The sequence below is a fragment of the Myotis nattereri genome (genome assembly GCF_964212035.1).
Source record: "Myotis nattereri genome assembly, chromosome: X".
NCBI lineage: Eukaryota > Metazoa > Chordata > Mammalia > Chiroptera > Vespertilionidae > Myotis > Myotis nattereri.
This window is the reverse complement of record NC_138078.1, coordinates 129052780-129341137: the sequence shown is the minus strand read 5'-3', so window position 1 is coordinate 129341137 and position 288358 is coordinate 129052780. Positions and strand designations below refer to the sequence as shown.

Sequence of the window (288358 nt, the reverse complement as noted above, 5' to 3'; positions counted from 1 at the left end):
TGCTGGCTCTGCCCCTTGCCCAGGCCTGATGCCTTGGCCAGAGGCGTAGACCCCCATCACCCTCCGATCGCCTGATCGGCCCCTTGCCCAGGCCTGACGCCTCCACCAGAGGTGTCAGGCTTGGACAAGGGACCCCCATCTCCCCCCGATCACTGGCTCTGGCCCCCGCCCAGGCCTGAGGCCTCTGGCCCAGGAATCATGCCTGGGCAGGGGACCCCCATCTCCTTCTGATCGCTTGCTCCACCCCCCGCCCAAGCCTGATGCCTCTGACCCAGGCTTCAGACCTGGGCAAGGGGACCATCATATCCCTCCAATCCCTGGCTCCGCCGCCCACCCAGGCCTGATGCCTTGGCCAGAGGAGTTGACCCTCATCACCCTCCGATCACCAATCACCGGATCGGCCCCTTGATCAGGCCTGAAGCCTCCGGCAGAGGTGTCAGGCCTGGGCAGGGGACCCCCAGCTCCCCGCGGTTGCAGGCTCCGCCCCTGCCCAGGCCTAACACCTCTGGCCTAGGCGTCCGGCCCGGGCACCGGGGACCTGCAGTGGCAATGGGGGGCGCAACGCGGGCTCTGCCCCTGCCCCTGCAGTCCGGCCCGGGCAGCGGGGACCCGCAGCTGCAGCGGCCCCGCGATCGTGGGCTTCGCTTTAGGCCCAGGCAAGGGACCCCTAGCTCCCAGGCCTGCCAGCTTCTACCGTGCCCAGCTCCCATCGCTGGTTCCACCCCTACTTCCTGCTATCACTGGCCAGGGCTGCAAAGGTGCCTGATTCTCCAATCATAGCTGGGGGGCAGGGCAAAGGCGGCCCCAGGGCCGCCTTTGCCCTGCCCCCTAGCTCTTAGCTCCCCCCTGGGTTTCTGATCACTGTCAGTGGCAGGGGGCTTCTTCCTGCTTTCCCTTTCGCCTCCCTGCATTGTGCCTACATATGCAAATTAACCGCCATCTTGTTGGCAGTTAACTGGCAATCTTAGTTGGCAGTTAATTTGCATATAGCCCTGATTAGCCAATGAAAAGGGTAGCGCTGTACACCAATTACCATTTTTCTCTTTTATTAGTGTAGATGGTTACAATATTTTCAACACTTATGAACACATAAAATTATCTACATGATTATGAAATATAAATATTTTAAAATGTGATTTAGACTATCAAAAATAAGCACACATTCTTTTTTATCTTTTTTTAAAATATATTTTATTGATATTTTTACAGAGAGGAAGGGAGAGGGATATAGAGTCAGAAACATCGATGAGAGAGAAACATCGATCAGCTGCCTCCTACGCATCTCCTACTGGGGATGTGCCCGCAACCTAGGTACATGCCCTTGACCGGAATCGAACCTGGGACCTTTCAGTCCGCAAGCCGACGCTCTATCCACTGAGCCAAACCGGTTTCGGCTCTTTTTTATCTTTATTGTTGAGATTATTACAGATGTCCCTATTTCCCCCCCTCCAATAGCTCCCCTCCACTCAGTTCCCACCCTGCCCCAAGCCCTCGCCACTTTATTGTATGTGTCTATAGGTGATGCATACATGCATATAAGATTTTGTCTAATCTCTTACTGCCCTCACACCTCCCTTCCCTCTGAGAATCATCAGTCTGTTCCATTTCCATGCCACTGATTCTATTCCATTCACCAGTTTATTCTGTTCATCATATTTTTTATTTGTTTGATTTTTAGATTCAATTGTTGAATATATATATATATATATATATATATATATATATATATATATATTTGTTGCCACTTTGTCTTTTGTCCATGGTATTTTAATTATGATGTGTCTTGGTGTGGTCCTCTTTGCCTTCCTCTTTTTGGGGGTTCTCTGTGCTTCGTGGACTTACAAGTTTATTTCTTTCACCAGGTAGGGGAAGTTTTCTGTCATTACTTCTTCAAATAGGTTTTCAATATCTTGCTCTCTCTCTTGTTCTGGCACCCCCATAATGCAAATGTTGGTACGTTTGAAGTTGTCCCAGAGGCTCCTTACACTATCTTCATATTTTTAAATTCTCTTTTCTTTTTACTCTTCTAATTGGGTGTTTTTGTTTCCTCATATTTCAAATCATTGATTTCATTCTCAGGATCCTCTAATCTACTATTGAATCCCTGTATATTATTCTTTTTTAAAAAAATTTATTTATTGATTAAGGTATTACGTTTGTGTCCTTATCCCCCTATTACCCCCCCCCCAACTCCCCCACTCATGCACTCACCCCCTGTTGTCTGTGTCCACTGGTTACTTATATGCATGCATTCAAGTTCTTTGGTTGATCTCTCCCCGTTACCCCACCCTCCCCTACCTTCCCTCTTAGGTTAAACGGTCTGATCGATGCTTCTCTGTCTCTGGATCTATTTTTGTTCTACAGTTTATGTTGTTCATTGTATTCCACAAATTAATGAATTCATGTGATATTTATCTTTCTCTGACTGGCTTATTTCACTTAGCATAATGCTCTCCAGTTCCATCCATGCTGTTGCAAATGGTAAAAATTCCTGCCCCTTTTTTTAAAACACAGAATAGTATTCCATTGTGTAGATGTACCAAAGTTTTTAATCCACTCATCTGCTTATGGGCACTTAGGCTGTTTCCAAATCTTAGCTATGCTGAATTGTGCTGCTATGAACATAGGGATGCATCTATCCTTCCTGACTGGTGTTTCTAGATTCTTGGGGTATATTCCTAGAAGTGGGATCACTGGGTCAAATGGGAGTTCCATTTTTAGTTTTTGAGGAGACTCCATACTGTTCTCCATAGTGGCTGCACCAGTGGCTGCATTCCCACCAGCAGTGCATGAGGGTTCCTTTTTCTCCGCATCCTTGCCAGCACTTGTTGTTTGTTGATTATAGCCATTCTGACAGGTGTGAGATGGTACTGCATTGTCATTTTGATTTGCTTCTCTCGGATAATAAGTGACTTTGGGCATGTTTTCATATGTCTCTTGGCCATTCTTCTATCTTCTTTCGAAAAGTATCTATTTATGTCTGTTGCCCATTTTTTGATTGGGTTGTTTATCTTCCTTTTGTTAAGTTGTAAATCTTGGAGATTAAACGGTTATTGATGATAACATTGGCAAATATGTCCTCCCATGCAGTGGGCTTTCTTGTTGTTTTGTTGATGGCTCCTTTTGCTGTGCAAAAGCTGTTTATTTTGATGTCGTCCCATTTGTTTATTTTCTCTTTAGTTTCCATTGGCCTAGGAGTGGTATCAGTGAAGAAATTGCTTTGGCATATGTCTGAGATTTTGCTGCCTGTGGATTCCTCTAGTATTTTTATGGTTTCCCGCCTTATGTTTCAGTCCTTTATCCATTTTGAGTTTATTTTTGTGTATGGTGTAAGTTGTTGGTCTAGTAGTTTCGTTTTTTGCATGTGTCAGTCCAATTTTCCCAACACCATTTATTGAAGAGGCTTTCTTGACTCCATTGTATGTTCATGCCTCCTTTGTCGAATATTAACTGAGCATAGTGGTTTGGGTCAATTTCTGGGTTCTCTATTCTATTCCATTGACCTATATGTCTGTTCTTGTGCCAGTAGTAGGCTGTTTTGAGATCAGCGGCTTTGTAATACAGCTTGATATCTGGTATTGAGATCCCACTTACTTTATTCAATTTACTTTCTTCTTCTTTCTCAGGATTGCTGCAGCTATTCAGGGTCTTTTTTTATTCCAGATGAATTTTTGGAGTGTTCATTCTAGGTCTGTGAAATATGCCATTGTTATTTTGATGAGGAGTACATTGAATCTATAGATTGCTTTGGGTAGTATGGACATTTTGATGATGTTGATTCTACCAGTCCATGAGCACTGTATGTTCTTCAATCTGTTTATGTCTTCCTCTATCTCTTTTTTCAGTGTCCTGTAGTTTTCCACATATAGGTCTTTTACCTCCTTAGTTAAGTTTATTCCTAGGTATCTTAATTTTTTTTGATGTGATTGTAAATGGGATTGCTTTTTTTAAAAAAATATATTTTATTGATTTTTTACAGAGAGGAAGGGAGAGAGATAGAGAGCCAGAAACATCAATGAGAGAGAAACATTGATCAGCTGCCTCCTGCACGCTCCCGACTGGGGATTTGCCCGCAACTAAGGTACATGCCCTTGACCGGAATCGAACCCGGGACCCTTGAGTCTGCAGGCTGACGCTCTATCCACTGAGCCAAACCGGTTCTGGCGGGATTGCTTTTTAAGTCTCTCTTTCTGTAAGTTCACTATTGGTGTATAGAAATGCCATAGATTTCTTGGCATTAATTTTGTATCCTGCTACATTGCTGAATTCATTTATTAAATCTAACAATTTTTTGATGGATCTTTAGGATTTTCTATGTATACTATCATGTCATCTGCAGATAAGGACAGTTTTACTTCTTTTACAAGTTGGATACCTTTTATTTCTTCTTCTTGTCTGATAGCAATGGCTAATACTTCTAGTACTATTTCGAACAGGAGTGGTGAGAATGGCCACCCCTGTTTTGTTCCTGTTCTTAGGGGAAATGGTTTTAGTTTTTGCCCATTGAGTATGATGTTGGCTGTGGGTTTGTCATGTATGGCTTTTATTATGTTGAGGTATGATTCTTCAATTTCCACGTTATTGAGAGTTTTTATCAAGAAAGGTTGTTGGATTTTGTCAAATGCTTTTTCTGCATCAAATGATATGACGTGTGATTTTTATCTCAATTTGTTTATGTGATGTATCACATTTATTGATTTGCAGATGTTGTACCATCTTTGCATCCCCGGGATAAATCCTACTTGGTCATGGTGTATGATCTTTCTGATATACTGCTGGATCCAATTTGCTACAATTTTTGTTGAGGATTTTGGCATCTATGTTCAGAGGGATATTGGCCTGTGATTCTCTTTCATTGTGTGTCTTTATCTGGTTTTGGTATTAGGATGATGCTGGCTTCATAGAATGAGCTTGGAAGTGTTCCTTCCTCTTGAATTTTTTGGAATAGCCTGAAGAGGATGGGTTTTAGTTCTTCCTTGAATGTTTGGTAAAACTCCCCTGTGAAGACGTCTAGCCCCGGGCTTTTGTTTGTTGGAAGCTTCTTGATGACTGCTTCAATTTCTTCCATAGTTACTGGACTATTGAGATTTTTAGAATCTTTCTAGTTGAGTTTTGGAAGGTTGTATTTTTCTAGGAATATGTCCATTTCCTCCAGGTCGTCTAGTTTGTTGGAATAGAGTTGTTCATAGTATTTTTTAACAATCCTTTGTATTTCTGTGGGGTCTGTTGTTCTTTCATCTCTTTCATTTCTGATTTTGTTTATTTGGGTCCTCTCTGTATGCTTCTTACTGAGCCTGGCTAGAGGTTCATCAATCTTGTTTATCCTTTCAAAAAACCAGCTCTTGGTTTCATTGATCTTTTGTATTGTTTTTTTGGTCTCTATGTCATTTATTTCTGCTCTGATCTTTATTATCTCCTTCCTTCTGCTCACTCTGGGCTTTTCTTGTTGCCCTCTTTCTAATTCTTTGAGTTGTAGAGTTAGATGATTTACTACCATTTTTTTTCTGTTTTTCTGAGGTAGGCCTGTAGAGCTATGAACTTCCCTGTCAGGAGTGCTTTCATAGTGTCCGATAAATTTTGGATTGTTGTGTTTTTATTGCCATTAGTTTCCAGGATGTGTTTAATTTCTTCTTTGATGTTTTTGGTAACCCAATAATTGTTTAATAGCATGCTATTGAGCTTCCAAGTGTTTGAATTTTTTTGGAATTTTTTGGATTGCTTTTATTATAGTTTATTTCTAATATTATGCCATTTGGTCTGAAAAGATACTTGATATGATTTCAATCTTCTTGAATTCAGGGAGACTTTGCTTGTGTCCCAATATGTGGTCTATTTTTGAAAATGTCCCATGTGCACTTGAGAAGAACATATATTCCATGGCTTTGAGGTGAAATGTTCTGAATATATCAATTAAGTCCATCTGATCTAATGAGTCATTTAGTATTGCTGTTTATTAGCTGATTTTTTGTCTAGGGGATTTATTCAGTGATGTCAATGGGGTATTAAAATCCCCTACTATGATTGTATTGTTATCGATCTCTCCCTTGATATCTTCCAGGAGTTTTTTTTTTTAAATGTATTTGAGTGCTCCTGCATTGGGTGCATATATGTTTATCAGGGTTATATCCTCTTATATCGATCCCTTTAGTAGGTGGTTCTTACTGCCCATAGGGACTTCTTTTCCCAGCCCTGGGACCCTGGGCTGGGTATCTGGTGTGGGGCTGGGACCCCTTGCTCCTCCAGGTGGCCTCTGCATAGGCAACCTCTCTCGTGATTAAAATATGACACATGTGGGTGCTGGACCAGCCTGCTCCATGCCTCCGCACCTCTTACCAGTCTCAGTGTGCTTTCTTCATTACTTCTCTAGTTGTAGGACTTTCATTCAGCCAGCTTTCCAGCCATTCTGGATGATGGTTGTTTTGTATTTTAGTTGTAATTTTGATGTGGTAGTGAGAGGCAGTGAGTACAGGCATTTGCCTATGCCGCCATCTTGGTTCTCTCCACACAGTCTTTACACAGATTTTTTCAAAATTGATCATTCTCTTGCTGGATTCTCCAACCTCTGGCATACTTACCTCTTGTGTAACTATAAAAAAATTTGAAATCCAATTTGTGGGTGATGTGTTGTCATCCAAATTCCCTCACACTTCCAAGTACAATGATACACAGGTTACCGTCTATCCTGTTTTATAAGCCTTATCTCCAGAAAAGGTATTAACTTATATTTTATAAAGCAAAATTTGTTTATATGTAAACCATATTCTCCATGACATGTTCAGATTAAATTTTATCACAACATTTGTAGGATTATAATAATCATGTAATTATTGAGTATTATTTGTATGTATTCTGTCAGTGCTTATAAGAAACAAATAATGCTATTTAAAATATACATTCTTTAGTCATAATTGCTATTAATACAAGTTGTGCCTGAGAATGTATTTTTATTTAAACACTCCTTGATTTTCATAAGATTTACAAAAGAACAATCACCATTTTCCTTCACAGAGTACTACTCAGCACATAGTTACTTAAGTTAACACATGATTACTTTCCAGAAAGTAAATTCAATATAAAAAGAACTGTGATTCATCATTTTGTTAATATTTCTCTACAGTGGAAGTTATTTGCTTGATTGTTAGCTATATTTCATATGCTTATTTTCTGCATTTATTATTCTTCATTTTTACAATTTCATTCACACATTGTCCTAACAAAGTTATTGATGTTTTCTCGCACATTAATATATTATGTTTGTGCCTCAGAAATGTTTTCACCACTGTGTTATTTGCTGTTTATTTTTTTCGTTTTCATTTTAAAAGAACCATATATCCTCTTTCCTCTTGTGAACATTTCTCTTTCTTTACATTTTGGCCTATGGCATTCTTCATGAAGCTCATCAATTCCTGAGTTTTACCAAATTATTTTGATTCAAACATGTTTATGTATTCAATTGTAAAATATATAGATATTATTTATTTCTTTTCAATGAGATTATCTTGTAATAATTTTATTTTTATATTTTTAATACTACTGGCCTAGTGCACGAATTTCATGCACATTAAAAGGGGATTAATTAGAGGAAATATTTCAATATTGCTATTGCCCTTTCTCTATAATAGAAGTGTCAGAGATGAAAGAAAATTAGTAAAATGTATATGAAAATCTTCCTCCTGCCAGAGTCTGGGGCGCACCGCGGGACCCAGAGTCAAGTCCCCACCACCCATGGCACCTCAAAATTGTGCAAGACCGAGACCCAGCCGGCCCCAACCCCATTGTTGAGATCCAGACCCAGCTGGCCCCACCCTTGTCAAGCCCCGCCAGGCGGGGGGTGCAGCCTCAGGTCCCCTGGCCCAGTGCTGTGTAGGAGGAGCAGCCTCAGGTTCCCCATTAAGCCCCACCAGGTGGGAGGTGCATCCTCAGTTTCCTGTCCTGAGGTCTCCTGGCCTGGTGCCAGGGTGGAGGGTGTGGCCTGAGGTTCCCTGTCAAGCCCCACCAGGTGGGGGACGCACCCTCAGGTCCCTTTTGATTGCTTGTTAAGGCTCGTTATGGGAACTCAGCCTCCGCTGTGGATGCAGCCATCTTGTGTTATGGAAACCCCACCTCTGCTGTGGGCACAGCCATCTTGTGTTACAGATACCCTGCCTCTGCTGTGGACACCACCATCTTTGTGATGGTGTTATGGTCAATTTGCATATTCCCACTTTATTAGCTAATATATGGATTCATATTCTCTAAAACAGTGGCATGATAAAGTATGTAACTTGTTGAGACTAGCTTTTCTACTCTGCAAAATGCCTTTGAGAGCCATTCAAGTTGTGTGTATCAGTAATTCATTCCTTTTTATTACTGAATATTATTCCATTGTTTGGATGCATCATAGTTTATCCATTCATCTATAGCAGCTATTCTGAACCTGTGGGTCGCGACCCCTTTGGGGGTCAAACAACCCTTTCACACGGGTTGCCTAAGACCATCGGAAAACACATATATAATTACATATTGTTTTTGTGATTAATCACTATTATTTAATTATGTTCAATTTGTAACAATGAAATTGGGGGTCACCACAACATGAGGAACTGTATTAAAGGGTTGCGGCATTAGGAAGGTTGAGAACCACTGATCTATAGAATGATATTTGAGTAAGTAGATCTTTTTGGAGGACTAATAAGGTAGTTGTTTGGAGGTAATTTATGACTATGGCAAAAAATTCAGAAATCTCCTGGAGAAAACAAAAATCAGTTCAGGGCTACAGTGAAGCTATAAATATTTCACAACATGATGCTATGTTTGAAAAAAATCTTCTTGGATTTCCAGCAGCCAGCCTCCCCTCATATGTAACTTACTATCCTATCTAATAAAGATGGAATATGCAAATTGACTGTCTCATCACCACAAAGATGGCAGCACCCATAGCCACAAGATGGCAGCGCCCAATCCCCTCAGCCCCGCCAGAGATTACTATTGCAAGTGGACCGAGAAGGTTTTCAGCAAGTGTGAGAAGCAAGACTTGGTGGGATCGAGGGAGAGCTGGTGGGATCAGGGCTGCTGCCACCCGGGGAGGCCCTCAGAGTTCGGTTCTGAAACTGCAGGGACCCGCTCCAGCATGGGCTGGGGAGGAAGCGCCACTGCTGCCTGCCCAGCGCCAGGTCCCTGGTTAAGGAATCGGGTCCAAGTCGCAGCCACGGGGCCTGGCAGGGCTGTCTCATCCCGGACCATTGTGGTTGAGCTCTGGCGGGGATGGCGAGCGCCTCCGGGATCACTGTCTGCCCCTGGAATCACTGTCTGCCCCTGGGCCACCTGCAGACACTGGTGGAGCAGGCGCAGGTTGAACATTTTAGTGAAAATGAGACACCTGCACCCGTGCTGCTGTGCCCCGGTCCCCGACAAGGAGAGGGCAGTGGGATCTGGGGCGCAGCCTTGGAACCCTGTTAGGAGGCACTGGGGCTCAGGAGGGGCTAGGAGCGGAGGGCCCCGGTCGCTGGGCTGGCAGCAGGATGGACCCGAGGTGCTCGGTGTCACCTGCCCAGCGCTGGGCCACAGGCCCTCACTCCAGAACTCAGCCATAGGAGGTGCCGGCCTGGGATGTTTTTCCTGTTATCTGGCTGGAAGTACAGGAGGCAGTTGATTGTTATTTAATTTCTCCAAACTCTGAGCTATTTTCTTTCCAAATACATCAGGGGCCAGGAAAGATTCAAAGAACTGGGGAACCATTCCTGAATCAGGAAGGGAAGTTACAGGGTGTATACTATTGCTACGAATACAATATTTCCTACCACTTACAACATATACAATGTAATGTATTAGATGCCTTCCTATTGCATGAACCATGTATTCTCATAGAGTAATACTGGTAGATATGTTACAGTTATGGCAGTATGTCATATCCTGTCTATACTATTAAAAGGGTAATATGCTAAATTAGGCTTGGGGGGGCAGTTGGGGGCGATCAGGCCAGCGAGGGGGGGGCGTAGTTGGGGGCAAGCAGGCTAGCAAGGGGGAGCAGTGGGGTCGAGAAGGCCAGTGGGGGGGGGGCAGTTGGGGGCAAGCAGGCCGGCAGGCAGAGTGGCTAGGGGCGATAAAGCAGGCAGGCAGGTGAGCAGTTACGAGCCAGCAGTCCCGGATTGTGAGAGGGATGTCTGACTGTGGGTCCCCGATTGGATAAGGTAGCCGGGCTGAGGGACATCCCCCCCCCATGCATGAATTTCGTGCACCGGGCCACTAGTGTATAAATGTTCAGACATTTTGTAAGTGACTGAGGCATTCAAAACAGCAAGAGAAACTGAAAGCCAATACTCTATAAATATGCCCAAATAAGGAAGCGGGTGGTTTAAACCCCTCATTTTTACATGTGTGAACCTGCCTGTGGTAATGCTAATGAGCACCAAAAATAAAGCAATTTATACTAAAGTAAAGTAAAGTAAAGTGGATTAATTAGAGGAAATATTTCAATATTGCTATTTGTAAACAATCATGATTTTTCTTTCACCTCTTGTGGAAAGAGAATCCAAAGTCAGGATTCTCATCTTCCGATCTGAGAACACATTTGTTTTTATTACATATTCAATTTTTGAACATGACCATCACTTGGTAGGGAATATGAAAATCCTGGGATGACACTTAAGGATCCTCTCCTCCTATTTGTAGATCATCATCATCATCATCATCATCATCATCATCAAACTTGAAATTCAGGCAAGTGTCTGTCTAAATTGCAAATCATTTCCCCTTTAAGGATAGCCTAGGCATAAAAAATAAAGAATGCTTTAGAGTAGATTTACATTAAATTACATTAAGGAATATTTAATCTTGCTCCAACATTTACCTACCATGAAGTAAGTGCCATGGTGGGCACTAAATATATAAAGTCACAACTCATAGCATTAAAAGAATCACAGTATAATAGAAGAGACAGATATATAAATTAACTAGAGGCCCTGTGCATGAAATTCATGCACTAGGGGTGTGTGTGTGAGGCGGGGGGGGACCTTCAGCCCGGCCTGTGCCCTCTTGCAGTTCGGGACACATTGCTCCTTATTGCCCGCCTGCTTGCTGCTCCTTAGTGCTGCTGTGAAGGCTCCCACCGCTGCCACTGCACTTGCCAGCTGTGAGCCTGGCTTCTGGCTGAGTGGCGCTCCCCCTGTGGGAGCACACTGACCACCAGGGGACTGCTCCTACATTGAGCGTCAGCCCCCAAATGGTCAGTTCATAGCGACCAGTCATTCTACCATTTGGTCAATTTGCATATTAGGTTTTTATTATATAGGATAGGATATTGAATGTGAACTGTAAATGAAAAATAAAATTTATAAAAGAACCAAATAAAATTTTAGATCTGAAAATTTATAAATATATTTTAATTCTCACCTGAGGATGTTTTTAAAATTGATTTTAGAAACATTTTTAGAAACATCCATGTGACAGAGAAATACTAGTAGGCTGCCTCTGCACCTGCTGACCCACCAGGATCTAACCTAAACCTCAGTATGTGCCCTAACCTAGAATCTAGTAGGAAATCCTTTGGTGTACAGGTTGAGACTCCAACCAATTGAGCCACCTGGCCAGGGCAGATCTGAAAAAAATTTTTTAAATGTACCTCCAGGCCCTGGTCGATGTGGATCAGTAGTTAGAGTGTCCTCCCATGCACCAAAGGGTCATGGGTTTGATTCCAGGTGAGGGCACATACACAGGTTGTGGGTTCCATCCCTGTCAGATTGCTTGGGTAACTGATCGATCTTTCTCTTTCTCTTTCCCTCTCCCTTCCTCTCTTTCTAGAACCAATGAAAAAAGACATATCCTTAGAGGAGGACTTAAAAATAAAAAAATGCTGGTTTGGTTCAGTGGCTAGTGCTTCTGCAGGTGGACTGAAGGGTACCAGGTTGGATTCCAATCAAGGGCATGTACCTGGGTTGCAGGCTCAATCCGGGGCCCTCCTCAGGGATTCAGCAAGAGGCAACCAATTGATGTCTCTCACATTAGTTTCTGTATATCTCCCTCCCTTCCACTCTGTAAAAAGAAATCATTTCAAAAATGTCCTCAGTGAGGATTAACCAAAACCAACAAACAAACAAACAAGCACCCATTCCCAGTGTGATTATTGAAGGAGCATATGAAGTATTTATTGAATGAATGGGAAGGGACTGGGCTTCAGTTTCTGTTTTAGCAACTCTGCAAGTCAGAAGGTTTATTTTTTATTTTAATTTTTATTGATTGATTATTTTAGAGAGAGGAAGGGAGCGAGAGAAACACCAGGGTGTTGTTCCACTTATTATGCTCTCTTTGGTTGCTTCTTGTCTGTGCCCTGACCAGGGATCCAACCCGCAACCTTACTGTATCAGGAGGAGGTTCTAACCCACTCTGCTGCACGCTGCCTGTCAGGGCCCCTCAACAAAACCCCTCTGGCTGCCCTGGCCCCTGCTGTGGGTCAGAGCTCCTCTGCCACAGCAAAGGTTTGGGTTCCATTCTGTCAGGGCACCTACTTAGGTTTTGGGTTTGATCCCAAATCCGGGCTGACTGCTACTCAGGAAGTGACCGAGGACCCGAGGACCATTTTGGTCCGTGTGCTCTAGTCATTCGGTGGGGAGCTGGGGTTCCATTGCCGACATGGCTGACTCTGATCCCCGCTACCTCCAGTCCTCCATTGAGGACAACTTCAACTATGGCAGCTGTGTGGTCTCCGCCAGCATACACATCTGCAGCTCGCCAGGCCTGGCTGCTGCACAATCACCCCAGGAGATGGATTTCCGGGTTCCCAGGGAGAGCGCCCTCCCTGCTGGACTCCCAGGGAGAGTGGGGTCCCGCAGGGAAAGCATTTCGCTCTACCTCCCTTCAGGGCTCCCAGGGCAGAGCAGAGTGTCCATCCTGTGCAGGGCTTGGAGGGGAGAGCTGCCCCAGCGAGGTCTCCTAGCTGGGTACTGAGAAAACAAAACTGGAGCCCTTCCTCCTTGAACCCTATCATCTTCAGTGTAGAGAGGGACAGATGAACGCTTCAGCAGCCTTACTGGGGCATCTTTAAATGAAGATGTTATTTTTATTTTATTTTTTTTGGTGAAAATAAGTTTATTGTGTAATCAATATTGTGTAATCATTGTGATTACACAATAACCTGCATTGTGTTATCTGCTGGGATGCTTGTGCTTTAGGGCATGTGAATGCATTTTATTTTATTTGACACAGCCTCAGGTCCCCCAGCCTCATGTGGCATGCAGCCACGCCCACCCATTCCTGCCAGTTGTTATCTGTGAGGGCATTCCGGATAATTTGCATATTCCTCTATTATTATACTAGAGGCCCGATGCACGAAATTTGTGCAAGGGGCTTGACCCTCGCAGCCCCGGCTGTGGCCGGAAGGTCATCCAGAAGGACGTCTGGAAGGTCGTTCGGCTGTCGGGTCTAATTAGCATACTATACTTTTATTATTATTATAGATAGGATTCTTATAATACACCAAGAGAGTTGTTACAAACTGACAAAAATGTAAAGTGTTATGTTAACACAGAAGAGATGATGCTTGGAGGACTGAGTCATAGAAGAAATGATGTTGTTGCAAAATCATGATAAATGGTTATAAGTTGGCCATGGAAGAGACAAAGAATAATAAATTTGTAAAAGGCAAATAGGTCTGGAGTAAAATAATATACTTAGGAAATATAACATGCAGTTTTCTCTGATGGGATGCATAAGATACATAAGGGGAAGGAGGTATAAAATACTGTTTTTGAAAAGCAAGAAGAAAGTCAGTGTGGGTAGAGAATAGGAGGAGAGAGACACAAGATAAGATGGAGGCTTTCTCTACGGTTCTCTTATTCTCCTGGGACCTCATGAAAATCCCCCTTAACAATCTAACCATGGTAATGTAGACTTTCTCTAGCATGCACCTCCAAACTTTTTCAGCATTTGCTTATTACCCAGTTCCAAAGTCAATTCCTCATTCTTTTCGGTATTTGTTATAGCGGCAACCTCATTTACAGTACCACTTTTCTGTCTTAGTCCACCTAGATTGCTAGAACAAAATACCATAGACTGGATGACTTATAAACAACAGAAATTTATTTCTCAGAGTTCTGGAGGCTGGGGTTGGTACCAGCCTGGTTGGGTGAAGGCCCTCTCCTGAGTCACAGACTTTTCATATCCTCATGTGGCTAAAAGGGGCAAGAGAGCTCTTTTGGGTCTTATCTATAAGGGCATTAATGTCATTCATGAGGGCTTTGTTCTCATTACCTAATCACCTCCCAAAGGCCCCACCTCCTAATAGGAGTAAATAAATGAGGGCATGAAAACAGTGATAGGACTTGGTAATGTGGTGGAGTCAATAGATTGGAGATTACAAGTTGATTGAAAAATTGTTGGAGTGGGGGTCCAGAAAGAAGGATTATAGGTTGAAATCAAGATTTCAGAAGTGGTGCCATTGTTGGTAATGTTAAATTTGAGTATGGAGGAAGAAGTATGTATGTAGTTATTGACATCACTAAACATTATGACTGAAACAGAAATGGAAGTGATGTTAGGGAACCATAGCCAAGGCCTTTAATGGATGAAAAAGAGCCACTGTAGGTCAGTATTTGGCAGCAACTAGGAGGGGTAGCATGTGACTTTGATTGATGCCATGAGCTTTAAAGGAGCTTCAGATTTTGAAGAAAAGAATAGATGATTTTGAAGTAGCAATGAGGAATAAGGCTGTCCCTAGCTCTGGGAATCAAGATTGTGAGATAAAAATATCCACCTTTGCCGAAACCGGTTTGGCTCAGTGGATAGAGCGTCGGCCTGCGGACTGAAAGGTCCCGGGTTCGATTCCGGTCAAGGGCATGTACCTGGGTTGCGGGCACATCCCCAGTGGGAGATGTGCAGGAGGCAGCTGATCGATGTTTCTCTCTCATCGATGTTTCTAACTCTCTATCTCTCTCTCCCTTCCACTCTGTAAAAAAATCAATAAAATATATTTAAAAAAAATATATCCACCTTTGACAGTTGCATGTCCTCATGTGACTGGCAGGTCTCAGTTAAGCTGAGAAGGTGGAAAGTGGTTCTGGGAAGAGGTTGAAGATATAGGAGAATAGATTGAATGGGAGACAAGTCCACAACAGTTTAAAAGGGATACTGGTGGGTAGGGAATTCAGTCAAATTAAGTAATATAGAGATCAGTATAGGGAGGAAAGTCTAGATGAGTGAGGTAAAGAGTGATGTGAAACATTATAAAACCAGTCAATATAAGCTCTAATGGGCAGGTGGGCAATGTGTTTAAGTTATAGACCCAAATACCATAATTATTTCAATTATTTGGTGGTTGTGTGTATGAATGGCAAGGAGTTAGGGGTTTTGGAGAGTTTTGAAAGTCTTGCAGGTAAGTAGGCAGTTCTGCATCTTATCATGTTGTATTCAGAGCAAGTGGAACAGATTTCCTTTGTGCTCATGAGTATTTTGAAATGGCGGTGTCTAATTTAGTGCCACTAAACTCTGCATACTCTGTAACTACTGACCACTTTGAATGTGTTTTCTACTGAGAACTTTTGATCCACCATAAGTCGAAGAGATATCAGGTAAATATTCTACCTACAGGCACTGACTCCATTCTTTCAGAAATAGATCCAGAACCTGCTCAGGTAGAGTTATCAATGGTGATTCATAAGTATATTGCAAAGACACATTAAGTGTTGCTATGGGATTACAAGGAAGTTGCTTCTTACCCTCCACCACTTCATGGGTGGATGACAGCTGTCATACCACTCTATAGTGGGAAGATTCCTACTTTATTTTCTATGGTGCCGACTACCCACATTATTCTCCTATCTACTTGTCTTGCCATCCTACTCTTAGCCTCACATTCCTTCTCTAGTACTAAGAAGGACTTCTTTTTTGGGCTGTGATAGAGATACTTTCATTTAACTCTGCCCGGTTTCCTAAGGGCAGGATTGCATCTGATTCTCCTGGCTCCTGGACAACCATTTGCTGATAGTGATAACTCCTTTTATCTTGACAGCTCTATTTCTCCACTACAACATTTACTTAAGTGCACTTCTTATTGAAATAGGTATGAATAAAAATAAAGGTGCTCAAATCATAGGCATGTAATTCAATAGTTTTTTATAAATGTAAATACATCTATTTATGCATCATTTATATTAACCACCCTCCAGACCCTGTTCATGGTCCTTCCTTGTCACTACATACATTCCTACCAAAAGTAACTACTATCCTGAATTTTATACCACTCTCAGTGTTTAAGCTACTTTTAATTTTACTTGCTCTAATATTGAATGCAATATGTCTTTTCTTTGGTTGGAAGATTATGTTAACTATTTGGAATGCCCAAATTGTTCATTAGGATGTCACCTTGATTGTCAGTATAATGGACTTGCTGTGTGACTTTGGACTTCTTGAAGCAGTTAGTCTGTGAATAAGCTTCTTGGAGCTTATATTTCAGCTCAGTTATATATGGACAAGACTGGCTTCTTCTCCAAACTCACTATATAATGGGAGTCATATATTAATGGGCAACTAATAATGATCTTGCTAGAATATAATAAGTTGAGGAGTAAAACTGGTGATGACATTCTGGTGATATTCATAGCAAATGTGAATCAGGAAGGCCACATGTTGGCTGTACTGCTCTTTTTGCTTCATTCCTCATCTTCTCATTGGGCTTAATGATATTTAATTATTTCCACCTAATTTGGAGTCTCCTCATGAAAAGTAAGGCTACACTGTAGACTTCCTGATCTTGGATGTTTGAAGCACTTCATCCAGCAATCCAAAGTTAATATTATTTCTTAATTTGAAAGGATACAGTTATGGAATCTATAAAAATAAGATGAAATTTTCCTACAACACTTGGGAAACAAGAGAGACATTTTATTCTTTGGTGGGATATGTTTATGCATGTTTATGAAAATGGTGTTTTATTAATCTGAAAGAATATATGCACCCCTATGTCCATTGTAGCATTATTTACAATAGCCAATATATGGAAGCAACAGAAGTGCCCATCAATAGATAAGTAGATTAAAAAGCAGTGGTACATGTAGAAAATTGAATGGTACTCAGCCATAAAAAAGAATGAAATCTTGCCATTTGCAATAGCATGGATGGACCTAGAAGGTATTATGTTAAGTGACATAAATCAATCAGAGAAAGACAAATACCCTATGATTTCACTTTTATGTGGAATGTAAAGAACAATATAAATGAATAAACAGAACAGAAAGAGATTCACAGTTGCCATAGGGGCGGGGGTTGGGGTGAAGCATCCATCTTATATAAAAACTGCTGTTTGAAATGTTAACCCTGCTATTTCTGGCTTCTGTAAATGCTGCTGGCTTAAATAATAAGGAAAATAAGACTACTCCCATTTCAGAGAGGCCATTAAACCTTCTCCAGACGAAGTTATCAGTGCTGGCGTCAGGTCAAGCCTTTGGTTGAGGTCTCAAAGCCCCAGCACATAGGGTCCTTTAAGAACTTGCAAAGGGAACCAGGAAAACCCCATATTCGGGAGACAAAGAAGGTGGAATGGTATAAATATGGGAAACTTCCTGTGTGATTTCGTCTCAGAATTTGAGAGACATTTTCCTCTGGGCCTGCACGTAATAATAATAAATGTAACTCCAGCTCTCTGTTTCTTGGTTCTTCTCTGGTTTTTCTATAACAGGGGGACAGGGTGAGAAAGGTAAAGGGAGTACAAATGGGTAGTTATAAAATAGTCACAGGGATGTAATGTACAGCCTGGTGAATATAGTCAATAATATTCTAATACCTATGTATGGTACCAGGTGGGTACTGGGAATATCAGGGGGAACATTTGTAAAGTATATGATTGTGTATCCACTATGCTGTACACCTGAAACTATTACAAGATAACATTGTATGTAAACTGTAACTGAAAAATAAAATAATAAAATAATATTGTGTTTTATTACAAGAATTGTAACAAAACTACTCCAGGTATACAGGCGATACCAAAAATAAATATAATAGGAATCATACAAAATTAGAATACAAAGATGGCATCAGAAGTTGAAAAAATCATAACAATTTTATATGGTCATAGATGGTTATTAGACTTATTGTGGTGATCACATTGTAAGGTATATAAATGTTAAGTCACTATGTTGCACAGCTGAAACTAATATAAAATTGTATGTCAACTATACTTTAATAAATATGTTTTTATTGATTTCAGAGAGGAAGGGAGGGGGAGAGATAAAGACATTAGTGATGAGAGAGAATCATTGATCAGCTGACTCCTGCCTGTCCCACAGTGGGGATGGAGCCTGCAACCCGGGCATGTGCCCTGATTGCGAATCAAACCGTGACCTCCTGGGTTATAGGTCGACACTCAACCACTGAGCCATGCCGGCCAGGTTACAATATGAACTCTTACCTGAATTTTCAGGCTGCTTGACTGGGGAACTCTGACTAATACAACATGTGTGTCATTATTTAAATATAAATAATGGTAAATGCTATGAATAATATGTAAGTCAGTCTAATCAGGAACCTGATTTAGATCAGTAGGCAAAGAAGTCACTTTTTAAAAAACCTGCAAGATGCATAGAAGTTTTGCAGGCAAAGGAGGCAGATTTATGTAAGCAGCGGAGACACAAAATATAAACACCCTGCAATTAAAGAGATTGGTTCATTTATGGTTGAATGTGTTGAATGAGCAGGTGAGTGGTGTGAAATGAGGCTGCAGAGGCAAGTAGGCACCAGTTATGCAAAACCTTGTAATTCCTTAATATGACATTCTCCTGAAGACTGTTCTAAGCTGTCTAATCTTCGGAAAATAACTTAATCTTCCTGAGCCTCTGTTTTCTGATTTGTGACATGGGGGTGATAGAACCTTACCTATGTAAGAAGTCAGTGAGATTAAGTATATAATGTACCTAACCCAGTGTCTGACAGAATAAGTGCTCAAGCTATGGGTACTGTTATTCTTTCCCCAGTTAAATGCAACTCAGTATCCTTGTTCCCCATGTGGTCTTTCTTGTCAGGGCTGGTATGTCCTGATCTTTTTCTTCTCTGAAATCCACTTGTAACAAGAGTCTTTTTGAGTTCTACTCTTATTGTTTCAAATTTTATGTTATCCCCTCCAACTTATTTCTAAGACATACTACAATATCACTTGTGTCTACCAATTGTCTGTAGGCTCTGCTCCATCATTATAATGTGGTTAAATGGTTGGTAAATTGTGTTTCTGGTTGCTTTTCTCATTGTGAATGTTCCTTTTACAGTATTACTCAGCCTCTTTTGTCACAGGCACACCTTTGCAAGAAGGTCCCCTGGGGTTAGAAGCACAGTTAGAAACCCAGGAGGTGAGTAAAACCTAATTGACTCACTGTGGAGACAGAAGCCAGAACTTTCACCTTGAACACAAGGAAACATTTAGTGTTTTTCATAGTTTTGTAGCTTTCACCACAAGATACCATTCACACTTATTTTCTTTTTTATTCTTTTTCTTACTTTTCCCAGAAGATCTGATAAAGCTATGCATATATTTACATTTCATTTCTCTGTGCTGTCATTTATTGAGTTGTTTTGTATGAATACCAAAGAGGAGGAGGAGGGGCCAATGATTCAGATGTATTATAAACATTTAATTTAACATAAGCACATTTTTAAGAAGTCAACTTTCTGTCTTAGTGGAGACTGGGAAAGAATTCCCCTTTCAGCCTCCTTGTCATTTGCTCATTCCCATGTTACCATATTTCTGAATGATCAACCAAGGGAAATCTTGAAGTTTTACTGGCTCTTGTTCTTGGTAGGGTTAGGAGATACATTTCCATATACCTGATAATTTCTGCAACTACTAGGATAATTGTCTTTTTTGTTAATCACCATATTTCTAAACTTTAAAGGCATATCAAAAAGCCTTGAAATAATAATTTATCCCTTTTCCTATTTGCATATAGCAAATAGTTCATCTTAAGTCAAACATGGAATATGGAACCTGGAAAATCACACAATAGCAAAATTGAAGTTGAAGAATTAGATGCATTTAAATTACTGAAAGAAACGATATGATTAGCAGTTGTTATCAGTAAAGTTGGAGTTTTACTTAATATGGCATATGGTCAATAAAGTCAAGGATCTCCTTTCCTTAGAGGCATTATTATTATTATTTTTTGCATTGGTTTCTACCTCAAGCAATTCTGAGTCCTCAGAGAAGAAACATTAGGGGCTACACATCACCTCATAAGCCAACTAGTTTGTGTTTGTTGTATTGGCTGAAATTATGCTGGATTTTCAAGCTAGAATTTCAATCAACATTATTGGGTGATTGTTCTTGTGAGAAAGGGTTATAAAGGATTTGGACTATTTGGAAGGAGGGCAAAAAATTAGTTAAATGGGGAGTAATGACTGGTTAGAGGAACATGAAAAAATTCTGTTTCAAGCATTTACATTCTGGGTAGAATATTAAAATGCGATGGATTCCACCTTTAGCAAATGAGGATTAACAAAACAAAAAAAAAGGGGACAGACATGAAAGTCTAGACCTTCTCAGTGAGAAGAGAGATGGAAGAACCTTACAGAGCTCCAATAGTTGTGTTTCTAGACTAGGAATCAACACACTTGAATTTGATCCCCAGATCCACCCACTTACTAGATTGTCTGACTAGGCAGGTTTTTTTTTTTTTCACTCTTCTTGGTTGAGTTTTGGGGGCTTGTATTTTTCTAGAAATATGTCCATTTCATCTAGGTTGTCATTTTGTTGCAATAGAGTTGTCCATAGAATTTTTTCATAATCATTTGTATTTCAGTGGGATCAGTTGTTATTTCACCTCTTTCATTTTTTATTTTGTTTAGTAGGGTCCTCTTTCTTTGCTTCTTCGTGAGCCTGGCTAGAGGTGCATCAATCTTGTTTATCCTTTCAAAGAATCAGCTCTTGGTTTTGTTATCTTTTGTATTGTGTTTTTTTGTTTGTTTGTTTGTTTGTTTGTTTGTTTTGTCTCTATGTCATTTATCTCCACCCTGATCTTTATTATTTCCTTCTTTCTGCTTACACTGGGCTTCTCTTTTTGCTCTCTTTCTAACTTTTTGAATTGTAGGGTTATATAATTTATTACCACTGTTTCTTGTTTTTTTGAGGTAGACTTGTAGAGCTCTGAACTTCCCTCTCAAGACTGCTTTCACTGTGTCCCATAGATTTTGGATTGTTTTGTTTTCATTGTCGTTTGTTGCCATGATGCTTTTTATTTCTTCTTTGATCTCTCTGGTAACCCAGTCATTGTTTAATAGCATGCTATTTAGCCTCCAGGTGTTTGATTTTTGTGATTGTTTTTATTGTAGTTGATTCCTAGTTTTATGCCATTGTGGTCTGAGAAGATGCTTGATATGATTTCTATCTTCTTGAATTTGAAGATACTTTGCCTGTGACCCAATATATGGTATATTTTTGAAAATGACCCATGTGCACTTGAGAAAAATGTGTATGCTGTGGCTTTGGGGTGAAATGTTCTGAAGATGTCAATGAGTTCCATCTGATCTAGTGAGTCATTTAGGATTGTGGTTTCTTTGCTGATTTTTTGTTTAGAGGATTTGTGAAATGTTGATAGAGGGTATTAAAGTCCCCTACTATGTCTGTATTGCTGTCAATCTCTCCCTTAACATCCTCCAGAAGTTTTGTTTTTTTTTTTTATGTACTTGGGTGCTCCTGTATTGGGTGCATATATGTTTACCAGAGTTATTTCTTCCTGTTGGATTGCTCCCTTTAGTATTATGAAGTGCCTTCCTATCTCTTGTTATGTCCTTCACTTTGAGATCTAATTTGTCAGATATAAGTATTGTCACCCCAGATTTTTTTTTAATTTACATTCACCTGAACAACCTTTTTTTCATCCCTTCACCATCAGGCTGTGTGAGTCCTTTTTTCAGAGGTGGGTTTCCTGTAGACAACAGACATAAGGGTCATGTTCCCTTATGCAATCAACTACCCTATGTCTTTTGATTGGGACATTTAATCCATTTACATTTAAAAATTTTATTGATAGGTACTTGTTTGTCACCATTGTTATTGTTTATGCCTGTGTTTCTTCTTCACTTCCTATTTCTTCTTTTTGCAGCAGACCCTTTAGCATTTCTTGCATTGCTGGTTTGGTTGTAATACACTCCTCTAGTCACTTTTTTGTCTGTGAAGTTCCTGATTTCACCCTCAATTATGATGGATAGCCTTGTTGGGTACAGTATTCATGGATTCAGACCCTTCCTTGGCATGATTTTGTATATTTCGTTCCATTCCCTTTTGTTTGGCCTGATGTGTTTCTGTTGAGAAATCAGTTGCTAATCTGATGGGCGATCCTTTGTAGGTAACTTTCTGTCACTCTGGCCGCTTTTAAGATTCTTACTTTGTTGATGTTTGACAATTTAATTGTAATGTGCCTTGGCATCGGTCTTTTGGGGTTCATTTTGTTTGGGACTCTGTGAGCTTCTTGGATTTGTGTGAGTTTTTGCTTCCCTATATCACGAAAGTTTTCTGTCATTATTTCTTCAAACAGCTTTTCTATTCCTTGCTTAGTTTCCCCTGCTTCTGGGACCCCTATTATGCAGATATTGTTTTGTTTCATGTTGTTCCAAAGTTCCCTCAGGGTCTCCTCCTGTTTTTTTTTTTTAATATATTTTATTGATATTTTACAGAGAGGAAGGGAGAGGGATAGAGAGTCAGAAACATGGATGAGAGAGAAACATAGATTAGCTGCCTCTTGCACATCCCCTCCTGGGGATATGCCATCAACCAAGGTACATACTCTTGACCAGAATCGAACCTGTGACCCTTGAGTTCGCAGGCTGATGCTCTATCCACTGAGCAAAAATGGTTAGGGCTCTCCTCCTGTTTTTTAAATTTTTTTCCAGATGCTGCTCTGCTTGTGTATTTTTTTCCTACCTTGTCTTCTAGATCAATGATGAGGTCCTCTGCTTCTTCTAGTCTACTGTTGATGCTTTCTTTTGAGTTCTTGATAGCAGCGATGTCTTTCTTCATTTCTTCTTGGTTCTTCTTCATTTCATCTTGGTTCTTACACATATTGTTGAACTTGTCCTCCATTCTTTTCAGTAACCTTATGACCATTTGTCTAAATTCTTTCTCTGACATATTGCTCTGACATTATTTACTTCCTTTTCTAGTGATGCCTCCTTTTCTTTTATATGCAGGCTGCTGCTTTTTCTCCCCATGATCTCTCTTCTCCATGTATCTGCTTATGTAGTGCTCTCTCTCCTGTGTTGATTTAAAGGCACAAAATACAACACAACAAGGCCCAATGCACAAGGCACTGAACACAAATGTATTCATGATACTCGTAACTCCAAATAAAGATGACCATCACAGAAAAGAGAATTAGTGGATAAGAAAAGGAAAAAAATGCAAAAATTATATTGAGAAAGGTAAAAAAAAAAAAAGTAAGAGAGAAAAGAAAGAGAATAAAAAAGAGAGGGGCGGAACTATTTCTATGGGGAGAAAATGCCAATAGAACAACAACTGATCCCAAAAAATGCAAACAACAAACACCCAGAGATGAATGCAAACTACAAACAACAACTGACAACAAGTGCGGAGAGGAAAAACAGAAGCAAAAATAAAACAAACAAACAAAAAGAGATACAGTCTCACAAACAAGCCAACCCACCACCCCCCACTAAAAACCTAATCAACAATCAAGCAAACAAAAACAATAGGATAGAGAGAAAGCAAGGCAAATAAAAAAAACTCATAGAACAAAACAAAACAAAGAAATCATAACAAGAACAACAAACAAACAAACAAAAAGGGGGAGAGAGGGGGAAAAATTTGGATAGTGAAGAAAGAGAAGAGAGAGCTGTGTATGGACTTGGAGCAGGGGATCAGAAATTAGATATATAAGTAGAATGAATTTTTAACAGAGGGTAAAAGGAATGATTAGGAAAAATCTAAAGCAGGAATAGTGTAAGATAAACAGGACAACAAAAGGGGAAAAGTGAGGAAGAGAGCGTTTGCATAAAGGTAAAGTTGAGATAGAGTAAAATGATGCTAAAGGAAAAATAAAAATAGAATGTAGAACACTAATCCCAAAATAAAATAAAATAAAATAAAATAAAGAGAAAATAAAATGACATGTAAGAAAAAAGGAAAAATAGTAGTAGTAGTAATAACAATACTGATTAAAAATAAAAATATAATAACTGAAAAGGTAAAATCAAGTGAAGAAAGAAGAAAAAAATTAGTTTAAGTAAAAGATGAAAAAATAAAAATGTGCAGTAGTGATGGTAATTCACTTCCTCTACTGTTCTGTTTGGCATGCCAGTTTCATGTCAGGTAGTCAGGACAGTACTGGAGTTCCCTGCTTTCCACTGCTCCTCTGTGTTGTAAGCCACCATCCTGATTTTCAAGCAGGCCGTATTTCTCTGTTTCTTAGACTCATTTGTGTTTACACAAGAGTCAATTTGTGATTCAACCCCTGGGTGACAGTGTTTCTGTATTGACCTCCGGGGCTATAAGTCTTCTCTAGCCAGTATTTAGATTTGGTTTTCTCTGTTGCACTTATACTGGTTTGGGAGAATGGACTGCCCCAGAACTGATTTTCTGATCATTTCTCCCCACTCTGATCCCCAAGTTCCATAAAAACAACTTTCCCCCGAGTCACTGAGAGTGTCCCCAATTGGGTGATCTTATGTACTGGGCTTAGTAATCAAAAGCAAGGATTTAAAGAGCAAAAAAGAGCCAGAATAAGTGCGTGAACTCGTGATTTTTACGCTCCAGCACTGCTCGCAACTCTGTGAACTTCTCTGTGCATGTGTTTTTTCCCCTGGCACTAAGCAGCCAGCACACTGTTAAAATTTCAGGCTGCCTTGTTGTGCCCAGTCGAGATATGGGTAGATTTTTAGAGGTCCCTTCTGGCAGCAGCCCTGTGGATCCCCTTCCACACCCGCCAATCATGGTAGCCCCAACAGCCACGGATTTTGTGGGGCGCAGACTTCCCCCGAAATCTTATCTTTCCGTGAGAAGGTGCAGAGCTCATCAGAGTCATATATTCACCTTGCTTGAGATCCTGTGTTCCTGGTTTCGCAGCTTGTCCCTGGGTATTGTGGTTGTAGAGTCTGAGGATGTATAGGCTTCATATCACTGCCAGTCTCCCTTCGAAGATGGTGCGGTCTCTGTGGCAGAGCCAGTTGCTCTAGGGGAGATTTCAGCAGCAGTGGAGGCTGCCGGTCTGGGGAACCCAGTCCGGCAGTCCCCAGTAGTCCCTTGGAGTATAGCTGTCCCTCACCCACAAATACACACTCCCCGTATGTCCACGCACTCTCCTTTCATCCTCTCACTCACACACTATCTTGCAGTGTGCCTTCCCCTTGGCAGCCATCTTCAAGATCTTTCTTAATGATCCCGGTGTCTCCAGCACCATTCCAGTACACAGACGTTAAGGGGTCATCCACCACTATCCCCCAAAGCTTTCTTGGGAAGAAAAGTCCCAGAACATCATTGTTTCCTTCCACTTTGGCAGCACCTTGGCTTGGGGCCTCTGGTTCTGGGGTGTCTCAGCTCCCTGCTTGGTACCCGTGTCTCTCCAATACCTGTGATAGAACAAGCTTGGCTCCTTGCATCTAATAGGTACTCGGACTAGGCATGGAGGTACTCTACATTAAAAAACATTGCCTACTATAATCCTATCACTGAGCAGGGGGGTCATAGAAGGGATGCCCAATATATAATGCCCTCCAAATGCTAGTGTCTCAGCCATGGTGCACCCAGCTGCTTAAGTCATGAGATTTCAAAAAGGTGGCTCACAGCTCCTCTGGAGTGTGGGCCCGGACAAGTGTGGGGGAGTGGACATGCGTAACACCCCCTTGTTCTCTCTTTCTAAAAAGCACACAAAAATTGGGTTCAGGTTACCAGAAAGAACTCTCATCTGTTGCCAAAGAGATTGTTTCTTGTTGATAGTTCACTGGATGTGTTGAGAGGTCATGATCCTATCTCTACTTTCATCCCTAGAGAGGGAGGAGGACTGTTGATGGCTTCTTTGATAGTTCAAGGTCAAGGCCCTGGTTAGTCCTACCTTCAAGACCACCAAGAATGCCTGGGTCAGATGGGCCCCTGGGGAACTGTACCTCCCAGGAAATGGTGGTTGGGCACATCTCAGCAGGTAGCCCCCCTCAGTAGCCACCCTGTCCAGCAGCAACAAGCATGCTGCTGTGGTCTCTTGCAGCTGCTCTTGCTGGTTGCTGGGTCCTGCTCAGATGAGCCCAAACTAAGAGTCCTGCTTTACTACCCCTAAGTCAAGTTGTCCCTAGAGTAGGGTTGTGCTCCTGTATAGGTGGGGGCACAAGCAGTGGTACCTTCCCATGGTACCCTTCTATCTCCCTTTTCAGAGTATTAAGACCAAAATTAACCACAACAGCTAGAGAACATGGATCACAAAATCATTGTAGTATCCTCTCCTCTTTGGTGAAGATGACTTGAATCTGACTTTTGTCCCATCCCACACCCAGAATCTCATCTATGTTCAAGGACGTAGTTATGATTATTTTCATATCTGCTTCCATCAGTCATGGCTAACTGAACAAGTTGTAATTTTCCTTGGTAGTGAGTCTGTGTCCTTGGCCCATGAGTCCTTGTCCCATGTCTTGCACTAGATGGTGTAATTTGTGGTCTCTGAGGGTCAATCCTTTGTTTCTAAAAGTGGAGTGCTAAGGCATTTGGGAACAGAATCCCCCAAGGTGCCCCTCAGCCTATGGACTGTATCCATAATGGAGCCCCTGGGTCTAGACTCAGGCTCAGTCTATGGTCTTTGTGCCTCTAAACAGGATTACAAAGCATTTATTCACAAAGTCAGTATATTCTTGGAGGATATGCCCTAGAGAATAAGTGTTGGTGGGTTTGGAGTGGGGGTGGGGAGTTCCTAGTGTCTCTGTATAAACAGCTAGCTGCCTTCAGTTGCCTACCAAACAATTGTTGCTTAAATTTGTTATTTAAAGGCTGAAAATCTTTCCTTGTGCACTTTGCTAGCTCACGTGTCTGCCAATTACTTACTTGAAGGGAGTTGCCCATTTTATGGGAGGGCAAATGGAGAGAGGGATTTGGAAACCACAGTCTGGCGTTTGGTGGAGGGAGGGTGTTTATTTGTTCTGATTAAGGCACCCTTGCATCCCAAGGCTTCTGTAGGACCATTAGCTAACGTTCTTTGAAGCAAGAGCAATCGAATTTCCACTGTCGTGAAGATTCTACAACATCAGGCTCATCTTTTCCTTTGAAGATGAAATATTCACACTGCTTACTTCAGTGCAGTTGAAGAAATCCATTATGAAACTGGCCTTAAAAGGAGGCTGCACTGATGAGCAAGTCAGCAGACCATGATCCAGGGATGGACAGGAGGGCACCCAAAAAAAGACCAGGGGAAGGGTGTTGTCATGAGGGAAAATGCTGGGACGAGGAAGAAATCCTGGCACTGGGAAGACTCACATATCAATAAACATAAGACAATCCCCAAATTATGCTTTTTTTTCTCACTGTCACCTTCCTTCCTTAGGCCTGCTCTTGCCTGGGCCCCTGGGGTCTACTAATTGTCCTCTGAAAAAGTTCATTCATAACGAGAGCACAGATTAATTGTGAGGCAGAAGGTGGGACATGGGCTAGAAAGGCAGGGAATATCATGGACTCCTGATGAATTCAGGCAAGGGGTCAAGACTCCACGATTCCACTTACTAGCCATGTGGTCCTGGGAAAATTAGCTGGCCCAATGGGCATCAGGTTCTTCCTCTGTGAAGTAAGTGGGTCTGATAAGCCCTGTCTTATAGGACTGCAGGGATGTGTGGAGTGTTTGTAAACCACCATGCACATTGCCTGGTGGAGATTGAAACTGTGATGAATGGCAGTTATTTCTAATATCATTTTTATCCCAAATACTCCCACTCTCGCCTCTGGCACTGTGATTATTTGTTTGTCATCAGGGTCATATTAGAGAATGTGCAGTTCAGAAGGGCACAGAACACCCAATTGGCCAAACAGGATGAACCCAATTCATGGATGTATGCTGACATTCAGGTGTGGGGACCATTCCCAGCTGGACACACACAAGATGCTAGAAAGAGAATCTAGAAACAACTCTTTCCCTCTGTCCAAGCTGCTCTTTCATACAAATAAATGCTTTCATTCATTTCACCCCCACCCAAAATCTACATATTGATAATGATTGGCCAGATCACACTCAAGATCATTAACATTCAATCCCAATTAGGCTGTGGGCTATGGCGCTCCCAGGCCATCATGTTTCTCATGGTTCAGTAACTGTATTTCTGTAGAAATCTGTGCAGACGATGGGTATAACACGCCTAGTGCTCATACTGTCCAATGGCACTGTGTCTGCATGCAGGAAACCACCCTTCCTAACCAGGTGGAGATTTCCCTCTGGTTTATCCATGATCCCAAAGGAACTTGGCAGGACAATTTTCCACTTCACACTTCCCTCTCACACCCAAGACACACAATGTGCCGCTGCCACCCCCAGCTTCTTTCCAATCAACCCCAGCAGAGGGAATCAGTTTCCCAAATACACTGGCTCAGGCCATGCACATCATTTTTTTATTTTTTTCTCTATTAATGAAGGTATTACATGTGTGCCCTTATCCCCCCATTGCCCTCCTCCACCCCCCACTCATGCCCTCACCCCCTGGCCTCTGTGTCCATTGGTTAGGCCTATATGCTTGCATACAAGTCCTTCGGTTGATCTCCCACCCTTACCTCCACTCTGCCCTACCTTCCCTCTGAGGTTTGATGGTCTGTTCGATGCTTCTCTGTATTTGGATATGTTTTTGTTTATCCATTTATGTCGGTCATTATATTCCATATATGAGTGAAATCATGAGATATTTACCGTTCTCTGACTAGGTTATTTCGCTTAGTATAATGCTCTCCAATTCCCTCCATGCTGTTGCAAGTACGCTGCGGTAAAAATGAAGTCCACTCACAAGTGAGTGCTGGTCGCTGGAGGCCCACCGCCTCACCTCTTCTGTTACTTGTTTGTAGGATTAAGGAGACACCTAACCCCTTCCTTATATGACTTCAGCTCCTACACTATCATCCCGTGGGTGGATATGCCCTGCTTATGTTAGTGTGCCCACTACTAACACAGGGCCTTCCAGAGGACATAGGATCAGTGATTGTCTGGGGATTAAATGAACCACTGAGCAGGGATTATCTTTATTCGGATGAAATTCCTCCACTTTCTTGCCACAACCAAGGATCCTTGGAGAAGTTGTTTCATGAAAAGACAGACAAGAAGATATAAGAAGCAAAAATTAACAACCTTTTGCTTTTATTTTTTTATGTTTCTTAGCTCCATGGATTGTGCTGCTGAGTTCTTACACATTTCCAAGGAAATCCTTTTATAATGTCAGGTTATCTAGTTTGGGATCACAAACTAGGATGGGAAGGGTCCCAATTTTCTTCTTTTTTTTTCTTTTTTTTATTATTATTAGTTAAGGTATTACAAATGTGTCCTCATCCCCCCCTTTAACTCCCAAACTCCCCCCTACACACAAACTCATGCTCCCATCCCCCTGTTGTCCATGTCCATTGGTTTGGCTTATATACATGTATACAAGTTCTTCTGTTGATCTCTTCCCCTTACCCCCGCCCTCCCCTACTTTCCTTCTGGGGATTGATAGCCTGATCGCTGTTTCTCAGTCTTTGGGTCTGTCCCTTTTCATCAGTCTATGTTGTTCTCTATAATCCACAAATGAGTGAGATCATGTGGTATTTATCTTTCTCTGACTGGCTTATTTCACTTAGCATAATGCTCTCCAGTTCCATCCATGCTGTTGCAAAAGGCAAGAGTTCCTTTTTTTTTTTACCGCAGCATAGTATTCCATTGTGTATATGTACCACAGTTTTCTAATCCACTCATCTGCTGATGGGCACTTAGGCTGTTTCCAAATCTTAGCTATGGTGAATTGTGCTGCTATGAACATAGGGGTGCATATATCCTTTCTAATTGGCGTTTCTGTTTTCTTGGGATATATTCCTAGGAGTGGGATCACAGGGTCAAATGGGAGTTCCATTTTTAGTCTTCTGAGGTAGCTCCATACTGTTCTCCACAGTGGCTGCACCAGTCTGCATTCCCACCAGCAGTGCAGAAGGGTTCCTTTTTCTCCACATCCTCTCCAACACTTGTTGTTTGTTGATTTGTTGATGATAGCCATTCTGACAGGTGTGAGATGATAACGCATTGTCATTTTGATTTGCATCTCTCGTATAATTAGTGACTTTGAGCAGGTTTTCATATGTCTTTCGGCCTTCTGTATGTCCTCTTTCGAAAAGTGTCTATCTAGGTCCGTTGCCCATTTTTTTATTGGATTGTTTATCTTCCTTTTGTTAAGTTTCATGAGATCCCTGTAAATGTTGGAAATTAAACCCTTATCGGTGGTATCATTGGTAAATATGTTCTCCCATGTAGTGGGTCTTCTTGTTGTTTTTTTGATGGTTTCCTTTGCTGTGCAAAAGCTTTTTATTTTGATGTAGTCCCATTTGTTTATTTTCTCTTTAGTTTCCATTGCCCTAGGAGCATTATCAGAGAAGAAATTTCTTCGGCATATGTTTGCGATTTCGCTGCCTGTGGATTCCTCTAGTATTTTTATGGTTTCCCGTCTTACGTTTAAGTCTTTTATCCATTTTGAGTTTATTTTTGTGTATGGTGTGAGTTGGTGATCTAGTTTCATCCTTTTGCATGTATCTGTCCAATTTTCCCAACACCATTTATTGAAAAGACTGTCTTGACTCCACTGTATGCTCTTGCCTCCTTTGTCGAATATTAATTGGGCATAGTGGTTTGGGTCGATTTCTGGGGTCTCTATTCTATTCCATTGATCTATATGTCTGTTCTTGTGCCAGTACCAAGCTGCTTTAAGAACAGTGGCTTTGTAATACAGTTTGATATCTGGTATTGAGATCCCACCTACTTTGCTCTTTCTCAGGATTGCTGCAGCTATTCGGGGTCTTTTTTTATTCCAGATGAATTTTTGGAACGTTCGTTCTAGATTTGTGAAATATGCCGTTGGTAATTTAATGGGGATTGCATTGAATCTATAAATTGCTTTGGGTAGTATGGACATTTTGATGATGTTGATTCTACCAATCCATGAACACGGTATATTCTTCCATCTGTTTATGTCTTCCTCTATCTCTTTTTTCAGTGTCCTGTAGTTTTCAGCATATAAGTCTTTTACCTCCTTAGTTAAGTTGATTCCTAGGTATTTTAATTTTTTTGGTGCAATGGTAAATGGGATTGCTTCTGTAGTTTCACTTTCTGTAAGTTCACTATTGGTGTAAAGAAATGCCATGGATTTCTTAGCATTAATTTTGTATCCTGCTACATTGCCGGATTCATTTATTAAGTCTAATAATTTTTTGATGGAGTCTTTAGGGTTCTGTATGTACAGTATCATGTCATCTGCAAATAAGGACAGTTTTACTTCTTCATTTCCAATCTGGATGCCTTTTATTTCTTCTTCGTGTCTGATCGCAATGGCTAGTACTTCCAGTACTATGCTGAACAGCAGTGGTGAGAGGGGGCATCCCTGTCTTGTTCCTGTTTTTAGGGGGAATGGTTTTAGTTTTTGCCCATTGATTATGATGTTGGCTGTGGGTTTGTCATATATGGCTTTTATTATGTTGAGGTATGATCCCTCAATTCCTATCTTGCTGAGAGTTTTTATCAAGAAAGGGTGTTGGATTTTGTCAAATGCTTTTTCCGCATCAATTGATATGACTATGTGGTTTTTTTCTCTCAATTTGTTTATGTGATGTATCACGTTTATTGATTTGCGGATGTTGTACCATCCTTGCATCCCTGGGATAAATCCTACTTGGTCATGGTGTATGATCTTTTTGATGTACTGCTGGATCCGATTTGCTAGGATTTTGTTGAGGATTTTAGCATCTATGTTCATGAGGGATATTGGCCTATAATTCTCTTTCATTGTATTGTCTTTATCTGGTTTTGGGATTAGGGTGATGTTGGCTTCATAGAATGAGCTGGGAAGTGTTCCTTCCTCTTGGATCTTTCGACATAGTCTGAGGAGGATAGGTTTTAGTTCTTCCTTGAATGTTTGGTAAAACTCCCCTGTGAAGCCATCTGGCCCCGGGCTTTTGTTTGCTGGAAGCTTTTTGATTACTGCTTCGATTTCCTCCATAGTTATTGGCCTATTGAGATTTTTAGATTCTTCCTGGTTAAGTTTTGGAAGGTTGTATTTATCTAGGAATATGTCCATTTCCTCCAGGTTGTCTAGTGTGTTGGAGTAGAGTTGTTCATAGTATTTTCTAACAATCCTTTGTATTTCTATGGGGTCTGTTGTTATTTCTCCTCTTTCATTTATGATTTTGTTTATTTGGGTCCTCTCTCTTTGTTTCTTGGTGAGCCTGGCTAGAGGTGTATCAATCTTGTTTATCCTTTCAAAGAACCAGCTCTTGGTTTTGTTGATCTTTTGTATTGTTTTTTTGGTCTCTATGTTGTTTATCTCCGCTCTGATCTTTGTTATTTCCTTCCTTCTGCTTACAGTGGGCTTTTTTTGTTGCTCTCTTTCTAATTCTTCGAGTTGTAGAGTTAGGTCATTTATTCTCATTGTTTCTTGTTTCTTGCAGTAGGCTTGTAGAGCTATGAACTTCCCTCTCAAGACTGCTTTTGCTGTGTCCCATAGGTTTTGGATTGTTGTGTTTTCATTGTCATTCGTTGCCATGATGTTTTTTATTTCTTCTTTGATCTCACTGGTGACCCAGTCGTTGTTTAATAGCATGCTATTTAGTCTCCATGTGTTTGATTTTTTTGGATTGTTTTTGTTGTAGTTGATTTCCAGTTTTATGCCTTTGTGGTCTGAGAAGATACTTGATATCATTTCAATTTTCTTGAATTTGAAGAGACTTTGTCTGTGACCCAATATATGGTCTATCTTTGAAGATGACAAATGTGCACCTGAGGAGAATGTATATTCTGTGGCTTTGGGGTGAAATGTTCTGAAGATGTCAATTAATTCCATCTGATCTAGTGAGTCATTTAGGATTGATGTTTCTTTCCTGAGTTTCTGTTTAGAGGATTTGTCCAGTGGCGATAATGGGGTGTTAAGGTCCCCTACTATGATTGTATTGCTGTCAATCTCTCCCTTGATCTTCTCCAGAAGATTTCTTACGTATTTGGGTGCTCCTATATTGGGTGCATATATACTTACCAGAGTTATTTCTTCTTGTTGGACTGCTCCCTTTAGTATTATGAAGTGGCCTTCTTGATCTCTTTTTATGTCCTTCACTTTGAGATCTAATTTGTCAGATATAAGTATTGCTACCCCGGCTTTTTTTTTTTCACTTCCATTGGCCTGAAAAACCTTTTTCCATCCCTTCACCATCAGTCTGTGTGCGTCTTTTTTTCTGAGGTGGGTTTCCTGTAGACAGCAGATATATGGGTCATGTTTTCTTATCCACTCATTTACCCTATGCCTTTTGACTGGGGAATTTAATCCATTTACATTTAAAGTTATTATTGATAGAAACTTGTTAGTCGCCATTTTTGTTCTTTACCGCTGCGTTCCTTCTTTGTTTCCTGTTTTTTCTATTTACAGCAGACCCTTTAGCATTTCTTGCATTGCTGGTTTGGTTGTAATAAACTCCCGTAGACCATTTTTGTCTGTGAAGCTCCTGATTTGACCCTCAATTTTGATTGATAGCCTCGTTGGGTATAGTATTCTTGGATTCAGACCCTTCCTTTGCATGACTTTGTATATTTCATTCCATTCCCTTCTTGCCTGATGTGTTTCTGTTGAGAAATCGGTCACTAGTCTGATGGGGGATCCTTTGTAGGTAACTTTCTGTCTCTCTCTGGCTGCTTTTAAGATTCTTGCTTTGTCGTTGGTGTTTGCCAATTTAATTATTATGTGCCTTGGTGTCGGTCTTTTCGGGTTCATTTTGTTTGGGACTCTGTGAGCTTCTTGGATTTGTGTGAGTTTTTTCCTCCCTATATCAGGGAAATTTTCTGTTACTATTTTTTCAAACAGGTTTTCTATTCCTTGCTCAGTTTCCTCTCCTTCTGGCACCCCTATTATTCGGATGTTGTTTCGTTTAGCATTGTCCCAGAGTTCTCTTAGGCTCTCTTCCTGCTTTTTAATTTTTTTTCTAGAAGCTGTTCTGTTTGGGTATTTTTTTCTACCTTGTCTTCTAGCTCGCTGATACGGTCCTCTGCTTCTTCTAGTCTACTGTTGATGCTTTCTATTGAGTTCTTTATGGCAGTGATGTCGTTTTTCATTTCTTCTTGGTTTCTCTTCATTTCCTCTTGGTTCTTCTTCATTTCCTCTTGGTTCCTACACATATTGTTGAATTGGTCTTCCATTCTTTTCATCCACCTTATGGCCATTACTCTGAATTCTTTCTCTGACAGGTTGCTTGCCTCCATTGCCTCCATTTCGTTTACTTCCTTTTCTGATGATGCCTGTTTTTCTTTCATATTTGGGTTGTTTCTTTGTTTCACCATGATTTCTCTTCTCAAGGTGTTTGGTTATGTAGTTCTCTCTCTGCTGCGCTGATTCAAAGGCACAAAATACAACACCAGAAGGCACAACGTACAAGGCACCGAACTAAATGCATTCACAATATTAATAACCCCAAATAAAGGTGAACCCCCGAGCGAAGAGAATTAGGGGATAAAGAAGAAAAAAGAGAAAAGGATTAAAGAGAAAAATAAAAAACAAAAAGGAGTGCCGAAATGAGATTGGGAAAAGGGAGAGAAAAAAAAAACACAAAAAGACAAAAAACAAAACAAAAAACCCACCACCAACAACAACAACAACAAAAAATTAAGAGAATGAAATAGAGGTGGGGAAGAGGCTATTTGTATGGGGAGAGCGAGGGATTGGAAATTAGATATATAAGTAGGGTGAAATTTAGACAGTGGGTAGAAAGAAGGAATAGGTAAAATCCAAAGCAGGAATAGGGTAAGAGAAACAGGACAACAAAAGGGGAAAAGTGAGGAAGAGAGTTTTGGCTTAAGGGTAAATGTGAGAAAGAGAGAAATGATGCTAAAGGAACGATGAGAATAGAGTGTAGAACACTAATCCCAAAATAAAATAAAGAAAAAAAAATAAATAAAATAAAATAATAAAAAATAAAATGACACTTTAAAAATGGTAAAAGGATAGCAATAATACTGGTTAAAAAATGTAGTAATTAAAAAGGTAAAATCAGCCGAAACCGGTTTGGCTCAGTGGATAGAGCGTCGGCCTGCGGACTGAAAGGTCCCAGGTTCGATTCCGGTCAAGGGCATGTTCCTGGGTTGCGGGCACATCCCCAGTAGGAGATGTGCAGGAGGCAGCTGATCGATGTTTCTCTTTCATCGATGTTTCTAACTCTCTATCTCTCTCCCTTCCTCTCTGTAAAAAATCAATAAAATATATTTTAAAAAAAAAAAAGGTAAAATCAGGTGATGAAAAAGATAAAAAATAAAAAAAATAGGTTCTTAATGAAATGGTGAAAAAAGAATTAAAAAAAATATATATATATAAAAATATTCGGAAGTGAAGGTGCTTCAGATCTTCCACTCTTCTTTTTGGCACGCCTCAGTCCTGCCAGGCATTCAGGGGAATGTTGAACTTCCCTGCGATACACTGTCCCTCCGTGCAGTAAACCACAGACCTGATTTTAAGGCAGGTTGTATTTTTTTACTAGACTGCCTTTATTTGTGATCGCAAAAGAGACAGTTCGTGACTCTGCCTCTGGGTGGCAGTGTGTCTGGATTTACCTCCGAGGCTCTAAGTCCTCTCTATCAGTAGGGTTTTGTCCTCTATGGTATTTGGAACTGATTCAGGAAAGACCACTGCCCAGAGCTGGTTCCTTGCCACTGTCCGCTGTTTCCCAGGCTCCCCAAAAAGAACTTTCTCCTACAGGCTCTGCGAATGACCCCAACTGGGGAATCCCATGCGCTGGGTTTAATAATCAAATGCACGGATCTAAGGGGAACTGTAACAAGAGCCTGATAGTTGTGCGAATTCGCAAGCCTCCACCTTCCAGGTCTGCGCACAGTCTCCGCGCGCAGTCTCTGCGCGCCCACTCGCCCCTGGCACCAAGCAGCCAGCAGATTGGCAAAGTCCAAGGCTGCTCCTTTACACCCAGTCCAGCTATGGGCTCATTTTTCGCGTTCCCTTCTGCCAGCAGCCCTGTGGGGCCCCTTCCCCACTCGCGGGTCACGCTGGTCCCAACGGCTGCGGACACTGTGGGGCGCAGATTCCGCCCCTCGCGCACTAGCTCGGTCCTCCCTCCAACCCGAACTGCAAACCGCACCTTTAGGGGATGTCCAACCTTTCCGTGAGAAGAAGCAGTGCTCCTCTGAGTTCACGCAGTAAAGCTGCTTGAGATCCCTTGTTTCCAGGTTAGTAGCTGGTCTCTGGATGCCGGCAACAACCACCCAAGATGGCGCAGTCTCCGCTGCTTAGCTGGCGCACCAGAAGAGGCTTCAGCCGCAGTCTCCAACTGTCCTTTTTTTTCCCTGGGGGGTTCTCAGTCTTTCCTAGCTGCAGACAATCTCTCAGCTGAAAATCCTCTACCTATTCGGGCTGAATGTTACCCGTTTCAGCTGCTCACCCTTATCTGCTCCAGGACAAGGCACAGGACACTTCCGCTTATACCTCCGCCATTTTTCCCCCAATTTTCTTTACACAGTAGCAAATCACTTACTCTTGAGCTAGACATGTAGGAATATATATGTGATCAATGTTATTTACAAACTTACAGGCTAAAAGTTTATGAAACCTTCCAAAGGGACATTAGAAAATTTCCTTTAAACATCCAAAAATAAATAATGAAAAATTTCTCAATCATAATAGGAGCCCAAACCTTTACCTGGTTCTCACTACTGGTTGGTTCTGAAACAGAGTTGAAAATTGGACACACTTTATGCCCAGGAAAAAACTGAAGTAGGAAGTGACATGACTGCTCAGGGTATAGAAGGCACAGCACAGGGTCCTGTAGCTGACGGTGGGGTGTGGAGGTGTCAGGCAATGTGGGGTCCCCACTGACATAGGTGGGGAGCTCATAGGGACATATTCATGGTCAGAACCTCACCTTAATTCCTAGAACTTCCTGGCCTCCTGCTGTTCTGTGACCTTAGAATATGTAGCGTAGACCAAGGCCTTCACCTCCTCCAATCCAGGGGCTCTGCTATAGGGAACAAAGGGGCACTTCAGCATGCACATGTCAATCACAGTCCTGGGACCCCAATGCTGACAGGAGGGGCAATGGGACTCTGTGAGGTCCCCTCTGTTGTGGGTGGGAGGTTCCTCCTTGCACATGTAGGATCCTCACCTTTCCCCTGCCAGGGCCTGGCCCGTCACTGCCTTCTGCTGGCCTGAGGTCAAACTCTCGGAACAAGACCAGACACACCTGACACTTCAGTGAAGAAACTGAGCTGGCTCCTCATGTGGTCCCTCTCCCAGAGGATCAAGAAGGGGTGACTGAAGATTTGGGTCCATCTATCCTAGGTTAAGGCTCTGATCATTTCTCACCATGACGCACTGCAGGGTTTCAGACCACTCTCTCTGCTGACTGAGCGCAATCTACTTAGACTTAGGCCTCACCTCCCTGAGGTACAGGAGTAGGAAGTGAACTGAGGTAATCCAGGCCCTATTCCGAGTTTCCCCATTGCTGACAGAGGAGGCAGGGTAGGTCTGGCTTCCCCTGTGCTCTGCTCCCCTTCAGTGCTCACCTTGATTCCTTGCAGGATCTGGGACTCTTCTCTCTGCTGACAAAATGTGGATCCTGGGGATGATACAACGTGTGGACTCACACCAAGGTCCTCACCTTCCTGAAAGCTCTGAGACAATAGTGAACAGGAGCTCCATTTGTCCCCACCTGTGCCCAGGTTCCCACACAACTGACACCAGGGCCTGGGCCCATCCGTTCTGGGTACAGAGTTCCCTTAGTCTGGTCTCAGGATACTTGCCTTTCTTCCTGGCCTGGCCTGGGTCTGAATCCAGCTGAACCGATTTCACCCTGAATAACTGTCCTCAGTGAGAAAAGCTGAGGAGGAGCAGGCATGTGGAAAGGGAGAGCATGTGACACCCAGGTACCCCTGCCTGGGGAATCTGGATGCTGAACACAGGACACTCCCTGATGCTGAGGGCTCTCTTCTTTTCTCAGGGAGCACATAGCTGCAGTTTCCCACAAGAAAGCATTCACACCTTTATGACCCTTCCACAACCTCAGCTCCTCTTTGCATGAACTGAAGCCATTCCCTCTGACCAAGGCCCTATCCTTCCCGAGTGCCCTCAGACAAACCTGTGAAGGAACCAGCTCTGCAGACCCATGCCAGGCCTTTCCCAGGGCTGACAGCAGCACAGACTGGGTTCAGGGCACCCATTTTCTGGAGTGTGGTATCCTTCCTCCCCGAGCTACCCAAGTTTACTTGGAGAGTGCCTGGGAACTTTCCCTTCTGCTGAACTGAGAATGAATACTGCAGGCCATGTCCACCATCTCTCTGTGACCTCCAAGGTGGACTTTAAGACACACCACATTAACTACCATGCCGAGTGACCAAGTTGTGCCAGCAGAGCCTAAGCCAGCTGGTCCCTGTTTTTACTGGGGTGGGAGGTACCACCATCCTGCCTCAAGACCCACACTTTAATTTCCAGCATTGCCTGGCACTCCACCCACGTTGCCCTGAATCCAGCCCCTTCAGGAAAATGCCCTCACCCCCCTTTGCCACTCCCAAGGTAGAAGTCTGGAAGCAACCCAAATCCACAGGCCTACCATGAGGCTTGCAGGTGCTGCTGGCAGGAACAGGCACACTGCGGACACTTATGGCCCTGGCCAAGCCTCAGGCATACATACTTCAAGGTGTGCTAGGGGCTTCCTGAGTCCTAACTCGGGTCCTTACCTGGTATCCTGGCAGAGCCCTGCAGCCCTTCTTTGCCTACCTGGAGCCTGACCCCTCAGCCCTCAGGGGGTGGAGTCCGCTTGTCTTCCTGCAGGATCCTCACCGTGACTCCTGGCTGGAGCTGGAACCTTCTCTCTGTCCACATGAGATGCCCAGTCAGGAAGAGAGCATGTGGACATGGACCAGGGACCTCCCAGGGTTCACAGTAGGGGTAATGTGGGGCAACTCTGTTGTGGGGTCCTGGGTCCCTCAGTCTTCCCTTTGCATGTTCACCTGGACTTGGGGCAAGACCCGGGTCCTCCCCTCTGCCACATATGTCATTTCCCTGAATCCCAAGGGCTGACATCAGGCCTGGGCTTCTGCGCTTCCTCTCTGCATGGTCATCCACCATAGGGCCTCCCAACACTTTGAGCAGGGCAGACTTCTGTGGACTCCCCTCCGGTTAGGGTTCCTGGATTCCCTCAGTCCTCCCTGGGGGTCCTCACCTTGACTCTTCCCTCTGCCCACCTGAGGTCCTGCTCCTTACACCGAACCCCAGAGCTTGTCAGACCCGGATGCAAAAGTCAAGAAAAGCACCTTGACTCTGGGCAGTGCTTCTGCATCCCTTCTGTGGACCTGAGGGAGGCCCTATAGGTTTTATCAAGTTTCCAGTCTTCCTCAGACCTGAATGCTGTAATCAGGAGACACCCCATGGGGTCACCAGCCCTGTGGCCTTCCAAGGCCGAGAGCAAGGTAGGGTTTTGTGCAGCCTCTACATTGCGAGTCCTGGGTCCCCTCTGTCCTGACACAGGGTCCACACAGTTACACTGGCAGGTCCTGGGTCCTTCCTCAGCCTCCCTGGGGTTGGTTTGTGTACGAAACCCCACACTGTCACAGAGCCTGATTTGAAGGCATTACATGCCACTTGAGTCTGGGTAGTACTACTGCCCTCTTCTCTGTGAACCTGATTCCCTATCTGGCTTTTTTTATTTTAATTTTTTCGTAATTCTTTATTATTGAAAGAACTAGAGGCTTGATGCACGAAATTTATGCAAGAGTAGGCCTTCCTTGCCCTGGATGTCGGCACCAGCTTCCCTCTGGCACCTGAGAACTGGGCTTCCTTCACAGCCCTGGTTTCTGGCCCTGGCTTCCTGAGGAAGCACGTCCAGAAGGGTGTCCCGTCTAATTAGCATATAATGCTTTCATTATTATAGATTACAAATGACTCCCTCCCCCCGACTCCTGTCCTCTTGCCCCGCCCTCACCACCCAAATGTCTGTGTCCATGGGCCATGCATATATGCACACAAGGTTCTTGGTTGATTACTTCCCACCCTTCCCACCTTCCCTCTGAGATTCCCTAATCTGTCCCATGCTTGCATGTGTCTGTATCTATGTGGTTCATGAGTTAACTTTGTATATTCAACTCCACATATGAGTGTGATCATGTGATATTTATCTTCCTCTGACTGGCTTATTTCACTTAGCACGATACTCTCCAGGTCCCTCCATGCTGTCTCAAAGGGTAAGAGACCCTTCCCTTTATACAGCTGCATAGTATTCCATGGCATACATGTACCATGGCTTTTTCATCAGGTCATTGATGGGCACCTGGCTGTTTCCACATCTTAGCTATTGTAAATTGGGCTGCTGTGAACATAGGGGTGCATACATTCTTTCTCATTGGTATTTCCGGTTTCTTAGGGAAATATTCCTAGAAGTGTGATTCCCTACACTTTTCACCAAGTCCGGAGTCTCACTCAGTCCTGGATACAGAGGTCAGGAAACTCGGCACTTGGTCTTTTACCAGGGAACATCCCAAGGCTGATAGCAGGGTAGGGTTTATGGGGTCCCCTGGTTGTGGGATTCAGGGTGCCCTCCATCCTCCTGTGGCTGTGTTCCTTACAGTGAGCCCCAGCGTATCTCAGACCTGCATGCCAAAGTCAGGACACACCTCACAGGGTCATCTAACATGGGGTCTCCCATGGCTCATAGCAGGGGAGGCCGTTTTATGGGATCCCCTATATTGTGGGGTCCTGGGTCCCGTCTGTTCTCTCTCAGCGGACCTGTGGCTCTGCTCCTTACAGCAACTGCAATGCGTGAGATCACCCCTCCCCCACCCCCAGGAGGCCTGCCCAATGGACACAGTTATGGGGTCCAGGGCCCACAATCTCCCTCAGGGTCCTCAACTTGACAGCAGCAGGATCTGGGGTCCCCCCTGTGCTGCCTGAAGCCCTGCTGCTTCTACCAAACCCTCCGTGTCTCACAGACCCAATACAGAAGTCACAAAGCGCAATGCTTGGCTCACCCCTCCCCCACCCCCAGGAGGCCTGCCGGGTGGACACTGTTTCCGGGTCCAGCCCCCCAGTCTCCCTCAGGGTCCCCACACTGACGCCGGGCAGTTCCCGGACCCCCTCTGCCGACCTGAGACGCTGCCATGACACGTAGCCGCCCGAGGGTCTCTGAACTGGAGGACCCAGAAGTCAGGCCTCGCCGCTCGTGGTCACCCTGTGCCTTGGGGCTCCCGGGACTGACTGCTTTTGGTCTAGAGTCACCTTGTCCCCCCCACGGCCTCACCATGAGGCCTGCAGGTCATGGGACCCTCCCTCTGTGAACCGGGAGGCTGGACCCCCACGCGGAGGCCCTTACCCCGAGACCCCAGGGGAGGCTTGTGGGCCTCACTCGCCAGGGCTCTCAGCAGGGTATGAACTAGCTCCCCGGGGACCTCCGTCTGGTCCTCACCCTGATTCCAGGCAGTGCCTGGGCCCCGGCGATGCTCACCTGAGGTGCTCCCCTCAGCGCCTGTCCTGCCGCCCCTCCCCCAGTTCTCTGAGGAGGTAGGCAAGGGGGGCAGGAAGTAGTTCCCATTAAAACGCCCCACTGAGGACCCTCAGTACCGACAGGACGGCCTCCCTGGTCCTGGGGCCTCCGTCGTCTGTCAGGGTCATACCTGGACTCTGTAGCACTGGGCTCCTGCCCCCTACGGACCCGAAGACGGCCTCCCAAAGATGGCGCTCAGCTCCCTCAGGTTTCTCAGGAGGAAGTCAGTGAGTCAGTGACATCACTTCTGGAAACCAATTGTGGCGTCACCCAGGCCTGCTGACTGGGGCAGAGTTCCGCTCCTTTGTGCCCAACCCCCCTTCTGGTCCCTACCTGGGCTGGATGGCCTGGGCCCCCACCCTGTGCTGACCTGGGTCTGTGCCCCGCAGGCCAAGTGTCAGCCTTCCCAGGTCCCTCTAGGAGGGACCCTGCCTTTCCTTCCCTTTATCTCAGAAAAGGGTCAGGGGACTTCTGCACCTGTGGCTCCGCTCCTTACACCAAACCCGAGTCTCTCACACCTGATGTAGAAGTCACCCCACCCCGCCCTGGAGAACCCTGCCCACTGGTCCCCCAAGGACTGAGGATTCTGGGGTTCAGGGTCTGCAATCTCCCTCAGGGTCCTCAACTTGACAGCAGCAGGACCTGGGGTTACCCCTGTGCTGCCTGAAGCCCTGCTCCTTCTACCAAAGCCCCAGTGTCTCTCAGACCCAATATACAAATCACAAAGCACAATGCGTGAGCTCACCCCTCCCCCACCCCAGGAGGCCTGCCCGATGGACACTGTTCTGGGGTCTACGCCCCACAATCTCCCTCAGGGTCCCCACACTGACTCCGGGCAGTTCCCGGACCCCCTCTGCTGACCTGAGACGCTGCCATGACACGGAGCCGCCCGAGGGTCTCAGAACTGGAGGACCCGGAAGTCAGGCCTCGCCGCTTGTGGTCCCCCGCGCCTTGGGTACCCCGGGACTGACTGCTCTGGGCCCAGAGTCACCTTGTCCCCCCCACGGCTTCACCATGAGGCCTGCAGGGCCTGGGACCCTCCCTCTGGGAACCGGGAGGCCGGACCCCCATTTGGAGGACCTCACGCCCAGACCCCAGGGCAGGCCTGTGGGCCTCACTCCCCAGGGCTCCCGACAGGGGCTGAACTAGCTCCCCGGGGACCTCTGTCTAGTCCTCACCCTGATTCCAGGCAGAGCCTGGGCCCGGCTGTGCCGACCTGAGGAGGCTCCCCTCAGCGCCTGTCCTGTCTATGGACCCGAAGACGGCCTCCCAAAGATGGCGCTCGGCTCCCTCAGGCTTCTCAGGTGGAAGTCAGTGAGTAGGTGACATCACTTCTGGAAACAAATAGTGCGGTCACCCAGGCCCGCTGACCGGGGCGGAGTTCTGCTCTTTTGTTCCCAGCCCCCCCTTCTGGTCCCTACCTGGGCTGGATGGCCTGGGCCCCCACCCTGTGCTGACCTGGGTCTGTGCCCCTCAGGTCAAGTATTAGCCACCCCAGGCGCCTCTGGGTCCTAGAGTCCAGGATTTGGGCGGGAGTGCACAGCCAGACAGCCCTGCCTGAGGTACCCGGATCTGACAGCAGCACCAGCCTGGGTCCTGGGGTGGGCCCCACCAGACCGCCTGGCACTATGGAAACATTGTGTTCTACATGTTTCCTTTCATTATAGTCGCTGAGCTACAGCAGGGATTTGGAGCGGGCCTATGGTTTCAGGGTTATCTGTCTACCTTTGCTTGTCATTGCAGGCTTTTTTCCTTTTTGATCTTCATTCATAGTAATTATTATATTTTGCACCTCTACCTAGTTTGTATACCTTTCATTTATGCATACATCTTTGCATATATGTATATGCATGTATAAATCTAGATATATAGTGTATGTGTACACATATAGTCTAAATGTTGATCAGGCATGTTTATATATCTATAGGTACTCATACTATATATACATATATATATTTATATTTATATTTATATTTATATTTATATTTATATTTATATTCATATATATGCATGGATATCTACGTCCTATGTATTTCCATATAATAGACAAGTTACTTTATGAAAGCTTACCTAGTCTTACTATGCATGATTTACTCTGATACTTGCTTTTCTACTCCTTCTCTATTCTTTATAATCTATTGAAACAATACTTTTTGAAAGGCCAATCCTCAACCATTTCCCAGCTCCCCCACACAACCACCTCACCCACAAATGCCAGCTCACCAGTTTTGTCTCCCCGTGGGGCTTGCTCATATTAAGTTGTTTAGATTTTATTGTTAAATACTCCCCCAGCCCTTGCCCTCCAATCTCTTCCTTAGATATTTTCCCTCCGTTTATTTAGGGAGCAGATGTCATCAGTCCAAGCTTAATTGTTATTTGGGCAACACCTGTATAGCACTAAACTTGTAAAATTTTAAGCAGAATCAACATATTTGCAATATTGTGTTTCCCATGAATGAATATGGAAACTGGTCCATTAGTTTAGCGCTTTTTTTTTTTTTTTAACCTGAATCCCTCAGTATTATTTTTAGTTGACTCTTTTTAAATTAGGATACTTCTTGGTTAAGTTTTGGCTTTTATAACTGTGGTCAACGAGATTTTTGTATTCCATGTTCTAATTAGTTATTGCTTTGTGTGGGAAGGTTTTGTTATTGCTATGGTGATCTTCCATACAGTTTATTATGCATTTGAGTAATCCACGTCTCCATTTTTGAATTTTCTAGCTAGATGATCATATTATCAACAGATACTGTTCGTGTCTCTTCCATATTCATACCTCATATTTACTTTTATTCCCACAGCCTGCATCTCTGACTTGTCCCTGGCTTTAATGGAAATGCTTTCAATGTTTCACACTTAAGCAGGTTGCTCTCAATTTTAGGAAATGGAAATTCCCTTTTGGCTGAGTTTGTTCAAAGTTATTTCCCTGAACTCATATTAAAGTTTTTTGTTTGTTTGTCTGGTTTTTTTTGTCGGATTTTTTTGGTGTGCTTTGTGTGTGTGTGTGTGTGTGTGTGTGTGTGTGTGTGTTGCAAGGATCTCTCTCTGTAGCCATTGGCATGGAAAATTATTATTCTACTGTATTTTGTGTGCATAGACTTGCAATAGAATTGTTTATAACATTAAATCCTCATTTTATTTATTGGATATAGGCTGATAGGCTGCTTGTTCACATAATGCACTGTTGAGTTGAATATGCCATTAGAATGTACAGGCTATTTTATGCTATGTGAGTGAACTTGTTCCAAAAGCTCCGTTTGTGGGAATTTCTCAGGATTTTGAATAAAAGAAAGGTAGTCTGGGAGGACGAGTTGTACAATTGCCCATCTTTTTGTATGCTTTGGAAAAGTCAGCATGAGAGTCTGATGAGTTCTCCCTGACCATTTGATAGGACTTCCCTTTGAACCTTTCTTTTTTCTGGAACATTTGAGGGTGGCCTCAGCTTTGAATCCAAGTTTCAGTTTGTGGCTTTATCAAAGTTTATTCATGAATTCACCTCTTGAAGGAAGACTTGGTTGGGAATTATGAATCAAACTGCTCTAATCATGCATCGTTTTGGTGTTTTCTATGGACCCCAAATTCACTTGATAAAGCTGACGACTAGGGTTTCTGAATCGAATGGCAAGTTCATGTTTGACTTTATAAGAATATGCCAAACTTTCTTCTAAAGTGGCTGTAACGTTTTCTTCCCTATTAACAATGAAGGAGAATTCCTCATCCTCTCCCAAGTTTGGCACTTTCAGGTTTGGGGATTCTAGCCATTCTGACAGCTTTGCAGTTGAATATTTTCTGTAGTTTCCATTTGCATTTTCTTCATGAGAAACGATGCTGAGCATGCTTATGTGTGCCTTTAATTTTCTTTAGTGTGTGATCTCTGGTATATATCCTGTTTGGTGAAGTGTCCTTAACTCAGTTATGTATTTGTACTGGTTTGTTTATTTCCATCAGGTAGTTAAAATTATGTATTTGTGCCATGAGTCCCTCAGGAGATATGGGACTTAAAATATTTTCTCCCGGTCTGTGATTTGCCCAACTTGAGATAGTTTTCATCAGGTATCTCCTCTATAAAGTTACTATTGTTCCTCCCATTTAGAAGGAAGTCACTAGACACAAGAGACCCTTAAAGAGTGGGGTTATGCCCTAACCGGTTTGGCTCAGTGGATAGAGTGTCAGCCTGTGGACTCAAGGATCCCAGGTTCAATTCCAGTCAAGGGCATGTACCTTGGTTGCGGGCACATCCCCAGTAGTGGGTGAGCAAGAGGCAGCTGATCGATGTTTCTCTCTCATTGACGTTTCTAACTCTCTATCCCTCTCCCTTCCTCTCTGTAAAAAATCAATAAAATACATTTAAAAACTAAAGAGTGGTGTAATGGTCCACCTCATTGGAGAGTCGGTATCTACATGACTGGTTTAGAATGCAGGTACTCCAAAGGAGATTTTTCTACTCTTACACATTTATGGACTTACTCAAACCCTGCTTTGTCTCAGTAGGATATTTGCTTTTTGCTTTGTATGACAATCAATACTACTTTATTTTTGTGTTCAACTTTCTTCTTTTTTGGCCATTTGAAGTTCTTTCCATTGGTTCTTATGTCCCCTTGACCTACTTCCAGTATTGTATTTTTTAGCACCGCTTCACTTTCGGCCACTACAAGATGTTGTAGGCTGTCTTGTCTGTTCCCTGCTCTAGTCATAGCATAAGCCATCTCCCCATGGATTTCTGCTTCTTTCTATTACAGAATGGTATTAGAAACCTAGATGTGGGCACTTGGTGGGCTCATGATTCCTGGAGCGTTTTTGTTCTAGCTGTCTCAGCTGAGAGTGAAAGTAAACATAAGTGTGTTTATTAGCCTATGTATATACATATATCTATAAATATATATGTCACTATAGGTATCTGTGTTAAGCTTAACACAAATTCATACTGATGTCTCCAGCTCTAACCCATTATTACCGCAAGGGACCTCTGGTCTGCTCCCTAGGATTATTTCTAACCTTTTACTCTATCAGTGAGAATTCTGGCTCCCAACATCCACAATCCTTATCATTCCTTGGCCACCTCCAGGATATATGTATAGTGGTTTCAGATTGAAAACTAATACCCCTGTGGGAAATACATCTACATTTATGATCCATATATGCTTCTACTCATTAAGGAGTGACAGACAGAATTAAGGGACATGAAAAATGCAATGTATAACCTAATTTGGTTTCATTACGAACATAGAAATATGTGAGAGAATTGCAGCCATCTGACTGTGAAAGGAATACTACAAGATACACTGGATTGTTGGGTTGTCTGGATGATAAAAAATTATGTTTTAAAGTCCTTATGTTTTCAGAGTTTTCACCCTCAGGTATAAAGGAGTGAGCTGACTTGGTATCTGAGATTTGGTTCAAAGAGCTTCAGCAAGAAAATTAAAAATGAAGGAAGGAAGGAAGTAAAGGAGAAAGGAACAAAGGGAGAAAGGAAGGAATGGAGTGGGTAAGCAAGGAAGAGGAAAAAGAAAAGGAGGAAGCAAAACAAGAAAAAATGAGTGAAGCACATAAGGCACCACATCAATGCTCCTGGGTGATAGGAAAACTGGAGTTTTTATTGTTTTCTCTAGTGTTGAGTATGTTTGACAGTTTTATGGAGCAGTTAAACGTGGAGACTTAGCACCATATCAGGAAATAGCGTAGATAACTACACATATAATGGGCAATGATAAGGAGGTTATTTAGGTCCTCAGATGGAGCCAATCATCAGAGTTTAGGGACATTCTGGTGGCTCCTTCTGTCTGTTCCAATATGGTTTGTCCCTGTGGCCTGGCTTATTTTCAATAAGGAAAACCCTTTTAAAACCTTATCAGAGAAATACATGGAAATGCTTTTCATCTAGAAGGCATCAAATGCATGCGGGCTGAATTGTATTTGCACCAAAAAGGAACCGGCTTTCATGGTGAGAGCACAAGGGGCCAAGTCAGAGGGAGTCTTGTGGACAAGCATATGTGATGTGCAGCCTACCTGTGGGGGAAGTGCAAACAAGCCTGTAGGAGTTGAGGGTGTGGTCCTGAGCAAGGCCTCCAGGGACCTCACCATGGCCTTGAGCCATTGATGGACACAGAAAGGCTCTGCCTCCACGACATGGACAGTGCTGTTCAGAGGCACAGGTTCAAAAGCTGCCCAGAAAATCATGTCAATACTGAAAGGGGAAGCCTGGGACAGGAACACAGTGTGGGCCACAGCCAAGATGCAAAGCAGGTGAGGATGCACTCTGAGCTGCCATGAATAACTCACATCTTTCATATGCTGATTCTAACCTCTGCACCACCCAAAGAAAACACTGACTTTGATTAAGGGGTAGGGACACATGGCAGCTCAAGAGGGCACAGGGAGGCTTTGAGGAGATGATCCCTGTGTCTTGCTGGGCATAGTACATGGTCTATGGTGAGCTGTCAACTGACATTAATTTGGATTTCAAAGACGCTGTGTTGCGATTCTTTACTCCAGAGACTATCGCAACGTAAAAGCATCTTGGCCCCCTTAGGGGAATGTCCTCACCTCCTTCCATAAACCATTAATTTCAAGCTCCACAGCCAGGATCTGCAGGTGTTTGGAGTCCCAGGCCACAGATTCAGCAACCAGAGGGTCATCACAACTAGATACCAGATTTCTGGAATGTTCTCCCATTGACATCCAGGACACAAACCCCTTTGGAGTAGACACTGCCTTGTCCAAGCTCTGCTATCCCTCTCCTGCGCCCATTGTGAGACTTTGGCACCCTGCATACACAGCCTATGATACATGTGGGAGCACTTGTTTGAAATGACCTTGCTGCTCAGCAAAGACTTGTGATCAGCCCTGTCATAGAACCACCAGATGTCATCAGACAGGCCTCTGTTGTGTTCTGGATCCATTCAGTGAGGCAGGAACCTTCCTCCTGCCCTCTGCAGTGCTGCTATACTGTACACCAAGAGCCTTGCCCATTCCAGGACAACCTTGCCTTACCTTCCCTTCATCTCAGAAACGGGTCACTGGGCTTCTGCACCTGCACTCCGGCCCAACCCTGCCAAGTCAAGTCAGAAACCTGGTGGTGGGGCTTCTCTTCCTGTTGTCTTTCCCTCCACAGGTTCCAGTTCTTCCAGTCTACCTCCATTTCCAGTCCAAGTCCAGAGTGTCCCAATAGCCCGATAAAACTACCATCCCTCTGGATGATGACAGCAGATTCCCTATGGTCTCTTGGTCCCTCCTATGGGTTTCCCACTCTCTTTTGCACCCACTAGTCAGATAAATCTTTTAAACATGCAAGATGAATGTGCTGCCTTGGCTACTTTTCTCATAGAATCCTTCAGGCATATTTTTGAGGCAGAAAGTGGAAGTGGGGAGCTTGTTTGGATCATGGGCACTTGCAATGAATATACTGCCATGGGTGGGCAGGAGGGGAGGGGGGCAACTAGGACTTGGGAGCAATTCATGTGGAGCTGTCAAGTGATGAAGGTCCCTGAGTGCAGGGTAATAGAGTGAAGATGGGAGTGCTTGCGTTTTCCCCCCATTTTCTCCACCTGCCTGGGCCTCCTGGAATCCAGCGATACCTTCCCCTTCCCTTACACAAAAGGCAAATCCTGATCAGGAGGACAAGAGTGTCAGGGAGGGTGGATGAGTCTCGCTTCTTTAAGAAACTGAACCCAACCATGTAAACATAGAGTTCTAATAAGGAATTGTCTCACGTGGTTATGGAGGCTCAAGATGCTTTGGGTAAAACTCTCAAAAGGCTTACTTGTGCTTTTTCCGCGGTTGACAACAGCCATCTGAAGCTTTGAGGTGTCTCTTAATAATGTCACACACACCCAATAAATAAACACTTATGACAATGGCCAATATCTGGTACAGTGACAACACCAAATGCTGTCAAGGATATGGAATGGCGGGAACTTGCATTCATTACCTGTGGGAACGTGAAATAGTACAGCCGCATTGGAAGCTGTTTAGGCAGTTTCTTAGAATAGTAAGCATAATTTTATCATATGACTCAGCAACTCCATAAATATTACCCCAAGCTGATGATGCTGTATCTGTGTAGGCACATCTATTGTTAAAAATGTACCACTCTGGCCGAAACCGGTTTGGCTCAGTGTAGAGAGCATTGGCCTGCGGACTGAAAAGTCCTAGGTTCGATTCCGGTCAAGGGCATGTACCTGGATTGCGGGCACATCCCCAGTGGGAGATGTGCAGGAGACGGCTGATCAATGATTCTCTCTCATCGATGTTTCTAACTCTCTATCTCTCTCCCTTCCTCTCTATAAAAAACCAAAAAAATATATTTAAAAAAAATGTACCACTCTGGTTGGGGACATTGATAATGGCAGAGGGGCATTATACATGTGAGGGAGTAAGGACTTACTAGGATATCTGTATACCATCATATTTATTTTACTCTGCCATCTAAAAGTTTTGTAAAAAATTAAGTTCTAAAACAAACACAGTATGAACCGTAGTATCCGAACAACAAAATTTGAGCAGGACCTAAGGGACACTGAAAATTGTGATGAGCTGGCACTTGTGTCTGTGGTGGGAGTAGGGGGAGTGGGGAAGTTGGGAGGGGCTATAGGCTGTATGACACAGATGACAAGGAAAATAGGAAGAAGTATTTTAAACTGATGCTCTATATCTTGGCACAAATGTGGGGCATTCAGACCACAAATGCCAGTAACCTTAGGGGAATACCACTGCCTTGGGAAAGCTGGGACAGTTGAGGTATGTTATTCAGAGTCTATGCTAATAACCACCTGACAACCATCTTGGTGGGTTAGTGCTGGCTTTTCAAAAATTATTATCTGAATAGTATGTAAAGAACAGACTAATTAGAATAGTGAGTAGCAGAATAAATCATGTATGTTTAGAGTAAGTATTCTCTTATAAAATACCTGGGATAGTATATCATACAGAAATAAACATATAAATGCATATGTTCCATCCTATACTAATGAAAGGCAAACTTGCACATTGACCATACTTTCGCTAAGCCTTAGGCCACGCCCACCAGCCAAGCATAGCGACTACATGCAAATTAACCCAACGAAGATGGCCGCCAGCAGCCAAGGAGCTGGAGCCAGCAGGAGGCTTGCTTGCTCCAGTGATGGAGGAAGCCAAGATTCCCCGCCTGCCACAGCCCGGCTCTGAGCTCCACTGAAAGCAACAAAGTTTCAATTACAGAAGGTAAACAAACCCTAGATACCTGCTTTTAGCCAGTCATGGCAACGGAGCTGGAGCAAGCAGGAGTGACTTGGCCCTCCTGATGGAGGAATCCCAGCTTTCCGCAGGCCTCTGCTAAAGGCAACAAAGTTTCAATTATACAAGGAAATAAATCCCAGAATAAAAAAAAAGAAAGAAAAAAGGAGAGGCTGGAACTTACGTCGCCATGGTGCTTGGCCAGCCTGAAAATGGCCCTTAGCCCCTCACCCAGACTGGCCAGGCACCCCAGTGGGAACCCCCGACCCTAAAGGGGGTGTGGCCAGCCTGAAAACAGCCATCAGGCCCCTACCCAGGCTGGCAAAACATCCATGGGATTGAGGGTCCCCACTGGGGTGGACATACTCCGAGGGGTCCCACACTGCAAGAGGGCCTGAGCCAGGCTGAGGGACCCCCAGATTGCACAAATTTTTGTGCACCAGGCCTCGAATAAATATATATATCTCACATACATCTGTGGGTATATAAGCACATGTAACCTATATTTATGTTACATGTATTGAAGTAATGCACACAAGCTAGATAGCGATGTAGAATGTATTACTGAGAATGAGGAATGAAAGTGTAAACACCTGCAGTGGACAAGGGAACTGTAGACGGACAACCACAATTCCACACCTCCCCAAATCCCTGCTGCTGCTCAGCATCTTTAGTAGTAGCTAACTTTTAGAACCCACAGTTTCCACAGGATCATCTGAGCTGGTGAAGACACCCCATAGTAAGGGGGGCTTCTCTACTCCCCTCCATGTCCTGGGAACAACAGCACCACTCCAGCATCGGTCCTGGTACTGCAGCAATCTCTGCAAGGGGTGTGAGGCTCTCGTGGCTGAGGACTTTGGGGTCCACTGGCTTCAGAACAGAGGGCACTACAGCATCCATCTCCTGGTGCTCCTGTCAGCCCTAGGGACCCAGGGTGGCCATCCTGTCAGCCCTGAGGGTCCTCCGTGCTGCGTCTTACTGAGAACTACTTCCTGCCCCCCTCCCCCACCTCCTCAGAGAACGGGGGAGGGGTGGCAGGACAGGCGCTGAGGAGGTGCAGTCTCAGGTTGGCAGGGCCCAGGCTCTGCCTGGAATCAGGGTGAGGACTAGAAGGAGGTCCCCGGCAGCTAGTTCAGCCCCTGCTGGGAGCCCTGGCGAGTGAGGCCCACAGGCCTCCCCTGGGGTCTCGGGGTGAGGGCCTCCGTGTGGGGGTCCGGCGTCCCGGTTTACAGAGGGAGGGTCCCAGGACCTGCAGGCCTCGTGGTGAGGCCGTGGGGGGAACAAGGTGACTCTGGGTCAGAGCAGTCTGTCCCGGGAGCCCCAAGGTGCGGGGGACCACAAGCGGCGAGGCCTGACTTTCAGGTCCTCCAGTTCTGAGACCTTCGGGCGGCTCTGTGTCACGGCAGCGTCTCAGGTCCGTAGAGCGGGTCTGGGACCTGCCCAGACTCAGTGTGGGGACGCTGAGGGAGATTGCGGGGCCTGGAACCCGGAACAGTGTCCCCCTGGCAGGCTGGGGGAGGGGCGAGCTCAGGCATTGTGCTTTGTGATTTCTGCATTGGGTCTGTGAGACATGGGGGTTTGGTAGAAGCAGCAGGGCTACAGGCAGCACAGGGGGGACCCCAGGTCCTGCTGCTGTCAAGTTGAGGGATCTGAGGGAGATTGAGGGCCCTGGACCCCAGAATCCTCAGTCCTGGGAGGACCAGTGTGCGGGGAACTACAGGGTGGGGTGGGGTGACTGCTGCATCAGGTGTGAGAACTTGGATTTGCTGTAAGGACCAGTGTGACAAGTCAACTTAAGGAGAACAGACAGAACCCTCTAGCCCACAATGTAGGGGAGACCATAAAGGGCCTCCATTGCTACAAAACATGGGAGACCACACATCAGATGACCCCGTGAGGTGTCACCTGACTTCTGCATGCAGGTCTGAGGGAGACGGGAAACTTGATAAGAACTGCAGGGCCTCCCTCAGGTCCACAGAAGGGATGCAGAAGCACTGCCCAGAGTCAAGGTGCTTTTCTTGGCTTTTTCATCCGGGTCTGACAAGCTCTGGGGTTCGGTGTAAGGAGCAGGACCTCAGGTGGGCAGAGGGAAGAGTCAAGGTGAGGACCCCCAGGGAGGACTGAGGGAATCCAGGAACCCTAACCGGAGGGGAGTCCACAGAAGTCTGCCCTGCTCAAAGTGTTGGGAGGCCCTATGGTGGATGACCATGCAGAGAGGAAGCGCAGAAGCCCAGGCCTGATGTCAGCCCTTGGGATTCAGGGAAATGACATATGTGGCAGAGGGGAGGACCCGGGTCTTGCCCCAAGTCCAGGTGAACATGCAAAGGGAAGACTGAGGGACCCAGGACCCCACAACAGAGTTGCCCCACATTACCCCTACTGTGAACCCTGGGAGGCCCCCGGTCCATGTCCACATGCTCTCTTCCTGACTGGGCATCTCATGTGGACAGAGAGAAGGTTCCAGCTCCAGCCAGGAGTCACGGTGAGGATCCTGCAGGAAGACAAGCGGACTCCACCCCCTGAGGGCTGAGGGGTCAGGCTCCAGGTAGGCAAAGAAGGGCTGCAGGGCTCTGCCAGGATACCAGGTAAGGACCCGAGTTAGGACTCAGGAAGCCCCTAGCACACCTTGAAGTATGTATGCCTGAGGCTTGGCCAGGGCCATAAGTGTCCGCAGTGTGCCTGTTCCTGCCAGCAGCACCTGCAAGCCTCATGGTAGGCCTGTGGATTTGGGTTGCTTCCAGACTTCTACCTTGGGAGTGGCAAAGGGAGGGGAGGGCATTTTCCTGAAGGGGTTGGATTCAGGGCAACATGGGAGGTGTGCCAGGCAATGCTGGAAATTAAAGTGTGGGTCTTGAGGCAGGATGGTGGTACCTCCCACCCCAGTAAAAACAGGGACCAGCTGGCTTAGGCTCTGCTGGCACAACTTGGTCACTCGGCACGATAGTTAATGTGGTGTATCTTGAAGTCCACCTTGGAGGTCACAGAGAGATGGTGGACATGGCCTGCAGTATTCATTCTCAGTTCAGCAGAAGGGAAAGTTCCCAGGCACTCTCTGAGTAAACCTGGGTAGCTCGGGGAGGAAGGAGGATACCACACTCCAGACAATGGGTGCCCTGAACCCAGCCTGTGCTGCTGTCAGCCCTGGGAAAGGCCTGGCATGGGTCTGCAGAGCTGGTTCCTTCACAGGTTTGTCTGAGTGCACTCGGGAAGGATAGGGCCTTGGTCAGAGGGAATGGCTTCAGTTCATGCAAAGAGGAGCTGAGGTTGTGGAAGGGTCATAAAGGTGTGAATGCTTTCTTGTGGGAAACTGCAGCTATGTGCTCCCCGAGAAAAGAAGAGAGCCCTCAGCATCAGGGAGTGTCCTGTGTTCAGCATCCAGATTCCCCAGGCAGGGGTACCTGGGTGTGACATGCTCTCCCTTTCCACATGCCTGCTCCTCCTCAGCTTTGCTCACTGAGGACAGTTATTCAGGGTGAAATCGGGTCAGCTAGATTCAGACCCAGGCCAGGCCAGGAAGAAAGGCAAGTATCCTTAGGCCAGACTAAGGGAACTCTGTACCCAGAACGGATGGACCCAGGCCCTGGTGTCAGTTGTGTGGGAACCTGGGCACGGGTGTGGACAAATGGAGCTCCTGTTCACTATTGTCTCAGAGCTTTCAGGAAGGTGAGGACCTTGGTGTGAGGCCACACGTTGTATCATCCCCAGGATCCACATTTTGTCAGCAGAGAGAAGAGTCCCAGATCCTGCAAGGAATCAAGGTGAGCACTGAAGGGGAGCAGAGCACAGGGGAAGCCAGACCTACCCTGCCTCCTCTGTCAGCAATGGGGAAACTCGGAATAGGGCCTGGATTACCTCAGCTCACTTCCTACTCCTGTACCTCAGGGAGGTGAGGCCTAAGTCTAAGTAGATTTCGCTCAGTCAGCAGAGAGAGTGGTCTGAAACCCTGCAGTGCGTCATGGTGAGAAATGATCAGAGCCTTAACCTAGGATAGATGGACCCAAATCTTCAGTCACCCCTTCTTGATCCTCTGGGAGAGGGACCACATGAGGAGCCAGCTCAGTTTCTTCACTGAAGTGTCAGGTGTGTGTGGCCTTGTTCTGAGCATTTGACCTTAGGCCAACAGAAGGCAGTGACGGGCCAGGCCCTGGCAGGGGAAAGGCGGGTATCCTACGTGTGCACAAGGGAACCTCCCACCCACAACAGAGGGGACCTCACAGAGTCCTGCCGCCCCTCCTGTCAGCTTTGGGCCCCAGGAATGTGCTTTCCATGTGCATGCTGAGGTGCCCCTTTGTTCCCTCCAGAAGAGGCCCCGGATTGGAGGAGGGGAAGGCCTTGGTCTACTCTACATATTCTCAGGTCACAGAACAGCAGGTGGCCAGGAAGTGCTAGGAATTAAGGTGAGGTGGCTACCATGAATATGTCCCCTTGGGCTCCCCACCCATGTCAGAGGGTCCTCACATTGCCTGACACCTCCACACCCCACCGTCAGCTACAGAACCCTGTGCTGTGCCTGCTATACCCTGAACAGTCATGTCACTTCCTACTTCAGGTTCTTAGTGGGCAGGCTGATCAGGAGTGAGCCCTGTGAGTCCCATGTAAACCCCTAAAGGGGAGACCTGGAAGTCACCTTTGTCAGAGCCGCCTAGGATGTGTTTCTCAGCTCATGCCTCTCACTCTCCCACTCTTCCCTAGGCCCGTGGTTCCTCATCGCCCATCTTCTGCTCACACTCAGTCACTGTTCAAGCACGAGTCATCATGCCTGGTCATCATATGAGTGAGCCGTTGAAGCCTGAGTAAGACTTTCCGTACCCAACTGAGATCCCCGACTTGGTGGCGGGGGAGCTGTTCTTGGCTATGCAGGAGGAGGAGGTGGAGGAGGAGGAAGATGCCCTGTCTCTCTCCTCCTCCCCCTCAGTCCTGTTTATAGACAACCTAGAGGAGGTGTCTGCTGCTGAGACACCAAGTCCTCTGGAGAGTCCTCAGCGTGCCTGCCCCTCCCCCCATGCCAAGGAAGCCTTTCCATGCAGGCAATCTGAAGATGAGAGCGCCAGCATCCAAAATGAAGAGGGTCCAAACACTGAGGGAGGCCCTGAAGACGATGCCGATTTATTGCTCCCCACATCACTGCGTGCGAAGATGATGGAAATGGTGAAGTTCCTGCTCCTGAAGTATCGTACAAAGGAGTCAACCACAAAGGCAGAAATACTGAGTAGTGTCTTCGAAGAGCACCAGGACCACTTTCCTGTGCTCTTCCGTGCAGCCGTTGAGTGCATTGAGTTGGTATTTGGTGTTGTTGTGAGGGAAGTAGACCCCAGTACCCACACCTATGTCCTGGTCACTGCCTTGGGGCTAACCTATGATGGGATGGTGAGCGATGAGCACATATTTCCCAACACAAGCCTCCTGGTCACACTTCTGTGTGTGATCGCCTCAGGGGGTGATTGTGCCACTGAGGAGAAAATCTGGGCTGTACTGAATGATTTAGGGGTGCATGATGGGGAGGTACATTGGCTCTATGGGGAGCCCAGGGAGCTCATCACCAAAGTTTGGGTGCAGGAACAGTACCTGGTGTACCGCCAGGTGCCCAATAGTGATCCTGCACGCTATGAGTTCCTGTGGGGCCCCAGGGCCCACGCTGAGACCACCACGGAGAAAGCCCTCACGTTTATGCACACGGTTAATAGGGATTTCCATCTCCTCCCATCCCTGCCTGAAGAGCCTGAGTGCAATGAGAAACACTATGCCTGAGCCAGAGTTGCATCCAGGCACTTTTCAGGTCCATGTGCATTAACTTCTTTTGCTGGGCATAAAGTGCGTCCAATTTTCAACTCTGTTTCAGAACAAACCAGTAGTGAGGCCCAGGGAAAGGTTTAGGCTCCTTTTGTGATTGAGAAATTTATGATTTATTATTTTGTGAATTTTTAAGGAAATTTTCTAATGTTCCTTTACGTAGAAGTTTTCATAAACTTTTAGCATGTAAGTTTGTAAATGACATTGATCACATATATATTTCTACATGTCCAGCTCAAGAGTAAGAGATTTGCTACTGTGTAATGAAAATTGGGACCCTTCCCATCCTAGTTTGTGATCCCAATCTAGATAACATGACATTATAATAGAATTTCCTTGGAAATGTGTAAGAACTCAGCAGTAAAATCCATGGAGTTAAGAAATAGAAAAATAAAAGCAAAAGGTTGTTAATTTTTGCTTCTTATATCTTCTCATCTGTCTTTCCATGAAACAGCTTATCCAAGGATCCTTGGTTCTGGCAAGAAAGTGGGGGGATTTCATCTGAATAAAGACAACCCCTGCTCAGTGGTTCATTTAATCCCCAGACATTCACTGATCCTATGTCCTCTGGAAGGCCCTGTGTTAGTAGTGGGCACACTAACATAAGCAGGGCATATCCACCCACAGGATGATAGTGTAGGAGCTGAAGTCATATAAGGAAGGGGTTAGGTGTCTCCTTAATCCTACAAACAAGTAACAGAAGAGGTGAGGAGGTGGGCCTCCAGCGACCAGCACTCACTTGTGAGTGGACATCATTTCTACCGCAGCGTACTTGCAACAGCATGGATGGAATTGGAGAGAGCATTATACTAAGCGAAATAACCTAGTCAGAGGACGGTAAATATCACATGATTTCACTCATATATGGAATATAATGACCGACATAAATGGATGAACAAAAACATATCCAAATACAGAGAAGCATCGAACAGACCATCAAACCTCAGAGGGAAGGTAGGGCAGAGTGGAGGTAAGGGTGGGAGATCAACCGAAGGACTTGTATGCAAGCATATAGGCCTAACCAATGGACACAGAGGCCAGGGGGTGAGGGCATGAGTGGGGGGTGGAGGAGGGCAATGGGGGGATAAGGGCACACATGTAATACCTTAATTAATAGAGAAAAAAATAAAAAAATGATGTGCATGGCCTGAGCCAGTGTATTTGGGAAACTGATTCCCTCTGCTGGGGTTGATTGGAAAGAAGCTGGGGGTGGCAGCGGCACATTGTGTGTCTTGGGTGTGAGAGGGAAGTGTGAAGTGGAAAATTGTCCTGCCAAGTTCCTTTGGGATCATGGATAAACCAGAGGGAAATCTCCACCTGGTTAGGAAGGGTGATTTCCTGCACGCAGACACAGTGCCATTGGACAGTATGAGCACTAGGCGTGTTATACCCATCGTCTGCACAGATTTCTACAGAAATACAGTTACTGAACCATGAGAAACATGATGGCCTGGGAGCGCCATAGCCCACAGCCTAATTGGGATTGAATGTTAATGATCTTGAGTGTGATCTGGCCAATCATTATCAATATGTAGATTTTGGGTGGGGGTGAAATGAATGAAAGCATTTATTTGTATGAAAGAGCAGCTTGGACAGAGGGAAAGAGTTGTTTCTAGATTCTCTTTCTAGCATCTTGTGTGTGTCCAGCTGGGAATGGTCCCCACACCTGAATGTCAGCATACATCCATGAATTGGGTTCATCCTGTTTGGCCAATTGGGTGTTCTGTGCCCTTCTGAACTGCACATTCTCTAATATGACCCTGATGACAAACAAATAATCACAGTGCCAGAGGCGAGAGTGGGAGTATTTGGGATAAAAATGATATTAGAAATAACTGCCATTCATCACAGTTTCAATCTCCACCAGGCAATGTGCATGGTGGTTTACAAACACTCCACACATCCCCGCAGTCCTATAAGACAGGGCTTATCAGACCCACTTACTTCACAGAGGAAGAACCTGATGCCCATTGGGCCAGCTAATTTTCCCAGGACCACATGGCTAGTAAGTGGAATCGTGGAGTCTTGACCCCTTGCCTGAATTCATCAGGAGTCCATGATATTCCCTGCCTTTCTAGCCCATGTCCCACCTTCTGCCTCACAATTAATCTGTGCTCTCGTTATAAATGAACTTTTTCAGAGGACAATTAGTAGACCCCAGGGGCCCAGGCAAGAGCAGGCCTAAGGAAGGAAGGTGACAGTGAGAAAAAAAAGCATAATTTGGGGATTGTCTTATGTTTATTGATATGTGAGTCTTCCCAGTGCCAGGATTTCTTCCTCGTCCCAGCATTTTCCCTCATGACAACACCCTTCCCCTGGTCTTTTTTTGGGTGCCCTCCTGTCCATCCCTGGATCATGGTCTGCTGACTTGCTCATCAGTGCAGCCTCCTTTTAAGGCCAGTTTCATAATGGATTTCTTCAACTGCACTGAAGTAAGCAGTGTGAATATTTCATCTTCAAAGGAAAAGATGAGCCTGATGTTGTAGAATCTTCACGACAGTGGAAATTCGATTGCTCTTGCTTCAAAGAACGTTAGCTAATGGTCCTACAGAAGCCTTGGGATGCAAGGGTGCCTTAATCATAACAAATAAACACCCTCCCTCCACCAAACGCCAGACTGTGGTTTCCAAATCCCTCTCTCCATTTGCCCTCCCATAAAATGGGCAACTCCCTTCAAGTAAGTAATTGGCAGACACGTGAGCTAGCAAAGTGCACAAGGAAAGATTTTCAGCCTTTAAATAACAAATTTAAGCAACAATTGTTTGGTAGGCAACTGAAGGCAGCTAGCTGTTTATACAGAGACACTAGGAACTCCCCACCCCCACCCCAAACCCACCAACACTTATTCTCTAGGGCATATCCTCCAAGAATATACTGACTTTGTGAATAAATGCTTTGTAATCCTGTTTAGAGGCACAAAGACCATAGACTGAGCCTGAGTCTAGACCCAGGGGCTCCATTATGGATACAGTCCATAGGCTGAGGGGCACCTTGGGGGATTCTGTTCCCAAATGCCTTAGCACTCCACTTTTAGAAACAAAGGATTGACCCTCAGAGACCACAAATTACACCATCTAGTGCAAGACATGGGACAAGGACTCATGGGCCAAGGACACAGACTCACTACCAAGGAAAATTACAACTTGTTCAGTTAGCCATGACTGATGGAAGCAGATATGAAAATAATCATAACTACGTCCTTGAACATAGATGAGATTCTGGGTGTGGGATGGGACAAAAGTCAGATTCAAGTCATCTTCACCAAAGAGGAGAGGATACTACAATGATTTTGTGATCCATGTTCTCTAGCTGTTGTGGTTAATTTTGGTCTTAATACTCTGAAAAGGGAGATAGAAGGGTACCATGGGAAGGTACCACTGCTTGTGCCCCCACCTATACAGGAGCACAACCCTACTCTAGGGACAACTTGACTTAGGGGTAGTAAAGCAGGACTCTTAGTTTGGGCTCATCTGAGCAGGACCCAGCAACCAGCAAGAGCAGCTGCAAGAGACCACAGCAGCATGCTTGTTGCTGCTGGACAGGGTGGCTACTGAGGGGGGCTACCTGCTGAGATGTGCCCAACCACCATTTTCTGGGAGGTACAGTTCCCCAGGGGCCCATCTGACCCAGGCATTCTTGGTGGTCTTGAAGGTAGGACTAACCAGGGCCTTGACCTTGAACTATCAAAGAAGCCATCAACAGTCCTCCTCCCTCTCTAGGGATGAAAGTAGAGATAGGATCATGACCTCTCAACACATCCAGTGAACTATCAACAAGAAACAATCTCTTTGGCAACAGATGAGAGTTCTTTCTGGTAACCTGAACCCAATTTTTGTGTGCTTTTTAGAAAGAGAGAACAAGGGGGTGTTACGCATGTCCACTCCCCCACACTTGTCCGGGCCCACACTCCAGAGGAGCTGTGAGCCACCTTTTTGAAATCTCATGACTTAAGCAGCTGGGTGCCCCATGGCTGAGACACTAGAATTTGGAGGGCATTATATATTGGGCATCCCTTCTATGACCCCCCTGCTCAGTGATAGGATTATAGTAGGCAATGTTTTTTAATGTAGAGTACCTCCATGCCTAGTCCGAGTACCTATTAGATGCAAGGAGCCAAGCTTGTTCTATCACAGGTATTGGAGAGACACGGGTACCAAGCAGGGAGCTGAGACACCCCAGAACCAGAGGCCCCAAGCCAAGGTGCTGCCAAAGTGGAAGGAAACAATGATGTTCTGGGACTTTTCTTCCCAAGAAAGCTTTGGGGGATAGTGGTGGATGACCCCTTAACGTCTGTGTACTGGAATGGTGCTGGAGACACCGGGATCATTAAGAAAGATCTTGAAGATGGCTGCCAAGGGGAAGGCACACTGCAAGATAGTGTGTGAGTGAGAGGATGAAAGGAGAGTGTGTGGACATACGGGGAGTGTGTATTTGTGGGTGAGGGACAGCTATACTCCAAGGGACTACTGGGGACTGCCGGACCGGGTTCCCCAGACCGGCAGCCTCCACTGCTGCTGAAATCTCCCCTAGAGCAACTGGCTCTGCCACAGAGACCGCACCATCTTCGAAGGGAGACTGGCAGTGATATGAAGCCTATACATCCTCAGACTCTACAACCACAATACCCAGGGACAAGCTGCGAAACCAGGAACACAGGATCTCAAGCAAGGTGAATATATGACTCTGATGAGCTCTGCACCTTCTCACGGAAAGATAAGATTTCGGGGGAAGTCTGCGCCCCACAAAATCCGTGGCTGTTGGGGCTACCATGATTGGCGGGTGTGGAAGGGGATCCACAGGGCTGCTGCCAGAAGGGACCTCTAAAAATCTACCCATATCTCGACTGGGCACAACAAGGCAGCCTGAAATTTTAACAGTGTGCTGGCTGCTTAGTGCCAGGGGAAAAAACACATGCACAGAGAAGTTCACAGAGTTGCGAGCAGTGCTGGAGCGTAAAAATCACGAGTTCACGCACTTATTCTGGCTCTGTTTTGCTCTTTAAATCCTTGCTTTTGATTACTAAGCCCAGTACATAAGATCACCCAATTGGGGACACTCTCAGTGACTCGGGGGAAAGTTGTTTTTATGGAACTTGGGGATCAGAGTGGGGAGAAATGATCAGAAAATCAGTTCTGGGGCAGTCCATTCTCCCAAACCAGTATAAGTGCAACAGAGAAAACCAAATCTAAATACTGGCTAGAGAAGACTTATAGCCCCGGAGGTCAATACAGAAACACTGTCACCCAGGGGTTGAATCACAAATTGACTCTTGTGTAAACACAAATGAGTCTAAGAAACAGAGAAATACGGCCTGCTTGAAAATCAGGATGGTGGCTTACAACACAGAGGAGCAGTGGAAAGCAGGGAACTCCAGTACTGTCCTGACTACCTGACATGAAACTGGCATGCCAAACAGAACAGTAGAGGAAGTGAATTACCATCACTACTGCACATTTTTATTTTTTCATCTTTTACTTAAACTAATTTTTTTCTTCTTTCTTCACTTGATTTTACCTTTTCAGTTATTATATTTTTATTTTTAATCAGTATTGTTATTACTACTACTACTATTTTTCCTTTTTTCTTACGTGTCATTTTATTTTCTCTTTATTTTATTTTATTTTATTTTATTTTGGGATTAGTGTTCTACATTCTATTTTTATTTTTCCTTTAGCATCATTTTACTCTATCTCAACTTTACCTTTATGCAAACGCTCTCTTCCTCACTTTTCCCCTTTTGTTGTCCTGTTTATCTTACACTATTCCTGCTTTAGATTTTTCCTAATCATTCCTTTTACCCTCTGTTAAAAATTCATTCTACTTATATATCTAATTTCTGATCCCCTGCTCCAAGTCCATACACAACTCTCTCTTCTCTTTCTTCACTATCCAAATTTTTCCCTCTCTCTCCCCCTTTTTGTTTGTTTGTTTGTTGTTCTTGTTATGATTTCTTTGTTTTGTTTTGTTCTATGGGTTTTTTTTATTTGCCTTGCTTTCTCTCTATCCTATTGTTTTTGTTTGCTTGATTGTTGATTAGGTTTTTTGTGGGGGGTGGTGGGTTGGCTTGTTTGTGAGACTGTATCTCTTTTTGTTTGTTTGTTTTATTTTTGCTTCTGTTTTTCCTCTCCGCACTTGTTGTCAGTTGTTGTTTGTAGTTTGCATTCATCTCTGGGTGTTTGTTGTTTGCATTTTTTGGGATCAGTTGTTGTTCTATTGGCATTTTCTCCCCATAGAAATAGTTCCGCCCCTCTCTTTTTTATTCTCTTTCTTTTCTCTCTTACTTTTTTTTTTTTACCTTTCTCAATATAATTTTTGCATTTTTTTCCTTTTCTTATCCACTAATTCTCTTTTCTGTGATGGTCATCTTTATTTGGAGTTACGAGTATCATGAATACATTTGTGTTCAGTGCCTTGTGCATTGGGCCTTGTTGTGTTGTATTTTGTGCCTTTAAATCAACACAGGAGAGAGAGCACTACATAAGCAGATACATGGAGAAGAGAGATCATGGGGAGAAAAAGCAGCAGCCTGCATATAAAAGAAAAGGAGGCATCACTAGAAAAGGAAGTAAATAATGTCAGAGCAATATGTCAGAGAAAGAATTTAGACAAATGGTCATAAGGTTACTGAAAAGAATGGAGGACAAGTTCAAAAATATGTGTAAGAACCAAGATGAAATGAAGAAGAACCAAGAAGAAATGAAGAAAGACATCGCTGCTATCAAGAACTCAAAAGAAAGCATCAACAGTAGACTAGAAGAAGCAGAGGACCTCATCATTGATCTAGAAGACAAGGTAGGAAAAAAATACACAAGCAGAGCAGCATCTGGAAAAAAATTTAAAAAACATTTTTGCTCAGTGGATAGAGCATCAGCCTGCGAACTCAAGGGTCACAGGTTCGATTCTGGTCAAGAGTATGTACCTTGGTTGATGGCATATCCCCAGGAGGGGATGTGCAAGAGGCAGCTAATCTATGTTTCTCTCTCATCCATGTTTCTGACTCTCTATCCCTCTCCCTTCCTCTCTGTAAAATATCAATAAAATATATTAAAAAAAAAACAGGAGGAGACCCTGAGGGAACTTTGGAACAACATGAAACAAAACAATATCTGCATAATAGGGGTCCCAGAAGCAGGGGAAACTAAGCAAGGAATAGAAAAGCTGTTTGAAGAAATAATGACAGAAAACTTTCGTGATATAGGGAAGCAAAAACTCACACAAATCCAAGAAGCTCACAGAGTCCCAAACAAAATGAACCCCAAAAGACCGATGCCAAGGCACATTACAATTAAATTGTCAAACATCAACAAAGTAAGAATCTTAAAAGCGGCCAGAGTGACAGAAAGTTACCTACAAAGGATCACCCATCAGATTAGCAACTGATTTCTCAACAGAAACACATCAGGCCAAACAAAAGGGAATGGAACGAAATATACAAAATCATGCCAAGGAAGGGTCTGAATCCATGAATACTGTACCCAACAAGGCTATCCATCATAATTGAGGGTGAAATCAGGAACTTCACAGACAAAAAAGTGACTAGAGGAGTGTATTACAACCAAACCAGCAATGCAAGAAATGCTAAAGGGTCTGCTGCAAAAAGAAGAAATAGGAAGTGAAGAAGAAACACAGGCATAAACAATAACAATGGTGACAAACAAGTACCTATCAATAAAATTTTTAAATGTAAATGGATTAAATGTCCCAATCAAAAGACATAGGGTAGTTGATTGCATAAGGGAACATGACCCTTATGTCTGTTGTCTACAGGAAACCCACCTCTGAAAAAAGGACTCACACAGCCTGATGGTGAAGGGATGAAAAAAAGGTTGTTCAGGTGAATGTAAATTAAAAAAAAATCTGGGGTGACAATACTTATATCTGACAAATTAGATCTCAAAGTGAAGGACATAACAAGAGATAGGAAGGCACTTCATAATACTAAAGGGAGCAATCCAACAGGAAGAAATAACTCTGGTAAACATATATGCACCCAATACAGGAGCACCCAAGTACATAAAAAAAAAAAAAACTTCTGGAGGATGTTAAGGGAGAGATTGACAGCAATACAGACATAGTAGGGGACTTTAATACCCTCTATCAACATTTCACAAATCCTCTAAACAAAAAATCAGCAAAGAAACGTCAATCCTAAATGACTCACTAGATCAGATGGAACTCATTGACATCTTCAGAACATTTCACCCCAAAGCCACAGCATACACATTTTTCTCAAGTGCACATGGGTCATTTTCAAAAATATACCATATATTGGGTCACAGGCAAAGTATCTTCAAATTCAAGAAGATAGAAATCATATCAAGCATCTTCTCAGACCACAATGGCATAAAACTAGGAATCAACTACAATAAAAACAATCACAAAAATCAAACACCTGGAGGCTAAATAGCATGCTATTAAACAATGACTGGGTTACCAGAGAGATCAAAGAAGAAATAAAAAGCATCATGGCAACAAACGACAATGAAAACAAAACAATCCAAAATCTATGGGACACAGTGAAAGCAGTCTTGAGAGGGAAGTTCAGAGCTCTACAAGTCTACCTCAAAAAAACAAGAAACAGTGGTAATAAATTATATAACCCTACAATTCAAAAAGTTAGAAAGAGAGCAAAAAGAGAAGCCCAGTGTAAGCAGAAAGAAGGAAATAATAAAGATCAGGGTGGAGATAAATGACATAGAGACAAAACAAACAAACAAACAAACAAACAAACAAAAAAACACAATACAAAAGATAACAAAACCAAGAGCTGATTCTTTGAAAGGATAAACAAGATTGATGCACCTCTAGCCAGGCTCACGAAGAAGCAAAGAAAGAGGACCCTACTAAACAAAATAAAAAATGAAAGAGGTGAAATAACAACTGATCCCACTGAAATACAAATGATTATGAAAAAATTCTATGGACAACTCTATTGCAACAAAATGACAACCTAGATGAAATGGACATATTTCTAGAAAAATACAAGCCCCCAAAACTCAACCAAGAAGAGTGAAAAAAAAAAAACCTGCCTAGTCAGACAATCTAGTAAGTGGGTGGATCTGGGGATCAAATTCAAGTGTGTTGATTCCTAGTCTAGAAACACAACTATTGGAGCTCTGTAAGGTTCTTCCATCTCTCTTCTCACTGAGAAGGTCTAGCTTTCATGTCTGTCCCCTTTTTTTTTGTTTTGTTAATCCTCATTTGCTAAAGGTGGAATCCATCGCATTTTAATATTCTACCCAGAATGTAAATGCTTGAAACAGAATTTTTTCATGTTCCTCTAACCAGTCATTACTCCCCATTTAACTAATTTTTTGCCCTCCTTCCAAATAGTCCAAATCCTTTATAACCCTTTCTCACAAGAACAATCACCCAATAACGTTGATTGAAATTCTAGCTTGAAAATCCAGCATAATTTCAGCCAATACAACAAACACAAACTAGTTGGCTTATGAGGTGATGTGTAGCCCCTAATGTTTCTTCTCTGAGGACTCAGAATTGCTTGAGGTAGAAACCAATGCAAAAAATAATAATAATAATGCCTCTAAGGAAAGGAGATCCTTGACTTTATTGACCATATGCCATATTAAGTAAAACTCCAACTTTACTGATAACAACTGCTAATCATATCGTTTCTTTCAGTAATTTAAATGCATCTAATTCTTCAACTTCAATTTTGCTATTGTGTGATTTTCCAGGTTCCATATTCCATGTTTGACTTAAGATGAACTATTTGCTATATGCAAATAGGAAAAGGGATAAATTATTATTTCAAGGCTTTTTGATATGCCTTTAAAGTTTAGAAATATGGTGATTAACAAAAAAGACAATTATCCTAGTAGTTGCAGAAATTATCAGGTATATGGAAATGTATCTCCTAACCCTACCAAGAACAAGAGCCAGTAAAACTTCAAGATTTCCCTTGGTTGATCATTCAGAAATATGGTAACATGGGAATGAGCAAATGACAAGGAGGCTGAAAGGGGAATTCTTTCCCAGTCTCCACTAAGACAGAAAGTTGACTTCTTAAAAATGTGCTTATGTTAAATTAAATGTTTATAATACATCTGAATCATTGGCCCCTCCTCCTCCTCTTTGGTATTCATACAAAACAACTCAATAAATGACAGCACAGAGAAATGAAATGTAAATATATGCATAGCTTTATCAGATCTTCTGGGAAAAGTAAGAAAAAGAATAAAAAAGAAAATAAGTGTGAATGGTATCTTGTGGTGAAAGCTACAAAACTATGAAAAACACTAAATGTTTCCTTGTGTTCAAGGTGAAAGTTCTGGCTTCTGTCTCCACAGTGAGTCAATTAGGTTTTACTCACCTCCTGGGTTTCTAACTGTGCTTCTAACCCCAGGGGACCTTCTTGCAAAGGTGTGCCTGTGACAAAAGAGGCTGAGTAATACTGTAAAAGGAACATTCACAATGAGAAAAGCAACCAGAAACACAATTTACCAACCATTTAACCACATTATAATGATGGAGCAGAGCCTACAGACAATTGGTAGACACAAGTGATATTGTAGTATGTCTTAGAAATAAGTTGGAGGGGATAACATAAAATTTGAAACAATAAGAGTAGAACTCAAAAAGACTCTTGTTACAAGTGGATTTCAGAGAAGAAAAAGATCAGGACATACCAGCCCTGACAAGAAAGACCACATGGGGAACAAGGATACTGAGTTGCATTTAACTGGGGAAAGAATAACAGTACCCATAGCTTGAGCACTTATTCTGTCAGACACTGGGTTAGGTACATTATATACTTAATCTCACTGACTTCTTACATAGGTAAGGTTCTATCACCCCCATGTCACAAATCAGAAAACAGAGGCTCAGGAAGATTAAGTTATTTTCCGAAGATTAGACAGCTTAGAACAGTCTTCAGGAGAATGTCATATTAAGGAATTACAAGGTTTTGCATAACTGGTGCCTACTTGCCTCTGCAGCCTCATTTCACACCACTCACCTGCTCATTCAACACATTCAACCATAAATGAACCAATCTCTTTAATTGCAGGGTGTTTATATTTTGTGTCTCCGCTGCTTACATAAATCTGCCTCCTTTGCCTGCAAAACTTCTATGCATCTTGCAGGTTTTTTAAAAAGTGACTTCTTTGCCTACTGATCTAAATCAGGTTCCTGATTAGACTGACTTACATATTATTCATAGCATTTACCATTATTTATATTTAAATAATTACACACATGTTGTATTAGTCAGAGTTCCCCAGTCAAGCAGCCTGAAAATTCAGGTAAGAGTTCATATTGTAACCTGGCCGGCATGGCTCAGTGGTTGAGTGTCGACCTATAACCCAGGAGGTCACGGTTTGATTCGCAATCAGGGCACATGCCCGGGTTGCAGGCTCCATCCCCACTGTGGGACAGGCAGGAGTCAGCTGATCAATGATTCTCTCTCATCACTAATGTCTTTATCTCTCCCCCTCCCTTCCTCTCTGAAATCAATAAAAACATATTTATTAAAGTATAGTTGACATACAATTTTATATTAGTTTCAGCTGTGCAACATAGTGACTTAACATTTATATACCTTACAATGTGATCACCACAATAAGTCTAATAACCATCTATGACCATATAAAATTGTTATGATTTTTTCAACTTCTGATGCCATCTTTGTATTCTAATTTTGTATGATTCCTATTATATTTATTTTTGGTATCGCCTGTATACCTGGAGTAGTTTTGTTACAATTCTTGTAATAAAACACAATATTATTTTATTATTTTATTTTTCAGTTACAGTTTACATACAATGTTATCTTGTAATAGTTTCAGGTGTACAGCATAGTGGATACACAATCATATACTTTACAAATGTTCCCCCTGATATTCCCAGTACCCACCTGGTACCATACATAGGTATTAGAATATTATTGACTATATTCACCATGCTGTACATTACATCCCTGTGACTATTTTATAACTACCCATTTGTACTCCCTTTACCTTTCTCACCCTGTCCCCCTGTTATAGAAAAACCAGAGAAGAACCAAGAAACAGAGAGCTGGAGTTACATTTATTATTATTACGTGCAGGCCCAGAGGAAAATGTCTCTCAAATTCTGAGACGAAATCACACAGGAAGTTTCCCGTATTTATACCATTCCACCTTCTTTGTCTCCCGAATATGGGGTTTTCCTGGTTCCCTTTGCAAGTTCTTAAAGGACCCTATGTGCTGGGGCTTTGAGACCTCAACCAAAGGCTTGGCCTGACGCCAGCACTGATAACTTCGTCTGGAGAAGGTTTAATGGCCTCTCTGAAATGGGAGTAGTCTTATTTTCCTTATTATTTAAGCCAGCAGCATTTACAGAAGCCAGAAATAGCAGGGTTAACATTTCAAACAGCAGTTTTTATATAAGATGGATGCTTCACCCCAACCCCCGCCCCTATGGCAACTGTGAATCTCTTTCTGTTCTGTTTATTCATTTATATTGTTCTTTACATTCCACATAAAAGTGAAATCATAGGGTATTTGTCTTTCTCTGATTGATTTATGTCACTTAACATAATACCTTCTAGGTCCATCCATGCTATTGCAAATGGCAAGATTTCATTCTTTTTTATGGCTGAGTACCATTCAATTTTCTACATGTACCACTGCTTTTTAATCTACTTATCTATTGATGGGCACTTCTGTTGCTTCCATATATTGGCTATTGTAAATAATGCTACAATGGACATAGGGGTGCATATATTCTTTCAGATTAATAAAACACCATTTTCATAAACATGCATAAACATATCCCACCAAAGAATAAAATGTCTCTCTTGTTTCCCAAGTGTTGTAGGAAAATTTCATCTTATTTTTATAGATTCCATAACTGTATCCTTTCAAATTAAGAAATAATATTAACTTTGGATTGCTGGATGAAGTGCTTCAAACATCCAAGATCAGGAAGTCTACAGTGTAGCCTTACTTTTCATGAGGAGACTCCAAATTAGGTGGAAATAATTAAATATCATTAAGCCCAATGAGAAGATGAGGAATGAAGCAAAAAGAGCAGTACAGCCAACATGTGGCCTTCCTGATTCACATTTGCTATGAATATCACCAGAATGTCATCACCAGTTTTACTCCTCAACTTATTATATTCTAGCAAGATCATTATTAGTTGCCCATTAATATATGACTCCCATTATATAGTGAGTTTGGAGAAGAAGCCAGTCTTGTCCATATATAACTGAGCTGAAATATAAGCTCCAAGAAGCTTATTCACAGACTAACTGCTTCAAGAAGTCCAAAGTCACACAGCAAGTCCATTATACTGACAATCAAGGTGACATCCTAATGAACAATTTGGGCATTCCAAATAGTTAACATAATCTTCCAACCAAAGAAAAGACATATTGCATTCAATATTAGAGCAAGTAAAATTAAAAGTAGCTTAAACACTGAGAGTGGTATAAAATTCAGGATAGTAGTTACTTTTGGTAGGAATGTATGTAGTGACAAGGAAGGACCATGAACAGGGTCTGGAGGGTGGTTAATATAAATGATGCATAAATAGATGTATTTACATTTATAAAAAACTATTGAATTACATGCCTATGATTTGAGCACCTTTATTTTTATTCATACCTATTTCAATAAGAAGTGCACTTAAGTAAATGTTGTAGTGGAGAAATAGAGCTGTCAAGATAAAAGGAGTTATCACTATCAGCAAATGGTTGTCCAGGAGCCAGGAGAATCAGATGCAATCCTGCCCTTAGGAAACCGGGCAGAGTTAAATGAAAGTATCTCTATCACAGCCCAAAAAAGAAGTCCTTCTTAGTACTAGAGAAGGAATGTGAGGCTAAGAGTAGGATGGCAAGACAAGTAGATAGGAGAATAATGTGGGTAGTCGGCACCATAGAAAATAAAGTAGGAATCTTCCCACTATAGAGTGGTATGACAGCTGTCATCCACCCATGAAGTGGTGGAGGGTAAGAAGCAACTTCCTTGTAATCCCATAGCAACACTTAATGTGTCTTTGCAATATACTTATGAATCACCATTGATAACTCTACCTGAGCAGGTTCTGGATCTATTTCTGAAAGAATGGAGTCAGTGCCTGTAGGTAGAATATTTACCTGATATCTCTTTGACTTATGGTGGATCAAAAGTTCTCAGTAGAAAACACATTCAAAGTGGTCAGTAGTTACAGAGTATGCAGAGTTTAGTGGCACTAAATTAGACACCGCCATTTCAAAATACTCATGAGCACAAAGGAAATCTGTTTCACTTGCTCTGAATACAACATGATAAGATGCAGAACTGCCTACTTACCTGCAAGACTTTCAAAACTCTCCAAAACCCCTAACTCCTTGCCATTCATACACACAACCACCAAATAATTGAAATAATTATGGTATTTGGGTCTATAACTTAAACACATTGCCCACCTGCCCATTAGAGCTTATATTGACTGGTTTTATAATGTTTCACATCACTCTTTACCTCACTCATCTAGACTTTCCTCCCTATACTGATCTCTATATTACTTAATTTGACTGAATTCCCTACCCACCAGTATCCCTTTTAAACTGTTGTGGACTTGTCTCCCATTCAATCTATTCTCCTATATCTTCAGCCTCTTCCCAGAACCACTTTCCACCTTCTCAGCTTAACTGAGACCTGCCAGTCACATGAGGACATGCAACTGTCAAAGGTGGATATATTTTTTTTAAATATATTTTATTGATTTTTTTACAGAGTGGAAGGGAGAGAGAGATAGAGAGTTAGAAACATCGATGAGAGAGAAACATCGATCAGCTGCCTCCTGCACATCTCCCACTGGGGATGTGCCCGCAACCCAGGTACATGCCCTTGACCGGAATCGAACCCGGGACCTTTCAGTCCGCAGGCCGACGCTCTATCCACTGAGCCAAACCGGTTTCGGCAAAGGTGGATATTTTTATCTCACAATCTTGATTCCCAGAGCTAGGGACAGCCTTATTCCTCATTGCTACTTCAAAATCATCTATTCTTTTCTTCAAAATCTGAAGCTCCTTTAAAGCTCATGGCATCAATCAAAGTCACATGCTACCCCTCCTAGTTGCTGCCAAATACTGACCTACAGTGGCTCTTTTTCATCCATTAAAGGCCTTGGCTATGGTTCCCTAACATCACTTCCATTTCTGTTTCAGTCATAATGTTTAGTGATGTCAATAACTACATACATACTTCTTCCTCCATACTCAAATTTAGCATTACCAACAATGGCACCACTTCTGAAATCTTGATTTCAACCTATAATCCTTCCTTCTGGACCCCCACTCCAACAATTTTTCAATCAACTTGTAATCTCCAATCTATTGACTCCACCACATTACCAAGTCCTATCACTGTTTTCATGCCCTCATTTATTTACTCCTATTAGGAGGTGGGGCCTTTGGGAGGTGATTAGGTAATGAGAACAAAGCCCTCATGAATGACATTAATGCCCTTATAGATAAGACCCAAAAGAGCTCTCTTGCCCCTTTTAGCCACATGAGGATATGAAAAGTCTGTGACTCAGGAGAGGGCCTTCACCCAACCAGGCTGGTACCAACCCCAGCCTCCAGAACTCTGAGAAATAAATTTCTGTTGTTTATAAGTCATCCAGTCTATGGTATTTTGTTCTAGCAATCTAGGTGGACTAAGACAGAAAAGTGGTACTGTAAATGAGGTTGCCGCTATAACAAATACCGAAAAGAATGAGGAATTGACTTTGGAACTGGGTAATAAGCAAATGCTGAAAAAGTTTGGAGGTGCATGCTAGAGAAAGTCTACATTACCATGGTTAGATTGTTAAGGGGGATTTTCATGAGGTCCCAGGAGAATAAGAGAACCGTAGAGAAAGCCTCCATCTTATCTTGTGTCTCTCTCCTCCTATTCTCTACCCACACTGACTTTCTTCTTGCTTTTCAAAAACAGTATTTTATACCTCCTTCCCCTTATGTATCTTATGCATCCCATCAGAGAAAACTGCATGTTATATTTCCTAAGTATATTATTTTACTCCAGACCTATTTGCCTTTTACAAATTTATTATTCTTTGTCTCTTCCATGGCCAACTTATAACCATTTATCATGATTTTGCAACAACATCATTTCTTCTATGACTCAGTCCTCCAAGCATCATCTCTTCTGTGTTAACATAACACTTTACATTTTTGTCAGTTTGTAACAACTCTCTTGGTGTATTATAAGAATCCTATCTATAATAATAATAAAAGTATAGTATGCTAATTAGACCCGACAGCCGAACGACCTTCCAGACGTCCTTCTGGATGACCTTCCGGCCACAGCCGGGGCTGCGAGGGTCAAGCCCCTTGCACAAATTTCGTGCATCGGGCCTCTAGTATAATAATAGAGGAATATGCAAATTATCCGGAATGCCCTCACAGATAACAACTGGCAGGAATGGGTGGGCGTGGCTGCATGCCACATGAGGCTGGGGGACCTGAGGCTGTGTCAAATAAAATAAAATGCATTCACATGCCCTAAAGCACAAGCATCCCAGCAGATAACACAATGCAGGTTATTGTGTAATCACAATGATTACACAATATTGATTACACAATAAACTTATTTTCACCAAAAAAAATAAAATAAAAATAACATCTTCATTTAAAGATGCCCCAGTAAGGCTGCTGAAGCGTTCATCTGTCCCTCTCTACACTGAAGATGATAGGGTTCAAGGAGGAAGGGCTCCAGTTTTGTTTTCTCAGTACCCAGCTAGGAGACCTCGCTGGGGCAGCTCTCCCCTCCAAGCCCTGCACAGGATGGACACTCTGCTCTGCCCTGGGAGCCCTGAAGGGAGGTAGAGCGAAATGCTTTCCCTGCGGGACCCCACTCTCCCTGGGAGTCCAGCAGGGAGGGCGCTCTCCCTGGGAACCCGGAAATCCACCTCCTGGGGTGATTGTGCAGCAGCCAGGCCTGGCGAGCTGCAGATGTGTATGCTGGCGGAGACCACACAGCTGCCATAGTTGAAGTTGTCCTCAATGGAGGACTGGAGGTAGCGGGGATCAGAGTCAGCCATGTCGGCAATGGAACCCCAGCTCCCCACCGAATGACTAGAGCACACGGACCAAAATGGTCCTCGGGTCCTCGGTCACTTCCTGAGTAGCAGTCAGCCCGGATTTGGGATCAAACCCAAAACCTAAGTAGGTGCCCTGACAGAATGGGACCCAAACCTTTGCTGTGGCAGAGGAGCTCTGACCCACAGCAGGGGCCAGGGCAGCCAGAGGGGTTTTGTTGAGGGGCCCTGACAGGCAGCGTGCAGCAGAGTGGGTTAGAACCTCCTCCTGATACAGTAAGGTTGCGGGTTGGATCCCTGGTCAGGGCACAGACAAGAAGCAACCAAAGAGAGCATAATAAGTGGAACAACACCCTGGTGTTTCTCTCGCTCCCTTCCTCTCTCTAAAATAATCAATCAATAAAAATTAAAATAAAAAATAAACCTTCTGACTTGCAGAGTTGCTAAAACAGAAACTGAAGCCCAGTCCCTTCCCATTCATTCAATAAATACTTCATATGCTCCTTCAATAATCACACTGGGAATGGGTGCTTGTTTGTTTGTTTGTTGGTTTTGGTTAATCCTCACTGAGGACATTTTTGAAATGATTTCTTTTTACAGAGTGGAAGGGAGGGAGATATACAGAAACTAATGTGAGAGACATCAATTGGTTGCCTCTTGCTGAATCCCTGAGGAGGGCCCCGGATTGAGCCTGCAACCCAGGTACATGCCCTTGATTGGAATCCAACCTGGTACCCTTCAGTCCACCTGCAGAAGCACTAGCCACTGAACCAAACCAGCATTTTTTTATTTTTAAGTCCTCCTCTAAGGATATGTCTTTTTTCATTGATTCTAGAAAGAGAGGAAGGGAGAGGGAAAGAGAAAGAGAAAGATCGATCAGTTACCCAAGCAATCTGACAGGGATGGAACCCACAACCTGTGTATGTGCCCTCACCTGGAATCAAACCCATGACCCTTTGGTGCATGGGAGGACACTCTAACTACTGATCCACATCGACCAGGGCCTGGAGGTACATTTAAAAAATTTTTTTCAGATCTGCCCTGGCCAGGTGGCTCAATTGGTTGGAGTCTCAACCTGTACACCAAAGGATTTCCTACTAGATTCTAGGTTAGGGCACATACTGAGGTTTAGGTTAGATCCTGGTGGGTCAGCAGGTGCAGAGGCAGCCTACTAGTATTTCTCTGTCACATGGATGTTTCTAAAAATGTTTCTAAAATCAATTTTAAAAACATCCTCAGGTGAGAATTAAAATATATTTATAAATTTTCAGATCTAAAATTTTATTTGGTTCTTTTATAAATTTTATTTTTCATTTACAGTTCACATTCAATATCCTATCCTATATAATAAAAACCTAATATGCAAATTGACCAAATGGTAGAATGACTGGTCGCTATGAACTGACCATTTGGGGGCTGACGCTCAATGTAGGAGCAGTCCCCTGGTGGTCAGTGTGCTCCCACAGGGGGAGCGCCACTCAGCCAGAAGCCAGGCTCACAGCTGGCAAGTGCAGTGGCAGTGGTGGGAGCCTTCACAGCAGCACTAAGGAGCAGCAAGCAGGCGGGCAATAAGGAGCAATGTGTCCCGAACTGCAAGAGGGCACAGGCCGGGCTGAAGGTCCCCCCCCGCCTCACACACACACCCCTAGTGCATGAATTTCATGCACAGGGCCTCTAGTTAATTTATATATCTGTCTCTTCTATTATACTGTGATTCTTTTAATGCTATGAGTTGTGACTTTATATATTTAGTGCCCACCATGGCACTTACTTCATGGTAGGTAAATGTTGGAGCAAGATTAAATATTCCTTAATGTAATTTAATGTAAATCTACTCTAAAGCATTCTTTATTTTTTATGCCTAGGCTATCCTTAAAGGGGAAATGATTTGCAATTTAGACAGACACTTGCCTGAATTTCAAGTTTGATGATGATGATGATGATGATGATGATGATGATGATCTACAAATAGGAGGAGAGGATCCTTAAGTGTCATCCCAGGATTTTCATATTCCCTACCAAGTGATGGTCATGTTCAAAAATTGAATATGTAATAAAAACAAATGTGTTCTCAGATCGGAAGATGAGAATCCTGACTTTGGACTCTCTTTCCACAAGAGGTGAAAGAAAAATCATGATTGTTTACAAATAGCAATATTGAAATATTTCCTCTAATTAATCCACTTTACTTTACTTTACTTTAGTATAAATTGCTTTATTTTTGGTGCTCATTAGCATTACCACAGGCAGGTTCACACATGTAAAAATGAGGGGTTTAAACCACCCGCTTCCTTATTTGGGCATATTTATAGAGTATTGGCTTTCAGTTTCTCTTGCTGTTTTGAATGCCTCAGTCACTTACAAAATGTCTGAACATTTATACACTAGTGGCCTGGTGCACGAAATTCATGCATGGGGGGGGGATGTCCCTCAGCCCGGCTACCTTCTCCAATCGGGGACCCACAGTCAGACATCCCTCTCACAATCCGGGACTGCTGGCTCGTAACTGCTCACCTGCCTGCCTGCTTTATTGCCCCTAGCCACTCTGCCTGCCGGCCTGCTTGCCCCCAACTGCCCCCCCCACTGGCCTTCTCGCCCCCACTGCTCCCCCTTGCTAGCCTGCTTGCCCCCAACTACGGCCCCCCCCTCGCTGGCCTGATCGCCCCCAACTGCCCCCCCAAGCCTAATTTAGCATATTACCCTTTTAATAGTATAGACAGGATATGACATACTGCCATAACTGTAACATATCTACCAGTATTACTCTATGAGAATACATGGTTCATGCAATAGGAAGGCACCTAATACATTACATTGTATATGTTGTAAGTGGTAGGAAATATTGTATTCGTAGCAATAGTATACACCCTGTAACTTCCCTTCCTGATTCAGGAATGGTTCCCCAGTTCTTTGAATCTTTCCTGGCCCCTGATGTATTTGGAAAGAAAATAGCTCAGAGTTTGGAGAAATTAAATAACAATCAACTGCCTCCTGTACTTCCAGCCAGATAACAGGAAAAACATCCCAGGCCGGCACCTCCTATGGCTGAGTTCTGGAGTGAGGGCCTGTGGCCCAGCGCTGGGCAGGTGACACCGAGCACCTCGGGTCCATCCTGCTGCCAGCCCAGCGACCGGGGCCCTCCGCTCCTAGCCCCTCCTGAGCCCCAGTGCCTCCTAACAGGGTTCCAAGGCTGCACCCCAGATCCCACTGCCCTCTCCTTGTCGGGGACCGGGGCACAGCAGCACGGGTGCAGGTGTCTCATTTTCACTAAAATGTTCAACCTGCGCCTGCTCCACCAGTGTCTGCAGGTGGCCCAGGGGCAGACAGTGATTCCAGGGGCAGACAGTGATCCTGGAGGTGCTCGCCATCCCCGCCAGAGCTCAACCACAATGGTCCGGGATGAGACAGCCCTGCCAGGCCCCGTGGCTACGACTTGGACCCGATTCCTTAACCAGGGACCTGGCGCTGGGCAGGCAGCAGTGGCGCTTCCTCCCCAGCCCATGCTGGAGCGGGTCCCTGCAGTTTCAGAACCGAACTCTGAGGGCCTCCCCGGGTGGCAGCAGCCCTGATCCCACCAGCTCTCCCTCGATCCCACCAAGTCTTGCTTCTCACACTTGCTGAAAACCTTCTCGGTCCACTTGCAATAGTAATCTCTGGCGGGGCTGAGGGGATTGGGTGCTGCCATCTTGTGGCTATGGGTGCTGCCATCTTTGTGGTGATGAGACAGTCAATTTGCATATTCCATCTTTATTAGATAGGATAGTAAGTTACATATGAGGGGAGGCTGGCTGCTGGAAATCCAAGAAGATTTTTTTCAAACATAGCATGATGTTGTGAAATATTTATAGCTTCACTGTAGCCCTGAACTGATTTTTGTTTTCTCCAGGAGATTTCTGAATTTTTTGCCATAGTCATAAATTACCTCCAAACAACTACCTTATTAGTCCTCCAAAAAGATCTACTTACTCAAATATCATTCTATAGATCAGTGGTTCTCAACCTTCCTAATGCCGCAACCCTTTAATACAGTTCCTCATGTTGTGGTGACCCCCAATTTCATTGTTACAAATTGAACATAATTAAATAATAGTGATTAATCACAAAAACAATATGTAATTATATATGTGTTTTCCGATGGTCTTAGGCAACCCGTGTGAAAGGGTTGTTTGACCCCCAAAGGGGTCGCGACCCACAGGTTCAGAATAGCTGCTATAGATGAATGGATAAACTATGATGCATCCAAACAATGGAATAATATTCAGTAATAAAAAGGAATGAATTACTGATACACACAACTTGAATGGCTCTCAAAGGCATTTTGCAGAGTAGAAAAGCTAGTCTCAACAAGTTACATACTTTATCATGCCACTGTTTTAGAGGATATGAATCCATATATTAGCTAATAAAGTGGGAATATGCAAATTGACCATAACACCATCACAAAGATGGTGGTGTCCACAGCAGAGGCAGGGTATCTGTAACACAAGACGGCTGTGCCCACAGCAGAGGTGGGGTTTCCATAACACAAGATGGCTGCATCCACAGCGGAGGCTGAGTTCCCATAACGAGCCTTAACAAGCAATCAAAAGGGACCTGAGGGTGCGTCCCCCACCTGGTGGGGCTTGACAGGGAACCTCAGGCCACACCCTCCACCCTGGCACCAGGCCAGGAGACCTCAGGACAGGAAACTGAGGATGCACCTCCCACCTGGTGGGGCTTAATGGGGAACCTGAGGCTGCTCCTCCTACACAGCACTGGGCCAGGGGACCTGAGGCTGCACCCCCCGCCTGGCGGGGCTTGACAAGGGTGGGGCCAGCTGGGTCTGGATCTCAACAATGGGGTTGGGGCCGGCTGGGTCTCGGTCTTGCACAATTTTGAGGTGCCATGGGTGGTGGGGACTTGACTCTGGGTCCCGCGGTGCGCCCCAGACTCTGGCAGGAAGAAGATTTTCATATACATTTTACTAATTTTCTTTCATCTCTGACACTTCTATTATAGAGAAAGGGCAATAGCAATATTGAAATATTTCCTCTAATTAATCCCCTTTTAATGTGCATGAAATTCGTGCACTAGGCCAGTAGTATTAAAAATATAAAAATAAAATTATTACAAGATAATCTCATTGAAAAGAAATAAATAATATCTACATATTTTACAATTGAATACATAAACACGTTTGAATCAAAATAATTTGGTAAAACTCAGGAATTGATGAGCTTCATGAAGAATGCCATAGGCCAAAATGTAAAGAAAGAGAAATGTTCACAAGAGGAAAGAGGATATATGGTTCTTTTAAAATGAAAACGAAAAAAATAAACAGCAAATAACACAGTGGTGAAAACATTTCTGAGGCACAAACATAATATATTAATGTGCAAGAAAACATCAATAACTTTGTTAGGACAATGTGTGAATGAAATTGTAAAAATGAAGAATAATAAATGCAGAAAATAAGCATATGAAATATAGCTAACAATCAAGCAAATAACTTCCACTGTAGAGAAATATTAACAAAATGATGAATCACAGTTCTTTTTATATTGAATTTACTTTCTGGAAAGTAATCATGTGTTAACTTAAGTAACTATGTGCTGAGTAGTACTCTGTGAAGGAAAATGGTGATTGTTCTTTTGTAAATCTTATGAAAATCAAGGAGTGTTTAAATAAAAATACATTCTCAGGCACAACTTGTATTAATAGCAATTATGACTAAAGAATGTATATTTTAAATAGCATTATTTGTTTCTTATAAGCACTGACAGAATACATACAAATAATACTCAATAATTACATGATTATTATAATCCTACAAATGTTGTGATAAAATTTAATCTGAACATGTCATGGAGAATATGGTTTACATATAAACAAATTTTGCTTTATAAAATATAAGTTAATACCTTTTCTGGAGATAAGGCTTATAAAACAGGATAGACGGTAACCTGTGTATCATTGTACTTGGAAGTGTGAGGGAATTTGGATGACAACACATCACCCACAAATTGGATTTCAAATTTTTTTATAGTTACACAAGAGGTAAGTATGCCAGAGGTTGGAGAATCCAGCAAGAGAATGATCAATTTTGAAAAAATCTGTGTAAAGACTGTGTGGAGAGAACCAAGATGGCGGCATAGGCAAATGCCTGTACTCACTGCCTCTCACTACCACATCAAAATTACAACTAAAATACAAAACAACCATCATCCAGAATGGCTGGAAAGCTGGCTGAATGAAAGTCCTACAACTAGAGAAGTAATGAAGAAAGCACACTGAGACTGGTAAGAGGTGCGGAGGCATGGAGCAGGCTGGTCCAGCACCCACATGTGTCATATTTTAATCACGAGAGAGGTTGCCTATGCAGAGGCCACCTGGAGGAGCAAGGGGTCCCAGCCCCACACCAGATACCCAGCCCAGGGTCCCAGGGCTGGGAAAAGAAGTCCCTATGGGCAGTAAGAACCACCTACTAAAGGGATCGATATAAGAGGATATAACCCTGATAAACATATATGCACCCAATGCAGGAGCACTCAAATACATTTAAAAAAAAAAACTCCTGGAAGATATCAAGGGAGAGATCGATAACAATACAATCATAGTAGGGGATTTTAATACCCCATTGACATCACTGAATAAATCCCCTAGACAAAAAATCAGCTAATAAACAGCAATACTAAATGACTCATTAGATCAGATGGACTTAATTGATATATTCAGAACATTTCACCTCAAAGCCATGGAATATATGTTCTTCTCAAGTGCACATGGGACATTTTCAAAAATAGACCACATATTGGGACACAAGCAAAGTCTCCCTGAATTCAAGAAGATTGAAATCATATCAAGTATCTTTTCAGACCAAATGGCATAATATTAGAAATAAACTATAATAAAAGCAATCCAAAAAATTCCAAAAAAATTCAAACACTTGGAAGCTCAATAGCATGCTATTAAACAATTATTGGGTTACCAAAAACATCAAAGAAGAAATTAAACACATCCTGGAAACTAATGGCAATAAAAACACAACAATCCAAAATTTATCGGACACTATGAAAGCACTCCTGAGAGGGAAGTTCATAGCTCTACAGGCCTACCTCAGAAAAACAGAAAAAAAAAATGGTAGTAAATCATCTAACTCTACAACTCAAAGAATTAGAAAGAGGGCAACAAGAAAAGCCCAGAGTGAGCAGAAGGAAGGAGATAATAAAGATCAGAGCAGAAATAAATGACATAGAGACCAAAAAAACAATACAAAAGATCAATGAAACCAAGAGCTGGTTCTTTGAAAGGATAAACAAGATTGATGAACCTCTAGCCAGGCTCAGTAAGAAGCATACAGAGAGGACCCAAATAAACAAAATCAGAAATGAAAGAGATGAAATAACAACAGACCCCACAGAAATACAAAGGATTGTTAAAAAATACTATGAACAACTCTATTCCAACAAACTAGACGACCTGGAGGAAATGGACATATTCCTAGAAAAATACAACCTTCCAAAACTCAACTAGAAAGATTCTAAAAATCTCAATAGTCCAGTAACTATGGAAGAAATTGAAGCAGTCATCAAGAAGCTTCCAACAAACAAAAGCCCGGGGCTAGACGTCTTCACAGGGGAGTTTTACCAAACATTCAAGGAAGAACTAAAACCCATCCTCTTCAGGCTATTCCAAAAAATTCAAGAGGAAGGAACACTTCCAAGCTCATTCTATGAAGCCAGCATCATCCTAATACCAAAACCAGATAAAGACACACAATGAAAGAGAATCACAGGCCAATATCCCTCTGAACATAGATGCCAAAATCCTCAACAAAAATTGTAGCAAATTGGATCCAGCAGTATATCAGAAAGATCATACACCATGACCAAGTAGGATTTATCCCGGGGATGCAAAGATGGTACAACATCTGCAAATCAATAAATGTGATACATCACATAAACAAATTGAGATAAAAATCACATGTCATATCATTTGATGCAGAAAAAGCATTTGACAAAATCCAACAACCTTTCTTGATAAAAACTCTCAATAACGTGGAAATTGAAGAATCATACCTCAACATAATAAAAGCCATACATGACAAACCCACAGCCAACATCATACTCAATGGGCAAAAACTAAAACCATTTCCCCTAAGAACAGGAACAAAACAGGGGTGGCCATTCTCACCACTCCTGTTCGAAATAGTACTAGAAGTATTAGCCATTGCTATCAGACAAGAAGAAGAAATAAAAGGTATCCAACTTGTAAAAGAAGCAAAACTGTCCTTATCTGCAGATGACATGATAGTATACATAGAAAATCCTAAAGATCCATCAAAAAATTGTTAGATTTAATAAATGAATTCAGCAATGTAGCAGGATACAAAATTAATGCCAAGAAATGTATGGCATTTCTATACACCAATAGTGAACTTACAGAAAGAGAGACTTAAAAAGCAATCCCGCCAGAACCGGTTTGGCTCAGTGGATAGAGCATCAGCCTGCAGACTCAAGGGTCCCGGGTTCGATTCCGGTCAAGGGCATGTACCTTAGTTGCGGGCAAATCCCCAGTCGGGAGCGTGCAGGAGGCAGCTGATCAATGTTTCTCTCTCATTGATGTTTCTGGCTCTCTATCTCTCTCCCTTCCTCTCTGTAAAAAATCAATAAAATATATTTTTTAAAAAAAGCAATCCCATTTACAATCACATCAAAAAAAAATTAAGATACCTAGGAATAAACTTAACTAAGGAGGTAAAAGACCTATATGTGGAAAACTACAGGACACTGAAAAAAGAGATAGAGGAAGACATAAACAGATTGAAGAACATACAGTGCTCATGGACTGGTAGAATCAACATCATCAAAATGTCCATACTACCCAAAGCAATCTATAGATTCAATGTACTCCTCATCAAAATAACAATGGCATATTTCACAGACCTAGAATGAACACTCCAAAAATTCATCTGGAATAAAAAAAGACCCTGAATAGCTGCAGCAATCCTGAGAAAGAAGAAGAAAGTAAATTGAATAAAGTAAGTGGGATCTCAATACCAGATATCAAGCTGTATTACAAAGCCGCTGATCTCAAAACAGCCTACTACTGGCACAAGAACAGACATATAGGTCAATGGAATAGAATAGAGAACCCAGAAATTGACCCAAACCACTATGCTCAGTTAATATTCGACAAAGGAGGCATGAACATACAATGGAGTCAAGAAAGCCTCTTCAATAAATGGTGTTGGGAAAATTGGACTGACACATGCAAAAAACGAAACTACTAGACCAACAACTTACACCATACACAAAAATAAACTCAAAATGGATAAAGGACTGAAACATAAGGCGGGAAACCATAAAAATACTAGAGGAATCCACAGGCAGCAAAATCTCAGACATATGCCAAAGCAATTTCTTCACTGATACCACTCCTAGGCCAATGGAAACTAAAGAGAAAATAAACAAATGGGACGACATCAAAATAAACAGCTTTTGCACAGCAAAAGGAGCCATCAACAAAACAACAAGAAAGCCCACTGCATGGGAGGACATATTTGCCAATGTTATCATCAATAACCGTTTAATCTCCAAGATTTACAACTTAACAAAAGGAAGATAAACAACCCAATCAAAAAATGGGCAACAGACATAAATAGATACTTTTCGAAAGAAGATAGAAGAATGGCCAAGAGACATATGAAAACATGCCCAAAGTCACTTATTATCCGAGAGAAGCAAATCAAAATGACAATGCAGTACCATCTCACACCTGTCAGAATGGCTATAATCAACAAACAACAAGTGCTGGCAAGGATGCGGAGAAAAAGGAACCCTCATGCACTGCTGGTGGGAATGCAGCCACTGGTGCAGCCACTATGGAGAACAGTATGGAGTCTCCTCAAAAACTAAAAATGGAACTCCCATTTGACCCAGTGATCCCACTTCTAGGAATATACCCCAAGAATCTAGAAACACCAGTCAGAAAGGATAGATGCATCCCTATGTTCATAGCAGCACAATTCAGCATAGCTAAGATTTGGAAACAGCCTAAGTGCCCATAAGCAGATGAGTGGATTAAAAACTTTGGTACATCTACACAATGGAATACTATTCTGTGTTTTAAAAAAAGGGGCAGGAATTTTTACCATTTGCAACAGCATGGATGGAACTGGAGAGCATTATGCTAAGTGAAATAAGCCAGTCAGAGAAAGATAAATATCACATGAATTCATTAATTTGTGGAATACAATGAACAACATAAACTGTAGAACAAAAATAGATCCAGAGACAGAGAAGCATCGATCAGACCGTTTAACCTAAGAGGGAAGGTAGGGGAGGGTGGGGTAACGGGGAGAGATCAACCAAAGAACTTGAATGCATGCATATAAGTAACCAGTGGACACAGACAACAGGGGGTGAGTGCATGAGTGGGGGAGTTGTGGGGGGGGGTAATAGGGGGATAAGGACACAAACGTAATACCTTAATCAATAAATAAATTTTTTAAAAAAGAATAATATACAGGGATTCAATAGTAGATTAGAGGATCCTGAGAATGAAATCAATGATTTGAAATATGAGGAAACAAAAACACCCAATTAGAAGAGTAAAAAGAAAAGAGAATTCAAAAATATGAAGATAGTGTAAGGAGCCTCTGGGACAACTTCAAACGTACCAACATTTGCATTATGGGGGTGCCAGAACAAGAGAGAGAGCAAGATATTGAAAACCTATTTGAAGAAATAATGACAGAAAACTTCCCCTACCTGGTGAAAGAAATAAACTTGTAAGTCCACGAAGCACAGAGAACCCCCAAAAAGAGGAAGGCAAAGAGGACCACACCAAGACACATCATAATTAAAATACCATGGACAAAAGACAAAGTGGCAACAAATATATATATATATATATATATATATATATATATATATATATATTCAACAATTGAATCTAAAAATCAAACAAATAAAAAATATGATGAACAGAATAAACTGGTGAATGGAATAGAATCAGTGGCATGGAAATGGAACAGACTGATGATTCTCAGAGGGAAGGGAGATGTGAGGGCAGTAAGAGATTAGACAAAATCTTATATGCATGTATGCATCACCTATAGACACATACAATAAAGTGGCGAGGGCTTGGGGCAGGGTGGGAACTGAGTGGAGGGGAGCTATTGGAGGGGGGGAAATAGGGACATCTGTAATAATCTCAACAATAAAGATAAAAAAGAGCCGAAACCGGTTTGGCTCAGTGGATAGAGTGTCGGCTTGCGGACTGAAAGGTCCCAGGTTCGATTCCGGTCAAGGGCATGTACCTAGGTTGCGGGCACATCCCCAGTAGGAGATGCGTAGGAGGCAGCTGATCGATGTTTCTCTCTCATTGATGTTTCTAACTCTATATCCCTCTCCCTTCCTCTCTGTAAAAATATCAATAAAATATATTTTAAAAATAGATAAAAAAGAATGTGTGCGTATTTTTGATAGTCTAAATCACATTTTAAAATATTTATATTTCATAATCATGTAGATAATTTTATGTGTTCATAAGTGTTGAAAATATTGTAACCATCTACACTAATAAAAGAGAAAAATGGTAATTGGTGTACAGCGCTACCCTTTTCATTGGCTAATCAGGGCTATATGCAAATTAACTGCCAACTAAGATTGCCAGTTAACTGCCAACAAGATGGCGGTTAATTTGCATATGTAGGCACAATGCAGGGAGGCGAAAGGGAAAGCAGGAAGAAGCCCCCTGCCACTGACAGTGATCAGAAACCCAGGGGGGAGCTAAGAGCTAGGGGGCAGGGCAAAGGCGGCCCTGGGGCCGCCTTTGCCCTGCCCCCCAGCTATGATTGGAGAATCAGGCGCCTTTGCAGCCCTGGCCAGTGATAGCAGGAAGTAGGGGTGGAGCCAGCGATGGGAGCTGGGCACGGTAGAAGCTGGCAGTCCTGGGAGCTAGGGGTCCCTTGCCTGGGCCTAAAGCGAAGCCCACGATCGCGGGGCCGCTGCAGCTGCGGGTCCCCGCTGCCCGGGCCGGACTGCAGGGGCAGGGGCAGAGCCCGCGTTGTGCCCCCCATTGCCACTGCAGGTCCCCGGTGCCCGGGCCGGACGCCTAGGCCAGAGGTGTTAGGCCTGGGCAGGGGCGGAGCCTGCAAACGCGGGGAGCTGGGGGTCCCCTGCCCAGGCCTGACACCTCTGCCTGAGGCTTCAGGCCTGATCAAGGGGCCGATCCGGTGATTGGTGATCGGAGGGTGATGAGGGTCAACTCCTCTGGCCAAGGCATCAGGCCTGGGTGGGCGGCGGAGCCAGGGATTGGAGGGATATGATGGTCCCCTTGCCCAGGTCTGAAGCCTGGGTCAGAGGCATCAGGCTTGGGCGGGGGGTGGAGCAAGCGATCAGAAGGAGATGGGGGTCCCCTGCCCAGGCATGATTCCTGGGCCAGAGGCCTCAGGCCTGGGCGGGGGCCAGAGCCAGTGATCGGGGGGAGATGGGGGTCCCCTGTCCAAGCCTGACACCTCTGGCGGAGGCGTCAGGCCTGGGCAAGGGGCCGATCAGGCGATCGGAGGGTGATGGGGGTCTACGCCTCTGGCCAAGGCATCAGGCCTGGGCAAGGGGCAGAGCCAGCAATCGGAGGGGTCTGGGGGTCCCCTGCCCAGGCCTGATGCCTGGGCCAGAGGCATCAGGCCTGGGCTGGGGGCAGAACCAGTGATGGGGGGAAATGAGGGTCCCCTGCCCAGGCCTGACGCCTCTGTCAGAGGCGTCAGGCCTGGGCAAGGGGCCGATCCTGCAATTGGAGGGTGATGGGGGTCAACGCCTGAGGGCTCCCAGTATGTGAGAGGGGGCAGGCTGGGCTGAGGGACACTCCCCCACCCCCACACCCAGTGCACGAATTTCGTGCACCGGGCCCCTAGTCCTATATAATAAAAGCCTAATATACTAAGTGTTCGGTCGTCTGGTCGTTCCTTCAACCAATCAAAGCATAATATGCTAATGATATGCTAAGGCCGCTCAACCGCTCGCTATGAGGTGCACTGACCACCAGGGGGCAGACAGTCAACTGGTTGACCTGTCGCTATGACGTGCACTGACTACTCTGACCAGTAGGTTAGCTTACTGATGGTGTCCAGCCAATCGGGACTGAGCGAGATGGGCCAGACATGCCCTGGAGCCCTCCCATGGTCCCTCCCCAGCTGGCTAAACTCCTGCGTCCCTCCCTGGCCCCTTTCGTGCACTGGTGGGGTCCCTGGCCTTGCCTGCACCCTCTTGCAATCCGAGACCCCTCAGGGGATGTTGGAGAGCCGGTTTTGGCCCAATCCTGCAGGCCAGGACGAGGGACCCCACTGGTGTACAAATTCATGCACCAGGCCTCGAGTAGATAAGAAAATAAAGATACCACTTATAAATCCATTAGCAGAAGGCAAATATGCTTGTTATTTGTTGTACATTCCCCCATTGTTTGTAAGTATTGTCTGTCTATAGGAACATATGTATGTGTCAGACAGTCTTTCAATATTGGTTTTACTTTGAATAAGTCTGAATTGTCAGGATAAGTATCATATAAGATATTATAGATATTAAATTTATATTATACCACTTATGTCCCTACCCAAGATGGAATAACAGGGACCAAATTTTACTCTTATCTGGAATAGCAATAAATAACAAAATAGATGAAACAATGATTTTCAATTTATTGGATATTGGGCAACGAAAGAGAATGATTTCAGAGTTGTAAATAAATGAGTCTGACAACTGCTGCAACTGAATGACTGGAGAGAGATTGTAGGACATAGTGCACAGAGGGGGTGCCTGGTAGTCATAAGATAGAGCAGGGAGCTCATGGAGGCCAGAATTTGTAGGACAGAATATCAGAATATAAAGAGTGGTACAGAGAGAAAACCAGAGCTCACACAGGGCTAGAAATAGTTCCTGTTCCCATCAGATTGGAAAACTAACAATTCATTAAGTATTGATTAGAATACTCAAAGGGTTTTGCCTCAGGTATGAGGAAACATTACCCATAGAATAAACATCGCTATGACCTTTTCTAACAAAGCTTAAAAACAAGACCTGTGTTGTAGGTTGAATGTGTCCACCAAAAGGATATCCTATATAATAAAAGCCTAATATGCTAAGTGTCCAGTTGTCCAGTCGTCCGTTCAACCAATTAAAGTGTAATATGGTAATGATATGGTAAGGTGCTCAACCGCTCACTATGAGGTGCACTGACCACCAGGGGGCAAATGCTCCGACTGCTAGGTTAGCTTGCTATTGGGGTCCAGCTGATCAGGACTGAGAGAGATGGGCCGGACATGCCCTGGAGCCCTCCCATGGTCCCTCCCCAGCTGGCCAACCTCCCTGGCCTCAATCGTACACCAGTGGGGTCCCTTGGCCTGGCCTGCACCCTCTCGCAATCTAGGACCCCTTGGAGGATGCTGGAGAGCCAGTTTTGACCTGATCCTGCAGGCCAGGCCAAGGGACCCCACTGGTGCATGAATTCGTGCACCGGCCTCTAGTGTTTAAATATGTGACCTTATTTGAAAATAGAGTATCTGCAGATGTAATTAATTGAGTCATGATGAGGTCATACTGACTGGTCTCCTTCCAAGAGAAGAAGACAGAGACACAAAGGGAAAACACCATGTGAAGATGGAGGCAGGAATTATAGTGATACATCTACAAGCCAAGTACCGGTCATCAGCAAAAAAGAGAGACATGGAACAGATTCACTCTCAGAGCCCTCAGAAGGAATCCATCCTGCTGACACTTTGATTTTAAACTTTTATCCTTCAGAACTGTAAGACAATACATTTCTGTTGTCTTAAGCCACCCAGTTTACAGTACTTTGTTATGGCAACCCTAAGAAACTATACAACCCAAAGGACCATGATATTTCCAAGTAACATAACTGTATCCCTGAACAAAGCTCAATAATATTTATAGAAATATAAAAATACCCATCACTCAATAAGGTAAAACTCACATTGTCTATTATCCTAATGAAATTCAGGGCATGCAAAGAAGCACAGGAGTAAGATCCATAATGAGGAGAAAAGACAGTTGATCCAAACTGGCCTAGAATTGACACAATTGATAGAGTTAGTAGGTAAAGGACATTAAAAAGTTATTACAGCTAATCCCATATTTTCAATAAATAAGAAGATAATTTAAACAAGTTAAATATAAATATGGAAGATATAAAAATATCTCAAATGAACACTGAGAGCTGAAAATTAAAATGACTGAGTTGAAAGAATACACTGGTTTGGATTAAGGTAGACATAATGATTAGTGAAATTGAATATATAGTAATAGATACTTTTTGATAATGAATACAACAGAAACAAAGAAACTAATGAATAAAGCACTATTAAGCTCTGAGGCAAGATCCCAGAAGAGAAAACTAGGGGGATAGAAAAAAAACACTTGAAGTAAATTAAAAATTATCAAATTTGATAAAATCCATAATTTCATAGATCTAAGAAGCTAAAGAAATATCCAAAACGGGAAAACTATGAGGGGGAAATCCTTTCATAATATATACATATATCAAGTCATCATGTTAAACACAATAAACATCTTACAATTTTACTTGTAAATTATAACTCAATAAAGCTGAAAAAAAGAAGAAGAAAATTATGCCATGGTACATTATAATCAAATTGCTTAAAACTAGTGCTAAAGAAAAATTCATAAAAATAGACAGAGTAGAAAAGGTAAATACTTTTTAACTACAAAGATAAGGATAATAGTTTTTTTGTGAAAATAAAGATAATCCAAACACAAAATATCAAATATTATACGATTCCATTTATATGAAGTATGCAGAATAAGAAAATCCATGAAGACAGAAAGCATATTAGTGGTTGTCATGAGCTGGGGGAAAGACAGAATGGAAAGTGATTGCTAAATGGCTTTGGGGTTTCTGTTTGGAATCATAAAGAAGTTGTGAAACTAGATACTGGTGATGATTTCACATTAAAGGCCACTGCATTGCAAACTTTGAAATTGTTAAAATGGTCAATTTTGTGTTTTGTGGATTTTACAAGAACAACAACAACAACAACAAAAAGCCAGAACAAGTGAAACAACATATTTAAAGCACTAAAAAATAAATAAATAAATAACTGTGTACCTAGATTTCTATACCTAGTTAGAATATATTTCAAAAACAAAGGTAAACTAAAGACATTTTTAGAATTAGAAAACCTGAAATAATTCATCACTAACAGATATGCACTATGACTAATGTTAAAGGAAGTCCTCCAAGCAGAAAAAAAAAATGGTACCAGATAGAAATGTGGATCTACAAAAGGAAAAAAGGGCATCTATATAGAAATTGCAACTACATGATATAATACAATTGCAATTACCTGAGTAAATATACAATATGTTTCCCTATTGTATAAATGTACTTAACAGATAATTGAGAGTTTAAAGGAAAATGAATAACAATGTATAGAGTGGTTTGTCACATATGTAAAACTAAAATGTCTAACAACTACAGAATAAAGGCTAAAACAAGAAAATTAGATGTCAAATAGTCAGACATTCAAAAACTAAAAGTATAAAGTTTGGCTCCTGCTTCCTGAGGCTGCACCTCAGACCACAGGTGCTACCAGCCATGGAGTAATGTCAGGACAATATGAAAGATGAAGTTGAAGTAGTATGTCTTTGGTCTGTTAATAATCACCTGACCACACAAGTTGATAAGAACTAATCTGTAAAAGCCATATGATATTAACAGAAAAAAATAGATTAAAATTTGAATAGTAATTATCACAATGAATTACCCACACTAACTAAAGGTAGTCTTTCATTAATTAGATAAGAAGATGATAGATAGATAGATAAATAGATAGATAGATAGATAGATAGATAGATAGAAAATAGACATGTATATGATAATATATGCACATACATTTTCCATATGTACTCGGTAGATATGTACAACATAATTTTCACTATGAATGGGGCATCTAAAAAAGAAAATCACTGCATTGTATAACACAATATTAGATTACATCAAAAGAGGTAGGATGTCCCAAAATCAAACAGTTTAGTCACATCTGCATAGAAAGCAATTTTTTTTTACACTGAAACATTGCCAATGCCTAAGTCTGGCTGAGGAAGAGACACTATAGGAAGTTGGAATTCTTCTCTGTCATGGGTGCTAGGACTCCCCACCTACCCAGAATCTAACCTGGGGTGCAAAACCATTCTCTGTAAGAGTTACAGGTGAGCAAAGCGGCAGACCTGCAGTGAAGATTGATTTCCCATGTAGTATTTAATTTAGAAGCCAGGATACAAGATGAGGAGACACAAAAGGAACACTAAAGGATCCACTCATCCCAGAAGAAAGTACCACACAGAATCCTGCATAATTTCTGATGTCAGTCCTAGCAAACTTCTGGAAGGAGTCTCAGGTTTAGCACTGCCCCTTGTGTCCCATTTCAGAGTTGCAGGAAGGTGGAGGACTTCATAGTAGAGTATCATACATAGTTTAGCAGAGTAAGGAGTTTACACAAGCCATGTAAAGGTGAGGAACTGAAGAGAATTTGAGAACATGAAGAAATAGGCCTCAGTCCTGCCTTTATCAAATTAAGTCACATTCCAAGTGGCAGGGGTTAAGAATTTCAACATAAATGTTGAGGTACATAATTCAGCCCAAAAGAGGAATAAACATTAGATTAACTGAAAGGGAACAAATAAAAAAACAGTAGAAATAAAAGCAATACAAATTCATGGGGTACAATGTAGAAAACTAATAAGATTAGAAGGGAAATTCCATTACTTAAATCTATAGCAAATAAAAATTTCCATGAAAGTCAGGGGAAAGACACATAGGACCATCTCTATTCTTCAAAACTACATGACACACAAAGCCAGAGCTGTGGATATCAAAAATAAATAAGAGGTATGAATATTGAAAAGAAAATGATACTAAATGGTGATAATATGATCAGCTATGTAGAAAATACTAAGGAATAAACAAGTGGAGTATTCAAATGAATAAAACACCTAAGAAAGATAGTGTAAGTTCACTGTAGCAAAAACAACAGCCTTGAAACCAAAAAAAGCAATAACTAATTAGTATATGTATTTTAAAATATCCCATTCACAACAACAAAATCCAAAAATTTTCTTAAAAGAATCATCACATAAATGTATGAGATCATTAAAGAGGCAACATTTACTGATAGATACAGGCAAAATAAGTCCCAAATGACCAGGTATTTCATATTTATTGATGGAATCCACATCATCTGTAAGATGTCAATTCTGATTTACCCACTCAGTGTCTTACCTGTAGCTTCCAAGATGAGAATTGGGCTTGGGCTGCTATCTTCTGCTCCCAAGACCAAGCCTGGGAAACCACAGAAGAAAGAATGAGAAACAATAATAAAATCAAAACAAAGCATGATAAACACTGGGGGAGACTGAGGAATGTGTTCAACTGGTACTTGCCTGTGGAGTGAGGGCGCTCTGGACCTACGAGAAGTTGGGCAGAGTTTGTAACTTTAATGGAAGGCAGAGGACAGTATAGGGAGGGGCAAAGATTTTAAACTTGTGCTTCTGCATCCCTGCAGAAATCCAAAGCTTCACCTAAGACCACAAAAGCCAGCAGCCCTGGGTAAAGTCAGGACAGTGGGAAAGATGGGGCTGATTGTGGCAATATGACTCAGCGCTGCTAATATTCACCTAAAACCACTCTAACGAGAATGGGTTGTTTTTCTTCAAAAATACTTTATTGTAGCAAAATTAAGGAATGGCCTAAATTTGAATAGTATCACCTGTAGGGAGAGTAGGCTTTTTTCACGCACACACAGACACACACACATATATTTTACATGTACACTTGGTAGAAGCGTAAAGTGTACAAAATATTTCCAACTACAAATGAGGGCTATACCAAAGAAAATCACTGTACTGGACAATGGAATGTCAGATTAGCTGAAAGGAGGCAGGACATCCCCAAATCAAGCTGTTCAGCCTTTTCCATGTACAAAATAACTTTTTTAGAATAAAATGTTTCCAAAGTCTGAGTCTGGCTGGTACAGAGACCCTAGGGAAGTTGGGCTTCTTCTCTGTCATGGGTGCTACTACACCCCCCCCCCCCCCCCCCCCAGTATCTAGCTAGAACCCAAACCATTCTCTGTAAGAGCTGCACTTGAGCAAACAGTCAGGGCGGGTGGGGTGGCGGGATCATTTCCCACCTAGTCTTTCATTGAGAAGCCAGGATCCAAGAGGAGGAGCCTCCCAAGGAGAGGACTGAGCAGTCCACCCCTTCCAGAAGAGGGTACCCCACTGAATCCCACATCGCTGCTTACGTTACTCCTGGGAGACTGCAGGCAGGGGTCTCAGGCTGAGCAGCGCCCTGTGTTTCATATGGGGGAATCTCAGGGAGTGGAGGCCTTGGTCTGAGCCTGGCAGACAGGTCAGCAGAGGGAAGAGGCCAAACCTTGCCAGGTATCAGAGTGAGGACTTGAAGGAAAATAGGAGTTCCTGATGAAATAGGCCCCTTTCCTGCCATGTTGCTGCAATTCTCCCTGGGAAGACCCAGGCCAGGGTCGCTGGATGCGGGCAGAAGAGAGGCTCTGGTCTCTGCCAGACAGCAAGTTGCAGGCCCTGAGGGAGGACCGAATTGACCCCTACCCCACATACAGGAGGTAGCACAGAATCCAGCCCTCTGCCTACTTTAAGCCCTGGGAGGCCCCAGTGTGGGGGTGGGAGTGGCAGGCCCTGACTTCACACTAGGGAATCGGGGGGAGCTGAAGGCCTTGCTCTGAGTTGCCCCTTTCCATGTCAGGTGGGGGGATGGTGGGACTCGGGCCCTGCCAGCCCTCCAGAGGAGGATCCTGAGACAGGATTTCTGAGTCTTCTGCCCCAAGAAAGAGGGGGGCACACAGAAGGCCCTCCCCCAACACTGTCAGCATGGAAGGTGCCAAGCAGGGCACTCAGGCAGAAGTGATCTCTGCCCCATGTCTTCCCTCCAGAGGGGCAGTCTCATGGAAAGGGGGCCTTGGACTGAGGGGTGCATCACGAGGTCTGCCAAAGGGAGGACATGCAAGCCCTGACCGGAGTAAATAGAAATGCCTTGGATCTGTCTGAAAGTAAGCCTACATTCTCAGATAGTGTGGGGTAGAAGGGTGTGGGGGTGTACCTTGCCCTGCTGCTGAGGTCCACGCTGGGTAGCCCTGGCTCATAGGGACCATCTGCTGCTCCCTCACCACTTCCACCCTGATGTTTTCAGGGTGGGAAGCAGCTGGATCTGGAGCCCAGGAACGCAGGCAGAGGGAAGCTGCCCAGGCGGTGCTAGGAGTCAAGGTGAAGACTCTGAGCCAGGACTCAGTGGTGTTTCCACTCCAGACAGAGTAGAGGGGTCCTGGTCCGGCCTTGCCCCTGCAGTGGTCCTGGGAGACCCCAGGCAGTGTTTCTGGTTGACCCCAGGCAGTGTTTCTGGTTGTGGCGTTTGGGGACTGTCCTCTGGGGGGGGAATCTGAGGGACTTGAGGTTTTCTGTGAAGGGTGTGGAGTTCAGTCAGAAGGGAGAAAAGCCTGGTCTCTGCCAGACTTCCGGGTGAGGACCATGAGGAAGACGGGGAAACGTCCCACCCCAGAGGGTAGGGGCCAGGTTCGGTTCTGCCGGGATTTGCCTGTGGCCTCAGCCCTAGGCAAATCCCTGCACAGGTGTTTCTTTGGATATGGTACTGCCCTGGGGAAAGGAGGCTTCTTCTCAGCAGGTCAAACTCAGGTCAGCACCTTAAGGAGGACCCTAGGGGAGGTGTGCGGGGAGCTGCCCCCCTTGCCCTCCACATCCCCCCCCCCCCACCCGCAGACAGAGGAGTCTCCCGCACCCCACCACCATTTCCCTTTCCTTGGGATAGCCAGGCAGGGTTCCCAGAAGTTCTCTTTTGAGAATTGCATTCCCCCGACCCGTCCGAGGGGTGGGGCTTCAGACCCTCAGGTGGAGGAGTCCTGGGCCTGGGCAATGATCAGGGCGAGGATCCCTAGGAAGAAGGTTAGGTCTCCCCCCACCGCCACCGAGGGTAGGGGCCAAACTCGGTCCTGCCTGTGGCCTCAGCCCCGGGCAAATCCACGCACAGGTGTCTGGATATGGCACTTCACAGCTTGCGTTTTTTTGAGCCTGAGGGACAAGGGGCTTCTTCTGAGCGGGTCAGACTCAGGTCGGCACCTTAAGGAGGACCCTAGTGGAGGTGTGCGTGCTTGCTTGCGGGGAGCTGCCCCTCAGACAGTGGCGGGAAGCTCCCGCCTCCTCCCCCACCCCTTGCCCTTACCATGAACCCTGGGAGAGCCAGGCAGGTTCTCCGGATGTTCTGTGTCCAGCTCTCTATTGCTGGAGCTGGGGGGTGGGGCTTCAGATCCACAGATGGAGGGAGTCCTAGGACTGGCCAATCATCAGAGCGAGGTCTCTGAGGAAGCCAGGAAGGAACCGCCCACTGCAGACACAGGGCCACCAATCCTGCCCCGCCCTGCCCCTGCAGTGGTCCCTGGGCGACCCCACACAGCGTTCCCGAATTGGGCTCCTTTGGCATTTTCGCCTCAGGAGCCTGAGGGACGTGACGTTTTTCTCTGAGGCCTGCGGAGTTAGGTCCAAAGAGTGAGAAATTAATTCGAGGCTCGGCCTGGCATGAAGGTGAGCACCCTGAGCACGGGAGACCGCCCACCGCAGAGGGTGGGGGCCAAACAGGGTGCTGGGGTGCCCTCAGTCCTGGGGAGCTCCAAGCATCCGTGGTTGATGTGGCGTTTCGGTTCTGTCTCCAGAGTCTGAGCGACATAAGGTTTCGTCTGTGGGCCCCGTGTCAGCTCAGCAGAGAAAGGCGTCTGAGACACTCGCTGGTCCTGCCTAATGGAGGAAACCTCCGTTCAGTGTGTGTGTGTGGGGGGGGGGGGGTGGGGGGGGGGCGAGGGGGGCGGGGGAAGCTTTGCCATGAACTTGCCGTTGGCTTTGAGACAACACAGGCGAGGCCCTTCAATATAGTGTGTCCAGGCCCGCCCTCCAGCTCAGAGTCCCAGGGACATGAGGCTGTGGCAGCTGGGGAAGCAGGAGGTGCCCCTGCCTCTGCTGAGCACCCCTGAGAAAGTACTGAGGGAAGAACTCACCACAGAGAGGGTGCGCCAGCCGCTGCCCGCCCAGCACGCACGCGCAAACACAGGCGCTTGTGCACGCACGCGCGCCACACACACACACGCACACAGCACACGCTTGCTCGCCCGCGTGCGGCCCCCCCACAGCACACGCACGCTTGCACACTCGCGCACACACACACACACAGCACACGCTCGCTCGCACGCGCCCCCCCCACACAGCACACGCTCGCTCGCACGCGCCCCCCACACACAGCACACATGCGCTCGCTCGCACACACACACACCACACACATGCTCGCACGCGTACACACAGCACACGCGTGCTTGCTCGCGCACACACACATCACGCGCACACGCTCACGCGCTCACTCGCACTAGCGCATACCCTCACACACCACACGCACGCTCGCGCGCACACGCACACAAACACACACAGCACAGCACAGACAGCACACGGCCCCAGGCTTCCCTTTGTGCTTAGCTCTGGTAATCAGAGGGCGTTTGGGAGTCTGGCTGAGTATGAGGCTTTTTCTGAGGGGTGTGGTGCAGACTCAGGTCAGTAGAGGGTGGAGGCCTAGGCCCTGCCAGGCTTCAAGATGAGAACCTTGAGGGAGGAGTGAGAGGACCTGGGAATCCAGATTGTGGGGGTCTCACAATAGCCTGCCTCTCACAGAAGCCTCGGGCAGGGCTGTGGAGCACAGACACCTCTCTTTATCCATCACTGACTTCCTTTTCTGACAACGCAGGGACACAGTGACCCTGGGCTGAGGGAACAGGAGATGCCGGACCTGCCAGGAATACATATGAACACTTTGAGGATAGATGATGGGACAATTCACTTCAGACAGAGGGGCTCCACAGACACCCCACTCCACTCCCTGTCAACCATGGGAAGACACAGGCAGTAGCGGTCACGTGTGGTATTTCCTTACTTCTTTCAGGAACTTCTGGGGCTTGCCCCTTGGGAGTGAAGCCTTGATCTGAGGAGGCACTGAATACATTGAGGGACTGTGGGAGGACAGAAGATATTCCCCTCCCCTCACCCCCCCCATCCGCCCCCCCCCCCCCCACACACACACATACACTGTAGGACAGATAGTGTTCAGCCCCTGTCACAGCCCTAGGACACCCAGGGCAGGAGTGGCAGGATGTGGCCTCTCTTTGCTTTTATCTGGAGGTTCTCAAGGGAGAGACAACCTAGCTCTGAAAGAGCCAGAGCAGCCTGCAGAGGGTAGAGTCTGAGGCCCAACTTGGGGTTTGCCAGTGTCAGGACTGAGAGCACTCCCTACAGCACAACAGATAGGACCCAGGCACTCTCTGCCCTTGCTGTCAAAATGGGAGGACTAGGGGCATGGTCGCTGAATGTAGCCCTCTTTCATTACCCACCTCCCCGGGGGATGGGGGTGTCTCATGAAGGTGAAGACCTTGTTCCCATGAGTGTGGCCTGAGTTCAGCAGAGGGAGGCTATCACACCCTGCAAAGTGTCAACATGAAGACTCTGGGGGAGGACCTCTCACCCCATGGAGAGGGATCTCACAGAAATGCCCCTGCAGTCAGGCCTGGCAGGCCACACAGGAGGGTTACCGAATGTATTGTTTTCTGACGTCCACTTTGGGAATCTGGGGGAGCTGAGGCTTTTTCTGAGGTTTGTGACTTCAGGATAGTTAATAGAGGATACAGCCAGATCCTGCCAGGCATCAAGCAGAGGGCTGTGAGAAGGGGGCGAGAAGGTCTCCCACCCTAGGTTGATGTGGCCTCAGCCTGCCCTGGAAACCCCCCCAATAGCTAGAGGGCCCCAGTCCCACCCTTCCCCTCCTGCCAACCCCAGGAGAGTATGGAAATGTTGGCCCTATGTGGCATTTCCTTACTTTTGTCTGGAGGAAGGTCTCAGAGAGGTGGTCTAAGGAGGCGACCGTTTTAGGGGGAGCCACAGCAGCTCAGAAGAGGGCAGAGTCTCAGGTTCTGGCTGGCATCAAGGTAAGGACCCTTAGTGAGGCCTGACGGCCCCTTTCCCCCAAAAGATGGACCCCACAGAATCTCATCCCTGGGAGGATCTGAGTTGGTATGGCCAGATGGGAAAACTCTCACATTTGCCAGGAGCTCTACCTGGAGTCAAGGTGATGGAGTACATGAGGAAGGTGAGGTCGTGGCTGGAGGAGGAGCTTCAGGTCAGAGGAGGGCAGGACAGACCTGGCTCAGAATACAGATGAATAAATACTTTGAGGGAGGACTGACCATATTCCCCATGCCAGAACAGACCCCAGGCAGGTGTGTCTAGATTTGGTGTCTTTTTCCTTTTGCCTGCAGTGTCCCAGGGAAGTGAAGGCCTTGGTCTGAGCTAGTGACATCAGCAGAGGAAAGAATCCCAGGATCTGTGAGGCGTCAAAGTAAGATAAGGACCTTGAAGGGGGACTAAGGGTACCCCCTAACTCAGACAGAAGGGCAGTTGCTCACAGAAACGCCACCCTGTTCCCAATATCCACCCTGGGAGGAACTGGACAGTAATTCCGAGATGTGGTGCTCCCTCACTTCCTGCATGGGGTGGGCGGAGATGTTTCTGGAAGGTGAGGCCTTGGTCTGAGGGGCTGATTTCAGGTCACTCGAGGAGGTGGGCCCAGGCCCTGCCAGGAGCAAGGAGGAATACTTTGAGGGATGACAGAGGGAACCCGCATCCCTGCGGTCAGTCCTGGGATACCCCGGGCAGGGATGGCTGGATGTGATGTCCCTTTACTTTTGTCTTGGCGACGGCCTCAGGGAGTGGAGTGCCTCGGTGTGCATACGAAGGCCGGTCAGCTGTGGGAGCCACATCAGGTCTGAAGAGGAAGGAGTCCCGGCTCTACCAGGAGTCCAGGAAAGGACCCTTGGTGAGGACCAAAGGTAATTCCCACCCCAGAAAGAAGAGACTGTGCAGAGCCTGGCTGTTTTCCATTCTCAGCTCTGGCAGGACCCAGGCAGGGTTGGCTGGACATAATATGCTCTGACTTTTTCCAAGGGTGCGGGAGCTGTCTCGGCAAGGTGAGGTCATTTTCTGAGGGGGTGATGTCCAGTTAGCAGGGGTTGGCCCAGGACCTATCACCCATAAAGATGAAAACCATGAAAGAGGATTGAGGATAGCCCACCATCCAACTGATGGGGCCCAGCCCTTGCCATCGGCAATGGAAGGACTAAACAGGGGTGGCACGAAGTGGAGCCTTGGCACCTTTGTCCAGGGGTTCTCAGGGAGATGAGGGCCTTGCTCTAAGGAGGCAGTGGTCTGACGGGGAGCCACAGCAGGTCAGCAGAGGGACGAGTCCCAGACTCTGCCAGGATTTAAGGTAAGGACCCTGAGTGAGCACTGAGGGCAGCACACCCTCACCGTAGGACTTAAGGCGTACCCAGCTCTACCCTCCCCCTGCTGTGAGATCTGGGAGGCCCTGAGGCACAGTGGCTGGATACAGTGCACCCTCATTTTCTTCTAGAGCAGCGGTTCTCAACCTGTGGGTCGCGACCCCTTTGGGGGTTGAATGACCCTTTCACAGGGGTCGCCTGAGACCATCGGAAAACACATCTGTAATTACATATTGTTTTTGCGATTAATCTCTATGCTTTAATTATGTTCAATTTGTAACAGTGACATTGGGGGTCACCACAACATGAGGTACTGTATTAAAGGGTCACGGCATTAGGAAGGCAGAGAACCACTGTTCTAGATGGTCTCAGGGAGGTGAGGGCTTGTTCTGAATGGTCAGGACCCAGGACAGCAGAGGGAGGTGTCCCAGGCCCCACCAGGCATCAATGTGAGGGATGCAGGTAACCCTCAGATAGCAGTTGTGAGGAGAGGGCCTCTGTGTGAGGTACGGTCCTCAAGGCAGCAGAGCAGAGGAGGCCCAGGCAGAGCGAGAAGACAATATGAGATACATACCCTGAATGTCTATCAAAGTCTCCACACAGTCCCCAACACCACGTGCTGACAGTCAGCCCTAGAAGCCCTGGGCTGTGCTGGCTGGCTACACCCTGAGGAGCTTTCTCACATCATCTTACAGGTTCCTGGGAGACAAACCATCCAGGAAGACAGGAGCCCAGTGAGGCCCTAGAGCACCTCCTAAACAGAAGACCTGTAAGTCAGTATTTGTCAGAGCTGCCGAGGGTGCGCATCTCTGCTGAGGTCACTGACTGTCTCCCTCTCTCCCCCAGGCTCCAGGGAACCCATCTCCCATCATCCTGCTCACACTTCCACCTGCTACCCACAACAAGAGTCATCATGTCTCACTCCTCAAAGCGCCCACGCCTCACATTTGAGCCAAACTTTCAGGCCCAAAGTGAGATAATGTTTCCCATACCTGAGGAGGAGAACTCCTCCATTTCCTCTTGCTCTTTCAGCTTCTCCTACCCCTCCACCTCCCCCTCCCCCTCCCCTCCATCCTCTCCTGTAATCCCAGGCAGCTTAGAGGAGGAAGAGGAAAAGGAGGCTGAGAAGGAGGGGGAAAACAAAAAGGAGGAGGAAGCAGAGGAGGAGGGAGCAGAGGAGGAGGGAGAGGGGAAGGAGGTGGGAAAGGTGGCAGAGGAGGAGGGGCAGGGGGAGGAGGAGGAGGAGGAGAAGGCTGAGAAGGAGTGGTGGGAGGAGGGGGACGAGGAGAAGGAGGAGGAGGAGAAGAAGAAGGCTGTGAAGGAGTGGCGGGAGGAGGGGGACAAGGAGAAGGAGGAGGAGAAGAAGAAGGCTGTGAAGGAGTGCTGGGAGGAGGGGGACGAGGAGAAGGAGGAGGAGAAGAAGAAGGCTGTGAAGGAGTGGTGGGAGGAGGGGGACGAGGAGAAGGAGGAGGAGAAGAAGAAGGCTGTGAAGGAGTGGCGGGAGGAGGGGGACGAGGAGAAGGAGGAGGAGGAGAAGAAGGCTGTGAAGGAGTGGTGGGAGGAGGGGGACAAGGAGAAGGAGGAGGAGAAGAAGAAGGTTGTGAAGGAGTGGTGGGAGGAGGGGGACGAGGAGAAGGAGGAGGAGAAGAAGAAGGCTGTGAAGGAGTGGTGGGAGGAGGGGGACGAGGAGGAGGAGGAGAAGCAGGAGAAGCAGGAGCAGCCTGCTGCTGAGACATCAAGACCTCCCCAGAGTCCTCAGAGATCCACGGCATGGAGCACATCAGTTGGAGGCTCCAGAAACCAAGACAACGAGGATGCAAGCTCTCTGCAGACCTCAGCAGACCCCGAGTCTCTGCATAGCGACCGCATAGATGAGAATGTGACCAATTTGGTGCATGCCATGATCCTCAGGTATCGTTTGAGGAAGCCTATTACAAAGGCAGAGATGCTACACGTTGTTAACAATAGGGACAAGAGTCAATTCTCTGTGATTTTTAAGAAAGCTTGTAAGTGCTTGGAGGTAATCTGTGGCATTGATGTGAAGGAAGTGGTTCCTGCCACCCACACCTATGTCCTTGTCAACTCACTGGATCTCACCTATGATGAGATGCTTAGTGACCACCAGAGCATGCCTAAAAACGGCCTCCTGATCATCATCCTGGGTATGATCTTCCTAGAGGGCAACTGTGCCCCTGAGGAAGACATTTGGGAGTTCCTGAATATGATGGGAGTTTATGCTGGGAGGGAGCACTTCATTTATGGGGAGCCTAGGAATCTCATCACCAGAACATGGGTGCAGGAGAATTACCTGGAGTACCAGCAGGTGCTTAATAGTGATCCACCACGCTACCAATTTATGTGGGGTCCAAGGGCCCATGCTGAAACCAGCAAGTTGCAAGTTCTGGAATTTTTGGCCAAGATCAAAGGGACTGACCCCATTTCCTTCTCATGCTGGTATGAGGAGGCTTTAAGAGATGAGCAAGAGAGAGCCCAGGCCAGAATTGGCCCTGTCGGTCATGCGGCTGCCATGTTCATTGGCACAGCCTCTCCTTCCCCAACGGAAGAATGAGCACGAATCTTCACTCTGTGTTTGAAAAGGGCATTCACATTTCTAAGTAGAGGAGAGTCAGAGGCTGGGTCAGGCTGGGAAGAATACAGTGTACAACAGCTTTGTGTTCTCTGTTGATGGCTTGGAGGTTTATCCTTTGTTCCCCCTCCTTTGGGTTTTTCTTAAAAAGCTGTTCCTTTCCATGGACGGTTTATTAGCTTTAGAATCTAAGTTGATGAATGAAAGTGGTCTCACATGCATTGTTGCTCTTTGGGTTTAAGAATGAGTTTTGATATTTTAAAAAATAAATTGGGGAAACTTCCTTCTTTTGTGATCTGGAAGAAAATATGATGACACTGGAATGGGAATTTCCTTGGAAATGTGAAAGAAGCCTGCAGAAATTAGAGGGGGGGAATGTAACAGGTGGTTAATTTTTGGATTCCTTAACCATTTCAGTTTATTCTGTAACATTAAAAGATATATACCTGGATTTCCTTGACTTATTCAAGAAAGTTGGTGTAATCATAGAAAATGTTAATAAAGGAATTTTACAAATGCTCACCTACTCATTTATTTGCCAGACATTAATTGTATATGTCCTCTTTGGAAAGCACTGTGTCAATAGTGGAGATACTAGGATAAGCAAGACACACCGCTACCCAAAGAATGGTAGAGGCTAGGAGCAGCACTCACATCAGGAAGATGGTGAGGTGTCCTCCAATACCTACAGAACAAGTGAAAACAAGGAGGGAGGAGGTGAGATTCCAGATGGGAGCACTCAAGTGAAAATGCCCTGAGCCAAGGCAGTCTGGGGCTAAGGGAAACTGCAATTCCTTCCGTGGGAGTTAATTTTAAATTAAGCTGTGGTTGGTGGCAGGGGCCAGGCACTCAGGGGCTGTGTTCTTGAAGTGTGAGAAAAGCCTGACATGGAAAACTGCTTAGTAGTCACTTTTGGATCCTGGACAAACCAGGGAGAAGTCTCCACTTTGGGTTGGGTATGTGCGGTGACCTGCACCTTGGAGAGGGTCCGACGGGTAGAGGCGGAGTGGGATGAAAGACCAAGAGACGGGGTTGGGAGGACTGGCACAAGGCACCAGCACCAGCACCAGCACCAGCAACTTTGTTCTTTACACACACTGCTTTATATCTAAGCTGTGGCTGGTCATGCTTCATAGATCACTGCTAGGACTTGGCCCATTATAGGGAAGTAGCAGATTGTTACAGGCTGGGCAAGACTGGGCAAGCTTTGTCTAGATCCATCTATGTTTGACCGTTACTATGACAATCAGGTTATGTTTTAGTAACTGCACTTTTAGCCACCGAGGTCCTGCCTCAGTCAAGCCTTGTCTAGTTCCACTTTGCTGCAAACTCTAATAAGGCCTTAAACCTTTCCTGAGCTTTGACCTTAAAACCTTCCAGGATCGACACAGGGTAGAGTCCAGGGCTTTGCCATGTCCTCTGGTCAGCCCAGACTTTGCCAGCAGCATGACGGTCCCCAACAGGTATGGAAAGTGTCCTGAACTTTTTGTTCTAGTGCAGTGAACACAGTGCATGAACCAGGTGTTCTAGACATATCTGGAGTGTAATTAGGCCAACTCTAAGCAATGTCTAGATTTTGGTGGTAGTGAAATGATTGAAAATTGCATTTTGATGGATGAGTGACTGGGAGGGAAGGAAGGAGTCGTCGGTCTTTGAGTTAAATTCTGGGAACTCTGAGTTATATCAGCTGGGGAAGACTAATCTATATCCAAATTAATGTATCCTCTAAGACAGTGGTTCTCAACCTTGGCTGCACATTAGAATCACCTGGGAATCTTTTCAAAATTCTGATTTCTGGGCCTCATCCTCCGGAAATCCTGTTTCTTTGGTATGGGGTGGGTGCCACAACACTAGTAACAAAGAAACAGAATTTCTGGAGGATGAGGCCCTGAAATCAGGAGTTTAAAAAGATTCCCAGGTGATTCTAATGTGCAGCCAAGGTTGAGAACGACTGCTATAAGAGGAAACATTTAACAGATTTTCTTTGTGAAGCTGTATTTTTGCCTGATTTATATTCCATCTCCTGTTGAGCTGCATATTATGAGAATGTCCTCAATTAAAACCAGATCCCAGAGGAGATAGATGGCGGGAGGGTCTGGGGACAAAATAATATTAGAAATTACTGCCATTCATTAAAGTTTGAATCAATGTCAGGTACTGTGCCAGATGCTTTTCTTACTTTACATACATTCCAGCAGTTCTTCCTACAAGGCAGGGCTTATCAAACCCACTTAACAGGTGATGAATCTAAGGCTCATGGCGTTCAGTAATTTCCCCAAGATTTTGCTGCTACTAAGTGACAGCGCTCAGATAGGGAGGAGGGCAGGGCAGTGAGAGATCTTTGGTTCTGCTTTTATTGGGGTTGAATGTGGGTATCTATGCTGTCATGGGCTCACTCTTTATTCGGGAATTTAAAACACAACAGTAGGTATTTATAGCTCAGGGATGAGCAAAATGCCAAGTAGCACAAATGGTTAGTTATTGAAATCAAGTGAGATTTCAAATACAAAGGAGTGGGGGTTGCAGGCCTGGCTATTCATCTAGTCCTGTGCCTAGCAATGCATGATAGTATCTGGTGTAACATAGGCCAATATTCATAGCCACTGGGCACCTGTTTTGTTATTTAGGAACAGCTCAGAATTTTTTGAAGACGACCTGAGCCATGGACACCATCTGGATCTCCTTTAAGGCAGGTGCACACCCAGACCTGTATCTGGAAAGTCACTATGGTGATTAGGCCCAGATATTGGCAAGGTTATCCTGGACTACTAAATTATTCAAGAGTGTTGCTCAACCAAATGATGCAGGACAGCTGCTATGCTCTTCCTGGCACGACATATTGTTGGCCGTAAGGCAGCGGCTGTTGTCTGGCATGCTGATGGTCCACATATCCCCATTGACCCATTTATTCAGACTATACTGCCATTTCTAGCTGCTAATGAGGATTCTGATATTTCACAAGCCTATTTATATAAGTTGCCCAGTACCATTCATACAGATTTCCCACCACCTCTCCTGGACCCTTCTTCCTGCACTGAACTCTAGACTCATAGCGATGACTGCCAGCTTGTCTGGGGCTCTCTGGACTTGCTTTTGCACATGGTTTCTCTTGTGGGCTCTAATAATTGTTCTCCCCAGAATGCTCTCTGTGCCCCTCACAGACTTAGGGTGTCCTGGCCGGTCATATTCCCTGGTTCCTAGTCATTCTGGCTGAATCATTGCTTCTCAAAGTAAAGGGGAAATGCCATACAGACATTTGAGGATTTTAAATCATGCCCAGTGGAATCCTTTTACTCAGGACATCACTGCATAAATCCAGCTTTATATGGATGAGGGGTTAAGTCAATTTTTTGTTTAACCTAATGAGAAAATTGGAGACATACATTAAAATAATATTGATGCACCCTAACTGGTTTGGCTCAGTGGATAGAGCGTCGGCTTGTGGAATCAAGGGCCCCAGGGTTGATTCTGGTCAAGGGCATGTACCTTGGTTGCTGGCACATCCCCAGTAGGGGGTGTGCAGGAGGCAGGTGATCGATGTTTCTCTCTCATTGATGTTTCTAACTATTCCTCTTCCTTCCTCTCTGTAAAAAATCAATAAAATATATCCTATCTAATAAAAGAGAAACATAGTAATTGGCGTATGACCGCTACCCTTCCCATTGGCTAATCAGGGCGATATGCAAATTAACTGCCAGCCAAGATGGCAGCCGGCAGCCAGGGAGCTTGAAACTAACATGAGGCTTGCTTGCTTCAGTGACAGAGGAAACCAACGTTCCCCACCTGCCTTGCCAGCCTCTGAGCTTACAGTTTAAGAAACATTGTAACAAATATAGAAGCTAAACAAAACCCAGAAACCTGCTTTCAGTGAGCCGGGATCTCAGAGCTGGAGTTATACATTGTTTCGATTATAGAACCCAAACAAACCAGATACCTTCTTTCAGCAGCAGAGGCCTCAGAGCTGGAGCCAGAGCTAAAGTTGGCCCAGAATTAAAAAAAAAAAGAAAAAGAAAAAAAGGAGCAGTTGGGAGCTTCAGTCGGCCTGAAAACAGCCCTCAGCCCCTCACCCAGACTGGCCAGGCACCCCAGTGGGGACCCCCACCCTGAAGGGGGTATGACCAGCTACAAACAGCCATCATCCCCTCACCCAGGCTGGCCAGGCACCCCAGTGGGGACCCCCACCCTGATCCAGGACACCTTTCAGGACAAACCAGCCAGCCCCATCCATGCACCAGGCCTCTATCCTATATAGTAAAAGGGTAGTATGCCTCCCAGCACTGGGATCAGCGGAGCTGAGAGGCCTCCCGGCACCGTGATCAGGGTGACAGGGGGCAGCACCCAAACCCCCTGATCGCCCTGCGGCTCTGTGTGTGACAGGAGGTGGGGCCACAACCTCCCTATCTGCCCTGCTCTGTTCCTGACAGGGGACAGCGCCCCAACCCCCTGATCAGCCCTGCTCTGTGCCTGATAGGGGGGAGCTCCCCAACCGCCTGATCACCCTGCGGCTCTGTGTGTGACAGGGTGTGGCGCCTCAACCACCTGATCGGCCCTGCTCTGTGGTGACAGGGTGCAGCGCCCCAACCCCCCCACCCCCCACGGGCCCTGCTGTGTGTGTGACAGGGTAGAGCCATAACCTCCCCATCGGCCCTGCCCTGAGTGTGAGAGTGGCGGTGCCCCAACCACCTGATGGGCCCTGTTCTGTGCGTGACAGGGGGTGGCGCTGCAACCTCCCCATTGACCCTGCCTTGAGTGTGACAGGGGGCGGTGCCCCAACCCCCCAATAGGCCCTACCCTGAGCATGACTGAGGGTGGTATCGCAACCTCCCAATCCACCCTGCTCTGTGCATGACAGGGGAAGGGGCCCCAACTCCCCAATTGGCCCTGCTCTGAGCCCGACCAGGGGCTGCACCTAGGGATTGGGCCTGCCCTCTGCCACCCGGGAGCAGGCCTAAGCCAGCAGGTTGTTATCTCCCGAGGGGTCCCAGACTGTGATAGGGCACAGTCCGGGCTGAGGGACCCCCCCTCCCCCCCCGAGTGCACAAATTTTTGTGCACCGGGCCTCTAGTTAAAAATAAAATAAAATAAAATAACATTTGTGCAACATTTTTTTACTCATAACTTTTAGCAAAAATTTAAAGATTAGTAAAATGATGTTTAAAAAAGTTTAGGATATTCACATTAATGTATGAGAAATATATTAGAATTAAATTTTGGCAATATTTATAAAAGTTTAAATATTCATACCCTTTGCACATTAACCAAACTTCTCTTTTATGTTTTTATTAGAAAACATATACATTTTCCTAAGAATTCATGTTCAAATATGTTGATTTCAGTTGTATTAATCATAGCAGGCAAAAGAAAATAACTTATATTTCCATCAGGAGAAGTATCTAATTATGACACATACATACTGTAGTATTATAGGGAGTAAGTACTATCAATTGAAAGATCTTACATTCACTTTTTAACTGGCAAGGTAAGTGAAAGTTTAATTTATATATCATCACCATGTAAGTTAAAAGAAAAACAATATATTTTAATACACATATATGAAAAATCTCAGAATAAGCTTTGAAATAATACACACCAGATTAGTAGTTGTAATTTCCTTTGAGATAGAGGTTGAATTTTGGAGGAACTTGATAAAGGGGGGCAATGTGATTGATTTGTATTTTTACAATATTTAACAAGAATATATGAACTACCACCTTTCCACCTTTATAAGTAAAATATTTAAATAAGCCCCAAATCAGAAATAGGTGTGTATTAATCAGTTAAAATAACTGTTAGCTGATGACCTGAAATATGAGTGGTTTAACACAACACATTTTTTTGTTTTTGTTGTTCATATGAATTATGGTTTTCATTGGCAGGGACGTTCTGTGGTCAGGCAACTCAGGGATCCTGGCTGCTTCTACCTTCTTGTAGCTCCATTTTCTCAGCACAGGGTCTCCATGTTTGCTGCTGAATAGTAGAGGAAGCATGAAAATGGCATACTGGCTCCAGTGAACATCCCAGGAAGGAGAGAAAAACAAGATGTGAATGAACACTTGTAGTCTCTCCCATAACTTGTCATTAGTAGGTGCTCAATAAAAAGCAACTATTATAATTTTTGTGACAATTCTCTTCATTTTTTAAAGGAGTTTCTGAGAAACCCAATTTTTCCTTGAAATTCACCAACTTTTTCAAAAGCCTATAATTTGACAGGTGCTTTCAAATATAGGATCACATCTAGTTTTCAAAGGATCCTGTAAATCTTAGCAGGAAGAAAACATACATCCTTCTTCACTCAATATCACTTTTCTGCATTGCACTTTGTAATAAACTCTATAATCTCAGCAGAATGAGAATGTTCTCTTTCCTTGTGATGATGCATGGCCAAAATATTAATTTATGATCCTCAGCTCACATGACAATATTCCTGAAGACCTTTAAAGGTACCTCTTCCTGTGGGACAGGTATACAGACAAAGGGCAATGGAAGTATGGTTGTTTTAGTCAACAAGGTTGCTGTAACAAGATATTATATATTGGGTGGTTTAAACAACTGAAATTTATTCAGTTGCAAAGTCCAAGATCACAGTGCTGGAAGATTTGGTGTATGGTGAGGCTCTTCTTCCTGGTTTGCAGATAGCCATCCTCTCATTTTATCAACATACAAAAGGCCCGGGGCACGAAATTTGTCCCCAGACCCTCTGACCATCTATCTCCTCCCTTCAGCCCAGTCTGCACTAATTTTCTTTTCCCTTCAACCCAGCCTGCACTCTCTCCAATCCGGGACCCCTCAGGGATTGGGCCTAAACCGGCAGTTGGACATCCCTCTCACAATCTGGGACTGCTGGCTTGTAACCACTCACCTGCCTGCCTGCCTGATTGCCACTAACTGCCCCCCCCCCGCCCCGCCAGCCTAATCACCCCTAACCGCCTCTGCCTGCTGGCCTGGTTGCACCTAACTGCCCACCCTGCCATCCTGGTTGTCCCCAACTGCCCCCCCCCCCCGCTAGCCTGGTTGCCCAAGCAGCCTAATGTTCAGTCATTTAGTCATCCCTCACTAACCCCCCTGCAAGCCTGGTCACCCCAGCAGCCTGCTGTTCAGTCATTTAGTCATCCCTCACTAACCCCCCTGCAAGCCTGGTCACCCCAGCAGCCTGCTGTTCAGTCCTTACTGTTACTGTGATGGCATCCTGGATAATTTGCATATTCCTCAATTATTAGTATAGATTTCCAAGAGCATTAATGTCATCAAGGAGACTTTACCCTCATAAGCTTATCCAAACCTAATTACTTCCTAAAGGCCCCACCTTATAATACTAACCCACTTGGGGTTAAGTAGTACTAAAAAGAGAAATGGAGTAAGAGACAGAAAACCCACCTCAGGCTAGGAGTGGAAACAATGCAGGCCCTAGATAAATTCAGACTAGGGTTCCCATCTGAGCGCTGTCACTTAGTAGCAGCAAAATCTTGGGGAAATTACTGAACGCCATGAGCCTTAGATTCATCACCTGTTAAGTGGGTTTGATAAGCCCTGCCTTGTAGGAAGAACTGCTGGAATGTATGTAAAGTAAGAAAAGCATCTGGCACAGTACCTGACATTGATTCAAACTTTAATGAATGGCAGTAATTTCTAATATTATTTTGTCCCCAGACCCTCCCGCCATCTATCTCCTCTGGGATCTGGTTTTAATTGAGGACATTCTCATAATATGCAGCTCAACAGGAGATGGAATATAAATCAGGCAAAAATACAGCTTCACAAAGAAAATCTGTTAAATGTTTCCTCTTATAGCAGTCGTTCTCAACCTTGGCTGCACATTAGAATCACCTGGGAATCTTTTTAAACTCCTGATTTCAGGGCCTCATCCTCCAGAAATTCTGTTTCTTTGTTACTAGTGTTGTGGCACCCACCCCATACCAAAGAAACAGGATTTCCGGAGGATGAGGCCCAGAAATCAGAATTTTGAAAAGATTCCCAGGTGATTCTAATGTGCAGCCAAGGTTGAGAACCACTGTCTTAGAGGATACATTAATTTGGATATAGATTAGTCTTCCCCAGCTGATATAACTCAGAGTTCCCAGAATTTAACTCAAAGACCGACGACTCCTTCCTTCCCTCCCAGTCACTCATCCATCAAAATGCAATTTTCAATCATTTCACTACCACCAAAATCTAGACATTGCTTAGAGTTGGCCTAATTACACTCCAGATATGTCTAGAACACCTGGTTCATGCACTGTGTTCACTGCACTAGAACAAAAAGTTCAGGACACTTTCCATACCTGTTGGGGACCGTCATGCTGCTGGCAAAGTCTGGGCTGACCAGAGGACATGGCAAAGCCCTGGACTCTACCCTGTGTCGATCCTGGAAGGTTTTAAGGTCAAAGCTCAGGAAAGGTTTAAGGCCTTATTAGAGTTTGCAGCAAAGTGGAACTAGACAAGGCTTGACTGAGGCAGGACCTCGGTGGCTAAAAGTGCAGTTACTAAAACATAACCTGATTGTCATAGTAACGGTCAAACATAGATGGATCTAGACAAAGCTTGCCCAGTCTTGCCCAGCCTGTAACAATCTGCTACTTCCCTATAATGGGCCAAGTCCTAGCAGTGATCTATGAAGCATGACCAGCCACAGCTTAGATATAAAGCAGTGTGTGTAAAGAACAAAGTTGCTGGTGCTGGTGCTGGTGCTGGTGCCTTGTGCCAGTCCTCCCAACCCCGTCTCTTGGTCTTTCATCCCACTCCGCCTCTACCCGTCGGACCCTCTCCAAGGTGCAGGTCACCGCACATACCCAACCCAAAGTGGAGACTTCTCCCTGGTTTGTCCAGGATCCAAAAGTGACTACTAAGCAGTTTTCCATGTCAGGCTTTTCTCACACTTCAAGAACACAGCCCCTGAGTGCCTGGCCCCTGCCACCAACCACAGCTTAATTTAAAATTAACTCCCACGGAAGGAATTGCAGTTTCCCTTAGCCCCAGACTGCCTTGGCTCAGGGCATTTTCACTTGAGTGCTCCCATCTGGAATCTCACCTCCTCCCTCCTTGTTTTCACTTGTTCTGTAGGTATTGGAGGACACCTCACCATCTTCCTGATGTGAGTGCTGCTCCTAGCCTCTACCATTCTTTGGGTAGCGGTGTGTCTTGCTTATCCTAGTATCTCCACTATTGACACAGTGCTTTCCAAAGAGGACATATACAATTAATGTCTGGCAAATAAATGAGTAGGTGAGCATTTGTAAAATTCCTTTATTAACATTTTCTATGATTACACCAACTTTCTTGAATAAGTCAAGGAAATCCAGGTATATATCTTTTAATGTTACAGAATAAACTGAAATGGTTAAGGAATCCAAAAATTAACCACCTGTTACATTCCCCCCCTCTAATTTCTGCAGGCTTCTTTCACATTTCCAAGGAAATTCCCATTCCAGTGTCATCATATTTTCTTCCAGATCACAAAAGAAGGAAGTTTCCCCAATTTATTTTTTAAAATATCAAAACTCATTCTTAAACCCAAAGAGCAACAATGCATGTGAGACCACTTTCATTCATCAACTTAGATTCTAAAGCTAATAAACCGTCCATGGAAAGGAACAGCTTTTTAAGAAAAACCCAAAGGAGGGGGAACAAAGGATAAACCTCCAAGCCATCAACAGAGAACACAAAGCTGTTGTACACTGTATTCTTCCCAGCCTGACCCAGCCTCTGACTCTCCTCTACTTAGAAATGTGAATGCCCTTTTCAAACACAGAGTGAAGATTCGTGCTCATTCTTCCGTTGGGGAAGGAGAGGCTGTGCCAATGAACATGGCAGCCGCATGACCGACAGGGCCAATTCTGGCCTGGGCTCTCTCTTGCTCATCTCTTAAAGCCTCCTCATACCAGCATGAGAAGGAAATGGGGTCAGTCCCTTTGATCTTGGCCAAAAATTCCAGAACTTGCAACTTGCTGGTTTCAGCATGGGCCCTTGGACCCCACATAAATTGGTAGCGTGGTGGATCACTATTAAGCACCTGCTGGTACTCCAGGTAATTCTCCTGCACCCATGTTCTGGTGATGAGATTCCTAGGCTCCCCATAAATGAAGTGCTCCCTCCCAGCATAAACTCCCATCATATTCAGGAACTCCCAAATGTCTTCCTCAGGGGCACAGTTGCCCTCTAGGAAGATCATACCCAGGATGATGATCAGGAGGCCGTTTTTAGGCATGCTCTGGTGGTCACTAAGCATCTCATCATAGGTGAGATCCAGTGAGTTGACAAGGACATAGGTGTGGGTGGCAGGAACCACTTCCTTCACATCAATGCCACAGATTACCTCCAAGCACTTACAAGCTTTCTTAAAAATCAGAGAGAATTGACTCTTGTCCCTATTGTTAACAACGTGTAGCATCTCTGCCTTTGTAATAGGCTTCCTCAAACGATACCTGAGGATCATGGCATGCACCAAATTGGTCACATTCTCATCTATGCGGTCGCTATGCAGAGACTCGGGGTCTGCTGAGGTCTGCAGAGAGCTTGCATCCTCGTTGTCTTGGTTTCTGGAGCCTCCAACTGATGTGCTCCATGCCGTGGATCTCTGAGGACTCTGGGGAGGTCTTGATGTCTCAGCAGCAGGCTGCTCCTGCTTCTCCTGCTTCTCCTCCTCCTCCTCGTCCCCCTCCTCCCACCACTCCTTCACAGCCTTCTTCTTCTCCTCCTCCTTCTCCTCGTCCCCCTCCTCCCACCACTCCTTCACAACCTTCTTCTTCTCCTCCTCCTTCTCCTTGTCCCCCTCCTCCCACCACTCCTTCACAGCCTTCTTCTCCTCCTCCTCCTTCTCCTCGTCCCCCTCCTCCCGCCACTCCTTCACAGCCTTCTTCTTCTCCTCCTCCTTCTCCTCGTCCCCCTCCTCCCAGCACTCCTTCACAGCCTTCTTCTTCTCCTCCTCCTTCTCCTTGTCCCCCTCCTCCCGCCACTCCTTCACAGCCTTCTTCTTCTCCTCCTCCTCCTTCTCCTCGTCCCCCTCCTCCCACCACTCCTTCTCAGCCTTCTCCTCCTCCTCCTCCTCCCCCTGCCCCTCCTCCTCTGCCACCTTTCCCACCTCCTTCCCCTCTCCCTCCTCCTCTGCTCCCTCCTCCTCTGCTTCCTCCTCCTTTTTGTTTTCCCCCTCCTTCTCAGCCTCCTTTTCCTCTTCCTCCTCTAAGCTGCCTGGGATTACAGGAGAGGATGGAGGGGAGGGGGAAGGGGAGGTGGAGGGGTAGGAGAAGCTGAAAGAGCAAGAGGAAATGGAGGAGTTCTCCTCCTCAGGTATGGGAAACATTATCTCACTTTGGGCCTGAAAGTTTGGCTCAAATGTGAGGCGTGGGCGCTTTGAGGAGTGAGACATGATGACTCTTGTTGTGGGTAGCAGGTGGAAGTGTGAGCAGGATGATGGGAGATGGGTTCCCTGGAGCCTGGGGGAGAGAGGGAGACAGTCAGTGACCTCAGCAGAGATGCGCACCCTCGGCAGCTCTGACAAATACTGACTTACAGGTCTTCTGTTTAGGAGGTGCTCTAGGGCCTCACTGGGCTCCTGTCTTCCTGGATGGTTTGTCTCCCAGGAACCTGTAAGATGATGTGAGAAAGCTCCTCAGGGTGTAGCCAGCCAGCACAGCCCAGGGCTTCTAGGGCTGACTGTCAGCACGTGGTGTTGGGGACTGTGTGGAGACTTTGATAGACATTCAGGGTATGTATCTCATATTGTCTTCTCGCTCTGCCTGGGCCTCCTCTGCTCTGCTGCCTTGAGGACCGTACCTCACACAGAGGCCCTCTCCTCACAACTGCTATCTGAGGGTTACCTGCATCCCTCACATTGATGCCTGGTGGGGCCTGGGACACCTCCCTCTGCTGTCCTGGGTCCTGACCATTCAGAACAAGCCCTCACCTCCCTGAGACCATCTAGAACAGTGGTTCTCTGCCTTCCTAATGCCGTGACCCTTTAATACAGTACCTCATGTTGTGGTGACCCCCAATGTCACTGTTACAAATTGAACATAATTAAAGCATAGAGATTAATCGCAAAAACAATATGTAATTACAGATGTGTTTTCCGATGGTCTCAGGCGACCCCTGTGAAAGGGTCATTCAACCCCCAAAGGGGTCGCGACCCACAGGTTGAGAACCGCTGCTCTAGAAGAAAATGAGGGTGCACTGTATCCAGCCACTGTGCCTCAGGGCCTCCCAGATCTCACAGCAGGGGGAGGGTAGAGCTGGGTACGCCTTAAGTCCTACGGTGAGGGTGTGCTGCCCTCAGTGCTCACTCAGGGTCCTTACCTTAAATCCTGGCAGAGTCTGGGACTCGTCCCTCTGCTGACCTGCTGTGGCTCCCCGTCAGACCACTGCCTCCTTAGAGCAAGGCCCTCATCTCCCTGAGAACCCCTGGACAAAGGTGCCAAGGCTCCACTTCGTGCCACCCCTGTTTAGTCCTTCCATTGCCGATGGCAAGGGCTGGGCCCCATCAGTTGGATGGTGGGCTATCCTCAATCCTCTTTCATGGTTTTCATCTTTATGGGTGATAGGTCCTGGGCCAACCCCTGCTAACTGGACATCACCCCCTCAGAAAATGACCTCACCTTGCCGAGACAGCTCCCGCACCCTTGGAAAAAGTCAGAGCATATTATGTCCAGCCAACCCTGCCTGGGTCCTGCCAGAGCTGAGAATGGAAAACAGCCAGGCTCTGCACAGTCTCTTCTTTCTGGGGTGGGAATTACCTTTGGTCCTCACCAAGGGTCCTTTCCTGGACTCCTGGTAGAGCCGGGACTCCTTCCTCTTCAGACCTGATGTGGCTCCCACAGCTGACCGGCCTTCGTATGCACACCGAGGCACTCCACTCCCTGAGGCCGTCGCCAAGACAAAAGTAAAGGGACATCACATCCAGCCATCCCTGCCCGGGGTATCCCAGGACTGACCGCAGGGATGCGGGTTCCCTCTGTCATCCCTCAAAGTATTCCTCCTTGCTCCTGGCAGGGCCTGGGCCCACCTCCTCGAGTGACCTGAAATCAGCCCCTCAGACCAAGGCCTCACCTTCCAGAAACATCTCCGCCCACCCCATGCAGGAAGTGAGGGAGCACCACATCTCGGAATTACTGTCCAGTTCCTCCCAGGGTGGATATTGGGAACAGGGTGGCGTTTCTGTGAGCAACTGCCCTTCTGTCTGAGTTAGGGGGTACCCTTAGTCCCCCTTCAAGGTCCTTATCTTACTTTGACGCCTCACAGATCCTGGGATTCTTTCCTCTGCTGATGTCACTAGCTCAGACCAAGGCCTTCACTTCCCTGGGACACTGCAGGCAAAAGGAAAAAGACACCAAATCTAGACACACCTGCCTGGGGTCTGTTCTGGCATGGGGAATATGGTCAGTCCTCCCTCAAAGTATTTATTCATCTGTATTCTGAGCCAGGTCTGTCCTGCCCTCCTCTGACCTGAAGCTCCTCCTCCAGCCACGACCTCACCTTCCTCATGTACTCCATCACCTTGACTCCAGGTAGAGCTCCTGGCAAATGTGAGAGTTTTCCCATCTGGCCATACCAACTCAGATCCTCCCAGGGATGAGATTCTGTGGGGTCCATCTTTTGGGGGAAAGGGGCCGTCAGGCCTCACTAAGGGTCCTTACCTTGATGCCAGCCAGAACCTGAGACTCTGCCCTCTTCTGAGCTGCTGTGGCTCCCCCTAAAACGGTCGCCTCCTTAGACCACCTCTCTGAGACCTTCCTCCAGACAAAAGTAAGGAAATGCCACATAGGGCCAACATTTCCATACTCTCCTGGGGTTGGCAGGAGGGGAAGGGTGGGACTGGGGCCCTCTAGCTATTGGGGGGGTTTCCAGGGCAGGCTGAGGCCACATCAACCTAGGGTGGGAGACCTTCTCGCCCCCTTCTCACAGCCCTCTGCTTGATGCCTGGCAGGATCTGGCTGTATCCTCTATTAACTATCCTGAAGTCACAAACCTCAGAAAAAGCCTCAGCTCCCCCAGATTCCCAAAGTGGACGTCAGAAAACAATACATTCGGTAACCCTCCTGTGTGGCCTGCCAGGCCTGACTGCAGGGGCATTTCTGTGAGATCCCTCTCCATGGGGTGAGAGGTCCTCCCCCAGAGTCTTCATGTTGACACTTTGCAGGGTGTGATAGCCTCCCTCTGCTGAACTCAGGCCACACTCATGGGAACAAGGTCTTCACCTTCATGAGACACCCCCATCCCCCGGGGAGGTGGGTAATGAAAGAGGGCTACATTCAGCGACCATGCCCCTAGTCCTCCCATTTTGACAGCAAGGGCAGAGAGTGCCTGGGTCCTATCTGTTGTGCTGTAGGGAGTGCTCTCAGTCCTGACACTGGCAAACCCCAAGTTGGGCCTCAGACTCTACCCTCTGCAGGCTGCTCTGGCTCTTTCAGAGCTAGGTTGTCTCTCCCTTGAGAACCTCCAGATAAAAGCAAAGAGAGGCCACATCCTGCCACTCCTGCCCTGGGTGTCCTAGGGCTGTGACAGGGGCTGAACACTATCTGTCCTACAGTGTATGTGTGTGTGTGGGGGGGGGGGGGGCGGATGGGGGGGGTGAGGGGAGGGGAATATCTTCTGTCCTCCCACAGTCCCTCAATGTATTCAGTGCCTCCTCAGATCAAGGCTTCACTCCCAAGGGGCAAGCCCCAGAAGTTCCTGAAAGAAGTAAGGAAATACCACACGTGACCGCTACTGCCTGTGTCTTCCCATGGTTGACAGGGAGTGGAGTGGGGTGTCTGTGGAGCCCCTCTGTCTGAAGTGAATTGTCCCATCATCTATCCTCAAAGTGTTCATATGTATTCCTGGCAGGTCCGGCATCTCCTGTTCCCTCAGCCCAGGGTCACTGTGTCCCTGCGTTGTCAGAAAAGGAAGTCAGTGATGGATAAAGAGAGGTGTCTGTGCTCCACAGCCCTGCCCGAGGCTTCTGTGAGAGGCAGGCTATTGTGAGACCCCCACAATCTGGATTCCCAGGTCCTCTCACTCCTCCCTCAAGGTTCTCATCTTGAAGCCTGGCAGGGCCTAGGCCTCCACCCTCTACTGACCTGAGTCTGCACCACACCCCTCAGAAAAAGCCTCATACTCAGCCAGACTCCCAAACGCCCTCTGATTACCAGAGCTAAGCACAAAGGGAAGCCTGGGGCCGTGTGCTGTCTGTGCTGTGCTGTGTGTGTTTGTGTGCGTGTGCGCGCGAGCGTGCGTGTGGTGTGTGAGGGTATGCGCTAGTGCGAGTGAGCGCGTGAGCGTGTGCGCGTGATGTGTGTGTGCGCGAGCAAGCACGCGTGTGCTGTGTGTACGCGTGCGAGCATGTGTGTGGTGTGTGTGTGTGCGAGCGAGCGCATGTGTGCTGTGTGTGGGGGGCGCGTGCGAGCGAGCGTGTGCTGTGTGGGGGGGGCGCGTGCGAGCGAGCGTGTGCTGTGTGTGTGTATGCGCGAGTGTGCAAGCGTGCGTGTGCTGTGGGGGGGCCGCACGCGGGCGAGCAAGCGTGTGCTGTGTGCGTGTGTGTGTGTGGCGCGCGTGCGTGCACAAGCGCCTGTGTTTGCGCGTGCGTGCTGGGCGGGCAGCGGCTGGCGCACCCTCTCTGTGGTGAGTTCTTCCCTCAGTACTTTCTCAGGGGTGCTTAGCAGAGGCAGGGGCACCTCCTGCTTCCCCAGCTGCCACAGCCTCATGTCCCTGGGACTCTGAGCTGGAGGGCGGGCCTGGACACACTATATTGAAGGGCCTCGCCTGTGTTGTCTCAAAGCCAACGGCAAGTTCATGGCAAAGCTTCCCCCGCCCCCCTCGCCCCCCCCCCCACCCCCCCCCCCCCACACACACACTGAACGGAGGTTTCCTCCATTAGGCAGGACCAGCGAGTGTCTCAGACGCCTTTCTCTGCTGAGCTGACACGGGGCCCACAGACGAAACCTTATGTCGCTCAGACTCTGGAGACAGAACCGAAACGCCACATCAACCACGGATGCTTGGAGCTCCCCAGGACTGAGGGCACCCCAGCACCCTGTTTGGCCCCCACCCTCTGCGGTGGGCGGTCTCCCGTGCTCAGGGTGCTCACCTTCATGCCAGGCCGAGCCTCGAATTAATTTCTCACTCTTTGGACCTAACTCCGCAGGCCTCAGAGAAAAACGTCACGTCCCTCAGGCTCCTGAGGCGAAAATGCCAAAGGAGCCCAATTCGGGAACGCTGTGTGGGGTCGCCCAGGGACCACTGCAGGGGCAGGGCGGGGCAGGATTGGTGGCCCTGTGTCTGCAGTGGGCGGTTCCTTCCTGGCTTCCTCAGAGACCTCGCTCTGATGATTGGCCAGTCCTAGGACTCCCTCCATCTGTGGATCTGAAGCCCCACCCCCCAGCTCCAGCAATAGAGAGCTGGACACAGAACATCCGGAGAACCTGCCTGGCTCTCCCAGGGTTCATGGTAAGGGCAAGGGGTGGGGGAGGAGGCGGGAGCTTCCCGCCACTGTCTGAGGGGCAGCTCCCCGCAAGCAAGCACGCACACCTCCACTAGGGTCCTCCTTAAGGTGCCGACCTGAGTCTGACCCGCTCAGAAGAAGCCCCTTGTCCCTCAGGCTCAAAAAAACGCAAGCTGTGAAGTGCCATATCCAGACACCTGTGCGTGGATTTGCCCGGGGCTGAGGCCACAGGCAGGACCGAGTTTGGCCCCTACCCTCGGTGGCGGTGGGGGGAGACCTAACCTTCTTCCTAGGGATCCTCGCCCTGATCATTGCCCAGGCCCAGGACTCCTCCACCTGAGGGTCTGAAGCCCCACCCCTCGGACGGGTCGGGGGAATGCAATTCTCAAAAGAGAACTTCTGGGAACCCTGCCTGGCTATCCCAAGGAAAGGGAAATGGTGGTGGGGTGCGGGAGACTCCTCTGTCTGCGGGTGGGGGGGGGGGATGTGGAGGGCAAGGGGGGCAGCTCCCCGCACACCTCCCCTAGGGTCCTCCTTAAGGTGCTGACCTGAGTTTGACCTGCTGAGAAGAAGCCTCCTTTCCCCAGGGCAGTACCATATCCAAAGAAACACCTGTGCAGGGATTTGCCTAGGGCTGAGGCCACAGGCAAATCCCGGCAGAACCGAACCTGGCCCCTACCCTCTGGGGTGGGACGTTTCCCCGTCTTCCTCATGGTCCTCACCCGGAAGTCTGGCAGAGACCAGGCTTTTCTCCCTTCTGACTGAACTCCACACCCTTCACAGAAAACCTCAAGTCCCTCAGATTCCCCCCCCAGAGGACAGTCCCCAAACGCCACAACCAGAAACACTGCCTGGGGTCAACCAGAAACACTGCCTGGGGTCTCCCAGGACCACTGCAGGGGCAAGGCCGGACCAGGACCCCTCTACTCTGTCTGGAGTGGAAACACCACTGAGTCCTGGCTCAGAGTCTTCACCTTGACTCCTAGCACCGCCTGGGCAGCTTCCCTCTGCCTGCGTTCCTGGGCTCCAGATCCAGCTGCTTCCCACCCTGAAAACATCAGGGTGGAAGTGGTGAGGGAGCAGCAGATGGTCCCTATGAGCCAGGGCTACCCAGCGTGGACCTCAGCAGCAGGGCAAGGTACACCCCCACACCCTTCTACCCCACACTATCTGAGAATGTAGGCTTACTTTCAGACAGATCCAAGGCATTTCTATTTACTCCGGTCAGGGCTTGCATGTCCTCCCTTTGGCAGACCTCGTGATGCACCCCTCAGTCCAAGGCCCCCTTTCCATGAGACTGCCCCTCTGGAGGGAAGACATGGGGCAGAGATCACTTCTGCCTGAGTGCCCTGCTTGGCACCTTCCATGCTGACAGTGTTGGGGGAGGGCCTTCTGTGTGCCCCCCTCTTTCTTGGGGCAGAAGACTCAGAAATCCTGTCTCAGGATCCTCCTCTGGAGGGCTGGCAGGGCCCGAGTCCCACCATCCCCCCACCTGACATGGAAAGGGGCAACTCAGAGCAAGGCCTTCAGCTCCCCCCGATTCCCTAGTGTGAAGTCAGGGCCTGCCACTCCCACCCCCACACTGGGGCCTCCCAGGGCTTAAAGTAGGCAGAGGGCTGGATTCTGTGCTACCTCCTGTATGTGGGGTAGGGGTCAATTCGGTCCTCCCTCAGGGCCTGCAACTTGCTGTCTGGCAGAGACCAGAGCCTCTCTTCTGCCCGCATCCAGCGACCCTGGCCTGGGTCTTCCCAGGGAGAATTGCAGCAACATGGCAGGAAAGGGGCCTATTTCATCAGGAACTCCTATTTTCCTTCAAGTCCTCACTCTGATACCTGGCAAGGTTTGGCCTCTTCCCTCTGCTGACCTGTCTGCCAGGCTCAGACCAAGGCCTCCACTCCCTGAGATTCCCCCATATGAAACACAGGGCGCTGCTCAGCCTGAGACCCCTGCCTGCAGTCTCCCAGGAGTAACGTAAGCAGCGATGTGGGATTCAGTGGGGTACCCTCTTCTGGAAGGGGTGGACTGCTCAGTCCTCTCCTTGGGAGGCTCCTCCTCTTGGATCCTGGCTTCTCAATGAAAGACTAGGTGGGAAATGATCCCGCCACCCCACCCGCCCTGACTGTTTGCTCAAGTGCAGCTCTTACAGAGAATGGTTTGGGTTCTAGCTAGATACTGGGGGGGGGGGGGGGTGTAGTAGCACCCATGACAGAGAAGAAGCCCAACTTCCCTAGGGTCTCTGTACCAGCCAGACTCAGACTTTGGAAACATTTTATTCTAAAAAAGTTATTTTGTACATGGAAAAGGCTGAACAGCTTGATTTGGGGATGTCCTGCCTCCTTTCAGCTAATCTGACATTCCATTGTCCAGTACAGTGATTTTCTTTGGTATAGCCCTCATTTGTAGTTGGAAATATTTTGTACACTTTACCCTTCTACCAAGTGTATATGTAAAATGTGTGTGTGTGTGTGTGTGTGTTGCGTGAAAAAAGCCTACTCTCCCTACAGGTGATACTATTCAAATTTAGGCCATTCCTTAATTTTGCTACAATAAAGTATTTTTTTATTTTATTTCTTAAAGTATTACAAAGGGTATTACATATGTGTCCATTTTTCCCCCCCGCCCTAGACAATCCCCTAGCCTCCCGTATCCCCCATTGTCTTATGTCCATTGGTTATGCTTATATGCATGCATACAAGTCCTTTGGTTGATCTCTTACCCCCCTACCTCCTATTTTTAAAGGAAAACAACCCGTTCTCATTAGAGTGGTTTTAGGAGAATATTAGCAGCACTGAGTCATATTGCCTCAATCAGCCCCATCTTTCCCACTGTCCTCACTTTACCCAAGGCTGCTGGCTTTTGTGGTCTTAGGGGAAGCTTTTGATGTCTGCAGGGATGCAGAAGCACAAGTTTAAAATCTTTGCCCCTCCCTATACTGTCCTCTGCCTTCTATTAAAATTACAAACTATGTCCAACTTCTCATAGGTCCAGAGCAGGGGTGGGCAAACTTTTTGACTCGAGGGCCACAATGGGTTCTTAAACTGGACCGGAGGGCTGGAACAAAAGCATGGATGGAGTGTTTGTGTGGACTAATATAAATTCAAAGTAAACATCATTACATAAAAGGGTACGTTCTTTTTTTTCAATAGTTTTATTCATTTCAAATGGGCCAGATCTGGCCCCAGGCCGTAGTTTGCCCACAGCTGGTCCAGAGCGCCCTCACTCCACATCAAGTACCAGTTCAACACAATCCTCAGTCTCCCCCAGGGTTTATCATACTTTGTTTTGATTTTATTATTGTTTCTCATTCTTTCTTCTGTGGTTTCCCAGGCTTGCTTTTGGGAGCAGAAGATAGCAGCCCAAGCCCAATTCTCATCTTGGAAGCTACAGGTAAGACACTGAGTGGGTAAATCAGAATTGACATCTTTACAGATGAGGTGGATAAATATGTAATACCTGGTCATTTGCAACTTATTTTACCTGCATCTATCAGTAAATGTTGCCTCTTTAATGATCTCATACATTTATGTGATGATTCTTTTAAGAAAATTTTTGGATTTTGTTGTTGTTGTGAATGGGATATTTTAAAATACATATACTAATTAGTTATTGCTTTTTTTGGTTTCAAGGCTGTTGTTTTTGCTACAGTGAACTTACACTATCTTTCTTAGGTGTTTTATTCATTTGAATATTCCACGTGTTTATTCCTTAGTATTTTCTACATAGCTGATCATATTATCACCATTTAGTATCATTTTCTTTTCAATATTCATACCTCTTATTTATTTTTGATATCCACAGCTCTGGCTTTGTGTGTCAGTGTAGTTTTGAAGAATAGAGATGGTCATATGTGTCTTTCCCCTGACTTTCATGGGAATTTTTCTTTGCTATAGATTTAAGAAATGGAAATTCCCTTCTAATCTTATTAGTTTTCTACAATACCCCATGAATTTGTATTGAATTTCTCTCTGTCCTTATTTTTCTATACCCATTAATTTAATCTATTCCATTTTTCTCGTGTTATTTGTTAAATTGTATATCCCAAAATTCATATGTTGAAGTCTTTGATCCCATTAACTCAGAATTTGACGGAATGTGTGTATAAGGCCTTTAAAGAGGTTATTAAGGTAAAATGAGGTCATAAGAATGGCCCTAATCTAATATGACTCTTGTCCTCAGAAGAAGAGGGTATGAGAACATACATAGTAAGGAAAGATCATGGGAAGATAGAGGGAAGTGATAGCCATCTGCAAGCCAAGGAAACAGCTTCAGAAGAAACTAGCCCTGCCAACACACTGATCTTTTACTTCTAGTCTCCAGAATTTTAAGGAAATTAATTTATGTTTTTTAAGCCACCCACTCTGTGATACTTTATTTTGGTTTCCCTAGCAATGTTATATACTTATTTAATATTTTAATGTAGGGAATTAAAGTTGAAATATATTTTAATGTTGAATCATGTTTTCATTTTTAGGCAGAGTTTGTTCAGTTTTTTCACTGCTATGTTGAATATTCTATCAATCTAAGACATTTACTGCCATGTAAGTAAGCCTGGTTCAAGTATTATTTTCATAGGGAATCTTCATCTGGTTTTTGAATCAAGGACAGCTAGCCTGGGAGAAATATTTGTATTCATTAGAAGATATTACATGAGATGGTGATTTAGTTCTCCCTGACCATTTGGTAGAAATGACCCTTAAATCTCCCTATTCTAGAGGATTTAAGTGTGACTTTAGTTTTGAAAACAGTTTCAGTTTGTATTATTCATTTAGAATTCTCTGTTTACAAACTTATTTTTTTCTTAAAAAGTTGTCCATTTCACTTGATATGTCAAGTTTAATTGCATGATATTTACAATAAAAAGTTTTTATTACATAAATTCTAAAATATACACAACAGTGGAAAGAATAGTTAATGAAGCCCATTTCCCGATACTCAGTCTCAACAATCATCAATGCATGGCCAATCTGGTTCTAACTATACCCCGCATCTACCCACCAATCTCTGCTGCTGGAAAAATGTTAAGAAAATCCAAGACATAACATCATTTCTCCTCTAAATATTTCAGTATACATTAAAAATGACTAGGAATACTTTGTAAAATTTAAACAATACAGTTATTAGTTTTAAAATGTTTAAATGTCATTGACGTCATATAACCATTCATTTTTCATAATTTTCTTGTGAATTGGTACCCAAATGTGATCTATACATTGAGATTTTTAATGATGTCCTCTAAGTCATTTTTAATCTACAGGCTCTCCCCACATCACCTTTTTATCATTGTAGTTAATTTTTTATTGTTAAAAAACACCTACACTGGTCTTGTGTTCTGTCCTGTTTTTCATAGTCTGGAGTTTTCAGACTGCAACACTTCAGTGTCCTGTAATATGTTCTTAAGTCTCCTGTATTTCTTTACTTGCTAGTTAGAGGAATAAACTTGATCAGATTTTTTTTTTTTCAAGACTACTCCATAGGTGATGATTTGTACTTCTATTAGGACAGTGGTTCTCAACCTTCCTAATGCCATGACCCTTTAATACAGTTCCTCATGTTGTGGTGACCCCCAACCATAAAATTATTTTCATTGCTACTTCATAACTGTAATTTTGCTACTGTTATGAATCATAATGTAAATATCTGATATGTAGGATGTATTTTCATTGTTACAAATTGAACATAATTAAAGCATAGTGATTAATCACAAAAACAATATGTAATTATATATGTGTTTTCCAATGGTCTTAGGCGACCCCTGTGAAAGGATCGTTTGACCCCCAAAGGGGTCGCAACCCACAGGTTGAGAACCGCTGTATTAGGAGGTACATAATGCCTGGTTGTCTCCTTTATGCTAATGCTGGCAGTCATTGATCATCATCATATTTATCTATTAATCCCTTAGGGGTTGGAGAATGATCATTCTCTCATTCATTTTTTAATTTATTATTGAAGTACTTCTATATCTAGAAATTGTTCTCTGTCCACTATTTGGTTTTCCTGAGGGCAAGATATTTGTTGTGTTCTCTTATAATACTGCAATCTCTTCCGCATTTATTTTTGTACAGTTTTCTCTGTTATAGTTTATTTCTGCTTTCTAAATAATTGATAATATTTATAAAACTTATGTAGCTTATAAGCATCTTCAAAGAACTAGGTTTTGTTACACGGCTCCAGTATTTTCTTTTTTATTATTTCTACATTTATATTCATTATTTCACACCTTTTACTTTTTTAGGTGAAATATGCATTTTCCCCCAGCTTCTTTAATGGCTTGGATATTTGAAATATTTCCTGTTTTCTAATTAATCTATTTATTTCCCTCTGAGTAGCACTTGGGCTGCATCAAACAAGTAAATTTAAGTATATCACCCTATTACTTTTGTTATTAGAAAATTTTCAAAATATATAAAAATTACTGAGTGTAAATATTATTTTTGCATAGACTATGAAGAGGATGAGAGACATAGAATGTAATTTGAAGGAGGTTCCAGTATTTGGGCTGTTTTGTTTCGTTTTAAAATTAATTATAGATGATATTTATTAAAAAAATTAAAAATAAAATATTTAAGTGCTGGTGACAGAACTGGGTTTATCTTAACAATTTGATGAAATTTAATACTAGAAAATCTGTCACTATAATTGGCCACACATGTAACAGTCAGGAATTATCTAGGAAGGAAACCACTGTAAATATTTAACACAGAGACAGTTTAATGCAGGGAATTGGTTACACAAGTGATGGAGAAACTAAACAGGAGAGAGTCAGGGAATTCAGTAATTAGCAACATGAATAAGTCATTCCCATCTCTAGGCTGGGAAGACAAAGAGAGGATATAGTGTTACTGGGTTCAACAAGATCTAGAGCCATAATTTATCAACCTGATGGGGCTGTAGCTGTGTAAAATATGTAGCCACTGAAGGGGAAACCAACTGATGCAGAGGAAAAGAAAAAAAAACTGTCTACTCCATTTTCTTGGGTTCTAATCTCCTGTTGGTCCACCTTGTTGGCAGAACCCAGATGGTAGCAAAATATTGGCCATCCTAAGAATTACAGTCTACAGGATTCAGCATATGTATATTATAGGGCAGAGGATGCATCTGAGGGCAGATAAATACAGGACAAGCATACCACATTGACAGATTAGATGAGAAAAATCATATCAAATTGATTTTAAAAAGTGTTCAATAATGTATCCTTTCCCCATCCCAAACCTCCCCAAGTACAGGCTAGGTTAGGTACCCTTCTCTGGGTTTCCAATCCCCTTCTGTGCTCTTCTTCTCATCACAGCATTGATTTCCAAGCTGTGATTAATAGTTGACTTTCCTATCTCCTCCATTTGACTATAAGTTCTATGATTGTAAAGACTATGCCATGTCTCCCATGTATCTACAGCGTCTGCTTATTGCTTGGATCGGAGCGTGCTCTGTAAATATTTGTTGTTGAATCATTTAATTTGCCAATGCTTTTGAGTTGTTAAATAAAATATGTAATTATTTTAACTTTATAAATTTTATAATTTTTCCTAAGCTGAATATCACACAAAAGACATGATTGTACAAATGCAAACAGATAAATTGATATAGTAACTGCTTTCATCTAGTCAGATTACAGTCTTACTTGAAGTAATTAGCATCAACCATTATCTAACCAAGGAACTGCATCACTCTCAATGTTTACCTGTCATTGTTTTACAGACATAATTTTAGAAACCTGTAAAAGCTCGGAAGTGAAGGACTCATGGAATGTTTATGTTGATAGCCTAAAGAAAAAAGTCTTGAAAAGTTAGTTTTCTTTTCCCCCACAAATTACTTTAGTAATGGAGTTTTCTCAAAAACAGTGAGTAGAAAATAGAACTATTAATCTCAGTGATTGACATATTTTACCCAGGATTTAATAGAAAAATAGACAAGGCCACCTACCCTGGGTGTCCTAAATGACCTTAGTATTACATGGCTATCTAGCTGGAAACAAATTCTCTCCATAATATACTATTCCCAATATTTAGATGATCCAACTATAGGTTAACAGCATAGGAAAGGGACTTTGAAGGGCATCTAGTCTATTTATCCATTTCAATTTTAGACACATTTTTTTAGAAAGTTCTTCATATAAAGTCCATAACTGATTCCCGTATAACACTTTATTCATTAGTTCTAGTTCTGCTTTGTGGAATCACAAGTGTATCTAAACAACCACATGATAACCCTTAAGATGTTTGAAAATATCCAACAATTTATCAAGTCTTTCTCATCCAAAATAAACATACTCATTTTGCTCAGGAGATTACCATATGTCATAGTGTCTAGACCAGGGGTGGGCAAACTTTTTGACTCGAGGGCCACAATGGGTTCTTAAACTGGACCAGAGGGCTGGAACAAAAGCATGGATGGAGTGTTTGTGTGAACTAATATAAATTCAAAGTAAACATCATTACATAAAAGGGTATGGTCTTTTTTTTCAATAGTTTTATTCATTTCAAATGGACCGGATCCGGCCCGCGGGCCATAGTTTGCCCAGGGCTGGTCTAGACCTTTGCTGTCCATTACATTAACCACTAGTCACATTTGTCTATTTAAATGTAAAGTAATTAAAATTAAATATTTACTTATTCAGTCATCATAGCAACATTTTAAGTGCTCAATAGACACAGGTGGCTAGTAAATAGTGTACTGGAAAACTCTGAAAGAGACCATTTCCATCATCATTATTGCAAAAAGTACTATTGTTCAGCGCTGGTCTAGACCTTTCATTATCTTGGTATCTTTCTTCTGGAGTCACTATATTTTGTGGATTTTCTCCATAGATCATTGTATTATTACTCTGTTCTACCAGAGAAGCAGAAACACCAAGATCCAAGTCTTCATCTGAAAATAGTGTTCTTTTCAGTGAAATGTAATGATCTATAAATTTAATTTCTATTTCTAAGCCTATTGATATTTTCTTTGCAATGTTGCAGCAGTTTCAAAACCAGAAATTCTAAACTCCTTGAAGAATTCTAATAACTCCCCAAAGCAGTATTACAATGTTCATGTATATGCTTTTATTTTATAAGACTTTATTAACACTTTTAGTGCTTGAGCACAGTAGTTCCTGTTCGGACATTCAGGCCATGGAATTAATAATTATGCATATGTTACAGAGACAGACTCTGAGGAAATACAGGTAAGTCAGCTTCCCACTTTGGAAGCAATGAGCTTCCCCTATGTGGTGTATTATCTCTTTCCCTAACCTGCAGCTGCTGCAATCACTATTAGTGCTTTTGCTGCTGCTTGCCATCATCACTACCCCCCAATCTGAACCTAGATTCCAGTCCCACACCCTGATGGGGAGCCCAGATTGCACTAGGCATGTGTATGTGTGTACACTAGGCATCCATGCCAACTGCTCAGCATGCACACACCCTGCCACCCACTGAGGCTGTAGTCCTGAGCCCATGCCTAGCATATCTCAGTTGTTCATATACATATCTCATTGTCCCATCACATATCAATACTATAAAAGGCCTGTGGCCCTAACATTGTAACGACCAAAGACCAGCATGGGTGGGTGGGGCTGTGAGTGTGGCAAGGCGCACACGGGTGGGCCAAGCGGCCGGGAGGGTGGGCGGTGCACACACGGGTGTGCATGGCTACGTGATTTCACGCACTGGGCTTCTAGTCTATCTATCTACAGTGATAAAAGAGAAACATGGTAATTGGCATACGACCGCTACCCTTTTCATTGGCTAATCAGCAAGATATGCAAATTAACTGTCAGCCAAGATGGCGGCCGGCAGCCAGGCAGCTTGAAACTAACATGAGGCTTGGTTGCCTCAGTGACGGAGGAAACCAACGTTCCCTGCCTGCGGCTGCAGGCCTCTGAGCCTGCAGTTTGAAACATTTTAACAAATACTGCGGGACTTCAGCCAGCAGATTTGCAACATTGTATGCAAAGGCCAGAAACCTACTTTCAGGAGTGGAGGCCTAAGAGCTGGAGCCAAGCCTCAAGCTAAAGCTGGCCCAGAATAAAAAAAAAAAAAGGAAAAAAGGAGCGTTTGGGAGTTCAGTCACCCCCAGCCTGAAAACAGCCCTCAGCCCCTCACCCAGACTTGCCAGGCACCCCAGTGGGGACCCCCACCCTGAAGGGTGTGTGACCAGCTACAAACAGCCATCATCCCCTCACCCAGGCTGGCCAGGCACCCCAGTGGGGACCCCCACCCTGATCCAGGACACCCTTCAGGGCAAACGAGCTGGCCCCCACCCGTGCACCAGGCCTCTATTCTATATAGTAAAAGTGTAATATGCCTCCCAGCACCGGGATCAGTGGAGCTGCGAGGCCTCCCGGCACCAGGATCAGCATGACAGGGGGCAGCACCCAAACCCCCTGATCGGCCCTGCTCTGTGTGTGACGGGGTAGATCCATAACCTCCCCATCGGCCCTGCCCTGAGTGTGAGAGTGGCAGTGCCCCAACCCCCTGATCGGCCCTGCTCTGTAGGTGATAGAGGATGGCACCCCAACCCCCCCCCCCGCCCCCCCACGGGCCCTGCTCTGTGTGTGACGGGGTAGAGCCATAACCTCCCCATCAGCCCTGCCCTGAGTGTGACAGTGGCGGCACCCCAATCCCCTGATTGGCCCTGCTCTGTGGGTGATAGAGGGCAGCGCCCCAACCCACTGATCCACCCTGCTCTGTGTTTGACAGGGGATGGTGCCCCAACTCCCCTATCGGACCTACTCTGTGAGTGACAGGGGGGAGCTCCTCAACCCCCTGATGGGCCCTGCTCTGTGCGTGACAGGAGGGAGCTCCCCAACCCCCTGATGGGCCCTGGTCTGTTCATGACAGGGTACGGAGCCCCAACCCCCCTGATGGGCCCTGCTCTGTGTTTGACAGGGGGCAGTGCCCCAACCCCTGGATTGGCCCTGCTCTGTGCGTGACAGGGGGTCGCGCCGCAACCTCCCCATCGACCCTGCCTTGAGTGTGACAGGAGGCGGTGCCCCAACCCCCCAATAGGCCCTGCTCTGAGCCCGACCAGGGGCTGCACCTAGGGATTGGGCCTGCCCTCTGCCACCCGGGAGCAGGCCTAAGCCAGCAGGTCATTATCTCCCGAGGGGTCCCAGACTGCGAGAGGGCACAGGCCGGGCTGAGGGACCCCCCCTTCCCCCCAAGTGCACAAATTTTTGTGCACCGGGCCTCTAGTATATATATATAAAAGGCTAAGCTATTGTTATGACCAAACGGCCAGAACAACCAGTTGACCTGTCAGTATGATGCACACTGTCCACCAGGGGGTAGATGCTCAATGCAGGCGCTGTCCCCTGGTGGTCAGTGCACTCCCACAGCCAACCTTTCACAGTCCCTTGCCCTGGCTGGCCCCCATTGGCCCCTAGTGCTAAACCATTCATAGACGACCTGCTTTTGGGTTTGGGGTTTCGTGCGTAGCAGAGCAGCTCCCTCTCTGCGATCTATTGAAAGTCAGCCCTTGACACAAGGATTTGTCTTGCTCCTATCCTCTCCCTTCCCCACTGTGGTGGCAGTGTAGCAGTGAGGGATGGAGGAGCGGGGAAGGTGGGGAACCATGCAGTGGTGGAGCAGTGTCAGTGTCCAGTGTCCATTCCTTCTGTTCTCAGCCCGGCGACCATCGCCTCCTCTCCCAACCCCACCAGGGCCTTCGGGCCCCGGGCTGGGATGGGGAACTGGGGGTGGGTGGTGGCAGACATGGCCCCTTTCCCAGGTGGGCCGAGGGCCGGCTCCCTCTTTGGAGCTAGTGGCCAATCTCCCGCGCCCCTCCCTCCTCCCCATGTACAAATTTGTACACTGGGCCTCTAGTTACTTACATAAAACAAGATAAAATTATTAAGACTTTCAAGATATCAAAAATAGAACATTAAACAAAGCACATAATGGGACTCTATGCATCTGCATAAGTCACATATCCATGGAGATATACCTGCAATAAGATGAAATGCAATTAAATATTCACTGCCTCAGTTAAATATGGGGAGACTTATCAGGAAACTATTTCAACAGTAGAAGTAGGAGGTCATCAGAATATTAGGTAGGGCAATTGTGGTAGGAATGGAAAAGAGTGAACAGATTTAAGGTGTTTTCTTTGACACTACTTATAAGTAGTGTATAAGAAACTCAAGTCTACTAGTAACCTTTCATAAAAGGGAAAGCGAATGGTTCACATAATCAAACCAAAGTGTGTGTCTGGCCTTAGAGCTGTTGGAACTGAGATCTCAAATACTACCTGGTTGCCCTCTCTAATATTTCCATTCTCTCTCTTGGTGTCTACCCCTGTGACCAAGATGCTATACATGAACAACTTGGTTTGATTGAGAGGAAGAAACAATTTACTTTCAAGAAGATACATATGGTAACTTTTTAAAGATGGCAGTGTAGGTAAACATGGTACTCGCTGCCTCCCATAACCTCATCAAAATTACAACTAACTCATCACCACCAAACCAGTATTACATGAAATGTTGAAGGTTCTTCTTTAATAATAAGGAAAACAAGAAAAATAACAAGAATATGAACAATAAAATGGCAATAAATACATACCTATGAACAATAGAATTTAAAAATCAAAATAAACAACAAAAAAGAACAAAAATATTAATGAACAAGGAATCTAATGAACAACATAAACTGATGAATAAAATAGATCCAGCCTTAGCTGGTTTGGCTCAGTGTATAGAACGTCAGTCTACGGAGTGAAGGGTCCCAGGTTGGATTCCAGTCAAGGGCACATCCTCAGTGGGGGGTGTGCAGGAGGCAGCCGATCAATGATTCCCTCTCATCATTGATGTTTCTATCTCTCTCTCCCTCTCCCTTCCTCTCTGAAATCAATACAAATATATATAAAACAATAGATCCAGAGGCATGGATACATGGAACAGACTGAGGAATCTCAGAGGGAGGGAGACAGGAAGAGATTAACCAAAGAATTTATATGCATATATGCCTAGCCCATGGACACAGACAATAGGGTGGTAAAGGCCTAGGGTGGGGCAGGATTTGGGTGGAGGAGGGCAATGAGGGGGAAGGGGGGGGCAATCTCTGTAATACTCTCAACAATAAAGATTTTTTTAAAAGATACATATGCTTCCTGATGGGAAAGAGTTGCTGAGACAATAAGTCAGGTAATGTAAATTTCAAAGGCATAGTCTCTAAACAAATATCAGACATTTTATAAATACTAGAGGCCTGGTGCATGACATTTGTGCACTGGGGGAGGGTCCCTCAGCTTGGCCTGTGCCATCTCACAGTCCTTAGCGCTGCCACGGAGGCTGGAGAGGCTCCCGCCACTGCTGCTGCACTCGCCAGCCAGAAGCCAGGATCGCAGCTCCTTAGCACTGCCTCAGAGGTGGGAGAGGCTCCTACCACCTCCACTGCACTCTCCAGCCATGAGCCTGGCTTCTGGCTGAGCAGCGCTCACCCTGTGGGAGCACACTGACCACCAGGGGGCAGCTCCTGCGTTAAGCATCTGCCCCCTGGTGGTCAGTGCACATCATAGCAATCGGTAGTTCCACTGTTCAGTCAATTTGCATATTAGGGTTTTTTTATATAGGATAGATAGAAGCTACAGAAGTCAGTGCTTTATTCATCCTAAGTGGAGGATTGAAATTGTGTATCCTGCTTTTTTTGTCCTCACTCTATTTTTCTGATATGAGAAATAGGATATGTCAAGAATGATTCCCAAAGTCAGAATAACAAAGGTTTTAATTATTTGTCTCTTTGAGTTGTCCAGCCTTCATTTTATCTCCATTAAATCTATACTAATAAAAGCCTAGGTCAGGGGTGGGCAACCTATTTGTGAGTGCGTGCCAAAACCAGCAAAATCTCTGACTCAAAATTCTTCTGCATGCCAACCCTAATTTTTTGAGAACATGTTAGGCCTACTTGATATCCCTTAAGGTGTACATATGTGAAGAACCTTGAAGAAATAATAAAATTCATTCGAGCTACAAAAACAAAGTATATGATGATGAAAAATACATTTATTTTTAATGTATACATGTACACTGATAGTCCGACAGAAAACTTTATGACTCCGTTTGATATTATCAGTGGGACTTTTGCTGCTGCACCACTGATGACAGAGATTTTACATCAGGTTTATATTTCCTGACCTTCAGAGATATGCACGAGCTATACTTTCATCCATCAGGCTACTCCTATTATGAGACTTAACAAAATTCATCACTGAGAACAAAGATTCACAAGCATATGTGGATGAAAACATGGAGAGTAATGCTGTTGCAAAGTTTTTAAACAGAAAAAATTTTCTGGAATGGTATTCCAAGTCCTCAATAGTTCGTTTTGGACACTTCTCTCTGGTACTCCTGTCTCTAATCGCTTTTTTTTCAATGTTTTCCAAGTCAACCCTAAGGTCAATAAGTTTCTGCTTCCAAATTGAGCTACTCTGAAATTCAATCAACTGCATTTCAAAGTCAGCCATGTCTATCCATGAAAACATTTGTAAGCTTAGTTCCTGCAGTTTCATGCTGTCTGGAAACATCATGAATTTTGCTATCTCTTCCAGTTCTCTGAATCTTGCAAATCTTGAGAACTGCTCAATAGTTGACTCGATGATGTTTAAAAACAGCTTTTGAAGGCTTTGACAGTCTGTTCTGTCATCTTTTGGGAGGTCTTTGATGTGCCTCTTGAGGTTTGGGAAATATCTAAATCTCTCACCATCCACATCCCTCTTAAAGACTTCCAGTTTCTTTTCAAAAGCCTTTATGTAACCAAACCTAACATCAAGTGTCTTGTCAGTTCCTTGTAATTTAACATTTAAGTCATTCAAATGTTCACAAAAATTGTAAATGGAAGATTATAAGAGAGGGTTTCACGTGCCAGCAAAAGTTACTGGCGTGCCATGTTTGGCACGCGTGCCAGGGGTTGCCCACCCCTGGCCTAGGTGGTCCTTGAGCAATGCCCTCACTTTGTCACAAAATGGCTGCCACAAGATAGTGGCCACAAGATGGCTGGCAGGGGAGGGCAGTTGTGGGCGATCAGGCCATCAGGAGAGGGCAGTTGGAGGCAACCAGGCCAGCAGGGAAGGCAGTTGGGAGCCATCGGGCTGGCAGGGGAGGGAGGGCAGTTGGGGGCAATTGGGCCATCAGGGAGCAGTTAGGCATCAATCAGGCTGTGAGGAGAGTGGTTAGGAGGTGATCAGGCTGGCAGGCAGAAGCGGTTAGGGGCAATCAGGCAGGCAGGCAGGCGAGCAGTTAGGAGCCAGCAGTCCCAGATTGTGAGAGGGATGTCCGGCTGCTGGTTTAGGTCCGATCCCGAGGGGTCCCGGATTGGAGAGGGTACAGGCTCTCCTCCCCCCCGCATGAATTTCATGCACTGGGCCTCTAGTCTAATAATAAAGAACTAATTATAGATGCAAAAATATTTTCCAAATAAAACAAAAAACATCAGTAGAAACTCCACACTCAGAAAAACCAAATATACTCTACTTTCAATAATTTATTAATATATTTATAGATAAGGAAGGGGAAAACTCTGATCTTCCTAATGCTTTTTTTGAAAGTTGTATTTTTCCACTTGGACCCACAGGGTCCAGTAAATGAGAATCTTAACAAGGTTTTAATGTGAGCATATAATCAAAGATAGGGTGCTAAGATGTAACAGAATGTATGGTGGTTTTTTTTTTTACTCATTTGGAAAGTAAGCCATAGGAAGTATATTGCAGTGTGAGGAGTGATAGGGTAAAAGAGTTAATAGAAAAAGGTGATTTCTGCTGTCTTGCCCTTTCTCCATTGCACTCCATTCTGAAGAGTAGAGCATTCTTCTTAAAGTGCAGATCTTACCAATTCTAACCTTGACTCAGAAATCAAACTTATTAGCCTAGTGAGATAATCAAGCTTCAGAATGCCATTATGCCAAACAAACTGTGCTTCTCAGCAGACCCTGTGTGGATATCGTTTATCAAACCTAAATTCATGTTACTACCTTCCTCTTTATTCTCCAAATTGTATTGCCTATTTATCCATATGTACTGACAATACTTTGCCCTTCTATTGCTGATCACAGTTTGCGTGGGCTTTGCATGATTTGTTTATATGAAAGCCTTCCCTTCTTGACTCTACATTGCAGAATATAGATTGACACATAAGTACTCAAGAGTAGAAATAAACTTAGATGAGGGCACAAAAGATTGTTAACAGGATTAGGTAACCCATGCCCCTTTGCACTACAGGAATCATTGTGCTAGAAGTCTTGGATCGCACAGTGGTACCCAAAAGTGACTGACTAGGACAAGGACAAAGCAACTTGGGGAAGACCACATCCTAGCTTCATTCTGGTACTGACTGCTATTTTGTTAGCAACAAGTAGTTTTGAATAATTCATTCCAAGTTTTCTGTCCATACTAAAATGTGACATTTTATATTTCATTGGTGTATCTTGGGGAAAATCTTATATTTTCTCTCCCAAGTTTAGTTTCTATTGTACACTTACATAATTATACTCAATACATTTCACTTGAGTGTACTCCTTTTGCCTCTTATTTATTTATGACATTTTTATGGGAAATTACTTAAATGATGAAACATTCTATTTCCAAGTATATTTTCAATCAAAAGGAGTGGATTTATAGAAAGTGCATAAATCTGACATTATGAATATCTCCTAACAAACTGATACTTCCAACAAGCAGGCAATTTTTGACATACTTATAACAAAATGTAAAATTTTCTACAATCTGTAACACATCATATAGACAACAGAAAGGAATTCTAGGCAGCTATTTCCTATGGCAAAAGGACAAACAACAAACAAAAAACCTCTGGGATATCAAAGTAGTTACACCAGGACAGGATATTATTTTAAAATATAATTTAAATGTTACAACTGTCATAATAATGAAAAGGAATTTCTGGACTGGATCCCGGATTCTTTGTCCGTTGGAGTCAAAGAATGAATGCACAGACAGAGGGTAGTATAGCAAAGGTGGAGCTTTATTGAAGGACAAGTACAGACTCCCACGTGGGGAGAGGGAAAAAGTCCCACAGACTGTACTCCTACGTGGGGAGGGGAAAAAGGGTCCCACTGAGTTCTTTTTCCCTATGGCTTATAAAGGTTGCAGATCCTGGTGCCTTGATATACCCTCTGACTGTCCACTATTCCCCTAGACTGGTTACTACAGTAATCCTAGGCTCAAAGGTCAAACTTCACATGGGACATGTGAAGTTCTCCCCCTCCTTCCTTATTGTTTTCCTATTCCCTTTGGGCTTTCTTATTCCCTTCTGGATAAAGGGTTTCCTTCTTTTTATTTTATAAATATAGACCTTTTGCTGTTCCCAGCTCCCTCATTCTATGGAAATGTACCTGTTGCAGCTTTTCAGCTTCCCGATTCTATGGAAATATACCTTCTGCTGCTCTGAAGTCCTATGCTTCCTCCATGGTCCCCTTAATTTCTAAAATTTCCTAAAACCTGTCTTTTTTACCCCAAAATTCCTATTTCAATAATAGAAAGATTACTGAGGTAAATACTATAGAATTACCCTGTAATCTAGGCCATTTTTACTCTTCTATGTTATTTTTCATTATTTTTAAGATAGCCCTTTAAATTATAAATGTTTATTATAAAATATGTGGAAAATGAAAAAGACATGTAAAAAAAATAATCACCTATAATATACTACCAAGAAATAAGGGTATTTAAAATATTTATATATTACTTCTCAAGTATTTTTTCTATGCTAATATAGAAGACCTCATATAATACTAGAGGCCAGGTGCATGAAATTCATGCACGGGGGAGTCCCTCAGCCTGGCCTGCACCCTTTTCAATCTGGGATCCCTCAGGGGATGTCCGACCGCCTCTCGCAATCTGGGACCACTGGCTCCTAACCACTCGCCTGCCTGACTGCCTGATCGCCCCTAACCCATCTGCCTGCCTGCCTGCCTGATTGCCCCTAACCATATCCGCCTGCCTTCCTGATCACCCCTAATTGTTCCCCTACCAGCCTGATTGGCCCTAACTGCTCCCCTGCCAGCCTGATAGCCCTAACTGCTCCCCTGCTGTCCTGATTGCCCCTAACCTGCTCTGCCTCACCCTGCACCCAGGACCAGGATTCCCTCGTCCAGCTGGTCGCAGGCACTCAGGACCTGGGCTTCCCTCCCTCTGGCCAGCCACAGGTACCAGAACCTGGGCCGGATTCACCTGGGCCAGCTACAGCTGCAGGCGCCCGGGACCAAGGGGCATGCGGATTGTCCCTCTCCTAGGCTGCAGGCGCAGGTGCAGCCACTGGCGCCAAGGACTGCAGAGCGGGCAGCTTGTTCCTCTCCCAGGCCGCAGCCTGGCTGGTCCCCATTCCTGTCTCACAAGCTCATTTATGCCTGACTGGCCCCTATTCCTGTCTCTCCAGTGTTGAGTGTCTGAACAGTTACGGCATGATGGTGTGAGGGCGTGACTACGTGAGGGTGTGATGACTATTTGCATATTAGCTCTTTATTATATAGGAGTAGTGGCCAGGTGTGTGAATTCATGCACATTGAAAGGGAATTGAAGAAATATTATAATATCATTATTTGCCAAGTCCTGAGTATGGGTATCCGGCTCCCTCCTCCCTCCTGTCAGATTCTGTGATGGCACCCATGGGGACACAGCATCAAAGCTGGTGCCCCATGGGGATGCAGGAATCCCCAGAGTCCCAGAGTCCTGCAGCCCCATGGGGCCGGTGCCCCAGGGGACACAGGGCTGGTGAGGGGGATGAGAGTGGTGGCCTGGCCCTAAGAAAACCGCCCTGGGCCTCCCTGGGTTACCTCTGGGTTCCCCCATGAAAAGGGCCAGAGGTGTCAGGGCTGAATGCAGAGCCAGAGGTGGCAGTGGTGGAAGAAACTGTCATGGCTGGCTCTTTGCCTATCATGGTGGCAAGACTGTGGCAAACAACAGAACATGCCTTGGTGGGAATGTCTCTATCAAATGAGCTGGGTAGGGACTGTTTTAGAATGTGATTGCCTTGCTACCTGGGTTCCACATTCTGTTGGGCTCCATTGTCAGGAAGTGAGGTCACTGCTCTTGTTAGAAAATGAAATCACTGCTCTTGTGTGGGGATAAGCTCAGGGTAGGGGACCAGGCAGTGATCAGGGAGATGTTCTGTCATGTTCATACCCCAGGTCAAGGCTGGAGGGTGGACATGGAGTGTGGGCAGCTCCCGCTACCCCAGGTTCATCCCGACACTGGAGCTGAATCTCATTTCCCCTGGGTGGAGGTGGAGTAGGGGTGGTGCCCTTTGCCCTGATGTTTAGCCTGCGGGGCCAGCACCCTGCCAGGCTGCGTGACTCCCCCAAGTCCCAGAGTCCCACAGCCCCATGGGGTGATTCCCCTGAGTCTTGCCCTGCAGCCGCTGCCCTAGGGTACTCCCACAATGCACCTCCTGGTCAACTTCCCTCCAGCAACCTCACGCATGCAGCATCAAGCCCAGCCCCGCCCACCTGCATATGTCAGCTGTGCATGTAACCATCTTATGTGAAGGATTGAGGACCACCTAGGCTTTTATTAGTAAGACTAGTGGCCCGGTGCATAAAATTTGTGCACAGGGAGGGGGTGCTCCTTAGCCTGGCCTGCACCCTCTCTAATCGGGGAACCCTTAAAGGATGTCCTACTGCTGGTTTACAGGGATCGGGCCTAAACTGGCAGTCGGACATCCCTCTCGCAATCCAGGACTGCTGGCTCCTAACTGCTCACTGCCTGCCTGCCTGATTACCCCTAACCACTCTGCCTGCCTGCCTGATTACCCCTAACCACTCTGCCTGCCAGCCTGCTCACCCCCAACTGCCCTCTGCCACCATCCTGCTTGCCTCCAAATGCCCCCCTGGCAGCCTGATCACCCCCAACTGCCCCCCCGTGCCAGTGTGCTCACCCCCAACTGCCTCCCCTTCCAGCCTGCTCACCCCCAACTGCCCCCCCTGCTGGCCTGCTGGCCCCCACCTTCCCTCCCCACTGGCCTGCTCACTCCCAACTGCCCCCCCCCCCGCTGGCCTGCTCACCTCCAACTGACCCCACTGATGGCCTACTTGCCCCCAACTAGCCTCCCTGCTGGTCTGCTTACCCCCATCGGCCCCACCCCCCACCAGCCTGATCACCCACAATTGCCCTCCCCTCTTGGCCTCTAACCGCCTCTACCTTGGCCCCGCCACCATGGCTTTGTCCAGAAGAATGTCTGGATGGTCTCCTGGAAGATCTCCCAGTCTAATTAGCATATTACCCTTTTATTAGTATAGATAGAGGCCTGGTGCACAGGTGGGGTCTGGCTGGTTTGCCCTGAAGGGTGTCCCGGATCAGGATGGGGGTTCCCTTGGGGCGTGGGGTGGCCTGGGCGAGGGGTCTGTGGTGGTTTGCAGGCAAGCCACGCCCCCATGGGGTGAGGGTCCCCGCTGGGGGTGTGTGGCCAGCCTGGGTGAGGGGCTGAGGGCAGTTTTCAGGCTGGCCACAACCCCTTCAGGGTGGGGGATCCCCACTGGGGTGCCTGAGCAGCCTGGATGAGAGACTGATGGCTGTTTACAGGCTGGCCAAGCCCCCAAGCGGGGACCCTCACCCTATGAGGGTGTGGCCAGCCTGGGTGAGGGCTGAGAGCTGTTTTCAGGTTGGCCATGGCCCGCAGTGACCCAAGGTCCCAGCCCCTCCTTTTTTCTTTTTTTTTATTCAGCACCTCCTTGAGTGGAGGGAAGCAGGTATCTGGGATTTATTTATCTTCTATAATTGAAACTTTGTAACCTTGAGTGGAGGCCATCACTAGGGGCAACCCAAGCCTCCTGCTTGCTTCAGCTCCGTGGCCGCCGCCATCTTGGTTGGGTTAATTTGCATACTCACTCCTGGTTGGCTGGTGGGCGTGGCTTGTGGATGTAGCAGAGTGACACCAATTTGCATGTTTTTCTTTTATTAGTGTAGATAAGCATGCTGAAAGTCAGTTAAAATAGGATTCAAAAATTATACTAAATATTTAGCCCAAGTAATGTGGCTCAGTGGTTGAGCGAGTGAGGAGGGCACAGTTCAATTGTATGCATATATGCATAACCCATGGACACAGACAATAGGGTGGAGGAGGTCTGGGGCGGGAGCTGGGCCAGGGGCAGGCTTTAAAGGGTCAATGGGAGACAAAAGGGGACATATGTAATACTTTCAACAATAAGTTTAAAAATATTTTTTAAAAAACTTGCCCAAAAATCTAAAAGAAATCTTCTAATTTTGATATTTTTCCCAAATCTTGTCATTTTCTTGCTCATGTCTAATTTATAACCAATTTATTTTAGAGGCTCACCTTCATTTTTTTCCCCCAAGATTTTTATCTGAGTTTTTGTTTTGTTTTTTTTTACAAAAACCTTTATTTTTACAGTTATGTCTCATTGGTTTCCATAACATTTCATTAAATAATTATTATATCATGCTAATTAGTATATAAAAAGATTTGTGAACACATACAAATGATTCTTGGTCAGCGTACAACTCAACTGGTGGGAAAAGGACCACAGGGAGATGCCTACCAGCCATGAGCTTTGTTGCATTTACTATGATTATTATGTGTTTCATAAAGGTCAGCACTAACAGGATTCATACTATTGTGTTCTTTTTATGCAACTGAGAAAAATCACCAAGAAAAGGAACAAAAACCAACTTCAATCACCATGCTGCAGAAACTTAATAGAATATGTATTAAAATGGCATTTTAAAGTTTTTTGGAGGGTGATGGCATTATGATGTTCACATTGTGTTTTGACATATTTCTGCAGTTCTTTAATTATGAAATATTTTAAACATATAAAAAGTATAGAGACTATTATAATGAACACCTATGTGCCAACACCTGAGCATATTATATAGACATTATAAATACAAATGAAATACCCTGTTTATCTTTATGTATTCATCTGGGTCCCAACAAGAAGCATGGTGACACACATATTATGTGATCATTCCAGGAGAGTTTGATGGAAAAGGAACTATTTACAATGATGTGGGTATAGGAGAAGTACAATGGATAGTGCAGAAACTTGGGATTAGTAGCAATGAAACTATTACTACTCCTAGGCCAAAATGGATAAGAAAGGGAGAGGGGCCTGAAATCCAAAGAATAATCATAGCTCTAGCCAGTTTGGTTCAGTGGATAGAGAGTAGGCCTGCAGATTGAAGGATCCTGGGTTTGATTCTGATCAAGGGCACCTACCTCAGCTGCAGGCTCCTCCCAGGTCTGGTCCCTGGTCAGGGCACATGCAGGAGGCAACCAATGTGTTTCTCTCACATTGATATTTCTCTCTGTCTTTCCCTCTCTGTTCCACTTTTTCTAAAAATCAATGGAAAAAATATCCTAGGGTGAGGATTCAAAAAACAACAACAAAGAATAACCATACAGCACTGACCACTTTGAGAGTAGCAGAGACTTCTGGTCAAGGGATTTAGTCAGTTGAGGTTACCTTATAGAGAGGAAACCAGAAGAATACTCTCCCATTTCTCTTTCTCTTTCTCTCTCTCTCTCTCTCTCTCTCTCTCTCTCTCTCTCTCTCTCTCTCCCTCCCTCCTTCCTCTCCCCTCTCCCCTCTCCCCTCTCCCCTCTCCTCTCTCTTTCTCTCTCTTTCTCTTTCTCTCCTAGTTCCCCATTGTCTAAACCCAACCTGAAGCCAGAGAACTCTTAGATGCAGTTCAATACAGGTCAGCCTCCCCAGGCAGAGAGCAGAATAGGAAAGGGTAGAGAGTTAACTGAAATGGTAGAGACCAGTTATCCAGCTTCTTCATCCCATCTCATGCCCTTCCTTCCCTCCCTTCACAGTGGTATAACTAATCTGAATTTGTTGTCCAATATTTCCATTCAGATCTGTATGCCTTTACTATATTTGTATATATCCATATGAACTATTGTTGTATCACAAATCAGCAAGCTGGACAAGATGCCTAATGAGCCAATTAGTTAGGAGTCATCTTTATTGCGCGCAGGTTCAGAGCAGATTACCTCTGTCAAATTCTGAATGCCCAAAGGAGGAAGCATTTTCTTGTTATATTCTTTTAGATCCTTGTGTAAGTTATTTTTACTTAACCTTGAGTACATATCATATCTAACAAACACCTGTCATATCTATACAGACAATTTGGTAACCTTGAGTACATATCTATATAGACACCTGTAACCTTAGATGAACAAACACTTGGCATGAGAATATGGGAATTATTATCAGTATCAGTGTGTCAGCCCCTTTAGATGGCTAGCTTGCAAAGTCAGACAGTTAAGTTTATCTTTTCTATTATTCAAGCTAAAAACAAAGTTATTTTACAGTCTAAAAATAACAGAGTTGACCTACAGAATAAGAGACTAAGAATAACAGAGTAGTTCAAACAGCAGTTTTTCCAACGGATGGACCACTATGCTTCACTATAAAATATTAGTCTGGTAGTTATTAGTTATTCACTCAAAGCACACAGTAAGATTTGACTTCCCAGTCACCTTAAAGTTTAGTGTGGTTTTGTGACTTGTTTTGGACAATGAAATGTGAGTGAAAACGAAATGTGTCACTTCCAGGCAGAAGCTTTAAGAAGTACTATACAAGTCACTTTATCTGCTTCCCATTGTGAAGTGATCAGTGAAACATGTGATAAGATGAAGCTTACATCAACCTGGGACCCTGAGTTACTCATGAACAGAGGTGCTGCACATGTCATAGCTTTAAGCCACTGAGATTTGGGAATATTTACTAAAATATTATATCCTAGTTTATTAGAAAGGATACTTTTTTATATGATTTTAAACTTTGCAGAAGTGGTATCCTACCATATTTATAATTCAGCAACTTTTTGTTTGACACTTTTTAGATTCACACATGATGATGGATGTAGCTGTAGTTCATTCCATATATGAATATATGTAACTTATCTGTTCTTCCATTGACAAAACACTTAAGATACTTATAATTTTTATTATCACTAGTAATGCTAAAATGAACATTCGGGTGCATGTCTTCTGTGCAGATATACAAGAATTTCTCTAGGGGATAACCTCAGGGGAGTAATAATGTACTGTTTAGGTTTTCAAAAAAAGTAACAGATTAGAAGACTTTGATCATTGTGAACCCCAGTTTCCATCAAAAGGGTTTTCAGAAATCTTTGCCCCTCAGGAGTGTGAATCCTGACTCTCAGAACACTAAAATATAATCTTCAAGAAGATTATATTGTAACATTGTCCGGACCTTGAGAAGACTAAAGAAATCCTTAAAAATTAAAGAGACCCACCTTAGAGAACAATGGCTATACATAATAACACCAATTACTCTTTTAAAAATACCTCAGGTTAGAAGGCAAGTTGAGGTAAAGAAAAAAAAAGGATATAATTTGGAGTAGCTTCTTAAAGAATTTCCTTTTCATAGATGTGATGAGAAATAAAACTGCATAACCAGTCAGTAACTGAGTTATAAGTATTATCAACAAAGACAAGGTGAGAACAAAAAAGTCGGAGGAGAACCAAGATGGCGGCATAGGTTAACACCGGAGATTGCTGCCTTGAACAACCAAATCAAAACACACCTAAAAGACAGAATGGACATCATCCAGAACCACAGAAAGGCTGGCTGAGTGGAAATTCTACAACTAGGAGGAAAGAGAATATCATACCCAGACTCAGAGGAGGCGCAGTGCTGAAGTGAAATACTCAGGTACGGAGTGCAGGCGGAGTGGGCTGGCGGCGGAGGGCGTGGTTGGTGCTTTCAATCGGGAGGGAGTCTCAGATTCTGAGCTCCAGATCCGGGCGAGTCTCTAGGGACCCAGACTCAAACGGGAGAAGCGGGACTGTCTGGCTTCAGTCGGAACTCGAAGGCAGCTTTCTCTCCGAGGTTTGCAGCGGTTGCTGGGACTCTGTGAGGCAGAGCCCCTAGGGACGGAACTGAGAGCCGCCATAACTGCTCTCTCCGGCCCACCCTGTTGATCCCGAGCCCAAGTGACCCACCTGCCCCGCCCAAGCCCTGTGCAGAGCCATTTGCCAGATAGCCTCAGGCAAAGGCTAGATTAGCACCTCCCTAGAGGACAGAAATTTTCCCACTGCAGACACAGCTGATTCTCACAGCCAGCTGGCCTGGAGCTCAAATCCCCCTAGTATTAACTACAACAATCAAGGCTTAACTACAGGAGGACTGCACACAAAGACCACTAGGGGGTGCACCAAGAAAGCATAAAAAATGCGAAGACAAAGAGACAGGACAAAACTGTCAATGGAGGATATTCAGTTCAGAACCACACTTTTAAGGTCTCTCAAGAACTGTCTAGAAGCCTCGGATAAACTTAATGAGATCCTCAACAAATCTAATGAGACCCTCGATGTTATGATAAAGAACCAACTAGAAATTAAACATACACGGACTGAAATAACGAATATTATACAACAGCAGACCAGAAGACCGCAAGAATCAAGGCAAAGATTTGAAATGCGAAGAAGCTAAAAACACCCAACCGGAAAAGCAAAATGAAAAAAGAATTCGAAACTACGAAGATAGTGTAAGGAGCCTCTGGGACAGCTTCAAGCGTACCAACATCAGAATTATAGGGGTGCCAGAAGATGAGAGATAGCAAGATATTGAAAACCTATTTGAAGAAATAATGACAGAAAACTTACTCTACCTGGTGAAAGAAATAGACTTACAAGTCCAGGAAGCGCAGAGAACCCCAAACAAAAGGAATCCAAAGAGGACCACACCAAGACACATTATAATTAAAATGCCAAGAGCAAAAGACAAAGAGAGACTCTTAAGAGCAGCAAGAGAAAGAAACTCAGTTACCTACAAGGGAGTACCCATATGACTGTCAGCTGATTTCTCAACAGAAACTTTGCAGGCCAGAAGGGAATGGCAAGAAATATTCAAAGTGATGAATACCAAGAACCTACAACCAAGATTACTTTATCCAGCAAAGCTATCATTCAGAACTGAAGGTCAGATAAAGAGCTTCACAGATAAGGAAAAGCTAAAGGAGTTCATCACCACCAAACCAGTATTATATGAAATGCTGAAAGGTATCCTTTAAGAAGAGGAAGAAGGCCGAAACCGGTTTGGCTCAGTGGATAGAGCGTCGGCCTGCTGACTGAAAGGTCCCAGGTTCGATTCCGGTCGGGGGCATGTACCTGGGTTGTGGGCACATCCCCAGTAGGAGATGTGCAGGAGGCAGCTGATCGATGTTTCTCTCTCATCGATGTTTCTAACTTTCTATCTCTCTCCCTTCCTCTCTGTGAAAAATCAATAAAATATATTTTAAAAAAAAGAGGAAGAAGAAGAAAAAGGTAAAGATACAAATTATGAACAACAAACATGCATCTATCAACAAGTGAATAAATAATCTGGTGATCATAATAGAATCAGGGACATAGAAAAGGAATGGACTGACTATTCTTGGGGGGGAGGGAAGGGGTGTGGGAGATGCGGGAAGAGACTGGACAAAAATGGTGCACCTATGGATGAGGACAGTGGGTGGGGAGTGAGGGCGGATGGTGGGGCGGGAACTGGGAGGAGGGGAGTTATGGGGGGAAAAAAGAGGAACAAATGTAATAATCTGAACAATAAAGATTTAATTAAGAATAAAAAAAAACAAAAACCAAAAAGTCATGCAGATTTTTGTTGAAGGACTTGGTTAGCAATAGAAAATAAACCAATATTGGACAAAAAAAACAAAACAAAGACAAGGTGAGTAAACAATGAAAAGAAAGAAAATACTGCCAGTCATAGATCAGAGACTGATCATATGGAATTATCCATGCTTTCATTCCCACTTTTAGTCTAGATTACTAATATTAAGCAATCACCATATAAAATAGTGGGAATTGTACTCCACCCTCACCCACTCCTGCCCAAAGGTGCTGAGAAACAGAGAAGCATTCTGGAAATATTTGAATGAGAAAGGACAAAGCCTCAGAATATGTCATATACTCTTTTTTGGAACCTATCACATGAATATCTTGTCATAGAATTTGTTATTTGTGTAGGTAACAAGTATTCCAGATTGCAATATCAAAGATATAGATGTAGTGAGTATTTCTATGTCACTCAAGGCCCTAGGATACAGTAACGGAGATGATTGTAAAGATTTACTCAAATGGGAAAGCATATTATGAAATGCTCCAATTATAGCCTAGTTAGATATTTTTAATTTGGACTTTGAAAAAGTATGGAACAATATCATGAAAATACTCAGTTCTCTAGGCAGTGGGGTTGTGGATGCTTTTAGATTTTTTTTGGTTTTTACATATATAATATTTTTTTCTACAAAATTAAATATTACAACACATTTTTAAATTACTCACATTGAAATTTTTTTGAAGAAAGGGAAGAAAGAAAATACTTTTTTTGCCTTCACATCAGCATTTCTTTTTTTTTTTTTTAAATATATTTTATTGATTTTCCACAGAGAGGAAGGGAGAGAGATAGAGAGTTAGAAACATCGATGAGAGAGAAACATCGATCAGCTGCCTCCTGCACATCTCCCACTGGGGATATGCCCGCAACCCAGGTACATGCGCTTGACCGGAATCGAACCTGGGACCTTTCAGTCCGCAGGCCGACGCTCTATCCACTGAGCCAAACCGGTTTCGGCCACATCAGCATTTCTTAACTGCCAGGTTTTGTGTTTTAATCCTCAACCTAGGATAGTTTTCCATTGAATTTTAGGGAGAGTGGAAGAGAGAGGGAAAGACAGAGAGAATTATCAATGTGAGAGAAACACATCGATTGGTTGTCTCCTGTACGAGCCCTGACCAGGGACCGAGCCTGGGAGGAGCCTGCAACCAAGGTACATGCCCTTGGCCAGAATGGAACCCAGGACCATTTGGTCAGCAGGCCAACATTCTATCTACTGAGCCAAACAGACTAGGGTGACTGCCTGTTTCTTGACTCTCATTGTAGGGCTATCTCCTTGTCTTCATTCCTTCAGATTCAGGCCATTAAGATGTGTTCAACTTTCAGAGGCTAGTGTTCTAGCTAATAAGAGGAAAAGACAAAAGAGAATCTTCTCTTCTCATGTCCAGATACTTTTTTCCCTCCCTCTAGAACTTTCTAAAACCCAGAATAACAAAGAAGAGTGTTATAGTACATCTAAACAATGGAATACTATGCTGTGGTAAAAAAGAAGGAAATCTTACCATTTGCAACAGCATGGATGGAACTGGAGAGCATTATGCTAAGTGAAATAAGCCAGTCAGAGAAAATAAATATCACATGACCTCACTCATTTGTGAAATATAATCAACAACATAAACTGATGAACAAAAACAGAGCCAGATACAGAGAAACATCGATCAGACCGTCAAACCTCAGAGGGAAGGTAGGGGAGGGTGGGGGTAAGGGGGAGAGATCAACCAAAGGACTGGTATGCATGCATGTAAGCATAACCAATGGACACAGACACCAGCGGGGGGCGTGAGGGCAAGAGTGGGGGGTGGGGGGAAGCAATGGGGGGATAAGGACATATATGAAATACCTTAATCAATTAAAAAAATGAAGAGGGAGAAATGCAGAATGAAAATAAACCATGTTAAAGAAAAAAATCGAAAGGGAAAAAAAACACTAATATTTTTGGGTGATTTTAATCAAACTCTGTAAAATGTGAAAACTCAAATAAAACTAAAATTGTGAACTTGTATACTTACAATATGATGTGATATTTTATAATTGGACTATATACAATAAAAACAAAAGCATGAAATTAAAAAAAAAAAAAGAGTGGTGAGACCTTGACTGGTGTGGCTTAGTTGGAGCATCGTCCTGTGTAGTGAAAGATTGCAGGTTCAATTCCTGGTCAGGGTAATCTTACTAATAAAAGCCTAGGTGGTCCTCACACCGTCACCCCTGATGCCCTCATGCCATCACAAGATGGCTGCACGCACAGCGGGTGCGTGCAGGTGGGCGGGGCTGGATTGATGCTGCATGCGCAAGGGCGCTGGAGGGAAGTTGACCAGGAGGTGCATTGCAGGAGTCCCGCAGGGCGCCGGGGCTTGGGGGAGTCGCCCCACATGGCTGTGGGACTCCCATGGTCTAAACATCAGGGCAAAGGGCACCACCCCCACTCCACCTCCACCCAGGGGAAATGAGATTCAGCTCCAGTGTCGGGATAAACCTGAGTTAGCAGGGGCTGCCTACACTCCACGTCCACCCCCCAGCCTTGACCTGGGGTATGAACATGACAGAAAACCTCCCTGGTCACTGCCTGGTCCCCTACCCTGAGCTTATCCCCACCCAAGAGCAGTGACCTCACTTCCTGACAATGGAGCCCAACAGAACATGGAACCTTGGTAGCAAGGCAGCCACATTCTAAAACAGCCCCTACCCAGCTCATTTGATAGAGACATTCCCACCAAGGCATGTTCTGTTGTTTGCCACAGTCCTGCCTCCATGATAGGCAAAGAGCCAGCCATGACAGTTTCTTCCACCACTGCCACCTCTGGCTCTGCATTCAGCCCTGACACCTCTGGCCCTTTTCATGGGGGAACCCAGAGGTAACCCAGGGAGGTCCAGGGCAGTTTTCTTAGGGCCAGGCCACCACTCTCATCCCCCTCACCAGCCCTGTGTCCCCTGTGGCACCAGCCCCGTGGAGCTGCAGGACTCTGGGACTCTGGGGAGTCCTGCAGCCCTGCAGGGCACCGGCTTTGATGCTGTGTCCCCATGGGTGCCATAACAGACTCTGACAGGAGGGAGGAGGGAGCCAGATACCCAAACCCAGGATTTGGCAAATATTGATATTAAAATATTTCTTCTAATTAATTCCCTTTCAATGTGCACAAATTTGTGCACCAGGCCACTAGTACTGTTATAATAAACTCAGTTATTAATTAACTAGAATCCCAGTGCACAAAATTCATGCACGGAAGGGGTCCCTCAGCCCGGCCTGCACCCTCTCCAATCAGGGATCCCTCAGGGGATGTCCAACTGCCTCTCATAATCTGGGACCGCTGGCTCCTAACCATTCACCCCTAAGCACCTATGCCTGCCTGCCTGATTGCCCCTAACTGCTCCCCTACCGGCCTGATCACTCCTAACCAACTCTGCCTTGTACTGCACCCAGGACCCAGGAATCCTTCCTTGGGCTGGTCACAGGCACCCAGGACCTGGGCTTCCCTCCCTCTAGCTGGCCCCAGACACCCAGGACACAGGCCAGCTTTGCCTGGGCTGGCCGCAGCTTCGCCCAGGCCACAGCCACAGGCGCCTGGGAACACGGGTCGGGTGGCTTGTCCCTCTCCCAGGGTGCAGGTGCTGGTGCAGGCACAGCTGCTAGTGCCTGGGACTGCAGAGCGGGCAGCTTGTCCCTCTCCAGGCCACAGGCGCAGATGCAGCTGCTGGTGCCCAGGACCCCAGGGACCTTGGGGCATGTGGCTTGTCCCTCTCCTGGACTGGGCCATAGGCACAGGTGCAGCCATAGGCACCTGGGAACACGGGGTGTGCATCTTGTCCCTCTCCTGGGCCACAGCCTGGCTGGTCCCCATTCCTCTCTCACAGGCTCATTTGTGCCTGGCTGGTCCCCATTCCTTTCTCCCCAGTGTTGAGTATCTGAGCCCTTACGGCGTGAGGGCATGGTGACCATTTGCATATTAGCTCTTTACTATATATGATTACTAGGAAAGGAGCAAACGGAAGGCCAGATCATATAGGCATGCCATTTGTACAGCTTTGCTATGAAGCTGCAGTTTAACACTCTTCAGGTCTGTTCCCTGCAGATTGCTTGGGGAAAGGAACTAGACAATAGACACATTCCCAGTAAGGTCTGGGTGAGTAGCAAGGTGCTTGTTTGTCAGTCTCACCTGGGTACAGGGCCTTGGCCAGAAAAGGTGTGGCCACTTGCAAGGGCATGAAATCTGAGATACATAAGTGAACAAAGAGAATTCACTCTCTTGGCACTCTTGCTCTCTTGGGATTTTCATTGCAGGGGGTGTGCTCTCATGCTCTGTACTCCACATAATGGACTAAAATTAGCTTGATGCTGTGCTGGACTTACCTCCACCATGGAACCAAAATGTTGGACACTGGCTTTGCTTAAAGCTCTGCTGAAGCCCCAGCTGCACATTTTCCAGGACTGGTTTAAAGGACATGGGACTTTGGAAACCAAGGGATATAATTTCACATGAATAATCCTTTCTACCACATCTCATTTTCCCATGAGAGTCTTAGAAAATTTTTTTTCTCAAGATATCATAAGAACTCCACTTTGACTAGCATCAGAGAAATTCTACCCATGCACCTGATAACAAGAGCACATGCCTGGGTTGCTGGTTCAATCCCTGGTTGGGGTGAGCATGGAAGGCAACCAACAGATATTCTCTCTTACATCAACTCTCTCTTTCTCTTGTCTCTCCCTCTCCCTCTCTCTAAAATCAATGAGCATGTCCTTAGGTGAGGATCTAAAAAAGAGGATGGTGAGAAAAGTATAAATTGGCTGGAAGTAGAGGAGGTGCTTACATCACAGGAAGAGTGCCCATTCAAGCTCTAAATTCCTATTTAGCTTACACTTCCTTTTCATATTAGCTCCACTCCCCACCCCCGACCCATGCCACTTCTCAACAGCACATTATCCCATTTAAAGAGTCTATATGTTGCCAAACCGGTTTGGCTCAGTGTATAGAGCGTCGACCTGCGGACTGAGAGGTCCCGGGTTCGATTCCGGTCAAGGGCATGTACCTTGGTTGCGGGCACATCCCCAGTGGGAGTGTGCAGGAGGCAGCTGATCGATGTTTCTCTCTCATTGATGTTTCTAGCTCTCTATCCCTCTCCCTTCCTCTCTGTAAAAAATCAATAAAATATATATTTTTTTTAAAAAAGAGTCTATATGCTTACTAGAGGCCCAGTGCATGAAATTTGTGCATGAGGGGTGGGGGGCGAGACTGCATCCTCTCACAATCCAGGACCCCCCGGGGGATGTTAGGCCTAAACCAGCAATTGGACATCCCTCTCACAATTCGGGACACTGCATGCACCAGCAACCATACTTTTCATACAGGTGAAAAGCATCTTGCTGTTGTATGGGCAGCTACATTTTTTGCCCTGATTATAAAAAGTAGTATATAACATGATCCTTCTGAGGCAGTAAATACCATTTTCCCCATCTTATGGGTGGAAAACTGAAGCAGAGAGAAGTTAAGTAATTGGCTTTGTCACACAGTTTTAAGTGTCAGAATCAGGGCTGACCACAAAATGTGCAAGCCAGAGTCCTGGCATGCCATCGCTGCATCATTCTGATTTTTCAGTGTAAGAGTAGCCTTGCCAGGTTTAATTTTTAAATCTAAGAGACTGTTCCCAATATATAGGGTAGGGTCCCTAGGCCTGGCCAGTGATCAGGGCCATCTGCAGAGCGACTGGCGAGCAGGGTGATGAAAGGGGTCCCTGCTGGCACCTGCCTTGGCTGGCGGCCTGGTGCTGCCCCTTGGTGGTCAGTGTGCATCATAGCAACCACTGGTCATTCAGCAGTTTGGTCAATTTGCATATTAGGGTTTTATTATATAGGATTCTTTTGTAAAAGACTTTACAGATAGGAAAGCCCATAGTCAAGTCTCCTCATTTTACATATGGATAAATTTCCAGAGAGGAAAAGTGTTTTCTCCAAGGTCACATAGCAGTAAATGTTAGATCTGACACAAGACCTATTTATAATAGGTGAAGGTTAGAAGACTGGGCTCTGAAATGTGGTAGGTATTAGATTCAAATCCCAACTTTTCACTCCCTGAGCCTTTGTTTGCCAGTAGTAAATGGAGCAGCCTCAGAAGGTTAAATTGAAGACAAAAGAGATCATACAGATTCATGCTTTAGTGTATAGCTCCTGGCCCATTGGCCTATTGTATGTACCAAATAAATAACAGTTGCTTTATTATTACTAACAACATTGTGATACAATTTTACTACTTTTTCAACTACATTAGCTTACTCTTGTTTTATGTAGTGCTTTTCTGAGCTCACGTCTTCAAAATTTTCTGGTCAATCTGGCCAAATAAAATATCACTCATTAACCTTAAGCACCTTGTGTAAGACCTGTCACTTTGCAACTGACATATTGACACTCTAATTTTAGTTGTGATGCACACCCACTGCAGTTTCTTTCCAATGTATTCCATTTGTAGTCACTTGAGTACATTCTGACATGCTGTGATTTTTAAAGTCTAATACATAATTGCTCATTTCCCCCTGAGCTTTGATGAAATGTCAAAATCATTATAGAAATTGATGAGAATTGTGTGAAGGACTTCTCAGTAGCCCACTGAATCACTATTACTATTATTCCTATCAAACTCTAGCATGATTTAAAGAGCACATTTGACCTAAATTTAGATTTTAATTATAATAATTAGGATATAATGTTTTTCATTTACTACTTACATTTATTTGGGATTAATTTGGATGGCACAGTCAGTACTCACTTAGGACCAGGAGCATACAGAGGGGAAAATATCTAGATAATTTAAAAATGCATATTTGTCCAATAACTTCAACCTCTTGTCTAAAACATTTTGTGCAATGTGGTGAAAAGGTATTACATTTTATGTCTGAAATCAGTCACCCTCTCTCACCCTTGCTTGGTTACCTTCTGGTGGGAATTCTAGCTCACAGTGACAAGTACAAAAGGTAGGCAGCAGTAGAAGAGAAAAAAAAGAACAGCCCAACAGAGACCTTGGAAAATACCCAATCTCAAAAGTTAAGAATTGGATACATTGAAATGGAGAAGCCCCAAACCACACATCACTCTGGGCATGTGCTATGTACTAACTACCCTTGATGTTATAATGGAGAAAAAAGCTGTCAATGGAAAAACTGCAGCCTGCTGTAATGTAGAGAATTAGTAAATGTCACTCCCAGAGGACTGACATGGTTTACAAAGTCAAATTCCTTCTATAACCAGAACTGCATGAGCTACCTACAATATAATACCTCTTTGATAATACCCAGATTACAAAAGTCTAATCATACAATGAAAGGAGCCATAAACTACAAATATGCAGACCTGTGTGATAGTGTTAATAACTCCACTAATTGTATGACCTTGGAAAAGTCACTTTGTCTCCTGAAATCTCAGTCTTCTGGTATATAAAAATGGAGGTACACAATGGATATAATGTATGTGAAAATGCTTTGGCAATTGTGAAGCACTATATAAAGGTAAATGATAATAGTAAAAACAATAAATTCTCAAAATATTTATCATATATATAGCACTATAAGGAGATAGAAAAAAACATTAAAGTTGATCTCTATGCTCAAGGTACTTATAATCATACTAGAGGCCCAAGGCACAAAAAGTTGTGCCAAGAGTAGGCCTTCCTTCACCCCGGCTACTGGCACCAGCTTCCCTCCAGCACGCGGGACCCGGGCTTCCATCCTCTGGCCACCAGCAGGCACCCGGCATCCTGGATGGCTTTTCCGGGGCTGCCTGCAGGCACTTGGGACCCCAGCTGGCTTCCCCTGGGCCACCCACAGGCATCAAGAACCCAGCTAGCTTCCCTCTGGCCCTGGCTTCATCAGGAAGGACATCCAAAATGATGTCTGGTCTAATTAGCATATTACCCTTTTATTATTATAGACTAGAGGCCTGATGCACGAAATTCATGCAAGGGCCTTGGCCCTTGCAGCCACAGTGGCTTGCCTCGGCCCTTGCAGCCCTGGCTTCATCCAGAAGGTCGTTCAGCTATCCAGTCTGATTAGCATATTATGCTTTTATTATTATAGATTGGAGAAAAAAACCTGTTAATGTCAATGAAACAACTAAACTTAAACACTAGACAGCATGTGGTTGGTAAATGCTTTGAGTTTCCAAAATACATTTGCAAGAATCATCTTATTTGAACCTCACTTTAGCTGATGAGACAGGTAAAATTACTACTATTATGCTCATTTAACATATGGGAATCAGAATAAGTGAGTTACTTGCCCACTGGGGGCACATGGACACAAATCAAAATCCATGCACCCAACCAATCCATGGTATCAAAAGGCCAAAAACTCAAAATTTCAGTGTTTGGAGTAAGGCAAGGTTTATTGTTTGAGAAGACTCCATTCCATCTTAAGAAAGTATAGAGTTCAGGCTTCTTTTATGTTGAGGGTAGAGGAAATTGGAAGGTCTAGAGGTGATTAACAATTGCAGACATCTTGGTGCTAGCAGAGGTAGGGGAATATTGTACTTAATCTGTTGGTCCTAGTTGATGTGAGTCTGGTCACAAGTCTCCAACGATCTTTGGTGAAACATACATACTCTGCTTATCCCCTCCAGAGAAGCACTTTCTGATAAGGGCTTGTTTTTGCAAAACTCAAGTCACAAGCATAATTTCTCTAATGATTAGCATGTTTACTAGTATATGCAAGACTAAGCAGAAGCTATTAGCCTGAAGGCCATAGGACAAAGCACGCTTGAACAAGATGGAATCAGAGAGGCCGAGTATTTTACTCTGGTATATTCTAACGGTCCAGGGGTGGGCAAACTTTTTGACTCGAGGGCCACAATGGGTTCTTAAACTGGACCGGAGGGCTGGAACAAAAGCATGGATGGAGTGTTTGTGTGAACTAATATAAATTCAAAGTAAACATCATTACATAAAAGGGTACGGTCTTTTTTTTTCAATAGTTTTATTCATTTCAAACGGCTGGCCATAGTTTGCCCACAGCTGTAATCTAACCCCTTATAACCACCATTACTAAGAGGAGTATTCTACCCCAGGTCTCTTAAGGCAGAAAAAAGCAAACAACCTAAGTATACTCCAATTCCCTTGACTATCTGTTTGTCTCTCATATATTTACCCTTCCCCATACCTTCTTTAGTTATACCATTCATTAAGTCTAATTATTAAGAGAGGTTAAGTGGTATGGGCTCTATAACTTCTGTAGAAATTCAGAGAAAGGATGAATGGTTGATGAATAAGAATAAAAACCATCAGAGAAATCCTTATGGAGGCAACCCAGAAAGCTAGGTAGTATTTCAGCCAGCCGAGAAGCTGTGAGAGATCATTCATATTAAAATTCCCCAAGGAGAATCATATTTTACGTTATATAAATGTCTAACCACTATGCTGTAGACCTGAAACTAATATAATATTAAATGTCAACTGTAACTGGAAAATATGCTAAATTAAAATAAAATTCCCCAATGAGCGAATTTGGGGGGCTTTTCATGCTACACACATAAGGCCCTTTAGAATTTTATCTGGCCCCATTCCAACACAGACTCTGAAAATCACTGCATTGTGAATCACCATTATTAAAAGGAGCATTCTACCTCAGGTCTGTTAAGGCAGGTAAAGGAAAATCACCTAATTATAGTCTAACTCCTATGTCTGTCTGCCTCTCTCACATATTTACCCTTCTTCACAAAATGGTATTATAAGACTATGTTTAATTCTTTTGCTCATAGGCACACTATGAAGCAGTTCCTAGAAAGAAGTTTCAAAAACATTTCATTTGCCTGCTGCATGGTTTATATTGGCATGTGGTTTTCTAATGGAATCATTTTGAAATTAAAGTTTCTGATTTCTTTCAGCACCAGATTTGTCCTTTGCAACATAGCTGAGATAAACATGTCCAATGGATAGTCTAGGAAAATTCAGTTCCTGATTCCTATCAGATATGAGCAGTATAGAGAACTTCCTCCTTACTGTGCTTTCAGAAAGTGTGAGACTATTGAGTCTGGTGGAGCTGGGATAGATAACTGTGTCTGAAGAAGCTTGACTTCATTGATGCTGATCGTTAGTGGCATGGTTCCTGTAGCTCAATAATGGAAAAATAAAGTTTACTTAGGATTAACATTAAAAGAAATTGTTGAGTTTGTCTGTTTTTTTCCTGGTTATGGTATTTCTTTTTTCTTAGTAGTGTATTATTTGTTATTAGTTATTTGTATTAAAATCCATAGTGTAATTAAAGTACTTTCTAAGCATGCTGTAGTATGTTTTATTTTAATCACCTTTCCTTTTCTCTAAGTAGCCGTATAATTGCACTTCCTAGTACTTCTTTTTTATTGATTTCAGAGAGGAAGGGAGAGGGAAAGAGAGATAGAAATATCAATTATGAGAAAGAATCATTGATTGGCTGCCTTATGCACGCCCCCTATTGGGGAATGAGCCCACAACCCAGGCATGTGCCCTTGACCAGAATCAAACCAGGACTTTTCAGTCTGTGGGCTAACACTCTATCCACTGAGCCAAACCAGCCAGGGCTGTAGTGCTTCTCAATTCATCACTGTTATCAAATGCAATAATAACCTATTCATTTAACACTATGGTTGTTTATTAAGCAGGCCTTCCTGGTAATGGGTGAATTAGAAAAAGCAATGTCCATATTTAGTCAATGGATTAGTTTGCTCTCTACTCTACTGTCCTCACTCTGCATGTATTTATTTTATTTCCTAGCACCTACTTATATAAAAACCCTGGGTGTAACATCACATCCAGAAGCATGACCAAGCAGAAGGAAGTCAGTCCTTCAGGGGTCCTCTTGGAAACGGCTGTGCCCTCCCCTAGCTGTTTCCTGGAGGGCGAGGTTTCAGGCAGGAACCCGCCCTCAGGGCGAGGTTTCAGGCAGGGACCTGCCCTCGGAGCGGAGCTTGGAAGTACTGAGTCCAGCCTTCAAACCAGACCCTGACAGTAGGAAGGAGGCAGCCCCATTCCTCACAATATCTGCTGTTGGATAGCTTGCTGTCAGTGGCCTGCCAGCCAGGAACCCCATTCACCTGCACCCTGGACCCTGACAGGAGGTAGGAGGGAGCCCCATTTCTCACGGAATCCACAGGTGGCCAGCTTGCTGTCAGGGGCCTGCCAGCTAAGAGTCCTATTCACCTGCATATCTGTATAGTTTTAATACATTATATTAGAGGTTGTGGTGGTACTGTTTTACCCACAGTGTCTACAGGAATTGCTGCAAATTTACTTCTCAGTGGAAGAACCTTTCATTCCCAATATAAATGACCAATTCCATTAAATGAAACTTCAATTTTTAGACTCAATATAAAGAGTGAAGTTGCTAAAACCATTAAAAAGGCTCAACTCATTATTGATGAATGCACCGTGGCATCCAGTCATCCTATAAATGCCATAGACAGATTACTAAAAGAAATTTGAATGTTGTATTTGGTGGGAAAGTTCTCCTTCTTGGAGGAGATTTTTGACAATGTCTCAGTATTGTACCGCATGCTATGTGATCGGCCATAGTACAAAGGAGTTTAAAGTACTGCAATGTTTGGGAATGTTTCAGAAAGTTGTCTCTAACAACAAATATGAGATCAGAGGATTCTGCTTATAGTGGATGGTTAGTAAAACTTGGAGATGGCAAACTTGATAGCAGTTTTCATTTAGGAATGGATATTATTGAAATCCCCTGTGAAATGATTTGTAATGGGTCTATTATTGAAGCTACCTTTGGAAATACTATATCTATAGATAATATTAAAAATATATTTAAATGTGTAATTCTTTGTCCAAAAACTGAGCAAGTTCAAAATTTAAATGAAGAAATTTTGGATATACTCGATGGAGATTTTCACACATATTTGAGTGATGATTCAATTGATTCCACAGATGATGCTGAAAAGGAAAATTTTTCCATCGAATTTCTTAATAATATTACTCCTTTGGGAATGCTGTGTCATAAATTAAAATTGAAAGTGGGTGCAATCATCATGCTATTGAGAAATCTCAATAGTAAATGAGGTCTTTGTAATGGTACCAGATTTATTATCAAAAGATTACAACCTAACATTATTGAAGCTGAAGTATTAACAGGATCTGCAGAGGGAGAGGTTGTTCTGATTCCAAGAATTAATTTGTCCCCATCTGACACTGGACTCCCATTTAAATTGATTCGATGACACTTCCCATGATGCCAGCATTTGTGATGACTATTAATAAATCACAAGGACAAACTCTAGACAGATTAGGCATATTCCTACCTGAATCTGTTTTCACACATGGTCAGTTATATGTTGCTTTCTCTCGAGTTTGAAGAGCATGTGACATTACAGTTAAAGTTCTAAATACTTCATCACAAGGGAAATTAGTCAAGCACTCTGAAAGTGTTTTCACTCTTAATGTGGTGTACTGGGAGATATTAGAATAAGTTTAATCACTTTATCAGTCATTGTTTGCATCACTGTTGTTTTTATATCATGTTTTTGTTGTTTTTATATCATGTTTTTGTTGTTTTCATATCATGTTTTTGTCATTTTTATATCATGCCTCTGTTGTTGTTATGTCCTTTTGTTACTGTTTATTTATTAATAAATTTATATATTATTTTCATGTACATTTTACTAATTTCCTTTCATCTCTCACACTTCTATTATAGAGAAAGGGCAAATAGCAATATTAAAATATCTCCGCTAATTAATTCCCTTTTAATGTTCATGAATTTCGTGCACCAGGCTACTAGTTAGAATATATAGATACAACTCTCTATCCTTATACTTTTTCTGTCAGCATAAAAAGAAATTAGTGAACAGGTGATTAGGATGTCCTATAGTTGTTCCTAATCATTTTTCCTGATACTATAGACTGAAGTTATCAAATATATTTTATTTGATATCTCAGCCTTTTGGCTAAGATCAATTGTAGTATCAGTTCTTATCAGTTTAAAATTTATTTTTCAATTACAGTTGACATATAATTTTATATTAGTTTCAAGTGTACAACATAATAATTAGACATTTATATAACTTACAAAGTGATAACCCCAATAATTTTTCCAACCATCTGACATCATACATAGTTATAATATTATTGACTATATTCCTATGCTCTACTTGATATCATCATAACTATTTTTAATAACTGGCCATTTGTACTTCTTAATCCCTTTCACCTTTTTTACCCATCTCCCCAAACCTCTCCCATCAGGTGACTATCAGTTTGTTCTCTTTATCTATGAGTTTGTTTCTGTTCTATTTGTTTATTTTGGTGTGTTTTTTTTTAGATTCCACATATAAGTGAAATCATATGGTGTTTGTCTTTCTCCAGCTGACTTATCTCATGATTTATAGTAACTATCTTGAGTACCATGTTGAGGAGTATGTAAAGAGTCTACCTCAATGAGAAAGCATGTCATAATTGATTAGTAATGTCAGCCATCAGCATATAATTGGGGAGATTCAAGACACATGCTAATCTTATAGGTCATGGGAATAAGAACAAAAGACCTAAGGAGAGGGATAGAGAGAGGGGATTAAAGGGTGAGAATAACCATATTTCCTTAACCTGAGCATTCTGTGCTCACACATTTTTAGATGACTGTATTCTTTCCCCAACATACCCCATGGTCCTGAACACAGCACCAAGAATTGGGGGGTAAGGGAGCAGAGAGGAGATAGGAATTTATATTTACTCTGACTGGAAGTCTCCTCCTACTTAGAATTCAAACTTAAAAGGTTTTCCTTTTTTAAAGAACTCTGATATTTCCTGGGTAACACAATAAAATATAATTTACCACCAACCAAGGCAAACTAATTTGGAATATTACTATTTAAACACTTCATGCTCAATATTGTTTGCATTAAATATGCATAAGTATATAATTCATAAAACTTTATTAAAAAAACATTTTTTCTGGTACTTATCAATACCCCTTAGGCAGCTATTTGCTATTTAGGATGTTTTCCCGGGAGATATGATCCAGTTTTCATTCCTGAGGGGGTCTGAGCTTTCAGTTGCCCTACTTGTATACTTTCAGTAATGGGCCATATTGCTTTACCCCTGGGCATTGCAGAACAACAGGATAACCCAGGAGATTCCCACAAACTCCCTTCATACTCTTCTCTGCTCCACCAAGTAGCAGCACCCTTATTCTCCTATATAATGTTAGTCACTCAGAATAAAAACACAGCCTAATTTTTTACCTAACTGCCAACTGGGCCCCTATTGGCCAGGTGTCAAACTTAACTTCCAGCCACTGAAGGCACAAGTAAGTTACATGAACAGAATGGTAACTATCTTAATCTGCCTGCCATCGTACTGCTGTTTCCCTCAACGTGCATCTATGATCTCTTGGTACTTTTCCTATGAACAGGTAAGTAAAGGGAAAATTTAAAGCCTAGATTGTAGATTTGTAAATGCTGTTCCCAGTCAAAGTGGTCCTTGGAGTATTACAATCTCACTTGGATCTGCTCTTCCTCTTCTTAAGACCTCCCTGGTATTATCTGCTCCTCGCATGTTGTCTTTCCTATGGATTTTAGACTTTGAGTTGTGGTTCTAAAGGCCTGCTTTTTTCCCCATTTTTCTTCTGTCTCAGATCCTGACTCCTGACCCTCGTAGTCTTGGTTCATTGTATATTATTGAAATTTGATTGTAATCATCCTATCCCTTATCCTGTTCTCGCTAACAATGCACTCTGAACACTAACAACAAGGTTGGAAAGGCTATTTGCTATACTTTCCTGGTTCCTGAAAACTATATCACAACTAATTCGATTAATTATTTAATGTTACAGTGGTTTATCTATTTTTAAATATATCTTATTGATTTTTCACAGAGAGGAAGGGAGAGGGATAGAGAGTCAGAAACATTGATGAGAGAGAAACATAGATCAACTGCCTTTTGCACACTCCCCACTGGGTATGTGCCCGCAACCAAGGTACATGCCCTTGACCAGAATCGAACTTGGGACCCTTGAGTCTGCAGGCTGACACTCTATCCACTGAGCTAAACCGGCTAGGGCAACAGTGGTTTAACTTTTATTTTCTGCTAACCACTCACAATTTGTGAAGCAAATATTTAAGGTTAATAGATACTGAATACTTAAGAGTTATTCATCATCTGTTATTAGTGAGCAATTTACTCTCAAGGTGATTTGTTAAGGTCCAGATTAACTATAGAATCAGGTCTGCAAATAATTTACATGGAAGAAGCATAAAAGTGTTCTTGTCTTCTTTCCGAATATAAACATTCTTGATAATATGGACATTCATTCTAATTAATTAGTCAAAAGTTGCCTTGTATAGAAATAGCAATACTTGTATCCCAGAAAAAGTACTGGTTGTACTTAATAAATAATAATTATATTCTCATTTTCTGTAATCAAAAAAATTGTTTGTGTAGAACAGATTAATGGTTTCTCACAGCTGAATAAAAATCAAAATAATTAGCACAGTGTTATAAAATTTCTCTTTAGAGACAAGCTATTTTTAACACTCTAACATTGCAAATATCCTATGATATCTTACACTAAATAAATAAATAAGAAAGAATGAAAACTGCCATTAACAGCTCCAACTACTTATTCTGAATAAGAATGAAAGATGCTTGGGCTGGGAAAAACAAATAGACCAAAACATCATTCAAGCCACTGTGTATATAAAGTCTACCAGCAAAGTGCACAGAGCATAATGCATGTCTTGAAGGGCAGGGATTCCCTAAGTTAAAAGACATTGTCAGGAAGTCCTGCCTAACTGAAGATGGTACAAGAATTATTCACAACAACTTGGAAAGTACTGAGTAAACCTGTTATCCCAGAAAGAATAGAGTTCATTAATTTCCCATATCCTGAAGGTAGCAGTCAACTGATTGTAAAAAGGCCATCCATGCTTAAATATTTATTATTTACCTACTTCTAAATAGTTCAGCATTATTAAAAGAGTAACAAGGCACAGAACTCAACTAAATGAAGGCAATGTTCATCTGAATATTGGTTCAAATAAATATACACCATTTCCAAAATAGGGTTACAACCATGAATCTATCAATTAAGTGATATTTATTTTTTTAATATATTTTTATAGATTTCAGAGAGGAAGGGAGAGCTAGAGATAGAAACACCAATGGAGACTTGAAGATGGCGACTGGCAGGAAGGTAGGGAGGGAGAGAGGGTGAGACAGCAAGGGAGCGATAGAGGAGTGTGTGGACGTGTGTGGTGTGTGTGTGTCTGAGCTAGGGACAGTTAGATTCTACAGGTCTTCTAAGGGGCTGCCAAACCGGGCAGTCTTAGCCGGCGGAGCCCCGCTCCCAGCGCGGACACTCCTGGGCAGCCAGCGCAGGCACAGAGACCACACCATCTTGAGAAACAGAGCTGCTTGAGACCAGTATCCTGGCCTCAGCACCAACCAGTCTGGTCTCAGACGCAAACCAGGACCCTGTAGCCACTGGGGACAGAGACCTGGGACCACAGCTACAGACTCACAGACACCAAGAATCCAGACGTCCCGGTGGCAGATTTCTGTGAGTAACAGAGCCCATCCCCCTCCCCACAGGCTCGCAGGTAAAGCCATAGTAACTGATAGACCCACCCCTCACTCTGGCCTTAGTGCTGCTACAAGAATCTTAGCCTGCCAACACGCGAACACTGGGAACTTGTTCCCTGCAGCACAGACTCCGGGACCCCGATACTCTGGGTGGGAGGCAGCACTAAGCACCAGTGATTTGACTCTGTTTTTTATCACCTGTGTGTGGGATCCCTGATTCCCAGTGCATTCACACTAAGAGTCAGTGACTCCAATTCTTGGTGCATGCGCACACAGAGACCCTGATTCTCAACGCAAGGCCACGGGAAGCAACAGAGACTCTGATACTGGATTCTTGGGGAACTCTGAATCCTGGCACACGCTAGGGGGCTCTGATTTTCAGCACACTCCAGGGGGTCTCGGCTTTAGCACGGTGCAGGCAAGGTTCCTGATTCTAAGTGCACACATGAGGCCACACTGAGCACTGGTAATGCTGACTCTGAGTGAGCCTGGTTCCCACCAACACATGACAACCACACCTTAGTGTCGGAGCTCTTCAGTGACACTAGGGTGGTGTGAAGCTCCCACTGCACATGGCCCAGGCCCACGCAACTCGGCATTTGAACCTTCTGGAGATAGTCAGAATGAGGAGACGATACAATCCCCAGAGGAAAGAAAATTAGGAGTCGCCAAGAAAGGAAATTAGTGAAATTGAAGCATAAAACATGACAGAAAAAGAATTCAGAGTAATGGTTGTACAATTCAATCACTGATGGATGAGAAAATCAACAATCTATACAAGAATTAGGAAGAAATGAAAAGTAATATTGCTACAATCAAAAACACCAGGGAAGGTTTCAACATTAGACTAGAAGAAGCAGAGGATCAAATTAGTGAGTTAGAAGATAAGGTAGAGAAACAAGCTCAATCTGAACAGCAACTGGAGAAAAAAATTAAAAAGCAGGAGGAGAACCTAAGGGAGCTTTGGGACAAAATGAAACAAAGTAACATACGCATAATAGGGCTGCAAGAAGGACAAGAAGAGCAGCAAGGATTAGAAAATCCATTTGAAGAAATAATGACAAAACTTCCCAGATATGGGGAAGAAAAAAGTTATGCAAGTACAGAGAGTCCCAAGCAAGGTGAATCCCAAAATACCCACACCAAGACACATCATAATAACGATGGCAAATATTCACAACAAGGAGAGAATCTTAAAGGCTGCAAGAGAGAGACAGAGAGTTACCTACAAAGGATCCCCCATCAGATTATCAAATGATTTCTCAACAGAAACACATCAAGCTAGAAGGGAATGGAAGGAGGTATACAAAGTGTTGCAAAGCAAAGGACTGAATCCAAGAATACTCTATCCAGCAAGACTATCAATCAAAATTGAAGGGGAAATCAGGAGCTTCGCAGACAAAAAAAAAGGCTAAGGGAGTTTATCACTACCAAGCCAGCAATGCAAGAAATGTTAAAGGGAATTCTGTAAAAAGAAGAAATAAGAAGGTAAGAAAGGACACAGGCACAAAAATAGAAATGACTACAAACAACTACCTTTCAATAATAACTTTAAACGTAAATGGGCTAAATACTCCAATCAAAAGACATTGAGTGGCTGAATGGATAAAAAGACATGACCCATATATATGCTGTGTACAAGAGACCCACCTCATTAGAAGGGACTCACACAGACTGAAAGTGAAAGGATGGAAAAATATCTTTCAGGCAAATGGAAAGGAAAAGAAAGCTGGGGTAGCAATACTTATATCAGACAAAATAGACCTCAAAGTGAAGGCCATAACAAGAGATAAGGAAGGCCACTTCATAATACTAAAGGGATCAATACAACAAGAAGATATAACCCAGGTAAACATATATGCACCCAATGCAGGAGCACCCAAATTCATAAAAAAAACTCCTGGAAGATATCAAAGGAGAGATCGACAACAATACAATCATAGTAGGGGACTTTAATACACCACTGACAGCACTGGATAAGTCCTCTAGACAAACAATCAGCAAAGAAACAGCAATTCTAAATGACTCACTAGATCAGATGGACTTAATAGACATCTTCAGAACACTTCACCCCAAAGCCGCGGAATATACATTCTACTCAAGTGCTCATAAGACATGTTCAAAAATAGACCACATATTGGGTCACAAGCAAAGTATCCCCAAATTCAAGAAGATTGAAATCATAAAATGCATCTTCTCAGACTACAATGGCATAATATTAGAAATAAACTACAATAAAAACCACCCAAAATACTCAAACACCTGGAAGCTGAATAGCATGTTATTAAATATTGATTGGGTTACCAATGAGATCAAAGAAGAAATTAAAAACATCCTGGAAACTAATGACCATGAAAACACAACAATCCAAAACCTATGGGACAATATGAAAGCAGTCCTGAGAGGGAAGTTTATAGCTCTACAGGCCTATCTCAAAAAAACAAGAAAAAATGGTAGTAAATCATCTAACTCTACAACTCAAAGAATTAGAAAGAGAGCAACAAGAAAACCCCAGAGTGAGCAGAAGGAAGGAGATAATAAAGATTAGAGCAGAAATAAATGACATAGAGACCAAAAAAACAATACAGAAAATCAATGAAACCAAGAGCTGGTTCATTGAAAGAATAAACAAGATTGAAAAACCTCTAGCCAGACTCACCAAGAAGCAAAGAGAGAGGACCCAAATAAACAAAATCAGAAACGATAGAGGCGAAATGACAACAGACCCCACAGAAATACAAATGATTGTTAAAAAATACTATGGACAGCTCTACTCCAACAAACTAGACAACCTGGAGGAAATGGACAAATTCCTAGAAAAATACAACATTCCAAAACTCAATCAGGAAGAATCTAAAAATCTCAACAGGCCAATAACTATGGAAGAAATTGAAGCAGTCATCAAAAAGCTTCCATCAAACAAAAGCCCAGGAACAGACGGCTTCACAGGGGAGTTTTACCAAACATTCAAGGAAGAACTAAAACCTATCCTCCTCAGACTACTACAAAAAATTCAAGAGGAAGGAACACTTCCCAGCTCATTCTATGAAGCCAGCATCACCCTAATACCAAAACCAGGTAAAGACAACACAGTGAAAGAGAATTACAGGCCAATATCCCTCATGAACATAGATGCCAAAATCCTCAACAAAATCTTAGCAAATCGGATCCAGCAGTACATCAGAAAGATCATACACCATGACCAAGTAGGATTTATCCCAGGGATGCAAGGATGGTACAATGTCTGCAAATCAATAAACGTGATACATCACATAAACAAATTGAAAGAAAAAAATCACATGGTCATATCAATTGATGCAGAAAAAGCATTTGACAAAATTCAACACCCATTTTTGATAAAAACTCTCAGTAAGACGGGAGTAGAAGGATCATACCTCAACATAATAAAAGCCATATATGACAGGCCCACAGCCAACATCATACTCAATGGACAAAAACTAACACCATTTCCCCTAAGAACAGGAACAAGACAGGGATGCCCCCTCTCACCACTCCTGTTCAACATAGTACTGGAAGTGTTAGCCATTGCAATTAGGCAAGAAGAAGAAATAAAAGGCATCCAAATTGGAAAGGAGGAAGTAAAACTGTCCTTATTTGCAGACGACATGATATTATACATACAAAACCCTAGAGACTCCATCAAAAAGCTACTAGACTTAATACATGAATTTGGCAATGTAGCAGGATACAAAATTAACCCCAAGAAATCTGAGGCATTTCTATACACCAATAGTGAACTTTCAGAAAGAGAGATTATAAAAACAATCCCATTTACCATCGCACCAAAAAAATTATGCTACCTAGGAATAAACTTAACTAAAGAGGTAAAAGACCTCTACTCAGGCCGAAACCGGTTTGGCTCAGTGGATAGAGCGTTGGCCTGAGGACTTAAGGGTCCCGGGTTTGATTCCGGTCAAGGGCATGTACCTGGGTTGCGGGCACATCCCAAGTGGGAGATGTGCAGGAGGCAGCTGATCGATGTTTCTCTCTCATCGATGTTTCTAACCCTCTATCTCTCTCCCTTCCTCTCTGTAAAAAATCAATAAAAAACATTTTTTTAAAAAAAGACCTCTACTCAGAAAACTACAGGACGTTGAAAAAAGATATAGAGAAAGACATAAACAGATGGAAGTACATACCATGTTCATGGATTGGTAGAATCAACATAATTAAAATGTCCATACTACCCAAAGCAATCTATAAATTCAACGCACTTCCCATTAAAATACCGACGGCATACTTCACAGATCTAGAACGAACTCTCCAAAAATTCATCTGGAATAAAAAAGACCCCGAATAGCTGCAGCAATCCTGAGAAAGAATAAAGTAGGTGGGATCTCAATACCAGATAATAGGCTGTATTACAAAGCCACTGTTCTCAAAACTGCCTGGTACTGGCACAAGAACAGGCATATAGATCAATGGAATAGAATAGAGAGCCCAGAAATCGGCCCGAACCAATATGCTCAATTAATATTTGACAAAGGAGGCAATAACATACAATGGAGCCAAGATAGTCTCTTCAATAAATGGTGTTGGGAAAATTGGAAAGATATGTTCAGGAAAATGAAACTAGACCACCAACTTACACCATACACAAAAATAAACTCAAAATGGATAAAGGACCTAAATGTATGACAGGAAACCATAAAAATTCTAGAAGAATCCAAAGGCAACAAAATCTCAGACATATGCTGAAGCAATTTCTTCACTGATACAGCTCCTAGGGCACTTGAAACTAAAGAGAAAAATGAACAAATGGGACTACATCAAAAGAAAAAGCTTCTGCACAGCAAAATAACCATCAACAAAACAACGAGAAAACCCACTGTGTGGGAAAACGTATTTGCCAATGTCATATCTGATAAGGGCCTAATCTCCAAAATTTACAGGGAACTCATACAACTTAACAAAAGGAAGATAAACAATCCAATCAAAAAATGGGCAAAGGACCTAAATAGACACCTTTCAAAAGAGGACATTCAGAAAGCCAAGAGACATATGAAAACATGCTCAAAGTCACTAATCATCCGAGAGATGCAAATCAAAACAACAATGAGGTACCATCTCACACCTGTCAGAATGGCTATCATCAACAAATCAACAAACGACAAGTGCTGGAGAGGATGCCGAGAGAAAGGAACACTTGTGCACTGCTGGTGGGAATGCAGACTGGTGCAGCCACTATGGAAGAAAGTATGGAGTTTCCTCAAAAAACTGAAAATGGAACTCCCATTTGACCTTGTGATCCCACTTCTAGGAATATATCCCAGGAAACCAGAAACACCAATCAGAAAGGATATATGCACCCCTGTGTTCATATCAGCACAATTCACCATACCTAAGATCTGGAAACAGCCTAAGTGCCCATCAGTAGATGAATGGATTAGACAACTGTGGTACATCTACACAATGGAATACTATGCTGCTGTAAAAAGGAAGGAACTCTTACCATTTGCAACGGCATGGATGGAACTGGAGAGCATTATGCTAAGTGAAATAAGCCAGTCAATGAAGGAAAAATACCACATGATCTCACTCATTCATGGATAATAGAGACCATTATAAACTTTTGAACAATAATAGATACAGAGGCAGAGCTGCCTCAAACAGATTGTCAAACTGCAGCAGGAAGGCTGGGGAGGGTTGGGGGGCAGGAGGGAGCGGGGTAAGAGATCAACCGAAGGACTTGTATGCATGCATTTAAGCATAACCAATGGACATAAGACACTGGGGGGTATTGGAGGCTAGGGGACTCTCAAGGGTGGGGGGAAAAAAAGGACAAATATGTAATACCCTTTGTAATACTTTAAGCAATAAAAAAAATAAAGCAAAAAAAAAAGATTCTTTGTTTTATTCATTTATTTTGCTTTTTTTAGATTCCACATATAGATGAAATTGTGATATTTGTCATTCTCTGTTTGACTTATTTCACTCAGCATAATACCCTGCAGGTCCATTCATATTGTCACAAAGATTTCATTCTGTTTTATTGCTGAGTAATATTCCATTGTATGTATGTACCACCTCTTCTTTATCCAGCTATAGCTAGACACTTAGGTTGCTTCCATATCTTGGCTATCCTATATAATAAAGAGGTAATATGCAAAATTGACCATCATGCCCTGGCACAAGATGGCCACCCCCATGTGGTCACAAGATGGCCACCCCCATGTCATCACAAGATGGCCACCACAAGATGGCCGGCAGGGGAGGGCAGTTGTGGGTGATCAGGCCAGCAAGGGAGGGCAGTTGGGGGAAATCGGGGGAACAGTTAGGCATTGATCAGGCTGGCAGGGGAGTGCTTAGGGGTTGATCAGGCTGGCAGGCAAAAGCGGTTAGGGGCAATCAGGCAGGCAGGCAGGCAGGCAAGCCGTTGGGAGCCAGTATTCCCAGATTGTCAGAGAGATGTTCGACTGCTGGTTTAGGCCTGATCCCTGTGGGATATCCCCCAAAGGGGTCCAAGATTGGAGAGGGTGCAGGCTGGGCTGAGGGACACCCCCTTCCAGGGTGCATGATTTTCGTGCACTGGGCTTCTAGTTTATAATAATAAAAGCATTATATGCTAATTAGACCAGATGTCCTTCCAGATGACCTTCTGGACAAAGCCAGGGCTGTGAGGGAAGCCTGAGTCCCGGGTTCCAGAGGGAAGCAGGTGCCAGCAGCTGAGAGAAGGCCTACTCTTGCACATATTTCATGCATTGGGCCTCTAGTTATAAATAATGCTGCAGTGTGCATAGGAAATCATATGTCTTTTCAGATTAGTGTTTTGGATTTCTTTGGTTAAATACCCAAAAGTGTAATTGCTGGGTCATTTGCTAGTTCTATTTTAAATTTATTGTGGAACCTCGATACTGTTTTCCATACTTGGTACCCCAATTTACAAACCCACCAATAGTTCACAAGTGTTCCTTTTTCTCTACATCCTGGCTAACATTTGTTGTTTGTTGATCTATTGATGGTAGCCATTCTGACAGGTGCGAGGTGATATCTTATTGTCATTTTAAGTTGCATTTCTCTGCTGATTAGTAACATTGAGCATATTCTCATATGTCTGTTTTCTATCTGTATGTCATCTTTGGAGAAATATCTATTCAAGTCGTCTACCCACTTTTGAATTGGATTGTTTGTCTTTTCAGTATTAAGTTGTATTCCTTATATATTTTGAATATAAACCCTCCTATTGGATGTATTGTTGGGGGATATCTTCTCTGATTTACTAGGTTGTTTATTTTTCTTTTGTTTTCCTTGCCCAAGGAGACATACCATATATATTACTAAGAGCAATGTCATAGAATTTATGGCCTATCCTCTGGTGTTTGGAGAACATATATACTGGACCAAAAAGCTTAATGACTTTACCCCCAGTGGGTCCATCCTGGTCAATAAATTAGGTCACACCAGTTTTCCTGGTATCAGAGGTTCATCCTTCTCTAGCATTCAGTTTTGGAGATATTGCTGTTACCTTCAAATTTGTCTCCATAGGAAACCATAGGGTGATTCCAGAGATGTTGCCAGAACTCAGAAAGGAGTTGTCGCTCATTTGGATGAGCTTTCAGAGGGGTTTGTTTGCTGATTCATTTGTTTCTCCTAATGGTGGCAACTCTTCATTCAATGAGCCCATTATTTTTTATTTCTAGATATATTTAAAAGTGACACAACCAAACCTGCTGAATCAGGTAGGTAATAACATTCTCAGTCCAACATATATTTTAAAGCAAAGGTATAAGAAAAATGTCCTAGTTTGACTAGAAAATTGCCCGTAAAAGTAAGAAGATTTCTGAACATATTTTGAGCAATGGCAGGATCTTTAGGACAAAATGAATATTCTCGAATATATATACCTAAGGTCTGGTATGTTGGTTTTTCAGGCATCATCTATCTTGAATTGCCATCTATGCCACTATTTGATAATTCAGGAAGACTCTGAAGATGGAAGGTGATCCCCTAGTGCTGTGCACTGGCAATGATGCCAGAAGGAGAATAGCAAATAAATTATTCAAGACAAAGAGCCTCACACTGGGCTGTATATCAGGCAGCCTCTCTTAGTTATCAAATTTAAAAAAAAACACAGACATTTGGAAATCTCTTATGCTATTGGAACACATAAAATATCACTCCATCCCCACCACTGTCACATATACTTGCATTACAAAATATAGAAAAATTTTATATAAGGCATGACAAATATTTAGTTCTGAAATTAATAAAATGAGATTTGGGCAAGAAATAATTTTTACATGCATTAGCACTGGTAGAGTGCAAGCTTCAACAAACTGGCAATCTTGAGCTCTGAGGTCCAGAAAGAGCAGAGAAAATTGGATAAGCTGACAACTGGTTGCTTTTACTTTTCTTCCCCAAGAAGAAAGAACCTAGAAGATTTAAACATCATCCACCTCACTGTTGCCCTCAAATTTCAGTCCAATATAGAGAGAAGTTAAAATTTAAAAGCATTTACAATCGTGTACCTTTTCCCTGAGTACTACAATTTAGAATAGAATGGAACCCACAGCTGAAGTCAAGGGTATGTACTTACCAGGACAAGACAATAGGCATGGGGATAGCAGAGGGGACCTTTTTAATAAATCAGCTTTAAGTGTACAGCTTGGCATGTAAAAATTCTGACATCAGAATAAGAATAGTCAATACAGTTCTATTTTCCTTTACAAAGCAAAGAGCAAGCATTTACAGAGCAACTGTGATGAGCCTGGCACTTAACACATCCAGGGAATAAAGATATAAGTGAGACATGGATCATGCCCTTGAAACACTCACACTAGAGAGGGAAGTAGACACATAAATAATTACAGAAACTGTGGTACATGCTCTAACAGCTCTATAATAGCAGTTGTCACTATTATATTTAGTAAAGAATTAGTGTGGCCATGTTGTAGATACATCACTGATATTACCAACTCATAATCATGACTGTTATCTGTTGTGTCTACCCACTTCTGTCCTAAATTACCCCTAAATGAACCTCTCCTGGGCTCTTGAAATGTCCTGTTTCATTAGAGGACTACATTGTTTTATAAACCAAATTATAATGTTAATTTTTAAATCTCCATTACATATACAAAGCTTCATAAGAGATGTCAAATATGCTCTTACATTAGCTAGATATAGAAAGTTCTGAAACATAGACTACAGTAGAAATGAATAGATTTTGACAAAGAAATAACAGGATAGAGATGTTTGTTTCTAACTAAAAAAAAAAAATACCCTGTTACATCAACCCATCAGTCTCCCAAGGATTCCAAAAAGCAGCTAAGGTATTAGTCAGAATATGCCATTACCTCTTACTATTTCTGTCTCAAAGAAATGAATTCAGTATTTCAATTATATTATTCCCTGTGGGACAGGATAGCTAATGAATTATTTATTTAAAAAGGAATTAAAATTCTAGCACTTCCATAATTTTGTCTAATTTTTATCAGTGAAAATAAAAATAAAATTTTTAGAAATTGAAACACATGTAGGCCTCAAACACTTAACTCCCTCAATTCTGATTTTAAATTTTGAACAAGATATTCCTTTGGAAGGCTGGTTCTAAAAACAATTTTATTTTATTGCACTATCCTCAGAGAAAATCACAATCTTAATTTAAAAAAAACCTCATTTCTTTTTTTTTTTAAATATATTTTATTGATTTTTCACAGAGAGGAAGGGAGAGAGATAGAGAGTTAGAAACATAGATGAGAGAGAAACATCGATCAGCTGCCTCCTGCACATCTCCCACTGGGGATGTGCCCACAGCCCAGGTACATGCCCTTGACCGGAATCGAACCTGGGAACTTTCAGTCCGCAGGCCGATGCTCTATCCACTGAGCCAAACCGGTTTCGGCAAAAAAACTTCATTTCTTGACATATCTAAAATATAATCTGTACTGGATATTTCAAAAGAAAAATTTGGAGGGAGAGGAATACCCAGAATAGTCCTATAGATAGTTTACACATAAGCCCTAGTGAACAATTTTAACAGAAACTCGTTAGGATAGTAGTGATGGGCACTTCTTGCAAACTCACCTGTTAGTGGAATTTTTGATGTGATATGTGATGACTGTAAAAAAAAATAGGTGAGCCTTATTTCCAAGCATTCAGCATGAAGAGAAACTCACAGAAAGAATCTTCTCATGCCTTCCCACACAATTTTAGAGCCCAATCTGAGGATGATGCTGACAGTGCTAACCTAGAAATTCTGGAGGGCACACTACTGTCCAATAGCTTCCAAGTTGACCATGAAAGCTGCTTAGAAGCTTGCTTTGTCACAGCATTTAAGCCATTCATTTCTTATCAAATAATACATATGCCTGGATTAAACCGGCAATCCACTGGAATGTGGAAGGATGATCCAATCCTTCCCAAAATTTCACAGAACACGTGTTGCATACAGCTGATATCTAGCCCTGGAAAGCTCCTTTAAAGAATCATGTTCACAGCTTGGTGTCAGGGCACCCACAATGTAGGGGCATCTTTACATTAATCCACAGTCTCTGTTCTAATTTGTTTCACTACCAACCTTTCATTTAGTGCCCTAAGTGGTCCCTTTCATCCCAGCTTTGACCCTGTGGCTTGTTATGATATTTACATACCTCACATGTTGCACCTTAAAACTTGATACCATTTTTCAACTCTGAAGTCTTGCTTTTCTCAACTATGATTTGGCTATATACCCTCTGATTCTGCTACTTTAGAAGCTCTGGGAAACCACCTGGTCTATCATGGGCCCAAACTGTCATATGTGGAGATCCCACGTAAAAGGTGTGAGAGAACAAAGAGCTCAGGCCCTAAATCATGCAGTTTGTATGTAGCATTCATACACTCATGCAAACAAAATGCACTTATATCATGCACTGGTTCACAATGGGTTCCAGTATGGCTTTATGTAACAGAAATTTTTCTAGAAAACAGTTCTAAAACATTATTTTCCAAAGCCCACTTAGGCTGAGCAAAAGACACTGTGGTCCATATACCTCCCTGATTCCCAAGTTGTGCCGAGCCAGCCAGCTCAGCCAAGGGTTCGAAATCCTGAGTGACAGCGGCGAATGGATAAAGAAATGACAGACAAGGATAATAAGCTGGGTCTAGATCAGCCGTGGGCAAACTACGGCCCACTGACCGGATCCGGCCCGTTTGAAATGAATACAACTAAAAAAAAAAAAAAGACCGTACCCTTTTATGTAATAATGTTTACTTTGAATTTATATTAGTTCACACAAACACTCCATCCATGCTTTTGTTCCGGCCCTCCGGTCCAGTTTAAGAACCCATTGTGGCCCTTGAGTCAAAAAGTTTGCCCACCCCTGGTCTAGATGGATCTTCCTGTGCCTGGCTGAGGCCACACAGAGAGATCCAGAGGCAAGCTGAGCCTTTATTTTACAGCCAGAGGTAAACAAGATAGTGGTCACCATAGTTACAATGTTCTTGTGAGTTTCACTTGTTTTGGCAGCACTTGCTACATCTCCCTCAGCACATTAGCTACCCAGATAAGATCTAGGGAGCTTCATAAGGTCAAGCCTAATTATGCTAAGAGGACTGTGCCCTCTAAACTGGGACTTGTTTGTGGCTTTGCCAACAGGTCAGTTGGAGGCTTAACCCTATAGCCACGCCCTACACCAAGTTCCAACTGAAGAAAAATTGAACAATAAGTAAGCTCTGTTAAGAAGGAAATATCTTTTCCCCAGTTCTGATTTTAGTTTGGAAGGATTTTTTTTTTTTCTAAGCATATTCCTCCTATCCTGATCTCTCTTCACTCTTTCATTCAGACTATCTTGGGACGGTGAAGTGATTTATTAATTGGTAAATTTCAGAGGATTAGGTTCAGTCCATGCTTCCTTCTCCTTGCTTCTGGCTGCCTTCTGGTACTCCAGGAATCCTGCCCCTTTAAGAGGGCATGGGGAGCTTTTCTGCCCTAGTGCTACTGTGACTGGTTGGGTAAATGTGCCTATTTTAGGAGTTCTGAAATAGCAAGAGCAGTTAGCTAACAGACTTAAGGCCACATCCTCCAAGCTGGTTTTTAAAGGTTATAAAGGTGATATTTTGACTCATTGTGCCATTTCTTTGCTTTCTCAAATTGTTCCAAACCTGGTGGGGAAGAGTGGTGTCACCTTAGAGACCCCAGTAAACACCTCTACATAAGGCCAAAGATTATGCTAGTCTTCACTGCTATGTGTGTCTAAAATGGTAGGTTAGTTGTAAATTTATTAGCAAATGAAATGTAAGGGGAAAGATCCTGGAAGGCTTCTGGGAAAGATTCCCTTACCCTTAAAAAGAGATTTCAAGAAAGCAAGTCTCTCCTCAGGCTTTTATGTGCATGGAACAGACTGATAGATCTAAGAGGGGAGGAGGAGGAGGGAACAAGGAGAGATCAACCAAAGAATATAATGTATATACATATATGCATAACCCATGGACACAGAAAAAATGTGGTGAAGGCCTAAGAGGGGTCAGAGCATGATGGAGGGGGGCAAAGGAGGCATCTGTAATAGTCAACAATAAAAAATATAGATTTAGCCTATAAAATAAAGAGTTAATATGCAAATTGACCATCACACCCTCACAAGATGGCTGCCTTTGACCAGGCCAGCAGGGGGGTTAGTGAGGGATGACCAAATGACTGAATGTCAGGCTGCGTGGGGTGACCAGGCTGGCAGGGGGGTTAGTGAGGGATGACCAAATGACTGAACAGCAGGCTGCATGGGGCAACCAGGCTGGCAGGGAGGGAAGTTGGGGGTGACCAGGCCAGCAGGGGGGGCACTTGGGGGCCACCAGGCCAGCAGGGGGGGCAGTAAGAGGCAACCAGGCCAGTGGGGGGGCAATTAGGGGCAACCAGGCCAGGGGGGGTGCAGCTGGGGGCAAACAGGCTGGCAGGGGGTCAGTGAGGGGCAACTAGGCTAGTAGGGGGGCAGTTGGGGTGACCAGGCCAGAGGGGGGCAGTTAGGGGCAACCAGACTGGCAAAGGGGGACAGGTGGGGGTGACCAGGCTGGTAGGGGGGGCAGTAAGGGGTGACCAGGCTGGCGGGGGGAGGGGGCAGTTAGGAGCAACCATGTTGGCAGGGAGGGGGCAGTCGGGTGACCAGGCTGGTGGGGGCGGGGCAGTTAGGGGCGATCAGGCCGGCAGACAGGAGAGCAATTAGGAGCCAGTGGTCCAGGATTGTGAGAGGGCACAGGCTGGGCTGAGGGGACCCCCCCAACTTCATGCATTAATTTCATGCACAGGGCCTCTAATATATCTATATATCTTAGATATATCCTTCCTGAAAACTATAAGCACTTTATCAGCAAGTTGTATGTAAATATGCACCATGTGAGCCTTACAATCTTCTATTACTGTCCATTTGGACTGCTATAACAAAATACCATAGACTAGGTGGCTTATAAACAACAGATATTTATTTCTTTTAATTCTGGAGACTAGAAGACCAAGATCCATGTGCCAGCAGATTCAGTGGCTGGTGAACACTAGTTTCCAGATTCACAGACTGCAGTCTTTTTCAGGTGTCCTCCCATGGTGGAAGTGGTGAGGGGGCTCTCTGGGTTCTCTTTTACAGGGGCAGAAACCTCATTCATGGGTCTCCACCCTCATGACCTAATTACCTCCTATGGCCACACTACCAAATACACTCACATTGGAGATTAGGTTTCAACATTTGAATTGGGGGGGGGGGGGCACCAATATTCAGGCAATAGCAATTACACATTAAAAAATAATGCCTTTGTAGTTAAATAGACTGAACCTATTGAAAGAAAACCCTAAGGCATTTTATTCCTTACATCAACACTTCAAAAGATCTCTCGCTAATGAGTGACTCAGATGATAGAATAATTGTAATTTTTATTCCCATATCAAAATGTCTACATCCTTTTAAATTTATTATATTTCAAATAAATTATTAAGAATGTATGCAGCACAATAATTAAACATGAAATCCAGCTCACAGGCAATGAAGTATAAAACCAGAAATTGCTTCTTAATTCTTTTGACAATTGTAAAATAATAAAAGTGAAAAGCTTGGCCTTACAGTTTTTAAAGACATTTCTGAAAGCTAGGATTGTGAATTCATATACTGTATTTCTAATATGCAGGAAACCCTAAAGACTCATTTGCTAAAAAGCAAAGCAGAGATTTGGGGTACCTCCTAAAATGAAAACCTACCACTTTTCAAATTCACATTTACTATTATATTTATCACCAATAAAAACCTAGTGAGCTAACATGTGTTAACATAAAACTTTCAATAGGAAACTCACCAACTGGACTCTTCACAGTTCCATTATAGACCATGATTATCTGTTGGGACTAAAGTCCTATTAGTTTATCACAGCCATCATTGCCTCCCAAAGAGCAATGATTGAGATTTGCCCAAGTGTGTGAATTGCATAAATCATACATTTCCTCCTATAGGTTTCAGTAGCCTCAATATTTTACACTACATGTCAACAATGAGATATCAATAAGACTTTATATAATAAATATGTTGCTATTCTAAAGAACTGCTAGAAACCAACTGGCATGACTCAGTGGTTAACCAGAGTCACCAAAATAAATTCAATAAAAAGGGAAAAATTGATTATGGTCCTCTGGAAACAGTGAAGTCTATGAAAGGCCAAATGTCCATGATGATGTTTAAAAGGGATAATATAAATTAAGCAAGAAACAAGTTGTATAAAATGCATATATGATTTCAATCATCAGATAAACACTGTTAGGATGACTGGAGTCTGGACAGTAAATCAGATCTGTGTGCTTCCTCATCTTCTGGAAACTTGGGGGAAGATACTGCATAAGCACCTGAGCTCATCTTCATTTTTCACATTGCTGATGAGCTTGGTTCAAAATGGAGTCACATATTTTGGTAAGTTCTTCCTGAATAACATGAAACCCACATATGAAAAGGTGGGTGCAGTGAGTTAAGATGTGTTGGGAACCTCTCTTGTGTAGATTTTTGCAGCTACATGTTCCCAGGAACCTTATGTATCCAAGAGAAGCTTTGTTGAGATATTAAAAACCTGAGACTTTATACTACACTTCAGGGGAAAAAAAAGGTGTTTTATTCACTAAAAATAATGCATGCAAGAAGGAAGACCATTCGATACTAACAATGGTTAATGAGGAAAATATATTGTCTCAATAATTATTGGTAATGTGGTTATGAGAGTAAGTAAAATATTAAGTTAAAGTTCTAAAAATTGGCATAGTGTAAACAATCTAAAATATTTTGAAGTCTAGAAAAGGGCAGTGGTTTCAAGATTTCAGCTTTGTTGATCCAGTATAACTCTACCTCATGAAGACAGTATTGCTTGCAGCTATACTCCCTTCTAGGAAGTCTGGGGCCAAGTGATGTGGACTCTGGAGGAGCGGTAGGGGAAATAAAAAATATAAAGTATTCTAAAGTCCTTGTCTTGTTGGGCTGGAAATGCTGTGTATACCTGTTTATTCCTTGGCATTGATAAGAAAATATGTTTCTATATTTAGTGCCTAGAGTTCTTAGGCCCAATTCCTAACTAAATTATAGGGTAGAAAGGGCTACTGATTGAAATGGAAGCCAAGGCTCTGTTGACACTTCAGGCCTAGAGGGGCTCAAAGTCACTAGCTAAATGCTGATATGCCCCCAAACAATGGTCAAGGATATGGAAGATTGACTAAAGAGGACTCAAATTATAGAAACTGGAAAGGTTTAAATTAAGTTGATGTTGACAACCACCGCTATTAAGGAAAAAGTGTTAAGAAACATTTGATTTGAGGTGAGGGTTTAATATCAATCTCAAAGTTAAATAATTTTAGAAAAGAGTCAAAATGTCCCTTTCAATAAATCTCAAATGCTTTAAAGTTTCATGGTAAAAAAAAAAAAAAAAGAAAAAAAAGAAAAGAAAAAAAAAAGAAGACTGTTTCTATAGGTTTGTGACTAGAATATTCCTGCTCCTGGAAAATGCAGGTTTTCCCTAATGGAAAATTATCAGGACAGAAGAATAACTTATCTTGTAAATCTTGTATTGAGACTCTTTCACTACAGCTGCAGATGCATGAGTGATCCCAGCCAAGATCAGCAGAAAAACTGCTCAGCTGAGTCCATCCCAATTTGCCAAACCATGGGGTTGTGAGCCTACTTCTTTGCACTTCAGTGGTTGGGTAGAACTCTGAGAAAAATGATAAAAATAGAGAAGAAAATAAATGAAAATAAAGAAATGAGCAAATGCTGATTTGTGAGAGAGCAAGGAAACCAGTCTGACTAGAGTAGATGGGCCACAGGAAAATAGAAAGAAAACAGGAATGGTTATGTAGGTAAGATCATGGAAGACTTGGATGTCAGGAGTTGACACTTAGATTTAAATAGGAATTGAGTCATATGAAGAAAATTATATTTTATGGAGATATTCTGGAAGCAATAAATAGGATAGACAAGAGTAGTGAGGGTTTGAGAGGTTGGAAGAACATAAAATCTAGATGATGAGAGCCTGAGCAAGGGGAATAAGACTGATAAGGAACAAACCAATAGTAGACATATTGAAAAGTGGATATTTTTTATTTATTTTCTTATTATAAAGGTACTAGAGGCCCAGTGCATGAAATTTGTGTATGGGTAGGGTCCCTAGCGGCTGCGGGTTAGGGCCTCCCTTCCCCGGCTGCTGGCTGCCAGCCGGGGCCTTCCTACATTCCGTGCTGATACCTGGTGGTCAGCACACATCATAGCAAGAGATCGAACTCCCAGTCAAACTCCCAAGGGGACACTTTGCATATTACGCTTCTATATATATAGGTTATATGCTAACTATAAAGTATTAATAATGAAAAAGTGTATAAAGTAGAAAATCAACTACACACACACACACACACACACACATATACTAGAGGCCCAGTGCATGAAATTTGTGCACTGGTAGGGTGTCCCTCAGCCCAGCCTGCACCCTCTCCAATCTGGGACCCCTCAGGGGATGTCTGACTGTCGGTTTATGCCCAATCCCTGTGGATTGGATGGGATCGGACCTAAACCGGCAGTCAGACATCCCTCTAGCAATCTGGGACTCCTGGATCCCAACTGCTCACCTGCCTGCCTGCCTGATTGCCCCTAAGCGCTTCTGCCTGCCAACCTGATTACCCCTAACCACTCCCCTGCCAGCCTGACCAACGACTAACTGCTCCCCTGCCAGCCTGATCACTCTCAACTGCCCTCCCGTGCCGGTCTGGTCACCCCCAACTGTCCTCTCCTGCTGGCCTGATCACCCATAACTGCCCTCCCCTGACTGCCATCTTGTGGCTGTGGGCACTGCGATCTTTGAGGGCATAGCAGTCAGTTAGCATATTCCCTCCTTATTGGCTGTGGGCACCACCATCTTTGAGGGCAGGGCAGTCAATTAGCATATTTCATCCTTATTGGCTGTGGGTGCCACCATCTTTGCAACATGAGGGTCAATTAGTATATTCCCTCTTTATTAGGTAGGAGATACACACACACACACACACACACTCACTCACTAGAGGCCCGGAGCACAAAATTCGTGCATGGGGGAGGGGTCCCCTCAGCCCAGCCTGCACCCTCTCCGATCTGGACCCCTCGAGGGATGTCCGGCTGCAGGTTTAGGCCCGATCCCGGGAATTGGGCCTAAACCGGCCCTTGGACATCCCTCTCACAATTCTGGAACACTGGCTCCTAATCGCTTGCCTGCCTGGTTGCCCCTAACTGCCCTCCCCTGCCGGCCTGATTGCCCCTGCCTGCCTGCCTGATCTCCCCTCACTGCCTCTGTATGCTGGTATGATGGCACCCAACTTCCCCCCCTGCTGGCCTAGTCACCCCTCACAGCCCTCCTGCCAGCCTGGTCACCCCACGCAGCCTGCTTGTTCAGTCATTTGGTCGTCCCTCACTAACCCCGTCGACCCGGTAATAGGCAGCTGTCTTATGAGGGCATGATGGTCAATTTGCATATTACCTTTGTTATATAGGAAATATATATATATCAACATTCTAGATATCTATATCTACGTCTATATATATCAGTGCAACCACTGTTACAAATGATATTTCAAACTCCTAAATCACTATAGGGAAAAGGAAGACATGTACTTTGACAAATCTAGCAAGAGATAAAAATAAAAATAATAAAATGATAAAATTAGTAATAAATATTATGGAATTATAATAACTATGAACGTTTTAATTATGAATTAAAAGGCAGCATTCTTAGATGAAGAAAAATATCTCATCATGTGCTGTTTTAAAAATATACACCTAAGGCTGGGGACTGAGGGCCATGGTGGCTGCCAACGTAGGATTGAGGGGCCAGCAGGCTCCACCTGCAAGGGCTGCCTCCTCCACCCTCAGGGCCCCGCTTGGGCGGTGCCTGGCTGGCTGTTATGGCTGGCTCCCGGGGAAACAGGCTGTGCAGGCCACAAGCCCAGAGAGAGCTGGTTGGATGGAGGTGCTGCAGGCTGCTGTGGCCGAGCTGCACTCCGGCTCTGTGGTGGCCATCCCCACCGATAGGCTGTATGGCCTGGTGTGCTCAGTGAGCGGTTCGGTGGCACTGGACGCTGTGTACCACCTCAAAGGCCGCAGCAAGGCCAAGCCGCTAGCTGTGTGCCTGGGCTGCGTGGTCAACATCTACAGGTACTGTCATGTGAAAGTACCCGAGAGGCTCCTGAAAGACCTGTTACCAGGACCACTGACCCTGGTGTTAGAATGCTTGGAGGAGCTCAATAAGGACCTGAACCCCTTCACTCCTCCTGTAGGCATCTGGATTCCTGATCATGCCTTCATGCATGACTTGGCCCAGATGTTTGGGGGACCACTTGCTCTCACCTGTGCCAACCTCAGCTCCCAGCCCAGTTCTCTAAATGTGGAGGAGTTCCAGAACCTCTTGCCTCAGCTGTCCTTGGGAATCAATGGCGGACCAATTGGGGATGGCAAGAGCCCCAAGTGTCGCCTCGGCTCAACTGTGGTTGACTTGTCTGTGCCTGGAAAGTTTGGCATTATTCGTGCAGGCTGTGCCCGGGAAAACACTACGGAAGTCCTCCAAAGGATGTACAGGCTGCTCCCTCACAGGGATCCTGCTGAGACTTGGGAGGCAGGAGGGCTCAGGGACTGATGCTGGACACTACACATTTGTCCACCAGTGGATGACAAGGCCTCACTTGCAGAGGCCACTGGGGCCACAGCATCACTAGTCTGACTTTCAAGGCAGTTTGTCTTTATGAATACTGTAACCAGACCCCAGAAGAAGTTGGTTTAGTGTCATACCTGGGGAAGGGGACTATATTTATTGTCTATAATTTCATATGTCAGCCAAAAGCTGAATAGAGACTTTAAGAACATTCCTAGGATGCTCTTATTCTGATAAGCTTCTTCTCTCGCTCTCTCTTTTTTTTTTTTTTTGTAAATTCTTGAAATATAATTTAAATAACATCTGGAATCTAAAGAGAGGTGGTGGCATTTAAGGTCCAAAGAAGCTAGAGCACCAGTTGGTGCTGTTTAAAAGTCTCAAGTGATCAAAGGCTTGAGTTTCGTGCTCCTGAAGCTGGAGCCAGGTTAGCATAAAGACTTCCCTCTGAACCAGGGGCTGGTGGTGCGGCATGCAACAATTGCCTGGCGGTGCGGCATGCAACAATTGCCTGGCGGAGGGTCATCACTTTCTACTAATGGTGGGAAATCAGCTCAGTTGGCAGGAAAAGGGATGGGGGATCCAAATTAAAGAGTATAGGAAAATAAATCTCTACTATCTCTTAAAAAAATACACCTAAAACAAAACAAAACAAAACAGAAAAGTTAAAAATACTGGAAAAGATAAAGATACACCAGACAAATACTAACAAAAATCTAGTAGAAGTGGCAAAGAAATGTCAAGGCAAAAAAGCATTAAATGGACAAAAGAAGATATCTTTATGTTGGGAATTAACATAATCCTATAAGAAAAACATGAAATTTAATGCACTGAAAAAAATTCAAACATGTAAAACAAAAAAGGTTAGAAATAGCAGACTATGATAAAACAACAGTATGACATTTTACATACTTTTATCAGAAAATTTAGATTAATAGAATAGGGAAAATCTGAATAACAATGAATAAGTTTGCTTTAATATGTATAAATATGATATAATATGACCCAAAGAAAATACATTTGCTTCAATTGCCCATGGAATATTTATAAAACATTTTTACATTAGGACAAAAAGATAATATTCCAAGATGTATAATTCATGCAGAAAACATTCTCCATCCATGAGAGAGTGTAACTAGCAATAAAAAAACAAGGATAGAAAAAGCAAACATCAACTAAAACCTAACCATGTTGAAATATATAAATACACTTACAGATAACTCTTAGATTAAAAAGGAAAATTAAAGAAAAGGTATCAAAAGAATGACTATTATAACACTGCCTGTGAAAACTTTGGGACATGGTCAAATGTATTTGGAGGAAAATTTATTATTTAAATGCATTAAATAGAAAGTAAGAAGGACTCAATAATAAACTAAGCAATCACTTAAATCTACAAAGAAATCAAATGGAAACAAAGACTGTAGAAAAAAAGGAATTAATAAAAGCAGGAAGTGATATTTTAAAAAAGATTTGCTTTTTAATAGTTATTGGAAAATCAAATATGTAAATAGTCCTATTAAGAAAATGAATAAAAAAAGGTAAAGCCATATATATGCAAAACCATACACATTAGAATATAATACATACAACTTACATTTAAAAATCCATATGAAATGGAAGTTTTACAAACAAATTGACAAAATTGTCTCAAGGAGAGGTGAAAACCTGAATAGACTAACCATCAAAGACATTGAAAGAAGATTTACATTTCTACCCTCTCTCCCCGCAAACAAGCACTAGGACAAATGGTTTTATGGCTGAGTGTTATCAAGTGTTCAGGGGAACAGCTTGTGTCTAAGTTACTTAGACTTTAAAATAAGAAAAAAATAAGTTCATTTATAAAGTTAAGACAATCCTGATATTAAATCAGAAAAATATCATACAAAGGAAAACAATAAATGAGAGTTTCCCAATAAGTATGCCTTGGCACATTGGTGTCCTGTGGAGGGGTTGTATGTGTAACATGCTATCTTCTAAGGCAGCGGTTCTCAACTTGGGGGTCAAATGACTCTTTCACAGGGGTCGCCTAAGACCATCAGAAAACACATATATAACTACATATTGTTTTTATGATTAATTACTATGCTTTAATTTGTAACAATGAAAATACATCCTGCATATCAGATATTTACATTACGATTCATAACAGTAGCAGAATTACAATTATGAAGTAGCAACAAAAATAATTTTATGGTTGGGGGTCACCACAACATGAGGAACTGTATTAAAGGGTCATGGAATTAGGAAGGTTGAGAACCACTGTTCTAAGGCTTTGAGGGAAGACAGGCCTGGGAAGCCAGTTGTCTCTGCCCTGAGCAATCTTGTCTGTTTAATTTACCCCAGTGTGCCATGATGTGAAAAAGGTAAGGGGCACTGCTCTAGGAACTTGTGACTATAGAGTTTTATATCCTAAATGAAATATTGACATAGACAAAACACCACTGCCAGGTCAGTTTTATTCCAAGAATGCAAGAATAGCTCAACATTAAGAAAGCTATCAAAGTAATTAACTATACTAAAGATTAAAAATGTAAGTATCACTTATATGTGGAATCTCATGAACAAAAACTGATGAACAAAATAGATCCAGAGACATAGAAGCATGGAACAGACTGATGAATTTCAGAGGGAAGGCAGGGGTAGGGGAGTGGGTGGGTCAGAGAATTTATATGCGTATATGCATACCCCATGGACACAGACAAAAGGGTGGTGAAAGCCTGGGAGGGGCAGGTGCAAGCTGGAGAGGGTCAATGGGGGGAAAAAAACAAAACAAAGAGGACATCTGCAATACTTTGAACAATAAAGATAAATTTAAGATAAATAAATAAATATTTTTCAAAGTTAAAAAATAAAAATAAATAAGAAGAATAACCATATTATCACCTGGGCAAATTCCAGAAAAGGCATTCAATAACATGCTATATCTGTTCCTGACAAAACTGTAAGTCAATCAGCAATGGAAAGGTGTTTCGTAACTCAAAAAAGGGTATCTATCAGTAGCTATGGTAATCATCATATTTTAGAGTAAAATAATGAGATATTTCTGTTAAAGTAAAAAACAAGAGAAGTCCTCGTCTTTATTAATCAATATAAATCGCATTCTCCTGGAAGTCACAGATCTTTACCAATGCGTCAAAAGGAAAACCAAATTAGAAACAAACATTAGAAATGAAAAGACAAACATTTTCTTATTTACAACTGACATGATTGTACAACTAGGAATTAAAGATAATTAACTGGGAACAAACACAGAGCTAAGAAGAGAGTTTAAAATGATGCCTGGATATAAGATAAATGCAAAACCCTTTATTGTACAGATGCCAGTTCTTGATAGGTGACTCAAAATTTCCGAGGCACTTCCAGGAATTTTTTTCTTTTTACTGAAGTTGATGAGTTAATTCTATAATTCATCTGGAAAAAGAAAATGTAGACAAATAGCCAAATAAATTCTGAAAAGAAGGGATGGATTTCAAAACATATTTTTAATTAATAACGAATTAAAGTAATTAAAATAATTAATCCAGTAATTAAAGCAGTGAGGTATTAGCTCAGTAATAGACAAAAATTGAACAGAAAATAAACAAGCATGCTCATACAATTCATGATGAAAAGAGAATTCCAAATTAGTATAAATATCATTCAATACAATAAGTAAGTTAGGAAAACTAACTTTGTCTTCTAGAAAAATTAAAGTAGGTCCCTACTTTTGACCATAGGTATACACACACACACACACACACACACACACACAAACAACAATCTCATATGGATTAAAGCACTAAGAATAAAATATTAGAAAAAATATTGACTAATATTTTTATAATTTGGGAATATAGAAGCCTACCTAAAAATGGGACAAAAACCAAGAAACTATAAAAAATTAAAATGTTTGCCTATTTACATAATTAAATCTTTATGGCAAATAGTATTATAAATAAACTTTTAAAAAGACAAATGACAGATATTTGTAATATATAACAGACAAAAGGATACTATCTGTAGTATCTAAAGACCTACATATCAAGAAAGAAAAAAAGATAAATGACTCAAAAGAAAAACAGGCAAAAGAGATGAACAAGCAATCTCCAACAAAATAGAAATAGCTAATAAATATATTAAAAAGTGCTTAACTTTAGTAGGGGGTAGGGAAAATAACTTAAAGGAAAGAGATTGGATTTTTCATCCAAAATGCTGACAAAATAAAAAAGAATGATAGTGTCCAGCATGCTACAAAGCAATTTAGCTCAAACCCGTTGCTCTGGCAGTTATATTTCTAGGTACTAGCCTATAAAAATACTTCTAAACATGCAAAAAATAGATTTAAAAGAATGCTTTGTATAGCATTGTGTGTAACAGTAAAAACTATTAATCCAAATTCTATCATTTGGAAAGAACTTAATAAATTACCTAATACACCTACTATGGATTTCTACTGGCTGATACAATGGTTTTCTATTGAACACAAAAGGGAGGGGGGAAGGCCAGTAAGTTGTACAATAGTAGTTAAGTCCTCACTTAACTTCATAGATAGGTTCTTGGAAATTGTGACTTTGAGGGAAACAATGTATAATGAAACCAATTTTACCATAGGCTAATTGATAGAAACAAGAATTAAGTTCCTAGGGCATATTCTAGTCACAAAAACATCACCAAACTTCTAAATAAATACCCAAGCACTTCTAATATCAAACACTGAAATAAATGTGTGATATACATACATTTAAGAAAAATGAATAAAAACAAGTAACAGAATGATTTTCCAACCTTTTTATTCCAGTTCAAGGTCATGGGTGACTGGAGCCTCTCCTCAGGACACAAGACGGGATCCACCCTGAACAGGATGCCCTTCCATGGTAGGGCCTCTCACACACATCTATACTCATTCAGACTGGGACAATATAGACACACCACTTCATGTCATATGCACATTTGGGGATGTGGGAAGACACCGGAGTCCCTGGAGAAAATCCACGCAGACATAGAGAGACTGTGCAAACCACATAGAGTGGCCCTGTCCAGGAATCGATTTTTCTCTTCAATTTTAACAAAACAAGATTGAATGTAACATTATTAGAGAACCTGGTGTAGGTATAGCATGATTCATATTATAAAACACACAAGAACACATGCATATAAACAGAAAAAGTTCTTGTAAGATTCAGAGCAAATAAATCATCTTGCCTGGGAGAAGGGTATTTTTATTTGTTTCGTTACATACTACTGCCCTTTTAACTTTATGAGAAGCATATGTGACTTTTGTAACAGAAAAAATAACACAATCTCACTCTATAACACTTGGATTAAAAAAACTCTAAGGAAACATAAACAACTATATGAAATTTCACTACACAGAGGCAATTATTATTAACATGTCAACACTTTCTTTTAAGTCCCTGTTAGGCATTTTTTTACAGATATGATTCTTATTCTATGTAATTTTGGGCTTGTTTTTCCAGAAAATTTAGAGAATAAAAAGCCACAAGAGAATAAAAAGTACATGTATTCCCAAGCCCCAGAGATAATTGCTTAAGAAAATATCATAAAATTCAATTGCATAAAACTGGATTATAAATAATTCATGTACGCTATCATATATCATGCACATTATCTCAGTGATCCATGCATGGCCCTCTTTTATTTTTTATGCATTAACTTGTCCTTTATTTAATTTTCATTATAATCATACAATTATTAAAGTCAATAGTATGTTTTTAATTACATAATGAACACTCACCCACTCACCCATTGAACCTGAGCACTAGAATACTGACAATAACTTCAATCCACTTCTATGATCCTCTCCTACTGCGGCCCCATTTCCTTAACTCCAAAGACCACTATCCTAACTTTTTTTTGATATTCCTTGGCTTTTTAAATAACATATTTTAATCCAAAATATATATGTATGCCTAAATAATATACAGCACATCCCAAAAAGTGTATACACACTGTAACAGCTGATAGCTCGATTTTGAAAATGAAATGCATTTTAATAAAAACTGCCTTTATAATTATTCAAAGTATGTGTATACATTTTTGGGACACCCTATAGTTATTAGTTTTACTTTTTTTTAAATAAGATATAAAGGATATCTAGTTATACATAGTCTTCTGGTACTTGATCTTTTAATTTAACATTACAAAAGTAATCCATCCATATTATTGTTGTTTAGGTGTAGTATAATATTCCATTGTGTAAATATACTATAATCTGTACATTTTCCTTTTGGGACATTTACTATGAACATTTTAATGTATATTCTTCTGGTTATTTTTCTGAGGACATTTATATAGTTTTCTTTCTACAATTTTTTTTTGTTTGTTCTGTGTTTTTTTGTTAATCCTCACCCGAGGATATTTTATTTATTTATTTTTTAGAGAAGGTGGGAGGGGGAGACACACAGAGAGAAACATCGATGTGAGAGACATTGATTGGTTCTTTCCCACATGTGCCCCGACTGGGGCTGGGGCTGGGGCCCCAGCCTCCAACTGTGGTACCTGCCTTTGACTGAATTGAAACCAAGACCCTTCAGTTCACAGGCCAGCACTCTTACCACTGAGCCAAAATGGTGAGGGCTTTCTAAAAAAATTTAATAACATATATATGTATATATATATATATTTACATTCATGTGACCTGTTCCTCTCACTAATGAGATCTTGTGAACACATTCCCATTTCAGGAAACATTCTTCTGTGATATAAACTTAAATGGCTGTATAGTATTCCATCATATACTTATAATATCATTTTATTTATCCACCCCAATTGTTGGACATCTCGATTACTTATAAATTTTATGCTGTGATAAGCTTATGTTGTACATATCCTTTAGATCAGCAACTCTGCTTTTAAGAATTTATTTTAAGTAATATCCGAATAAATTTGCACACAATAAAGTACAGAGCCACCATCTAAGATGAGGCAGTTTGTGCTCTGCACAACTTGCACAACATATGTCCTCATCACAGCAGTTTTTATAATAAAAAAGGAAAAAAACTCAAGTAAATAAGTAATATATTAAAATTATAATATATATGCACAGTTATTGACATAGAAAGATGTGTACAATTTATTAAGTGGAAAAATTAGGTTAAAAGAATACCATTTTGTAAAATAAAGCAAACATACCTGTGAAATAGTATGAAAGAACATACACCAAAAATTTTATAGCATTATCTCTGAATATTGAGTTTATTTTAGATTTTAAGTTTTTCACTGTGCTTACTTATACTCTAAAGTATTTTCAACAGTAAAACTTGATTATATGTGCAATAAAAAGGTGAAGAAATAATGGTTTTATGCACCATTTAAATTTTTTTCAGAAATATAAAACACCTTCACATTGTAAGAAGTTTGGAAGAAAAAAGAACATAAAAAGGTAAATGAAAATCACACATTATCCTATCCACTTAGTGATAATTAGGTCACAATCTATAATGGGTTTATTGCTAGTCATTTGTCTGATTATACATCTTATATAATAAAAGGCTAATATGCAAATCGACTGAATGGCAGAACAACTGATCACTAAGATGTGCACTGACCCCCAGGGGGCAGATGTTCAACGTAGGAGCTGCCCCTTGGTGGTCAGTGAGCTCTCACAGGGGGAACGTTGCTCAACCAGAAGCTGGGCTCACAGCTGGTGAGCACAACAGTGGTGGCGGGAACCTCTCCCATCTCCATGGCAGCACTAAGGGGAGCAGGCCTAAGCCAGCTGTTGGGCATCCCCCGAGGGCTCTCAGACTGCAAGAGGGCACAGGCCAGGTTAAGGGACCCCTCCCCCCACCGCAAGTGCAAGAATTTCATGGTCTGGGCCTCTATTTTAAAATAATTGCAATCATACTGTATACAATTCTACATGCTGATTTAACTTAATCCTATATAATTAAAGCCTAATATGCTACCGGTCGTCTGGTAGGCCATTCAACCAAAGTGTAATATGCTAAGGCTGCTCAACTGCTCACTGTGATGTGCACTGACCACCAGGGCACAGGCAGTCGACTGGTCGACCAGTCGCTATGACATGCACTGACCACCAGGGGGTAGATAGTCGACCTGTTGACCAGTCGCTATGACGTGCACTGACCACCAGGGAACAGTAAACCGGCTGACCAATCACTATGATGTGCAATGACCACCAGGGGACAGATGCTCCAACCAGTAGGTTAGCTTACTTCTGGGGTCTGGCCTATTGGGACTGAAGGAGACAAGCCAGACATACCCTGGAGCCCTCCTGTGGTCCCTCCCCAGCTGGCCAACCTCCTGCACCCCTCTCCGGCCCCAATCATGCACTGGTGGGGTCCCTCGGCCTGGCCTGCACCCTCTCCCAATTCGGGACCCCTCGGGTGATGTCAGAGAGCTAGTTTTGGCCTGATCCTGCAGGCCAAGCCAAGGGACCCCACTGGTGCACAAATTCATGCACTGGGCCTCTAGTATTATATAACTTAAATAGACCATAAATTTTCCATGGAGTAATATTCCATCATATGGAAATAGCACATTTACTTAATTATGCCCTTAAAATTAGACCTGTAGGTTTTTCTGTTTTTAACTATACCAGATAACTATGTGAGGAACATCTTTGTGAATGAGCTATCCACATTTCAGATATTTCCCTTGAGTAAATTCATTGAAGTGAAAATACTAAGTCAAAGAGTACAAAACATTTTTGTATCTCTTGATATATATTGTCAAAACTGTACTTATTATATATTTAAGGTAGCATGGAATAATGGGGGGGGGGGGGGTCAAAATACATGGATTCCATGCCCATATTTAGTACTTGCTTCTTAACCTCTGATTAGATTAAAGCTGTTGTAAAAATATACATCTTATCTAAGTCACAAGGTTATTGTGATAATCAAATGAGAATATAGATCCTTGGGTCACCATAAATGTTATTTCCTCAGGAATGTTTTTGTTAACTTTCCAGACTCTCACAGCATCCTATATTACTTTTCCTTCATGACCTTATGAGACTTACAAAAATTTGTTCGAATATTTGAACATTGTCTACTTCCCCCAGATGATTTTGTTTCATTAAAATATGCCTAGTACACAGTTGGTACTCAATAATTATTTGTTGAACAAATTGATGAATGCATGAATGAACGAATGAAGTGACAACACTTTGCAAACTAAATCATTAGACATTTTACGATATTATTATTTTTATTATTAATTTGTATTACCATGTAGATAATTCTAAATCTTTAGAGATTTCTTGCCTAATCAAAATTCCATTATGTGGCTTTAATGCTTGTAATGCCAACCAGAGGTATGGGTAGCTCCTTATAGGAGCTGAGGCTTGGAAAACCAAGTAGTTCTCTAGATCAGCATGCTGGGAGTTCAGTGACATTTAAAGCAGGTGGATCCTGGAGGTCAGAAACAAAGTAATGGTAAATGGTCTAGATAGTAAGATGACAAACTGGAGAATGGTCAGAGATAAGGAATTAAGGTAGATGAAAGAGTTAAATCCCATGCATCAGTACTCAAAGCATGTAGTTATGAATATGATTCTAAATCAAAGGGTACTTGAACTCAGTGCTCTCATAGTATTTCTACCCAAATTGAAAATGGTATGAAGAAGTGTTTGTGCCTAGTCCCATATACATGAGCAAGGGATTGATAGTAGCTGGTTAAGGAATAAGATCTATGAATACAAACACATAGGTTCTGATAGTGACAAGATACAGTAAGACCGTTTGTATATAAGGTTTTATAATAGTCTCCATATAAAATGAGAACAATCAAGCTTTGAATCTCATAATTCTCATCTTGATTTTCAACAGCAGATTTATAATATGGTGGTTAGAATCATGGACTTGAAAGTAGGCTAGTTGGGTTCAAATTCTAGCTCAATAATTTATTAGTTGTGTCTTTTGGACAAGTTACTTCACCTTTGTGTGCCAGTTTCCTCATCTGTAAAACAGGGATGATAGTACCTACCCTCAATGGGTTCTTGGGAAAATTAAGTAAGTTGATGTATATAAAGACCTTAGAACAGTGCCTGGATATAGTAAATATTACATTGAATGTTATTATTCTTATTCTTATTAGTCACATAAGGCCAAACAAAAATTGATGTTATAAAAATGGATAAATACACTGTATGTTTTCCACTGTATGTTAACTTTAGCTAAAATAATAGTCTCTCAATAATATTTTTCATTAAAATAAGAACTGTACTTGCACCTAAACATAGTTGACTATATAAAAATTATAAGCATTAGCAAAGTAGCAAAATTTATCACAGCAATCCCATACGTGTGTTTATTCTATAGAAGGTGTTTTATGAACATATTTAAAAGTTGTAAAGAATAAATACACATTTCCTAATAGCAAAAACCACTATTTTCTGAAGCTAGTTCTACTAGAAGCAGGAATATTTGAGTTGGAAGACTTGTCTGTGGAAAGATCTGAACATAGACTTGGAAAGACTAATTTAGAAAAGTCTGGACCTGGGGAAAGGTTGGAAGACCTGAACTATGGAACATGTTAGAATACCTGGATATCGTAGACACAGGAAGACCTGAATGTTAGAAGACCGGTACACTGAAGACGGAAGACGTGGATTTTGAGCCCATTGTTGGAAAACTGGGTAGTTTTCGGAAGACGTGGAGATGTTGGAAGACATGGAGTTGCTGGCAGATGTGGAGATGCTGGCAGACGTGGAGATGCTGGCAGACGTGGAGATGCTGGCAGATGTGGAGATGCTGGCAGACGTGGAGATGCTGGAAGATGTGGAGATTCTGGAAGACATGGAGATGCTGGAAGACGAGCAGATGCTGGAAGCCCTGGAGATGCTGGAAGACCTGGAGGTGTAGGAAGACATGAATTTTCTGGAAGACGTGGATTTTCTGGAAGACGTCACTTTGTTGGAAGACGTCACTTTGTTGGAAGACGTGGGTATGCTGGAAGCTATAAATTTGATGGAAGATACAGCTTTGTTGGAAGACCAGGGTTTGCTGGAAGCTGTGGATTTTCTGGAAGCCATGGATTTGATGGAAGACGTGGATAGCCTGGAAGACCTGGAACTGATTGGAAGATATTGATTTCCTGGAAGCCATGACTTTTCTGGAAGACATGGATTTTCAGGAAGACCCGAATTGTCCGGAAGATCTTGACTGTTTGGAAGATGTAGATTTGCTGGAAGACCTGGAGGTTACTGGAAGGCGTAGATCTCAAGGAAGACATACATTTGCAGAAGACCAAGATTAAGTGGAAGACATGAATTTTCTGGAAGACGTGGCTTTATTGGAAGACTTTGATTTGGTGGAAGTCATAGATTGGTTGGAAGACCTAGATTTTTCTGGAAGATGTGGATTGTGTGGAAGACCTTGAAATCATTGGAAGACACTGATTTTTCTGGAAGACGTGGATTTTCCTGGAAGATATGAATTTTGTGGAAGACCTATAATTGCTGGAAGACTGGATTTACTGGAAGGTGTGGATTGTCTGGAAGACGTGGTTTGTTTGGAAGACGTGGATTGTCTGGAAGACGTGGATTCTCTGGAAGACTGGGATTAGCTGGAAGACCTTGATGTTGTTGGAAGACTTGGAGTTACTGGAAGACCTGGAGTTGTTGGAAGACCTTGACACTGGCGCCATTGGAAACCCTGGACATTGGAGACATTGGAAGCACAGGATGTTGGAGACATTGGAAGCCTTGGATTTTGAGGATATTTAGTTATTCTGGATATTGGAGACTTTGGAGGCCCTGAATGTTGGAATTCATGGATATTAGAAGCCCTGAGCACTAGAGACATTGCAAGTCCTGGACTTGGGGTATCCTAAACATTGGAAGGTATTGGCAATAGAAGATTTAGACATTTAGCAATTCTAAAATCAGGAACCCTGGATATTGGGAGACACTGGAAAATCTGAGTATTGGCATATTCAAGTTAAAAGACATAGAATTTGAAAGATGTAATTTTAATGATGCTGTAAGTCAAAGATATTGAAAGCCCTGGATATTAGGAGACCTAGATTTTAAGAGATTGGGATGTTAAGAGACATAGTCACTTAGATATTGGGGATATTTTAACACCTGAATGATTAAGGAGCAGGTTCTAGAAGATATTGAAAAACTTGGGCATTGGATAATCTGATAATTTTATAAGACATTATAAAATCAGAATTTAGGAGACATTAAAAGTTGTAGGAACTGCCAAAACCGGTTTGGCTCAGTGGATAGAGCGTCGGCCTCCGGACTGAAAGGTCCCAGGTTCGATTCCGGTCAAGGGCATGTACCTGGGTTGCGGGCACATCCCCAGTAGGAGATGTGCTGGAGGCAGCTGATCGATGTTTCTCTCTCATCGATGTTTCTAACTCTCTAACTCTCTCCCTTCCTCTCTGTAAAAAATCAATAAAATATACTTAAAAAAAATTTAAAAGTTGTAGGAACTAAAGAATGTAAGTGCTGCACTTGGATACAGTGAAACATATGAGCTCTAGAAGACAGGTATGTAGGAGGTAAATAGATAACTGGAAATATAGTAAAACTGGAAGTTATAATTCTGTACTCTAAAAGATAAGACCTATAACTTAAAGATTTATTGTTGGAGATTTTAGAAGACCTAGATTGTTAATGATCTTAATATTGAGAACATTAGAAAACACTGGCATTGGAGATGTTGCAGGTGAAAGAGTGAAAAGATATGGATGTGGTAACATTTAGAATATCTGGCAACTGGAGATGTTGGAAGCTCTGGAGTTCAGAAGACCTGATGTTAGAGACACTGAAGAATTGAAAAATCTAATCATATATATTGTAAGGTCATGTTGAAAGATATTGAAAATGTTGAAAGACTTTCGTATTAGAATCTGATATTACTTTTAAAAATATGTCATAAGGCTGTTGTAATAAACTTTATGACTATGTCATTTCTTTCACTATGAACCACAGGGAAAGGCCATTTTAGAAAGGTGACAAAGAAGAAGCAGGGAAATTCAAGTTAAAACACATAGTTTGGCCCAGCAAGTGTGGCTCAGTAGTTGAGCTTTGGCCTATGAACCAGGAGATCATGGTTTGATTCCTGGTCAAGGAATATATCTGGGTTGCGGGCTTGATCCCCAATGTGGGGTGTGCAGGAGGCAGCCAATTAATGATTCTTTCTCATCGCTGCCATTTCTATCTCTCTCCCTCTCCTTTTCTCTCTGAAATCAATTAAGAATATATTTTTAAAAAACATAGTTTGAATGGGCTGGAACCTATCTTAGTCTCTATTGACTGGCCTTCTGGGTATGTACTGGTTGACAAGATGGAAATGAAGAATTATCAAAGAATAAGCAATATCAAGACTAGGGAAACTACTTGGTTTTAGATAAGGGGTCAGAAAACATTTCCTATAAAGGATCAGATAGTAAATATTTAAGGTTTTGCAAGCCGTATGGTTTGTGTTGGAACTACTCAACTCTGACATTGTCATACAACTATAGACAATACATAAATGAGTGGACATGGCTTTATTTTTGAAAAAACAGGGGTGGGGACTAGATTTGGCCCAGAATCTTTTGTTTGCCAGGCCCAGCTCTAGATGCCAAATCTAGGGCATGGTAAACTTAAGTATATTCCAGGCTAGCAATCACATGCAAGAGAATGGATAGAACAATTTGAAGCCCAATGGTAAATAAATATACTATGTATGTGATGATACTCAGGAGATGAGTCTGGCAAGAACCTAAGAATGGAGTTTAGATTTCCACTTAATTTTTTCAGGAGTCCTAACACGGTGATTTATATACACAGCCAAAATTAAGTGGGTAGTATTCAGAGCCCCAGACAAAAGGATGACCTAATTTAGTAGGCTGAAAGCTTAAGAAGAAAATTAAAGAAACTCACCCCTACAGATTGAGATCATCTTGCCAGGACTAAGCGTCACTCTCCCAAAGAGAGAGAATAGCTAGCCCAGGGCAGATAAGAAGTTAGTGGCAAACCCCTCTCTCTAAGTCCCATGTTCTTATCAGATGGCACTCATCATATTACTACCAATTAATCAAGAGTTAATGCTAAGTATTTTCAATGATGGAGGAGAACAAGAAGGAGACTACACCTTGGTAGGCATATCTCAGGTACTCCAGCTTATCCCCCAGAGCTTAAGTGATAAGCTTAAGAAATCAGGGTTGACCTGTAGGAAGAAGATCCTTAGTACTTAGCCAGATAGGGCTGAGGCATACAGGAACTATCATATATACTGTATGAAAGAGAACATTGGCATACAAAACTGACTAAGGTACACTGGGACTTGGCAATGATTTAAAGGTTAAGTAGTGGAATATACAGGGGAGGTGAAAAGTAGGTTTATAATTGTGAGTACATGAGACACAGAGTTTATTCTTGTGTTATTATTTAATTAACCTGCATTTTTTTCCCATATGAACAACTGTAAACCTACTTTTCCCACCCCTGTACAGACAATGGGCAGCTACTGAAGATTTTTTAACAAGGAAGTAACAGAATCAGAATTGTGCAGAAAGGAAGTTAGTATATCAACAAGTTGCTAAATATCAAAGACTATTAGATTATATGCTAGAACAGCAAAAAATTCAAGTAAGAACACTTAAAGAATTGGGATGTGCATTATGAGGGCACTACAATCAACTAAGTGATAGTGGGGGATTGGATTAAGGCAGTGACAGTTGTGTGGCTTAGCAGACATAGCATTAGAATAATAATAACTGCTCCTCATTCTGAATACCACTATTTTAAACTTCTTGAATGCCACCACAGAATACATGAAATACAAAGAAGTTCAGAAGATAGTTATGAGGAATTTTCCTCACCTAGTAAGATTACTTAGACATCCAATTATCTCAAAGGCAGTTGAGCCAATAACTTGTAATTTAAGCAAAGTAAGTCTTATACAGTTTTATCTTTAGAGTGATTTAATTATCTTAAAAGTGAAACCAAGTTGATGGATTATATTCTAGAGAATAGGAATACTCTACATGTTAAAAAAAGTCTTTACTTTCAATATCTAGATAAATAAATATCATGCAACAATAACCACATTGTAAATATAGCATATGGAATCACCACAGGTCAAAAAGTAACAAAGGGACAAAGGAGTTATTATTTTAGGTATCTCTCAGAAGCAAACAAATAAAAATATTAAAAATGAATTTTTATTCCTTCTCTCTTCTTAAAACCATTATGCATACCTTATTTCGAGGGAAATTTCGCAAAATATTAAAATTTTGCAAAGACAGGAATAAACTATCATATTCTAGCTCTATAATGCTTATTTGTTATAATAATAATAACAGAAAAAAAAATTGTGTGCTTTCTATGTGCCAGGCACTGTACTAAGCATCTCATATAATCTCATAGCAAGCTTATAATGCAGGTATTTTTGACCCTGTTTTACAGATTAGAAACCCAAGTCTGAAATGGTTTAAAAAAACACACTCACAGTCACAAAGCTGGTAATTAGCAGGGACAAGATTGAAAACAGGTCTAATCCCAAAGCCTTAGGCCATGTGCTGGCTTCTCATGCCCCAGAATTATCCTGCCAGGACTAAGCACCACTCACCCCAAAAGAGGGAGTCTTCAGCTCAGGGCATACAAGAAGCCAGTGGCAAAGACCTCATTCTGTCTCATGTTCTTCTCATTATTGCATTCATCATACCACTGCCAGTTAATCAAGAGCCAACCCTGGATGTTTTTCATGATGGGTTAATTACATCTTAGGCTATGTATAATAATGCCAGAAAGATGAAATGCAATGTCTCAAGCCCACTAGGTTCATATTTAATTTATCAATATTTGTTGTACACGCTAATGAAATACACTATCCTCTCATCTATTTTCTCTTTAATTTTATGGTTTCCAAGAACATATACACTTTGTTCATAGCACATCATATTTCTGAATTCTTAAACAACCAGAATACACTGACTTCAAAGCCCATTAAAAGGTAATAATACTGTGTGAAGTTCAGTGATCAATGTATTTCACAGCACAAACATGACTCACACACCCTATTAGACTATACACACTGTAGAAGCCCTTTATTAGCATTCAGGTGATGGCAGTCATGGAATCTAATGTCCAGTTTAAAGAGCCTTCTCTGCATTTTTATTTTAAACAAACAAAAGGCTCTTTTCAAATGCAATGCCAGTTTTCTAACATTTTATACAAATTTCAGTAACCTGGGCTGCCCTTTCTCCCTACCCGCTTTTTGTCTTTGTGCCAGTTGTTAAATATGTCTGGAAAAGAGGGAAATTCCATGCACTTCATAATATTGAATACAAAATTTTACCTGAGCCATTCAACAGCAGAAAGATTCTTTCCACTCAAGCTCTACATAAAATATACTAAAATATCAAATTTCAATTTTGGGGACTAGCCTTAACTTTAAAAAAAAAGAAACACCTGTTTACATGGCAGTGTTGTCATTAACTTCTATTTCTACCACTTAGCCTATACCCACTTTCACACCCTCCTGTAAATTATGCTGACTTATTCAATGCAACCATATTAAAATGATCTATCATTTACTCTCATAAATATATTTCTTTGATTATTTTACCTGGATATTGCCTTAAATAAGAATTAGGTTTATCCCAAAGTTTTCTTTCATTTGCCTGGGCCCTAGACAAATGTTTCCATGTATCAAGCAAATTCTAGGCATTCCTGTGAAAACTAAAATCATATAGTAGTCAGTTTCCCATTATATTAGTTTATATTCACAGTTCCTGGCTTAATTTAAAATTTGATTTCTCTAATTCTGTTCAAATTAAGAGAAAAAATGTCAATGCAGCAATCTCAATGAATGGTAAAATTATCAGGACAGCACATTTTTTAAAAGCATAGAGAACCACTGATTATACAGGTAAAACAATCATTGACTTAGAAGCTATTCACCTCTATAAATGATTAAGACTATGACAAATTCCATGGAACCTTGAAACAGTAACCATACAGAGTTCTCTGTTTTGGTTTATGGGAGCAATAAATACAAAATGTTAAAATGTTTTAATCAAAATATCTATTCATTATTATTTTCCCCAAACCCTGTAACTCAGAAGAAAAACAGCAATTATCACATAAAAAGAAACTCACAGGAGGTACTCTCTATCTTTTCTTCTAGGAAGTTTATGCTATGTTTGTTTCCCTTTTTATCCACAGCATCTATGTCTAACGCTCTTTTCTGGGAGGTACTAAAATGTGATAAAGCTTGAATCATAAACACAATTTTAAAAAATAACAAGAACATAATACAGTAACACTACTACTTCGTCTCCATGAAAGGGCTTAGTTACTTACAAAAATCAACCAATGAGGTTGATACACCTTTCTATCCAGGTTAACAATGTCAGAGATAGAAGGACCTTAGGGACCAAGTGGTCCTATTCTCTCATTTGGCAGATAAGGTAAGAGTAGGGTGATTTGACGAAGACCATCCATTTACCTAGTGACAGAGAAGAAACTTGAAATCAAGGTTACCTAGCTACTGGGCCCATACTATTTGCATTATATTTTCCATTATAATTTTGTTTAGACTTAGAGCAGTGGTTTGCCATAATGACTATATACAAAAAAATCACTTGAAAAACTTTCAAAATATACATATGCTGGCTCAATCCATAATTCAGCATACCTAGAAACAAGTCCCAAAATTTGTATTTTTTTCAAAGGTCCCCCATCGAGATTTTGATGTGCACTCAGTTTTAAGAATAATTGTGGCTTAGAGCAAAAGTGTAACCTTCTCTGGCACTGTGACAAGTCACTAGCTCCAAAGTAACCTATAATGGATTTCCTAACTCTCATCTGCCTCTTTTGAATTTGTTAAGGAATGTCTGTCATTTCAACTGTAACTATGCAAGCAAGCCCTTTAAACTTTTGTATTACCTTTTTTTTACCTTTCCTCTGATCACTTCAAACTCAGATATAGATATGCTACAATTCAGACCTCCAAGCTGCAGGGGTTGGGGGGTGGGGGATTACTGGATTTCTGACACCTTTAGGGAAGAAGTATCAATACCTTTTTCGGGAGGATATTCAACTATTCAAATCACTGGGAAGACCAGATTTAAGAACAGAGAAGATAGATGACAATGAACTCTAGCAGCATCTCTTCCATGACTAGGTACCAAAGTTAAGCCAGGAATCCATTATAAATACATTGCCTTCACAGACCAATCATATACAACTGCTGAAAAACAAATTAATTTATATCAAACTACTTAAAATGAGAAGGTTTGGATAATTTTTGTTGAGATAGTAAGTTAGGCTTAAAGAGAATTACAATAAATTTCAGGTTCAAGAGGACAGAATCGAATTGTCCAACTAAGTACAGTAGCCCCTTCCCTAGGTACTGGAATTGATTCCTAAAACCCTCATTGCAGGGGAATTTGTATTGAAAGAATTTATGAGCTTTGGGGAAAAATTGGGTCAGGGAAAGGAGTATTATTAAAGCTCAGACAATTGGTTTGTTCACTGAAATAAAACACCAAGTAAAGTGAATTTTGATGACATTTTACATTAGCAATAGTGATTACTGGGCAATTAATTTCTATTTCACTCTGATCTCAAGGTGAGGACAATCATGCATCAATGAAAATGCTAGTCATTACAGTAGTGAGAGGGAAAAAACTGAGAAAATAGGATTTTGTCTGGAGATAAGTAAGCTCTGTCTTCTCCACTTTCATCCTCTGGCACATGGATCACCACATCATCAGTTCTGATCAGATTCTGAATCCCAGAGTTCAAATATCTGCGCACAGCCTTTCTGCCTGCTGTTTGTGGAATAGGTTTGAATGATATGGCCCGATCTCTTCTGCCCTGTGGAAGCAAAGGAGGGAGACAAGACTTATTGACCTTTGTTTGAAAGTTTCTTATTACTATTTTACCGGGTTATGAGTAATTATTTAAGCCTTGCCTGGAGGTCAGTAAATATTCCACCGAAGAATCTTTCCTCTGAATCATGGAGACATTTCAATTTGTATAGTGGCTACTTCAACATTCTTCCAGTTCTTCATAATAACCTTCACTTACCTCTTTTATCAGCTTTCAATGTGATCACATCTCTGAAATTTTTCTCAAATATCTTCCAATGGTAAGACTCTAACAGTTCAGCAACATCACTTAATTCAATGTCTTCAAATCCTTCACCACCTAAAGGTTTTGCATATGCTAAAATATTTTCAATTTCTTCTACCACTGGAAGGCAACTTTCAGAATCAGTTACCACCTCATTCCAAAGTTTCTGCCAAGCTGCCTTGAGGGTTGATCATTTTATTACTCTCACTGATTCTTCTACTATTGTTAAAGTGTTACAAATGCAGAAATTTTGCCAACCTTCTTTCACAGTAAGTTTTGGTGTCTCTCTCATAAGATCTGCAAGGTAATCAAACACACACTGAGTATAGTACATCATAAACATTTTTTGTACCCCCAGATGCATGGGTTGAAGTAGGGTAGTGGTAATGGGGGAGATGGAGATGACTTTATCACAAGGATCAGAATTTACTATTGTACTTTTGTCAGTGGGAGCAGTGTCCAGAATCAGCAACACTTTGTATTTAAAATATATATTTTTTGGTTTAAATATTGTTTAATCTCAGAACAAAACACTTTAAAAACCAGTACAGTAAAACCTCGATATAACAGACTAATTTGGGCGAGGGGGTGACCTTTAAAGCCAAAAATCTGTTATATAATAAAGTAGGTTTTCCAAATGCATTTGTTTAAAAAAATGACAAATTAGTTAGTTTACCTGTTTTTTTTACTTATGTAGAGACATTTGTGTAATTAAAATTAAGTATGTATGAAAAGTTTAATTTCACAAAAAAGTTTTCTATATGTATTATTGTAATTTTAAATTTATACTAAATAGGTCTAGTATATGGGTGCATTCACTAGTCACCATGAGTAAACAAATGCACACAGCTGGGGCGTGGCTTAGCTTACTTCGGAACACCAGCGTCATTAAAAGTGCTACAAATGGGGGCATCTGTAATACTGGCAACAATAAAGATACATTTAAAGAAAAAAACTGCTGCAGAAAGTCACACCACTTGACAGTATGTGATGCGGTGTGATCACATGCTAATCATTCACTGAACACTGTTTACCAAAAGTGACTCTTGGATTTAAATGTTTATAGTTGTAGATATGTATTATTTATTTATGTCGGTGAAATTACTACACTGTTTTTTTGAACATATAGCCTATTTGCTAAAATTTGTTAAAAATGCCAGTGAATTAATAACAAAAATCCCTGTTAATTTAATTATAAGCAAATCTTGGTTAAAAGCATTTTAAAATTGACAGGGTGTTAATTTTCACATATAACATACGGACAGGAAATTTGTCCGTAAAATCTGAAGTCTGTTAAATCAAGGTCCACAAAATCAAGGGTTTACTGTACAAAAAGTGTTCCTCATTCCAAATGTTATGGTTCCCCCGTCACGTAGACAGAAAAGTGTTTCTTACATTCTTTTATAAGAGGATACAGGTTTTGAAATCTGTGAGCAACATGGGTTTAATAGAGAGTCACCACAAACATTGGAACAAAGCAGATCTTTGAGTTTGTCTTTTCCAGTCTTGAAACCGCTGGTCTTTTTCTCATCTTTTGCAACAGATGTGCAAGTAGGCATGTACTTCCAGAACAGGACCATTTCATCAGCTTTGAATACCTGTTCCAGCAAATAGCCATTTTCTTCCATCAGTTTCTCCAGGTATTCAGGATACTCTGTAACAGCTTCATGATCTCCTTCCTTTGCCAGCCACTTTATCATACAGACATAGCATTTCTTAAACTTACTCAACCGCCCATTACTTGTAATAAATGTCATAATTTTTCATCTAGATCGAAATTTAAACTTGCATATTTTGGGGATGCTTGCTGGCAGATTATATACATAGAAAGAGAATTATTTAACCTTCCTATTTTAGAATCCACAAATACAAATCTCTTTACATTTTCTCTATTTTTACATTTCAAGTTATGTGTGATTTTCGTAATTATTCCTGTGTGTCCCTCAACTCACTAGCCCTATTAGCTTTCTCATTTTTCTTCGTTGTATGAATTATAGATTCATTAACATAAAAAACCCACCCTAGAGGTCTTGGCTCCATTGTTATCAAGCATTTCAACAACTCTCATTTTGTTTGCAATAGACATAGCCTTTCTTGCCCTCTTCACTGTTCTTGCATTTATTTCTATCATCTACATTTTTGCTTTTTTGGTTGGATGCTATTCTTACCCAAACATTCGCAAATTTACAATTATTAATTGTTTTATATCACTGAGTGGTACATAGCACTAATTTGTAATATATGAGAAGCAAATGACAACATTCACATGACAAATAAAAACAAAACAGCTTTTGCATGACTACATGTGTGTGATTGACAGCTGCAGAGAGAGCAACAGACAGAAGAACAAGGATAGAAGCAACCAACAAAAATGTTGATCTTATCACAAGAGCCTAGTCAGCAAGACAACATGATGTTGACTTGAACTTGCATATTGTTCCAAAACTTTAAAAGATGTCAACTAGGTAAACTCAAAATTTTGTATGAGAATGACTTGCAGTTGTGGAGGGATCACAGAATTCAGGAGTCAAGGTCAGGCCACCAGGCTGAGATGAGAAGCACAAATATCACCATCTAGAAGAAAGCAGACACAAACATAGGAAATGAAGGCAGGAACAGAGGCAATCTGCATAAGTAGATTATAAGCTAGAGAGGCAACAGAAATTTGGAATAATAATAATATATGCCAAATTGCCTTTACAAAGGCTGAATCAATTTGTATGCTCACTAACAGTGAATGAGAATCCTTTTCTCCCATATTCTCACCAACATGAAATATTATCAACCATTGTAATTTGTGCCAAGCAGAAGGTGAATAACAAGGTATTTCATTTTTGTTTTACTTTTCATTTCTTTAATCATCCTTCCATATGGTAGACCATTTCCATGTCTTCATCTTAAATTGTGTGTTCATATGCTTTGCCCATTTTAAATTTTTTTCTTACTGATTTATGGGCAATATTAGCATATTAGGGAACTCTTATTTTTAATTCTCTGTTGCAAACATTATGCCAAGCCTGGCATTTACTTTTAAATTTTATTTGTCTTTTACCATAAAAATGTTTCACATATTTATGTAGTCAAATGTTTCATACCTTGCTTTGAAAAGCTTCCCCCTCCCTAAGAAAATTATGTTCACATATTTTCTGTCAGCATTTCAACCAAAAACAAGGTGTGTTTTTTATTACTGCTACACCTTGTGAGGATTTGTATGTACAAACAGGATTGATTGCAGCTTTTGTCATGAAAGGACATTTGGTCTTAAGGGGTTTGCTTTTATACAGCTGTGCAGAGCTTATTTTTCTTCTTCAAAAATCTTAAACACACACATATTCAAGTGGTAAGCTCAAAAAGTATGGACCATCAGAATCATTTAACACTTTAAACTGTAATACCCATAAATGGTGACCAATGATGAGGCTTCCATGAGAAATCTTATTTTTTCAAAATTTATAAACTACCCACAATGCTTTTACTAATATGATAAAGATGTCATTCAACTGACTTTTTAAAAAATATATTTTTGTTGATTTCAGATAGGAAGGAAGAGGGAGAGAGAGGGAGAGATAGAAACATTAATGATGAGAATCATTGATTAGCTGCTTCCTGCATGCTCTCTACTGGGGATCAAGCCCGAAACCCAGGCATGTTCCCTTGACTGGAATTGAACCTGGGGCCCTTCAGTCCACAGGCCGATGCTCTATCCACTAAGCCAAACCAGCTAGGGCTCAACTGACTTTTAAGACCAAAAAGCAATAATAGAGCATTTCAAAAGTAAACCTGCATAATGCAAAATTTCAGAAACTTATTCATTCTCCTCAATCATCTCACACTGACAAAAAGTTTATCATGTACAAGGCCATGGGAATAGAAAAATGAATTGATTTTTTAAAAAATTTTATCTCAATGAACTTAGTCTTCTAGGAAAAATAAATATAACACGGTATAAGGTAGAAAGCCACAGTCCATAGAGTTGAAAACAGGCCCTTCTTATCCCTTATCTGAGGAATGGTATAACTTCCTAAGTCATCTGCCTGACATTCAAGCCTATCCACCATACTGCGTCCTGAGCAACCTTTCTAAAACAGGGGTCTAATCCAGCACTTCCTCCTCTTTAAATGACTCCCTTGAATGGCTTACTGAATAAAGTCCAATCTCAGTCTGTATGATGGTGCCTGCCTACTTTCCCATTCTTATCTTTTACTACCTCTTCCCTTGTTATCTACATGTCAGACAGTTAAGGGGCTATATCAATCATCCAGATTTCTTCAATCTTCAACATAGTTCAAGCACCACCTCTTCCAGGAAGCTTTCTCTGCTCCTCCAGATAGCTCTGAAGCAGTGACAGGAAATCTCAGAGGCTCCTTCCCATGCTTAGTATGATTATAGCATTTTGACATTTCACTGTAGTTACATCTGTTTCCCTGTATCTTAATCATTTCTGAATGCCTTGACAGTATCTGGAACAGAATAGATCATCTATTTATATAAAAGCCTAAGTGACCATTATGACAGAATGACCGGAACGACTGGCTGCTATGATGTGCACTGACCACCAGGGGACAGATGCTCAATGCAGGAGGAGGGGGAGAGAGGAGCAGCGAGGCCTGGAGGCACACGCTATGGCCCAGGGATCCCAAGAACCACAAGCCCAGAGCCTGCTTTCCAATAAAAATAAATAAATTGGGGAAAAAAGTGGGAGGCAGGGGGCTGGACGCTGCCACCCTGGGAAGAACAGCTCCAGGAGGGAAAGGCCTCCCTAGGCCCCACCTGCGAGCCGACTCACTGGTGATGTACAGGAAGCACAGCCCCTCTGACTCCAAAGCCGGTGGCACTGACAGCTGCTCCCCATCCTGCTCCATGGTGGATGGAGAGCTGCCTGGCCATACTGTGTCAGCTCCAGCTTCTGGCTTCCAGACCTCCCTTTCATATACTGTGTGTACTTGGGAGTGTGGCTTCAGCCTCCCAGGCCAATAGTGCCACAGCACAGCCAGAGAGTGGCAGGACACAGCCACCAGGGCTGGCTGGGCATTGATGTGGCCGTGTGACTGATGTCCACGTGCAGTTACACTGCGTGTTTACATTTGTAGGGAAGCAGGGCAGCCTGCTCCTGCCACCCACGTCACCTTCTAGGCTAAGAAAGGCCCACTGATCTCTGTGTTTCTCCTCCCATCCAGAATCAAAACCTCTTGGGGATGAATGATCCCAGCAATGGCCCCAACACATGCTCGGTGTCACTGTCACAGACATTCCCAGTCATTACAGTCCATTCCTCAACCCGCAGTGCCCTGCTCTACCCACTGCCACCCCTTACCTGTCACCCCCGGAGGACCACCTTCTGTTATCCTATTTGAAATGTGGGCAAGATCTCAAATGCCCCCCTGTCCTTCTTTTTTTCCAATAGCTCCCTTGCCCTACCTTTTTCTTCCTCTAAAAACCTTGCATTTTAATAATATGTATTTGATTGATTTTAGAGAGGGAAATAGAGATAGAAACATCAATGATAATAGAGAATCATTGATCGGCTGCCTCCTGTACCTTCCAAACTGAGGACCGAAACCTCCCATGGCTCCTCCCCCCAGCCAGCAAACCTCTTATGGTCAGGTCCCTCTCCCAGCTGGCAGGCCCCAGTGGCAGTGTGGCAGGGATGGAAGGAGGAGGGGGGAAGGTGGGGAACCGCGGTGTGGCAGGGCGCCAAGGGTAGCAACGGTGTCTGGCATGCATTCCTTCCATGCCTGGCCCAGTGACGGTGACCTCCTCTCTAGACCTTCGGCCCGATCTGCCCAGCCCCAGTCAGCCCTGATTGCCCACCAGGCCTAGGGATCACACCCATGCATGAATTTCATGCACTGGGCCTCTAGCTTTATTACATAAATGCTTACAGTGGACAGAGTAAGTATTGCATGCAACACTCACAAAAGGGTTATCATTTAAAACGAACCTTGAAGAATGGGTAGGATTTTCAGTGCGTGGAGAAGGGGGCAAGTGAGTGGGAGGTGAGAATTAGGTTACATGAGGCTAAAACACGGTGGGGGGAGGGAGGTGTCCAAAGTGGATAGTAAAAAACAAAAATTGGAAAAGTAAGCTGAGGCAAATCATAGAGGGCCTGAGATACCTGTTTTATTTGGTGAGATGAAGTTGTTAAATTTTTCCATATGAATGGTTTATGTTTGCAATTAATAAAAAAGCAGGGGTTTATGATAAATCAGTTATATTCGTGTTTCTATGTCTCAACACAAACATTTCTAAGGAGAAAAGTCCTATTTGTGTACTAAGTAATTTAGGAATATCATATTGATATTTATTATCACGTTGTTCTTTTGTTCTTGCAATTTAATTTTTGATAACAAAGACAGTCATGAAACATCTCCCCTTTCCTTCTATGGTTTGATGGGTCACTAATCAAATAGACATCCACAAATTCTTAATAATAATCTATTTTTTCACATTAAAATTTTATAGAAAGCTGTGCATATTTCTTACTGGATCCAAGTCTTTTTTACAGCATTGAAAATTCTCCCCCCAAAGTCTAAGTGGAGTCTATGCTGCAACAGTGCCCTCTGCTGGCTCTAGCATGGAACAGCTAAACCCTAAACAGGGAAGGAATGCAAAAGGCAAGGTCATCTAAGGTGCATCTCTCCTGACAGGCCTGCAATGTCTTTCCCTTTCCTGTTAAGCAGAATGTTGACTTGATGAGCTCCTCAAAGGAATCAAACTCATCTTAGCAGGCAAGGAATAGAGCAAATGTTTTGACAACTTCCATTTTTCCCTCATCTTTTGGGGAGTTGGCTACACCCAAAGCTTCCAAAGATTTTAAGAAAACGCACATTAATTTGAACAACAGTTTCCTGATCTCCTGTATTCGCTCTTTATCTTTTCTCATTTTTACTCGCCTGTGTAAGAATAAATGAAGTGTTTAGTTACGGAATGCTTTAAAGAATAACAGAAATCATGGACCTAGTGACCTAGTGGCTGGCCAAGTCCCAACCTGAAATACAAACAGGCCATCTCCTAAGCCAGGGGCTAGATGTCATTTAACCCTCTCTCTTAAAATTAAGGGTAGCAAACAACATGAAATCAGCTTACAATGACTCCTTATGATGACAACTGAAAGCAGCTTTTAGCTAGCAGGAAGCACAGTGGCCTCCTGCTGGGAATTAAATGAAGTACAATGGGGGAGATGCACTGTAAATTGTGGAGTATGATCCTCATCAAAGGTGCTAGTATCATTGTAGATTCAGACTAGATTGCAATACCAAGAAATTCTCATGGCAGGCTACAGAAGAATGAGGAGTCCCCAAGTGCACAGCCACCCTTCTTTCTGCAAAGACAATTTTAAAGGCCCTTCCGGCCACTGTGGTTCCTTTATTCAACCCAATTCTGAATAAGCTGTAATTAAGGGACCACAGCTTTCTCCTGTGTCTTATTTCTGTGTGGTTTTGGTGGTTCCAATGCAGAGCTTTATAATCTGGGGCCCTGGGATGAGTTCTCATCTTTGGTCACTTCCAAAGTCCAAAGTCCCTATGGCCTCCGTGAGCAAAGCACTGGGCTATGCCCCTTAAGTTACAGGTGGTAAAGCAGTAGTCCCGTCTTTCCACACAGCCATGGAGTCATATATACAGAAAAAAAACAACTAATTGCCACAAAAGACCCAATGATAGGTACCACAGAGGTGGGGGACTTGGGGCCACAGAGAAAGGAGGTAATCATTTCACAGTTAATTTACAAAGCCTGGCATTAGGGTGAGGCGAAGGCAGCCAAGTCATGAGTTGGATCATTTCTTTAACATTTTTTTTCCTCATGGAATTTTTTGCATTAACTTTGAATCTTAAAGATATCACATTTAAAAATTGTATCGATTAATGAATGCCTTGGTGACCCCTTAAATTTTGTTCCCGAGGCCAGTGCCTCAATAGATGTGCCTTTGTCCTGGCCCTGGTGATTTGAGTGAGGGCATAAGTGATAGACATGATTTTGCAGAAAGAGGAGTAAAAGGCAACGCGAGAAGGCACCAAGGAGCCCAAGCAGGGCCTGGAGGAGAAGGCTGGAGAGGCGTGATCTGGCGGGTCTGGCGGGCTTGCTCTGCTTGACTAGGCTAATTTGTGGCAGCCCCCGAGGAAATCCGCTTGGTTAAAGCGCAATACCAAAAGGACATAGGCTTACCTTGTTCTGGCTGCTCAGGCCCTGAAATCTCCTCTTCTAACCACCAAAGCACAATCTGCTCCCCTCTGGGGAAGATGCATCTTTTCTTTGCAATGCGCCTACTCCGAAGCGTTCTTTAGCGCAGACTTAATCAACCAGCTGCTCTCAGTGGAGACCTGCCCTTGGAGAGGCCCCTCTAGCATCCGCCATCCCCGCTGCGCCCATTGTTCGCCAGAGGTCCACTCCCACCGCGCAGGGCGGGCTGGTCCCCAGCTGGGATGGGAGGACTGTATGCTGTCACTTCCGACCTTGTGTCGGGACACTTCCTCAGTTACACCATTCACACCCCAGCCTCCGCCCCACTCGATCCCAGCCGCGGCAGCCCAAAGGCCTTCTTCATTAACCATCTCAAGGCCAAAGTGCTAAGAGACTCTGCAAGGGTCGGTTTGCTATTGAATAGTGGCAACAGTCGCTAATAAGCTTGATTGCTTGGGCAGGCAGCAAATTTTAAAGTTGGAAGGAATATCATATAAGGGTAGGATTTAGCATCCGTTTTCTTTCCTGAAAAGTCACCAAGCAAATTAAATGTGTCAACATTTAGTACCAGTAGTGCATCCTAACAAGTACACCTCCCCCCGCACCCCCCTCCCCCCCTCCCAAAAAAAGCACGTTAAAGCACTCTCTACAAACGCTACCTTTGCATTCTTGAAATCTCCATCAGAAGGCGGGGAAAGTGTTTAGAGAAGGGTGAGTTTTCTGATAGGAATTGGTCTGAAATAAGCCAAACCCCAGAGAGCAGCTTGGAGCTGGGAGGCGAGGGGCGGGGGGTGGGGCCTTAATTTGTTGTTCCTACTTAAGCCCTTTCAAAGACCTCAAATTTCTCGGAAGCTCTTTGCAAAGTGCCTGTCTACAAGTTACTTTGGGTTTCTTATAAAACAATTAAAATGGCTTGTCCAAGTGAGACTACCTGGTAGCTCAGGAAAATACTCCTGGAAAATGGATGTGAAACATGGCTGTTTGAGCCACATAGTTGTTTTAATGTGGTATAATGTACACTGAAAGTAACAGGGCCTGGAGATGCATATTTCCCCCAAATCTCTAAACACATATTTCACTTCAGGAGTCTTGTTTGCAGGTATTTGCTTATTTTTAAGGCATTAGTAAATGAGTAACAGGCAAAATCCATAAATACAAGAACAAATGCCAGGTTTAGCAAATAAAAATATGGATCACCCAATTAAACCGAATCTCATCTCAGAGGGAAGGCAGGTGGGTGGAAAGAGATTAACCGGGCAACTCATATGCATATATACATAACCCATGGACACAAAAATAGTGTGATATAGGCCTGAGGGGGGGGGGGGGTGGCAGGTGCAGGCTAGAAGGGAACAATGGGGAAAAAGGGGAAAATCTGTAATACTTTCAACAATAAAGATAAATTTAAAAAATAAAGCCAAATCTCAGATGAGGAATATCTTTATAATATAAATGTGTCTTATGCCATATATACATAAATCTCAGATAAATGAGGAATACCTTTATAATATGTGTCTTATGCCATATATACATTTTTTTTTAGTTGAAACTCAAATTTAACTGAATATCTTGTTTTTCTCTGGCAACTAGGAACAATGAGAAAACTATTTGAAGTCTTTGTTTATAGGCAAACAAGATACAAGTCTATATTGAGAGGTAGGCAAAAATATCACAAGGATTCTGAGTAATTTATTTATTTATTTATTTTTATTTACTTATTTTTTGTATAGCAAAGGTAGAGACTTATTGAAGAACAAGTACAGACTCCCACGTGGGGAGAGGGAAAGAATCCTGAATTCCTTTTTCCTATGGTTTATAAAGTCTGCAGAGCCTGGTGCCTTGATATCCCCTCTGACTGGTCACTATTCCTTAGACTGGTTACTATAGTAACTCCTAGGCTCAAAGGTCAAACCCTTTGTTTGACATGTGAAGTTCTCCCCCCTCCTTCCTTATTGTTTTCTTATGCCCTTTGGGCTTTCTTCTCCTTCTGGATGAAGGGCTTCCTTTTCTCTATTTTGTAAATATAGACCTTTTGCTGTTTCCAGCTCCCTCATTCTATGGAAATAAACCTGTTGCAGCTTTTCAGCTTCCCTATTCTATGGAAATATACCTTCTGCTGCTCTGCAGCCCTGTGCTTCCTCCATGGTCCCCTTAATTTCCAAAATTTCCTAAAACCTTTTTTTTTCACTCCCCAAAATTACTGTTTCAGTCCCCCCTTCAGTTAGGAAACCCCAACTGAGTAATTTATATATGTAAAATAGCAATCACATTAAAATACTTATTATGAAAGCAGTAAAAAATTTTATTTATATTAATTGAGAAGATTGTCAATCTGATACTTAAGACTAATAAGGCTTTTAATCCAGGGATCTCCAAAATAAACCCCGAGGGCTGAATCAGATCTGTGGCCATTTTTTGTATGGTCTTTGAGCTAAGAATGGTTTTTACATTTTTAGTTGGTCAAATAGAATCAAAAGAATAATATTTTCTGTCAAATGACAGTTATATGAATTTCAAAGTTCAGTGTCCATAAAGAAAGTCCTATTGTAACCCAGCCATGCCCACTCGTTTGCTTAGTATCTTAGGCCGTTTCCTGGCTACAAAGGCAAAGTTGAGTCAATGCAAGAGAGAGATCAACCTGCAACACCCCCTTGTCCATTGCAGTACCTCACAAACCAGAATATTGCTGTGGTGTTTAGATCCGTGACCCAGTCAGTACTTTACCAAGTGGCTAGCCTGCCATCTAGTGGGGAAAGATATGAGTGCTTTATGTATGTATGTATCCTATATAATAAAAGCCCAATATGCAAATAGACCAAACAGCAGAATGACTGGAGGAATGACTGGTCACTATGACGAGCACTGACTACCAGGGGGCAGATGCTCATTGCAGGTGCTGTCCCCAGCCTGCAGGCCCCAGGCCAGCCAAGGCAGGTGTCAGCAGGGGCCCGCTGATCGCCCTGCTGGTCATCCCACAGAGGGAGGCAACTAGCAAGGGTGGCGGGGGGCAGGGCCTGCGAGCGGGCAGCACTAGGCCAGCTGATGTAGGTGCCAACAGGGGCCCCCCGATAGCCCCGCCGGTCACCTCACAGATCATCCCTGATCACTGCCCAGGCCTGGGGACCCTACCCGTGCATGGATTTTGTGCACTGGGCCTCTAGTTAGATTATAAGCACCTTAAGGTTGGAGCTATGCCTTTGTCATCTCCATAAATCCATCACCTAGCAGAATTCTCCTGGTTCAGTAAATGGGCTCAATAAATATTTTCTGAATGAATGAACAATCAAAATGAATATAGCCCCTTAATAATGGGCTCATAGGTGGTCCTAAAGAATAAATGAAGGAATCACTCATCCAGACTAAGATGAGCTGTGTATGATGAAACAGCTATGAGCTATGGGACCTGTCACACCTATACAAACAAGCAACCACTACTTATCATGGTTGTACTTACATTAAAGGCAATTCATTATTCTTTGCTTTTCCACTGGAGAAATTAGGAGAGTAAAGATCACTGTTTCCCAAGAGTATAGAACAGGGGTGGGCAAACTTTTTGACTCGAGGGCCACAATGGGTTCTTAAACTGGACCGGAGGGCTGGAACAAAAGCATGGATGGAGTGTTTGTGTGAACTAATATAAATTCAAAGTAAACATCATTACATAAAAGGGTACGGTCTTTTTTTTTTTTAGTTTTATTCATTTCAAATGGGCCGGATCCGGCCCGCGGGCCGTAGTTTGCCCACGGCTGGTATAGAACAAAGTGATAAAAACCTATAAAGAGCCCTGGTGGGATAGCTTAGCTGATCGCCCTGCTGGTCATCCCACAGAGGGAGGCAACTAGCAAGGGTGGCGGAGGGCAGGGCCTGCGAGCGGGCAGCACTAGGCCAGCTGATGTATTTGCCAACAGGGGCCCCCCGATAGCCCCGCCGGTCACCTCACAGATCATCCCTGATCACTGCCCAGGCCTGGGGACCCTACCCGTGGGCAAATTCAAGGGTTCAATCCCAGTCAAGCCACATACAAGAATTAACCAATGAATGCATCAATAAGTGGAACAACAGATCACTGTTTCTTTCTTTCCCTTCTCGCTCACTAAATATTAATCAATAAAAATATATTTTTAAAAACCTATAAAGAAAAATTATTTTTAGGTTCATACAATAGCTGCACATGCTCTAGGAAAAAAACACACATTCATTTGAAAGTGCAATAGTATTCCAATCCTAGCATAGTTAACCCTTTATATCTGTCAGTTCCACATTCAATCAACTGAGGATTGAAAATATTCAAAAAATAATGTTATGCTGTTGCTGACATGTACTATGTAGTTACACCTATGATTATTGTGTCTGTACTGAATATGTACAAACTTTTTGTTTGTTATTATTCCCCAAACAACAATATAATAACTATTTACACATTTACATTTTAATGGGAATTATAAGTAATCTAGAAATGATTTAAAATCTAAGGGATGCCCTGGCAGGTTTGTCTCAGTTGGATAGAGCATCGGCCTGTGCACTGAAGGGTCCTGGGTTCAATTCTGGTCAAGGGCATATGCCTAGGTTGTGGGGTTGATCCCCAGTGGGGGGCATGCAGGAGGCAGCCAATCAATGATTCTCTCTCATCATTGATGTTTCTCTCTCTCTCTCTCTCCCTCTCTCTCTCTCTCTCTCTCTCTCTCTCTCTCTCTCTCTCTTTTCCTCTCTGAAATCAATAAAAATATATTTTAAAAAAACATAATGGAGAATCTGCATGTGCATAAGTTACATGAAAAAACTATGCCAGTTTATATAAGGGACTTGAACATCTATAGATTTTGGTATCTGCAAGGAGTCCTAGAATTAATACCCTAAAAATACTGAAGGAGAACTATATTCCTTTTACATTATTTAAAAAATTATCTTAGCACCTAGTATGATAAGAAAAGTAATAAATTAAAAATCTTGTATTATAATGCAATGGTAGAAAAGTTTTAAAATATAAAACTTACTAGAGGCCCGGTGCATGAAAATTCATGCACTCAGGGGGGAGGGGTCCCTCAGCCCAGCATGCGCCCTCTCACAGTCTGGGAACCCTCAGGGGATATCCACCTGCCAGCTTAGGCCTGCTCCCCAGGGGATTGGGCCTTAGATGGCAGTCAGACATCCCTCTGGCAGCCCAGGAGCCCTTGGCAGATGTCTAATAGGGAGCATGCCTAAGCCGTTTGTCGGATATCCTTAGCGCTGCCTCAGAGGCGGAAGAGGCTCCCGCCACTGCTGCTGCAATGGCCAGCCATGAGTCAGCTTCTGGCTGCAAGGTGCTCCCCTGAAGAAGCGCAGTGAACACCAGGGGAAAGCGCCTGCATTGAGTGTCTGCCACCTGGTGGTCAGTGTGCATCATAGCGACTGGTTGTTCCTGATCATTCTGTTGTTAGGGTCAATTTACATATTACCCTTTTATTATATAGGACTAGAGGCCTGGTGCACAAAAAGTTGTGCACTCGGGGGGGGGGGTCTCTCAGCCCAGCCTGTGCCCTCTCACAGTCTGGGACCCCTCGGGGGATGACCACCTGCTGGCTTAGGCCTGCTCCCCAGGGGATTGGGCCTAAGATGGCAATCAGACATCCCTCTGGCAGCCTGGCAGCCCTCCGGGGATGTCCACTTGCCAGCGGGGAGCAGACCTAAGCTGCAGTCGGGCATCCTTAGCGCTGCTGAGGAGACAGGAGAGGCTCCCACCAACACCGCTGTGTACTGGCAGCCATCAGCCTGGCTTGTGGCTGAGCAGATCTCCTCCCATGTGAGAGCGCCCTGACCACCAGAGGGCAGCTCCTGCATTGAGCGTCTGCCCCCTGGTGGTCAGTCTGTGTCATAGTGACCAGTCATTCCCAGTCTTTCTGCAGTTAGGGTCAGTTTGCATATTACCCTTTCACTATATAGGATAGAGGCCTGGTGCATGAGTGGGGGCCAGCTGGTTTGCCCTGAAGGGTGTCTCGGATCAGGGTTGGGGTCCCACTGGGGTGCCTGGCCAGTCTGGGTGAGGGACTGAGGGCCGTTTTCAGGCTGGCTGGTGACTGAAGCTTCCAGCCTCTACTTTTTTCTTTTCTTTTTTTTATTCTGGGATTTATTTACTTTCTATAATTGAAACTTTGTTGCCGTCACTGGAGCTGAGAGCCGGGCTCCTGCTCACTCCAGCTCTGAGGCCACGGCCTGCTGAAAGCAGGTATCTGGGGTTTGTTTAGCTTCTATAATTGAAACTTTGTTGCCATCACTGGAGCTAAGAGTCGGCTACAGCTCCATGGCCACGGCCGGCTGAAAGCAGGTATCTGGGGTTTGTTTAGCTTCTATAATTGAAACTTTGTTTCTTTCAGAGCTCAGAGCCAGGCCACGGCAGGCGGGGAACCTTGGCTTCCTCCATCACTGGAGCAAGCAAGCCTCCTGCTCACTTCAGCTGCGTGGCTGCTGGCCGCCATCTTGGTTGGGTTAATTTGCATATCTCACTGATTAGCCCATGGGAGGCATAGCGAAGGTACAGTCAATTACCATGTTTGTCTATTATTAGATAGGATATGGGTCTATAAGTCAAAAATGGGTCATTCTTATGCCATTAATTGACAAATAAGTAAAAATAAAATATCTCAGAATGAAGTAACCTTCAAAACTGAGCTCTTGATAGAATTGCACAAATCTAAGATTTAAGGGAAGAAAGAAAAAGATAAATTCCTGAGAACATACTAGGTCTCACATATTGTCCTGGATGCTTTTACCAGCATTATCTTATTTATACCTCTGAAAAAATATTGAGAGGTCACATGGCTAATAAATAACTGAATTGGATTTGGGCCATACATCTTCTGTGTCCTCCCCTTTATTCTGCCCCTCATATTAAGAATTCACTCCAAATATAACACTTTTTGGAATTCCTCATCAGTACTGTTTTTTTTGTTTTGTTTTGTGTTTTTTTAAAAATATATTTTATTGATTTTTTACAGAGAGGAAAGGAGAGAGATAGAGAGTTAGAAACATCAATCAGCTGCCTCCAGCACACCCCCCACTGGGGATGTGCCTGTAACCAAGGTACATGCCCTTGACCAGAATCGAACCTGGGACCTTTCAGTCCGCAGGCTGACGCTCTATCCACTGAGCCAAACCGTTCCCGGCATCAGTACTGTTTAACTTTATATTTCCCTACCACAACAGCATTTCAGATGCTATCTGGGATAGCTAATTGAATTTCAGAGGTTCATTCAACACATGTAAGTCCAAGTGGTATTTCTCCCATTCAGCAATCCTATTGTTGATGCTTATCAAATATCTTACGCCAGACAGTTTAAATCTGTTAACTTACACAGACTAGTGTTTAATTTTTTTTTATCTCCTCCAAATACACAGTTTTAGTAGACTGATTACAGCAAGCTGAGTTCCAATGGATCAATAACTAACTCACTTGGTGGCCTGCTGCTAAATGGCTAATCGCCACCAGAAAATATGGAGCCCAATTCTCCCCTAGTCTGCCACTGATTAATTGAATGGGTCATTTTTCTCTTCCAGTCAATCATAGGTGTGAGAGTAGTGTGTGACTCGTATGCAGACAGGATACTTACTACAAGCACTTATAGATAGTTTCAAATTGGGGAAAAGTTTGTGAATATGTATAATGACAAATTTTAGTAATACAGTATTCACAATCAGTCCTAAGAACACTAAGCACTTGTCAAAATTGCACAGTTAATTTCTTTTAGAATTAAATGAAAATGGAGGAACAATAATTAGGCATTCAATTATCCATAAAAATGTTTTTAAGATTTGCAATTATAGTTAATTGCTATAAAATATCATGTTGATTTAAAAAGCTGTTAACAAAATTGCAAATAAAATTCTTCCAGGCACATGTACAGCCCCAACTGACTTTGTGACCCAGCTCTCTGTAGAACCTGCTGGGCTGGCTGTACAGTCATCCTCCCTTTCTCTTGTTGCACCTTTTTTTTCTTTTTCACATTGTCCCTGTACATACAGTGGTCTTATCACAGTCATGCACCAATAACATTTCAGTGAATGATGGACTGCATATAAGAGGTTTGTCCCATCTACACTAATAAAAGAGAAACATGGTAATTGGCATCACTACCCTTTTCATTGGCTAATCAGCGAGATATGCAAATTAACTGTCAGCCAAGATGGCGGCCAGCAGCCAGGCAGCTTGAAACTAACATGAGGCTTGCTTGCCTCAGTGATGGAGGAAACCAACGTTCCCCGCCTGCGGCTGCAGGCCTCTGAGCCTGCAGTTTAAGAAACTCTGCAACAAATACCACCGGGCTTCAGCCAGCAGGATGGCAACATTGTAAGCAAAGGCCAGAAACCTAAGAGCTGGAGCCAAGCCTCAAAGCTAAAGCTGGCCCAGAATAAAAAAAAAAGAAAAAAAGGAGTGGTTGGGAGCTTCAGTCACCCCCAGACTGAAAACAGCCCTCAGCCCTTCACCCAGACTGGCCAGGCACCCCAGTGGGGACCCCCACCCTGAAGGGTGTGTGATCAGCTACAAACAGCCATCATCCCCTCACCCAGGCTGGCCAGGCACCCCAGTGGGGACCCCCACCCTGATCCAGGACAACCTTCAGGGCAAACCAGCCAGCCCCACCCATGCACCAGGCCTCTACCCTATATAGTAAAAGGGTAATATGCCTCCCAGCACCGGGATCAGCGGAGCCAAGAGGCCTCCCGGCACCAGGATCAGTGTGACAGGGGGCAGCGCCCAAACCCCCTGATCGCCCTGTGGCTCTCTGTGTGACAAGGGGCGGAGCCACAACCTCCCTATCCACCCTGCTCTGTTCGTGACAGGGGAAGGCGCCCCAACCCCCTGATCAGCCCTGCTCTGTGCCTGATAGGGAAGAGCTCCCCAATGCCCCCCCCCCCCGCCACGGGCCCTGCTCTGTGTGTGATGGGGTAGAGCCATAACCTCCCCATCGGCCCTGCCCTGAGTGTGAGAGTGGCGGTGCCCCAACCCCCTGATCGGCCCTGCTCTGTGGGTGATAGAGGGGGGTGCTCCACCCCCTGATTGGCCCTGCTCTGTGCGTGACAGGGTACAGAGCCCCAACCCCCCTGATGGGCCCTGCTCTGTGAGTGACAGGGGGCGGCGCCCCAACCCCCTGATTGGCCCTGCTCTGTGCATGACAGGGTACAGAGCCCCAACCCCCCTGATGGGCCCTGCTCTGTGAGTGACAGGGGGAAGTGCCCCAACCCCCTGATTGGCCCTGCTCTGTGTGTGACAGGGGGTGGTGCCACAACCTCCCCATCGACCCTGCCTTGAGTGTGACAGGGGACGGTGCCCCAACCCCCCAATCGGCCCTACCCTGATCATGACTGAGGGTGGCATCACAACCTCCCAATCTCCCTGCTCTGTGCATGACAGGGGGCGGCGCCCCAACTCCCCAATCGGCCCTGCTCTGAGCCTGACCAGGGGCTGCACCTAGGGATTGGGCCTGCCCTCTGCCACCCAGGAGCAGGCCTAAGCCAGCAGGTCGTTATCTCCCAAGGGGTCCCAGACTGCGAGAGGGCACAGGCCGGGCTGAGGGACCCCCCTGCCCCTCCCCCCCCCCTGCGTGCACAAATTTTTGTGCACCGGGCCTCTAGTAAGATTATAATGGAGTAGAAAAATTCCAATTGCCTAGTAACATAGTGGCCACTGTAACATAATAGCACAATGCATTACTCACGTGTTTGCGGTGATGTTAGTGTAAACAAACCTACTGCACTGCCAGTTGTATAAAAGTATAGCACATGCAACTATGTAGATACTATTTGATAATGATAGTAAATGACTATATCACTGGTTTATATATTTACTGCACTATACTTTTAATTATTTTAGATTGTAAAATAAAAGTTTCTGTAAAACAGTATGCCATGTTATGCTGACAGCAGCCTCATACATCTCACAATTACTCTGTGAAAGAGTTAAAGAGAATAAAACAGGGCAAAGAAAAATTTATTGTGTTTAGCAGTTATCTTACAGAAAGCTTGCAGCCTTGAGTACAGCATAGCTCAGATAACCAGAACCAAGGATGGACCAGACCCTTACATCAGCAAAGCGGCTTACAGCCAGCAAAAATCAATAAAAAACTATCTCTCCCTGCTCTCTTCGCTGATGCCTTTCTCGTTCTCAGCCCACCTGCACTCAGGTGTCGGGAATAAACTCTCTTTTGATACATTAGGGCCTCATGTCATAGGTGCACGACCCTGGCCACTCTGAACCTTTCACTCTGTCTCTTGATTACATCATTTCTATTGTGCTTAATTTAATCTCATTTTGTTGTGTTCATCACTGCCTACAAAAGCTACTGCTAACAGCCAGTAGATTATATCTAATGATTGACCTGAAATGAAATTAAAAGTGATTAAGGACTACAAAGATAGAAAATCAGTGAAGATAATTGCTTGCCAGTGATGCATGTCTCATGCCACCAGAACTACGATTTGGGGGAACAAGAACAATGTGACAGAAGCTAACAAAGCATCTGTTTCATTGAACGTGAGACTAACAAAAATGTGAGAAGGACCTACAGCAGATATGAAGAAACTTCTAATGATCTGGATTGAACACTAGACACAGAAGCATATCCCTGTTAATACCAGGATGATCATGGCCAAAGCAAAAAGTTTGTTTGTGATGTTGAAAGAAAAGGTTGGACTTGACTACGATGTTGAATTTACTCCTAGCTCTGGGTGGTTTGAAAGTTTCAAGAATCGTTATTCATTACATAATGTGAAAGTGAGTGGTGAGTTGATGAGTGCAATGTGAAGGCAGCTAAAACAATTTTAGAAACTCTAGATAAGCTGATTGTGGGGGAAAGCAAGCAAAACCCAAATGGAATATTTCTGAAAAGAGTGTCACCTCCTCAAGAAGAGCCTCAGGCAGGTCCTTCAGGAGGTGTTCCAGAAGAAAGAGTTGTCATCATAGGAGATGACAGCTCCATGCTTGGTATTGTCCCTGAAGACCTTCCAGTGGGACAAGATGTGAAGCTGGAAGACAGTGATATTGATGATCCTGACCCTGTGTGGGCCTAGGCGAATGTGTGTGTGTTTGTGTCTTAGTTTTTGTTTGTTTTTTTTTTAAAAAAAAAAAAACATTTAAAAAGTGAACATATAAATTTTAAAAATCTCATAGAATAAGAATACAAAGAAAGAAAATATTTTGTACAGTTGTACAATGTGTTTGTGTTTTAAGCTAAGTGTTATTACAAGAGTCAAAGGTTTAAAAAAGTAAAAATTTTATAAAGTAAAAAGTTACAGTAAGCTAAGGTTAATTTATTATTGAGAAAGTACTTTTAATAAATTTCTGTAGCCTAAGTGTACATGTTTATAAGTCTACAGCAGTGGACAGTAATGTCCTAGGCCTTCGTAGTCACTTACCACTCACTTACTGACTCACCCAGAGCAACTCCCAGTTCTGCAAGTTTCATTCATGGTAAATTCCCTCTAGAACTGTACCATTTTTAATCTTCCACACTGTATTTTTACTATACCTGTTCTATGTTTAGATATATTTAGATACATAAATACTTACCATTGTGTTACACTTGTCTACAGTACTTTGTATAGTAACATGCTGTACAGGTTTGTAACCTAGTAGCTATAGGTTATGCCATATAGCCTAGGTGTGCAGTAGGCTATATACCATCAAGGTTTGTGTATATACATTCTATGTTTTCATACAATGATGAAATTGCATAATGATGCATTTCTCATAACTCACCCCTGTTGTTAAGCAATGCATGCCTGTATTCTCTGCCCACTTCTCCCATTCCATAGAGCTCCTATGATGGAGACCCCAAAAGAAAATGATCCACAGGACTAAGAAAAAATAAAATGAAGCTGCGGAGATAATCTGCCTTTAAAATTGGAATTCCATTGAATTATGCCAAGGTTGACTCTTACAGTTGACATAACTTCAAAGCACATCCCTTTTATTCACTGTAGGCCATATCTATCTCTCAATACAAAAGGTTTCCAATTTTATTCTTTCTGAAGTTTCATTCAAATATGATTTAGGTTATGACTATAATATGAAGATGGACATCCTCAGTAAAGTGCATGATGTTATCTTTTAAAACTTCAACTTACATAAAAATCTAAAGCCATGGCTATCCTAATATATAAAAACCCTGGATCATAAGGACCAGTAACTACTGAGGTGTGACCAACTGGAAGTCAGTCCTGCAGTCAGCACATCGCTTCCACTGCAGGCGTGGTGCCCCAGCACTGACTGCTGAGGGGGCTGCGAATCAGGGCCAGAGAGAGTCCTGAAGAGAGAAGCAGGGACTGCTCTGTTGCCTCTGTGGCAACTTTTGATCATCACTTACCTCTTTCTCACCCAGTCTGGCCAGCAGCCATGCCTCCATTTCTCTCCAGGCCTCCACCGGGGCTACTGATCAGCCCCGCCTTTCTGATCAGGCCCCATTGATAGGCCCAGAGATGCTGACTGGCATATAAACTGACCAATCAGAACTGAATCTGGGTCAACTGTGAGGAGCCAATCGCTGCCTAGGAGGCAGAGCTTTTGACACTGACTGGCATAGAAACCAACCAATCAGAACCTAATTGGCTGGCAGAGAAGGGCAGTTGGGGGCGAGATCAGGCCAGCAGGGGAGGGCAGTTGGGGGCAACCAGGCCGGCAAGGGGAGAGTAGTTAGGGACAAGATCAGGCCAGCAGGGGAGGGCAGTTGGGGGCAAGATCAGGCCAGCAGGGGAGGGCCGTTAGGGAAGATCAGGCAGGCAGGCAGAGGCAGTCAGGGGTGATCATGCAGGCAGGCAGGTGAGCGGTTAGGAGCCAGCGGTCCCAGATTGCAAGAGGGATGTCCAACTGCTGGCAGTCGGACATCACCCAAGGGGTCCCTGATTGGAGAGGGTGCAAGCTGGTCTAAGGGAACCCCCCTCCATGCACGAATTTCATGCAACAGGCCACTAGTCCTATATAATAATAGAGGAATATGCAAATTAGCCCAGATGCCATAACATCACAACTGGTCAGCAGGGGGCATGCACAGCAGGAGCTGGTGGGCAGGAACTGCCATCACCAGGAGGGCCTCTACGTGGCTCAAGGTTGGCCCTTGGCAGAGGCGCACGCAGGCCCACTGTGCTGCCCAGCCCAGAGGCCGCCCAGCCAGAAGGGATGATTAACCCTCTACAAACAGCTCAGCTGGCACCTATCTAAGTGGGGGCTTCATTTAAATCGAGCCTTTCCCGCAGTGAATGACCCCAACCCTCCCTGGATCAGGCAGGTTCCTGTAGAGTGCAAACTCCACACAATACAACAGGGCCCCCAGTTTTGTCCCTGGCCATCTCATGTGCATTAGCTCGGGGCAGTGGGGAAGGAAGGAAAAAGGCATCACGTGGGGCAGCTCAGGTGAGCAAGCAGAAGGAAACTATGTCTGGCAGACACTCCCCTGCCACCACCTTCAACATGTAAGAAGAATCAAATAAACCAATACAAACACCTTTCCCCCACCCCAGGAGGGATCTGGGACTGAGGGGCATCCTGCACAGGCATTGCTTACCTGCTTCCCACCCCCTTCATCCAAATGGACAGGTTAGGGGATTAAGGGGAGGAGGAGGAGAGTCACAGGAAGGGGATCCCCAGGAACCACACTCCTGCCCTCCCTCCAGACCTGACCTCTCAGAGAACAGGGCCTGACCTCGCTGTCAGCAGATTTGCATATAGCATACCCCCCAGTGCTTCCAGGCACTGGGCATTCCCATGTCTTCCCTGCCTCCCAGCCACTGACCTTCACTGTCTCCTGCCCCAGAAGCACTCTATCCTCCCCAACTTTTGGTCTTTGTAGCCTAGATGCATGGTGGGCATAGTTGCTTCTCCACTGATTTTATTGGATAAGAACCCAGAGAAGTTGCTTAGCAACTGAGCTGCTCAGACTTCATCAGGGACAATGGATGACACACTTTACTTGCCTTTGATAGCAAAGCAATCTTATTCTTTTATTTTTTTTTAAATAGATTTTTATTGATTTCAGAGAGGAAGGGAGAGGGAGAGAGATAGAAACATCAATGATGAGAGAGAATCATTGATCGGCTGCCTCCTGCATGCGCCGTACTGGGGATCAAGCCCACAACCCAGGCATGTGCCCTTGACCAGAATCAAACCTGGGACCCTTCAGTCCTCAGGCTGAAGCTCTAGCCATTGAGCCAAACCAGGTAGGGCAAGCAATCCTATTCTTAAAGATTTGATTTTTGTCATACACAAGTGTATTTGAATCATATCAAACCAATATACATTTTTAAATGAAATGTCTCTTCATTTCTACTAATGCCATTCTACCTTAAAGCTTGTGTTGTATAATCTATACTAATAAACGGGTAATATGCTAATTAGACCGACATCTTCTGGACGTCCTTCCGTACAAAGCCACGGTGGTGGGGGCCAAGGCACAGGTGGTTAGGGTGACCAGGCGAGCAGGGAAGGGTAGTTATGGGTGACCAAGCCAGCAGGGGAGGGCAGTTAGGGGTGATCAGGCCAGCAGGCAGGTGAGCAGTTAGGATCCAGTGGTCCCAGATTGCGAGAGGGATGTCTGACTGCCGGTTTAGGCCTGATCTCACAGGTGCCCCCAACTGGAGAGGGTTCAGGCTGGGCTGAGGGAACCCCCCTCCCATTCACGAATTTTGTGCACCGGGCCTCTAATATGTAATATCTCTTTGTTGAGTTAATATCACTATCCTCTTATAGCTGTTCTTAAAAGGAAATGTTAGGCTATTAATTATCCATTTTCTATCTTTGGGGTGGGGAGAGAGGTTGTATAAGCAGTTTAGAGAATTCTACTCTTTTATTCAAATATTTACATGTATATGTTTCAATGAGCCCAGCCAGTGTGGCTTGATGGTTGAGCTACAACTTGTGAACCAAGAGGTCACGGTTCAATTCTCGGTCAGGGCATATGCCCAGGTTGTGGGCTTGATCCCCAATGTGGGTGGGGCATACAGGAGGTGGCCAATTGATGATTCTCACTCATCACTGATGTTTCTATCCCTTCCTCTCTGAAATCAATAAAAATATTTTTAAATGTATATGTTTCAATGATATATAAATATTAGTTACCAACCTAACTATACTTTTCCAATTCAATAGTTCCTTATTTAGTAGGATTTATCTACATTTGATTATAAATTACCTGTATTTATCATTTTTTTTTGCATTTAAGAACAATTTGATGCCCTAAAGTATATGCAATGTAAAAGTGTACTCTGGCCAGTGTAAGGCTCAAAACAAATTTGTAGTGGATGATTTCTCTAGCTTTCCATCTATGTCTAGCATCTATTTTATGAAAATGCCAGGGAAATAGAGATATACCAAGTCTAAATATTTGATAGAAATACAAAATAAGCCTTAGCAATTAGCTTCCATTTTAAACACTGGCACTTTCAGATTGATACAAAAAGAAGGCTTTCTCTATAAGCATGTCCTTTCTCTGCAATACTACTATTCATGAATTCATTCATCTATTCATTCAATAAACCTTTCCTCCGCTGCTATTCTGGACATGTCACTGTGCAAGGTGCTGAAGATATATAGAGTAACTCATTACATCTTTATAAGATTATAAGGTAGGTACTATTATAATTCCTACTTTACAAGTGGAATTTAGAGCAGTTATTTGCCCAAAGTTACAGAGATAGTAAGTTGTAGAACCACTACAAAATAACTCAGACAACATAGAAAACTTTACCTTAATCTCTAACTTAGAGAAGTGGTATTTAATCAAAAATCATAAGCAGAGGATTGATAAAGCCTCAGGGCACTGTGAACACATAGGATTATTTACTTGATTTTTTCTTTAACTTTTCACTGCCTTGACAAGATATTACCATCACTGTAGGTGGCATCAAATTTGGCCATTCACAATCACAGTAACTCAGCACACATTTTTCAAGCGCTGCTAGAGTCAGGAAGTACCGTGACTTCCCAGGATCCCAAGATACAATTCCATTGAGTTTGATTTTAAAACCTAGGGGTTTTAGTTATTTTGCAAACCTGTTCCAAATTCATTATGAGGATTCTAACCTTGGTCATTTATAGAGGCTGGGGAAGGCACCTACAGCTCTATCAGGGGGAACAGCAGCTTGCTCCTTACCTAAGGACCATGCTAGGTTCAGGCACAAGTAACTATGGATCTAGTGAGCACATGGAGATGGCAGACATCAGAAAAGGTGACTCTCAGAATTTGAGGTTTAAGCTAGAAAATACACCCTATGTTACTAGAAATCAACATTAACTCAATGACTGCTTGCTCCATTCTATTGGGCAGTCTAATTCAAATCAAACTACCTTTTCTATGCTTCCTTCCTTAAACCCTTTAAGAGTAAAAACAAAAATTTCCTCCCACTAAAACAAAATAAAAAATTAAATATTTGGTAGAAGGAATTCTCTTAACCAAGGAGATAGTCACACTCTTTGAGCACCATTTTTCTCTCTGAAAACAAGTACCTTCCTGGGAGGCCAGATGGAATGCAGTAAGCTGATTCTCAGAAACTCAAATAAGAAGCATCAGCTTAGACAATTAATTCAAGTTACTGTTCCCTGCCTTTTATTTGATTTTATTTAACAACCAAAGAGCTAAAGAGACGGTCCTCCTTTTGCTCTTAACTAGCTGAGGGTCTGAGCTAAGCCTGTTTTAGTGTTGCATCCCCTGCAGCTGTCCAAACAGGGGCTATACACATTTCTGGATTTCATATAACAGTCTTATTTTTTTTTATGATCACACCCTATGGCTTTATGGAAGAAATTTAGAGTTTAGAAGAAAGGTCACTATGAGTCATATCAGGTGATCAGAATTATAGGGAGGAGAGAATCAGTATTTTTATTTTATTTATTTTTATTTTAATCTTTATTGTTGAAAGTATTACATATGTTCCCTTTTCCCCCCATTGACCTCTTCTAGCCTGCCACGCCCCCCACCCCAGGCCTTCAGCACCCTATTGTCTGTGTCCATGGGTTATGCATATATGCATACAAATTCATTGGTTGGAGGATCAATGTTTTTAAAAAGGACCTGATGTGATTCTAAAGTGCATCCAAGACTGAGAACTACAGGTTTCAACGGTTTCAACCTTGGGAGGTTTCTAAGTAACTGGAACTCACATCACATGCAGTAGGAGTAACTCTCTAGACTACGACTGTTGAATGGAAATGCAATATGAGTCATAGATATCATTTTAAATTGTTTAGGTAACACATGGAAAAGGTGAAAATTAACAGGGAAATTAGTTTTATATAAACATCCTATATAAGAAAAGCCTAATATGTTAAGTGTCCGGTTGACAGATTGGCCGTTCAACCAATCAAAGAGTAATATGCTAATGATATGCTAAGGCCACTCAACCGCTTGCTATGATGTGCACTGACCACCAGGGGGCAGACAGTTGACTGGTAGATCAGTCGCTATTACGTGCACTGACCACCAGGGGGCAGATGCTCTGACTGGTAGTTTAGCTTGCTTCTGGGGTCTGGCCGATTGAGACTGAGCGAGATGGGCCAGACACGCTCTGGATCCCTCCTGCAGTCCCTCCCCAGTTGGCCAACCTTCCGCATCCCTCAGGGGATGTCAGAAAGCCGGTGTCCGCCCGATCCTGCAGGCCAGGCTGAGGGACCCCACTGGTGCACAAATTCGTGCACTGGGCCTCTAGTATTTTATATAGCCAAATATATCCAAACTATTATCATTTCAACATGTAATCAATATTTAAAAATGGAGTAGCCTATTATTTTTTCTGTACTAAGTCTTGGAAGTTTGGTGTATATTTTACAGGTACAACTCTGTACTGAGCAGCAGGACTAGAAATGAAGGCACTCTTCTACCATGGGAATATGTTCAAATGCATACCCCAAAACGGGTATGGTTTTTGCCTTCCAATTGGCTACCAATCCAGAATGGCACTATATACTGTATAGGGTTGGACAAAAATAGGTTTACAGTTGTGAGTACAAGAAACAGAGTTCATTCTTGTATTATTATTTATTACTGTATTATTTTCCATACAAACACTGTAAACCTACTTTTGTCCCACCCTGTGTAGTCATAAAGACAAAGATGTTTCACTAAGTCACTGGATGGGCCAGAGCTGGAAGGACTGGTAGACATTTGGTCCAATTCCTTTATCTATTAGCAAAGTGACTGAGGCAGAGGGTGAGAGCTTTCTACCAGACTGTACTGATAATTTGTGGCAGCACAAAGACTCTGGAGTCTTAGGCTGTTTTCACTATCCTGAAAGAGACTGATAGTTGAAAGGTGGTATCTGTCCTAATTCTCCCTCTAATTCATTAAAAAAGATGTATTTTCTCTAATGTTAAATAAAACAAAGAAACTGATCAGAAACTTTTCATTTTATGGTAAAAATTAAAATGCAAAATTTTCACTTTGTTGGGATTTTTTTTAGTGTAGCAGGCCTTGGACAGCTTATTTTATGCCTCCTGAACTGTCAATTTCAGCAAACACACAAAGAATGAGGTGCTTAAAGGGCCTAATTAACTCAGGAGGTTCCCAGTTGAATAGAGTGATTGATTTCTGGAACAATCCACGCATCTGGTATGAATGATCAGAAGCCTCATTAACAACCCCTATTAAACAAAAGGGTACCTGGGGTGTTAAAGGCCATCATTGGTTAGACAAACCTCTTTAGCTTTTCATCTGTTTTTTAATGAAAAAAGAGTAAAGTTCACTTAAACATTAAGCCACCTGCCTGATATTCAGGAGTGTGTGGTAACTAAAAAGCCTTTCACACAAAAAACGAAAATACTTAGTAACTATTAACAGGTGCTTTCCTAATATGTGATTGTGTACTAGAGAGAGCTATGGTAGAATGTGTTTGGGTACTTTTGTTCCTTTAATTATTCTCTCCAGTGATTTCTGTTGGAATTGCTTCACTCAATATCGGCTTCCATATGTCTTATCATTGTTATACCACAAATCTGAGGAAATAGAAACATGTAGATACAAAATGACATATACACACTGATTCTGTCCTTTGTGCACTTAATCATTGACTGGGAACTCCTATACAAAGCACCGTGTTAGACCTTCAGAGGGACACAAAAGTAAAGAAGATATACCTTCAACCCTCTAGATGTGTGGATGTATGAGAAGGGAACATACAAATAGCTGAAATATATTTTAAACATCTAAGTATTCAAAGACATGCATATGCAATATTATGGGAGATACACCTTTTTGCAAATTTATATCTGTGTAATTTTTTTCTGATCATTTTGACTAGACCTGGGTGAGAAAGAGACACATAGATGAGAGAGGAAGAGTTTTGATAAACACCAACACTTGAAATCAGGGCTTAAGGAGGCATTTGAAAGGGAGCTATCATTGCCAATATATACTCAAACTTGATGGTGACTATTGTAGTATTATAACGTACTAGAGGGCCGGTGCACAAATTTCATGCACTGGGGGTGGAGGCAGGGGGTCCCTCAGCCTGGCCTGCACCCTCTCGCAGTCTGGGACCCCTCACTCCTTACCACCTGCCTGCTAGCTGCTCCTTAATTCTCAGCTCGCTGCTCCTTAGAGCTGCCGTGGAGGCAGGAGAGGCTCCCACCACTGTTGCTGTGCTCACCAGCCATGAGCCCAGCTTCTGGCTGAGCAGCGCTCCCCCTGTAGGAGTGCACTGACCACCAGGGGGAAGCTCCTGCATTGAGAATCTTCCCCCAACCGTAATGGTTGCTTAGGCTTTTATTGTCCTATATAATAAAGAGGTAATATGCTAATTGACCATCACACCCTTGCACAAGATGGCTGCCCCCATGTGGTCACAAGATGGCCACCACAAGATGACCAGCAGGGAGGGCAGTTGGGGGGGACCGGGCCAGCAGGTGAGGGCATTTGGGGGCAATGGGGCCAGCAGGGGAACAGTTAGGCATTGATCAGGCTGGCAGGGGAGTGGTTAGGTGTCAATTAGGCAGACAGGCAGGCAAGCAGTTGGGAGCCAGAAGTTCCAGATTGTGAGAGGGATGCCCACAGCCAGTTTAGGCCCAATCCCTGTTGGACATCCCCCAAGGGGTCCCAGATTGGAGAGGGTACAGGCTAAGCTGAGGGACACCCCCCTCTAGTGCACGAATTTCATGCACCAGGCCTCTAGTATAGATGATAAAAATATATATCTAAATAAGCTCAAAAAAGCTCTGATTCCAACCAGAGTGAAGCTTCACCTACAGCAGTTACTGGCACACCTGAGCAGAGAGCCCCCATCCAACCAGTACATAAAGTCTCCCCCAATATACCCCCCACTCCTCATCCTCTCACACACAGGTATCATCGTGCCTGCATCCAGACCTCTGTGTGCAACAGCCCACTTCCCTTGGCAGTTTCCTTTGTGATGAAAGCCTCTCAAAATGCACATGCTCAGTGGCACACTAAAAATGCAGTTGCCCAATCAGCATCCATAGCCCTGTCTCCAGTCCGGATATAGGTTGTCATGCATTCTATCCAAGCCAAGTTGCTAAGCAGCTGGCAGTCTCAGATCTAAACCAATCACAGACCAGACATTTACTCTCTGTTATTGGTTTACCAGGTATGTAGACCTTGATGCAGAATGAACTAGTATGCCAACTCAGGTACAAAAAATATCAAAAGAATGCAAGTGATACCATTGTAATTAGCTAGTTATTAATTATAGAAAAGGAGCAAAGGGGGAAGGCCAGACATTTTAGGCATGTCTTTTGGGCAGCTTTACCAGGAAACTGCAACTTTGCACTCCTCAGTGGGAACCATTGGCCTATTCTTTGCAAAACACTGGTGGAAGGGATCCGACAAAGGAAAAATAGACACATACCCAATAAAGTTGGGGTGACTAAGGGAGGTGTCTGTCAGTCAAACCTGGGGACAGACATGGTTGGCCAGAATGGGCATGGCCACTGCAAGTGAGCAAAAACTTGGGAATATATAATCTCCTAAACAAAGGAGTTCTCTCTTGTTGCTCTCTTGTGTTCTTGGCTAGCCCTTGACTTCCCTGTGAACCCCACATGCAATGGACTAATGAACTGCAATGGGAAACACAAATTAAGCTAGCCTGATGCTGGATTGGACTCTGCAGACATGGAAACTCTGGACACTGGTTCTGATTTAAGCTCTACTGAAGCCCCAGTTATACTTCTTCTATGGGTGGGGGGCATGGACAAAAGAAAATGGGACTTTGGAAATTCAAGGATCTAATTCCACTGAAATAAAGCTTTCTACCATATCTCATTCTCCTGTGTGAGTCTCAGAAAATTCCTTTTCTTGGGATATCACAGAAATTCCATCCCCTCTAGCAACTAGGGGAGATGAGGCCCTCTCTCCTCTGTCAACACAAATACTAGTACATCCCAGCCACTTCATCCCTGCATTCTGACACAATGCTGTAACCCTCCCTTTCATTAATAGAGATACGCAACTAAATAAACTATCAATTTGACCAGGAAATCAAAAGCCTTCTTATGGACACTTGTTCCTAAAAGGCTATCTTCCTATCCTCACTTCTGTTAGACACAAGAAATAAGTCTTCAGCCATCTCTGATATGAGAAATAAGGCAAATTGTTGATCATCATGTCCCATCAGTGGCAGAGGGCATTGCCAAGATATTTCAAATGGCATTTTCAGTGATCTCATTGAAGTGCCACTTTCACCTCTCTCTATTGCAGTGGTTCTCAACCTTCCTAATGCCGCAACCCTTTAATACAGTTTCTCATGTTGTGGTGACCCCCAACCATAAAATTATTTTCATTGCTACTTCATAACTGTAATTTTGCTACTGTTATGAATCGTAATGTAAATATCTGATATGCAGGATGTATTTTCATTGTTACAAATTGAACATAATTAAAGCATAGTGACTAATCACAAAAACAATATATAATTATACATGTGTTTTCCAATGGTCTTAGGCGACCCTTGTGAAAGGGTCGTTTGACCCTCAAAGGGGTCGCGGCCCACAGGTTGAGAACCGCTGCTCTATTGCCTTACAGGCAAACCCTGCAATTGTTTAAATGAGAGTCTCAGTAAGGCACTGACAGGCATTCTTGCATACTTAAAAGCCACAGGGGCATTTGCTAACTTCCTCAAGTATCCATCCTGCCTCTTTTCTCTTTTACATCCAAGGAAATTAGTTCCTTCACATAAAGGAGACAAAAGTTTCCTTTTTGTAGTCAAATAATGGCAACTCTGAATAAAATTCCATTCTCCACAATGAGAAAACTTCTGTGGCAATCTGAAGTGGCTGGCACCCTTGGCCATTCCTTCTCCAACACTGGATATAGCTGTAGGTGCCCTAAAAAAAAGTCCATGTGACTCTGCCCCAGGCACTCAGATGTTTTCGGGCTGCACTTCCTCTCCTCTCTCCTCAACCTTCTAGTCCTGTCTACATATCTGTGATTTCCAAGTGCTCTGACCCAGGCCTTTTGACAGCAGCGAGATGTGAGGTCAGGTTCTTGAGATGTCAGGAGCACTAATTTTCTGGCTCCAGGACCTCCTGGGATACCTGCTCTATAGTCAGAAATCAGAGCAGCCTCATTGCTGAGCCCAACTCAAGCCCCCAGGACCCCAGGCAGGTGGTTGTCACCCAAACTGCATGCTGGGTAAGGAACTAAATAATTTTTTCTCTGTTTCATCCTTTATACATCACAAGTACTTCCATGCGCATTTTAATCTGATTCTGATTAGCTTTATCTTGAATTAAGGAGGCTGGGTGTAATGTCACTGCTATCTTTCATATGAGAAAATAGAAACACAGAAGATGCCACAAGTCATCTGAATAAATGGAGGGGTCAGTATAAAGTACTGTTAAGTCACACTTCTGCTCCTACAATATTTCTACAACTATCATTCCTAATAACACCACCAACAGCAATAGTAGCTTCTGAATACTATATTTATGAGTTTTGACAGAAAGAATCCAATGCACAGCATTAGAAAATCAATACTTCTAATTTAATTTTGTAACTTCAGTTAATAATTATCTGGCAAGTATTTGCTTTTGAACAGGATTGCCTACATAATTTGTGGGGCCCAATGGCAAAAGAAAATGTGGGCCCCCTTTTACAAAAATTAAGAATTTCAGCACCATGACAGCAGAGCATCAAACCATCTAAGCATAGGGCCCTATGAGACTACACAGATCAAAAGCCCATGAAGCTAGCCCTGCTTTTGAGCCCTCAAGAGACTCTTAAGCTTTTCGGTTTTTTAAATATATTTTTTATGGATTTCAGAGAGGAAGGGAGGGAGAGATAGATAGAAATAGCAATGATGAGAGAGAATCATTGATTGGCTACCTCCTGCTCGCCCCACACTGGGGATTGAGCCTGAAACCCAGGCATATGCTCTGACCGGGAATTGAACCCTGACCTACTGGTTCATAGGTCGAGGCTCAACCACTTAGCCATGCTGGATGGGCGAGACACTTAAGTTTTAGGATGATGTTTAATTGTAGAGAAAAGGGAGGAAACATGTTATTGGATCTCTGATTCTTTTGATTTCATGAAAACTTTTGGTTTTGTTAACCTTGTAAATTCATATATCATTAAGAGTATCATTAGAATTAGAGATGTGCCACAATTCCTGGATGCTAAGTCTGTGTTTTTTTTTTCATTAATTCTTGAGATAATGTGCTGATTGGAGAGTTTTTATTCTTTTTGCTGACCCTTTTGAATACTGTATAAAACAAAAACTGGGAAAGTAGCTCAATTGCCATTCCTCCCTCTTTTAGACCCTGCAGTTAATAAAGGATACATTGAATATGTTAAAACTAATGTAAGCCATGACAAGGAGAAAAGCTTGCTTTGTTAGCCCACTTACGAAAAACAAACAGTGCCATTGAAGGCACAGCCTCACACAAGGCTGTACTAAGTGGTCTTACAACAGACATGCTAGACATTTTCAGTCTGGAGAGATTCAGCCTGCCCCCAGCCATAGCTCTACCCATCATGATTCTTCCCTAGCCCTCCCACTTTCAAGTCAGAAAACAAATGAATGCTAAGAAAATCATCATATAATTAAGATGAAATGTATAATGTAAGGTTATTTAAGTGCACTATGATACATTTTTAAAATGAGAACCATGTTTTGTTTTTTGTAAATACAATAATACACAGAAAAGTGTTTTTACTGGGCTGTTTGATATCTTGGAGTTTGTCTTTCTTTACTCCACGATCCACCTTTTCTTGACAAATGACTTACCATATCTAATTCTAAGATGCTTATTTTCTTCACATTTTCACATCTCTGAAATCAGAATGTACTTTTTAATCAATGCAATTTTACAATCACTAACATCCAGGAGGCATTTGAAAGGGAGATGTCATTGCCAGTATATACTCAAATTTGGTGGTGGCTATTGTAGTATCATAATCTATAATAATAAAAGTGTAATATGCTAATTAGACCAGATGAAGCTGGGGCTGCAAGGGAAGCCCCGGTCCCGGGTGCCTGCCGACGGCCGGAGGGAAGCCGGGGGGAAGAAAGGCCTACTCTTGCATGAATTTCCTGCATCAGGCCTCTAGTATATGATAAAAACATATTAAATAAACCAACAAATATATTTCAGTAAATATAAAATTAAAGTTCTATGGATATGGCCCTAACTGGTTTGGCTCAGTGGATAGAGCGTTGGCCTGCAGACTGAAGGGTCCTGGGTTCGATTCAGGTCAAGGGTGTGTACCTTGGTTGCAGGCACATCTCCAGTGGGGAGTGTGCAGGAGGCAGCTGATCGATGTTTCTAACTCTCTATCCCTCTCCCTTCCTCTCTGTAAAAAAATCAATAAAATATATATTTTTTAAAAAGTTCTATGGATATGAAAGCATTGCATCAGTTTTTTTAGAATTTTTTTCTTAGTGTTACATAAAAACACAATTACATAAAAAAATCTCTAATGCGATGAAACACTTCATATCTTCAATAGAATACAATATCTGCCACTGACAGTTTTGAAAAGTTTGAAAAGCTTCACTTGCACCCATTGAGAAGCCATCCAAAATTCATATTGGGAAAATTTCTAGGTACTAATAAAAGATAACTTTTTAAATATCTTTAATAAAATGCTGGGGTTTGTTCTTGTCTTTGTTTTTATTATTTGTAGCTTACAAGTAGAGATTCCTCAACCTGGAAATCCAAACACTAGTAAAAGGTACTGGCTACATCAGAATAGAGTAGCAGACAAATCATTTTTTTCCTGTGGTCATGTTTTTAGAGGAAGTTAGAGAATTCCAATATAAGCTCTAGAGCAGTATTATTATACAACTAGGGGCCCAATGCACAAATTCGTGCACCTTGAAAGGAACTGTGGGCTGTGAGGCTGTGGTGAGCACAGGGGCGTGTCTCGGCCCATCCTCCCCACCTCCACCTGGCCCCTCTTGCCATGGCCCCCAGTCCTGGTCTGCCGGTAGCCCCACTCCGACCGCCGCTCCCACGTGCTGATGGCGCTGGCCCCACTTGCATCCGCTGATGGCACGGAGCGATTGGGGCTGGCGCCAGCAGCAGCTGCCAGCCAGGCTGGTGCTGTCAGCAGGTGTGAGTAGTGGCTATTGTCCCAATTGCCCCTCAGGAGCAGGGGGAGGTGAAGAAGCCCTCAGGGCAATCAGGGCTGGCACCAGGTGCCGGCAGCAGGTGTGAGCAGTGGCTCTGGTGCTGGCAGCGGGTGCAAGCGCTGGGCAGGACCTTGGTGTGAGGGAGCAAAGAATTTTCAGTAACCACCAGAGGCTCGCCCTGATGACAGTGACTGGCGCCCTGCCCTGGTCTGGCACCCCCGGTCACCTGCTCCACCATCCTGCCACAGCCAACACCTGCTCCGTACTCTGCTGCCTGCTGCTGACACCTGCCATGTTCCACGCATGCCCCCTGGTGGTCAGTGCACGTCATAGCGACCAGTTGTTCAGTTGTTCCACCGTTCAGTCTATTTGCATATTAGGGTTTTATATATTCAGAATATATATAATACAAGCCACATATGTAATTTTAATTGCATATGTAAGCCACATATGCAATATTTAAAAAAGTCTAAAAAGCAGGTGAAATGAATTTTAATAATGTGTTGTTTAATTCAACATACCTAAAATATCATTTCAACATGTAATCAATATAACAATATTAATTATTTTATTATGCTTGTGCTGTCTTTGAAATCTGGCATATATTGTTATTTTACACTTATGTCATATCACAGTTCACACAAGCCACATTTCAAATGCTTAATAGCCAACTTGTGGTTAGTGGTTCCCATATTGGAAAATGAAGGTCATTACATACATTTATCAACAAAATAAAATAATTCCTTCCAGAATATTTTGCTCAAACACAATCAGTCATAGAAGCATATGCCAGAAATTCAAGAGTGGCAGCTGTTTCCACTGCACTCTTGTGAATGTAAACTACAATAAATCAGTTTTCCCAACAATGACTATATATTGCTCTGGAGCAATTCTGCTTAAGATAGTCTAGAACAGTGGTCTTCAAACTAGGCTACTGGTACATGAATTCTTTTCAAGAAATATGCAACAGGGAGAGTTTTCAGGTAACTCACTCTATGGTTCTCAATTTGCATATGTATTCTTGTCTAAAATTGATCTGACTATGAAAACTTTTGTTCCACTTGCTTAAAACTAAGAATTATTATTCAGCTATTCTCAATACTAATCACTTAAATCTGCAATTAATTGAAAAGAAAAGCACTTCCTAACTAATAGCAGTACACGCTGTTGATTACAATTCTATTAAATATGACTGGAATGATTTCCTGTGCTGCCAAGTGTTTACACGATAAAACTTATGCATAGATATTATTGTGATTTCTTTCAGATACGGTACATCATTCATTAAACTAGTTAAAATCTGTGTTCTCATATTGTATCTTGAAATATTTTTTTCCGATTAAAGTCAATCCTTATTTTATTGTATAAATAATCAAAATTTCTATCTCCTATTATTAAAAATAAAATATGATGGTTGCCAAACTGATTTTTTTAGCTATATGTATTATTCTCTTTCATAGATATGGTTGAAGAGTTTGATTCTATGGTCTAATTGCATTCATAGATTTTTAAATTTTCATATAGGGGTTGGCAAAAGTAGGTTTACAGCTGTGAGTATGTTGAAACAGAGTTTATTCTTGTATTATTATTTGCTAATTATTTTTTTGTATTACAACTGTTAACCTACTTTTGCCCAACCCTGTACATGATTCTTAATTATTTCCAGAACCAAGCAATAGAGTTCTAACAACATATGTGTATTTGTTTACCAAAGAAAAACCATGCCTGTCATTGGATTCTTTGTTTCATACATGAATTATAATGCTAGCAACATATTACATGAGAAACAAAATTATTATTTAATTTCTGAATTTATTTTGAAGTGGATACAAATATCATTAAAATTTTAATCTAAGTTTGTTAGTAATTGATTTCTCCATGGTTTTACCAATGATCCTCAGAATGCATAGTAATTCATCTTTTTACATTGAAAATGAAGTCAGACACTTTTTCTGAAGGTAAAGATGACTTGGCTGATTATCTTGATATGAACATTGCTTTTGCCAATTAAGTTTTATTACAAATATTTTCTATGAAATTGATGATCCAAATCTGTGGTCACGGAGCTTTATATTTAAAGGATATAATGAATTAAAGTCATTTTACCAAAATTATTATATTGGCTAAGACATTAAGTATTTTTATTTTCTCAACCTTTGTAAGTATATTGGGTTAAAATAATGCCTCAAAATGAAAGTATGACACATAATAGTTATTTTCAAAATCTTGGTAAGGTCATTTTGGTAGAATTCCCAGAAACTCAGAAATCAATGACTAATCAAGAAATCCTTTTGTAAATTGGGGCTTCTTTGCTTTCATGCTATTCAAGAGAGCTCTAACCAAAATGTCTGTTAAAAACTATAATTTTTAATTAAATAATTTAAATAATTAAAAATAATTTTTGATGACAGGTCACTGTGTGATTTCTGACCCATGACTTGGACACTCATTCCATTCCCTCCTATTTATGGGAACAAAGTTTTCTGAATTCTTATAACTATAAAAGTGAAAAATAAGAAAAAAATTATACTGCCCTCTGTCTCATTAGATTAGAAGAAAAGTAAAAGTCATCCTCTGAGTCATGAACTAATTTGGGGAAAAATAAACAATCATGCACTTAAGGAATGCATTTACAATCAAATTCTAGTTTTTATTTTAAATAATTATCAAAATATATAGTATTTTATACTGGCCTAATAAACTGTATACTACTTGTGATTCAATTATAAAAATACTCAGAAGCTTAGAGTTATAGGAAGTTTTGTTAGAAACTATATATACTTCTTCTTTTTTAAAAAAATATATTTTTATTGATTTTTTTACAGAGAGGAAGGGAGAGGGATAGAAAGTTAGAAACATCGATGAGAGAGAAACATTGATCAGCTGCCTCCTGCACACCCCCTACTGGGGATGTGCCCGCAACCAAGGTACGTGCCCTTGACGGGAATCGAACCTGGGACCCTTCAGTCCGCAGGCCGATGCTCTATCCACTGAGCCAAACCGGTTAGGGCTATATATACTTCTTGCAGTGATTTATGATATGGTGAAAATAAAAGGCTTTTAAGCATAAAATTATATTACAATAGGATAAATTATGTATAAGAAGTTGAATGGAATGGCAATTTCAAGGAGATAATGCAATCATGTAAAATTTCTGACTATTTATGGGTTTTTCTTTATTTTTTACTTTTAAACTAGCAATGATGAGTTTCAAGTTACTATGGTATTTTTAGTTCATTGGATCATACAAATGTGATTAAATCATGTTATTTAAAGGCACAAGTATTTATAATATGCTGGAAATAACAACCACAAATAATTAAATTTATGATAATAAATTTCAGATGCTAACTTAGAGATGTATGATGGGATAGCTAGCTTCTCAAAATTATTTTAGGTGGCCTATAATTAGAAAGTATGAAGACCACTGCTATAGACCACAGTTTTAATAAATTCTAGAGAAAAACTTACCAGGGATGAGGGGGACATGACATTTAGAAAGAAAGGTTTATTTTTATGTTATAACTACTTTTAGTTTCTGGATATAGCAGAAATCACTGTAACTTGAACTAGCTTATTTGGCAGGGAGGTTATGCAACTTTTCAATAAGAAAAATTTTAGGAATGTTTCAGAGCAATCCACAAATACTGTACTTACTCAATATGGTCACTAGGTGGCAAATATGCCCTGGGAGGGAAGCCCTCTTTCCTGTCTTCCACTGGCTCACTCAAATCTTCCATCTCCTCCTGCAAAAAGGAAAAGGATCCAAACAACAGTGACAATCACTACAAACAAACACCAACAGCAGGAAGTATTTATTTTAGGTCTTTCCATTTGACAGGGACATTAATAAGCCCTTGTGATCTCTGAAAATTTCAGAAATGGCCTTGTCTATAAAGTTAATATATTCTTTATTGATATCATTTATGAATAGTATTAATATATCTCTATGATATAAACATGCACTTGGACCACAAAACCAAAACCCTATCCAGCTAAGAACTTCAGCTCTAGCAAAACCAAAAAAGCAACAGCAGCAGTAGCATCTATGACATTCCAAACATGAGGCTAAGCCCTTCATTTCCCTGAATCTTCAAATAGTTCTAAGAGGGAAGAGCTAATATTACCGCCCCCGCCCATTTTACAGGTAAGAAAGCAAAAGAATGGCTCCAAATCATTGCGCTAGTAAGTGCTGAAGCTGGGATGTAAACACAGGTTTGGTTTGGTTTGGTTTGTATTCAAATTCAATAGCCATGAGCTTTAATATTACACTGTGTGTTATTTCCGTGGTATGTGTGTGTGTCTCTCTATGTATCTTTCTATATATACCCATGCATGTTTATATTTCTTTGTTTTCCTGTGATTCTATGCTTGTGAATCTGTGCATGTGGAAGTGTGTGTGTGTGTGTGTGTGTGTGTGTGTGTGTGTGTGATCACACAACATGTGCACTCCAGATCTCTTAGAAACCCTTCTGGTAATTTCCACATTTGCTTGAATACAGTCATCAGAGGGAGCTTAATAACTTTCATTTTCGCTTTAAGAGGCTAAGAAAAAGGTACATTAAAAGTCACAGCTTCCTTTGAAAAAGTATTTATTCATGTGTCCTTTTATATGTGGTTGTCTTTATATTTTCATATGTATAAAGCTGCATGAGTTCTTATGTCTGTTTTTGTTTGAGCATAATTAAGTCCATGTATATATTTATATGCTTATGTTGGCAGGTGTATATGTGTGCACATTCACATATTTAATATACATTTAGGACTGAGTGCTATATGAGCATAGCAGTACATTTGTATGAGCATAGCAGTACATTTGTAGATCAGTGGCTCTGGTAGTTACTTCTACCTTCTTTCCTACCTATCTATAATGCATATCTAGCTCTATATGTCTGTGTGTGTGTGTGTGTGTGTGTGTGTGTGAGAGAGAGAGAGAGAGAGAGAGAGAGAGAGAGAGAGAGAGAGAGAATGTGTGCCAATTGTGCATGTTGACATGTAAGGGTGCATATCTGTGCATTTGAGTCCCTCTGAATATGTCTGTATTTTTAGTATGTCTAGGACTGCATTGCCTGTAGATATATGTGTATATCCTTTACTTTTATATAATGAGGATGTTGTGTATTTGCGTGGGGATATATCTGGCACCTGCATATACATCTGCATGTACTTTTACAGGGGTGGGCAAAAGTAGGTTTCAGTTGTGAGTATGCAAAACACAGTTTATTTTTGTATTATTATTTATTAACTAGACACCCAGTGCACGAATTCATGCATGCGTGGGGTGCCTTGGCCTGGCTGGGGCAGGCCGGCCAGGGTAAGGGACCCCGGGAGTTTGGCTGGCCAGCCCCCTGATCGGGACCTATCAAAAAGGTTGGCCAGAAGCAGGGAGGGACCACAGGAGGTTGACCTGCTGGCCCCCTTCCCCCAACTGGGGCCCTGGGTGAGGGACCACTGGAGGTTGGCCAACTGGGCAGGAGGGAGGGGCCATGTGAGGTTGGCCGGCTGAGGCGGGGAGGGGCCACGGGAGGTTGGTTGGCAGAGGGGAGGGGCTGCAGGAAGTTGGCTGTGGGGGTGCACTGACCACCAGGGGGTAGCTCCAGCATTTAGCGTCTGCCCCCTGGTGGTCAGTGCGCATCATAGCAACTGGTACCAGTTGTTCTGGTCGCAATGGTCACTTAGGCATATATATATATATATATATATATATATATATATATATATATATATAATTTGTATTATTTTCTATATGAACAACTGTAGACCTACCTATGCCCCTTTATGTGTCTATATGTGTAAGTGCATTTACAAAGCTCAGTGTGCATGTGCCTTTAAGGGCTGTTTGGAGTGTGTCACCATCTAAGGCAGTGGTTCTCAACCTTCTGGCCCTTTAAATACAGTTCCTCATGTTGTGACCCAACCATAAAATTATTTTTGTTGCTACTTCATAACTGTAATGTTGCTACTGTTGTGAATCGTAATGTAAATATCTCATATGCAGGATGGTCTTAGGCAATCCCTGTGAAAGGGTTGTTCGACTGCCAAAGGGGTCATGACCCACAGGTTGAGAACCGCTGATCTAAGTGGATGGAACCTTGTCTTTTGGAGGTGCAGTATCCAAATCTATGTACACATACATAAGTCTGTGGGACTGTACCTCTATCCCCGAGTATTTAGCTCTGCGTGAGTCCATAGCATCTAAGTCTATGTGGACACATTTAGCCCTTAAGTTTACTGCTTGCATATACTCATCTGTAAGATAGGTCTTTGTATGTCTGTGTATGTGTGTGTACATAATATATACATAATATATGTATGTGTGTGTGTCTGAATGTGAATCTATGTGTCTATGTGTACCTATACATTCTTGTCTATAAGCCCCTTTATCTGTGTCTAGATATTTCTATATTCATATTGCATGCCTTGATGTCCATCCATCTGTTCACCCACGTCTATTTGTATGCGTATGTTTGTGTGACCATCTGCATGTGTATGGGGGCATGTGTGTGCGTCTACATAAATCTGTCTGCATGAGAATGAATGTCTTTGGATGACTCTCTCAGGAATGCATCTGTGTGTCCATGTGCAGATGTTCATGTTGTTGAGTGTATGTGAGGATTCTATATGAATGAGAATTTTATATGCCTGTATGTACACATATGTCTCTGTTCCTGTGTTTGTTTGTGCATGCTCGTCTATGTTTGCATGCATACATATGACTATAGACACAAATGTCTGTGCAAGTGCGTGTCAGTGAAGGTGTGTTGGGCTTTGCTATTGTGGGTGCACATATTTCTATGTCTGCATGCACAGGTCAATAGACATGCATGCTTGTGTGTGTCTGCCTCTTGTTCACGTATATGTTTGTATATCCCTATCTCTACTTGTTCATCCATGTATAATGTCTTTAAGTATATACAACTGTATTTTTCTACATACATCTGCACAAATTTCTGTGTCAATCTCTTTGTGAGTCTATATGGGTGTGGGCCTGTGTACCTCTCCCAGTGCACATGCTTGTGTCTGTGAATTTACCTGCTTTTCTGTGCATATGTGTAATTTTGTATGCTTCTCTTGTGCCTCTGAGGGAATCTATGTATGAGTGCCAATGTTTCCCTGTATATATCTTCTTGTAGATCTTTAGGCTTGTGCATATATGTGTAGATATATGCCTCTTCATATGAAAGCATCTTTGATAAATCTATGTCTGTCTATCTATCTATCTATCTATCTATCTATCTATCTATCTATCTATCAACTATTTACCTACCTATCTATAATGCATATCTAGCTCTATATGAAAGCATATCTCTCTAAATGTATATAACACTGTATGATACATACATGTAGAGATCTCTTTATGGATCCACCTCTGTTTTGTCTGTATGTGCATGTACATGCCTCCATGTACCAGTAAATTTATGTGTGTACACCTTTGTGCTTGTGTATTTTCCTATGTACATCCACGCACATAAATATTCTCATGTGTGCCCCATGTGCATTTCCATGTGCTCATGGTGAGCATGAACACTTAGGTTTCATATACAGATATGAACATGCTTATGTATGTGTGTTTTAATTATAACAATGCTTCTGTGTGCATATGCATGTGACTCTGGGAGCATGAAAATGCCACTAAGTACATGTTTAAAACACATGTATCTACCTATGAATGAATCACTGTTTCTGTGTTTGTTTAAATGTGTCTATGTCTCTGCAAATCAGTAAACACACACACACACACCTGTTTCGGAATATGAAGGATTCTATGCACGTGTATGGGTATATATGCACACATACAAACACACATGTGCCTGTGTGGGTTTGTGTATACTTGTGTACATTTCTGCATAAATATCTGGGGGTGTCTCAGAATGTGCCTCATGAGCCTCCAGAAGCATCTTTATGTTTTCGTATGTGTTTGCACCTGTGTTTTTGCATCTTTGAGGTTATGAATCAGTAAACACATTGTCTGGATGGCATATATACATCTCTGTGTGCTTCTCTGGTCTGTACAATATGGAGTGTATATTTACAATTATATGTTGCTCTGTGTCTACACACAGAACTGTGGGCATTTTTGTGTTACTCTATATATTCACATGTGTATCCATGTATACATGAAATCACACTTGTTGGGACTCTGGATGTTACGTTTGTATTGTGCAAACAAATATCCTTGGTTGTGGTTTTAAGAATGTATGGTCTGTATGATTATGACACACCTGTGGGTCTATGTCAGTATGAACATCTGTGACACTGCATGTCTATATATATTCTGTTGTGTATGTTCTTGTCTATGATGAATATCTGTGTGTGTAGGTGTGAGTACTTTCTTCTGAACAGACTTCTGGTCATTTACACACCTGTTTTTCTACAATATAGCCAGCCAGAATGGGGTCAAGATTTTCTTCCTATTCTTGAAGTAGCCAAGAAAATAGACATGAAAAGGCAGTCTCCTTTAAAAAATATTGATTATTGAAGATGGTAACTATGGCCTAAGTCAGTGGTTCTCAACCTTCTGGCCCTTTAAATACAGTTCCTCATGTTGTGACCCAACCATAAAATTATTTTCGTTGCTACTTCATAACTGTAATGTTGCTGCTGTTATGAATCGTAATGTAAATATCTCATATGCAGGATGGTCTTAGGCGACCCCTGTGAAAGGGTCGTTCAACCTCCAAAGGGGTCGCGACCCACAGGTTAAGAACCACTGGCCTAATGACATAGGATTTTTATAATCTGAACACAAAAAGCAGGTGGCTGCTCAGATCTTCAAATCCCACTGCCATGGTTGGAAACTCTGGCACATACCTATCTTCCTTCCCATCTCTGGCCCTAGGTAGGGCCCACATACTGTTTCCTTCCACCTTCTGCTTCCTCAGGCATGCCTATTACAAAGGGCTCCAAAGTTACTTCTACCTTGTTTCCTAGGAGACAGAAACCAGTGTCAGCCCATTTATAAATGAGGACTAGGATCAGAGAGTTACAGTGCATTGTGTGTATCACATGGCCAATTATTAGCAGAGGCAGAATTAAAAACCAGACATGACTGACACTGAATCCATATTCTGTCTCCTGTACCACTGACCATTTCTACTATCATATGTGCCTAGATCCCAGTGCCAATAAGTGGTGGAGCCAAGCCTTGGAGCAGGCATGTCTGCCTCCAAAGACTGTTCTGAACCTTGATTCTTTGCAGAAATTGTCTCATTTAATTCTCAGAATGGCCCAAAAGGAAGTATTTCACTATGTTTACAAATGGGTATACAGACTCAAAAAAGTGAAGTCACTTGTCAAAGCTCTGTGTGAGCATGTCAGTTCTCAGTTCATATCCTATGGAGCAGCATATTGTTGAGGATTAAATGTAATAGAATGTGGACCTCAGAAGTGAAGCTAAATGTTCCAGAGTGAGCATATATATTGTGTTGCCTTTCTTGGTCTTATAGACTTTCTGAGTATTGTGTGGCAATGCTTGGTATTATTAAGGATGTCTGTAAAGTTTGGGGCAAGTCTGCATGTTGTGGGATGAATGTATGTTGTGGGTTATGCCTCCCTGTATATGTAGTAGTATCAGTGTGTGAGAACCATGGGAGTGAGTGCCAGTCTTCTGGCCTAGTTTCTGGGTTAGGTAGCATGTCTCTGTGTAGTGTTGTAAGGTTCGGTGTTGTGGGGTGAGTCAGGTGAGATGAGGTGAGTCTGGAAGAGAAAATCTTTTTGTGACAGGGGAAGTCTCTTTGTGTTGTGGGTTGAATCTATGATTTTGGGGGTGACGAGTCTTATGTTGTGGGGTGAGTCTGTCTGAAGGAAAGTGGATCTAGGTGTTATAAAGCAAATATATGAGTTGCATGATGTGTAAGTAAATTGTAGGTCCTGTGAATGAGTTTCTTGTGGTGTCAGACTATCAATTGTATGACTCATGTGTGCACTGTGAGGCTGTTCTCTACATTAAGGGAGGCATAGCTAGGGGGAGTAAGATAAACTTGTGCATTGTGGTTGTCTCTATGAATTATGGGCCCTGTGGGTCCTGAGCATCTGGTTTGGAGTGACTGTTTTGTGGGAGTGATTTTAGTGTTGTGTATTTTATGACTGTGATTTTTAGATATACTGTCAGGGAAATCTATGGATTGTGGAACATGTCCTCACATTGTAGGGCATGTCTAGATATTGTGGTCTATACATGGCAGTCTGTACATTGTGGGATATATTATGAATTGATGGGATGAGACTGTGTGTCATGGGTTGATTCTAGAGATTCTATAGTAAATCACTGTGTCATAGGGGCAGTCTTTGTATTTGAGTGTATGTCTTTGCTTTGTGGGAAATCTATGTGAATTTCTAAAATGTGTTTTAAAAGTCTGTTGTGTGTGGGGTTGTGCCATAGTATGGCATTTCAGCAGGTTGTGGTCCAATGTTGTGCATTATGGTGCAAGCCTGCATTATGTAACCTAATTCTGGTTGTTGTATTGGATGTGTCCTGGTGTTGTCAAGAGAGTGTGGATTATTAGGGGCAAGTGTGGATGTGAGAGAGCTTGTATTTGCTATGTTTGATCGCTCTGTATACAGTAAGACATATCTGCTTTATGGTATAATTCTGTGTTATGTGGTATGCCAGTGTGTAACTGAGCATGTCTTGAGTTTTGGATCTTTATGTTGGGTGATGATGTTTGTGTGGGGTGAGTTTGTGTTGCAGGGCATGGCTGTGAATCATAGGGTATGTCTCTCAATAGTGTGGGGCAAGTCTGTATATCATGAGGCTTGTCTATAGTAATATGGGTCATGTATTGATTTTTTGGGGTGATGATACAATACTTTGTTTATGTAGGAGAGTTTGAGTATGGAGGAGCATGTTAGTGCATTGTGGGGAGAACTTTATATGAGTTAAGTTTGTATGTTGTGATTTGATTCTAGGTCAATAATAAAAGTTAAAAAATGAATTTGCATTTGGAGAAATTATGAGCATGATGTGGTCATTCTGTGTGGGAAACTGTTTATTGCCTTCACTATCTGATAAGCATAGATAGAGAACCCCCCGAAGGCTGGGTGCTTTTGAAGCCCTGGCAAAGTTTGGAGTTAGGCGCCACCTCTGTTTGTCCAGACAGTGGTGGCTGAAACTACTCCCCCATTTATTATTATGTAAATCCTTGCTGATGGGCTAGTCTGCCTGTTGCTGGGGGTCACCTGCCTAAGGGCTATGCTATGGGTGCATCCCAGATCAATAAAAGCTTGGTGAGGACTGAGCACAGGAGGAAGTCCTTCCCCTTGAGTTGGACTTGTCCGCCTGGTCCACCAATATTTCAAATTATCTCTTGTCTTTTCATATTCATTTGTGTGCGGCTCTGCTTCCAGTTCCTGAACCCTGACCCACGCGGGACGTGGGAAGGAAACACTCAACAATTCTGGGACTGTTGGGAGTATCTATGTATTTTCAAGAGATTTTGTACATTGTAGGATGCATCTTTTCATTGGAAGTTTTACCAAGGTGTTGTGGGGGTGAGTATGTGCACCATGGACTGTGTCTAGGTTGTAGGTCATGTGTGACTTGTGGTGCAAGGCTGTATGGTAAAGCATTTCTGGTGAAGAACATAAGTGTGCACTATGGAGTCTGCTTTCATCCTGTGGGGCAAGCCTGTGTGTCCTACGGCAATTTTGGGTGTTGGGAACACAAGTTTTCTTTGTAGGGTATTTGCCTTGTGGAGAGATCATGTGTGTGTTGGGGTGAATCTGTGTATCAGAATGAAATTTTGTGTTTGTGATAAAAATATTTCTGTCATAGGGTATATCTGTCTATAGTAAGACAGCTTATGTGAATATATTGTGGAGCTAATTTATGCATTATAAGACATGTCTTAGTGGCTACACTAAATTTTGGAGTGTGGCTGGATGTCTGTGGTCAATTCTTACTATAGTGGGGTGAGTTTACGTTGTAGAGTAAGGCTGTACATTATAAGGAGATTTCTGCATTGTGGAACTTACCTCTGTGTTATAGGGAATATCTCAATATTATGAGGTAAGTCTGAGCATTGTGGGACAAGCCTATTCATTGTAAGTGCATTGTAAGTATTATGAGGCATTTCTGTATATATGGTGTAAGACTGAGTTTTGATGCAAACCTATGTGTAATACTAATCCTGGATGACTTATGGAGCAAGTCTTGGCATTTTTTGGAGAATTTTTGACTTGTGAGATAAATTTGTGCATTGTGATGCTATTCCATGTGCTATTATGATAGTCTTATGTCATGGAGGATGTGTGACAGCCCAAGTTGGTCTAGATATTTGAGAGGTGAGTGTAGAGTTATGGAAGACACTGGGCACTGTAAGGCTCATATGCATGTTGTGGATTGTATCTTGGTGAATTATTTGCTTTGTGAATGAGTCTCTGCATTGTGTGATAACCCGGTTTGTAGGGGTGAAAGTCTATGAATTGTAGGATAAATTTGGAAGTTGTGTAAAATTCTACACATTGTGGGGAAAATCTATTTTTCTGTGGCATGTTTTAGAGCTACTGGATAAGTCTATGCTGGTGGAGGAGGGGGTGAGTCTATGTGTTTGAGGATGTGACCAGACATTAATTGGTCCATTCATTATTGAGTGTATGTTTTTAGAAATGTTTGTAAGTTGTTATGCAATACTGTGTGTTTCTGGGGAGTGTATCTTATGAAGCATATTTGTGTATTGTGGGATGTATTGTGATGTATATAGGAGTTGTGGGGGAAGCTGTGTGTTTTGGAATGAATGTGGGTTTTTTTTTGCAATTTGGGGTACTATGAAATGCATTTGGGCATTGTATGGAGAAGTCTGTAATGTTATTGCATTCTGTGCATTGTTTTGGGAGTGTCTAAGTTGTGACTGGTGTCTGCACATTGTAATGTGTGTCTGGGCATTGTGGGACAAATGTGAGTTGTGAATTGATTCTATGTGAGGGTTAATGTGTGTGTTATGCTTTGTTTCATATGGGGTGAGTTTTGTGTATTTTGGGCTCAGTGTGAGTGTTTGGTATAAACTTGGGAATTCTGTGGTGTGTGGTGGGGTGAATCATTGTCTGAGGTAGGTCTGTGAGTTGTTGGTCTTAGTTGTGCATTATGATGCAATTCTATACATTGTAGGACAACTCAAAAACTTGTAAGCTGAATTTGAGTGCTGTTGTTTCTTTCTATCCATTGCAGGGCAACCATAAGCTTGGTAAGGGTGTTCCTATGGGACACGTTTTCATGTTATATTATGATTTTGAAGCTATTTTTGGAGCCTGTTTATTGTACTGTGAGTTTGAGACTCTGGGTCCAATCTGTCTGTTTTGGTACAAGTTGGAATTTGTGGAGCTAGTGCAGTGTGAGGCAAAGTATGTGTTAAGCTAATTTATGCCTCGAATAGTGAGCTGACAGGCTGCAATGGAATCCTGTGTTGTGCAAGGGGGTCGACATCTGGGGGCAAGTCTCTACATTGTAGTGTTTATACATGTTATACATGTAGTGCATGTGTGTGCACTGCTTGGGCAAATTTATGCACCAAGGGGTAAGTGAGTTAACTGTAGGACAGTTCTATATATTGTAGGACAGATTGTGTATTGTGATGCTATTCTATTCCTTCTTGGGAGAGGTGGTTACATGTTGTCATTGACCATAAGTGTTCTAGTCAGTCTTTGTGCTGAGAGATGTGTGTGTGTGTACGAGTTTTGTGTCTACTCTGAGTATTTTGTGGCACATCTATGTGTCATGAGTTGACCTTATACAACATGTGGGGAATCTGTATACTCTGGGGTTGTTTTGTGCACTTTGGTGTGGGTCTGAGTGGTGGGCAGTGTCTTGGCACTGCATCTAGGAATTGTAAAGGAAGTCTAGATGACTGTGTTATGGGAAGAGATGCATGTTGGAGCATGTTTCTGCACTGTAGAGAGAGTCTTGTGAAATGAGATGTGTCTCCCCATTATGACTTGATACTGTGCATTGTGGGTCATTTCGACACTTTGGGATATGATTCTGTGCTTTCTAGGAAGAGTCTGAATTGTGCATTTGTGACTGTGCATTGGCCTTTTTACAATTTATGTTGTACAATCAGCTCACAGTTGGTGGGATGAGTCTGAGTAGAGGGCTGTGGATAGGCATTACAGGATTCGTCTTTGTGTGGCAGAACAGGTCTAGGTGCTTTGTTGCTTCTATTTTCCCTATAAGCCAGGTGTTCGCACTGAAAGGTGATGGCGTGTTTGAGGCACTTCTCTGTTGTAGGGCATGTCTGTGGACTGTGGTGCAGCTATGTGCTTTTGAGGCAAGTTTGTGTGCTATGCATTTCGGTCTGTGCTTTAATAGTATGAAGTCTCTGAGTATTGTGGATTGTGATTCTGAATGTTATGGTACATGTCTTTGCAGCCTAGGAAATGCCATTGTGTTTTGGGACAACTCTATGGATTGTGGTACTGGATCAAACTGAGTGGGATAAACCAGTGCTTTATGGAATAAGTCAGTGCATTGTGGATGATTGTGTGTTTATGAGACATGTTTGTATTTCATATGAGGTATTTTCACATCTGTCTGGATTGAGGTTAATGACTATGCAGCATATGGTGTGTCCAGGTGTGGCTGGCCAAGTCAGGGTGTTGGGGGTGCATATCTATGCATTATGGGCCTCTAAGTGGTGGGGAAGTAGGGGGAAATACTGTACAGTAAACTTGGGTATTGGTTCTAGTGTTTTCATTGTGGAGCGATTGTGTCTGTTGTGGAGCAAATCAGTTTTGTAGAGTGAGTCTGTGCATTGTGATTCCAACCCATGCATGTTAGCAGAGTCTGTGTGTTGCACGGTATATCTCTTGTTATGAGAGGTCTATGCATTATGGGTTTTATCTGTGTTTTGTTGGGGCTTGTACTTGGTATTTGTGGGCCTTGACTTTGCTGCATGATGTATGTACATTGTGTGACGGTCTGGGCTTTGTGGGGCATACCTTAGCACTGTGTTATTATCTTGTGCATTATGGTTTAAGCTTGTGGGTAGTGGTTGTGCCCATACTTTGAGAGGCATGTCTGTTTGTTGTGTGTCATATTTGTGGGTTGTAAGGTGATCTGTGAGCAGTGAGTTGACTCTGGATGTTCTAATGTGAGTGTGGGCAATGCAGACAGAGAGTTGCGTTGTGGGAGATGTTTGTTCATTATGAGGCATGTCTGTAGATTTTAAGATAAGCCTGTGGTTGTATTTGAGTTCTATGGGTCCTGTATATCTACTGCGGATTTGTATAGGGACAGCTGACGATGCTTGGGGCCTTGGCATTGTGATATAATTCTGTTCCCTTGGGGGCTTTGGGTTGTGTAGATGCCTGTTCATTGTAAATTATGTCCAGGTATTATCAGGATAGACTGTGTACAGTGGGGCAAGATGGCTTGTTGTGATGCTATTCGCTACATAGTTGGAGGAGTCTGCACTGGGTCTGTACATTATAGGGCATGTTGAGGTATGTATCAGGTCTGTATATTACAGGGTTGTTGTTTTTTGTATTTTGTAAGACAAGTCTTGGTATTGTGAAATGAAGGTTTTTACTGGGTTGACTCTAGATGTTTTGGGTTAAGTCTTCACTGTGTGGAGCTGATGATGCGTATTGTGTGCCCTGTTGCGTGTGTCTACTTTGTCAGTGACTTTGTACATTGAAGATTATATTTGTGTGGAATAGGCCAATCTATGTGGTATGGGACTAGTATGTGTGCTGTGGAGCAAGTCTGGATCTTGTGGATAGATTACCTGCATTATGGGGCAAGTTGGTGCACTGTGGGCAATTTGGGGTGTACAGGTAATTTTTGTGGGTTTTGATAGGGATGGTGTGATACAATCCTGTGTGTTGAAGAAGTCTATGCCTTGTAGATTGTTTCTAGGGCACTGCACTTAAAGTAAGTGTTTTATGTTGTGTGGCCAATGTAATCTGTGGTGAGCAAGTGTACTGTCAAGCATAATATATATAGGATAGGGTGCAGTTAAATGGGATGAGTCTTTGCATGAATGTTTCTGTATAACAGGTATGTTTGTTCATTGCAATGTGCGTGTAGGTGTTGAGTGTGAGTCTAGGTGTTGCAGAGACTGTGTGGCACTTGCTTATTGTGAGATAAGTGTAGACAACATGGGAATTGTAAGGAAAGAATGGTAAAAGTATGAGCTGTGATGTAATTGTTTGCTTTATGGGGGTATACTCTTTGCTGGGGGTAAATTCTAATTATTTTAGGTTGAGTCTTACCATTATGGTCCCATTCCACATGTAGAAACAACAATAACAGCAACAACAAGATCAGTTAATATGGATAACACCTATGCCAGGCACTGTTCTAAACACTTCATAAGGCATTCACTCATTTATTCCTCTTAATAACTCTAAAAGTACCATTATTATTCCCAATTTCAACTGAGGAAAATAAGGCAGAGAGAGGTTAAGAAACCTTTCAAAGTTCACACAATTAGCAAATACTACATGTGAGATTAGTGTAAGCTTTTAACCACAATCTGTACTGCCCCTTTGTTTTGGGGTGCTGTGCATATCTTTAGGTATGTCTCTGGGCCTCATGAGCTATTTCTAGGTGATGAGATACTAATATTTGCAATGTGTGGGAAGACTTTCTATTGTGACCAACACTGTAAGTTGTATGTCAAGCCTCTGCTTTCAAGGAAAGATGTGTGGTGATGTGGTTCTGTGAGCTGTTGGAGAATTTTGTGTTTACAAGAATACTTATTTTGAAAGGTATGTTTCCTTGTTGTGAGTCTAGAACCTGGATTATGGCATGTCTCTGTGCCTTATGAAATGAGTCTGGGTATTGTTGTCTGGGTCCGTGCTTTATAGATGTGTGCAGATTGTGATGAAATTCTGTTAGTTATCAGGGAACCATGTTTGCTGTGGGAAATGTGTATATGTTATAGGGATCTCCAGGTATTCTGAGGATAATTGCTACATTAGGGGGTGCATTGTAGAATGACTCTGTTGTTGTAGGGTAAAAGGTGTGTATGTGTATTGATGTGGAGTGTGTCTGTGCATTTTGGGTCTGTTTGTGCCCATGAAAAGTGTTTTTGTGTTATGGGGCATGTCTGTGCATTGGAGGCCAATGAGCATTTGAGAGAGGGATGAGTTTGTACATTGTGGAGTGAGGGTGCATATTATGTAATGCTGAACACTGTGAAGCTTCTCTGTACATATTAACATACCTCTGGGTATCTTGGGAGATGTGATAAGTGTCATGGAGTATTCTTTGTATTCCTGAAACAAACCTTAGTTTATGGGGAAAGGCCTTAGGTTGAGGATTTAGTCTGTTTGTTATAATATGGTCCCATGCATTGTACAGGGTATGTCTGTACCTGCTAAGCTATTTTATAGCAAGTCGATGTACTGTAGAGCCTGTCTACGTGTCTTTGGATGAGTCTATCTATTGTGGTAAGTCCACATCATTGGCACCCCTGAATTACTGGGTAAGTCTGTGTTGCAGGATGAGTCAGTATCATGGTACAAGTGTTATAAATTCAGGAGCATGTTTGTGAATAGTAGATATGTCCACATATTATGTGACAAAAATTAGCGTGTGGTAGGATGTATTTGTATAATATAGGGCTTATTGCTGAGTTGCAGGGTATATATATATATATACATGCTGTGTTGTGAGCTTGTGCCTTGTGGGATGTGGCTGGATATTGTGCATGGAGCCTGGACATTGTAAAATGAGTCTGTGTATTATGGAGCAAGCCTGTGAAATTTTTAGCAAATTTTTAAATTGTGGTGCAGTTCAGTATATTGTGAGTGATATCTGGTTTAGGGTTATGTTTGTGTTCTGTATGGTGTGTGGGTGTTGTGGTGGGGTGTCTGTATGCTGTAAGGTGTTTCTAGATGTTCTGTATCATATGGTGAATCTTTCTGCTATCACACGATTCTAGGTATTTGAGGTAGGCCCTTTTCTCTTTAATAGTAATGGTGGTGGTGGGGTGACAGTAATAGTTGTAACAGTTCCTATGTGACAGGAACTGCACTAAGTACTTAACATATCTTATTTAATTTAACACACAACAGCCCTTTTGAGTAGATGCTATTGTTATTATTGTTCTACAGATGAGCAAACTAAAACACAGAGATATATACTTACCCAAGGTGATACGATTAGAAAGGAATGAAACCTGGATTCAAACCTAGGTAGTAGGGGTCCAGAGGCTTTACCCTTAACCTACACAAGCTGTGTATATGTTGTAGGCAAGAGTTGTAGCTCAACAGTATGATAAAGCATGTCTGCAAACTATGATGGAGCTCTTTGCATTGCATGGTAATGTGTATTGTGTGTCTGCACACTGGGGAATGTTTATGTGCATTGCAGGGTTTCCATTTTAGAGTAAGTCTGTGTTGTGATACAATTCTGTACATTGCAGAAGTCTATGTTTACAGGCATGCCTGTGAATTTTTAGTATTGTGGGGGCGATTGTGTTTTGGGGCTAGTCAAGTCTATGTCCCAAAGGGTTTGCCTGTACATTTAAGGTGAGTCTCAGTGTTCAGTGATGCTTGTGCGTGTTGTGGAGCAAGTATGTTGTTGATGGAAGAATCTATGCATTTTGATGGAATTCTGTGCATGGTTGGGCATATTGTGTTTATGGGCAGCAATGTGAATAGGGACACAGTCTATGTGCTTTGAGGTAAATGTGGAAGTTGTAGAGCAAATGGTTGCAGGTGTTTTGGAATATGTGTTTACACTGTGTAATCACCATAAGGAGTATCATTTTTGTGAAATGAATTTGTATGGCAAGTGTGTGTTGTGAAACAATTCTATGCATTATAAGGGTGGAGTTTGTATGTATGTTTGCATGGGATAGGTTGCATCTATGTTGTCAGATGAGTGATGGTATTATAGATCACGTCTGTGACTGTGCCCTGAGGGGCATATCTGAACACTTTGGAGACAGATTAGGTTCTACTGTGGCAGGATTGTGTCTGTTGTCGAACAAGACTGTCCATCAAAGGACCAATTTGCATGCTGTGATGTGCATTGTGAGGTGTGTCTACTGCAGTTTGTCTGAAGAATTTGGGATGTGTTTTGTTGTGACAGGGCCACAGTGCGCATTGCATAGTAACTGTATGGTTGGTGAAGGCTTGGATATTGTTGGTCAAATTAGTGCACCATAGAGCTAGTATTTGCAATGTATGATAACTGTGCTTGTTGTGAAGTAAATTGATGTACTGAAAGAAAACTTTGCATGTTGTGTCACAACCTGTACATCATGAGGGGATATATGTGCTGTAAGATGTACTGTTGTATCTCTGTGCAATGGAATGAGCTTGTCAAAGTGCTGTGTGAAGAGTCTCCATGCTATGGGTTTAATCTGTGTGCCATGGGCTAAATCCTAAAGCTGTGGAGCAAGTCTGTGTCTTGGGGAGAGGCTGTGCATCCTGGGGCCAGTCTGCCTGAGGTGTGGAGGGTCTGTGTGTCATGGAGAAGGCCTGTGTCCTGTGAAGACAGTTTGTGTTTAAAGTGTGTTTCTATACACTGTAGAAAGAGTCTGTGGACTGTGAGGCATCTCAGTTTGTGGGACACACAGTTCTGTGGGAGTAATTTTTTGGTTGTGGGGAGAATCTGTGTGTTGTGGAATGAGTCTGCTTGATCTGGGCAGTGTCTGTGTACTCTGGGACAAGTTTGTGTCCTTTTGGAATGGTCTGTGTATCATGGAGCAAGTCCATCTGTTGTGGGAGAATCTTTGTGTCTCTCTGTGTGGGTCTTCAGGCTGTGCCATGAACTGTGTTCTGGGGAGGAGGTCTGTATTCTTTGGAGAGTCAGTGTGCTCTGGTGTGAGTCTGTGTGTTGTGGGTGAGTCTATGTTCTGTGGGGAGAGTCTGTGTGATACGGTGTGAGGCTGTGTGCCCTGAGGAAGGTCTGTATGCTCAAAGGAGTCTGTGTCATAACTCTTCAAGCTTGACAGGAGTCTATATGCTGTGGGATGGAGTCTGTGTGCTCTGGTGAAGGTCAATGTGATGTGAGGGGAGTGTGTGCTCTGAGGAAAATCTCAACTATGGGTTTAGTTGGTGGGGCATTGGGAGAATATGTGCTGTGTCATGGAGAAGGCAGTCTGTTTCCTGTGCTCACATTACTATGAATTTCCTTGGGCTCCTGAGGATGTAAGTAACGTGAAACATTTGGAAGACTTCATGGTCACTGGTGGCCATACTGAGAAGAGGTAATTTTGGAGGAAGAAAAAGGAAGTGGCTCAAAGCCTTGCAAGGATTAAAAATATTCAATGCTGTATATACAATCATGATGGCAGTTTAGCCCAGAAAAACTGACATCATGATTGCAGAATAACTCCTTTAGTGACTCTGGTCCCAAAGACCCCTCCTTTTCCTTCCCAGCTGCATTCCGTCACTGCAGAGGAAGGAATGTGGAAGCTCTGGCAAGCTGTTGTTGCCAGGGAAACCAGCCTCTAGATACAAACAAATCACAGCCTAATGCGCAAGTCAAGAAATTACTGGAGCTGTGGTTACGAGCTAAAGAGCCCCCTGCAGTAAGGGTAGGCAAGCCATCCTCCCATCCCTGCTCCTTTGTTTTGTTTCAAAATCAGTGAAGGTTAGATAGAGGCCAGTTCAGAAGTCAATAGAGAAATAAGTATGTGTTGGAGATGGGGGTGGAGGGTCAACAGTGAGTGGCAGATGATTTTAATAGTCAAATATTTTTGTGAGCACACAACCCATTTTCCACTAAAAAACTCCATAAAATGGAGTTTTCCATAAAAATGTTTTATGCTTGAGCCTTATACCTGCAGTGAAGAGATGAATCATTGGAGTGTGTCCTTATCTACAACACATGGTGACAATGGTGGCATGGATTGGGACTCACCCTAACCTCTTTAAACCCTAGATCAGAATACTGCCGACAACAGGCTGGCAAACATTATTTCTGCTTCTCATACACTTCTTACATTTCCCTTTTATAGCATTTTAAAAAATTCCAGAAACTGAGTCCAGACAGCTTTAATTCTCCAAGCATCTGAGGAGTAGAAAAAGAGGTTGACTCTACATCAGAGAAGCATGGATCAGATGCTCAAAACTCAGAGGGAAGATAGGGGAGAGCGGGGGTGAGGGGAAGAGATCAACCAAAGGACTTATATGCATGCATATAAGCATAAGCGATGGATGTGGACAACAGGGGGTGAGGGTGAGGGCAGGATTGGGGGGATGAGGGGACACTGGGGCAATAAGGACACATATGTAATATCTTAATCAATAAAGGGAAAAATTAAAAAGAAAAAAGAAAAAGAGGTTGAAGGAAGAACCTTAGGAGTAACACTAACCCAAGGGGTATTTTTTTGAACACGAAATTAGAATTCAGGTGTGTCTAAGAGGAATAGCACGTCTGGATCAGTGGTTTATATATTCAGATTTCTCAATTTTAATTTGTAAAAAAACATCTGATAAAAATAAAAATTTTGAATAATTAATTTTAAAATCCTGTTTGAAAACATCTGCCTGAAACTGAATGTGCCTAGAATTCTTGAAGAGCATAAGCATGACCATGACACTTTGGAATGCTTTCAGAAGCTGCTAAGAAGGTAGGAGTGCTATTGTGGAATGTAACCATCTTAGGTAGAAAGAAAATGGCTGACCTGTGGAAAGTTACACCCTACCTAACAAGAGAACAGTTGTTGCCATTTCAAATCAGTGGAAGAAGGCTCGATTATTCAATAAATGACGCAGAAACAATTGGTGACCTATTTGAAAAAAAAATAACAACACAAAATTAGACCCTACTTCCAAACATATACCAAAATAAATTCAGATAATTAAATTGTAGAAAATGAAACAATTAAATGACTAGGGAAAAATACAGGTGAATATATTCATCAAATGAAAGAATAAATCACAAAAACCAACATTTACTAGTTGTGAATAATTAAAAATGTACACCAATGACATGTAAAAATAAGCCCACCATAAATGATAAAAAAAAAGTCAACAGGCAAAAAAACAACTGGAAAATAATGTTTGTATCACGTATGATAAATAAATTAGGCAATATGTATGCGGTTGGGGGTAGGGGAAGATACAAATTGGTTCATACCATTAGATCCAGAAATTCCACATCTAAAAATTTGTCCTAAGGGAAAAACAGAAAAGCACAAATATATTTATATGGAAAGATATTCCTTAAGTTATAATAGCAAAAATTGTACATATACATAAACACTCAATAATTGGACAATTAGTGGGACACCTATATGATTGAAAACTATGCCTCCACAAAATATCACATTCTTATGGAATATTTAAAAATATGGGGAATTTCTTTCAATATGTTATTTTATGTTTAAAACAGGTCGAAAACTATATGTACCTATGATTTTCATTTTATATATAAACATATTTACTATGCATTTATTTGCATGCATTCACTGAAGAGAGACTGACAGTAAGTATGTTAATAGTAATTATCTCTACATTATAGAATTATGGGTAATTTTTATAGTCATTTTTGATTTTTCCAAATTTTCTGCAATGACTATATGAGATTTTTATGACTAAAGGTGAAAGATAGCATTTTTAACAAGATACTTTAATAAGTGTTATAAAAGCGGTGGAAGCACAGAAAGAAAGTCTTAGAATGAAGACAATAAAAAGCAAAGACTAAATGTACTAATGTACACTGACAGAGCATCAAGCAAAACAAACTTACTATGTACTACATACAAATTATGGTATTTGCATGTTAGTTGGTACGGAATTTCTTATACAAGATGGACTCCTGGAAAATTTTCTTCACTACACCAGAGAATGGTCACATGTCCCTGGATGCGTCAGTCATTCTCTTTGCCGCAGTGCTCTGTTCAACACTGCCTCCCTTTGCCTTCAACACACTCTCCCCCTTTCCCCCTGCAAAATATGCTACCAGCAGACATTTTCAGACTGAAAAAATGGTCCATCTTGTGGACTTTCTTTGAAGCTTTTTCATTCTTATTTTTCCTACTGGATTGATGCTTTGTCATCTAGCTTGAAAATTTATGTATCTTTTTTCTCCTTTCTTCCTGTTGAAGTGTCAAAACAATCTGAATTTCAAAGGAATGAAAAACCACCACTTTAACTATTTTTTCTTTTTCTTTTACAGAAATAGATCTATGAAAGCAAATTTCATGGAACAGGAAACATAATACACATTTTCAAAAACATACAAAACAGCTTTGTTGATAGGAATCTCTGCTATCCTTCTTACATCCCTTTTCAAAGAAAGGAATACTGAGAAGATTCTATCTTTACTGTACAAATTGACCTCCATAAATACAAATGAATCATTCTCAAAATATAGTTACAGTCGCAAGGGTCATTATTTATTTTTCATGATTTTCCATCCCAAAACCAAATTTTGATCTTCCCCATTCAACACACATTCATTGCGCACATGAAGTAATTAATCTGAACATTACAGGCTGCCCTCCTTCTTATTTTCTCTCTTGTACAGATATCCAGTCACATCATTTTCTTAATTAAAAAAAGAAAGAAACAATATCCTTTTCCTCATTGCAAAATAACATTGTTTCTCCCGCTTTCTCCACACTGTGAAGGGAAATCAGATCTGAGAACATCTAGAATCACAACCCATTTTTGTCAAGTCTAATCCAAACATAGTAAAGCAGAAATACCGTTCCGAATTCAATTTCTCATTTTAGTGACATCTTCGTCAAGTCTTATTTTGGGAAATATCTTACCAGAATCACAAGGAGGAAGTTTCTATATTTTCTTCCAACAACTCACCATTTAAGACACAAGCTTTAAACTAGAAAAGTGACCGTGAAATATTTAGACTGTAATTAAGCCATTTTCCAAGTGCTACTGATTAGAATTCGAAATTCCTACACAGTTTAGTATTATTCTATTCCATTAAAACATGTCACTTGCCTTAGAAAGCATATTTTGGGTATCTATTTTACAAAAGATTGCTCAGCTACTTACCAGCAGCATGCGCTTTGCCTCTGCACCAGCTCCCGGGCTATAGCACTGAAAAAGTGTGGGGGGGAGGGGCAGCCAGTCACTTGAAAATGGGTTGTGCTTTGAAGAAGGGATAATCTCTACGGAAAGAAATGAAATTCCTTGGGATTAGCCTCAAAATTCCTCCAAAAACATAAAATCATATTAAGCATTACACACTAAAAAGTACATGCTCATCAAAGGACAGATTTTAATAGCTAAACCTCTGATCCAAATCACACTTAAATTGCCTTGATTTCCAGTGGAACCCCTACAATGCCATGGGCTTTTGGCTCTCCCGTCTCCTAGCAACAGTCTCATTAATGGTGTTTTTTCTGCAGTGGTCCTACTACCCATCAGACAAGTTCTAGTCTCTCTCTGGTAGTGAGTATTGCCATTTTGTTGTTCGGTATGTGTTTTTTCTCTAAGTAAGTAATACAGAGAGTCAGGCATTCAATAACATTTCTCCAGATGATGTTGGTTTCAAATGACATTCCATTCAAATGACATACATTGTTCTTGTTCCTTCCCTTGGTGCAATGTTGTAATTAGATCCCTGACCTAAAGATAAGACTTAGAAAAATATGCCCAGCCTCTTCTGCAATCCCCAAATTACACATAGGCCCACAACTAGAAATCCAGGCCCTAGTATTGTTTTCCACTGTGCTCAGAGAAAAAAAAAAGAATTCATGGGATTCATCTGTATTCTTAGTCCTGTTACCAAGACCCCTAACCATCAGTATGTCTACTAGAGGTATATGACATGAAAAACAGTGGATGAAATATAACCAGATAAAAAACAACCCATTTATCTATAAATATTAACATGGAAAATACTGACTATACGTTAAGGAAACAAGAGTAGATTACTATACAGTAAATATAATATGATCACTTGTATATCTTATTTGGATAGGAATAAATGTACATAAAGAAATCTGGAAGGGTGTGTTAAAAGTGTTATATCTCAGTTTTCTGTGGATGGTAGAATTTGAGGGGAGTTTAAATCATTTTTCTTTTTGGTTATCTATTTAATAACTTTTCTGCAATTGCCATAGCTCTTAAATTATTATAAAAGAACAGGACATGAAAATATAAATGTACTTAATGGCACTAAACTGTACACCTAAAATAGTTAAAATTACAAATCTTATGTTATGTATATTTCACTATAATAAAAAAGAGAGAGAGAACCATTCATTCAGTTCCCAAACATGTGTTGAGTCTCACCACATTCAAATACTGTACTGGGGCAGGAATTATAAAAATGAACAAAACACAATTTGTCCCCTTTCTAAAAGTTCATAATCTAAGAAACAACTAACCCAAAAATTTCAATATGGAATTTTCTGATACCTGATATACAGAACTGCTGCATTTAGACATACTTTTTATTTTATTTCACCAGTCTTTGGTAACATTTATAATTAGGGTTGTTACATTGTCTGCCTAAATTATTGGACTCCCAGTGGGTGGAGGAAGTAAAGAATTACATATTAAATTTTAATATATAAACATATGTTCATTTGTATTTTTGTATAGAATTGCCATATTTCAAAAATCAAGGGCAGGGAAACTGCTCTAGGTTAAAGAAAATTAAAAAGATATGACAAAGAAGAGATACGATGCCAAATATACTCTGTGATCATTGATTGGATTCTGAATAGAACATAAAACAGCTATAAAAGACATTATGGGAGCAACTGAAACATTTAAGTATAGACTAGATATTAGATAATATTAGATCAATGTAATAGTTCTTACTAGGTGTACCAGTTAATAATGTGGATTTTGTAATCAAAGGAAACACGATAATTTCAAGAGAAACATCAAAAGTGCTTTATTCAAAGTAATGTCCATCACTAGCTACACATTTCTCCATCTTTCAGGTAATCTGTGGGTACCATCCCAATAGAACTTTTTTTGTTTTGAGGCAAACCATTCAGAGACCCAATTTTCCACTTCTTCGTACATTTTGAAGTGCTGCTCAGAAAGCGCACATGCCATCAATCCGAACAAGTGGTAATCTGAAGGAGCAAGGTCTGATGAATACAGCGGGTGGGTTAATACTTCCCAGGCAAGATCTTTTAACATGTCTTTATCTGGTTTTGAAGTGTGTGGTGGTGCATCATCATGAAGCAAAATTAGTTTGCCGTGTCTTCTGGCACATTCTAGTCGTTTCATGATCAAAGCGTGGTTCAAATTGATTATTTGTTGTCAGTAGCGATCAGTATTAATGGTTTCACCTGGTTTTAGAAGCTCACAATACACCACACATTTCTGATCCCACCCAACGCAGAGCATTGTCTTCTTTCCTAAGCAATTTGGCCTTGCAGTCGATGTTGATGGTTGACCTGGATCAACCCATGATTTTGTGCATTTGAAATTCTCAAAATAAATCCGCTTTTCATCGCCAGTCACAATTCGACGCAAAAAAGACTTTCTTTCGTGCCATTGAAGCAACATTTTACTGATGACTTTTCGGATTTCCATTTGTCTTTCGTTCAGTTGACGTGGCGCCCGTTTTCCTTCTTTTAAAATCTTTCCTATTGCTTGTAAACAATCAGAAATTGTTTGCTGAGCAACGTTTACTCTTTCTACAAGTTGTTTTTGAGTTTGACATGCATCTTCATCCAATAATGCTTGTAATTGTTGGTCTTTAAACATTTTTGGTTGACCTGGATGTTCTTTGTCTTTCACATCAAAATCATCACTTTTAAAGCATGTATGTATTTATTTATTTAATAAATATTTATTGTTCAGATTATTAAAGTTGTTCCTCTTTTCCCCCCATAGCTCCCCTCCACCTGGTTCCCACCCCACCCTCTGCCTTTACCCCCCCCCCACTGTCCTCATCCATAGGTGTATGATTTTTGTCCAATCTCTTCCTGCACCCCCCACACTCCCTTCCCCCCAAGAATTGTCAGTCCACTCCCTTTCTATGCCCCTGATTCTATTCTATTCACCAGTTTATTCTGTTAGTCAGATTTTTTATTCACTTGATATTTAGATTCACTTGTTGATAGATATGTATTTGTTGTCACTTTGTTGTTCATAATTTTATCCATAAGAGACACACTCAGGGGGCAGACTCAGTGAGCACCAAAGCCCCACTGAAGTAAGTCCTACCCCATAAGGGTGTCTCCAGCACAGAAGTTCTCACATTGTAGACACAATTGGTTCTCACAGCTAATTGACCTGGAGGTCAATTCCTCCCAGGGATACCAACAGCAATCAAGGCTTAACTACAACAAGACTGTGCACACAGCCCACAAAGAAGTGCATCAAGAGAGTCCACCTCAGGTGACTGGGGAGGCTGAGCCACTAGGCCCTATAGGACACCTAGCACAGAAAGCCACTCTATCAACACAAGGAAGCAAAAAAAAAATGTGGAGACAAAGAAACAGATCACAAATGAAAGAAATGGAGGAAAGCAAACTAGTGGATATAGAGTTCAAAACCACGGTTATAAGGTTACTCAAGAATCTTCTAGAAACCTCTGAGAAATATAGTGAGACCCTCAAGGATATGAAAAGGGACCAATTAGAAATTAAGCATACACTAACTGAATAATATACAGAGATCCAACAGTAGACTAGAGGATCCCAAGAATCAAGTCAAAGATTTGAAATACAAAGAAGCAAAAAACACCCAACCTGAAAAGCAAAAGGCAAATAATATAAAAAAATATGAAGATAGTGCAAGGAGTCTCTGGGACAACTTCAAGCATACCAACATCTGAATTATAGGGGTGCCAGAAGAAGAGAACAAGATATTGAAAACCTATTTGAAGAAATAATGACAGAAAACTTCCCCTACCTGGTGAAAGAAATAGACTTACAAGTCCAGGAAGTGCACAGAACCCCCCAAAAAAGAATCCAAAGAGGACCACACCAAGACACATCATAATTAAAATGCCAAGGGCAAAATACAAAGAGAGAATCTTAAAAGCAGCAAGAGAAAAACAGTTAGTTACCTACAAGGGAGTACCCATAAGACTGTCAGCTGATTTCTCAACAGAAACTATGCAGGCCAGAAGGGAGTGGCAAGAAATATTCAAAGTGATGAATAGCAAGAACCTACAACCAATATCACTCTACCCAGCAAAGCTATCATTTAGAATTGAAGGTCAGATAAAGACCTTCACAGATAAGAAAAAGCTAAAGGAGTTCATCACCGCTAAACCAGTATTACATGAAATACTGAAGGGTATTCTTTAAGAAGAGGAAGAAGAAGAGAAAGGTAAAGATAAAATTATGAACAACTTTTAAAGCATTTAAACCAGCGTTTATAAATATCTTGAGATGGAGCATGTTCACCATAAGCTTCCCAAAGTATACAATAACTTTTTCTTCAAAATAAAGTAATGAATTAAAACTTCCCAGAAATGCCCTTTTGTTGGCACAAAATTTGACATTTTTAAGCATAAAAATATCTATGATGTTAACACCATCAGCAAATTTGACATATGAAGTTTTGAAGCTTGCTGTCAATACAACAAAATAGCATACATATCAAATCGCATATATATCAACATATGTGTAACTCCAGCTATTGAAAAAAATCCGCATTATTAACTGGTACACCTAGTAGGTATGATAATGTAAGATGACGAACATATTCTTATGAGACACATGTTGAAGTACTGAGAGGTAAAATGCCATAATGTCTACAAATCATTCTGAAATGCTTTGGATGAAAAATCATAGATACAAAACAAATGTAGCAATATGCTAACCATTGTAAATAGTAAATCTTGGCTAAGTATACAGAAGGGTTTACTGTGTTATTCTTTGATCTAAAATCCAGAAAATAAAGAAGAAAATACTTTAGTAAAAATTATTGCACAATAATTATACTTAAAGTTAAATTTCATTTACATTTTGCCCTGGCTGCTATGGCTCAGTTGGTTGGAACATCATCCTATACACCAAAAGTTGGAGGATTTGATTCCAAATCAGGGCACATATGTACCCATGTTTCAGGTTCGATCCTCAGTCAGGGTGCATGCAGGAGGCAACCAATCATGTTTCTATTAATGTTCTCTCTCTTTCTCTCTCTCTCTCTCTCTCTCTCTCTCTCTCTCTCTCCCCCTCTCTCTCTCTCTCTCTCTCTATTTCTCCCATCTCTCCATCCCTTCCTCTTCTAAGATTAATAAAAATCAAAATAAAATTAAAAAATTCATACACGTTTTGGAATTAATGACAATTATGTTTGTACTCTCTTAGAAAGAACTTTCCATACTGACCAATTGGATGATTAGTGTCATGCGCCATCTAGTGGTCAAGTCCTGATTTACCATTACTGGAACATTTCTAAAGAACACAATTTGACAACTAAACCATTAAATAGTAATATAATTTTATTGTAATAAATAAATAAAAATATTTCTTATTACTATATATCAATACACTTAAAAGGTTCCCTTAATTTTCATTGATTATTCTTGTTTACAGAAGAATGACTCTGCTCAGATGTCCGAACAACCTGGCACATGTCCACATAAATCTGGGTCAAATGTCCTGTGACTCTCCCTGGAACACAGCAAGATATCAACATTGTGAAGACTGTTTCTCACCACCTCTCTATCTTGTGAGGAGATGCCAAATGGCAGTTTCTCATCCGCCCTCCTCATTCTGGTTAAGCGTGGGACTTTGCTCCCTTAAGGTACAACTTCCAGTTATAAAACCAACTACATATAATATGGAAACAGTTCCTCTGTACTAGAGAAACTCAATGCCCCTGTCATCTGTAATATTCTCCCTGTAATTTATTGTCATCCTGTGGGAATAAAGATATGGGAGCTGACACCATGCTGATCTTCTCAGCTTTCTTTTGTTGTCATAAGTAAGACTGTCTGGATCCATTTGGCATATTGTCTCTTTACCAATTGAATATATGATGGAGTACCAAGTTGAACCTAGCAGCTCCTGTAGCTTAGAGACTTTGTCATTGCTTGAAAAAAGTATCTATAGATGTATGTGTGCATGTCTGTGTACATAAAGAGAGAGAGTGGCCAAACTTCATACATTCTGGTGAAACTTGAAAGCTTTCTTTTTGAAATTGGAAAGAAGATGAGTGATGCCCACTTTTATATCTTCTATTCAACATTGTGACAGGGTGCGGGTGAGGTAGACAGCAGTGGCCAGTGTAGTAAAATTTCATAAAGAGCTAAAATGAATGAAGAGTAAATATGACCAGATTAACATAGTGACCAGATTAACATAGACACCCAAGTAACCACTTAATCATAAGTAAAGGAGTAACAAATCACTAAGAGAAAACTATATGGTTTTTTTGTGAGTCCATCACATTTTTTCAGGACAGGTAAGTAGTGTTGGCCCTCAACAACCACACCTCTTCCTTCCCAGGCATCCCAGTGCAGTGGCTCTTGATGTTACTTGCCTGTTTGTTTAGTCATCTAATGGAAACTTCTAGTTCTACTCAGGAGGCAGCCTGAAGGGACTCTCAGTGGATCACTAATAATAATAATGCCTACAATGACTATTATGCATCAAATATATATATAAATCATAATTATCACACACTCAAAGATCATTGGTAAACATTGGTAGTTATTGGGGTAGCAACCCCTTATCCTGAAAATTGAAAGTAAAGAGAAATATTGAAGCATTTACCTTAACTTTCCTGTGCAGACTATATTTGAATATAATCAAGTAGTTAATAAGGGGAAGCTCCTTTTTTAAAAATAGATTTTTATTGACTTTAGAGAGGAAGGGAGAGGGAGAGAGAGATAGAAACATCAATGGGAGAGAATCATTGATCGGCTGCCTCCTGCATGCCCCCTACTGGGGATCGAGCCTGCAACCTGGGCAAGTGCCCTAGCAGGGAATCGAACCATGACCTCTGGCTCATATTTATACCAAAGGAGTGAATCTATTCTGGGCATGACCTAAATTATTCCCTGATTTAAATGTAATCCAATTTAAATAAAACATCAACCACTGAGCCATGCCGGCTGGACGGGAAGCTCCTTTTTAAAGAAAATGTCCTGCTAATAAATAGAGAAGGAATTAATGAATCAAAAAAAAATCACCATTTTGCAACCCTCAGCAAAACTATGCATCTAGGCAACAATCTTCAATAGCTGCTAAAACCATTTAGTGAATGATTAATGAGGAACTGCTTTTTAAGCAACAAAAATAACTTCCCAGACACAACATTTTAATGTATTTTATAATGCTAGCAAAATTGTAATACCAACTCTGGGTAAAGACAGTAGGAGAAGAGAAAATTAAAGTTCTATATTGTATTCCAGAGTGCCACTATTTCCAAATAAGATATAATATTTTCATTGGCAAGATCTGGAAAGAATATTTATACCAAAGGAATGAATCTATTCTGGGCATGACCTAAATTATTCCCTGATTTAAATGTAATCCAATTTAAATAAAACATCTGCATATATGCATAACCCATGGACACAGACAATAGCGTGGCGAAGACCTGGGGCAGGAGCGGGAGTGGGGAGGAGGGGGTCAATAGGGTGAAAAAGAGGGACATCTGTAATACTTTCAACAATGAAGATAAATTTAAAATAAAATAAAATTTCCGGAATAAAATTAACTGTTTAGGAAGGATCCTCAAGAAAGAAATCCAGGACTCTGGGCTGTTAAGGAAGGTTATCAATGGTACTGTTTGTATGAGAAACCTGGGACTCTGGACTGATTCTTGGATCCCCATTTGGGAGACAAGGAGAACAGCACTGAAGAGTGATAACAGGCACACTAACAGACTCAACAACGTAGCCACACTTGCCACATCTGCAGCAAGGTATGATACTCAGGACCTATCTCAGCAGGAAAATAGGAAGCAGGGAGAGAAACTAAGATGGCGGCATAGATAAACACCGGGAAATAGTCGCCCCACACAACAATTGAAAATTAGCCCAAAGGACGGAGCAAACATCGTCCAAAACAACAGGAAGGCTGGCTGAGTGTAATTTCTACAACTAGAAGAAAAGAAAAGCACGCTGAGAGCCAGAGGAGCTGCGGAGGCTGAGTGCAGAGGTACGTGGCGGCTCGCGCGCGCGGAAAGGGGGTGGCACCTGAGGACGCGGCTGTCTTTTTGAATCACAAGCTCCCGACTGCTCTGATCTCCGGTTCTGGGAAGTCTCTGGGGACCCAGGACTCATACGGGCAGAGACTGCTCTCTCAGGCGGCAGCGGGCGAACTTGGGGGCAGATTTCCCTCGGAGGTGCTTGCAGCCATTGCCGGGACACTGAGACGCGCGACTCCGGGCGCAGAGAATCAGCCATAGCTTCTTTCCCCACCCTTTTGACTCCCTGAGACCCCGCCCCACCCGGGCTGCGGCAGAGGCTTTTGCATGTGAATGCCCCAGAACTTTGCAACCTGATAATTACCTAACTGCAGCCGAGCCAGCCAGACCCGGAACTTCCAAGAGAAGGCCCAAGGCCCCGCAGCGGCTTGCATTGCTTCACAGCTGAGCCTCTTCGTAGTTCCTGCTGTGTGGCCTCAGGCAGGGGCTGACTTAGCACCTCCTTAGAACCAGGAGCCACTGTACCCAGTGGTCAGAGGGGGTCCATTCTCCCACTTCAGACACAGCTGCTTCCCACAGCCAATTGGCCTGGAGGTCAATTCCTCCCAGTGATCCTACAACAAGCGAGGCACCAAGAGTGCACCAAGAGTGTCCACCCCAGGTAACTGGGGAGGCTGAGCCACTGGGCCCTACAGGACACCTGGCGCGCAGGCCACTCTATCAACACAGGGAAGCAGCCAAAATGCGGAGACAAAGAAACAGGTCACAATTGGCAGAAACGGAGGAGACCAGACGACTGGATATAGAGTTCAAGGCCACGTTTATAAGGTTTTTCAAGAATTTTATGGAAACCGCCGATAAATTTAATGAATCCCTCAAGGAGTATGGTGAGACCATGGAGGTCATGAAAAAGGACCAATTAGAAATTATGCATACACTGACTGAAATTAAGAATACTTTACAGAGCTCCAACAGCAGACAAGAGGATCCCAAGAATCAAGTCAAAGATTTGAAATGCAAAGAAACAAAAAATACCCAACCGAAAAAGAAAAAAGAAAAGAGATTCAAAAAATATGAAGATAGTGTAAGGAACCTCTGGGACAACTTCAAGCGTACCAACATCAGAATTATAGGGGTACCAGAAGGAGAGAGAGGGCAAGATATTGAAAACCTTGTTGAAGAAATAATGACAGAAAACTTCCCCCACCTGGTGAAAGAAATGGACTTACAAGTCCAGGAAGCGCAGAGAACCCCAAACAAAAGGAATCCAAAGAGGACCACACCAAGACACATCATAATTAAAATGCCAAGAGCAAAAGATAAAGAGAGAATCTTAAAAGCAGCAAGAGAAAGACAGTCAGTTACCTACAAGGGAGTACCCATCCGACTGTCAGCTGATTTCTCAACAGAAACCATGCAGGCCAGAAGAGAGTGGCAAGAAATATTCAAAGAGATGAATAGCAAGAACCTGCAACCAAGATTACTTTATCCAGCAAAGCTATCATTCAGAATGGAAGGTCAGATAAAGAGCTTCACGGATAAGAAAAAGCTAAAGGAGTTCATCACCACCAAATCAGCATTATATGAAATGCTGAAAGGTATTCTTTAAGAAGAGGAAGAAGAAAAAGGAACTCTTACCATTTGCCACAGCATGGATGGAACTGGAGAGCGGATAAATACCACAAGATCTCACTTATTTGTGGAATATAATGAACAACATAAACTGATGAACAAGGACTGATCCAGAGACGGAGAGGCATTGATTGGACTGTCGGGCCTTGGAGGGAAGGTAGGGGAGGGTGGGGGAAAGGGGGAAAGATCAACCAAAGGACTTATATGCAAGCATATAGGCCTAACCAATGGACACGGACAACGGGGGGTGAGGGGGTGAGCGGGGAGAGGGGGGGGTAGAGGGTACACATATGTAATATCTTAATCAATAAAAAATATTAAAAAAAAAAAAGAAAATAGGAAGCAGTATCTGGAGAACTACTTGCAGAAATGGAACCACATTCCACTGAGGCTTTATCCAGAGCTATTGATGTTTCCATGCCTGGTACTGCTAAAAAATACTCCAATTTTATTTAAATCAAGAGATAAAAGAGAAGATATGGTGTTTGCCTAGGAAATCTAAGAATATAATGCATTTAACTACAGTACTTTTCTTTGCATAAAAGGAAAGTCAACTGAATTTTCCAGCCATTTGCATCTTTCAGAACATAGCTTCTAGCATGAGATCATACCAGTGCCAGTCCAGCATAAATTAAATCACAGAAGATCACCTAGGAAGCTCTACTCTTCCGCTAAGAATTTGGACAAAGATGTAACCCAGCTAGAAGCATTAATGGCAAAAAAAAAAAAAAAAAAAGAAAGAAAACAAGAGAGCACAAAATGAGCAAGAGAATAGTGAGAATTAGTGATAAATCTGAGATGACTCTCTTCAGTCTGTTCTTCTACAGATAAAACACTGAAATTTCATGTCCTGTTCTTCATATGATACAAGTTTTTCACAAGTTTTTCCTCTAGATTATTCTCCTCTGAAGATCCTCTAGTCTTTCAGAAGGTGGAACTACAAATTCATCAAAATCATCCAGATTTTGCCTGTAGAACACAGAGAAGACTAGTGTTGTTTCTTCTGATGATAAAAATACTTCTGGAAACTATGTAGCAAAGCATGGAGGAGAGGGGAAAGCCAAACATTGTCCTAGATGCTGTGATACAACACAGTAAGACAGGCAAGCGCCATGCCAGAGAAGAGCTTACAAGTGTAATAGAATACAAACCAATACAAGGAATCAAACAAATAACAAGAATGTAAAATAGCAATGATTTCTACAAAGAAAATAAACAGAATAATATGGCAGAGCATCTTTGGTTGTGAGGAAAGGCCACTCTGAGAGAGTGACATTTGAGGTGAGACCCAAAAGGACAAGGAGGAAACCAAGAAAGTATATGTGGAGGTGCTTCCTGGGCTGCTAACATATCCAGTGCAAAGGTCCTGAGAATGAATGAGCCTGACATATCCAGGGACAAAAACATGAAAAACAATAGGAGATAAGGCAGTGGTTCTCAACCTTCCTAATGCTGCGACCCTTTAATACAGTTCCTCATGTTGTGGTGACCCCCAACCATAAAATTATTTTCGTTGCTACTTCATAACTGTAATTTTGCTACTGTTATGAATCGTAATGTAAATATCTGATATGCAGGATGTATTTTCATTGTTACAAATTGAACATAAAGCATAGTGTAATTATATATGTGTTTTCCGATGGTCTTAGGTGACCCCTGTGAAAGGGTCATTCGACCCCCAAAGGGGTCGTGACCCACAGGTTGAGAACTGCTGAGATAAGGCAAAGTCAGCTGTAACTGAAAAATAAATTTAAAAAAAAAAATAATAATAATAATAATAATATATATATATATATATATATATATATATATGAGCCCAGCAACCATATGGCAGAATGACCACAATGATCAGTCGACCAGTCGCTATGACATGCACTGACCACCAGGGGGCAGACGCTCAATGTAGGAGCTGCCTCCTGGTGGTCAGTGGTGCTCCCACAGTGGGAGTGCCACTGGGCTGACCAGCATGAGCGGTGCTCCCTCAGTGGAACAGACGCTCAGAGGTGGGAGGGGGTCCATAGCTGCTCAGCTGACCACGATGAGTGGCACTCCCACAGTGGGCTGATCCCTGCAGGTCACGCCCCCACCAGTGCATGAATCTGTGAACTGGGCCTCTAGTACTTTTATAAAAAGGTAGACAAAGGTTAGACACATAGGGCCCTATTAAAAATGTTAATAAACCTTTATATCTAATTGCAATGGGGAATTACTGTAGGATCTTAAGCAGGTAAATTACATGATGTGGTTTATGAGCAAAACTGTGGTTTCTCTGAAGAAGAAGAAATTCTGCCTGTGGACTACAGTGTCAGCTCTAGTCCAAGAATTTCCAGCCTGTTGGCATGCTCTACAGATTTCAGACTTGCCTAGCCCATCTCCACAACTGTGTAAGCCAAATCTTTGTTATCATATATGTAAATATACATAGATACATAGAAGACATATATTCAGTATATATATCCTACTGTTTTTGTTTCTCTGATAGAATCCTGACTTACACACAGATTAAAGCATCTGTGTCCATGGGGTGATTGACAGTCCAAAACTAAGTCAAGAGATCAAATAGCAACATCAATCTAGATCCAAAGAGAAGTCAAGGTGGAAGAAATTAGAGATGTAATTCTGTGAATTCAGAGCACAGCGTGAAGACCAAGGCCTCATGGTTCATTCACGGTCAGAGAATGATAGGAGGAAGACAGAAATGAGTTTATAAAAATAAAGTAATAGCCAGCTGTAGTCAACTGCCTAGGAGTATCAGGTGGATTCTAGACAGATCTTAGTCACAATATCTGTAAAAGATAGCTGACCTATGGTGTTCTTCCACAGTGCAGACCCAAGCCCAAGCCCAGTGTGTTTGGGGAGGATATAAAGACCTCCTGGCTCACTTTTTTCTAGTTGGCATGGAAGAGGGGCAGCCTGAAACTGCCTTGCTTATAAAGAGTACTTCTGGATGGGCCAGGATAAGGTCAAGGGCTAACAACCTCCTTGTATGCCATCCACGTTTCATTCTCATTTTCACATTTTGTGATTATCCAATCTGTCTCCATAAAGCAAATTCTGAGAGGCAGCCACTTAGGTTTAGGCCTCTCAAGAGCACACGGGAGTTTAGAGATGTGCTGTGTTGTTGATTTACTATGGATGTAGATATTATCGCATATAGGGTGTCCCAAAAGTGTATACTATTGAGTGTGTTTCCTTCCACGACTCGCGTGGAGTAGGGTTCGGTATCTGAAAGAGGAGCCGCACAGCAAATGAGAGAAAAAGACACGAGATAATTTTGCAATATTGGGGGACCAGGCGGCAAGTCCCGAAGGACTTCTCTTCTCCCTGTGCTCAGGCCTCACCAAGCTTTTATTGATCTGGGATGCACCCATAGCATAGCCCTAGGCAGGTGACCCCCTAGTAACAAGCAGACTAGCCCATCAGCAAGGATTTACATAATAATAAATGGGGGAGTAGTTTCAGCTACCACTGTCTGGACAAACAGAGGTGGCGCCTAGCTCAGAGCTTTGGGAGGGCTTCAAAGGCACCCAGCCTTCAGGGGGTTTCTCTGTCTATGCTTATCAGATAGTGAAGGCAACAAACAGTTTCCCACATCTCCCCCTTATTTTTTCTTTAAAAAATAATCAAGTCCCAATTTCAATGTCCAAAAGTTCTGAGCCCATGTTTCAATGTCTAAAAGTTCATGTGTACACGCCAGCAATGAAATGTTGGTTCTGGATGGTGGAAAATGCAGGTCCGGTCCTTTCTGGTCTGGTCCTGGGCAACCTGCAGCGACGCACAGCTGCTGACTGCTAGCATGGCAAGGCGTCTTCACCATCCCCATCTCTGAACCATCTCTTCCGTCTTTGTGGCTGGAGCAATCTGGTCAGTTTCTCTCCGGGATCCCTTGTTGCAGGAATCCACATGGTCTTGGAGCTGTTCTCTGAAAATATACAAACATATTCTCGACCAAAGGTTAAAGGAAAAAAAACCTTACTTGGGGTCTTTTCTTTAACATGGTCTTTCCCTGGCTTACCCTGGCCTCATGTGCGGTTTTTCTGGGTGTCTCACTATTAGCATTATAAACGAAAAAATTTTTTTCCTCTAAATGTAATTTAGTTACAGGATCTATTTCCTTACATGGTATTCTTCCACTATCCCCCCTTTTTTTAATTAGGAGACTTCTTGGAAATTTTATAATGCAGTCTAGATAGCTTTAAATATTAATTTTTTGCATACAAAAAAATGAACCTGAAAATGCTTTAGGTTCATAGCATGTTTACTATGAACATTTTTGTTAATACTTTTTGAATAATTACTTATTTCAAGTTAGCCAAATTTAATTAATTTGAAAACTATTTTGCTGTCAAATTTAATATTTTAACAATAATCTTAATTTACACTGTAAATATTAATTGAAAGGATCACTTTACATCCTTGTGAAGGCTCTGAGCATTCCTGTTGTTAGGCTAGATTTAGACATAGGGTCTGTTAGCCAAGCCTCCGTTTTTCTGGGTACTGATTTCAGCTGGACCAAATCTCTTCTATTTGGTTCCTGATCTGGGCTGGGCATGGGAAGCAAGAAGCAGCCATGGGGACAGGAGACCTTCCTCAGAAGGGCCGAGTGTTCAAGCCTGTGCACCATTGGGGGGGGTGGGGTGAGGATCTGTGCCCCACCTTTGTCGCACCCCAAGTTTTCTCCTACTGGCCCCCAGCTGTGCCTGTCTTAGGTCGTCCCAACCTTTGGGATCTTACCCGTCGTTGACTACCAGCTATCTCTGGGCCAAGTAGGGTGATGTGAGGTTCAGTTCTGTCTCCTTGATAGCCTATGTCCCCCTGGCCTCCATGCCCAGCAACTGCCTTTGGATCCCCTCGCCTGCTGGCGGGGCCCCGGCATTGATCATAGGGAACCCAGGTTTCTTCTCCAGAGAGGGCCCAGCTTACGCCATTGGGCAAGAGACAGATCCATGGTACCAGCTTTTCATGATCCCAGCTTGAACAGGGAGCTCAGGTAACAGCTGTAGGCAATTTGATTCCTCTTGACAAAAAAAGTCAAGATAGGTCAATACAGAATGCTTAAGTGCCTTCCCCAGGAGGCCCTCCACACAGTGGAAAGGAATAAATCCCTTCATGTAAAACATTCAAATTCATTTGTAAATTTGTTTGGGATAAATGCACAATATACTGTTGTTTAGCATCAAAAATTATTAATAAAACTTTGTAGAATAATACCATGTAGGAATATTCTTTGCTCTAGGTCATGACAGCTTAATTTTAAACTGGCTGTCTCAAGCTTTGGAATAAGGAACTTAGTTAGCAAAAAAAAAAACAATTTACAGAAGCAGAGACAGTATGCTATCTAAATTACAGTTTTGGGTAAATCTAGAGTCCTTGGGTAACCTAGGTAAAACTTAGGCATGTTATCTGAACTACAGTTTTTACCTGAATGAGTTGTTACCATACTTCACTTTACCATGCCCCAGGTGGCCTCTGGGCTATTGGTTGTCTGGTTTGTCTTCCTCCTGCTGGATTACACTTAGAGAACTTTAACTTAAAAAAGAAAAATCTTTTTTACACCAAGTAACTTATAGGGTTACTTCTTAGATGTTGACTGATAGTGCCGCAAGGCCATGTATTCCAAGTCATTAAACATTTATGGTGACTGTACTTATTTTCAGATTTGGTATTTTAACAGAAAATCATTAGATTATCCTGTAAATATTAGTGGAAGATATTTCAAAATATTAAACTTTCTCCTTTTTATTAAATTTACAATAATGTTTTTAAACAGCATTCCCTTTTGGCATATTTGCATATACAGAGGAATCATGGGAAGCCTTCAGTAACCTTTTTAGAAGAATTTTACTTTACTAGAATTCAATTGCTTACAAACATTAGTAAATTTAGTAAAGTTTTATGTCTGATACACGAGGTGCAAACGCTGCCCCACCTCCAACCTTATTTAAAATGCAGCGGTGAGGAGCTTTTAAATAAAAGACATTGCTAGTTTAAGTAAAGACTTTGCTACTAATAAATCAATTTTTTCTTTTATTTGGCAGAAATTCCTTATGCAACCAAGTATATTATATTTTGAAATACTGTACTCTGGAAAAACTGTCAAATACATATCTAATTAAAAAATTTTTAACACTTAAAAACAGTTCTCAACATAATAGGATCTAGTCTTGACCATGGAATCAATTACTCTTAATTTGTTTATGATATATGTACAACTGTGGTTCTACTGAGAATTTAAGATGTCTTTTAAAAATGTATCTACAAGCCTTTTAAGAAATACGAGCTCTATTGTCGGCCCTTATAAAGCCAACTGCTTAAAACATTGGTCTATCATACCACTGAAATTATATTAAGACCATGATTGCTAATTTATTAAGTATTAAAAATATTTTCTTATAAGTAGTATTAAATAAATCTGAGAGGCAAGCGCACTTTCTGCCCCATCTGCATTTCCGCAGTAAAACTCTGTCTTAAAGCTCCACCCCTGAAATTCCATCCTGCCTCAGTGAGAAGACACTCCTTCTGTGATTGGCTAAGTCAGAGGGCGGGGCTGTTCCAAGATAGCAGCCCCCAGGGGCGCGGCAGGCCATGCGGCCAACATGGCGGCTGCCAAGTCACACAGCTCAACATTGTGGCTGTCTACACTGTTCTCTGACAGAAAAAATGATTTCCTTATTCTCACAATAAACAAGGGAAGAGCAAACCAAAATTCCTAAAAGATAGATGGCCAACATTATATTGTAGACAAACAGAAATCTCATTAGCTGTTTATACCCTTTATAATTATCTTAGATATTTAATTAATTTCTCCCAATTCAATTTGCACTTTAAACTTTCAGAGCTTTAAATCTTAGATATTTCAAATAAAATATAAGGCATTTTCAATTAATAGATTAACTTCTATCTTCTAGACTTCATAGTAGGCATACTCAGATCAACATTTCAGTATTATAAATTTCAATGCTTTTAGATGATTTGAACTTAAAAGCTTTAAGTTTCCAGCCAATAAGCCTGGCATAGCTGCTAAAATGGTCACAATTTTCCTGTTGGGGAAGTCAAGAAACAAAACCATAGCTATTCACATGTTAAACTTGACTATCAACTTCCTGGTGGTGCTTGCCTCAGGGCGGGAAATTTCAAAAGTTACTTTAAATCGCCTTGGGAAGCCAGCCTTAATTAAAGGGCATAGCCATCTTTTACCTGGGCTACTTAGATTTTTATAATTAATATAGTTCAATAATTCTTGAGATTCAAATCCAAATTATTATTTTAAGCCATACTCTTTAGCAAATTTTTGTAACAGAGACAATTTTACTGAATTTTCTTTTCGGCCTTGAAGTTAACTTTTTAACACCCTTCATTAGCATTTAAAAACTGTTCTTTATTATGGAAATATACCAATCTTGTTGCTAGAATCTAGCCAGCATCTTTTTTCCTTTGGGTAAAATTTGCCATTTTTCTTAGGAAATAATCAGTCTTGGGTTTTATTCTGTACATTTGGAAAAAGATTTCAGCTCAAAACTCTATCTAAATGTCTAAAATCGGACGATGCGCGCCTTAGTTCCAAGCCAGTTTCTCTTTACACGTGCACAGAAATCCCAGACGCATTTTTAAATTTTGTAAAACTTTTCAATTAAGAGAAGGAGACTTTAAATTAGAATACTGGGGAGGGGGCGTCCACAGTGGATCGCCACGTGCTCCTTCTTCCCTTTCCCCACCTTCTGCTTTTGGGGGAAGTTTCAGCAAATGACTCAGATGGCATATTTTTCCCAAAGTCATGCTTAATAGAAAACATTTAAAATTTTTCCCTATTTCGCTTTCTAAAGCAATGGCTAGCACCCAAGGTTATCTTAGCCAAAGTTTGGTTGTCATAAGATGTTCTCCAGTAATTTTTAAATAAAACATTAAGTAATCTCATTGTGGGAGAGCTTATAACTCTGCCTTTTCCTGCCACCTTCGAATCTCTCCACACCAGAGAGAGATTCGGTAGCGGGGTTTCATTTCTTATTACAGATTGATTGCAAATACAAATTAAGATTTTAATTTGAACAAGAAACCACATTGATGTGACCATGGCACTCTTTTTTCAGCCTGATTTTAAGGAGTACCTTTTAATATTCCAATTTCTTTATAAGTTGGCCTTTTTGCACAGGTGATTCTATTAATGGAGAATTAAACATTTAAGGATTAGGACATGGAGGTGGAGGGAGCCATGAAGGCCATTCCTCCCATTTTTTCTTTTCTTTCTGCTCCTCTTAAGGAGCGGAGGGTGCAAGGGGGAGGAGATCCATCCTCCTTGACCTCTCTTAAGCCTCTAAGAAATGAAATGCCGTGTTCCACAAGGGGAAACAATTTTTGGCAAGTTCTGATTAACTTTTTTTGGCAAACTTTTAAGATCTAATGTACCTTTTTCAAGAAACCAAGGGTTATGTTCTATAATAACATGCAAAAACTGTAAAAGATTACCTTCTAAAATTTTAATACTTTAAACATGCAAATCAAAAGTCTATAATAAAGTTTCTTACTTTTTTAAAAGCCAAATATACCTTTTTAAAGCCGAATCTACTTTCTTAAAGCCAAATCCTTCCCCGTTTGTTAGCCTGGTTAAGAAAACGTTCCCAGTTACTTACAGACCCGGGCTTCTGTAGTTGATCTGGGCATTGCGTGCGGTAGAATCCCCCTCACCTTTTTTCGGTGAGTTTTTCACACCTTTTCGGTGAAAACTTCCTTTTCTCGCTCCAGCGAGACCTGCACTTCCAGATTCCCCGATGGGCGCCAGATATTGAGTGTGTTTCCTTCCACGACTCGCGTGGAGTAGGGTTCGGTATCTGAAAGAGGAGCCGCACAGCAAATGAGAGAAAAAGACACGAGATAATTTTGCAATATTGGGGGACCAGGCGGCAAGTCCCGAAGGACTTCTCTTCTCCCTGTGCTCAGGCCTCACCAAGCTTTTATTGATCTGGGATGCACCCATAGCATAGCCCTAGGCAGGTGACCCCCTAGTAACAAGCAGACTAGCCCATCAGCAAGGATTTACATAATAATAAATGGGGGAGTAGTTTCAGCTACCACTGTCTGGACAAACAGAGGTGGCGCCTAGCTCAGAGCTTTGGGAGGGCTTCAAAGGCACCCAGCCTTCAGGGGGTTTCTCTGTCTATGCTTATCAGATAGTGAAGGCAACAAACAGTTTCCCACAGTATACACACTTTGAATAATTATAAAGGCAGTGCTTATTGAAATACATTTCATTTTCAAAACTGAGCTAACAGCTATTAAAGTGTATATACATTTTTGGGGGACAGCCTGTATAACAGCCATAGCCAATAGCAATGTCAGACATTAATTATTTTATTTAACCATCACAATAACCCTATGAAAGAGGTACTATTTTTTACTCCTATTTTACAGATGAGGAAGCTGAGACTCAGAGAGCAAGTAGCTTAATCAAGATAAGCAACTGGTTAAGTGAGGGAGCAGGACTGGAAGACAGGAATTTTGATCAGAGAATCCTTCTTGTGTATATTCTACTGCCTCCTCTATTTGCTTCTTGTATGTGTGTCATCTGAATTATAATTTACTAGAGGCCCAGTACATGAATTCGTGCACGGGTGGGGCCTGGTTGGCCTGCCCTGATTGGTGGGCTGATCCCACCCCTGATCAAGGGTCGGGGGGCTGACTGGGGGTGGGTCCGGCTTGGGGGAGGGGTAGAGGGCAGTTGGCTGGCCAGCTCTGCACCCTGGTCTAACTCCCGATTGAGAGGACAATTTGCATATTAGCCTTTTATTATATAGGACTGGAGGCCCGGTGCACAAAAATTTGTGCACTCGGGGGGAGGGGGGTCCCTCAGCCCAGCCTGTGCCCTCTCTCAGTCTGGGACCGCTCAGGAGATAACGACCTGCTGGCTTAGGCCTGCTCCCGGGTGGCAGAGGGCAGGCCCAATCCCTAGGTGCAGCCCCTGGTCGGGCTCAGAGCAGGGCCGACTGGGGAGTTGGGACGCCGGCCCCTGTCATGCACAGAGCAAGGCGATCGGGAGGTTGTGATGCCACCCTCAGTCATGTTCAGGGTAGGGCCGATTGGGGGGTTGGGGCACCGTCCCCTGTCACACTCAAGGCAGGGTTGATGGGGAGGTTGCAGCGCCACCCCCTGTCACGCACAGAGCAGGGCCAATCAGGGGGTTGGGGCACTGCCCCCTGTCACTCACAAAGCAGGGCCCATCAGGGGGGTTGGGGCACCGCCCTCTATCACCCACAGAGCAGGGCTGACCAGGGGGTTGGGGCGCCATCACTCTCACACTCAGGGCAGGGCCGATGGGGAGGTTATGGCTCTACCCCGTCACACACAGAGCAGGGCCCGTGGGGGGGTGGGGGGGTTGGGGCGCCGCACCCTGTCACACACAGAGCAGGGCTGATCAGGGGGTTGGGGCGCCTTCCCCTGTCAGGAACAGAGCAGGGCCAATAGGGAGGTTGTGGCCCCACCCCCTGTCACACACAGAGCCACAGGGTGATCAGGGGGTTTGGGCGCTGCCCCCTGTCATGCTGATCCTGGTGCCGGGAGGCCTCGCGGCTCCACTGATCCTGGTGCTGGGAGGCATATTACCCTTTTACTATATAGGATAGAGGCCTGGTGCACGGGTGGGTGCCAGCTGGTTTGCCCTGCAGGGTGTCCTGGATCAGGGTGGGGGTCCCCACTGGGGTGCCTGGCCAGCCTGGGTGAGGGACTGAGGACTGTTTTCAGGCTGGCGGGTGACTAAAGCTCCCAACCGCTCCTTTTTTTCTTTTTTTTTCTTTTTTATTCTGGGCCAGCTTTAGCTTTGAGGCTTGGCTCCAGCTCTTAGGCCTCCGCTGCTGAAAGTAGGTTTCTGGCCTTTGCTTACAATGTTGTGATCCTGCTCGCTGAAGCCCGGCGGACTAAAGCAGGTTCCTGGGGTTTTGTTTAGCTTCTATATTTGTTACATAGTTGCTTAGAGTTGCAGCTCAGAGGCCTGCAGTGGCAGGCGGGGAACGTTGGAGTCCTCCGTCACTGAAGCAAGCAAGCCTCATGTTAGTTTCAAGCTGCCTGGCTGCCGGCCGCCATCTTGGCTGGCAGTTAATTTGCATATTGCCCTGATTAGCCAATGGGAAGGGTAGCGGTCGTACGCCAATTACCTTGTTTCTCTTTTATTAGATAGGATAGCTACCTTCTGTTGCTCAACTATAATCTCCCTGAGAGCAGCAATCTAGTCTCATTCCCTCCTATAAGCATAGGCACTAAGCAACCCTCTAGGTCCGCCCCTCCATTATCTTAGTCACTGGCTGGTTGGATTCCACCACTTTGTATCATTATGGTGATGTGTGCTGACCTCACAGCAGTGGCTCCACTTCAGAATTTGGAGGGGAGCAGAGCATCTTAGTTCAGAGAATACCATGCAGATAACTGGGCACAGTTAAACTTTTATTTTTGTCCATAAGACAAAAGGACTGAAAGTATTTAAATAATGGACAAAAAGTTCTTTTACCTTTTTATTTTCGTGTATTTTGTGGAATGCCAACTTTATTTACAGTGGACTGATGCTGGTAAGTGAAAATTCACTGGACAGTTAATAGGCTTAAAAAGTGAGATTCACCACTGGAAAAGTAAAATTGTATTCTAAGTAATTATATTTTCCCCTCAAAGTTTATAAAACAGTAAATAATCACAAATATTTTGCAGTGCCAATAACTTCTAATGGATTGATAATAGGACCAAATGAAAAAAAAATGGAACATCTCAAGATAGTGGATATCTGCCAAAAGACTCAGGTAAATCAACATAATACTGACATTCAGTAAGATTAGAATTATTTCAAAATTCTGTCTTGGCCTTGGTATTGGTTATTATCACTGTATATAATAATTAGATGAGCATTCACTTAAAAATTAAATACTATAATATTCACTGCCTTTAAGCTGAACACTCTCTTTAGGGACTGCTCCTTTCTTTTTCTTTTTTATTTTCCTTTTTTTGGTTGGTACACACAAAATATTCGTTCCTAACAAGATCATAGGAACATAGCTGTATGAATTTAATTGTGATTTACATAATTTGGTGGTAGAGAATATTAATTCAGACATAGATGATTTGCAAGTGTACAGCTTTTTTTAAAAGTCATTTGTCTTTTGTTTTCTTTTGCATTTCTTTATTGAATGCTAGTGGAAATGCCGCTTATTTCCAAAGACAGGAATCAACATCTGACAATCTGAAAAGTCAATAAGTATCTGTTTGTTGAGCCCAATCCCAGCATGTTTGGGGAGGATCTAAAGACCTTCTAGCCCACTTTTTCCTAGGTGGCTGTGGAAGAGGGGCAGCCTGAAACTGTCCTGTGTATAATTGTGGTATGCAAAAAATGATTCAATTTCTAACAAAGCAAATAATATCTATATAATATAATAACATTTAATTAGTGTTAGTCTTGATACCTCCCTAACACTGAGTTTCTTATCTTCTGATGAAGTGCTTTCCTAAACTGTACTACAAAAAGCAGGCCAGAAACCAAATATAATCTATTCTTAATGTTCCATGTTAATGGCAAACATTTGATGGGAATCATTTCTCATAATTTTGCAAGTACAGTGAAATTATTCTACTGGACATAGAGTACATTACATTAATTTTAGTAACATTTAACATTTTAGCTATAGGAAAACTATATTATGTATTATGTGTATTATGTATTTTAGTATCCTTGTATAATTCCAAGTCATTTCCTTATCTTTCTAAAACTTTCTCTAATCTTTTACCTCCTTCTGATCTCCTTCCACAGTCTTCTAACTTTAAGCCCCTTGAGTCATTTTATATAGTTCTCAGGACATCACAGGAAGCTGAGGGCCTGAGAGGATGGGTGAGGACTGACAGCCATTGCCAGGGACATTGTGTTGAATGACTGCAGAGAACACCAATGTGGCCACCACTAGTCCACACAGCATTTTTATACAAATTGGAGAAAGGTGTCCCCTCAGTGGAGATGGATTAATAAAAGATGCCCCTCTGGGATAACAGATTAGTAAAGCACCCCCTATTGTTTACATATTAGAAAGGAGAACCCTGTCTGGGCTTACACAACCCTATGGGCTTGTGACATGGTATGAAGAACAGAGGCTGATTTTAAGGCCTTACTGCCAACTGTCAACTACCAGGTACCTATGTGCAGCACACAAACTACATAGTATGCACAGCAGTTCTGTGAGCAACACTCCTGGCAGTTTTTTCTTCTGTCTTGGCTTTCTCTCCTGGAACCCTATCAGACCACTTGATTCAGAGTTCCATGAGCCAGAAGGCCACTGTTGTCTTGCAGTTCTCTCCCCTCCTGGTGGGCATATTTTTCTTTCTCTTTTGCATATTTGCTAAATGCCTGTTATGGGAAAACCACTGCTCCTCACCCATCTTCATCCATTACAAAAGCATGGGCTTATTCATCTTCCTAAAACTCACATACAAATGTTTCATCAATTGCCAACTCTAAAACCTTTGTCTTCCTCAAACACCAAGGACAGAGTTTGAGTCTTAGCCAGGGCATCAGAAGTCCTGGATTATGTTCCTTACTCTAATATTAACCTAAGATCTCTTCTAAGACCTTTCCTATCCATAAGCCTCTGTGATTCAGGGCTGCCAGAGCACAGCTGCTCTGAGTCTGCATATTCTTCTGAATCTTGTTCTCTTATACTAACTGTCTGGTCCTAGCACCTCTGCCAGGGGCTGGACCTTCTCGGATGCCGGGTGGTAGATGGAGAAGCCATGAGAAGTTGTAGGGGTATAAGAAAGTCTTTATTGTAGGAGCCAGTGGCCATATAGCCATTGTTAATAAGGAACTACTAATCAAAACAGTTCTTCAAAGTAAAGTCCCATGCAGGCAGCCACACACCAGCTAGTTAACAATATATCTTTCTTACACAGCAGCAGCCTCTGTCTCCATAGCCATTATCTGAGCAGCCTTGTGCTGCCTCTAGACCCACTGCCTCACATAGCAGTGGCACCTGAGCTCTTTAACCTCAGTACTCTCAGTAGCCTCTTCAGCCTCTCTCTTTCACATCGTAGTAGCACCAGTACACTAGCTAGTCAATACCATGTATTATACCACTTAGACAAAAGAGGCCTCTAGCCTAGTAGTTGGCAAACTGCGGCTCATGAGCCACATGTGGCTCTTTGGCCCCTTGAGTGTGGCTCTTCCACAAAATACCACGTGCGGGTGTGCATGTACAGTGCGATTGAAACTTCGTGGCCCATGCGCAGAAGTCGGTATATTGTGGAAGAGCCACACTCAAGAGGCCAAAGAGCCACATGTGGCTCGTGAGCCGAAGTTTGCTGACCACTGCTCTAGCCAATAGTGACATGGATCATCTTGGTTATAGAAGGGCACAGTGTACCATGAAATTGCTGTGGCCTATCTTTGTGTACAGTCCTTGGACACCCTGATTAAGATTCCCATGCTCAGAGTGGCCTTGGCCATCCAGCGTACTGTAGATAGGGCCTTCATACTCTAATCAGCCTTGAGCATCTGGCATCTCTGGCATGGTTCCCACAAGGGCTCTAGGTCACAGTATAGGTTTAGTCATGGAGACAGAAAGTAGAGCTGTTTGTCTCATAACATTTAGAGATAGTTCCCTGGAAAAATACAACTTTCTCTTGTAATCTTTGATTCTTAATCATATGAAAAGATGCTTACCCAATGCATATTAAGAGATTATATAAATTAAAAGTCCATTGTAATATAAAAAGAGAAAAAATGTTTGATAACATACTTGGCAAAGGAACAGGGAAACAGATACGCTGAAACAATAGTCCCCCTTAATCCATGGGGGATATGTTCCAAACCCTATATATATTTTCTTTTCTACATACTTACCTATAATAATGTTTAATTTATAATTTAGGCACAGTAATATAGTAATAATATAACTAATAATACACTAGAACTATCACAACATAATTGATCTGATAACAGATGACTACTACCTGTAAGTGACTAACCGCCAGGAGTGTATACAGTAGATGCTGGACAAGGGATGATCCACATCCTAGGCTGGATGGAACAGGAGGGTGTGAGATTTAATCATGCTACTCAAAGCGGCATGCAATTTAAAACTTATGAATTGTTTATTTATGAAATTTTTCATTTAATATTTTGGATCATGGTTGACCATGGGTAACTGAAACTGTGAATGAAAGGGGACTACTATATGTTACTTGTAGAAATATAAATGCATCCAACTGTTATAGAGGTAAATTGTCAATATCCATAAAAATGTATATAATGTTTACCCAGCAATCCAACTTCTAAGACTTATTTCCTTAAAAATAGACTATTCAATTTCCCTAGTCCATTTACTCACTCATGCTCCTAGAAGACTATCTCATATATTTTCTCTCCTATCAAATTCCTAACTTATTTTCCCAGTCACACACTCAGGTGATGGTCTTGTTTCTTCCTTCACTGAGAAAATAAAAGTGGTCAAAAGAGAACTTCCATAAGGTCCCACCAATACACCTTCCCTTTTACTTGCACCTGTATTTATATTATTTGCCTTTTATCCAGTTGTTATGGATGAACTATCTATATTAAGGCTAGCCTCTCTCTCTGTGCACAAAAGTTTACCCCCACAATCTTTTGATGCATGGGACAACACTCCAAGCAACTGAGCCATACCAGCCAGGGCCACTTTTCTTTTTTTCCTAACATTTTATTATGAAAAATTTCAAATATACATGGAAATTGAAAAAATGTACATTAAGCACACCCATCATCTAGATACTAAAATTAAATACTTTGCTATATTTACTTTTCACAGCCCATGCCATTTTTTATCATGCCATTTTCCATTTCTATAGGTGGCATGCATGAACTTCGGGGCATTTTTCAGCTCTAGTAGGCTGAGCCACGTCATCCTGTACCATGAAGGGACAGAAATTGAGGAGTGGTAAGGGTTGGGGGGGACCATCAACTCAAACTGTCAAATGTATGGAGTGAATGAGTAATATAATTATATCACCTATTGCTCTTTTATTAAATTTATACTAACAATAATTTCTATTTTTTTCAGGTGTAATGAAAAATGGGAGTACTCTCAAAAAGGTGGAAATTGAGAAAGAGAAAGGTATATCATATGCTATACCTAAAAGATATATCAAATGGAATATAGGAAATGGAGAATTATAAAATTCACTCCCAAATTGTCCTGTAATCCATGTTCATACTGCACCTTGAAACAATAAATGCATCATTTAATCAGAAAAGTATGGCCACTCTTTTTTCAACCAAATGGATTGCACATGTCTTACTGACTCAAGAAATCAAATTCTCTACAATACAGGTGAGAGGTGCTTTGAATAGGGCCAAGAAGCAGATGAAATAAAGAAGCTAGGCATTCAGCAGAAATTTAATTTCTATTTGTTTATACAAAGTGTGCAACCTAGTCTCAGCTCCTTTTTATTTATTTAAAATGGTATTTCTGATTTATTTAGGTATATTTGATTTGATTTTCTATTCTCCTATGGGAATAACAATATGATTAACAGATATGTCACTGATACACACAATTATTGTGAGGATTACTTTTCTTTATTTTGATTTTAAGCAGTGATTTCACACAGACCAGCTCTTACTAAAGTAATTTTAATTGTGGATGTAGCCAGCCACCTGCATTTCTCTGATAGATGAAATGAGTATCTTTTTTGCAATATATAAGTGTATACTGAACATACATTAGATAAGCACTTATATATTAACTATAGTGTTAATTTTTATATTTTTAAAATATGTTTTTATTGATTTTAGAGAGAGAGGGATAGAGAGACAGAAACCTCAATGAAAGAGAAACATCGATTAGCTGCCTCTTGCATGCTCCCTACTGGGGATGGAGCCCACAACCTGCATATGTGCTCTGACTGAGAATTGAACCAGTGACCTTTTGGTTCATGGGTCATTCATGGGTCAATGCTCAACCACGGAGCAACACTGACCAGGCTCTAAGGTGCTATTTAGTGTTAACTAATGATGGCACTGATAATAACAATCACTAAATGATTATGGTCAAATAAATGTTTCAGATCAGTGTTTTTTAAAATATGGGGATGTGCTCCTGAGTTGCTTCATGATATTAATTGTTTAAAAATGAATTATAACATTATACAACTTGTAGAACAGAAAAGATCATTGTGGATCACATTGAAGCATACAACAGACTGACATATTTCAGAAGGAAGGGGGGCAGTGGGAAGAGATTAACCAAAGAACTTATATGGATGTATGTACGCATAACCCATGGACATAGACAATAGTGTGGTGAAGGCCTGGGGAGGGGGCAGGAGAGAGGTGGAGAAGGTCAATGGGGGGAGTAGGGGGACATCTGTAATACTTTCTTCAATAAAGACAATTTTTTTTTTATTTATTGCTTAAAGTATTACAAAGGGTATTATATATGTGTCCATTTTATCCCCCCGCCCTAGACAGTCCCCTAGCCTCCCCTATCCCCCAATGTCTTATGTCCACTGGTTATGCTTATATGCATGCATACAAGTCCTTTAGTTGATCTAAGACAAATTTTTTAAAAGAAAAAGAAAAAATAATTTTGAAACCTGGCCCGGTAGCTCAGTTGCTTAGAGCGCTGACCCAATATGCCTAGGTTGGGGGTTCGATCACTGGTCAGGGCACATATAAGAATCAACCAGTGAAAGCATGTAGATGTGGAATAACAAATCTCTCTCTCTCTCTCTCTCTCTCTCTCTCTCTCCCCTCTCCCTCTCCCTCTCTCTTTCTGTCTCTCTCGTCTCTATCTCTCTCAAATCAATAAATAGAAAAATATTTTTAAAAGAATAAGTACGGTAGCCATGAAATCTATTCTCTTTACTGTGGCTTTCAGAACTGCACCTATAGAGAGTATATTTCACTGACATTCCTAGCTGCTGTGTGCTGAAATCTATCACTGTGTTTGCATTGAAGCCACAATTTCCATGAGCTGCCCCTAGCCAGTGACTGAACAAGGCAAGGATAAGAATGTAGGCCCAATCCTGGGAAATATAGGACTAATCTGACAGCCAGTCTTGTTTTTAGGAGCCCCCCTACCCTGCCACCATTGGCCTTACCAAATTTCCTGAGAGCTGCACTGAGTCCAAGGTTTCTTCACCTGTTCTTCCTTCTCCATCTCCTTCATGAGGGTCAATCTGCATTGGTGACCTTTCAGCTCTCCTAGCCTTATCTGGCAACCTTCACCTTTTCCCTTATGGGTATTCTACCTAACAATTCTCTGCAAGTCTAATCCATTCTTGGCAACTGCTTTTTGGGGACCTGAACAGCACAAATGGTACCAAGAGTGGTCTGAGAAAAACAATAAAATGGGGATTTTGGACTGGATCACTTGCAACCCAGTCTCTAGCAGATAATGGTGGCAAAATTGCTAAAGATTTCCCAGCGCTGACCTGAGAAATGTCGTAGTGAAGGGAAATGCTGTTGCAGGTGTGATTATTCAGGCATTTGAGAGTTATGGTGTAATAATACCTATGAAAAGAGTGGAGTTGGCTGGTTACTGACAAGTTATACTGATGCCCTAAGAAGGGTTAATGAGAGTCTGTGAGACTCTAATAAGCAGTTAATGACTAAGTGTGAGAACAACAAGGCCTATGTGGTTGGTCACAGAGAGGCCATTATCACCTGCAGTGAAAAGCAAACACAACTAAAGAACTGTTAAAGATTCTTAATAGAGTTATGGGGTGATCATTTTATAAAGGTATATAAATGTCTAATCACTATGGTGTACACCTGAAACTAATATAATACTGTATGTCAACTATAATGGAAAACAAAGTTTTAAAAAAATAATTAAAATTTAAAAAATTAAGGTTCAGGGTCAGAGATGCTCAGCCAAGGTAAGATCATTTACGTGAAATTTAGGATCCTGGTGAAGAAAAGCTGAAACACTGAACTATGCAAATAGAACATCTGAATAGAAGTCTCTGGAGATGTTAACTCTGCAGCTCCCTGCCTTGAACACATGGGACTTCACATGTGCCTCACCCTTCCCTAAGTGCAAGTGCTTTTGCTGTACTAGAACATGCTACAGAGGTTTCTTTCTTGCAAGATAACATATGCTCCACTAAGGAGCTTCCCTCACCTCCTCTGTTGACTACCAGACCAATAACTGAGGTTAAATCCTAGTATAATCCAGATGAGGATGTACTGGAACCAATAAATGAGGAAAGTGACTATAGGCTGAGGTAATTGCAAAAATTAGTCCTGTGCATCTATGAGATCCATGGGAGTATTCCTGGTATTGCATTCTGAGGCTGCTTGTTCCAGGAGGCTAGACTATAAGATTGAATAACCAATAATTCATTGACCTGGAAGTATTTTCTTAAGACATAAAATATAACACCCGGGTGAAGACGCATAGATGCAGGCACATATGTTACTGGGATTATCTTAGAAACCTGGAAAAGCTATTGCCAATATTATTCAATGTGAAGTAAACACCTGAGTTGCCCTAGCATATGGCAGAGGAAAGAATAAAGGGGCTGTGGGAGGGAGTGTGAATGTGGGAATGGTAGAGTGAGGAGCTCAGCAAATCTTCTCCCCAAAGGCAATTATAAAACTGGACAAAGTTGTCAAAAATAGCTATTTCAGGACTCTGTAAATTGACCAAAGTCATACAACATATTAAAAAACATTTATATAAGAAAATGTACTCAACTTTGGCAGGAACTGGCGGGTGTGTGTGTGTGTGTGTGTGTGTGTGTGTGGTCTTTTGTGTTGAGCTCCCATCCCTATCAGTTCTGGTAGAATGACTATAAAAACCAACAGCTCTGTGCCAGAGTGTACTAACTTGAGAAAAAAACTTGAAGACTGGGGACTAATAAAAAATAACAGACCTTAGTGGCAAAAATTGGGGAAATTCAATATTACAGCTGTTTGAGACTACAGTCCTGCTTGGGACAAGTAACATATCAGCCAGAAATTTAAAGAGAAATAAGGCAGCTATAATGGGCCTTATTAAGCTACCAGATATCTCTGCTGTTCTGGAAGGCTGTGCACATGTATAAGGCCGCTTGTCCATAGGTGAGACTGGAGAAGATCACAGAGATCTACTTCTCCTGGTTGAGTATGGGCCTTGTACACATGCAGAGAAGACAGGAAAAGATCTAGTAGAAAGTAAAAGCTGTGGAAGACTTGCAAACTGACTCTAATTTGAAAGCTGTCCCCAAAGATCCATTTGAATGGCAGAAGCCTTACTGGCTCAAGATGTTTAAGTGAAACCTCAGAATAAACACTGGTGGATCACTGTCCTATATAATAAAAGCCTAATATGCTAAGTGTCCAGTTGACTGGTCAGCCGTTCAACCAATCAAAGCATAATATGCTAATGATATGCTAAGGCTGCTCAACCATTTGCTATGATGTGCACTGACCATCAGGGGGCAGACAGTCAACCAGTCGACCAGTCACTATGACGTGCACTGGCCACCAGGGGGCAGACACTCTGACTGGTAGGTTAGCTTGCTGCTGGGGTCCAGACTATTGGGACTGAGTGAGACGGACTGGACATGCCCTGGAGCCCTCCCACGTTCCCTCCCCAGCTGGCCAATCTCCCATGTCCCTCCCTGGCCCAGATCATAACCAGTGGGGTCCTTCGGCCTGGCCAGGACCCCTCAGGAGGTGTCAGAGAGCCAGTTTCGGCCTGATCCCACAGGCCAGGCCAAGGGACCCCACTGGTGCATGAATTCGTGCACCGGGCCTCTAGTATTTAATAATCCAGTCACAGATCCTGGGAAACCATGCATAAGAATGAAAACAACTGGGAAGAGAACTGTAGAGAATACAGACTCTACAAAATAGTTCAGGCAAGTTAGTCAACAAACAAACAAACAAAAGCAACAGCAACTTCCAAGAGGGGAAATGAGAATCCATATTTGCTACAATATATTATCTAAAATGTCCAGTTTGCAACAAAATCTTACAGAACACAAAGAAAAAAAGAAGAACACCCCATACAGAGGAACAAAAGTAGTCAATAGAATTAAAGTGGTACACTAGAGAATATCTACTTAACACAAAACATGATAAAAATGAACAGGGTAACAAAAAAAAATGTGACATATAGAAAATAAGTAGCAAAATGGCAGAGATAAATCCAATCACATCAATAATTACATTAAATGTAAAAGAATGAAAAATAAAAAAGGCAGATTGTCAGATTGAATTTAAAAATACAATCCAATTATCTTCTGCCTACAAGAGACATGTTTTATTGTATTTATTTATTTATTTATTTATTTTTAAATACATTTTTATTGATTTCAGAGAGGAAGGGAGAGGGGGAGAGAGATAGAAACCTCAATGATGAGAGATAATCATTGATCATCTGCCTCCTGCACACCCCCTATGGGGGATCAAGCCCACAACCTGGGCATGTGCCCTTGACTAGAAACGAACCTGGGACCCTTCAGTCCATAGGCCAACTCTATCCACTGAGCCAAACCAACTAGGATAAGAGACATGCTGTAGGTGTAAAGATACAAATATGTTGAAAGTAAAAGGGTAAAAAAATATATACCATGTACACAGCAAACAAAAAGAACTGGAGTGGCTAGAGTAATATCACACAAAAGAACTTTAAGACAAAAATTACTAAAGATAAAGAGGGACAGTTTATAATAAAATGTC

The 288358-nt window shown here is 42.5% G+C and overlaps 3 protein-coding genes, 1 long non-coding RNA gene and 1 pseudogene across 8 annotated transcripts; 2 read left to right on the top strand and 3 right to left on the bottom strand.

Moving 5' to 3' along the window:
- Nucleotides 1-56002: 56002 nt before the first annotated feature.
- LOC308511831 (melanoma-associated antigen 10-like) lies at nt 56003-101775 on the top strand (the record flags this gene model as incomplete). Its single annotated transcript, XM_081081684.1, has 2 exons — nt 56003-56230; nt 101221-101775. 2 exons carry the CDS (start codon nt 56003-56005, stop codon nt 101680-101682), a joined length of 690 nt encoding a protein of 229 aa, XP_080937810.1. The 3' UTR covers nt 101683-101775.
- Nucleotides 101776-110921: 9146 nt separating this feature from the next.
- LOC308536038 (melanoma-associated antigen 10-like) lies at nt 110922-113277 on the bottom strand. The gene is made up of 2 exons (XM_081115053.1): nt 113204-113277; nt 110922-113126 (listed from the first exon to the last, which is right to left on the bottom strand). The coding sequence occupies exon 2, from the start codon at nt 113057-113059 to the stop codon at nt 111461-111463; it is 1599 nt and encodes a 532-aa protein (XP_080971179.1). The 5' UTR covers nt 113060-113126; nt 113204-113277; the 3' UTR covers nt 110922-111460.
- A 1145-nt stretch (nt 113278-114422) lies between these two features.
- On the bottom strand, nt 114423-198499 carry LOC308536036 (uncharacterized protein). 4 transcript variants are annotated; one of them, XM_081115052.1, is made up of 4 exons: nt 198338-198499; nt 197620-197764; nt 190857-191968; nt 183626-183758 (listed from the first exon to the last, which is right to left on the bottom strand). In XM_081115052.1, the coding sequence occupies exons 3-4, from the start codon at nt 191344-191346 to the stop codon at nt 183748-183750; spliced, it is 501 nt and encodes a 166-aa protein (XP_080971178.1). In that variant the 5' UTR covers nt 191347-191968; nt 197620-197764; nt 198338-198499; the 3' UTR covers nt 183626-183747. The 4 variants fall into 4 exon arrangements, with proteins under 4 accessions (XP_080971175.1, XP_080971177.1, XP_080971178.1 ...); XM_081115050.1 differs by adding an exon at nt 197416-197513 and having other exon boundaries at nt 197620-198419; XM_081115049.1 differs by lacking the exons at nt 183626-183758; nt 197620-197764; nt 198338-198499 and adding exons at nt 114423-114545; nt 114913-114992 and having other exon boundaries at nt 190857-192306.
- On the top strand, nt 175966-180572 carry LOC308510995 (threonylcarbamoyl-AMP synthase-like; annotated as a pseudogene). Its single transcript has 2 exons — nt 175966-176110; nt 179485-180572. The product of its transcript is annotated as a threonylcarbamoyl-AMP synthase-like (transcript).
- Nucleotides 198500-199895: 1396 nt separating the features above from the next.
- On the bottom strand, nt 199896-257147 carry LOC308536037. Its single transcript, XR_013997325.1, has 5 exons — nt 257032-257147; nt 255149-255184; nt 254694-254798; nt 236770-236858; nt 199896-201969 (listed from the first exon to the last, which is right to left on the bottom strand). It is a non-coding gene; the product is annotated as an uncharacterized lncRNA (long non-coding RNA).
- Nucleotides 257148-288358: the final 31211 nt, after the last annotated feature.

Excerpts from the sequence above, each read along its gene's own strand:
- LOC308536038 (XM_081115053.1), bottom strand. The coding sequence starts at position 113,059 with ATGTCTCACTCCTCAAAGCGCCCACGCCTCACATTTGAGCCAAACTTT.
- LOC308536036 (XM_081115049.1), bottom strand. The coding sequence starts at position 191,346 with ATGGCTTCCAGAAAATCCACAGCTTCCAGCAAACCCTGGTCTTCCAAC. Across the intron at positions 114,993-190,856 it reads CCTGTGTCTACGATATCCAG|TGTCCCAGGGAAGTGAAGGC; the intron begins GTATTCTAACAT and ends TTTTGCCTGCAG.